The sequence below is a fragment of the Anomaloglossus baeobatrachus genome, chromosome 1 (assembly GCF_048569485.1).
Source record: "Anomaloglossus baeobatrachus isolate aAnoBae1 chromosome 1, aAnoBae1.hap1, whole genome shotgun sequence".
Taxonomy (NCBI): Eukaryota; Metazoa; Chordata; class Amphibia; order Anura; family Aromobatidae; genus Anomaloglossus; species Anomaloglossus baeobatrachus.
This window is the reverse complement of record NC_134353.1, coordinates 282,393,130-282,681,487: the sequence shown is the minus strand read 5'-3', so window position 1 is coordinate 282,681,487 and position 288,358 is coordinate 282,393,130. Positions and strand designations below refer to the sequence as shown.

The window sequence follows — 288,358 nt, the reverse complement described above, 5'->3', positions numbered from 1 at the left end:
CACTCTTCCTCCAGACTCTGGGACCTTGATTTCCAAATGAAAGGAAAAATCTACTTTCATCTGAAAACAACACCTTGGACCACTGAGCAACAGTCCAGTTCTTTTTCTCCTTGGCCCAGGTAAGATGTTTCTGGTGTTTTCTATTGGTCATGAATGGTTTGACAAAAGGAATGTATGTGACAGCTGGAGCCCATGTCCTGGATACGTCTGTGTGTGGTGGCTCTTGAAGCACTGACTGCATCAGCAGTCAACACTGTACCAAACTTGATAGAATTAAAGGCACCTACTGGAATAACTGTGTCAAAAATCCTTTATTCCCTTGTCGAGTCACATGTGAAGGCAGTAGGGGAGGGGGGCACACAAAGCACGTTGGACGACGGCCGTTTCGCATCTGTACAAGATGCTTCCATGGGTTCACACAGGTGTAGGAGCACCACGGATAACTCCATCATAACAGCCATGAAGCAATTAAGCTGATGGGTAATGCTTAACAGAGACCATTGAACTCTCTTGTTTAGGAAAAGCGGTTTGCATGAATTGTTCTATTGTGAGTAGTGCCCAGCTTTCCTTCTATGGTTTTCAAATAATCAAACAATCAGCAGTCCACTCCTTGTGAATCTCCCTCAGAGTTTTCAATGGTCTTTTCTTGACAATTCTATCAAGGCTGCGGTTATCCCGGTTGCTTACGCACCTTTTTCTACCACAGTTTTTCCTTCCACTCAACGTTCCATTAATATGCTTGGATACAGCACTCTGTAAACAGCCAGCTTCTTTAAGGTCATATTGAAATACTGAGTCAAATAGTTTGTTACTAGAACTACAGTCAGGGCCAGAAATATTTGGACAGTGACACAAGTTTTGTTATTTTAGCTGTTTACAAAAACATGTTCAGAAATACAATTATATATATAATATGGGCTGAAAGTGCACACTCCCAGCTGCAATATGAGAGTTTTCACATCAAAATCGGAGAAAGGGTTTAGGAATCATAGCTCTGTAATGCATAGCCATAACCTCTTTTTCAAGGGACCAAAAAAAAGTAATTGGACAAGGGACTCTAAGGGCTGCAATTAACTCTGAAGGCGTCTCCCTCATTAACCTGTAATCAATGAAGTAGTTAAAAGGTCTGGGGTTGATTACAGGTGTGTGGTTTTGCATTTGGAAGCTGTTGCTGTGACCAGACAACATGCGGTCTAAGGAACTCTCAATTGAGGTGAAGCAGAACATCCTGAGGCTGAAAAAAAAGAAAAAATCCATCAGAGAGATAGCAGACATGCTTGGAGTAGCAAAATCAACAGTCGGGTACATTCTGAGAAAAAAGGAATTGACTGGTGAGCTTGGGAACTCAAAAAGGCCTGGGCGTCCACGGATGACAACAGTGGTGGATGATCGCCGCATACTTTCTTTGGTGAAGAAGAACCCGTTCACAACATCAACTGAAGTCCAGAACACTCTCAGTGAAGTAGGTGTATCTGTCTCTAAGTCAACAGTAAAGAGAAGACTCCATGAAAGTAAATACAAAGGGTTCACATCTAGATGCAAACCATTCATCAATTCCAAAAATAGACAGGCCAGAGTTAAATTTGCTGAAAAACACCTCATGATGCCAGCTCAGTTCTGGAAAAGTATTCTATGGACAGATGAGACAAAGATCAACCTGTACCAGAATGATGGGAAGAAAAAAGTTTGGAGAAGAAAGGGAACGGCACATGATCCAAGGCACACCACATCCTCTGTAAAACATGGTGGAGGCAACATGATGGCATGGGCATGCATGGCTTTCAATAGCACTGGGTCACTTGTGTTTATTGATGACATAACAGCAGACAAGAGTAGCCGGATGAATTCTGAAGTGTACCGGGATATACTTTCAGCCCAGATTCAGCCAAATGCCGCAAAGTTGATCGGACGGCGCTTCATAGTACAGATGGACAATGACCCCAAGCATACAGCCAAAGCTACCCAGGAGTTCATGAGTGCAAAAAAGTGGAACATTCTGCAATGGCCAAGTCAATCACCAGATCTTAACCCAATTGAGCATGCATTTCACTTGCTCAAATCCAGACTTAAGATGGAAAGACCCACAAACAAGCAAGACCTGAAGGCTGCGGCTGGAAAGGCCTGGCAAAGCATTAAGAAGCAGGAAACCCAGCGTTTGGTGATGTCCATGGGTTCCAGACTTAAGGCAGTGATTGCCTCCAAAGTATTTGCAACAAATTATTGAAAATAAAAATATTTTGTTTGGGTTTGGTTTATTTGTCCAATTACTTTTGACCTCCTAAAATGTGGAGTGTTTGTAAAGAAATGTGTACAATTCCTACAATTTCTATCAAATATTTTTGTTCAAACCTTCAAATTAAACGTTACAATCTGCACTTGAATTCTGTTGTAGAGGTTTCATTTCAAATCCAATGTGGTGGCATGCAGAGCCCAACTCGCGAAAATTGTGTCACTGTCCAAATATTTCTGGACCTAACTGTATGTATGGCACAGTTCAAATATGTTTTCTAAGTATAGGAATATGAGTGAAGCACTAAATATGATTTCCTGCTAATAATAAAATACCTCAATTTATGTTTATTTAAAGTGATTTAGGCACACTGTACAATGGTGTCTTTATCCATTGATGTACCGTAGCTGTTAAGTAATTAAAGGAGTAGTCCAATACTTATAATGCCCTTTATAAGTACTCAGTGTCAGTAAGATCAACCTTCCGAAGCCGTCTATATGGGCATATAGGTCATAGAAAGAAAGGATTCTCAAGTGGCGTCATTAGGCTATTCAGTATTATTACCTGGTGATCCATGCCCAATTGATAAAGGCCATAAAAATGAGCACTAAATAAAAAGACCTCTTGAGACTTTATGGCTGATTTAAAAAAAAGTGGGAAAAGCATCCAAAACACACAAAAGAAGTTACATGTTGCTTTTTAGAATGCAGCGTTTTGGCAAAAATTTCAGCATCCAAAATGCTGCGTTCTAAAACGCAACGTGCGCATGGATTTTACAAAATTCTCATAGTCTTTGCTTGGGTCGCAGAACGCATGTGTTTACGCAGCAGTTTAAAACGCTGCTGAAACGCATGAAAAATGCACTCGTACGCACACAGCCTATGTGGTTAAATTATAGTGACATGTTTACTTAACCTGGCGATACCAAATAAGTAAAGGGGAAAAATAAATAGGAACATAAAAGAAATGAATAGAAATCAGAATGATAGTAGAACAAGCTATTTTGTCGTACTGATGTCCTAACACATATTTTAGGGATGCTGTATTTTGTTTGTAGGAATTATTGAAGTTAAGACTCATCCTTCTCCACAAACATGAGACCTCTCTAGTAGATGGCAGTCACCAATGATGTGACGCACAGAAGTAACACAGAGTTTTGTATACTATTTGTTGTATTCCCAATCATTCATCTTTCTACGTAAATTTGCAGGATGTATTTATAGAACTGCAACCACTGTGAAATAAATTGTGTAGACACCTAAATAACACTTGCACTGACCTACTTAGTGAGGCGCCTTCTCATTTTAAACTATCAACATAAAAATAAACTGGTATATATCATCCCTTTTAGATTCTTTTGTAAGGATTGCTTGATCCATTTTCGACGTGCAGCTTTTTTCTCTGCAGTAAACTGTTTATTTGGATTACTTAGCCTATACTGTACTACTGCCTTAACTAGCAATTTGATGTCATTTGATGCTTGGGTGGAGATATTGCACCAGATTATTGATATAGCTGACAACAGAGCGAATGCTGTAACTGTGCAGATTGTGCAATGCACAGTGAGCAGGGAAGGAGACAGCAGGGACGAGCACAGACCCTTAAACGAGCATCTCTGATGATGCTTCATTTCAGGGAGGTGCAGAGGCTGTGACAGTGACCGCAGTCTCTGCCACCTGTTCTGATGATGCTTTGTTTGAGTATCCCAGTATGAACTGGAATTCTCAAATGAAGCATCATGAGAAAAAAAAATACAATAGAAGTTAGTGTAGTTAGGGAAGAATTTTCAATATAATTACTGTATATTAGAAAATAGCTTAGATTATTGCCCCAAATAGATAGGAATTTAGATTGAAATTTAGATTGACTTCAGACCACTTCTTTAACTTTATATTGAATTTGGAATCCACAGAAGGAACATATGCACCTGGAATGGGAGTTATAAAGTTTTCAATAGTTAGAAGGATTGTAGAAGGTTAAAAATTAAGTGCAGTTCTCTTCCAAAAACAGGGCTCTATTCGTTTATGAGTTGTCTGGTATTGCTATTTTGCATATACCTCCAGTGTATGTACTTGCATACATGTGAATGTCTATGTCTCTAGCACTTAATTCATAGGTGCAAACATTTTTATGGCTTTAATACAATAATGTCAAAGTTCTAATTCTGGCTAATATAGATGTAAACCATTCCTGTGAAAAGATCCAAATTATTTCAAACTCACCTAATTAAATATTAGTTTCTACATTTTAACGTGTGTTCAGCTGAAAGGTCTCCAAAATAATAAAAAGAAATTGTAATAACAATATTAAACAATCTCTGTAGAGCTGTGTTGGTTACATCAACAGTGTCAGTTAGTAGGAATGTAACCCCTTAAGAACCAGACTATTATGGACCTTCAGGAATCAGGACAAAGATTTTTTTCATATTTCATTGATACATTCCAATAGTTATAACTTGTTTTCTGTTAATAAAAATGTCTAAGGCATTGGGTTTTTTTTTATCGTGGGCCGAGGTGTAGTTTTTATTGGCACAATTTTGAAAATATTAAAGTTCTTTATTTACTTTTTTTTTGCAATGGGAATAGAGACTAAAACAGCAATTCTGACACCATTTCTTTCTCACACTGTGCATGGTGTGGTTTAAATAAAGTTTTATAAATTCAGTCATATATTTAAAGGGAATCTGTCGCCAGCTTTGTCCACTATAAGCTGCATCCACCACCAGTAAGCTCTTATATACAGCAGTCTAGAATACTGTATATAAAAGCCCAGGCTGATCTGTATAACATTAAAAACAGCTTTTATTATATTCTCCTGTGGGCAGTCCGGTCCAATGGGCGTCACTGGGCTCAATATGGTGCCTCCTATATTGTTACGATCAGCGTCCTCCTTCCCTGCTCTGTGTGGATGACGCATCCTATGTCATCCACATGGAGTCCTCCATTGTGCTCCTGCGCATGCGCACTTTTCTCTGCTCTGCTGAGGGCAGATCAAAGTATCGTAGTGTGCATATGCGGGCAGTCTTTGACCTTTTCTCTATGCCATTACAGTACTTTGCTCTGCTCGCAGCAGGGCATAGATAAATGCGCTTGCGCTGAAGTACACTCTGTAGATCACCTAATATGCGTCATCCACGCGAAGTAAGAAGGAGGATGGCGATTGTAAGAAGATAGGAGGCACCGGACTGAGAATAGAAATGTCCATCTGACTGGACTGCCCCGCAGTTGACTATAATAAAAACTGTTTTTTTTTACATTATACAGAGTGGCCTGGACACTTATATACAGTATTCTGGAATGCTGTATATAAGAGCTTACTGGTGCTGGCCCCAGTTTATAGGGGACAAATCAAGTGACAGGTTCCCTTAAATCTGCAAATAGTCTACAAACCCTTCCAGAATGTGTAACAATAACTATACCCACAATGGATACTGGAGAAAATATGGATCATAAGTGGATCCTTTTTCATATATGCAATTTTAATGTCCGCGAATAAACTTTGTTCCTAATTTGTGATCCATATTTTCTCCAGTGTGTGTTGTATGGATATAGTAAAATAATGTACTATACTATTTCTAAGGTATGAATTATTAAATTATATATTGTTTATTTATTAGTTTTAAAATGCTTTTTGGCATATATTGACAATCTACCAAGCCTTTTACAAAAAAAGGGATCAAATTTGCTTAAAATCACAGACAAATGCCAAAGCTACTGACACAAGGGTAGGTTTTTTGAAGAGTCAGTTTTGTGGACTCTGGTCCTGGTCACAAGGATTATGCAGTAACACACTTGGTCTCAGTTCTGGTGCAAACCACCATAAACTTTACTGAATGGACCACAAATCTTAAAGGGGTTTTTGCACAAAGTAAATTTTAATCAATAGAACTTGGAATGATAAATTCCACAATTTGATGTGTTAAAAATTATATTACTGTTCTGATATATTTTTATACATGTGTCCATGCTATATACTGTGTAATGGCTGTGTCTGATTGTTTAGAAAAATGATCTGATCATACCACATCTCCTGGCCAGGGGCTGTGGTATGATCCGATCATGTTCCTGTATGAAAAGACTGACAGCACATCTACAAGGTGTGAACAGGTGCATGCTGAAAATTCAACAAAGTTACAAAAAATATGCACAGCAGCACTCAGAAAAGCTAAAATATGCAAACATTGAATTTAGAAATTTTGGCACTGCATTACTGCTATTGGAAAATTGAGATGCTTAGTTTAAAAATTGGCCAATTCATGTAAGCCCGACAGCTGACGACAAAAAAGAGTGACCAGCACATCCAATAGCTGCCGGGCTTACATGAAGTGGTCAATTTGTAAACTAAGTATCTCATTCTTCCAATAGCAGTAATGCAGTGCCAAAATTCCTAAATTCAATGTTTGCATATTTTAGCTTTTCTCAGTGCTGGTGTGCATATTTTTTGTAACATGTTCCTGTATGGTCAGACACGGCCATTACACAGTACATAGCAGCTTCTTCTAGTCTGACTAGGGACCAGTTGATTACAGGTGTTACATCTGTCCTGGTTTGTTCATCCCCATGTGAGTGGTAGGGTTCAGTCACAACAGGTAGACTACATTGGTGCTTGAAAGTTTCAGAACTTTCAGAATTTTACATATATCTGTACAAATTTAATCTAAAAATATATCAGATTTTCACAAAAGTCCTAAAAGTGGATAAAGTGAATCAAATCAAACAAGTGAGTCAAAAATAATTAACTGTATTTTTTTTAGTTGAGTAAAGTAATCCACTATCAGATTTCTGCCATTGGCAAAAGTATGTGAACCTTTTAGTATTTGGTGTGACCCCTTTGTGCAGCAATAGCATAATGTAAACATTTCGGTATTAGTTGATTACTGCTAGACATCGGCTTTGAGATGTTTTAGTCCATTTCTCCCTACAAATCAGCATCAACTATGTTATGTTACTGGGCTTTCTCCCATGAACTGCTCACTTAAGGTCATTCTACATAATTTCTAAAGGATTAAGGTCAGGACTTTGAGATCTATGTTATGAGAAAATGCTAGTGCAATATCAAATGAAGGAGGATGATAATGTAGAGGGGAGCAAACGCTAGGCAGACAGGGCTCTGCTCCACTTCACCAGACTGAACCTGTGTTTGTGATCTGTCCCAAACGGAGGGTGTGATACCTACTGTACTGTGGTCTTCAGGGAAGCATCTACCTCCCCGCAACTGGTCACCGTTGTAGACATGCAGGGCAACACATTACACAAAGAGTCTCTTTTTAAAATGATATGAACTGGTTTATTTGTTCTTCAAGGTTTTTGGCAGACATGGTCATTACTATTACATTCTGCTGCCTCTGCTTTCTTGAGTACTTCTTCTGTCTAGCCCTTACCCAGAGCAACTTTCCAACGGCCAAGTCAAAACCTCTGTTTTTCCTTGATCTTGTCTCAATGGCTTCCCGTGTCTCAACACTGCCACGAATGGCTACACTATGCCCATCCCAAGGTGAGCCATAGGTTCTGGACATAACGGAGGATACCTCCAGGTTCCCCGATGAGCTCAAGTTACCAAGCACCATCCGCACACCTGGAACCTCTCTGCAGAACTATCTAACTTCCTGGCCTGTCTCTCTAGCCAACCTTCTGCTCTATGACACTCCTCCCATCCTGGCTCTGGGAACCAGGAAGTATCTATTACATTGTACATACTAAAACCTTCTCATACTCTAAGGGGTGCTTCACACATAGCGAGATTGCTACCGAAATCGCTGCTACGGCACGGTTTTGGTGACGCAACAGTGACCTCATTAGCGATCTCGCTGTGTGTGACACTGAGCAGCGATCTGGCCCCTGTTGCGAGATCGCTGCTCGTTACACACAGCCCTAGTTTGTTTTCTTCAAAGGCGCTCTTCCGCTGTGACACACAGAACGCTGTGTGTGACAGCGAGAGAGCGACGAAATGAAGCGAGCAGAGAGCAGGAGCCAGCATCTGGCAGCTGTGGTAAGCTGTAACCAGGGTAAACATCGGGTAACCAAGGTGGTTACCCAATATTTACCTTAGTTACCAGCCTCCGCAGCTCTCACGCTGCCTGTGCTGCCGGCTCCGGCTCTCTGCACATGTAGCTGCAGTACACATCGGATTAATTAACCCGATGTGTACTGTACCTAGGAGAGCAAGGAGCCAGCGCTAAGCAGTGTGCGTGGCTCCCTGCTCTCGCGGTTATGATCGCTGCTTCGGCTGCTGTGTTTGACAGCTAAGCAGCGATCATAACAGCGACTTACAAGGTCGCTGTTACGTCACAGAAAATGGTGACGTAACAGCGACCTCGTTGTCGCTTAGTGTGAACCAGCCCTAATACCTATCTAACTAACATTTCTGTACTTTACATTACACGGTTAACATATTAGTCACACATAACGGATTATACTTTACGTTACTAAAATACACATTATACAGCAAAATGCAATATGTAATAAAACACTTTAAACTCTTAACAGCTACACTGCTCCAGCTCTGCTACATTGCCAGACTGTATTCTCCAGTAGCAGCAACACTTAAGGTCCCGTCACACACAGAGATAAATCTGTGGCAGATCTGTGGTTGCAGTGAAATCATGGACATATTGTTCCATTTGTACACGGCCACAAACCTGGCACTGATTTCACTGTTCACAATTTCACAATTTCACTGCAGCCACAGATCTGCCACAGATCTGCCACAGATCTGCCACAGATCTGCCACAGATCTGCCACAGATCTGCCACAGATCTGCCACAGATCTGCCACAGATCTGCCACAGATTTATCTCTATGTGTGACAGGGCCTTTAGACAGACAATCTTATAAAATGCAACCATTAAGATGTGCACCATATAAAATGCATTGGACATATCACTTTAACCACAGTAGGATTGGGGTAATCTGCAACGTCCTACAATAACATAAGGTTTTAGGAGATACTTTTATTCAAAGTTTCAGCTGGATGTGTGGTTCATGTCATTTTCTCCAGCTATGTTTTATTCAAAGTCTTCAAATCACCTCTTCTGTAAGGTCAGGACTTTGGCTTGGCCATATTCTTTCATAGATCCACTTTTGTACTTTGTGTCATCCTCTTGAGATTCAGCTCTTGGACAAATGTGCTGACATTTTCCTTTAAAATGTTATAATATAAATTAGAATTAATTGTTCCATGAATAATAACACACTGTACTGACCCAAAACAGTCCCAAACCATGACACTATGACCACAGATGTCAAATTGCACGAGGCTCTTATGCTGTAAAGCAATGTTTTTCTTTTCCAAACATAACACATCTCATTTAAAATAAAAAGGTCTAGTTTTGTTTCAGTAGTCCACAAAACATTCCAATAGGCTTCTCCGACAGGCAGTGAGCTCCAAGCATGGCTGCTGACCGGTTAAATGTCGCTGTCAGTCTCTGAGAACAGCATTTACAGATTGCCAACAGGGGGGGGCATGTTGTTCAATAGCCCATGCCTCTGTGTCGGGATCATGATAGGCTGCCAAGACAGACTGGGTTCTGCTTAAGATCCTTGTGTGTCTCATGATGGTACCCTTTTGAATGCCAGCTTCTGGCTGGTTTCAGAGGAGACCTGTAGTATTGCTGTGCCTCTTTTCCTCATTAAAAATGAAAAATTTCAAATATGCAATATTGTTACATCCGTAAAAGTAAGTATCTATAAACATATGTGATCTGTAAATACTGTAATGATAAAAAAAAAATTAAAACTGCAAAATTGCTTTTTTTTTTGGCAACCACAAAAAAGCAGTACAAAAAAATTGAAAAACTGTCAGCTCAGTGTGCACAAAATAAGTCCTCCTATAGCTACATCAACGGGAAATTGAAAATGTTACAAGTTTTGGAATTTGGAGACAAGTAATTTTTGTTTTAATTTTTCAATTATATGAAGTTGACTGAGAACAGGGGTTTTAGAAAAGGCTGTCTTGAAGACAGGGAAGGTATTTACTGCCTCAGCTGACCATAAGCAAAAGTCTGTTCACTTCTTGGTTATGTCCTTATAAGGCTTGGCTATGACTGAAAAGTTCTTAATGAACTTCCAGTAATCATTTGAAAAACCTAAAAATCTCTGCAATGCTTTAAGGTTACTCGGATGCACCCAGTCAAGGATGGCCTGTACCTTAACGGGATCCATCTAAACCCAGAAGCAGAAACCAAATGACCTAAGAATTTCACCTGCTACACTTCAAAATTACATTTCTCTAGCTTTGCAAATACAGTAAATGATTTTCATGAAGAATCTGAAGGACCATGCTCCCATTGTTCCTTCTGAGAATGTGAGTAAAATATTAATATGCCATCAAGATAGATCACCACTAATCTACCAATCAGAGAGCAAAAAATCTTATTTATGAAACTCTGAAAAACCGCTGTAGCATTGGTCAACTTGAACGGCATCACCAAATTTTCAAAATGACCCTCAGGCGTAAAAGTGGTTTTCCATTCATCAACCTGTCGAATGTATGAAGTGATATGCCCCCCTCAAGTCAAGTTTAGAAAACCATTTAGATACAGTGAATTGATTAAACAGGTCCGGTGTAAGGGGTAAAGGATGGGGATTAAAGATCATGATGTTATTAATCTCTGTAAAGTCCAAGCATAGACGCAACCCTACATCTTTTTTTCTGGAGAGGTGGACTGCCTTATATGCCCCTTGGCCAAAAATGTTTGACTATAATCTTTCAATACCTCGCTCTCTGGAATAGAGAGGTTAAACAAGCAAGACTTAGGCATTTTGGCAACTGGTATGAATTTGATAGCGCAATCATATGTCTTGTGAAGTAGAAGAACTTCACATTCAGTCTCAGAAAATACATCATCTGGAAGGTGAGATCTCACAAAAGCCAATAATCTAGATAAACATCTAGAAAAACAAGAGTCGCCCCAAGCCTAAAACTTCTGATTTCCCCTCTTGATAGAAGGATTGTGCTTAACTATCCAAGAGAAGCTTAAGGCTATGTTCACACAGGACGTTTTTGCAGTGTTTTTTTCCTGACCAAAACCTAATCTTGTGGCAGGATGTCTCCTGGGAGTCATCTGAGAATTTGGTGTGTTTTTGGTGCATTTTTGGTGCGTTTTGTGGTGTTTTTACAGCATTTTATGTGCTGTCAAGACCAGCAAGGGTTCAAGAGTGCCCGAGTGCTGGGCCAGACTAAGATTGACCTGGATTCGGCACTCGGGTAGTGAAAAAAAAAGGTAGAAAGAAAAAAAAAAGTAAAGCAAGCGCGCTTACCAGTCTCCAGTAGACGCTAGAGTGTATGGGCTACTTCCAGGTATGACATCATTTAACAGGCCCTTATCACACAGGGCCAGTAGGGCGAAGCATGATTGTAGTGGCAGGGAGAAAACACCTCCAAGCTCACTAACCAAGCCATTCACGCCCACTAACCCAGATAGCCATTGCCACTAACTTGGAAGGAGCCCATACATTCTCGGATCATCGTACCTGCTCCTGCGGCCTACTTCCGGTGCCGCTCATTAGCCTCATGCATATTCATGGCTTCCCCCTCCGCTGGAGTCTGTCTATCAGACAGTAAAAAATAAATAAATAAAAAGAAATTGCGTAAGGTCCCTCCATATTATGCTACCCAACACAGATAAAGCCTACAGCCTTAGGCTGCAACCCCCAGCTGTATACTTATCTTGGCTGCGTATCAAAATAAGAGTGACCCCATGCTGTTTTTTTAATTATTTAAATAATAATAATATAAATAATTAAAAAAACACAGCGTGCGGTCCACCAAAATTGTGATACCCTGCCAAGATAAAGCCCACAGCTGGGGACTGATATTCTCAGGCTGGAGTCTGGATTGTCACATCCATTAGATGCGACAATCCCAGCACTTTACCCAGCTTTTCCTGAATTGCCCTGGTGCGATGGCAATCGGGGTAATAAGGGGTTAATTGCAGCTCATAGCTGCCACTAAGCCCTAGATTGGTAATAGCAGGCATTTATGAGACACAAGAAAAAGAAGAAAAATCCAGCTCTTCAGGAGAGGAAAGCCACGGTGTTTATTTTAACATGCAGAAACAACATGTTCAAAATAAACACCATGGCTTTTCTTGCCTGAAGAGCTTCATTTTTCTTCTTTTTCTTGCAATATTGGACATCGCTAACGAGATGTCGTTGGGGTCACGGAATTCGTGACACACATCCAGCCTCATTAGCCACGTCATTGCGTGTGAAACGCACAAACGACCGTTAACGATCAAAATTACTTACCTTATCGTTGATTGTTGACGCGTCATTCTATTCCCAATTATCGTTGCTGTTGCAGGATGCAGGTTGTTCGTCGTTCCTGCGGCAGCACACATCGCTATGTGTGACACCGCAGGAACGAGGAACAACAACTTACCTGCGTCCAGCTAGCAACGAGGTGGGTGTGTTTTTCCTTCGTCTGCTCTCCTCCCCTCCGCTTCTATTGGCCGCCTGCCGTGTGACGTCACTGTGACGCCGCACGAACCGCCCCATTAGAAAGGAGGCGGTTCGCCGGCCACAGCGTTGTCGCAGGGAAGGTAAGTATGTATGACGGGGCCTAACGTTATTGTGCGTCACGGGCAGCAATTTGCCCGTGACGCACAAACGATGGGGGCTGGTACGCTCGCTAGCGAGATCGAAGCATGTAAAGTGGCCTTTAGGCTTACCGACCTGAGACATCACACCATCACTTCAGTTTTATCATATAGTGAACATGGTGAATAAAATATCCCAAAAACTACTATCATTTTTTTGCAGTTTTTCCGCACTTGAATTTTTTTTGCTGTTTTCCAGTATACTATATGGTAAAACTAATGGTTTCATTTAAAAATACATTTAAAAGTGCAGCTCGTCCCGCAAAAAACAAGCCTTTATATGGCAAGATTGACGAAAAAATTAAAAAGTTACAGCTTACGGAAGAAGTGAAGCAAAAAAAAAAAATACAAAGTAAAAAATCGCCCGGGGGTGAAGGGGTTAAACTTATCTCTATCCCTCCTACGCATGTCTATATGAATAGCAGGGGTCAAGACCTTCTCCAAAGACTGCAGACAAGAATTGTAAGTAATCCTGTTCTTAATCTGATCTGACAGTCCTTGGCAGAACTGACTTTGAAGAGCAGGGTCATTCCAAGAGGTCTCTACAGCCCAACATCTAAACTTTGAGCAGTAGTCCTGTACTGTATGACCTCCTTGAACAAATATACAAATATTAAAATACAAAAATTCGCTAACTTACCGGTGTCCATAAATGCTTGTGGAATACTTCAGAAGGGTTTGTAGATAGAGATCTGTAAGAATGAGGGTGGGAGCCAGCCACTCTGTCCAGGAGCAAAGAAAAACACAAAATCTAGCAGAAAAATGTGTAGTAAAATCTTCATCTTCAATTAAAAAATCTAGTCTGTATATATATCGATCCTGTCAAACTAATTTGATCAGCTTCTATGTAGAGGTAAGTTCAAGCCTGGACCAGGGAAATGCAGTGGATGTTGTGTATATGGACTTTTCAAAAGCTTTTGATACGGTGCCACACAAAAGGTTGGTTCATAAAATGAGAATAATGGGGATAGGGGAAAATATGTGTAACTGGGTTAAAAACTGGCTCAGTGATAGGAAACAAAGGGTGGTTATTAATGGTACGTACTCGGACTGGGTCTCAGTTCATAGTGGGGTACCACAGGGGTCAGAATTGGGCCCGCTTCTTTTCAACATATTTATTAATGACCTTGTTGGGGGCATGCGGAGTAGAATTTCAATATTTGCAGATGATACTAAACTCTGCAGGGTAATCAATACAGAGGAGGATAAGTTTATATTACAGGGAGATTTATGTAAATTGGAGGATTGGGCTGAGAAGTGGCAATTGAAGTTTAATGTAGATAAATGTAAGGTCATGCACTTGGGTAGAGGAAATACAATTTATAATTATGCACTTAATTGTAGAACACTGGGTAAAACAGACACAGAAAAAGACTTGGGTGTATGGGTGGATGGTAAACTTCACTTTAGTGGACAGTGTCAGGCAGCTGCTGCCAGGGCTAATAAAATAATGGGATGTATTAAAAGAGGTATAAGTGTTCATGAAAAAAATATAGTTCTACCTCTGTACAAGTCACTAGTGCGGCCGCACTTAAAATACTGTGTACAATTCTGGTCACCGATATATAAGAAGGACATAGCTGAACTGGAGAGGGTGCAGAGAAGAGCCACCAAGATTATTAGAGGAATGGGTGGGCTGCAATACCAAGACAGGTTATTAAACTTGGGGTTATTTAGTCTGGAAAAACGAAGGCTTAGGGGGATCTAATCACAATGTATAAATATATGAGGGGACAGTACAGAGACCTTTCCAAAGATCTTTTTACACCTAGGCCTGCGACTGGAACATGGGGGCATCCGCTACATCTTGAGGAAAGAAGGTTTAATCATAATCACAGACGAGGATTCTTTACTGTACGAGCAGTGAGACTATGGAACTCTCTGCCGCATGATGTTGTAATGAGGGATTCACTACTAACATTTAAGCAGAGCCTGGACGCCTTTCTTGAAAAATTTAATATTACCAGTTATGTATATTAGATTTTATGACAGGGTGTTGATCCAGGGAACTAGTCTGATTGCCGGTTGTGGAGTCAGGAAGGAAATTTTTTCCCCATTGGAACTTGTTTGTCACATTGGGGTTTTTTTTTTTTTTTTGCCTTCCTCTGGATCAACATGTTAGGCTACGGGTTGAACTAGATGGACTTAGAGTCTCCCTTCAACCTTAAAAACTATGATACTATGATACTATGATATATATAACAACAGCCTTCTGCATCCTAAAATAGCATCTAAATACTCTCAGCTTCCTAGGAGTCCATAATCTATATATAGATCCCAATTCCCAATTCCTAGGAATCTTATTTAGTACTCAGCCTTCACGTCAATAGATGAGGTCAGTAAAGATTATTTTGGCTAGTTTCATGGGTTTTTCTGGGTTTAGATAAATATATTGTAATCACTGTAATATTAAAAGTTTTACAACTTTCTCATTTAAAGCAAACCTGTCATTTTGTCCGAAGACTGAGTAAAAGCATGGTCTTCCTCCTCTCATCCTGTACCATAAAGTAAAATTGCTCCTGGTGCACATATCAGCCTAATATGATCAGGAACTATATTGATTCCTATGCTCTTTAAAGTGGTTGTCCGGGACTTACTTTTACTATGTGTCTAAAAACTAACAGGTATGCAGTTGCTAATAGAGGCAACTACCTTACTGTTGTACCCGGTGCTGGCACAGAGTGGTCCATGACCTCTCTTGCCAGAGATTCAGTTGCTCAACATCAACAGAGCAGCTCAATTAAGGCTGCCCAGTAGACAAGGCCAGTGTCATTCTGGTTGACAGCCGTTAGGCAGCAGTGAGCTGGCTGTCAATCAGCATGACGTCAGCAGTCATGCCATATCAACAGAGAAGAGTAGGAAAGAGGCTGCCACTCTGCTGATGTGACCTCAATAGAAGCCGCTGAATCGCTGGCATCAGTGATTGCGCTATCCCAGCAGAGACCGGCAATGGGCACCATGGGCAGATACTTAACAGCTACCTACTTGCTAATTTTTAGGCACATTAAAAAAAAGTACTGGATAATATCTTTAAATTGCCATCTATTTTCTTGATTGGGCTGTTCCTCTTCATCAGCATTCTACCAGCACTATGAGACAAAACTTCCTTTCTATCATGCATTGCTCCTCACAATGTCTTACAGCTTGCCTGTCCCGAACTAAAGGCTTTCATGCTATTTTTACCTCTGTACTTTACAGCTTGACCAACACGAAAGCTCGAAAAGGGACATAAAAAGCCACCACAAATTCCTATAGTCCTCCGAATCTTTGCTACTAAAGATAACAGAGCAATGGACAGCAGCAAAAGGCCGCTTTACACGCTACGACATCGCTCAAGCGATCTTGTTGGGATCACGGAATTTGTGACACACATCCGGCCGCTTTAGCGATGTCATTGCATGTGACACCTATGAGCGAATTTGCATCATCGCAAAAACGTGCAAAATCGCTAATCGGTGACATGCCCCTCTATTCCCAATATTGTTGCTGCTGCGTGTACGATGTAGTTCGTCGTTCTTGCGGCAGCACACATCGCTATGTGTGACACCGCAGGAATGAGGAACCTCACCTTACCAGCGGCCGCCCGCAATGTGGAAGGAAGGAGGTGGGCGGGATGTTACAGACATTCATCTCCGCCCCTCCGCTTCTATTGGGCGCCCGCTTAGTGACAACGCTGTGACGCCGCACGAACCGCCCCCTTAGAAAGGAGGCGGTTCACCGGTCACAGCGACGTCGCTAGGCAGGTAAGTTGGTGTGACGGGTCTGAGCGATGTTGTGCGCCACAGGCAGCGATTTGCCCGTGTCACACAACTGATGGGGGCGGGTACGCACGCTAGCGATATCGGTAACGATATCGCAGCGTGTAAAGTGGCCTTAAGTCCTAGTTGTCGCCATTTTGGAGTGATTTTTACTATTGAAAATGTTATTTATTTATTTAGTTAGTTAACTAAAAAAAATGTAAATTGCAATTTTACATTGTCTTTATAACGTCCATCAGATGAGCCAAAGTTTAAGAAGACGGTGACCAATTGCAAAGGGTAAACCAGTATGGTGGCAAAATTAGTGTATCCAAGAGCTCATTAAAATGGTTTCCCTTTTGGACAACCCCTAATTTAATCGATTTCTCAGCATTTTTAATATATCTGCTTGTTGTCAGTGAATAAAATAATTATTTTTAGTTTTTTATTCTAGCCTACAGCAATTTGACTGGAGCCTGGGACAGGAGAAACATTTGCAATGTTGTGTGTATGTCCCACGGGACTTGTTTACAGTGTTAGTAATGCATTAATAATCTAATGCAAGCAAAAAAAATACAAGAAAATTGTATAAATGTGAATATAAAATAGATGTAGACAAACTAATATAATCACTTGTTAATTTATCTATTTTGCCTATTAGCACAATGTTAATATATTTTGATCTAATTATAAACATATAAACTACGTATGCCCTAGAGATACTATTAGACAATATCTAGAAAAAGTGCATTTGTGTCAACAAAAAATGCCGATCTAAGCATGCCGAGCTATGCAAAGCTAGTGACCTATTTCTCTTCAAAGTTAAGAGCCTGAAGCAAATTCAGCGGCATCATTATTGTCGTGTTATTTTACAATATCAATAAAGACTAGAGGACACTTATCAAATTTGTGTTCTACTTTTAATCTGATAATTATTTAGTGCATAGGAAATGCTTTTCTAATATTTTGGATCATTTTGAAAATTTTGACTTTGTGCAAAAATAATAACAAAAAATGTATCAACCAAAAACACTTCATATACCGCTTTACTATTTAGGTCATTAGTTTGATGCAAACAATTTAGAAGTTCAGAAAAGGTGACATATTCACAGAAGAATCCCTATAATGTCAGCTCTGGGGACCTTTTGTACAAAATTTTTTATTTAAAAAAATAAAATTGGGAAGTACCAATTCCTTAATTGGGTAATAAAAAGACAGGAAAAGATGTAATAAAAAGATAATAAAAAAAATTGATTAGTATAAATTATTTGAATGAAATAGATTTCATAATGCATGTTAAAAACTAAAAATATATGCTCATTTAGTATGCCCATAACTGTATAAATTTGTTTAGTGTCAACAGTCAAAAAATAAGATAAATTACAGAATCAACCTGCATAATCAGAAGAGATTGGCATTAAAGGGGTTTTCCTATGAACAAAGTTCATTTTAATCAATAGATCTTGAAATATTAAAAATTTCTAAAATTGGATGTGTTAAACAAAATGTTCCTTCCTATGCTGAGATAATCTTATATATGTCCTTGCTATGTACCATTTTTTTTCTGTGTCCGATCATGCAGAGCTGCTTCAGTTCATGGTTTGCACATACCCTAGCTCCTGACCAAGCGAGGAAGCATAAGTCATTTATCATAAGTGACTATAAAGATGACACAGCAGGGGCTCACAACTGTTTCTTTCTGTGAGGTAACACATTTTCATGCCTGTTTTATTACAGAGGCAAGTGTTTCTGCTGTGTCTCCTGCCCTCTAAGCTCATCATAAATTAAGTCAGTTATGTATGAAGTTATATGTCACAGAATTGATTTATGATGAGCTCAGAAGGCTAGAAGCATGGTTGAAACACTTGATTTTGTGACGAGATAGGCAAGGAAACGTTTTACCTCATAGAAAGAAACAGCTGTGAGCTCCTGCTTTGTTGTCTGTATACTGTCTTATGCTTCCTCCTGGTTCATTATCTGTTGATGGGTTGCAAGGAAGCTCTCGACTGTTCAATAATGTTCATGTGTTGTTTGTATATACTGTATACTTACTATTAGGTAAGCTGGACAGAGCCTGCCACTATAGAAGCCCTACCACGTTTAAGGACTGAACCTGCTTGAGTTTTCCAGGATTGATTCTAAAAACTTGAAAGAGTCCTTGCCAATTCAAGACTCTTTGTAACTGCACCTTTAAATAGTGTGCAGCTTGTTTTTGGTTCTTAATATTGTAGCATGTACACTACTTTAAAGTCTGAGGTACATGCTAATTTACTATATGCTGACCTTTATAATCTTTATTACATTTTGTATTTTTAAATTATAATGCAGCTTTTCAGCTTATTAAAATTATATAGAAAATATTGCTGCTTCAGTGGCAGTGTAAGATGATGGACATACTGCCCACGTTCCTCCTTGAAGACACCAATGTTATTGTGTTGTTATAATGTGAACTGTGACATGCATTATTTGTGATAGAGTGTATTTTGCTTGACTGTAGGGAAAGAAAAGAGTGAATGTTTGGGACTAGAACATAGTAGGAGGGGTTAGAGTGAAGGAACAGTCATGGCTTCCGGTCAGTAGAGGAGATAGGGCCCAGCATGTGACAGAGATAGACCTAAGGTCTGACTGACTAAGGAGCAGAACTGCATGACATGGGTTTCAATAATGAGAGAGGAGAAAGAGGCAAAAGATAGCTTGACCCTGAATCCAGAGAAAGAGAGTGAACTGAATTGACCGAAGGACAAAGTGACCAATAAGGGACGAGATTTAGGAGTATGGCCCCGAGTTTATAACCAAGAAGGTAACAGCCCAGAATGGAACATAGAGCGTGGGATGAAGAGACTGCCCAGGGCGGGATTTGATTTTCAAAGTATCAGTAGAGAAGTTAAGAATCGGCCAAACAGATTCCATTACCAGGGAACCAACCAGCAGGATTTTCCCATATAAAGTAAGCGCATGCGTGTACTGTGATCTCTGCCGCCATTTTATTGAAGACATTGTTGAGCCGACCATGAGCAGCAGGGGCATGAGCATAGCTGAAAAAAAATGACATCTGCACATTTGACGATGCCACTCATATTTGTCTCCACAGTGTCTTCAAAAAAAATGGCGATGGAAATTGCAGTACAGGCATATGTTGACTCCGGCACCATTTTAATGAAGACCACATCACAAAGCAATGCACATGCGCTGCAAATATTGTCAAAGGTGGCACAGCGTGAAATTTATATAAAGAAAAGGGGGCAAACCAGGAGGACGCATGAGGAGGAATATATACCGAGGATCCCAAAAGCATAATCCAGTTCCGGTGCACACGCCACTCAACCAATGCACTCATTTCTGGACCTTTAAAAATGTTTTTTTTCAGCAATCAAACATACAATCTGGAAACCGAAGGTATGATTTGATTCACCATGCTAGTGCCACTATGGCACTGCCTTTACTTTATATTATATTTATGTTCTACTTTTAATCTGATAATTATTTAGTGCATAGGAAATGCTTTTCTAATATTTTGGATAATTTTGAAAATTTTGACTTTGTGCAAAAATAATAACGAAAAATGTATCAACCAAAAACACTTCATATACTGCTTCAGTATTTAGGTCATAAGTTTGATGTAAACAATGTAGAAGTTCAGAAAAGGTGACATATTCACAGAAGAATCCCTATAATGTCAGCTCTGGGGACCTTTTGTACAAAATTTTCTATTTAAAAAAATAAAATTGGGAAGTACCAATTCCTTAATTGGGTAATAAAAAGACATAGGAAAAGATGTAATAAATGGGAATATCCTTTATATGGGAATATCCTGCTGGTTTCCTTTTCAGGGAAGAAGACGCGGGTAGAGAATTGGACTCTCACCAATCTGGACTGTAGTACTAAGTAGGGTTGTGATGCAGTAAGCGAGATTTACTGGGACAGAGACAAGTAAATATAAGAAAGTAAATAGATTGTATTTGAAGCATCAAGGAGATTATTTTTGAATAAGTAAAGAGATTAGGTTTAAAGAAGTAAGAGACTGTGGTAAAAATGCTTCATGTAGTAAAGGAACCATTCATGAAGCTTTTCACCTGCTATCTACTGTAGATAATCATTAGGCTGGGGCCACACGGTCAATAATGTAAGTGAATCACATGACACTTAGCTCCTGCTCTGCTGGAGTGTAAGCCGAGTGTCATGTGACTGTCAAGCCACTGTGATGCGATCCTGCAATCGCAGCACAGCCACGAAGGACAGGGTTGGCGGTGCTTATGCGATTCTAACACTGCACTCGCATTACACCGGCGTAATGCGAGTGCACTGCGATGTTTCTCTCGCACCCATAGACTTGTATGGGTGTGAGTTAAAACGAATTGGATTCCACCTGCAGCTTAGGGCTGAGAAAAAAAATCACTCATGGGAGCGACCCCATAGAGTAACTTGGGTCCGAGTGGAATGCGATTTTTTATTGCATTCCACTTGCTCCTGTGCCGCCCTGGCGCAGACCGGGGTGCTCAAAGCCGGGGTGGTCGTGGCTCTAGAGGTTTGGACCCGGGCTCGGCAGGCACTGAGATCTTTGAAAGGGGATTATTTACAGGGGAGAAGTTTGTGACGCCACCTGTGGGTCGCAGTCATGGGGAGTACCCGGGGCGGATGGAGTGTGGCAGCCAGGTGTTAATCCCCCCACAGGTAGGGAAGGCCCCGGGACTCTGAAGGGTTGGTGGATGGTGCTGTGCAGGCTTGCTCGGCAGGCAGGATGCAGGGAGGGGGGCAGTGTACTCACTCAGCTTGTTGTGATGTTAGATGCAGCCAATGAAGCAGACTCACACACTGTAGTAACCAAAAGTCTCTGGGTACCAGTGCAACTGCGAGGAGCCCGTCCGGGTGTCTGCTCCCACCGGTATCACTTAATAGTCTGGAGCCTGCCTCCGTGCACAAATTTAGTTGTTCTTGTGACCCCTTGGCCTGAAGCTGTCAGGGTCCCGCTCCCTATGCTCTGAATGGCTGGAACTTGGGATCTCAGTGGGTCGCATAAGCTGGAAAACCCTATTCCCCTCGTTGTGCTGATGCCTTCGATCTCTGAGCTCTTGGGGAAGTTCATAAAGAGACTCTTCCTTCCAGGTGAATTATTAGGCCGTTGAACCGTTTCCTGATCTAGGATCCTGTACTCCGTCGTGCTCGGTATCGGTCCGGTTATTGGACTTTCCGATGCCGACCATCCTCCAACGCTAAGTGAGTACACCCCTTCCCAATACCCTGCGACCTGGTCTTCGACTCCTCTGGTCCCGGACCACCGTCTGCGACCCAACCTAGGTCACTCCCGGGAGCTACAACTCCCAGCTTCTCACTCTCTAGGAGCTCCTACTCAACTCCCACTCTAAACTGAAACTGACTTCCTTCCCTGCCACCAGTCTGCCTGACCCCTAGGTGGGTGGCCCTTTTCCAGCTAGACCAACCCACTGGTGTGTCTGACAGGTCATGATGTGGGGTGTGGTTGGGATTTGTGGTGCTGATGGGAGTGATACCGGTTTTCAGGAACCTGGAACCACGAGGGGTAGGTCTTGCATCATAGAAATAGAGGATGAAGTCCCCTGTGACACCCTGATATAGTCAGGGGCGTCACAATCCGTGTTTTACTCGCTGTGTGTCCTTAGAATAATAGCAAGAATGCACCCTCAAATATCCTCTTGCTCTTTTTCTCTGGGCAACATTACTGCTCTCCTGTTACATTCCATGTCCTGTACAGAGGAGAATAAGACTGCCCAACGAAGACAATCTGTAACATTTATTTCTGTATGAGAAGAAATAAATAGAAACTATAACTAATCAGCATATTTTGATGGATTGAAAAAAAATCAAAACACTTGAATAAAAACAAATTACATTGTATATAATATATAGAAACCTTATGAATAAGAGGTTGAATAAAATACTAAATTATAACACAGAGCCGAATTTACAATGTTGCTGGTTGCTATTGAAAACAATCAAAAAGCTTTAACAATTAAAAAAAATAGCAATGTAATATATGTTTAGAGGGAACCTGACACCAGGTTTTCCCCATATAAAGTAAGGCCACCATCATGGAGGCCTCTTTCATAGTATACTAGAATGTTATAAAAAAGTCACCAATCCCCTCTGCAGATCCCAAAAGATATCTTTTATTACACTCACAAACGGCATGGTTCGGTCCAATGGGCGTATCTGGTCTTGATCTGGTGCCTTTTCTCTTCCTACAATGGCAGTCCTCCAGCTTACTCTATGTGGATGACATGATCAGTTTGACACGCCCCACCAGGGCCGTCCGAGGGGACACTCAGAACCGGGCCGGTTTCGATCTGGGAGGTCATGGTGGCAGAGCCCGACTCTGTGTCCCTGGCGGTGTCATTTAAATGGGTGGGGAATATTTACAGGGGATAATGAATCGTGATGCCACCTGTGGTCTTTGGCCAGGTATGGCCAAGACTGCTTAGACCGGACCACTGAGGGAGACGCAGGTGACGCAGCTGAGATTGTACAGCTCCCACAGGTTTAGCTGGGACCCCAGGGCAACCATAGGCAGTTGTTAGCCAGTGAAGTGTCAGGACAGCGCAGGGCTGGCTATGCAGGCAATGAGCCCAGGGACACGAGAGAGATGCAGTCATAAGTTCTTTACTCACAGTTGTCAGTTCCAAATTATCACGGCCAGTCAAATGCTGCCCTTGGAGTGCTGAGTTCTGAGGTGATGGAATCCAGTCAATCCCCAGGTAATTCGGAGGCACAAGACCGGTGTACCTATTTGTGTCCCTCTCCTGGTTGTCTTCCTACGCTGGCTTCGCCCTCCTGGCCTGCATCTCACACACAGTGCCCTGAGCCAGTGTCCGCGGACCCAGTTTTGAGAGGCTCTTTTGCCTAATCCCTTGGCCCTCTGTGTTCACCTTTTCAGTGGATTTGCGTGTAGTTGTGGCTTTGGCACATGAAGTTACCTCAACCTCCGGTTTTGCTAGCTGAGCCTGGTTGTTCTCCACTAGTCTAGGGGCCGGTCCCCTTTGCGGCCTAATCCCTCCATGCCAGTGAGTCAGATGAGGATGCGAGCCCACGGGTGGATCTCTCACTTCCCGTGACTCTAGGGCACCTTCTTCTTTCTTCACACTCTGTTCTAAGTGTCTACCCACCAACTAACTCTACCCCCAGGCTGGCTCCGGGACTGTGCTCTCCCTAAACAGCAATCTCGCCCTAACCATGGCCTGAAGTGGTGTAGCTATACTAAGAGTGTTTGTGTGTATAACGGCCTGTGACCTCATCCTTACCAGGGAATGGGATATCACACCTCTGGCTGAGGTGCAGTACCTCTGTGGTGACTGGACCCTCAGGGGCACCACATATGTCACCCACACAGTGTTCCCCAATCAGCGAGGGCATACTATAAAATACTATAGTGCACATGTGCTGGGAATGCCAAAGAAAGCCAAAGAACGCTGATGACCCGGAAGTAAAGCCGGTGCATGTGCATTACAGTACTTTGCTCTGCCCTCTTCTGGATAAAGAGAAGTGCACTTGCGCAGGACCAAGAATGGGGGACACTGTGGCGATGACATAGAAAGTGTCATCCACTTGAAGCAACTGAGAACGACGAAGGATTAAGACCAGAGGCGCTGAATTAAGACCAGACATGAGGCGCTGGATTAAGACCAGAGATGTCCATTGGGTTGGCATCTGTGGAGATAATAAAAGCTCTTTTTTGGGATCTACAGAGAGGACTGGAGACTTTTTTTTACAGCACTCTAGTATGTTGTAAAACAGTACTTCTTGGTGGTGGCCATACTATCTTTCGGGAAAAACCTGTTGACAGGTTCCCTTTAAAAAATGAAATTTTAGATAGACAGAGATATATTATTACCATGATGTGGCATGTGGAAATGTGTTTCTTTTTTAAAATAATAATAGAAAATGTTATAACACCATTCACCTAAATACATTTAATAGTAGCATCGACAGTTGTAAATAGGAAAATAATCTGAACCACCGTGAGGAGTATTATAACATGGGCATAAAGTTTTATGAGCCAGCAAAAGGTTTTATTACTAAAGGAAAGAGGTTATCTATAGACAATCCTATAAAATATTCTAAATAAACTTAACTAAAAATAAGTTTTGCAATTTCTCCAACCTTGTTAGCTTCTTCTGTAAACACCAGTATAGAGTCTCTGCGTCAGCCTCCGGGCTGCTGTGAGAACGAGCACCAACAAAGATCCTAAAAATATATGAAGATATCCTTATATCTGATGTCTTTCTAATACTAGAATACTAATAATTAAAAAAGGAACATGTTTTTTGTTATAAATCTAAACATATGAAGTGTTCAATGCTTAGAGCAGCACCCTAAGAATACTACTACTGTTGTAATTTGTGTTCTTCTAAACTGGTTTGGTAGAAGCAGTCTGTAAAATTAATGTGCGCCTATTAACAGCATGTTGTGTTTAACCCCTTCCTCACCAGACAATTTTTCGCTTTTGTTTTTTCCTCCACTTCTTCCAAGAGTCATAATTGTTTTATTCTTCCGTCGATAAATCCGTGCAAGGACTTGTTTTTTCGAAGAACAATTTGTACTTTTGAATGACACCATCCATTTTATAATGTCATGTATTGGACATTGGGAAACAATTTCCAAGTGTGGCAAAATAGTAAGTGCAAATCTACCATTTTTTATTTGTATTTACAGAGTTCATTATATAGTAAAACTGATCTGGCTATTCTCCAGGTCAGAACAATTCAGTGAGGCCACGCACATCTAGTTGGAAGTATGAATATCGCCCATTCTCACCGCCGGCACAGAATAATCCTGACAGCACACTCTGAGAATTCACAAGTCTACAGCCCCCACAGAGTCACTGCAGACTTTCTGCCAACCCTCGATAACCCCTGTAATGATGATGACTTAATCACATATTGTTAGGTATAAACCATTATAAGGGCATATTTTTTTTTCCTACATGTAACAATAATTTTGGAGTTTAAAATTCCTTTTTCACGTTTTTTTTTTTGCATTTATCCGAATGTTTTTCTATTCAAAAGTGGGATGAGATGCATATTGTTGTAGATACAAGAGATGATGGTAACCCCTTCACAACATGCGCCGTACATGTATCACTCCTGTACCGCACTGTGAAACACGGGGGTGGCAGCATCATATTGTGGGGTTGTTTTGCTGTAGGAGGGACTGGTGCACTTCACAAAATAGATGGCATCATGAGGAAAGATTATGTGGAGATACTGAAGCAACATATCAAGACATCAGCCGTGAACTTAAAACTTAGGCGGAAATGGGTCTTCTAAAAGGACAATGACCTGAAGCATACTGCTAAACTGGGTACAAAGTGGCTAAAGGAAAACAAAGTCAATCTTTTGGAGTGGCCATCACAAAGTCCTGATCTCAATCCTATTGAAAATTTATAGGCAAAGCGGAAAAGGCAGGTGCGAGCAAGGCGACTACAAACAAGGCTCAGTTATGCCAGTTGTGTCAGGAGGGATGGCCCAAATTCCTACCAACTATTGTGAGAAGCTTGTGTAAGGATATCCAAAATGTTTGACCCAAGTCATACAGTTTGACTTTAAAGAAAGTAATAAAAATATCTTTAAACATTCTCTCTTTATTCTGGCATTTGGAAAATATAAGTAATTTTGCTAATCCTAATTGGCCTAAAATGGAAACGTTTTATTCTAACATCATGTCAGAAAGTGAGAAAAACATGCAGATGTTTCTTTTTAGACTAGAAGGTGGCCCGATTCTAACGCATCGGGTATTCTAGAATTGATTGTGTAGTTAATGTATGATTTTTGTTATATATATAGATGTTGTTGTGTGTAGTTACCAAGTGTTTGTGTAGGGTGCTGTAAATGTTCTGGGTGTTGTCTGGGTGTGGGTGTGTGAGAGCAGTGTTGTTTGTGTGTTCCATTGTGTGTATTGCGTTGTTTGTGGAGCGCTGTGTGTCTGCAGCGTTGTGTGTGTGTGGTGCTGTGTGTGTTGCGCGGTTTGTGCGTGTGTGTGTGTGTGGGGTACGTGTGTGTGTTTTGGGGGGAGGTATGTTTTGTGCAGTGTGTGTGTGTTGGAGGAGTAGTCCTGGGGGGAGAGGAGTATAATAGGAGGAGTAGTCCAGGGGGAGAGGAGTATAATAGGAGGAGTAGTCCTGGGGGGAGAGGAGGATAATAGGAGTAGTCCTGGGGAGAGAGGAGGATAATAGGAGGAGTAGTCCTGGGGAGAGAGGAGGATAACAGGAAAAGTAGTCCTGAGGAGAGAGGGGGATAATAGGAGGAGTAGTCCTGGCGGGAGAGGAGGATAATAGGAGGAGTAGTCCTGGGGGTAGAGGAGTCTAATAGGAGGAGTAATCCTGGGGGGAGGTGTCTAATAGGTGGAGTAGTCCTGGGGGGAGGTGTCTAATAGGTGGAGTAGTCCTGGGGGGAGATGTCTAACAGGTGGAGTAGTCCTGGGGAGAGGTGTCTAATAGGTGGAGTAGTCCTGGGGGGACCTGTCTAATAGCTGGAGTAGTCCTGGGGGAGGTGTCTAATAGGTGGAGTAGTCCAGGGGGAGGTGTCTAATAGGTGGAGTAGTCCTGGGGGAGGTGTTTAATAGAAGGAGTTGTCCTGGGGAGAGAGGAGTATAATAGGTGGATTAGTCCCGGGGGGTGGTGTCTAATAGGTGGAGTAGTCCTGGGGGGAGGTCCTGGGGGTAGGTGTATAGGTGCCCAACGTGTGCGGGGGGTGTGGCCGAGCGGGCAAAGTGTGCGGGGGGCATGGCCAAGCGGGCAAAGTGTGCGGGGGGCGTGGTGGAGCGGGCAAATGTGCGGGGGTGTGGCGGAGTGGGCAAAGTGTGCGGGGTGTGTGGCCGAGCGGGCAAAGTGTGCGGGGGGCATGGCCGAGCAGGCAAAGTGTGCGCGGGGCATGGCCAAGCGGGCAAAGAGTGCGGGGGTGTGGCCGAGCGGGCAAAGTGTGTGGGGGGCACTTATACTATGTCATCTACTGTAGCCATAGGCAATGGGGAAAATACAGTGAGATGTCTCAACTATTAAGGCTTTGTTCACTTGTTGCATTTTTGCTGCATTTTTTGGCAGCATTGTTTAATGAGTTTTATGCAAATTAAAAGCTATATTTCAGTTGAATGAATTGCAAGCACCATGCAGAGAAGCTCTTTGCACAGCAATAACAATGGCAGCTGCCGGCCAATTACAAGCCACCAGCTGACATCATATGCCCATGTAAGCTATTGTCCTGTGATTAGCCAGCGGCTGCCACTGGTATAGCTGTGCAGAGAGCTTCTCTGTTTGGTGCTGACAATTCATTCAGCTGAAATAAAGCACTGACGGCGGTGGCCCCTGCACCAGCCGTGATCGTCAAGGAGTCCACATGCCTACAGGCCACAAGAATCAGCTTCAGGGGCAGAATGCTTGAGACTCTTGCTTTAGATGATCCTCATATACAGTGTGTCCTCCCATATCCTGTCCACCGCCATTAACGTGAGAACGGCGGCAGCTATAGGCATAGAAGTGGTGTCTAGGTATAGTAAAGTAGCCATGAGCTAAGCAATGAAACCACCTATAGCGCCACCTGGTGTAAAATAACGGAGTTAGAATTTTTATCTCGAAAACGGAACGAAATAGAGAAAAAAAGTGAATTACAAAGTTGTAGGGCATCATCAATTCAATACGAATCGACACCTTGCATACAGAAATGCTATGATATGAAACCCATGACCCCCCCAAAACACTGAATGCTGGTCACACATATGGCGCTCATTTAACTTTGATGCTCAAAGTAGCCACCGTCAGCTGCAATGCACATCTGGACTCTGGACAGCATACTGTATCTTGCTGCATGTTGTGCAATATGGTAGGTGTCACGTTTGCACAAGTATTTGTGATACATCGTCGTAGGTCCTGCAATGTTGGTGGAGGGGTCGCATACACCTGCTGTTTGATGTGACCTCACAGAAAGAAGTCCAATGAGGTCAGGTCAGGTGAGCGTGGAGGCCACTCCACGCAGCCAGCATACCCAATGACTTGTAGGAAGGTCTCCATGAGGTATCGCTTCCCGTCCGCAGCTTTGTGAGTTTTACACGTTCTAATCATAGCATTTCTGTATGCAAGGTGTCAATTCGTATTGAATTGATGATGCCCTACAGCTTTGTAATTCTCTTTTTTTCTCTATCTTGTTCCGTTTTTGAGATAAAAATGCAAACTCTGTAGTTTTTCACCAGGTGGCGCTATAGGTGGTTTCATTGGGTAGCGCATGGCTACTTTACTATACCTAGACATCACTTCTATGCCTATAGCTGCCATCGTTCTCAAGTTAATGGAGGTGGACAGGATATGGCTGGACGCACTGTATAGGGTGCTTTACACGGTGCGACATAGCTAACGATATATTGTCGGAGTCACGGTGTTTGTGATGCACATCCGGCGTCGTTAGCGACATCGCAGTGTGACAGCTAGGAGCGACGATCAACAATCGCAAAAACTGCAAAAATTGTTAATCGTTGACACATCGCTCCTTTTCATAATATCGTTGGTGGTGCATGCCGCTGGTTGTTCGGCGTTCCTGCGGCATCACACATCGCTGTGTGTGACACCGCAGGAACGACGAACATCTCCTTACCTGCGTCCACCAGCAATGAGGAAGGAAGGAGGTGGGCGGCATGTTCTGGTCGCTCATCTCCGCCCCTCCTCTGCTATTGGGCGGCCGGTTAGTGATGCCGCTGTGATGTCGCTGTAACGCCGAACACACCTCCCCCTTGAAGGAAGGATTGTTTGGCGGTCACAGCAACGTCGCTGAGCAGGTATGTGCTTGTGACGCTGCCGTAGCGATATTGTTCGCTATGGCAGTGATCACCAAATGTCGCATGAACGACGGGGGTGGGTGCTATCGCTCGCAACATCACTAGCAATCGCTAGAGATGTTGCAGCGTGTAAAGCACCCTTATGTCTTTGTAGAAGGACCCCAAAGTATCTTTAACAATTTGAGGATTAAGTTTGTATTATTGATTTTTTCTTTCTTTGATGTAATGGTCTCTGAGGTGAAATATGTTTCTGGTCAGATTGGTCATTAGTCTACCAGCCTTATATCAAAACTTATGCAAATTAACTTCTTTTGGAGATCGACAAAACTTTTCACGTCTGGATCACAAATCTCTAACATACGAGTAGTGTGTGCACCCTATCTGAGGGTGCAGATATCTCCAGGAATCCTGTATGCCACTAGAATATACAGTAGATGGAGAGGGAGTACTTTATCCTGGCGAGTTGTAAACAGTGAGGCTCCCTTTGGGGATGGAGTCTACAGCAATGGACCTTCTCATTGTTGTAGATCTTAAAGATTCCACTGGAGGTTGAGACAGTAGTGATATGAATTCCACTATCCCCATCTGAATATGACTGTAATATTTTGGAGTTGTAGTGTCTTGCTGAAAAGTCACAAACTCCTGCCACACATAGTTTGGTCGTCCTCAGAAAAGCAACCTCTTCTAGGTGGGCTTCTGGTAAAAGTGCCACCTGGCTTAAAGTGGTTAAGGTAGCGAAGAATCATTTAGCCTTCCTGGTTATCACATGCATAGTTGATTCCCAGAGGATGAGTAGGATAGAAGCCATACAAAAATAGAATTTAGTTGGTAAAAAAAATGGCTTTACAATGAAAATAGATTCGAAGAGTGGGATTACTCTGAATGCAACATGTTTTCACATCTTGTACAAATTAAAATTACAAAGAACAACACTTGGGTGATGCTTCCCTCACCTGTCCAGGCATCCTGTTGCCACGGTCCTGTCTCCGATCCATGCTACAGCCCCATGGAATGCCTATACTCCTGACAGTCTTCAGCCCTCTGCTCGTAGGGCCCGGCCTTGGCCACCCCCCCTTTCTTAAAGGGACAGAGTCCTCCTTATCCTGAAGTACCTCCTAAGCCAGCTGGAAGGTCATAGGTATTTAAGACAACTCTGGCATTTTAGAAGTTGCCTCGACAATGAATTACACCTAGACTCATTGCTGTAGTCAGGTTCACTAGCACTGTCCTGCTGCTGTTTAAGTTGTGCTAGTTCTGTTGCTTATACCTGTCTGTATTACAGAGTGCTGCTGTCATCATATCTACCTGCTGCTGTGAGCCGCCACCTTGGCCATGTTCCACGATACCTGCTGCCACTAGTAACGTCACCAGCTGCTGTAATCCATCCATCCTTCCATACATCCATTTTTTGACGGAGCCTCTATACCTACTGTGGTATTAACTACCTCCAGTGACTGCTGCTCTCATATCCCTGGGGCCAGTCAAATGCAACACCAGTCTCCCGAGTAGCACCCGGACCGATCTGTGCAGCGTATCACCTCCACCATTAGGGGCTCTGGGGAAAACTAAAGTCCGTAGTCAAGCCCCTCTGGGTTTCTGTATGCTGCATCGTAGTGGGTTTACTAAAATCCCTACTCGCCCGGCGAACATAGCATACAGCATGCTCGTCTTAGAAATGGAGCAGCACAAATATAATGCGGCTTCTCAGCCACTCGTAATATTTTTCTTTACTCAGGGTTAGTATAGAGTCCATCTTTGGGGTTTTACTTGCTACCTCTCCATGTGTTGTACTGTTGTAGAAATGTAAGGGAAGTGATAATTTAGAATGTAATTTTGTTTCCCCTTAGTCCAATTAGCAGCACATGGTTCTCTCCCTTTAATATTCTTAGTCAGTCTGTTAATAAAGTTTTAAATACTCAAAGTGGGTGGAGTCTGAGACATCTTATATAGTGTTCGGATGTCAATTAAAATTTCCACCTTACTTAACAGCTCGCAGGGTATAGCATATCCCCCATATGTTGTTCTTTTGTCAGGATTAATGGAAAACAGATTTACATTCTAAATGATCACTTTTCAACTTTGCTACAAACACTAAGATCTTCATGGTCTTTTACTTTAACTTGTTAAAAAAATGATTAAAGTAATTATGCCCCCTGATGAACTGTGAAAATACATTGAGCCAAAATGGATCCCGTAACATATTGAGTCAGTGCTTGTTTAATTACATTTGTTAACCAACCGGTAACCTGAAGATAGACCCACCTGCCAGCCTTAAAATACAGTTTGGTGTAAAGCATTCAGAGGAAAAAAAATCCCTGACACCAAGTTAATCATCTGCTTCTAGAAAGGCACCATTGACGACATAACATTTTTTTTTATACTACTCAATATATTAACTCATCCTACTAAGATTGCAAATTATTTTACAACATGCAATCATCTACAGAAACAAAATCTTCCATTCCATTTACACACACTCCGGCTCCAAGATGACAGCTCAGGTAAACGTGAGCACAATGGTACAGGGTACCTAAAATGTTCTCCTACAGAAACATTTGTATGAGCTCCTGGTTCTCTCCAAGCTTTGCAGCCTGTTTATGTGGTCATCCTACTTGTACTATACTGATGAGTAAAAGGGTAACAATGTTTTGAATTCTTGACTTTCAGGCCCCATACAGTGTTAACAACGAAAATTCAGAGAGACAAGCAACTTGTTCATTGGAACCCTAGATGGCGCATCACATTGAGCTTCTGCTATCTCAGATTCAAAATCAGAATTAAGCGCTGACACCAACACTCGCTTCTGAAGAATGGGGACAGGTTCCTCATAGGGTTCCCCTCTCCCTGGAAGGATAGTGATGACCACTGAAATCCAAGTACCTAAACAGCGGTCTTTACAATATGCACTCCATTTCATTATCTTTTATGTTTGACAATCTATGGTAGTGATATGTAAGGCTAACCAAGAAAACCCCAATACCATTTGTGCAGGAAGGCCCTTGAGCACATAACATGAAATCTGCTCACAATGCAGTACCACTATATGGAATTCTAGCCCATGTACACACTCAAAAAAAACCCTGTGTGAGAGGTGAAGAATTAATGTCAAATATCTAAACTTGAATTTGATAACACCTTCAAATCCAACACTGTGGAAGGAGGAAACTATTCATCGATCATGTTTGCCCTTGAACCATTGTCTAAAAAACAGTCTTTTCCTGGGCACTGAGAGCCAGGCACTGACAAAGTGTCCATGAAAAGAGAAAATATGCTAACTCGGCATAAATGGAATGACTCACTGTGCTAAGGCAATCTGGCAGGAGCAGAAGATGGCAAGTGGTGCTCAGCTGATGATCCCAGCCCAGAGGAGCAAAGCAATCTTCAAGTGAAAAGAATATCTGCATCACTCATCATATTTTAGTAAAAAGAACTTTTATTACATTACTCTAAAAACATGCCTCTGAATAGAGACTTTGGTAAAGGGTGAACAGGTTCAAAGGTGCAGGAGCGCGCCAGACAACAGCCATTTCAGCCCGTAGAGTGTGTGGCAAGAGTGTGCGAAATGGCTGTCGTCGGATGGGCTTCTGAACATTTGTGCCTGCATCTTTAGTGAAAGTGAGGCCAGCTATAATGTCATGATGTAACTGCAGGATACCGAGGGGCAGGGGGCTCATATACTGTCTCTCACGCTAGGGGAGCCTAGGCTATCCCTGAATTCCAGACTACCCCAGAAGGTAGAGATACTGGAGTCCTGTGCCTTACTATTCTACTATCCAGATCTAATCTGTTACCAGTGTGATGCCCTGGACTAGCCAGGTAGTCACATACATACCAACATACACCCCCCACACCCTAGACAGTAACAACAGTCAGACAAAAGCCCTTGTTGCCTCCCTCCAAGGTCTGATGTCCACACCAGGTGGGGTGGAGCCAGGCGGTTGGCCCCACCCACCAAGGAGTACACAGGCCTGGAGGCGGGAAAAGGAGACAGATCAGTTTAGGAGGTAAAAGTGAGAGGAGCAAAACATCTGCGTGTGCCTGGGTAGGAGCCCAGGCATTGACAGCAAGGTTGGCAGACGGTGGTGGCTGTCTGCAGGAGTTGGTGGAACTCTGCAAAGCCGTAAGGACCGGGGCTGGGCGGTGGCCCACCGGTACCGAACCGGGGAGCAGAGTGAAGCTAAGCACACACAGGCAGGGCCATCGGACCCCGACCAGGCTTGGAGCCGCCGTCAATAGTCAAATCCGAGTGTGACAGGAACTCCAGGGGTTCCCCAACAACCAAGTCCCTACAGAAGGCAAAAGTCCACACCATGAGGATATACAGCCACCGCCACAGGCTAGAGATCCAAGGGCCAGCGCCTGTGGGCAAAACGGGCTCCTACGGCACCTATACGCCGGGGAGCGGACTACCGGTGGGCAACATTAGTTGAACATTCTAAAAGGTGCAGGGAAAGACAGCCACCATCACCTGTCCGGGGAGAGACACTGCAGCCTGCTGCGGGACCCGTCCATCCAGCCATTTGGTTTACCGGAGACTTTGTGCATTTGTTGCTGAGTGAGTACACCAGTGCCATCCGGCACCACGCCGCGCTGTCCCTGCAACCCTGTACCTCACCAACCCTGCCTCCCTATCACACCACCGGGCCCCGGGATCACCCACCCCTACCCACAGAGGGGGAGAACAACATCCCAGCTGCTCCCTACCATCGCTCCCGGGATCCCCGTCACCAGCAGCGGTGGTGCCCATCTTCACCACAACCCGTGGGTGGCGTCACGGACTAAATCCCCAAACAAACCACCCCCTTTTCACTCATGGGCGAGGAGCGCCGCTCGAGTCCCCAGATCCGGCCCACTGCTCAAACCACCGAGCAGCAGCGGCAGCGCCGGACCCAAGCATTAGAGAGCGCAGCACCGTGCCGCCCGCGACACCCACCCCCCAGGGAAGAAAGGGGCAGGAGTGAAATAGAAACACAAATTAAGACAAACAGGGGAAAACAAAAACTCAAACACTGCAAACCCACAGGAATAAACAGTAAGAAACTAAGGAGAAAAGCAAGAGTAGGAAGGCAGCAACAAAAAGACAACAAGGGTTAACAGCACAACCGCTCACAGCAATAATGCGCAACAACTACCTGTAAGTCTGTATCACAACACCTTACCAGATGAGTGTAGGTAAGCTATAGCTAGCACTAATGGAATAGTCCGGCCAACATATATAGGAGAGAAACAAACGTGAACGGCTCCCCCACAGTATATGATCAAAGAGACTAACAAGCAACCCAGCCGAGATAAACTCTTGCTATTCTGCCTTAAGGCCCCGTCACACTAAGCAACATCGCTAGCAACATCGCTGCTAACGAACAACTTTTGTGACGTTGCTAGCGATGTTGCTGTGTGTGACATCCAGCAACAACCTGGCCCCTGCTGTGAGGTCGTTGGTTGTTGCTGAATGTCCTGGGCCATTTTTTAGTTGTTGCTGTCCTGCTGTGAAGCACAGATCGCTGTGTGTGACAGCGAGACAGCAACAACTAAATGTGCAGGCAGCAGGAGCCGGCTTCTGCGGAGGCTGGTAACCAATGTAAACATCGGGTAACCAAGAAGCCCTTTCCTTGGTTACCCGATATTTACCTTTGTTACCAGCCTCCGCCGCTCTCACTGTCAGTGCCGGCTCCTGCTCTGTGCACATGTAGCTGCAGGACACATCGGGTTAATTAACCCGATGTGTGCTGTAGCTAGGAAAGCAAGGAGCCAGCGCTAAGCATTGTGCGCTGCTCCCTGCTCTGTGCACATGTAGCTGCAGCACACATCGGGTAATTAACCCGATGTGTGCTGTAACTAGGAGAGCAAGGAGCCAGCGCTCAGTGTGCGCTGCTCCCTGCTCTCTGCACGTGTGGCTGGTCACTGGTTGCTGGTGCGCTCACCAGCAACTCGTGTAGCCACGCTCCAGCGATCCCTGCCAGGGCAGGTTGCTGGTGGGATCGCTGGAGCGTCGCAGTGTGACATCTCACCAGCAACCTCCTAGCAACTTACCAGCGATCCCTATCATTGTTGGGATCGCTGGTAAGTTGCTTAGTGTGACTGGACCTTAAGTCTTTGGATCGACGCCCACGTCTGCCTGTGCTGATCATCAGCATCAAAGAAGTTAGCAGGCAGAGTGTCAGAATCTGTAGTTCCCACAGAATCTAGTGCCACCATGACAGTGGACAATGCCTGCAAAAATCTTCTTGTGGCACTGGAACACTATGTTGTCCTTTTCATACTCATAGTACTTGAGTGAACTACTTAACTTGTCTTGCAGTATACTCACATATTGCTCAGCATTGAGACCAGCACCGATCATTGGCAAGTATTCAACACCTTTGGCTGTGAACAACCCCATATCATCAGAAATCCACCAACAAACTTGACAGAATCTTCAATTTGTTAATCCATTAGCTCCTTTTTACCTTGTTTCTTGCAGATTTGCAGATCCAGTTGTACCCATCAGAGCCTAGTCTATTGAATTTCTTCTCATCTGTTAAAATCACCTGTTTCCAATCTTCTACTGTTTACGTTTTGTACTTTTTCCAAAGTCGAGCCGACGTTTCTTATCACGATATTGAAGTTGAAGATTCCTCACCTTTTTGGGGCTATAATTCCAGACATGTGTAACGGGCATCGCAGGATGTTTGCATGCACATCTTTGATCTCACTATTACAAAGCATACATGCCACCTTCCCTGTCAGAACTGATAGAACTTGTGATGAGCCAACTTGTTGACTCTTATATTTTGCCTGGATGTCCACTTCTTGTTTTTTTGAATGGATGGAGGGACTACATTTTGTATTCTTCCAACTATCATGGCACTTACATCATGCAGTTTGGCAATTTTCTTGGTCGAGAAGACCACTATCAATGAGCTGAATGATGATTTTTCTCTATCCTTGTTAAATCTTCTTTATGGCTGCACCTCGATTTGAACCAGTTACCTTCGCTTTGGAAATCAATTTAATAACACACTGATTTAAAAGGCAATGTGAGATCAGACTGTAATTTGTAGTATACAGAAAGAATAATATTTTTCCACCACCAGGAGCAAAACAGTAACAATGCAGTGACATGACAATAATCTGCATAACTAATCTTATTCTCAATAGTTGCAAGTCAAATTTATCTATGACCCGCAACACACATCCGTTTTTTTGTACGTGTGCGGTACGTATTTGCACGTACTGGAGACACGGAGACCCATGTTATTCAATGGTAGATGGCACACACACGTAAAATCACACGGAACGTGTGTCCGTGTGGTAAGTACGTGTGTGCGCTTTTCTACACGGACGACATGTCCGTTGTTGGCCTGCAGCATGCAGGCACGGACCCTCTTTAATCTATGGGTCCGTGCCTGCACGGACTGCACACGGAGTATGTCCGTGTTCAGCACGTATCGTCCGTGTCCGTTTTCCATCACAAAATCTGAAACACTTGTTTCCAATCTACCAGGTCAATAGAAAGCAAACAACAACACCAGGATCTCATGATGAATGATTAAAATCGTTAATTGGGTAAGAATGTGGGCCTTTAAAAACGGACAGCACACGGACAGCACATGTACGTATTTTATGTCAATACGGACATTCCACACGCACACACAGCTCGCATACGCCATCACACGAATGCCATACGTACTGGAGAAACGCCCCTAAAAAACGGAACAGGGACCCGAAAAACGGACCGTAAGACACGTACATTTTTTTTGCGTAAGTGTGTTTTAGGCCTATGAGATAGCCAAGATGATTGCCTAGAGAATGAAGGTAGTGAAATGCTCAAAGCTCTAGTGGAAGGTGAAATATGGAGCCTGAAAATCAAATGTTCAAAACATTGTTACCCTTTTGCTCACCATGCTTGCGGTTTTAATTTTGCAAGGTATTTGATCCCTTCTATAATACTAAAGTGTATAGTATGCTATTTTAATAACTTAGTCTCATTAGCATAAATATAAAGACATTATTGTGTGAAACCGATATTTGGCACACACCCAGGAACAATGATATTTGTCACCATCAGGTATTGAAAAATGGACTTCTAAGTGGATACTTCTGATGAGTACTGCTATAAAATAAATTATGCTGTGCTATTGTCATGAGTATGACATGGTAACCAGGAGTAAGGCCACCTAGATTGGCCTTCAGGCTAGGCACTCTAAACTGTCCCTTATTACAGAGGTAGGCTCAATGGTAGCCAGGTCTGAACTGCCAGAGTGGCTCTTACTCCTGAGCAGCCCTGTTCTAACACCTCTTCTCCCCCTCCCCAGGGAGGGCTGGAACAGGAATAACGAATCCCACAGATACCGACAGACAGGAGAAAACCAAAGCACAAACTCACTGCAACCACACACAGGGGAATAGACAATATGTGCTCAGGGAGAAATAAAGTACAGGGAGGAAATAAACAAACAACAAGGATATTTCCACAGCACAACAAATAGCATATAATCGTTCATTAATAACTGAGTTACCATGCACAAAGATGGATAACGCTGGAGCAGAGTTAGAGCTATCTTTGACATGTGAGGCTAGGTTCCACCATCTTTTAAATGGCGGAAGCGGCTGTGATAGGACGTCAGCAACCTGTGACCCCAGCAGCTGTTCACCAGCCAGCAGAAATTAACTCAAGGGAAGTGTAGTATTTTATGGTGAAAATTCAATTGAAGGAACGTCCATGTAATAGAAATATGGTTTTAGTTTGCCAGAATAGCTGCTTTCTCAGAGAAATTCTCCATTCTGGCTCAGAGAGTGGAGTCCAAAGCAGGAGATCCTCCTCTATTACAGTATGTCCTGATAGGGCATGTGGACCAGAGTTGTAGTCATAACTCATGAGAGAATCTTTTTGAGATATTCTGACTTGAGGAATATACACATTGCAGAATATGACATCAATATATTTTAAGTGTATTGAAGTTGTCATATTCTGCAATGTATATATTCCTCAAGTCATTTAATTTTACTGTAACAGCTATAAAACTTTAAAAAAATAACATTTCTGCACAGTTAGGATACACTGTAGCCAAGTTTAATAGAAAGGAAGTGATCTTTACAACCATTCCTGTGACTGTGTGGGAAAAAATAAACACGTCCCCTCGAACAACAACACAACTTGTTATTGAAGACAGCACGCCACTAATGCTATTGACCTCAAAGGATAAAAAATAGGAAGCATCCAGATATGGTTCAAATGGTCACATGTCTTGATTTTCTCAGAACATCTTTACGATTTCGACTGAAATGTTGTTACGTTCTAGTATCATATGAATGGAACAGACAAAATCAAGAAGCTATAAAGATATAATTAAATGACTGACATGTCAGCCAATGTCCCATTACTCTGAAGCTCCAAGTGTTCATTATAGCTACTTGTCACTTAATTAACTCTTACACTTCTGCACCCGTGTGTTATTTATTCAAGATTCCTACATTCTAATTAATCTAAATCAAAAATATAGTGCAGGAAATATCTGTTAAATATACCTAGGAGCTCCCTTGAAAGATACTATTCCTCTTATACTTCTTCCAATATCCCCTGAAAGTCCCAAATCATTTGTTTGGACAACTAATTGCTTTGAAAAGGACATTAGCAGCCTTATGAAAGTGACACATTATAATAAAACATGCATTACTGCAGTGGATATTACCTTTAATTCCATTATTCAATCTTGAAGTTGTATATGAGATGTCTGGCAGTGACTCTTTTATGGAGAACACAGGAGTAGAGATGAGCGATGTTCGAGGTTCGCCAATTTCATGTTCGAGTGATTTTGGGGGGTGTTCGAGTCGTTTGACGAACTTGAACGATTTGGTAAAAGTTCGGTAGTTCGAGTTACGTTCGAGAACGGTTTGATCAACAAAAAGCCTCGCTAAATACTAGCTGGCTTTTCACTGTAATAGTGTGAGTCACTGTGAATCACACTATTATCAAAATTCAGCGTATAGTGTACGGGGGGGACGGGGTTTAGATCAGTGCTGCTGCTGAGTGCTGAAAGAATGCCGATCGCCTTTATTTGTTTTTCCCCCCTAACCGCGCATACAGTGGGGCGGGCCAGGCTGTCAGCAAATCACAGAGACACACAGTGCAAAGTGGATTTTTGCCAGACAAGCAAGGGCATGTGTCATAGCCTGTGCATGTCACATGTCTTTGCTCTATAAGATCCGGCCATTTTCCCCGTCGCCGCCATTATCTCTCTGCTGTGGGTGGGTGACAGTCACTGCTCCCGCTCTGCTGCTGCTGCTGCCATACAGCCATACAGTGCAATCTACACAGCACTTTAGGGATTAGCGACTCCTTGTAATTTAAGCCCTTTTCAGGGCTGCATTACAGCCATTCATAACCATTGTTTTTAGGCTGGTCCGTGCAAACGCTGTTCAGGGCTTTAGATAACAGCGTCTGGCTACATCAGCTCTGGCAAGTCCTTGCTGTATTTTTTCATTGGCAAGTATAGAAACTGAGGCTTCCTTTGCTGTCGTGCTACCTACAGCACCAGTGCATTCTACCCTCCTGCCCATTTTTGCTACGCTATTTTTATAGCAAACAGTGCTGACACTTAGTGGCATTCAAAACGTGTCTGCTATACTAACTTAGTGTCAAATATAAATACCTCTAGGGCCTCGGGGATAATAATAGTCTTTTTTACACATATACTGATCCCCAATCGTATGAAATTATTTTTATTCAGGTAAAAAATATTAACACCACACCATTATGTGCACATTGACAAAACACTGATCAATTGTCTTAAGCCAAATCTCTGGCACCCCCTGGTCTTGAATATCAAGAACAGGGTTTACAATGAAAATAGTAGACAAATTGATACAATTTACAAATACATAACCAAGCTGGTTCACAACAGGACAATAATTGCATAAACCAAACTTAACTTGGTAACTCCCACTGTGACTATGCTGGCACAACAGTGCTGATTCTGTGGTCACAGTCCATTCTATTCATCCAGGAGTATCCACACAAGATGTTTGGCAAATCAGTCCTTTTATCAATATGGTGAACCGCCAACCATTCACATTAGTTTAAGACGTCTCCACCTCGACGCGTTTCCCCACACAGGCATGTGGTTCATCAGGAGGCTGGGAAAATAAGTATGGTCTTATCAGCTTTAAACCAAACATCCATATATCAACAGGCATAAAGATACAGTAGTGCACAAAATTTCAACACATCAGTAACAAAGTAGATAACTCACTTGTCAGATAGTACAACTTGGGATATGCAGGTCCATGGCGCCAGGCAAATAGATCAGTAGCAATGCAGTAAATACTGTCTTGATGACATGCTCCCGTCCTCAAGGCGCCATGGAGCTGCATATCCCACGCCGCCTTAAATAGCCCTCAGTCACTCAGAACAGCTGTGGGAATTCCCTGTCTTTCCCCATTCAGCGCCACCGCAGGCTCAACCGCGCATGCGCCGCCGGCATCGCCAGTGCGCATGCCCGGACTACGTAATGTGAAGGGAAGCCCTTCACAGTGCAGAGCAACGCCTTCCTAATCGTGAGCTCACAGGGTCACATGATCGATGATGGGCATATCCAAAACAGTATGAAAACGCCACCATATAGAGATACATAGGAAACCTGTAGCATAATACGATTTTATACATTAGTATAAGGCACAGTCGCACTGAGATAAGGTGCACATTAATCGTACCAAAACATAGGGAACTCGGGCAATCCACAGTATCCACGATGACATAAGGACATTCAAGAGGCATTATATGCAAATTTTCTTTAACGGCTACTATGATCGGGGTACCACATTTATATTAATGCACATACCTGGCCATAATAATAAAGATATTCACCAATTATGCATATACAGTCAGTGGTCCTCAATACATACTGACTACCTGCATATTACACACATGTAGTCAGTGGGTCCATAACTGACAGACTCACTATAATCCAAACCCAGATACCACAATGATCAAGGTTGAGGATCCCCCCATCAATTCATTGAATCAGAATATCAAAGCCTATCCAACAAATGAAATATAATATCGCAGATAATTGCAATAATATGGATAATCCCCAAAAGGGGAATATTCTCCCTAAACATGAAATCTAACTTCCAAACTATAGGACCTATCAACAATTATGTGGGGAGGAAGCAATTAAAGGAGAGCTGCTCATTAAGCCCCCCCGGACTTAAAGATCCCAATCTAAATATCCAAGCTGATTCCCTCTGTAGCAGAACCCTGTCGAAGTCACCGCCCCTCGGACTACGTTTGACAAGCTCCAATGCTGAAAAACACACGAGTTTAGTGTCACCTTGGTGCACCTCATTCATGTGACGAGCAATAGGGGTGTCACGTTTGTTTCGTATATCCGACAAGTGTTCTCCCACGTGTCTTCTAAGCTCACGCAGGGTTTTCCCCACGTAGTCAAGAGGACACGTGCAAGTAGCCCTATATACAACCCCCATTGTCTTACAGTTAAAGAAATCCCGCAAAAAGAATCTTTTTCCATTTGCAGAACTTCTCACCATCTTACAGTGTTCCATCGAGTCGCAAAAACTACAATTACCGCATCTATACATGCCTACCACCTGTCTATCTAACCACGTGCCTTCTGGGCGTGGTCCCTGGTACATACTATGTACAAGCTTATCCCCTATAGACCGACCCCTCCTGTATGTAATACAAGGGGCTTTTGATATAAATTTGGTCAAACCGGGGTCCGCCCTTAGCACATTCCAATGTTTTTTAATTACGCTAAAGACACGTTCAGCTTGAAGATCATAAGTACCGATAATACGCAGGATATTATCATCTTCCTTCCTACTCCTTGGCGTCATCAGAGAGTGTCTATTGGTATTCCTAGCAAAAGCATATGATTGCTGTAGGACATGCTTGGGATACCCTCTATCCAGGAATCTCCCAAACATATCCGACGCCTGCATCCTAAAATCTGATTCCCTGGAGCAGTTCCTGCGAATTCGCAGAAACTGCCCTTTAGGAATCCCTCTCCTAAGGGGAAGGGGATGATGACTCTCCCATTTTAGCAAGGAGTTAGTAGCCGTTGGCTTTCTGTAAGTAGCAGTCTGTATTTTGCCACTCTCATCCTTCGATATACTCAGATCAAGGAAGGTTATACAATTCTGATCACAGGTATAGGTGAACCTCAACCCTAAAGTATTATTGTTAAGAGATCCCACAAACAATTCAAAATCATAAACAGACCCAGTCCAAAGGATGAGGATATCATCAATGTACCGGACCCAAAGTCCGATACATTGATGAAAATCCTCATCCTCCCCCCCAAAAACCACCGTTTCCTCCCACCAGCCCAGGAATAAATTAGCATAACTGGGGGCACATGGGCTCCCCATTCCTGTACCCCTGAGCTGGTGGAAGTACTTGGTGTTAAACAAAAAATAATTATGATGGAGGGTAAAGGACAGGAGTTCTATAATGAGAGCATTATGCCTCATACACTCAATGGATCTCGTTTTAAGAAAAAAATTGACTGCCTGGATCCCTAAATCATGGGGGATAGAACTGTATAGGGCCTCAACATCAATGGAGGCCAGAATAGTATCCGGGCCCACACTGATGTCCTCCAAGATCTGAAGAAGATGTGGAGTATCACGCACATACGAGGGTAAAGATGTTACAAAGGGCCTAAGTACCCTATCAATGTAAATACCGACATTCTGAGACAATGAATCGATTCCTGCCACAATTGGCCTGCCTTTTAGAGGGTCCAAGCCCTTATGCACCTTCGGCAAGGCGTAAAACACAGGTGTAACAGGGAAGTGGGGAGTCAAAAATTCCAATTCATTGGATGATATTAAATTATTTAGCTTAGCACAGTCCAAAATAGATAGTAGAATATCGGTAAATAATTTTGGTTGGATCAGAGGGTATTCGCTCATAGGTGTTCCGATCACCGAGAAGGGTCTGGCACATATTTAAATATCTGGAATGGTTCAGGATAACGAGGTTCCCCCCTTTATCGGATTTCTTGATCACCAAATTAGTATTTTTTGATAAAGAGTCCAGAGCCTTCAATTCCTCTCTAGTTAGATTATGATCATCATCATTATGGCCCCAGGACCCTTGTGGAATCTTCATTAGGTCTTCCTGTACTAATTTCAAAAAGATATCCACACTTGTACAATTCTGCACTGGGGGGGGATCTTTTACTCGGTCTTTTTAAAGTGGTAAAGGGTCCCTCCCCACTCTTTTTAGAGCCATCTTTCAATAAATCCGTAAGAGTCTGGAAACACTCGTAATCCTCTTCTGCAATACCAAGGGCCTTACGTTGTTCCTGGCTATTGTGTTCAAAGAACAGCTTCCATCTTAACCTTCTTCCAAACAATTCTAAATCTTTGATCCAACCAAAACAATCAAAATAATTCGAGGGTATAAAATTCAGCCCTTTAGACAGAACCGCATAGTCAAGGCTACTGAGTGGGTAGTCGGATAAATTTAATATCCGCCCCTGGCCTGGTGTGCTCGTGTATGTGGATACAATCCCCCTGTTTGTCTCTGTTCCAAAAAAGACCCAGAGGGACCAGAGGACGAAAAATGCGGGGGTCCCTGATACCCAAAATGTCCCCCTCTCCTGTTTCGCTGCTTTTTTGGAGGGATCCATGTATGTGGTCCACGCCCAGACACCTCAGTAGGGATACTACCAGTCGTAACAGGTCTTTCAGAATCGGAGGTATCAATGTCTGATGAAGACACTGCAGATTGTTGTCTACTAGTGGCTTGGGGTAGGTATGCTTTATCTTCCTTAAATTCTGCAAGATCTCGTACAAACTGTGAGTGCTTTCTTTCTTTCAAGTTACTTTGAAAGCGCTCAATAGATGTCTGTAACAGATTTTCGCGTCTAGCAAAATCTGGATCGCTTTTAAGACGCAAGATATTATCTATACCTGTATTCAACAATACTGTAGACTCTGCAAAAAATTTTTTCTCCTCCTCTAATAATAAATTCATTAATCTCAGGGAGGAAGCTATAGATTCCTTCCGCCAGAGACTGAGGAATTGTTCAGAAGATGTTCTAGGAGATGGGACAATATTTATTCTCAAACCCCTTGGCACTATCTGATGCTTGAGATAATTTTCAAGTCCCTTTATTTCCCACCAGGACCGGATATTATTTTTATAATTAGTCAGTAATTCCTTAAAGGAATCTTTTAGATTTGTTCCACTACTTCCTAAATATAGTTCGTTAGTGGAAAACACCTGATTTGCCTCCTCCACCCAAACTGAAGTATTAACAGGTCCTGTTAGAAAACCCGCCATGCCAGGAAATTATGTATCAAATATAAATACCTCTAGGGCCTCGGGGATAATAATAGTCTTTTTTACACATATACTGATCCCCAATCGTATGAAATTATTTTTATTCAGGTAAAAAATATTAACACCACACCATTATGTGCACATTGACAAAACACTGATCAATTGTCTTAAGCCAAATCTCTGGCACCCCCTGGTCTTGAATATCAAGAACAGGGTTTACAATGAAAATAGTAGATAAATTGATACAATTTACAAATACATAACCAAGCTGGTTCACAACAAGACAATAATTGCATAAACCAAACTTAACTTGGTAACTCCCACTGTGACTATGCTGGCACAACAGTGCTGATTCTGTGGTCACAGTCCATTCTATTCATCCAGGAGTATCCACACAAGATGTTTGGCAAATCAGTCCTTTTATCAATATGGTGAACCGCCAACCATTCACATTAGTTTAAGACGTCTCCACCTCGACGCGTTTCCCCACACAGGCATGTGGTTCATCAGGAGGCTGGGAAAATAAGTATGGTCTTATCAGCTTTAAACCAAACATCCATATATCAACAGGCATAAAGATACAGTAGTGCACAAAATTTCAACACATCAGTAACAAAGTAGATAACTCACTTGTCAGATAGTACAACTTGGGATATGCAGGTCCATGGCGCCAGGCAAATAGATCAGTAGCAATGCAGTAAATACTGTCTTGATGACATGCTCCCTTTTGGGGATTATCCATATTATTGGAATTATCTGCGATATTATATTTCATTTGTTGGATAGGCTTTGATATTCTGATTGAATGAATTGATGGGGGGATCCTCAACCTTGATCATTGTGGTATCTGGGTTTGGATTACAGTGAGTCTGTCAGTTATGGACCCACTGACTACATGTGTGTAATATGCAGGTAGTCAGTATGTATTGAGGACCACTGACTGTATATGCATAATTGGTGAATATCTTTATTATTATGGCCAGGTATGTGCATTAATATAAATGTGGTACCCCGATCATAGTAGCCGTTAAAGAAAATTTGCATATAATGCCTCTTGTATGCCTGTTGATATATGGATGTTTGGTTTAAAGCTGATAAGACCATACTTATTTTCCCAGCCTCTTGATGAACCACATGCCTGTGTGGGGAAACGCGTCGAGGTGGAGACGTCTTAAACTAATGTGAATGGTTGGCGGTTCACCATATTGATAAAAGGACTGATTTGCCAAACATCTTGTGTGGATACTCCTGGATGAATAGAATGGACTGTGACCACAGAATCAGCACTGTTGTGCCAGCATAGTCACAGTGGGAGTTACCAAGTTAAGTTTGGTTTATGCAATTATTGTCCTGTTGTGAACCAGCTTGGTTATGTATTTGTAAATTGTATCAATTTGTCTACTATTTTCATTGTAAACCCTGTTCTTGATATTCAAGACCAGGGGGTGCCAGAGATTTGGCTTAAGACAATTGATCAGTGTTTTGTCAATGTGCACATAATGGTGTGGTGTTAATATTTTTTACCTGAATAAAAATAATTTCATACGATTGGGGATCAGTATATGTGTAAAATATACTAACTTAGTGTCCCACTGGTGCCAAGCAAGGTCCACCACCTCTGCATTCTACCCCCCTGCCCATTTTTGCTACGCTATTTTTATAGCAAACAGTGCTGACACTTAGTGGCATACAAAAAGTGTCTGCTATACTGAATTAGGGGTACTTTGCACACTACGACATCGCAGCTGCGATGTCGGTGGGGTCAAATCGAAAGTGACGCACATCTGGCGTCGTTGTCGACATCGGAGTATGTGAATCGTTTTTACTACGATTAACGAGTGCAAAAGTGTCAAAATTGTATGATCGGTGTGGTGTCGGGCATTTCCATAATGTCGCTGCAGCGACAGGTACGATGTTGTTCCTCGTTCCTGCAGCAGCACACATCGCTGTGTATGAAGCCGCAGGAGCGAGGAACATCTCCTTACCTGTGTCCCAGCTGCAATGAGGAAGGAAGAAGGTGGGTGGGATGTCTACGTCCCGCTCATCTTCGCCCCTCTGCTTCTATTGGCCGCCTGCCGTGTGACGTCGCTGTGATGCCGCACGACCCGCCCCCTTAGGAAGGAGGCGGTTCGCCGTCAAGAGCGACATCGCAGGGCAGGTAAGTGCATGTGAAGCTGCCATAGAAATAATGTTCCCTACGGCAGCTATCACAAGATATCGCATGTGCGACGAGGGCGGGGACTATCGCGCTCGGCATCGCTACAATCGGCTTGCGATGTCGTAGTGTGCAAAGTGCCTCTTAGTGTCCCACTGGTGCCAAGCAAGGTCCACCACCTCTGCATTCTACCCTCCTGTCCATTTTTGCTACGCTATTTTTATTGCAAACAGTGCTGACACTTAGTGGCATACAAGAAGTGTCTGCTATACTAACTTGATGTCCCACTGGTGCCAAGCAAGGTCCACCACCTCTGCATTCTACCCCCCTGCCCATTTTTGCTATGCTATTTTTATAGCAAACAGTGCTGCCAGTTTTAGGGCCATAGTTGCATTGTCAGGGATAGTCAGTGCTGGTTCTTCAGATGTCAATAAAGCTAGACCACCTCTGCATTGTACACCACCTCTCCATTTTTGCTACGACATTTTAAGTGTCCAATCTGGTCACAAACAAAATGAATGGAAAAAGGACAGATGCTGGTGGAAAGGTGAACAGGCGTGTTGAAACGGGAAAAAAAAGTTTGTGTCTGTGGGGAAGGTGGTACATCTACAGTAACATCTGCTGAAGAAAGGCGATCTTCAAGCAAAAGTAAGATGTCTACTACTTTCCGTGGACAATCCGATGTGCTCCATTTTTTACGGAACAGAACTACTGTAACAAAGGTAGATGATGCACAAAAAAAGATCATGCTTGAATGGATCGCAAGTGCTCCAACAAGTGTCCTCTCCTCCACCTCAACTTCAACATCCAAAAAAACAACAGTCCTCTGAGTTGTCACCGCAATCACAATTGCTTTCTCCCAGCTCTCAAGTATCCACCCGCCCTGCAAAGTATGGTGTAACAGAGATGGGTGAGTCTGCAGAGCTGTTCAGTCACACTATAGGCTGGAAATAAGAGGTCTGCTCCCAAGCTACAGTGAGTACAGACCAGGAAATGGTCTGCAGTGATGCCCAGAATCTTTGTGAGTCTAATTCAGGCCCTGATGACCAAGTTTCTGAGCATAATGTAGACCCTCATTCACAAACTAACACCTTTTGGTGGAGACAATGAGGAACATACTGATAACGATGAGACTCAGATACCAGATTGGAATGACAACTTAACTATTCAGTCATCGCAGGAAGAGGTTAGGTCTGAGGGCGAGGGGAGTGCAAACACAACGGTTGATGATGAAGTTCTAGATCCCACTTACTGTCAACCCACAGTCAGGCACTCGAGGAGGTCAGCAGAGGTGGTGGAGGAGGATGAGACTGACGACGAGGTTAGCTTGCACCTTCCTGGACAAAGACGGAGTACTGGCAGCACGTCAACAACTGCATCCTCAGCCACAACTCTGCCTCTCAGCACAAGTCGGGGTGGATCTGCAGGTCGCATGGGCTCTAATAGTTGCATTGCCTGGTCCTTTTGTGACATCGCAAAGGATCACCCAACTCATGTGATCTGTAGGCTTTGTCGGCAATCTGTAAGTAGAGGCCAAAAACTCACTAGTTTGACCACTTCGTCCATGACCCATCACATGAATAACAAGCATAAGTCCCAGTGGGAAGCTCACTGTGCTACAATGCAGCCTAGCGGAGCGGGCCAACCACCGTCTGCCCCTTCAACTGCATCCTCGCGCTCTTCATCCTCTATGACTGTGGGGACAGCTGTCACACATGTTTTTCTACGCAGACCTTCCACCTCTTTAACCGCAACAGGCAGTTTGCTTGGCAGGTCATCATCAGTTGTTTTGGGAGGGAAACAGGTGCTGTTGTAGAGCTCTCTCAGACATCGAGAGCACCAACTTTGGATGAAGGCAACATCATGTCTCCGCCTGCACTTTGCTCAAAGACCAGCAGTTTTCCAGGGACACCCTACTCCACACCGTCTCCGCACAGCAGCCAGATCTCGGTCCCTCAGATGTGCACAATTAAAAGGCCATTTCCTCCGAGCCATGACAAAGCTAAGAGGTTGACTTTCACCCTCTGCAAGCTGTTGGCTACAGAAATGTTTCTTTTACGCCTGGTGGACACAGAGGATTTTCGAGACCTTATGACCGTCGCAGTGCCCCAGTACCAGATGCCCAGTCGCCACTACTTCTCCAAGAAAGGTGTGCCTGTGCTACACCAGCATGTCACACAAAACATAACCACTTCCTTGAGAAACTCTGTGTGTGACAGGGTGCATTTCACCACCGATACTTGGACCAGAGGCGTTACATGTCGCTGACTGGTCACTGGGTAACTATGGTGCGAGATGGAGAAGGGTCTGCTGTACAAGTCTTGCCGACCCCATGACTTGTGCGTCAATCCTCTGTATGTCGAAGTTCCTCCACTGCTTCTGCCTCCTCAACTTCGTCTGGGTCCTCCACCTCCGCCCCAAGCCTGCCTGGTCAGGCCACCCGCGTTGTAACTGCGCACAAGGAATCCCGCTCACCTCCTTACTATGCTGGCAGCAGAGCTCAACAGCATCAGGCGGTCTTTAACTTGAAATGTCTTGGAAATAGGAGTCACACAGCTGAGTTGTGGTCAGCTCTTGCGAGCGAGTTTAGTAAATGGTTGTCTCCACTCAACCTGCAGCCAGGGAAGGCCGTGTGCGACAATGCTGCAAACCTGGGTACGGCCCTACGCCAGGGCAAAGTGACACACATGCCTTGTATGGCTCACGTGTTGAACCTTGTTGTCCAGCTATTTTTAACCCACTATCCCAGCCAAGACGGGCTTCTGCACAGGGCGCAGTCACTCTCTGCTCACTTCCGCCGTTCAACCGATGCAGCTGACCGATTTGCATCGCTCCAGAAGTCTTTCGGCCTGCCGGTTTATCACTTGAAATGCGATGTTCCGACACGCTGGAATTCGACTCTCCACATGTTGCAGCGACTGTTTCAGCACCGCCGAGCCCTGGTGCAATACGTTATGACGTATAGCCTGGGCCAACGAGATGCAGAGGTGAGAAGATTACGCTGCTGGAGTGGTCTCAGATGAAGGACCTATGCACCCTTCTGCACAGTTTCGACATGGCGACGAATATGTTTAGCGCTGACAATGCCATTCTCAGCATGACAATTCCAGTTATTTACATGCTGGAGCACACGCTAAACACTATTCGGAGTCAGGGGGTGGGACAAGAGGAAGGGGAGGAAGTACAGGAGGATTCATATGCGTAAGGGATACCAACATCTACAAGGTCCAGACGTTCAGCATCACCAAGGCGGCAGGCATGGGACGGTGGGGTAGAGGGATTAACAAGTGCGCATGGTAGCAGCCAAAATGTTGAGGAAGGTGCAGGAAACCAAGAAGAAATGGAGGAAGAACTCTCAATTGGCATGGAAGACTCAGCAGATGAGGGAGACCTTGGTCAAATTTCGGTTGAACAAGGTTGGGGGGAGATGTCAGAGGAAGAAAGCACGGTTATCACCTCACCGCCACAAACACAGCAAGAACTTGGTCCGCATGGATGCGCAAGACACATGAGCGTCTTCTTGTTGCACTACCTACAACATGACCCTCGGATTGTCCGAATAAGACGTAATGATGACTACAGAGTTGCCACACTATTAGAATCCCGGTACAAGTCCAAATTTGGCGAAATAATTCCAGCTATAGAAAGGGACGCACGTATGCAGGAGTATCAACAGAAGCTGTTACTCAATCTTAGCTCGGCTTTTCCACCAAACACCATTGGTGTAGGGAGTGAATCTCCCAGTTGTAACTTGCCAAGCATGGGACTGTCTCATCATTATCAGTCAAACCGTACCAGCAACACCGTATCTGGTGCTGGTAACAGAAATTTTATGGAATTGTTTCATAATTTTTTTAGACCATCCAATGCAAGGCCACAAGAGACAAGAAGTCTGACACATAGTCAACGGCTGGGGAGGATGATACAGGAGTATCTCCAAATGAACATCGATGCCATGACTTTGCAACTGAAGCCTTGCTCATTTTGGGCTTCAAATCTTGAAAAATGGCCTGAGCTCGCCACTTACGCCTTGGAGATCTTGTCATGTCCCGCAGCCAGCATTGTCTCTGAATGTGTCTTCAGTGCTGCTGGGTGTGTGCTGACAGATAAGCGCACGCGTTTGTCCAGTGACAATGTGGACAGACTAACGGGTACTTTGCACACTACGACATCGCAGGTGCGATGTCAGTGGGGTCAAATTGAAAGTGACGCACATCCAGCATCGCAGACGACATCGTAGTGTGTAAAGCCTAGATGATACGATTAACGAGCGCAAAAGCGTCGTAATCGTATCATCGGTGTAGCGTCGGCATAATCCATAATTACGCTGACGCGATGGTCCGATGTTGTTCCTCGCTCCAGCAGCAGCACACATTGCTGTGTGTGAAGCCGCAGGAGCGAGGAACATCTCCTACCGGCGTCACCGCGGCTCCCGTAGGATATGCGGAAGGGAGAAGGTGGGCGGGATGTTTACATCCCGCTCATCTCCGCCCCTAAGCTCCTTTTGGCCGCCTGCCGTGTGACGTCACAGTGACGCCGTATGACCCACCCCCTTAATAAGGAGGCGGGTCGCCGGCCAGAGCGACGTCCCAGGACAGGTGAGTCCATGTGAAGCTGCCATAGCGATAATGTTCACTATGGCAGCTATCACAAGGATATCGCAGCTGCGACGGAGGCGGGGACTATCGCGCTCGGCATCGCAGCATCAGCTTGCGATGTCGCAGCGTGCAAAGTACCCCTAACGTTCATCAAGATGAACAAGTCATGGATCCGCAAGGACTTTACTACCCCTGTGTCATCCTGGGGAGAGTAAAGGCTGGCGTATTTTGGAATGTGCTTGATGCAAATCAACCTGTCAAGTTTGCAACTGGGGCACAAGTGATGCCACTGAAGTGGTGTGTGTGGCCCAATTTTTGGAAAAAAGGGAGACTCTGCTTGGAGTCCCTTTGCAGTGTTTTTAAAACTGAGCCAAGATGAACAAGTCATGGTTCAGCAAAGACTTTGCTACCTACCCCGGTGTCATCCTGGGGACAGTTAAGGCTGGCGTACTTTTGAATGTGCTTGATGCAAATCAACCTGTCAAGTTTGCAACTGGGGCACAAGTGTTGCCACTGAAGTGGTGTGTGTGGCCCAATTTTAGGAAAAAAGGGAGACTCTGCTTGGAGTACCCTTCCTGTGTTTTACATGATTTTAGAAGGGCATCACATGCCTATATCTGTGTCTCCTCCTCTTTTGACTCGTCCAGCTCTTTTGTTTTTGTATGAGTATATGTCCTTATCATTTTCCCATGTGTTTGTGGTGTCTTGTGAGTTGTTTGTCATCTTTTGCACACCTTTGAAGGTGTTTTCTATGTGTTTTTATGTGTTTGTGTTTGCCTCCCACTGTATTCAACGGGGTTCGAGTGGTTCGTCAGACGGTTCGTCGAACGTTCGCCAAATGGGGCCTCCGTTCGATGAACCGAACCGAACTCGAACGCCAGGTGGGTGGCTCATCTCTACACAGGAGTGCTTGAAAGAGCAAGCACTTCTATGGTATGTAAGGCAGAGATGGTCAAGATGGCTGCAGGATGAATGACAGTCATCTCAGATTTATGAAGAGCTTAATGCTCTACCTGAGATCCTGGCAATTAGGATGTTGGTCTGAACTTTACATTATCTTAAGGCCCAGTCACACTAAACAACTTACCAGCGATCCCAACAATGATCTAACCTGATAGGGATTGCTGGTAAGTTGCTAGGAGGTTGCTGGTGAGATGTCACTCTAAGCGACGCTCCAGTGATCCCACCAGCAACCTGACCTGGCAGGGATTGCTGGAGCGTCGCTACACGTGGAAGCATGCTGCGCTTGGTAACTAAGGTAAATATCAGGTAACCAACCCGATATTTACCTTGGTTACTAGCGCACACCACTTAGCGCTGGCTCCCTGCACACCTAGCCACAGTACACATCGGGTCAATTACCCGATGTGTACTTTGCTACGTTTGCAGGCAGCAGGGAGCCGGCTTCTGCGGATGCTGGTAACCACGGTAAACATTGGGTAACCAAGAAGCCCTTCCCTTGGTTACCCGATATTTACCTTCTTTACCAGCGTCCTCCGCTCTCCCACTGCCAGTGCCGGCTCCCTGTTCCCTGCACTCCTACCCACAGTACACATCGGGTTAATTACCCGATGTGTACTCCAGCTACGTGTTCAGGGAGCAGGGAGCCGGCAATGACAGCTGAGAGCGGCGGACGCTGGTAACAAAGGTAAATATCGGGTAACCAAGGAAAGTGCTTCTTGGTTACCCGATATTTACGCTGGTTACCAGCGTCTGCAGAAGCCGGCTCCCTGCTCACTGCACATTTAGTTGTTGCTCTGTCGCTGTCACACACAGCGATGTGTGCTTCACAGCGGGAGAGCAACAACTAAAAAATGGTCCAGGACATTCAGCAACAACCAACGACCTCACAGCAGGGGCCATTTTGTTGCTGGATGTCACACACAGCAACATCGCTAGCAAGTTGTGCCTCAGCAGCGATGTTGCTAGCTATGTTGCTAGCGATGTTGCTTAGTGTGACGGTACCTTTACAATATGGTAAGATAAGAGCTGAGTAAAATTCCAGATTGGATCACAGTAAAAACTCACATAGTAAACGGGCTCATCTTAGTATTGACCTATACTAAGGGTAGGTGAGCAATATCAAATAGGTGGGGTCCAGTGTGACGCCCCTGTGGTAACCAGGTGTCGCAAAACAAGGTAACATCACTGTAACAGCTCGGATCCTACATGACATGGGGGTAGACAGTGGAAGGAGAGGAGGAAAAAAGGAGAGAAGAAGGAGGGTGGTTGAAAGGAGTCGGGAGTGAGCAGTCATAAGGAAGAGAGAGAATTGACAGAACAGGTGTCAAGAAAGACAAAGGAATCTTGAAACACAGAGAAAGAGGAAGGAAACTGAAAGAACAGTGAAGAGTAAGAAAAACGGCGGAGTAGTAGTAAAGACACCACCAGGACCTGAGGAGAAACATCAGCCACTCAGGGAGAGCAGGAGATCAAGCTCCAGGGACCGTGGAATCCTGTGGGGGTGGAAATCCAGGGCTCCCAGTACTTTGCATGCATGGGGTGCAGATCCCAGAACAGACCGGGACTTCAAGCCATCTGTTAACTCTGCCAGGCGGGTGGGTTTCCAGGACTCATCTGCCACCACTAATGTCCGAGGTATCAGCAGCAAAGGGAGGACCGGGACATATTCCCTTAAATAGTTCAAGCTGCCTGTGGCAGGACCCAGACACCAGGCGAACCTCCGGGTGCTTCAAGCCAGGGAGGACCCTCTCACACACACACACGAGTGCATCGGTGGGCGAGTTGCACCAGGTCGGCTGGCACAGGAACACAGGACTCGGGCACACCTGGGTTCCAGCACGTCCCCAGGGGGCGAACCCAACTATAAGTAAAACAACCAAACTGCATTCCCCTGTCTGAACTGAGTTATTTCTCTGCGCCTTCACGTTAGCCCTTACCTACCCCTGGGGAAAAACCCTACTCGCGGAGGGCTTTACCATCCACGCTGCCCCATCAATCATCCCCAGAGAGGACCGGCAGTGGTGGCCATACCATCCTTGGCCACGCACCGTGAGTGGCGTAGTCGGACTATATTTTTATTATTTTTCTTTTATTTAAAACTGATCAACGGTGCCCCCGGATCCGGGACCCCTCGAGCCACAGACCGCCCGGATCCGAGCAGCTCGGCTGCCCCGGGGTGCAACATCCAGCATCCAGCAAATTGTCATGATCTAGGTGGATTTCGTCCAAATACACCCACAAGACACGTGCGCTCAGATCAAGCGGTGACTGACATAAGACAAAAACCACCACAAACCACACCACAAACAAAGGGGGCACAGGGAACAATATAACAACGATGGGCTCTGGCACTAGTGAGAGGCATAGATGGGACACCTCCTGAACTCACCCGCAGCTTTCCCTACTCTCCTAGCCACTCCCTATACAGGTTCTCTCAGCCTGTCACCGAGCTGAATACCTGTGGCTCTAAGAGACCCTGTAAACACCCTGGCTAGTGAGCTGGTGGTTGAGGATCACTATCGCCACCGCTGCACTAATACAACACAAGGGCAGGTAAGACAAACTGGGGAGACAGCACCAAAAACATAAAGTCCAACTTCGGATTAATTCTTCAGCAGAACCTTCCATCGAGCCGGCCAGAATACTAATGGATTGTATCATCCGCAAAGATTGCTGGGAAACCCCACAACTTAAACCTAAAGAAGCGTGGGTACAAAGCAGCTGCAGCTGACATGCACTGTAATGAGCTGCTGGCAACAAAACTGACATTAACTCATTAAGCACCAAAAGAAAGGAAACTTCGTTTAAATGTAGAGTCCCAGATGGAAATAAGAGGCTCCAGTCCTAAACTTGTCCCTAGTCTCTAAGACCGTGATACATATACACTGATCAACTATTTTTCCCTAAAATGATAGCTGGATGTACAAAGTTAACAGCTCTGTACAGCGTGTGGTGACCTTTGAAAAAACAGCACCTCTGCTCCTTTTCAATTCAACAGGAGATGAGCTGCAGTTTTTTGTCTTAAAGTCGTTGTCCACTACTTGGACAACCCCTACTTAGTCCCCTTGTTCGCCCTGTTAAAAATATACAGTGCCTTGCGAAAGTATTTGGCCCCCTTGAATTTTTCAACCTTTTCCCACATTTCAGGCTTCAAACATAAAGATAAAAATTTTAATGTTATGGTGAAGCTTCAACAACAAATGGGACACAGTTGTGAAGTTGAATGAAATTTATTGCTTATTTTAAACGTTTATAAAAAATAATAAACTGAAAATTGGGGCGTGTAATATTATTCGGCCCTTTAAGTTAATACTTTATAGCGCCGCCTTTTGCTACGATTACAGCTGCAAGTCGCTTGGGGTATGTTTCTATCGGTTTTGCACATCGAGAGACTGAAATTCTTGCCCATTCTTACTTTGCAAACAGCTCGAGCTAAGTGAGATTGGATGGACAGTGTTTGTGAACAGCAGTTTTCAGCTCTTTCCACATTTTCTCGATTGGATTCAGGTCTGGACTTTGATTTGGACATTCTAACACCTGGATACGTTTATTTGTGAATCATTCCATTGTAGATTTTGCTTTATGATTGGGATAATTGTTTAGTTGAAAGACAAATCTACATCCCAGTCTCACGTGTTTTGCAGACTCCAACAGGGTTTTCTTCAAGAATGGTCCTGTATTTGGCTCTATCCATTTTCCCATCAATTTTAACCATCTTCCCTGTCTGTGCTGAAGAAAAGCAGGCCCAAACCATGATGATGCCACCACCACGTTTTACAGTGGGGATGGTGTGTTCATGGTGATGAGCTGTCACCAAACATATCGTTTGGCATTGTGCCCAAAAAGTTCAATTTTTGGTTTCATATGACCAGAGCACCTTCTTCCACATGTTTGGTGTGTCTCCCAAGTGGCTTGTGGCAAACTTTCAACAACACTTTTTATGGATATCTTTGAAAAATGGCTTTCTCCTTGCCACTCTTCCATAAAGGCCAGATTTGTGCAGTGTACAACTGATTGTTGTCCTAAGGACAAACTCTCCCATGTAGATCTGCATGTAGATCTGTCGTTCATCCAGAGTAATCATGGGCCTCTTGGTTGCATCTCTTATCAGTCTTCTCCTTGTTTGAGATTAACTTTTTGAGGGACGGCTGGGTCTTGGTAGATTTGCTGTGGTATGATACTCTTTCCATTTCAATATGATTGCTTGCACAGTGCCTCTTGGGATGTTTAAAGTTGTGGAAATCTTTTTGTAACCAAATCCAGCTTTAAACTTCTCCACAACAGTATCACGGACCTACCTGTTGTGTTCCTTTTTCTTCATGATGCTCTCTGTGCTTTAAACAGAACACTGAGACTATCACAGAGCAGGTGCATTTATACGGAGACTAGATTACACACAGGTGGATTATATTTATCATCATCAGTCATTTAGGACAACATTGGATCCTTTAGAGATCCTCAATGAACTTCTGGAGTGAATTTGCTGTATTGAAAGTAAAGGGGATAAATAATATTGCACACCTCAATTTTCAGTTTATTATCTTTTACAAAAGTTTAAAATAAGCAATAAATTTCGTTCAACTTCACAATTGTGTCCCACTTGTTGTTGATTCTTCACCATAAAATTTTTATTTTTTATCGTTATGTTTGAAGCCTGAAATGTGGGAAAAGGTTGAAAAATTCAAGGGGGCCAAATACTTTCGCAAGGCACTGTATAAGTCTCTACTTCCCTCCAGTTTCGCCACGGTTTCAGCGATGTCTGATGTCGCGTTTCCAGGGCTCACATGACATTGTTATGACAAGAGAGCCCCGAGACTCATCCGCACCGGCTTCCTTGACCCAGCCCCCGGATGTTTAAGCAGGAAGTCATCCCAGTACTCACACCCTGGTCAAATGTCAGACGGCAGGGAAACAGATGCCAGGCACTAATTGGGCTTGCATGTCATAACAATGTCACATGGGCCCCGGGAACGCGAGTTCAGACATCTCTGGAACTGCGGCCACACCGGAGGTGAGCATAGGCTTATTTATTTTTATGGGGGTGAACAAGGGAAAGAGTAATGGTTGTCCAAGTAGTGGACATCACCTTTAAAGATTGGTCATAAATATCATAAGCCCAGACAGCCCTTTAGATTCTTCTAATTTCCTTCAATTTGGGTTTTACAAGGAGTAATAGTATTTGGGACAGGGGTATTCTATTTTAGATCATATCTTCTGGAAATCACCCAACAATTTATGTCATCATATTGTTTATTCCGTCAAAAAATAATTGTTATTAGCAGCACTTCTCCTTTGTAAAAATATGATTTGTTGGCGATAAAATATTATATGGTGATAGAATAATACTATTAGCAATTGTTCTGTCCCCACCATTGTTCGTTGGCTTGTGTAAAGAAGCACTAAAGAATTTACTGACTGGTGGAAATTGTCACATCTAAATGTACCATTAAAATCCCATTCTCTTTATTTGCCCCTTGCTTTTAAAGGTTAGGATAAATAAGTAGGGTGTGGAGGATTTGTTAAAGATTATTTTTTAATTATTACATCACTTATAAGATATAATGAAGCCAAGAGAGTAGGCACATTCTATTTTTGATGAAAGTTGTAAATGTAGCGCCCAGTCCTGGCCCTATCATGGTATCCCCGCACGTACCCGCTCTCAGGTCCTGGCGGGGGTGCCATCTCTCTCACCTGCCCGGTCCCAGTGCGGTATTCCCGCACGTTCCCGCTCCCAGGCTCCGCCGGGGGTTTCCTCCCTTCCTCTTGCCTGGTGGCTCCACTCACTCCTCTCCTGCTTCCAGGCCACGTGCAATACTTCTGTGAGTGCCCGTAGGATGCGCGTGTGGCCATGCCCCCTTCTTAAAGGGCTAGCATCCCATTACCCAAAAGCTATTCCTGAGGTAACTTGTTACTTTAAAGGTATTTATGTCCACCTCCCTTCACAGGACGCACCTGAGCAACGTTGCCTAACAGTGCGTTGCTAGTTCTCAGGGTCCTGTACGTTACTGTGTCTAGTCCTAGTACCAGTCTCGTGTGTCTAACCTCTGTCTCGTCCTAGAGCCTGCTCTCTACCACCACCTCTGTGCTGCCACATCCGAGCTACTACCTCCGTGCTGCCACGTCCAAGCTACAACCTCTGTGCCGCCTCGTCAGAGCCATCACCTTTGTGCTGCTTCGTCCAAGTGACCATCACCGTGCTGCCACAACCAAGCACACCTGCAACGAACTTTAAGAGACCTCCTCAGGTCCATGGCTACTGTGCATTTAGGCCTTCTGTTGGAGTGCCACACAATCCTTGTATAGGGGATCGGTGCTGGTTGCTCCTTCAGGGGAGTCCGGTGCACAGTCCAGTGGGTCCACCCCCAAACTTTCGCCACCCCTTGGCAACTGTAACAGTGATTTATCTCACCACTTTTGAATAGTGCTGACAAAAGGGGTGAGGTATAGCAGGTGGGGTCATGGCCAATGACGGATTCAATTTTGTAAATTGTTTAGTGCAAATCTATGCCTGCTCATTGTATTTGTGTAACGTAAACAGATCCAGCAAACAGCATGCAATAAAAAAATGTCTAATTATAAAGTCTGACACAACAATGAATAATTAAAATGAGAATTCACTCCGATTCCTAAAAGAGTTTTTAAATGTTAAAGAGGATCTGCCATCATGTCCAAAGTGGTACATTTTTGCTTCCATTTTACTCCAAGATGCTCATCTGAATATTTCACTTTATTTTATTTATTTATTTATTTATTTTAATCTGCTGTAGGTTTCCAGCCATATGAGCTTTTATATCTGGTGTAAATTTGTATGGTTATTGCCAAAGGCATGTCTATTGGCTCCTCTGCATTACTACCTTGCAGATACACTGTAATTCATCGACTAGAAGTGGATGTGCAGTACCTGGCCATGGTCAGCTCAATATACAATTGATGGAGCTGTGCTGTTCCTCTCTGCCCCAAGCAGATCCAGTTGATGCTGAGGAACAGCTGATCAGTTGGGGTGCCGGGTGTCGGACCCAACCAACCTGGTATTGCTGATCCGATCCTAAGGATAGGCTATCAATTTAAAAGAATAGTACAACCCCTTTAACACGTAACGGGGGAGTGTTACTGAGACTAACGGGCCAGAATTCTGGCTCGAATGTTGCCAAAATAGCAAACATAGGCTTTGCACGTTTATTAGGAAGAAATTGCAAAAAGGAAAGAGGCTAGTCCAGTCTAGTTTATTTTATTGTCCCTTGTTTAAGGACCTTTCAAGTGGGCTGATAACTGCATGAAGATGGGACTACCGTTAATAGGATCGTCCTGTCCCCATATAGCATGCATATAGATGAGCTATTGACAATTGTTTACAGGCCCCCCATGAACCACCCATATAGCTGATGATCGAGACATTTTAATAAGCCACATCATTCCTATGTAAACTTGTTTGCCTGATTTTTGGCCTACGTGAAAGCATAGAACCTTCAGAACCTTGAATTGTTTGGGGGGGCAGTATATCAGCACAAACGTGGTTGAGGAATTATTCCGTGATATATGGCATACAATAGCAAGGTGAACGATTGTCCCATCAATGAAGGACTGCTACTCTAAACTAGGTGCATGGTCTTTCTTTGTAATCACACTTTCTGGATTTACATAGATTAATGTAAACCTATTACCAATTGTAACAAACCCTCATATAAACATAATAGACAGGGTCCCTCTTAGGGTACCTTCACACTTAGCGATGCAGCAGCGATCCGACCAGCGATCTGACCTGGTCAGGATCGCTGCTGCATCGCTACATGGTCGCTGGTGAGCTGTCAAACAGGCAGATCTCACCAGCGACCACTGAACAGCCCCCAGCCAGCAGCGACGTGCAAGCGACGCTGCGCTTGCACGGAGCCGCCGACTGGAAGCTGCGGAGACTGGTAACTAAGGTAAACATCGGGTATGGTTACCCGATGTTTACATTAGTTACCAGCGCTGTGTGCAGAGAGCAGGGAGCCGCGCACACTGAGCGCTGGCTCCTTGCTCTCCTAGCTGCTGTACACATCGGGTTAATTAACCCGATGTGTAATGCAGCTACATGTGCAGAGAGCAAGGAGCCACGCACACTGCTTAGCGCTGGCTCCTTGCTCTCCTAGCTGCTATACACATCGGGTTAATTAACCCGATGTGTACAGCAGCTACATGTGCAGAGAGCCGGAGCCGGCAGCACAGGCAGCGTGAGAGCTGCGGAGGCTGGTAACTAAGGTAAATATCGGGTAACCACCTTGGTTACCCGATGTTTATCTTGGATACAGCTTACCTCAGCTGTCAGACGCCGGCTCCTGCTCCCTGCTCGCTCCATTTGTCGCTCTCTTGCTGTCACACACAGCGATCTGTGTGTCACAGCAGGAGAGCGGCTTTGAAGAAAACGAACCAGGGCTGTGTGTAACGAGCAGCGATCTCGCAGCAGGGGCCAGATCGCTGCTCAGTGTCACACACAGCGAGATCGCTAATGAGGTCACTGCTGCGTCACAAAAAGCGTGACTCAGCAGCGATCTCGGCAGCGAGCTCGCTGTGTGTGAAGCACCCCTTAACCAACCAAGTCCTAAGCAAGATTTCAAGATAAAGCCTTGTAGCAAAGCACCTGGAACACATCTCCTAAGCACAACATTTGATTTACGTCCCTGTGTTTATAATAAAGCCCAGGCGCTGGGTGGCCGGCTCAGGTTTGGAAGGTTTGCAGAGTTTGCTTCTGGCAGGAAAAATAATCCTCTATGGGAGGTTTTTGTTTTTTTGAAGGAAAATGTTCTAAAATGTCAACAAGCTAAAATAAATTCTTAAAGGGAACCTGTCAGGTCCCCTATGCAGCTAGAACCACGAGCAGTTCTGGGTGCATATTGCTAACTGTCCCTGTATCTAGTAGCATATAGAGATCTTTAGAAAAAGGATTTCTATAGATCTTTTATGATATGCTAATGAATCCAGCGACTAGTGGCAAGGGCGTTATATCCCCCGACTAGTCCGCCTTCTTAGCATGTTAGCATGTCCACAGGGGCATACCAACATGCTATTCAATGCCCATTGCCCAGCATCATTGGTGGTGACGTGCGTACCTGTTTATTGTCACCACCTCTCAGAAGCCAGGTTTAGGCGCCGTGCTCATGATCAGAAGTCACCACACTTCAGGTCATGTGCACTATGAAGCTGGATGTGCACTGAGCCTAAACCCAGCATCTGAGAGGTGGTGAGGTGACAACGGACACAGGTACGCAAGTCACCACCGATGACGCTGGGCAATGAGCACTGACGACAAGCTAAGAGCAAAGACTAGTTGGGGGATATATAACGCCCTTGCGACTATTCCTTGCGCTCATTAGCATATTATAAAGGATCTTTAGAAATACTTTTTCTAAAGATCTCTTTATCTATGCTACTGTATACAGGGACAGTCAGGCAGGGATTAGAAATATTGAACCTGACAGGTTCCCTTTAAGGGCAATGTATATCTCATTGTAAATACTGAAATTCTAAAATTATATTAAAGTAAATACAACAGTGCTATTGTTAAAGGTTATTCTGTCACCAGGTTTTTGCTACTCCATCTGAGAAAAGCATAATGTAAAGACAGAGACCCTGATTCTAGCAATGTGTCACTTACTGAGCTGTTTGCTGTCATTTTGATAAAATCACTGTTTTCATTGCTGCAGTTTTTTGAATGTAGGGTTGTATAACCTCATCACACCACTGATTGGCAGCTTTCTGCCCATACAGTGTACACAAAAATATGCCAATCAGTGTTGGAGGCGGGGTTATACAGAGCTCATGAATATACTGGATTCTCTTGCAGCACTCCAAGTAGTCCTCTAAGTGACACACCGCTGGAATCAAGATCTCTGCCCCTATGTTATGCTGCTCTCAAATGAGATGGCAAAAGCCTGGTGACAGATTCCTTTTTAAGTTGTTCTAAAGTTTACAAAAGCACAGCAATGAACAAATCCTTTTGTATGATCTAGCAGTAAACAACTTGTTAAATCAACCCTGCCTTATGTCAAAAGGACTTGGTGTTTCAGAGTATTTTTGACTATTTTGACTTGCTTGTGTTAGCTTGTCTAGAGTACAATATATAATTCTATATTAAATATAAAAAAAGACTTTTGTTTTACTTTAGGCTGGTAGTAGGTTACCTCCCGCAGTTACTAACATGAAAAAGTATTGAATTTACTTATTGGGCAGTACCCCATATAGACACATTGTTGTGTGCAAGTGTTTAGGCCCTGTGCGCATGCTGCAGTTTTTGCCACGGATTTGTCGCGGTTTTGCTGCATGAATTGCTGCAGAAAATGTTCATAACCTTTCTGCAGTCATTTCCCAGCAAAACCTACGGTAAAAAAAATGGTGTGTGCACACTGCGTTTTTTTCCCCTACAGGATTTGCTGCAGAATTTCTGCAGCAAAAAGAATGAACACGTCACTTCTTTTCTGCAGGTACCTGCGGTTTTTGCCATAGATAATGGTAAAAAAACGCAGAGACCAAACCGCAGAAAAACAGCGGCAAAACTGTGGTAAAAATGCGGAAAAACGCGGGTGCAATTTTACCGCGGTTTTTACCGCGGGTTCGGTATTCTGCCAGAGGGTGTGGATTTTTTTTAAGAAAAGTCCATGTTCTAGTGCGCACATAGACTTTAAAGGGAACCAATCACCAGGATTTTCCTATATAACCTAAAGCCAGTGCTATAGCTGCACTATCAGACTGATTCTATACAGACCTAGGGTGGTCAGCTCGGATGTATAGGTTTTGAAATCCAAAAAAGTAAAGTTTATAAAATCATCAGCTTCTTGAGTGACAGCAGCTGAGTATAAGATAATATCTGGGGATGTGTGCATACTTATCCCCTCCCCCTGTTAGAATTAGCATAAGTATTATACAACCGATTTAATTTTTGACTTGCAGGACCTGTGCTGAGGTCATACCTATGTGACCAGAAGGGGCGGGGCCTCAGCCAAAAGGAGAATATTGCTTCCTGGTATCAGCTTTGTTGGCTGAGGCCCCGTTTCTTCTGTTCACATGGGTATGACCTCACCACAGGTCCTGCAAGTCAAAAATTAAAAAGATTATATATAATACTTATGCAAATTCTAACAAGGGGAGGGGATAACTCTGAATACCCCCCAGATATCTGATCCTCAGCTGCTGTCACTCAAGAATCTGATGATTTTAAAAACTTTACTTTCTTGGATTTCAAAGCCTAAACATCCGAGCTGACCACTAAAGGTATGTAGAGATTCAGCCTGATAGTTCCATTATAGCACTGGCTTTAGGTTACATAGGAAAATCCTGGTGATTGGTTCCCTTTAAAGGGAGTGTATGACTGGGGCTGACTTCTACATTTGATGGTTGTGAAAATAAAAACTGTGTTAAGTTTAATTCAGAATCTGAGGGGGCAATTCATGATACAGGGGTTACCCTCCTGGTGCTCTTTACGTCCCTGGGTCCTTCACCCCAATTTTGTCCAAGACAGAACACAATTGATTCTTTGCCCTCGGTATTTGTTTAGCATGTGTTAGTGCTATAGTAATGCTTACTGCTATAGCTGTCCAATACCTTTCAAACTTATGTATAGAATGAACATAAAGTTTTACTAATACTAATGCATAACTTTCATCAATACCACTACCCTGAAAACTAGAATTTATGATGATGAAATGTAACCCTGTCATCACTTTTCCTGTCTATTAAGGTGCCATAAAAGTTTGACAGTCTTTTGTTGACAAGTGATAGAGCTGACTATTCTAGTGACTAACCCATTTCTATTTAGACTGCTTTCACACATCCGGTTTTTGCTGAGCGGCACAATACGGCACTTTGCAGAAAAAACGCGACCGCTTTTTTTGCCGCCGGTTGCGTTTTCTCCGCATAGACTTGCATTAGTGCCGTATTGTGCCGCATGGCCTTGTGTTGTGTCCGGTTTTTGCCGGATGCGGCATATTTAGCCCATGCGGCGGCCGGATGGAACGTTGCCAGGCACGTATTTTTGTGCGGCAAAAAAAACACATTGCAACGGATCCGGCGCAATTTACAATGCAAGCCTATGGACGCCGGATGCGGCGTCCTGTGGCAAAACCGCATCCGGCCGCTGGATGCGGTTTTTTGAACTGCACATGCTCAGTATCAAGCCGCATCCATCAAAAAACGGACAGGCCGCATGGAAAAACTTATGCAATGGATCCGTTTTTTTCGCCGCATCCGTTGCATAGGTTTTTGAGCCGGATTGTGCCGCACTGCAAAAACCGGATGTGTGAAAGTAGTCTTAGTTTTTCTTTTTATAAAATTCAACCTTAGGCTTTCTGTTCGGACATTTCATTTCAAGGAACAGACAAACAGAATAAATGTCAAAAATGGATCCGTTGCATAATTGATGCAAATGGAAGCAGAGGAACACCGCTGAGTATTATGTATTGTTTTGCTTGTCTTAGAATTGGAAGACAAAGATTGTCATAATGCCCTTTTTTCCATTCTTAAAACTAACAGTATTACAGTTGAAACCAGAAGTTTACACACACTATCTAAAAAGACACATATGCATGTTTTTCTCACTATCTGACATGAAATCAGAATAACCTTTCCAAGTCAATTAGGAACCAAAATTATTTATGTTTGCCAAATACCAAAATAATGAGAGAATGTTTTAAGGCATTTTTATTACTTTCTGCAAAGTCAAAAGTTTACATACATTTCATTAGTATTTGATACAATTGCCCTTAAACTGTATGACTTGGGTCAAACATTGTGGATATCCTTCCACAAGCTTCTCACATTAGTTGGTAGGAATTTGGGCCCATTACTCAACTGTAACAAAACTCAGAAAGAACCCATAATATTCAGTGGGCTCTACTGCTACAGTATGCATCAGTTATGCAAAAGATTTTGTGGGATATTAATTTCTTTTGTCTGTTCTTAAAAACAAAAAAGTCAAACAGAATGTATTATTCAAAATATCAACATAGCCATACATGAAGGTATACTCTAACCAAAGTTTAAGTGTCATGACATTAAGCACAGCTTCCCCATAATGCTTTGTAACTATCCTGTTTCCCCGAAAATAAGACCAACCCTGAATTTAAGCCCTAGCATAATTTTACAGGATTTTTGGAGATGACTTGAAATAGAAGCCATACTCCAAAAATAAGCCCTAGTTACACTCTCTTAGGGACTCCAGCAGTTGTTTTCTGAGGTTAAAATTGTTTAAGAATCTTTAAAGACTTCAAAGTCATGTGACATAATGTAATCAAAGGTCTCTTAATTGTAGTAGTCTGGAAGAACTCAACAGAAGAAAGGCTTGTATGCGTGTTTCCTGGAGATGGTAGAGCAAACTGGGCAATTTCACAGGACTCCCATTCTCATAGGGGCCGCAGAATTTATATCCTGATAACAGGATGACTTAAAGACTTTTGTGACATCACATCATGTGATCAAAGTTCTCTTCATTACAGATGTCTAAAGCTCAAGAAGAGACAGGCTGGAGTGTGTGTGTGTGTGTGTGTGTGTGTGTGTGTGTGTGTATGTAGATAGATAGATAGATAATGTTCCAGAATGCAATATGACTATATTTGAGTAAATGTTGATTTTTTTGTTTTTTTGCTCCCTCAACACAGCCATCTTGAGAGAGCAGCTATGGTGTGAAGTGCCAGTATTGTTTGAAGTACTCAATATAACAGATGACAAATGGCCAAGAAGCATCAGTTTAGGGTTTTAGCACAGGAATAGGAGGTCAGTGCTTACTGCAACTCTAAGACTGGGGCCACACGGGGATCTACTGCGATCCTCGCATGACACTCGACTTACGCTGGCAGCACAACAGGAGCCGAGTGTCATGCGATCGGACCTCAGCTTCGGAGGGTGGGCAGGCTCTGAGGAGGGACGGGCCGGCTCTGTGGAGGGGCGGGCAGGAGGGATTTATCTCGCTCTCTCCTCAGTAGCCGGCTATTGCCATTCTCGCCCTGCACTCGCGGTACACCGGTGTACTGCAAGTGCAATGCAATTTTTCTCTCGCCCCATACACTTGAATGGGTGCGAGAGAAACAAAACTAGCACTACAATGGCAGCATGCTGCAATTGTTTTCTTGGTCCGATTAGGGCTGAGAAAATAATCGATCATGGGTGCTGGGACATAGGCTAATATTGGTCCTAGTGGAATGCGATAAAACATCGCATTTCACTCGCTCCATACCATGTGGCTTAGGCCTAAAACACACTGAAAATGGGAGTGGTACTCTCAGTTTGTCAATAATAAAAAAGAATAATAAACCATAAATGTACAGTGCCTACAAGTAGTATTCAACCCCCTGCAGATTTAGCAGGTTTACACATTCAGAATTAACTTGGCATTGTGACATTTGGACTGTAGATCAGCCTGGAAGTGTGAAATGCACTGCAGCAAAAAAGAATGTTATTTCTTTTTTTTATTTTTTTAATTGTGAAAAGTTTATTCAGAGGGTCATTTATTATTCAACCCCTCAATCCACCAGAATTCTGTTTACCCCTAAAGTATTAAGAAGTATTTCAGGCACAAAGAACAATGAGCTTCACATGTTTGGATTAATTATCTCTTTTTCCAGCCTTTTGTGACTAATTAAGACCGTCCCCAAACTTGTGAACAGCACTCATACTTGGTCAACATGGAAAAGACAAAGGAGTATTCCAAGGCCATCAGAGACAAGATCGTGGAGGGTCACAAGGCTGGCAAGCGGTACAAAACCCTTTCCAAGGAGTTGGGCCTACCTGTCTCCACTGTTGGGAGCATCATCCAGAAGTGGAAGGCTTATGGAACTACTGTTAGCCTTCCACGGCCTGGACAGCCTTTGAAAGTTTCCACCCGTGCCGAGGGTAGGCTTGTCCGAAGAGTCAAGGCTAACCCAAGGACAACAAGGAAGGAGCTCCGGGAAGATCTCATGGCAGTGGGGACATTGGTTTCAGTCAATACCATAAGTAACGTACTCCACCGCAATGGTCTCCGTTCCAGACGAGCCTGTAAGGTACCTTTACTTTCAAAGCGTCATGTCAAGGCTCGTCTACAGTTTGTTCATGATCACTTGGAGGACTCTGAGACAGACTGGTTCAAGGTTCTCTGGTCTGATCAGACCAAGATCGAGATCTTTGGTGCCAACCACACACATGACGTTTGGAGACTGGATGGCACTGCATACGACCCCAAGAATACCATCCCTACAGTCAAGCATGGTGGTGGCAGCATCATGCTGTGGGGCTGTTTCTCAGTCAAGGGGCCTGGCTATCTGGTCCGCATCCATGGGAAGATGGATAGCACGGCCTACCTGGAGATTTTGGCCAAGAACCTCCGCTCCTCTATCAAGGATCTTAAGATGGGTCGTCATTTCATCTTCCAACAAGACAATGACCCAAAGCACACAGCCAAGAAAACCAAGGCCTGGTTCAAGAGGGAAAAAATCAAGGTGTTGCAGTGGCCTAGTCAGTCTCCTGACCTTAACCCAATTGAAAACTTGTGGAAGGAGCTCAAGATTAAAGTGCACATGAGACACCCAAAGAACCTAGATAACTTGGAGAAGATCTGCATGGAGGAGTGGGCCAAGATAACTCCAGAGACCTGTGCCGGCCTGATCAGGTCTTATAAAAGACGATTATTAGCTGTAATTGCAAACAAGGGTTATTCCACAAAATATTAAACCTAGGGGTTGAATAATAATTGACCCACACTTTTATGTTGAAAATTTATTAAAATTTAACTGAGCAACATAACTTGTTGGTTTGTAAGATTTATGCATCTGTTAATAAATCCTGCTCTTGTTTGAAGTTTGCAGGCTCTAACTTATTTGCATCTTATCAAACCTGCTAAATCTGCAGGGGGTTGAATACTACTTGTAGGCACTGTATGTAATAGGGATTTGCTAGATCAGTCAGTGTGACTATGAATTGAATTATCTGTGATATGATATACTACAGTAACAACACCTTAATAAACAACTTTTTTTTATTCTTCAAAAACTGAAAACAAGGAGGGTAGTTTCATATCTGGTTATCCTAATTTTATTCCTGAAGAAAAATCCTGAAGCCAAGACATGTATCAGAAAGTGACTCCTGACTTGGGCAAGCCATCATTTTTTTTTCAAAAATAAAAGATCAATCTCCACATTTTAAAAATGTAAACTCACAAAGTATGAATGGTGAAAAAAATACTATGTTTTTTTTTGTTTGCACACTTTCTTGTTTTAATACACCACCTGTAAGGTTGGCATATGTCCCTGAAAAATGATCACTTTTACATTGCAGTATTCTAAAAAATCTGATACTGCATTGTATTGTTAATCCCTTAACAAACCATGAAGTGCTATGTACATCATGGGTCGTCTCCCTGCCTTTGATGCGGGCTCTCACGCTGATCCCTGCAAATGCTGGCTGTTTTAATCTGCCGACATTTGCCCTTATAACCTGCAGCTGGATCGGAGATCCACCTGTGACTATTAACCACTTAAATCCCGCTGTCAATCTCTGACAGCTGGATTTAACATGCGCCGATGGGGAATGTGTCATTCCCAGCTCCAATGACATGTTCATGGGGCACCGATGGGTTTTTGTGCCGCCCCTGCAGAGAATTGAACCGCTCGGATCCAGGAGTGGCTCGAGGGTCTCCGGACCCGGGGGCTAGTGGCACACTTAAATGTAAAACAGGGACTATTTACAGGGGACAGATATAGTTTGTGACACCACCCGTGGTGTACGGTAAAATTGGGAGTACCGCCACTGCCATTGGGAGTACCCAGGGTGATGGAGTGGGGCAGCAAAATGACGTTTCCCTCCATGGATAGGGGTAGGCCCCGGGACTCTGGATTGTGATGAGGGGAGTGCAGTGCAGGGGTAAATCGGGTACTCACTCAGCAATGAAACAAACGCTGACACCAAGGTAAACCAAGTCTGACTGCCGCTGTCTCCTGAGGGGAGCTTGCCCGGTTCCCGTCCCCTGCAGCACTGCCTGGTGGTCTGTAACCTGACTCCTGGCACCAATTTAGATTGTCCGTTGTGGCCCGGTAGCCTTGAGCTTTCCGGGCCCCGCTCCCCACTGTGGCTAAGTGAAGGAGCCTGCTCTCAGGAGCTCACGCTTAACATTTCAGTGGGCCGCTTGTTTGTTTGTATCTCTGAGCTTCGTGGGAACAGTCCATAAAGGCCCTGTCCTCCACAGGTTAATTGCCGGGTTGCCTGAAGCTTCTCCCCGACCTAGGGTCCATGTACCCCGACATGCCTTCGGTCCCAGATCGGTGATAGGACCAGGCGGCTGACCGTCCTCCTTGACGGGTTCCAGGCACCTAGCCTCAATCCCCTGTGACCGGTGGTCCAACTCCTCTAGGTCCAGACCACCGTCTGCGACCTAGTCTGCTTCTCCCCTGGGAGCTACAACTCCCAGCTTCCCCAGAGATCCTCACAGCTCGAGGGCTACCACTGAACTGACTTAACACCTCCCACCTCCCTGCCTAACCCCTAGGTGGGCGGCCCTATTCCTGCTTAAGCAGCTCACTGGTGTGCCTGACAGGTGTGGTACAAAGTGTATCTAGGATTTGTGAATTCTGGTGGAGGCAGTACTGCAGGTTAGGTTCCCAGAACCATGGGGGTTTTAGTCCTGCACAGGAAGGGCAGATTGTGCAGAAACCTGTGACGACACGAATAGTCCAGGGCGTCACATTTTCATAACAAACAAGGTTCAGCTGATGATCCCTGAGACTGTCATGATGTTTCTCCTGTGAACGCCAGCTGCGAGCCAGCATTCATAGGAGATCATAATATTTGCTATATAGAGCAGTACTGATGCGTTTCTCTTTATAGCACAAACGATCGGGTGATCGCAACTTCAGGTCCCCTAAGGGAATTAGTAAAAACAGTAAAAAGTACAAAAATAAAAAAAAAAAGAATACAATTAAAAAAGCACAAGAGTTCAAATCACCTCACTTTTGCCCCATTGAAAAGAAAAAAACAAACAGATATTTGGTTTTACTGTTTTCAGAAATGTCCGATCTATGAAAACAAAAAATAAATTAATCTGATATGTAAATAGGGTAGTGAGAAACAAAATATCAGAATTGCACTTTTTCAGCTACCACAACAACTAAAACAAATGCAGTAACTGGCGATCAAAACGTCGTATACGCCCCAAAATAATATCAATAAAAAATCAGCTCATGGCACAAAAAACAAGCCCTCACAGAGCCTTAGTTCACAAAAACTGAAAAGGTTACAGCTCTGGGAAAATTGTGATACAAGCAAGATTTCCAAAATTTGAATATTTTTTCAGTACTTAAATAAAACAAAAAACTATATATGTTTGGAATCTACTTAATCATACTCACCTGGCAAATCACACCACCAGGATAGTTTTATGATAAAAATAAATTCTGTAAATGAGAAAATAGAAAAACAATAGCAGAATTTCACTTTTTTTCTGATTCGCCACACTTGTAATTTTTTTTTTTCACTTGAAATTACAACTTATGATAAAATTAATGGTGATTTACAAAACTACAACTAAACCTGCCAAAAACAAGCCCTCATATGGCTGTATAGATGGGAAATTAAAAAGCAATGGCTCTTGGAATAAAGGAAAGAAATACAATTAAATGCAAAAACGAAAAAAAGTGCCTGTTCCTTAAATAGGTTGTTGGTTATTATCAGTTACCATATGCTTTCCTCTTTCCATATACAGTATGTTGCAGTCACTTAGAGATTACTAAGATTGTGATCATGTTATTAAAGAAGTTAACCGCTACCCTAACTTAGTTCATTTTTTATTAATCAATTGTGCTATTATGCGCCACTAAATGTCATCCATACTCTTATTATAGTAATTAGTGTTGAGCGAGTATGCTTGTCATTACTCGGTACTCGCACGAGTATCACTGTACTCGGGCTACTCGGCGGGGACCGAGTAATTTCGCGATACTCGTGCTGTACTCGTGGTCTTCATCTTTGCATGTTGGCGCTCTTTTTAGAGCCAGCCCTTATGCAGGGATTAGCTGGCAGACCACTGCAATGCCACAGCCCGGTTATTTGTGGAATTGCAGTGATTGGCCGGCCCTCACAGCATGACCGTGCCTTTAGCCCGACACTTCCCCGCTCGGCTACAGCCCCTCCCGCACTCCACTCCGCGTGTATATATATATGCACGCTTACACACACACGCACATTTTTTTTATTAATTTACATTGTTATGGTTTCTACATGCTGCCGGGGGTCATTTCAGAATAATACTCGGGTCTCCCATAGGATAACATTGGGCTCGGTGCTCGGGCCGAGTACACGAGTATCTTGGGATGCTCGACCCGAGCCTCAAGCTCCCGAGCTTTTTGGCACTCGCTCATCACTAATAGTAATATAAATGTTTTAACATATAGATAGCATCACTTGGTGTCTGCCAGCTGCAGCTCTGATGTTTGAATCTATCCCTTCCTCTCACCAGGCTTATTGTAATCTACTACTACAAGTTTCATCATGCAATGCAGTGGCCTGTGCTCAAGCTCTTAGTAAGCCCCTTCCATTCATCACTCTGCACTGCTAAAGATATTGGGAGATACCAAGTTTCAGAGCAGCCCAGGGTTGGTACCAATCAATCTATCACTGTGTTTGTTATGCAAATTCTAGTGCTTTTCACCTGTCCATGTCAGTGATTGAATTATTGAATTACCCTACTGATTTTGAAATGCAGATCACAGTAATTCACTAGCAAAGGTGTCAGCCCTTGCTGTTACTGCTCATACTCTGCACCACACCCACCAGACACACCAATGGGTAGCCTGAAAGGAATCTGGCCGCCCACTTCGGGGGTTGGTTAGGGAGGCTCAGGAGTGTCAGGAGCAGTCAGTTGTGTGGTGACTCTCGTGAGGAGAGGTGACAAGTCAGTTGGAGGAGGTCAGGAGCTGGGCTCCTTGCTAATACTAGGTGGCAGAAGTTGGTCTGGGTCTGGTAGGAGCTGGAATCCCGGTCACAGGGGATCGTGTCAAGGGGCACAGAACTGCCAAGGAGGGCAGCTGGTGGCCTTTTGCCATCTCCGGGCAGGGGCCAGGGTATGAAGGGGTTCATGGACACTAGGCCGGGAAGTAGCTTCAAGAGTCCTGGTAATTCACCCAACGAGGACGAAGTCTTCAGGAATCGTTCTCCACCCGCTGCAAAATTGGGGTACTAGCGCAACGAGGAGGATAGGACTTTCCCAATATGAGTGGTGAGCGGGACCCGTTCAGTTTCAAGCTGAGAGGGAACAACTACAGACAGAGGTGCCAAGGTCAAGGTCACAGGCTAACAGGCGACACCATAGGGCACGGGAGCCCAGTGTGCTCCCTCCTTGCTGCAGCGGTGCTAAGAATTATGGTTTACAAGTTGTCAGTGTCAGCGTTATTGGACTGAGTGAGTACGCAGTGACCCTTTCCTCCCCAACGGTATCCCCTACCCACAGAGGAGTTAAACACCTGGCTGCCATCCCATCGCCACTGGGCACTCCCAACAGCAGCGGTGGTACTCCACCTCACCACACACTGTTGGTGGCGTCACGAACTCTAAACACACAACCCCCTGTAAATACCCCCTTTTATTTTGAGTGGCCGCACGACACCTCCCGGGTCCGGAGACCCCTCGAGCCACCGCGGATACGGATCCGAGCAGTCTTGGCTGCTGACGCTGGGGCAGTACACCTCGAAAATTCTGGCGTCATGAACAGAATACGAGCAGGACCCACTTAACGGGTGATGTGCGCCTTAGAGCCAAAAACCGCGAGTCAAAATTCCTCTTCCCGCCAATTCCGCCATTTTCCGCTATCTTTTCACGCCAAAACGCTGTCTTCCCCATGAAAGTGCGCAAAGCCTAAGCCCCGCCCTTAGTCTTGCGTGTGAGGCCAGAACCGGAAGTTCCCAGAGGGCCACAGCGCGCGAAAGAATGCTGAGTGAAAACCGAGGGGGCGTGCCGGAATGTAACAACAGCGGAAAAGAAGCAGGCATACCAGGACTCTGCCATAATGTTCCTGGACGATGCAGAGGCAAGATGGTGGCGCGGAGCTGGTAATCGGAACGTGCTGTTCCCGGGACCGCCACTTGGATAGAGGAAGAGATGGAACAACTGTGCAGGACAATGCGTACGCAGTTCCTGTTCATACTAAACCACTGGAAGGAAGAGATGAGGAGCCTGGCGATGGCGATGCAAGCCCGTGAGATGGAAGTCCCACGAGAAGAGAGGGTATGCGGTTACTTAGTCCCTGTCGATTACCCTAATCCAGCCACTGTGGCTGAGGGATCCAGACCGCCCCCGCTCACGGCGAGCATTACACCGTCACCTACCCCGTCCTCGGCGGACGCCGAGCTGCCCACACGAAGCCCGGTAGCGGAACCTGCAGTGCTTGTCTATGAGTCTCCAGCGACAGAAACCCCAGTCTCGACTATCATCCCAGTCATGACAGTGGTCATCCGGACCCCGGCCAGACCAGACCCGGCCGCCTCATCGGGTCCGTCCTCAGAGGCGGAGCACCCGGACCCTGCGACCCTGGCTGCGGAGCAGTTGGTTTTTCAGTCTACAGCTACGGAAGTGGCGCCTAAAGATCCACCGATTCCGCTACCGCGCGGGATCCCGACGGCTGTTGGGGCCGCAAGAGTCCACCTGAAGCCAGAGCCAGTTAGGGAGCTGAGGCTGGACGCTGATGCCCTTTACTGGGAATGACATCAGTACTAGTTGCAAGCAGAGATAGCAACCCGAGACCGGCAACGACGGGAGGTTGCTGCCCATAACAGAGCAGAAAAAGAGCAAGTGAGGAGCGCTGCTTCTCGGGTTAAGGGGCCCTGGTGCCGTGGCCTTGTGGATCAGTTTGACCCCTAGCAGGGGTGGGGTTTCATCTGAGAAGCAGGCCTCACAGCTGTGGTGTTTGTGTCCCGACAGGACGTGGTACAGCACCTCCCTTGGGGGCACCCCGAGCGCAACTTTCAACTCGAGGAAATGGTTACCTACACCCAGCATTGCGGAGAGAGGGGCTGGTATGCCCTGGAGGTGACCAAGCATGTGATGTTTGAGGAAGGGTTTGTGCCGGCGTCAGTGGCACGTAGTCGCAAGGAAGCATGGCTACGGGACCCGTCAATTTATTATTGAAAATGTTATAATGCCAGTAGTTTTACGATGTCATAGACCTATTAGGTATCGGTGTTTTCGGTTATTTTTCATAGTTTGTTATTTTTCATGTACAAATGTTAGCAAATGAATGCTTGAGTAACCAATTGCAAATGAACGAAGAAGTTACCTGATTGACAACCAGATTTCTTTACAGAGTGTACACCCGGTACATGGACTGCGTTACATTTTATATGTATAAGTAAACATGGACCATGGTCACAGGACTGGCATGACCAACACGAACTTGTGTTTTGTATATAGTTGCACCACCTGTGCCAACCAGAGTCATCTAATACCACACCCGGACCTTAACCTGGTCACGGACCCGCGGATAAGTTTGCAGGGGTCAGGTTTGTTTGGGTGGTGGGTTGTTGGGACCCGGGACATTGGGACTGGACTGTCGCAGGAAGGGGCTGCAATGGAGCAGATTGACCCTCCGTTACCACTAAAACCGGTAGCGTCCCATTGATGGGAGATGGACTCTTTATAGTTTAAGTAACGTTTAAGAAAATTGCCTCCCCTGCATGGGATGAAACTGCAAATAAAAATGTTAACCTTGTTTTCTACCTTTTCTACAGTTTGAAAAAAAAATAAATAAACTTCTGGTGTCCTGTTGCTCGGTGACAAGCTATGTTTAACCAAGGGGGAATGTGATGCCCTGGCCTATCAGGTCGTCACAGGGTATTGTGCAATCTGCCCTTCTGCACGGTATCCAATCCTCCTTGGTTACGGGTCCCTGGCTAAGAACGAGCTAATCAAAATCCTAGAAACACTCTGCACCACACCCACCAGACACACCAATGGGTAGCCTGAAAGGAATAGGGCCGCCCACTTCGGGGGTTGGTTAGGGAGGCTCAGGAGTGTTAGGAGCAGTCAGTTGTGTGGTGACTCTCGTGAGGAGAGGTCACAAGTCAGTTGGAGGAGGTCAGGAGCTGGGCTCCTTGCTAATACTAGGTGGCAGACGTTGGTCTGGGTCTGGTAGGAGCTGGAACCTCGGTCGCAGGGGATCATGTCAAGGGGCACGGAACTGCCGAGGAGGGCAGCAAACGGCCTTGTGCCATCTCTGGGCAGGGGTCAGGGCACGACGGGGTACATGGACCTTGGGGCGGGAAGTAGCTTCAAGCATCCTGGTAATTCACCCGACGAGGACAAAGTCTTCAGGAATCGTTCTCCACCCGCTCCAAAATCGGGGTACTAGCGCAACGAGGGGAATAGGACTTTCCCAATATACAGTCCAGAAAATCCCAAGCATGAACCCTGAGAGCAAGCTCACTCCGTTAGCCATACGGGTGAGCGGGACCCGACTAGTTTTATATTACCGGGGCCAACCAGTAAAGAAGGTGCCAAGGGAAAGGTCACAGGCTAATAAGCAACACCATCGGGCACGGGATCCAGGCGTGCTCCCACCCTGCTACAGCAGTGCTCAGAATTTCGGTTTACAAGTTGTCGGTGTCAGCGTTATTGGATTGAGTGAGTACGAAGTGACCCTTTCTTCCCAACGGTATCCCCTTAATACCATCACCAAGCCCTGGGGCATTCCCTCTACCCATGGAGGGGTTAAACACCTGGCTGCCATCCCATCGCCACCGGGCGCTCCTAACAGCAGCGGTGGTACTCCACCTTACCACACACCGTGGGTGGCGTCACGAACTCTAAACACACAACCCCCTGTAAATACCCCCTTTTATTTCGAGTGGCCGCACAACCCCTCCCGGGTCCGGAGACCCCTCGAGCCACCGCGGATCCGGATCCGAGCAGTCTTGGCTGCTGATGCTGGGGCGGTACACAGACCTCCCTCTGGTGGCCGGGAACAGGCATTGCCGGAGGGGACATTGCATCTGGCTCACCAGGAGACACTGCTGCTGGCTCAACAGGAGATACTATCACTGGTTTATCAGTCCTCTCCCAAGGGGTTCAATACAATCCTAAGATACCTCTGAGTGTTAAGCTGGGTTCACACTAAACGACAGCGACAACGACGTCGCTGTTACGTCACCATTTTCGGTGACGTAACAGCGACCTTGTAAGTCGCTGTTATGATCGCTGCTTAGCTGTCAAACACAGCAGAAGCAGCGATCATAACGTCGCTGTTCTACATGTGCAGAGAGCAGGGAGCCGCGCTTAGCGCTGGCTCCTTGCTCTCCTACAGTACACATCGGGTTAATTAACCCGATGTGTGCTGCAGCTACATGTCACAGTTCAGAGAGCAGGGAGCCGCGCGCACTGCTTAGCGCTGGCTCCTTGCTCTCCTTGCTACAGTATACATCGGGTTAATTACCCGATGCGTACTGCAGCCACATGTCACAGTGCAGGAGCCGGCACTGGCAGCAAGAGCGGAGGCTGGTAACCAGCGTAAACATCGGGTAACCAGGGAAAGGTCTTCCCTTGGTTACCCGATGTTTACGCTGGTTACAGCTTACCGCAGCTGCCAGTGCCGGCTCCTGCTCGCTTCATTTCGTCGCTCTCTCGCTGTCACACACAGCGATGTGTGTGTCACAGCGGGAGAGTGACGACCAAAAAATGAAGCTGGACATTCAGCAACGACCGGCGACCTCACAGCAGGGGCCAGGTCATTGCTGGATGTCACACACAGCGACAGCGACGGGACGTCGCTGCAACGTCACAGAAAATGGTGACGTAGCAGCGACGTCGTTGTCGTTGTCGCTGTGTGTGACACCAGCTTTATTCACATCTTGTCAGGGCAATTAGAGGATTTGCAGTATTAGGGTTTGTGGCAAATTTATTAGTGACATTAGATTTTTAAGGAAATCTGGAAAAGCTGACATAATACTAATGGGCTTGTTTATTTCTACTATGGAGCATACATAAAAAAATCCACAAAACAATCAAATATATGAATAAACATTAATCCACAGCATATTTGTGCATGCCATCCCAGGAACATGACATTTACAGATTCTATGCACTCGTATTCTATAAAATCTATCTTCTACAATTACAAAATAGCACAAAGGGAGCTGCAGATCGCATCCCTTGAACTTCACATCCACAATTATTGAAATATCTATTTTTAGCCAGGAATCAATGGCATTTCCTCATGCAGGGTATCTGCTCGTTCACTGCTTGCAAATAAGAAACAGAAATGAAAGCTATGTTTGGCTTGTAAGGAGCCAGCGTGCTTTATCTTGACATTTAGGTCTTCACGTTCTAACAAACTAGAAATACTCAGTCATCACAACCGAGCCAAAACTCAAATACCTTGTGTAATATGTCTAAATTATACAAATCATCACATCAAGGTTTGTTTGAATAATGGATAAAACTAAAGTAATTCATTCCGTTGTTATACAGATTTTTTATTTTTAGAACTAAAGAATCGGTGCACCTTTGGTGAACTTACACTAACAAATTCCTTATTCTGTTTAAAAGTGGGAGAAATCCCAGAAAAAAAACTCAGACCCCCAGAAGGGTTGGAGGTTCTGGATATTGGCTGTAATATATTGCATATAGATGCTAATAAGAGATATGTGTATAATAGTCATGGGAATCGGGCTTTGCTGTCTAAAAAGTCATTTGTTAAAGAAGTACCCAGCCTAGAACAACTTTACAGAGGCGGCTCTCGTCCTACAAACTCATCACGGGGCTCTATACATTGCAGATTGTAACCCTGTTGAGATAAACCGATCACAGAGGATCCAGCTGTTGAGCGTCCATTTGATCATCTGTTTTTTCTGACCATATTCCCATGGCCTTACAACTATGGTATGAAATTGAAACTCTAGAACTGCTCTAAACAGAGAATTAGCATTTAAGAGAACTGATCAACAGCAGCGAAAAACAATGACAAGATTACTTGGAAGGTCTAGAAAGCATCATTGTCGTAAAGCCTATGGTGGCATCTAGTGGAAATCTCAGGATAATACAGCTGGCCTGTTAAGCTTCGTCATAAACCTGTTTTTACTTGTCTACTTTTTTTCTGATTTTGGAAAAATCCTGCACCCTGGCTACAGTATGCTTTAAACAAAACATTTGCAATTTTCCAACTATCAATGTTTGTACTCATCTTAGATAGTTATACTGCACATCCGTTAATAAATAATATTTACCATACATCTATTTCACATCAGCTTCATTTGTCAAATGCCCTCTTATTTTGCTACATACATTATGCATCAGCACACTGCGATTAATGAATACATGAATGCTAATATTGACCTAATTTTGGATGGTCTTTCGCTGTAATATCTTTATCTCTACCTCTCCATGTGCTAAGCCAGGCCTAATCTCAACTAAAGATGGTGTCACACATAGCGACAGCGACAACGACATCGCTGTTACGTCACTATTTTCTGTGACGTAGCAGCGACCTTGTAAGTTGCTGTTATGATCGCTGCTTAGCTGTCAAACACAGCGACGCAGCAGCGATCATATTGTCGCTGTGCTACATGTGCAGAGAGCAGGGAGCCGCGCACACTGCTTAGCGCTGGCTCCTTGCTCTCCTAGCTACAGTACACATCGGGTTAATTAACCCGATGTGTACTGCAGCTACATGTCACAGTGCAGAGAGCAGGGAGCCGCGCACACTGCTTAGCGCTGGCTCCTTGCTCTCCTAGCTACAGTACACATAGGGTTAATTACCCGATGTGTACTGCAGCTACATGTCACAGTGCAGAGAGCAAGGAGCCGCACACACTGCTTAGCGCTGGCTCCCTGCTCTCCTAGCTACAGTACACATAGGGTTAATTACCCGATGTGTACTGCAGCTACATGTGCACAGAGCAGCAGCCGGCACTAGCAGCAAGAGTGGCGGAGGCTGGTAACGAAGGTAAATATCGGGTAACCAGGGAAAGGTCTTCCCTTGGTTACCCGATGTTTACAGTGGTTACAGCTTTCCGCAGCTGCCAGACGCCGGCTCCTGCTCCCTGCTCGCTTCATTTCGTCGCTCTCTCGCTGTCACACACAGCAATGTGTCAGAGGTTCAGGCTGGATAGCTGGTACTGATAGGATGGTAGGTACTGGCAGGAAGGCAAGTACTGGTAGTACGGCAGATACTAGAGTGGCAGGAAGGCAGTTATTGGCAGAACAGCAGGCACTTGCAGGAAGAGGATGGACTCAGGAATACGGGCACAGGTATACAGAACTGGTACAAAAACAGAAACACTGGTTAAGGTATACATAGGGTAGTTACTTTCTATATAGGTGGATAGTGCATAGCAATGTAACTCACATTAGAGTAGAGCACATTAATTAGACAAGATGGCGTCATGCTCCCATTCCACCAACAGTCACATTTTTTTTGCAGAACTCTGCAAACATTTTGGCAACCTTAAAAAAACTATTTAAGTCAGAATTCTAGAAAAATTGCTTTGATGAATCGGGGCCATAAAATTTTAAGGAAGTCAAGAAATATATATGGCACTCAAATTAATTTTCATTTTGCTCTTATTCCATGTTAATATTCAATGAGCATTAGGAAAAATAAGTCTAGAGCTCCTTCTTACAAAGTCGGCACTATGGTCACTTCATGTACCTCCTGGCATAGAATCCACTTGAAAAAATGCCGCAAAAGTGCCTCATAGAGTTAACATAATGCACAGCAATGTCAAAATGATGATGCTGAGTATGTTCCATCTTATGTCACTGCTTTTAACGGCTTAAAGTTTCGTAAATCCTTAAGTGGTTAAAGGAAGTGACACTTCGGCTCGTATACTGTCAGCACTCTACACTACACCGTATAGAGTAAAAGACGATGGCAGTGGAGCCGCCGCAAAGATTATGGAAATAGAGGCTTTCCTTGGGTCAACTAGGTGGTTGTGATGGCTTCAAGTACACATAACCTACGGGAAAAATACTGAATAAAGTTGGAAAATGGTGATTTAGATTTTTCTGCACTTTTATTACTAAGTCACAAGATAGGATTTGAACATTTAACTGTTTGATTGCTGCTATAACTTCTGTATTGCAGTTCATTACACATGCTAGTGTCGCGGGCGGGGAGGAGGGTGTCAGCACACCGCGCTCACCCCTTCTGCTCGGGTCCGGCAGTTGCTCCTGGTGGCTCGAGCTGCGGGCCGGATCCCGGGGTGTCTCGAGCGACGCTCCTCGCCCGTGAGTGAAAAGGGGGGTGTTTGTTGGGATTATAGTTCGTGACGCCACCCACGGTTGTGGTGATGGCACCACCGCTGCTCAGTGTGGGGGTCCCGGGGATGGTGATGGGAGCAGCCAGGTGTTGTGTTGCCCCTCCGTGGGTAGGGGTTGGTGATCCCGGGGCCCGGTGAAGAGATGTGAAGTGTAGGGCCTGGAGGGCGCAGGGACGCGGGGGCAGCGCTATGCCTTGCGGCACTGTGGTACTCACTCAGCCTGAGACACGGACACAGTTTGTACGGTAAACCAACGGCTGGTAGGACGGTCCCACAGACGGTTGCACCTGCACTCCCGGTAGGTGACGGTGACGTCTCTCTTCCTTGCACCTGTTTGACTGATGGTAGCGGTGGATTCCCTCCGGTTACCCGCTCCCCGACTGCAATCTGGGCCGGAGGAGCTCTACACTTTGCCCGCAGGCGCTGGCCCTGGGGAAACTGGTGCCTTGGCGGTGGCGGTGTCTCCCCGGTAATGGTCGGGCTGTTGCCGTCAATCGGGACTTTGTTGCTGGGGGATCTGCGTCCCCTTCACTGACGGATTCGGCAAATTGGGCGACTCCTAGCCTTGCCGGGGTCCGAGAGGCCCCTGCCCTGGTGCTGACTGTCCTTCGGAACACTGCTCCAGACCACCGGGCACACAGCCAACGGGGTCCTTCCAGGAACTTCCAAACGGTCCCCCTCCGGACAGTCATCGCCGTCGCTGACCTTGCTGTTCTAGCCCTACACACAGCTGGGCTCTCAGGCTTCTCCTTCTCTCTGCTCTGTCACCACTTCTTGCTTTCCTCCTTTTCCACTTTCCTTTCCTTCACTTTCACTTCTTGTTGTTTACTCTAGCCCTTCACTGGACTTCACTCTTCCCCTGCCCGGGGCTATCTGCCTGGTTACTTCCTGCCTCCAGAGTTGTGAGCTCCTTGGTGGGCGGAGCCAACCGCCTGGCCCACCCCCTGGTGTGCATCACAGACTCCTGGAGGGAGGCAACAAGGATTTCTGGTTAGCAGGTGTGCCTACCTGGAGTGTGGGGTGTAGTGGTGTTGTTATCTGTGTCCCCTGGCTTGCCCAGGGCGACACATTCCCCCTTAGCAAAATGCAGACCGTCCGCGGGCTGCCGTCCTACACCGGTTTTATTTTTCTGTAAAAAGGGGATAACAGGGTTAAACATAACATAAGCATAACATTTTTAATCAACTCTTCCCAAGACGGGAGGCACATTTTACTTTTAACGTTTCAACGGTGTACGGTCACGGTTTCCGCTCTCTCCCACCCAAGCAACCTGGCCCTGATGCTGCCCCTAAAACCCAGGCAGCACCCCTTGACCCACAGTCCAGCACACGGTACCCGAGCGGGATCTGTCCTTCCCTCCAGAGGGTAGCCACCGGTTCCTTTGGTGGCTGGGCCCTGGCCTGCTCTGCTCAGGGCCCTCCCTCCAACCTGCCTCTCCGGAGGCGGCCTGCGGAAACGGTAACGGTACCCAACATATTTACAAGCCACTAACGTTTGTGGTTGCCCTGCAGAGTTCACGGGCTTGTCCATAGCTAGTTCCCATGCATTTTTAAACTTTTAACGGTCCCCACGGGGACAACGGTGCCGGCTCCAGCCGGTTGCTAATCACAGCTGACAATCAGGTGAAAACTCGGTTCAATCAGTGTTTTTCATTTTTCAAAACTTTCAACAAACTTTCAAACAATGGTGGTCCCTACGGGGACGGTGCTGCGGGCCTCCATTGCCCTACTCCGGTCCTGCTGCTGCTTCATCCGAGGGAGGGGGTGCAGAGCTCATCTTGCCCTCCGGGCTGCCCCTCAGCTTTACATCCAGGGCAAACCACCCCCTCTCTCCGCAGTGCCGAGTGTACCGCACCATGTCTCCCGGGATAAGATTGCGGCCAGGATGCTCTTCGGGCAGGTGAGAATGCACATCCCGCCGGGCTACAAATACCTCGGCCTCCAGGCCCGGTTCGTATATGAACCCGTAGCCCCGGCGGATATCGAATCGCCTCACCTGCCCCTCGTAGAACGGGCCCCGGACACGGAAGGTCGCTTGCCGCAGGTTCTCCTTTTCCCGTATGACTCGGGCCACCAGCTCGGCTTTCCTACGCTCCCTCTCCGCGATCTCCAGGCCCAGCTTGGTCGGCTCCCTGTCCCAGTATGGCCTCGGCGCACGGGTTGAGCCCCGCGGGACATTCAGCACGTTACCCACTGTCAGGAAGGTGGGTGGCGTATCCCGCGGTGTCATGGCCTTGGGCGCTGCCTTGCAGCAACAACCCGGCGCCACCTCAGCCGAGGTGTGGGGGATGGGCACAGGGGCTTTCCGCAGTTGGGCCTTCGGCTCGGAGCGGGTCATCGGCTCCGGCTCGGGGAACTGCTCGGGGACTGTCTCTGGCGCAATCTTCGGGGCCTTCCATGGCAATGCCTCCGATTTGCTTCTGGCTCTGGCTACAGGTCGGTCCGCTAGGGCGGACGGGCTGGGTATCGCTACCGGTTGCGGTGGTAGCGGGCCTAGTGGCGGGGTCACGGCCTCCGGGACGGGTGGCGAAGGAGGCAACGGGGGGAGAGGGCTTGGACCGGGTCCCTCAGCCGCAGCGACCGGTCCCTCCGGGACATAGGGGCGTGGGTCACTCACCCTCCCTTCCTCCGCTTCCTCCTCGCGTCTCCGCACGGCTGCCAAAACGTCCGCCATGTCGGTCTCCCACTCCTCCAGGAGGAGCTGCATTTTGACCTGCAGCCTTAGATGGAGCTGCGCGGTCCGGATCTCCACCCACGCTGCGGTTCCCGGTGCGGGGGCCACGGTGTTTCGGGACGGCATCCACATGGTGTCTTTGCTGTTTGCTTCCAGGAACGGTTTTCTGGCAAGGTCCTGGCGTCCCTGCTTCTATAGCGGCGACTACATGCCGCCAGCCGCCATCGCGTCCCCCTTAGCTCTTTTTGGCCCCTCCTCTCTCGGGGCGGGGTTTTGGCCTTCGCGCCTCTACTGCTTGAGAAGACGCTCGAGCGGGAACTTTTCGCGCCAAAGATGGCGACTTCTGAAATTTTTCTGCCGGATACCTCCGGCGGTAACAAGGCGCACCTCTACCAGACGGCAGAGCGGTAAGATCCTGTTCGTGACGCCAAGTTGTCGCGGGCGGGGAGGAGGGTGTCAGCACACCGCGCTCACCCCTTCTGCTCGGGTCCGGCAGTTGCTCCTGGTGGCTCGAGCTGCGGGCCGGATCCCGGGGTGTCTCGAGCGACGCTCCTCGCCCGTGAGTGAAAAGGGGGGTGTTTGTTGGGATTATAGTTCGTGACGCCACCCACGGTTGTGGTGATGGCACCACCGCTGCTCAGTGTGGGGGTCCCGGGGATGGTGATGGGAGCAGCCAGGTGTTGTGTTGCCTCTCCGTGGGTAGGGGTTGGTGATCCCGGGGCCCGGTGAAGAGATGTGAAGTGTAGGGCCTGGAGGGCGCAGGGACGCGGGGGCAGCGCTATGCCTTGCGGCACTGTGGTACTCACTCAGCCTGAGACACGGACACAGTTTGTACGGTAAACCAACGGCTGGTAGGACGGTCCCACAGACGGTTGCACCTGCACTCCCGGTAGGTGACGGTGACGTCTCTCTTCCTTGCACCTGTTTGACTGATGGTAGCGGTGGATTCCCTCCGGTTACCCGCTCCCCGACTGCAATCTGGGCCGGAGGAGCTCTACACTTTGCCCGCAGGCGCTGGCCCTGGGGAAACTGGTGCCTTGGCGGTGGCGGTGTCTCCCCGGTAATGGTCGGGCTGTTGCCGTCAATCGGGACTTTGTTGCTGGGGGATCTGCGTCCCCTTCACTGACGGATTCGGCAAATTGGGCGACTCCTAGCCTTGCCGGGGTCCGAGAGGCCCCTGCCCTGGTGCTGACTGTCCTTCGGAACACTGCTCCAGACCACCGGGCACACAGCCAACGGGGTCCTTCCAGGAACTTCCAAACGGTCCCCCTCCGGACAGTCACCGCCGTCGCTGACCTTGCTGTTCTAGCCCTACACACAGCTGGGCTCTCAGGCTTCTCCTTCTCTCTGCTCTGTCACCACTTTTTGCTTTCCTCCTTTTCCACTTTCCTTTCCTTCACTTTCACTTCTTGTTGTTTACTCTAGCCCTTCACTGGACTTCACTCTTCCCCTGCCCGGGGCTATCTGCCTGGTTACTTCCTGCCTCCAGAGTTGTGAGCTCCTTGGTGGGCGGAGCCAACCGCCTGGCCCACCCCCTGGTGTGCATCACAGACTCCTGGAGGGAGGCAACAAGGATTTCTGGTTAGCAGGTGTGCCTACCTGGAGTGTGGGGTGTAGTGGTGTTGTTATCTGTGTCCCCTGGCTTGCCCAGGGCGACACACTAGCTTGACATTGTCGCACAGCCTAAGGCGGGCTTTGCACACTACGACATCGCAGGCCGATGCTGCGATGCCGAGTGCGATAGTGCCCGCCCCCGTCGCAGCAGCGATATGTGGTGATAGCTGGCGTAGCGAAAGTTATCGCTACGCCAGCTTCACACACACACTCACCTGCCGTGCGACGTCCCTGTGGCCGGCGACCCGCCTCCTTGTTAAGGGGGCGGGTCGTGCGGCGTCACTGCGACGTCACACGGCAGGCGGCCAATCAGAGCTGAGGGGCGGAGATGAGCGGGATGTAAACATCCTGCCCACCTCCTTCCTTCCGCATATCCTACGGAAGCCGCAGTGAGGCCGGTAGGAGACGTTCCTCGCTCCTGCGACTTCACACACAGCGATGTGTGCTGCCGCAGGAGCGAGGAACAACATCGGACCGTCGCGTCAGCGTAATCATGGATTACGCCGACGCTGCACCGATGATACGATTACGACGCTTTTGCGCTCGTTAATCGTATCATCCAGCCTTTACACACTGCGATGTCGCATGCGATGCCGGAAGTGCGTCATTTTCAATTTGACCCCACCGACATCGCACCTGCGATGTCGCAGTGTGCAAAGTGCCCCTAAGGCTATGTGTCCACGTTGCTTTTCCCTAGTTGCAGTTCTAAATGCACGTTTTGTCCTTAATTGAATTAGCCAAAGTTGCCTTTTGCAGAACTTTAGCGCTGAAAACGCATGCGTATTTGCCGCGTATTTGATGCTTTTTTAGCGCTTTTTGAATGCTTTTTCAAATGCTTTTTGACACATGTGTTTTGAACATCAAGACACTGTTAAATAAAGTTGCAACAGTCGAACCAAATGAAAAAAGAGAAAAAAAAGGGGCACATAAATATTTGTATGAAAAAAAATAAAATAGCAAGATTTAATAGAATTATAGCGGTTATTTAATAAAAAACGGAAATATAGCAATAAAATGATAATTTTCTTTAAATAAATTGTCGGACTATATGTGTGTGTAAAGGGACATATGAAATCATTATTTTGATGTGCAAAAAGCATGCGTTTTAGTAGTCCAAAACGCATGTTTTCTGCACCTAAAAAGCAGGTAAAACGCTGGAATTTTGATGTTTCTTGGTTACTCCCTGCTTCTCATTGACTTCTATGTTATCTAAACGCACCTCAAATGGCAAAAACAATTGACATGCTGCTTTTTAAAACGCATGTTTTTTGCCACAAAATATGCAAATTAAACGCAGCATTTTGAACTGCATGGTGGGCACAGGAAAACCCTATTTCCCATAGACTTTGTTGGGAAATCAAAACGCAGCCATTTGGGCACTAAAAAGGTGCAGTTGAAAACGCTGCAGAAAAGCATGAAAAAACGCACCGTGGACACATAGCCTAATTAAATCTGCTGCTGCTGGGAGGGCCTAATAGGTGTGTGTAACTTGCAGACTCAGAGGCCATTGTCAGGGCTCTGGTTACCACATTGGCTGTCACAGAAGTCTTGGTTACCCCATGGTCATGTTTTGGGTAGCAGGATACAGAGGGAGTAATGGTGACAACCACATAAGGTGTACTTTACGCGCTGCGACATCGCTAGCAATTGCCAGCGATGTCGAGCGCGATAGCACCCGCCCCCGTCGTATGGCTGATATGTGGTGATCGCTGCCGTAGCGAACATTATCGCTACGGCAGCGTCACATGCACATACCTGTTCAGCGACGTCGCTGTGACCGCCGAACAAACACTCCCTCAAGGGGCGGTGCATTCGGCGTCACCGCGACGACAACGAGACGTCACCGCAACGTCACTAAGCGGCCAGCCAATAGAAGCGGAGGGGTGGAGATGAGCGGGACGTAACATCCCGCCCACCTCCTTCCTTCCGCATTGCTGGTGGACGCAGGTAAGGAGATGTTCGTCGCTCCTGCGGTGTCACACATAGCGATGTGTGCTGCCACAGGAATGACGAACAACATAGCTACTAAGCAGACAACGATTTTTTGATTCAGGACGATCTCTCCATGGCAAACGATTTTGACCACTTTTGCGATTGTTTAAGGTCGCTCGTACACGTCACATGCTGTGATGTTGCTAACGGCGCCGGATGTGCGTCACAAACACCGTGACCCCGACAATAATACGTTAGCGATATTGTAGCGTGTAAAAACCCCTTTTATGCTGCACTTGCGATTGACCATATATCATCCATTTTATCATGTGATGTACTGGAAAGCAAGAAAAAAATTCAAGTGGGGCAAAATAGGAAAAAAAAAATCAATTCCGCAATAGATTTTTTAAAATTTTATTAACAGCGTACATTTTACTGTTCAACTGACCGGGCAATATGATTGTTCAGGTCAGTACGATTATAGGGATACCAGACATGCATAACTTTTTTATTGAAGTGGTGTAAAAAAAAAAATCAGAAACTTGTAGGAAAAAACTGTGTTTGTGTCGCCATTGCCAGTTTGGAATCTGCTGTGTGAGGGCCTGTTTTTTTTACACCCCGACCCAATGTTTTTATTGATATCACTTTGAAGAAGATACAATGTTTTGAACGCTTCTTATTATATTTTGTTGTTGTGACAGCTAAAAAATGCTATTCTGGTGTTTTCATTTTCAAATGAAGGACATTTAAGCAGTAGGTAGAATAGCTCATAGCATCTTACCTGTTGTGAACACATTTGGACTGGGTTCCGGTTTGGGGTTCCCTCTTATGGCCAGTGCTGGTAGTAGAGTTGGTCTGCTTAACAGAAGCCAGACAGCTGATGATGATTGGCGATCAGGCTGCTCAGACTGGGCCTATATAACTAAGTAGTGTTCTCTCGGTGTGGGCTGGTGATCAATGTTGTCTCCTGTGGTACTGTGGACATTCTGGAGCTTGCCCTATCTTCTTTTTCCCCCTGAACTCCTTGCAGATAAGTTTTTTCTTTGAACCATTTGCTGGTTTGTTTCCACTTTCTTGTTGTTTTTGTTTCTGTGGTATTAAGGCTCATTTCCTGGTTTCTGTTTGTGTGGAGTTCTGGGTGGAGTTGGATTATTCCCTGCTGGGAATGTCTGTGTACCCAGCTCCATATTCTGCAATGTATTTTTGTTTTATCAGGCTTGGTATTAATTTCAATCCTTTCTCTATATTACTGTTTTGCTTGGATCCCAGTAACACCAGAGTACTGATATAGTGGGGGAAAGATCGTGTGGTCTTAGTTTTTATCATATCAGGTGTATTGTTTTTTTTTTAGGGTTTTGCGAGGCTGCAGACAGTGCTCTGTCCTGTCCTTTCCTATATAGATAGTTAGGGCCTCATCTTTGCTGAATCTGTTCTCTACCTGTGTACTGTATTTCATCTTGTCTCATCAGCTCTACATGTTTGGGGGCTACCTATAATCTTTGGGGAACTGCTCCGAGGCAATTAGCTTTCCTTGTTTTTCTCTCTATAGGAACAAATAGTTCTCCGGCGGCTGTATCGAGGCGACCAGGTGATCATAGGCACATCTCACGGCTACTTCTAGTTGTCCTGTCAGTTAGAGGTCTGCAGTCAGCTGAGTTTCCAACCACTCTGGTGATTCTCTGGGTTTCCTAGCTTCTACCACTTTGATCCTCCTTGATCACTGAATCATTACACTTACTCATGTGGATCTCCTCCTGCTGAAATGGCGCCAACTCCCAAAGTGCGTTTTTTCGGCATCTGCCTTCATCAGGGGGTGGCATCAGACCAGAGGAGAGCACCTTAAAGGGAACCTGTCACCAGTATTTTCCTTTATAAGCTGCAGCCACTATCAGTAAGCCTATATACAGCATTTTAGAATACTGTATATAAGTGCCCAGGCCACTCTGTATAATGTAAAAAACACATTTTATTTTACTCACCTGCAGGCGGTCCGTTCTGATGGGGGTCAATGATCTCGGTCTTCTGCCTTCTATCTTCCTCACTATCCTCCTTCCCTGCTCTGTGTAGATGACTCCATGTGGATGAACAAGTTCTTGCCATTGTAACTGCTTCAAACATAAGTACAGTGAAACTTAAGAATGAGAATAATGAAGGTGAACAGCAGCTAGAAGAAATATTCAGATTCAGTATATTTGAGATGGAAGGCCACAGTCTTGCTCCTGAACAAACAGATATTATTACAGAAGAGCACAAAAATGATCCTTTTGAATTTGATGATGTTGGTGGAGCTGCTTCACATCTCTCCTATTCATCACATGTGCCGTGTTGTGCACAAACTGTAGCTGGCAATAAGATATAGTGTGCAAGACAGACCTGCTGGAACTCTGATTGACAAAGTGATGACATTTGTAATTGCTGCCAGAACCCCTAAAATTGATTCCATCTTCAAGAGAAGGTCTGGAAAATGGGCAATTGTTGATCAAGCCACTCGGTGGGGCAGCACTTTTTTAATGATTGAGCAGTTGTTTGAGCTGAAACTCCTTCTAGTAGACAAGGCCAACTCTCAGGTAACACTAAATGAAAGTCAATGGACACAGGTGGATAAACTGAAGGAATTGCTTCATTGCTTATTTACACTTACTAAAAAATTACAAGATGAGGATTAAACTCCCGGCATTTTCATAAAGGAATAGAATAACTTGCTGTTTTGCCTGTCCTAAAGAGGATGTTTAATCACAGATTGCATTGCTGCTTCAAAGAAAAGGAGAGAGATACTGCTATTAAAAAAAATAAAATTCTTCTGGCAGCTGTGTATGTAGACCCAAATCATGGTATATGGCTGGATGATCAACAGCTTACTAAAGGAAAAGAAGCTCTGACAGGTAGTAGTTAGGATGAGTGGCCTACAGGACTGCCAAATGCAAAAGGAATCGTAATCCAGTGCTACTGCTGACACATCTTCATCCTCATCAGATGAGGAGTTATGTTTTAAAAAGTATTTGGACAACATGGAGCAGGCAAAGCGTTGCTGCAAGGAAAAATATTCCATTCCCGTAGCAAACAGATTGACTGTATTTCAGCAAATTTTTTCACTTGCTTTCAAATAAGTAGAAGAGTTCAACCATTCATCAAAATTGCCTGTGCATGGGGCAATTCCTTTATACCCTGAAATTGTTATCGATGTTGCCCATGTGGTCACTGCTTTGCCACCAACCCAAGTTAGTGTAAAAAAGATGTTCTCTAGCCTTAAATAATCAGGTCAGATTTGAGGATCAGATGGAAGTGATACTATTTCTCAGATCAAATTATTATACTGCACAAATGTTATTCAGTGCATTTTTGTTGAAAACTGTGTTTTTCCCCACTTATGCATAGTGTATTGCATTTAAATTTACAATTTATTAAAGTTTAATGTGTTCTAAAGTTGTATTCCAATAAATATATTTTATGTTATATCTAAATAGCTTATTTCATCATAATAATGATTAAAAGCCTGATGCTACCATTTTACTACAGTATATTTTTTCACTTAAATATGAGCCACGTATGAGTGAGTTAGAGCCGGAGTCAGGGAAATTGAGGAGTTGGAGATTTGGCTTACCGACTCCACAGCCCTGCAGGTAAGGGGGTGAATTTAAGTGCATGGGGCTCTATGGGAGAAGGAGTAATGTTGCTCACGTGAGGCTGCATGGGAAAAGGGTAATTTTGTACGTGAGGGGCTGTGCATGAAATTATATGCTGCACACATAAGACAGAGAGGGAAGCAAGGTGACGTTATGTGCTTGGGGCTGAGTACTGGGCGGGCTGATGCTACATGTGTGGGGAAGGGTGATGTTGTGTGCAGGGGTCTGTGTGCTGGGGGGATGCATGGGGAAAGGGGTGATGTTACTCACGTGAGGCTGCATAGTGGGGGAGCTGCTTGGGGAAGAGGGAGATTTTACGTGGGTTGTGCTGCGTGCTGGGGGGGTCCGTGGGGAAGGAGGAGGTGATGTTTCTTGCGTGGGGCTGCGTGGGGAAGGGGGTGATGTTACATAGTGTTGTATAGGAAAAGTGTCGAATGTCACTTGCAGTGGGTGGGTTGTAAGTTGGGATCTGAATTGAGGGATTGATGTTATGCATATGAGACCGTCAGTCTGAAAGGGCTTAAAGGCGAGGAGTGAGTCTTGTTTTGTACCTAAAACTGTTTTTCTCATTAATACTATTAAGAAACACAGAACTTCGGGTTTACACCCTGCCACTAGGAAGCTTGAAACTGCAAGAAAAATAAATAAGTAAAAAAAAGTAAAGTTGGCTCCACATTATGGGCTTTATCTTCTCCTCAGACACTATGCAGATCGACTTTAGCCTATTGTCCATAGGAATCAGGCACAGCATTTATATAGTCTTCTGCATATTTTTTTTTCTGTTTTATGCTATGTACTAGCTGTAGTACCCGGGCGTTGCCTGGGATAGTAACTGTCTCTCTCCCAGTCTCTGTCTGTGTGTCGCTGTCTGTCTCTCTGTCTGTGTCTTTCTTTGTCTGTCTGTCTATCTCTCTGTCTGTATTTGTATCAGTCTGTCTGTCTCCATCTCAGTGTCTGTCTGTCTCTCTCTATCTCTGTGTCTATCTCTATGTGTGTGTCTGTCTGTCTCTCTCTTTCCCCGTCTATCTCTTTCCCCGTCTGTCTTTGTCTGTCTCTTTCCAGGTCTGTCTCTTTCCAGGTCTGTCTCTTTGCCAGTCTGTCTCTTTGCCCAGCTGTCTCTTTGCCCAGCTGTCTCTTTGCCCGGCTGTCTCTTTGCCCGGCTGTCTCTTTCCAGGTCTGTCTCTTTGCCCGTCTGTCTCTTTGCCCGTCTGTCTCTTTGCCCGTCTGTCTCTTTGCCCGTCTGTCTCTTGCCCCGTCTGTCTCTTGCCCCATCTGTCTCTTGCCCCGTCTGTCTCTTGCCCCGTCTGTCTCTTTCCAGGGCTGTCTCTTTCCCCGGCTGTCTCTTTGCCCAGCTGTTTCTTTACCCGGCTGTCTCTTTCCAGGTCTGTCTCTTTCCAGGTCTGTCTCTTTCCCTATCTGTCTCTTTCCCTATCTGTCTCTTTCTCTATCTGTCTCTTTCCAGGTCTGTCTCTTTGCCCGTCTGTCTCTTTGCCCGTCTGTCTCTTTGCCCGTCTGTCTCTTTGCCCGTCTGTCTCTTTGCCCGTCTGTCTCTTTGCCCGGCTGTCTCTTTCCAGGTCTGTCTCTTTCCAGTTCTGTCTCTTTCCAGTTCTGTCTCTTTCCAGGTCTGTCGCTTTTCCCGTCTGTCTCTTTCCAGGGCTGTCTCTTTCCAGGGCTGTCTCTTTCCAGGTTTGTTCTTTGCCCGTCTGTCTCTTTCGCCGTCGGTCTCTGTCTGTCTCTGTCCACGTCTATCTCTCTCTATCCGTCTCCCCACCGACATCATATTACCTCACACATAAGCTTCTTATACTAACCGTTTATTTTGTTTCTATAGCAACCACTGACAGTTGCTATTAATAGCCTGTAGCTCCCACCTCTATTCAGTTTAATGGAGGCAGGATTTTGGAGAGTAACTGTAAAGCGCGGGGTTAAATTTTCCCATCAAAACATAGTATATGACGTTCCCTCGGTCACATGGGGTGTCTGTGCAAAATTTCATGATTGTAAATGCAACGGTGCAAATTCCTTTAGCAGACATACACACACACACACACACACACACACACACACATACATACACACACACACACACACACACACACACATATATACATACAAACATACACACATACATACACTGAGCTTTATATATTAGATTGTGGATTTGTGCTTTTCTTTTCAGGATCCCATATCCTCCACAACAGTGTACCTTCCTGCGGATGCCATTTCATCACTGATCATCTCTCTGCCAAGTGGAGTGCTGGTATTACCACAATCCATGTGAGGCCACTGAAGGGGTCTGATAATATCAGATACATGTCACACTGCAAGCGTGGCGAGCACGTTCAGACCAACTGATGTCTGATGCAGAACAAAAAAAACACCACAAACAAGTGGGGGAACACTGGAAACACAATTACAATAGTGGGGCCTGGGACTATTGAGAGAGTAGATGGGACACCTCCTTGTTACGTCACCACCGGAGTCTGCTCCAGCGACTTCTGCTCCGATCACCAGGCGACGCCGTGTTCCTGCCATGGATGGTGCTGGTGATGGGAGAGGAGTCGATGCCAGCGGCACCGGTGGGCGCAGGCTCCGATCATCCACTGGGCTGGGTTAGCTTGGGACCTGCAGTACCGCTGGCTGACTGTGGGTGGCATGTGTCCTCCAGCTGAAGTTGCCAGCGTTCAGCTACAGCCAATGGGAAGACACCACATCCTTCTTATTCCCCCTCCTGTCACATGACCACTGCCAGAGATAGTTCTGATTTTCCTGGCTCCTGTTACGTCCTATTCTGTTGGTGATTCCTGTGTGTTGACTTCTGCATGTTTTCTGACTACCCTCCTGCCTACTGTTTATGTACCTCGCTGCCCGATCCGGATTTGACCTCTGCTACATTTGCTGACTATGTCATTGCCTGCCAATTCTGTCCCTGTTCCGCAATTCCTGGTTTGACCCCGCCTAACTACTACTCTCATCGGACTGCAGCCTTCCACAGGTAGTGATCTCCAGGGTCCTGTGTAATTCCAAATTCCTGTATAGGGGTTAAAGGGTTTCAGGGTTCTGGGGGTCCTGCTTGGTGAGTGGCTTCCCTCTAGCCTCCCCTTTTCAGCCCATCTGAGTCTGTGGATCCAGGCAGGCGTTACACTCCTATCCTCACCTGTAGTTATATGTACTCTCCTAGCCAGTCCCTATACAGTCTCCGTAACTGTCTCCGAGCAGCAACCTGAAACCCTGGGAAACCCTATAGATGTCCTGACTAGAGAGAGGCAGATGAGGTTCACTAGACCCACTGCTGCACTAATAAGACAAAAGGGTAGGGGAGATAAACAGGGGATAAAGAACCAAAATGGAGAAGATACGATATCAGTACAAATTTACAGCAGCTCCTTCCACCCAGGCGGGCACAATTCAAATGGTTTTGTATAATCAGCATAGATTGCTGGGAAACCTAGCTACTTAAACACAAAGGAATGTGGCTACAGAGCAGCTGCAGATGAGCTGCACTGCTGGGAAGGTGTTAGCAGAAAAAACTAACATTAACTGTTTCAGAACCAAAAGAAATGAAACAACATTTAAATTTAGAGTTTCAGATGGAGATGAAATGCTCCAGTCCTAAAGTTGTCACTACACTCCAAAAACAGTGAGACGACCGTGACAATACATGAGTATAATCCCTCCAAACCCCCCCTTCCTCTCTCCATTTCTATTGGCTTGCTAGGGTCTGTGATATGAGTGTCTCCCACCTTTTTACTTCCATTAGCCAAGTCTTGTCCCTCCTTATCCGTCTTCTGCTTTACAACCCTTTTCTGTAGTTCTTGACACTTCTCTGTGGCTTTTTTTCAGGGCTCTGGTGTTTTTTTTTTTAAATCCTAGGAGGCATTATCTGTGGTCTAGGGCCTACCCAGGTCCCCTTCCAATGGCCTTTATTTAAAGACTGTTCAACCTCCACTGGCCTTTACGCCAACAGTCCGAGTTGCCGGGTAGTCTTGCTAATTGATACTTTTCTCATAATTAGGTCACAAATTTTGTTCTGGATATAGGGTCGCATGATATCACTTCGACCTCTCCCACCAACCTTGGGGGCATTGGAGAAGGTCGGTGACATGGGTCGAAGAGAGGGATTTTTCTCCCCTCAAGAAGTTTTCGGTGTTTCCTTGGTGAGAGATTTGTTTTCCGGGGTTTTCTTTCCCGGGCTGCTGAAGACACCCTGTTCTTCTGTTCTGGCCTCTTAATTTCCTCATCAAGCGTCAAAACAGAATGTCGCTGTCTTCTGTCTGTGTCATCTGGGGACACAGTATCGTGGTTTCACAGCTCCTGCACCCTTGTTGGTTAGCAATAGGCACCCTTCTGGGCATATTTGCATTTTTTCCAGGAATCATGTCATCTTGCTGACATCCCCACAGGCAACCTCCTCTTGTGGCGCTGGTCATTTCACCTTTTAGCTCAGGTGAGACAGGGCAAAGTTTGGACTGAGACAGCCGAAGGGCTAAACAGTAGATCACGGGCTGTACCATGCCATCAACCTACGCACGAGTCCTGATATCTCTACTATCCGCATTCTGAGGAATGCATTGGTGAAAGATGGGTGCCGTTGGCGCCATCTTCCACCATTTAGCATGTGACAGCAGAAACATCATTGTGTATGCTGTGTGGAGAGCCAGTGCACTGGTGCAAAGCGCCAGGGAATGGGACGAGGTATGTGATGTTTTTTTTGTACATGTGTATGGCATGTTTGTGTTTATTTAGGAGTCTATATGGGGCTCATACTGTATATACAGGGCTATGTGAGGGCTCATCCTGTATATAGGAGGCTGTGTGGAGGCTTATACTGTATAAAGAGATGGTATGTGAAGGCTCACATTGTATACAGAGGGGCTTACATTGTATGTAGATGGAATATGTGGGGGCTCACACTGTATATAGACTTGCTATCTTGACCTCATACTGTATGTAGGGGACCATTTGAACCTCATATTGTATGTAGGGGGCTGTGTGGACTCATAATGTATTTTGAGAGCTATGTGAAGGTTTATGGGGGTCTAAATGATGGTTCATCCGGTATATCGAAGCTTTGTGAGGGCTCATCCCATAATTAGAGCTGTGTGGGGGATCATGTAGTATATAGGGGAGGGCTGTGTGTCTTGCTCTTACTTTATGCAGGGGGCTGTAAGCATACTTAAAGGAAATCTGTCACCAGGTTTTTGTCATCTAATCTGAGAGAAGCATTACATAGGGACAGAGATCCTGATTCTAGCAATATGTCACTTACTAGGCTGCTTAGTGTAGTTTTAATTAATATGATCACTGTTTATTCAGCAGTAAATTATCATTAGAGCACTACTTGGCCTGCTGCCAGGCAGTCCAGCATATTCATGAGCTCTGTATAATTGCTAGATCTGCAACAGAGAAAATTGATTTTATCTAGCAAACAGCTCAGCAAGTGACACATCACTGGAATCAGGGTCTCTTTCTCTACATTATGATGCTCTCAAATGGGGTAGCAAAAATCTGGTGACAGATTCCCTTTTATTCTACTCAATATTAAGTGATAATTAATATTAATATAAAATAATTATAATTAATATGTTAAAATTAATATTGAGCAGAATTAACTTCAGCCTATTGGTTCCGGCCTCCACAACAGTCATGGGCTCTCATGTGGCCTATAGGGAAAATTAATTGCCCACCCCTGAGTTAGGGGTACTTTGCACACTACGACATTGCAGCTGCGATGTCGGTGGGGTCAAATCGAAAGTGACGCACATCCGGCGTCGCTGTCAATATCGTAGTGTGTAAAGCGTTTTTGATACGATTAACGAGCGCAAAAGCGTCATAATCGTATCATCGGTGTAGTGTCCGACATTTTCATAATTGCGCTGCAGCGACGGTACGATGTTGTTCCTCGTTCCCCTGCGGCAGGAAACATCGCTGTGTGAGAAGCCGCAGGAGTGAGGAATATCTCCTACCTGCGTCACCGCGGCTCACGCCGGCTATGCAGAAGGACGGAGGTGGGCGGGATGTTTAAGTCCCGCTCATCTCCGGCCCTCCGCTTCTATTGGCTGCCTGCCATGTGACATCACTGTGACGCTGCACGACCCGCCCCCTTAGGAAGGAGGCGGGTCGCCGGCCAGAGCGACGTCACAGGGCAGGTGAGTGCATGTGAAGCTGCCGTAGCGTTAATGTTTGCTACGGCAGCGATCACAAGATATCGGGGGTTGGTACTATTGCGCTCGGCATCGCAAGTATCGGCTTGCGATGTCGTAGTGTGCAAAGTACCCCTTAAGGGTACATCTCTTCTTTAGGGTGATCTGGATAGCTCACACGGACACCACCTCCACAACCCTGGTATATCTTGGGGCTACAAGAGCGAATACCTTGTAGTTGCAGGGCAAATAGCCACCAATGTATTCAATGAGAAAGGAATTTTATGGAAAATGCAGAAATAAAATTTTTAGAACTAATGTATTGGGGACTCCGGATTTTTGATTTCATTGTTGCCAATGTCCAACATAGCTTAATTCTACGTACTGATTTGTAAAGTTCATTGTTAAACATTTGTATCCCCAACCTACTGTCTTCTCCCTAGTATCCTATTAGTAAACCATAGGACAGGAGTCAGATGTGCAAATAATGTATGAACTTTATTAGACACAAAATGTCAAAGGAGTGAACAAGTGTACATTGTTACGTCCAAGTGGAAAAGTCCTGATGAGACATAGAATCTAATTGCCAATCTGTACTGTGTGTTACATACCAAAGCCCAAAAAAAGTGCTATGTTGCAAGTCAGTGACCCAACAGAGCTCCAAGTAGTAGAAAGAGCCCCCCAGAATCGGACGTCCAGTCCCCCAATGCAGGTTTTGCCAGGGATTTATTCAAGCTTCATCAGGGATGGAAGATCCTAATGGTGCCCAAGCGTCCATACCTTAAATAGCGCCCATATACTGTAAGTGATTGATGTGTCACAGCTGAGTTGAAACATGCGCCCTAGTTCAGATTGGCGAGCTCAAGGGAGATCGTTGTCCGCCATGAGATCCACTTCCGCATATCCTAAATTAGCGCATGCGCTGATGAGCACTGGCCACCCGGCAAGTGGATCAGGCATCAGGCCACAGAGTGCATGCGTGGAAGCAGGGACGCCTCTCCCTGGCACCCGTTACACAGTATATTTTACAGAGGGGTAGCAATACTCCTCTTAGCAATTTTGTGAAATATTTTTAGCCAAGGATTAGAACATAATTAGCAGTAACTCAAATCTATAGTACATAGATAATAATACTAAGAACAACCCCTTTATTACCTCTCCTATCTGGAGAATGAAGCACTTCTATCCCCTTTGGAATTGAGCAGCAGTGCACATGCTCAGTCTGAGCTTCATTCTTGAGCAGCCATATTGAGAATGAGTATAGTGGTTGGACATCCAACTTGCTGCTCGATTCTGTAAAAAGGTTAAAAATTCCCCGCTTTCCCAAACACTGCAGGTCCCAGCGGGACAGACTCTGATCAGCAAGTTATCACTTATCACATGGGTAGGTGATAATTTGTTTTCACTACCCAAAACCTTTAGGCCCAAAAACACCCAATCCCTAAAATTGTTTGGTTGACAGTTATCTTTCTTGACTATCACATACAGAAATACTTGGCAAGATGTTCTTGTGTTCTCTATTAAGGCCACGTCTCACTAAGCGACATCGTTAGCGACATCACTGCTGAGTCATGGTTTTTGTGACGCAACAGCGATCTTGCTAGCGATGTCGCTGTGTGTGACATCCAGCAAGAACATGGCCCCTGCTGTGAGGTCGCCGGTCGTTGCTGAATGTCCTGGACCATTTTTTGGTTGTTGCTCTCCCGCTGTGAATCACACATCGCTGTGTTTGACAGCGAGAGAGCAACGATCTGAATGTGCAGGGAGCCGGCTTCTGTGGACGCTGGTAACCAAGGTACACATCGGGTAACCAAGCAAAGGCTTTGCTTGGTTACCCGATATCTACCTTGGTTACCAGCGTCCGCAGCTTCTAGAAGCCGGCTCCCTGCTCCCTGCACACGTAGCCAAGGTACACATCGGGTAACTATAAGCAAAGCGCTCTGCTTAGTAACCCAATGTGTACTATGGTTACGAAGCACAGCGTCGTTACACAGGTCGCTGGTGGCTGATCTCTGATCGCTGTGAAGATCTGCATGTTTGACAGCTCACCAGCGACCATGTAGTGACGCTCCAGCGATCCCTGCCAGGTCAGATCGCTGGTGGGATCGCTGGAGTGTCGCTTAGTGTGACGGTTAGAGAGCAGATGTTGAGCTCCTCGGGTTGCAACTTATCTTTAGAGATTACAAAAGGATCAACAATTGGAATTCCAACACGCCTGATCCTTCCTTTGACATCAATTATCGAGGGAGAGGCAGGAAGCCCCCATAAACATCAGATTGTTGTCTGATCGTGCCGACTTTAGCCTTATGTGTATGGGATCTTTCATGTCATCTGTATAAGGTCTTAGTCAGATATTCATGCACATTGGTCCAAGCTTGGAACACAATGCACGGAGAGGCCGATGTTCTCCAAACCTAAGCGTCAAAGAAATTGTAGCGCTGTCTACCTTGGTGCGCCTGTGCTTCGCGGCATCCTAGCACCATGTGACTGCTCCTTCCTTTTTCCTGCATGGCCATCCTCGAGCTACACGGTCCTCTGCTTACCTGCATGGCCATCCACTTGTAGTATGGTTCTCTGCGTCCCTTCATTGCCGTCCACATGTAGTGCGGTCCCCAGCTCATCTCATCTGCACCTGTGTTCGATGTCCTGTGCCTGATATCCCATGCCGGAATTTCTTTATGTTCCTCTGCCTGTCCAACTGTTCCCCATTCAGACTGTGTCTTGTGTTCTACCCTGTTTGCCCTGACAGTGTCCGTCCTGTCTATGACTGTGTCCACCTGTTCTGCTGTTGCCTGCACTGCTCAGCTGCCACAGTCCCGGTTACTGCCCTGGGAGTGACACCTGGCATACTGCCTCACGGGGGGCGCTTGGTAACTTAAGCCCCTCATATGAAAGGGTAAGCCTGCCTCCCCCTGTTGTGCAGTGGGTCCACTCCCGATCACTGCCCTCACCAGCAGCAAGCATCACACAAATATATGAAGCCATCATGTTCCGGGCAGGAAGACCTGTGGTCAGTCCGTAAATTGTGAACGGAGATTGGACTGATGAGCATAGATGTCTGAAAGAGCCCTAATAGACAGAAATCATGCACCTTTGGGCAGCAATTCCAATCTTGTCATCTCTGTAGTGAGACAGCTCAAATAGAGTTGTTGTACAGAGGACGACCTTAAGGCCCAGTCACACTAAACAACTTACCAGCGATCCCAACAACGATCAAACCTGATAGGGATCGCTGGTAAGTTGCTAGGAGGTTGCTGGTCAGATGTCACACTGCGACGCTCCAGCGATCCCACCAGCAACCTGACCTGGCAGGGATCGCTGGAGCGTGGCTACACGAGTTGCTGGTGAGCTGTCACACAGGCAGATCTCACCAGCAACCAGTGTCCCAGCCCCCAGCGCCGCGTGGAAGATGCTGTGCTTGGTAACTAAGGTAAATATCGGGTAACCAACCCGATATTTACCTTGGTTACCAGCGCACGCAGCTACACGTGCAGAGAGCAGGGAGCAGCGCGCACCGCTTAGCACTGGCTCCCTGCTCTCCTAGTTACAGCACACATCGGGGTTAATTACCCGATGTGTGCTACAGCTACATGTGCACAGAGCAGGGAGCAGCGCACAATGCTTAGCGCTGGCTCCCTGCTCTCCTAGTTACAGCACACATTGGGTTAATTACCCGATGTGTGCTGTAGCTACATGTGCAGAGAGCAGGGAGAAGCGCACACCGCTTAGCGCTGGTTCCCTGCTCTCCTAGCTACAGTACACATGGGGTTAATTACCCGATGTGTACTCTGCTACACGTGCAAGAAGCAGGAGCCGGCACTGACAGTGAGAGCGGAGGAGGCAGGTAACGAAGGCAAATATCGGGTAACCAAGGACAGGGCTTCTTGGTTACCCGATGTTTACCGTGGTTACCAGTGTCCGCAGAAGCCGGCTCCTGCTGCCTGCACATTCAGTTGTTGCTGTCTCGCTGTCACACACAGCGATCTGTGCTTCACAGCGGGACAGCAACAACTAAAAAATGGCCCAGGACATTCAGCAACAACCAACGACCTCACAGCAGGGGCCAGGTTGTTGCTGGATGTCACAATAAGCAACATCACTAGCAACATTGCTGTTACGTCACAAAAGTTGTTCGTTAGCAGCGATGTTGCTAGCGATGTTGCTTAGTGTGACAGGGCCTTTATAGACAGGATGGTGCGCCCAGAAATCATGGACCTCAGTGCAGCAGCTCCGATCTAGTCACCTGTGTAGTGAGATAGAATGGAGTTATTGTACAGAGGACAGCCTTAGGGTACACTCACACGAGCGTGAAAATCTCACATTGCACTCTGACCATTGTTAGGCAATGAGGGAGAGCAGTTGGTCAGCCTTTCTTGCATCCAGATTCTGGATGCAAGAAAAGTGGCAACCTGCTGCGATTTTCTGCTAGAGCCGCATCCCTCGCACCCATTCAAGTGAATGGGTGCGAGAGATACATCAGACTGCACTCGGATGTTATCCCAGTGCAGTGCGATATACACACAGGCTGACAATGGAGGAGATGGGGGGATTAACCTCTCCCTCTCCTCCGCAGTGCCCGCACTCAGCTTCACAGTCACATGACACTCGGCTCACGCTCGCAGCAGCCTGAGCCGGGGGTCCATAACATGTTGCGTCGGATGCCATATGCTAGTGCCAGTCCGGCCTTATAGACAGGATGCTGTGCTCAGAAATCTTGGACCTCAGTGCAGCAGCTCCGATCTAGTCACCTCTATAGTGAGATAGAATGGGGTTGTAGCAGGAAGTTTCGTTATTTCCTGGCAGACGTTACACAAGATTTCAGCCCCGATTTATGAAGATCAGATTTTGCATGCCAGTCTTAGTGACGGGTGAGCTGGGACACTGCATGTCACTGGGCATTTTTTAATGATTTTTTTTTATTATTGCTTTTCATAGTATTACTATATTACACATAGCCCTGAATGTTACGTTTTGATGGCGTTCACCCTTTCCTGTACGGACACAAGTCTCGGCCAGCAGCGACATTCTGAAGATGCTGGAGATCTATGGGAGGGATGGATCGCAGCCGACAGTCAGCAGAAGCGGCATCAATGACACCAGACCCCCGGACAGTGCTGCCATAATGGTGCTGCCAGGACCGTGCCATACTGCTTGTGCCAAAACTGTACAATCAGCGCCGGGAGCTATTTTTGATATTACGATAATAAAAATGCTAGCTTTATTAATCAGAAAAACATTTTTCTGCTCTATAGAAAACATAAAAATAGGTGTAAAAAATCAAGTATCTGATGTTTTCTCCATTAAAAATCTGAGCAATTCCCTAACACCCCCCCCCCCCCCAAAAAAAAACAAAACAAAAAAGGCGTGAAATCCTTGCAATAAAGCCGCTGTATATTGGGGCTATGAGGGCCGCTAGATCGGAGCTGCCTGTCTGAGGACCTCGCTTGCTCCAGCGACCAGCACTCACTGACCACAGACAAGCCGCTGAGAGGAGCCACAACCAACTCAGCCCTCCCGGAAATGACGACACACTTCCTGCAGCCGGCGGCCTGTCAGCGCGGCACTGCCTCACTTCCGAGGCTCGGCGCAGGCGCACTACAATCGCTAGGTAGAGCCCCGGCCGGCATCTGTGGGAGCGGAGTAGGCGCAGACACTCCCCCTGTCCTCGGGTATCTCTAGTGCCTGCATCTGCTGCTGCCGGGCACAGCCTGAGACACCCGAGCACCATGGAGATCTCTGAGAACAGGAACAAGAAGGTGAAGCTGAGCAGCAAGCTGCAGAACTGGGTGAGTGGCGGCACGGACGGGGCTACTCTCACCGTAGGCTGCCGCGGAGGACTCTGGGTGTCTGGTTACTTGTCCTGTGCCTTTATGAATGGAGTGAGGGGGCCGATCAGTCAGGGTTACCATGGGGGCCGACCTGTCAGGGTTACCATGGGGGCCGACCAGTCAGGGTTACCATGGGGGCCGACCAGTCAGGGTTACCATGGGGGCCGATCAGTCAGGGTTACCATGGGGGCCGACCTGTCAGGGTTACCATGGGGGCCGACCAGTCAGGGTTACCATGGGGGCCGACCAGTCAGGGTTACCGTGGGGGCCGATCAGTCAGGGTTACCGTGGGGGCCAATCAGTCAGGGTTACCGTGGGGGCCGATCAGTCAGGGTTACCGTGGGGGCCGATCAGTCAGGGTTACCGTGGGGGCCGACCAGTCAGGGTTACCGTGGGGGCCGACCAGTCAGGGTTACCGTGGGGGCCGACCAGTCAGGGTTACCGTGGGGGCCGACCAGTCAGGGTTACCGTGGGGGCCGACCAGTCAGGGTTACCGTGGGGGCCGACCAGTCAGGGTTACCGTGGGGGCCGACCAGTCAGGGTTACCGTGGGGGCCGACCAGTCAGGGTTACCGTGGGGGCCGACCAGTGTGGGCTACCGTGGGGGCCGACCAGTGTGGGCTACCGTGGGGGCCGACCAGTGTGGGCTACCGTGGGGGCCGACCAGTGTGGGCTACCGTGGGGGCCGACCAGTGTGGGCTACCGTGGGGGCCGATCAGTGTGGGCTACCGTGGGGGCCGATCAGTGTGGGCTACCGTGGGGGCCGATCAGTGTGGGCTACCGTGGGGGCCGATCAGTGTGGGCTACCGTGGGGGGCCGATCAGTGTGGGCTACCGTGGGGGCCGCACTCATACAGCCTCATTCATTAGCAGTGCCCCTGTCCAGAAGTGTGATAAGTCTTATACCAGGTCCCCTGTGGCACTGGCTGATATATACTATACATATACACACCTTCTGGGGCTCATTCATTGGCAGTGCCAGTGTGCAGGCATCTGATATGTCTTATGCTTGGTCTCCTGTGGCACTGGCTGGTATATACCCTCTGGGGCCACTCTCACGCCGCCTCATTCATTGGCAGTGCCTCTGTTTTTACCTCTTTGTCTATGTTAGGTCTTCTGTGTCACTGGCTAGTATATACCATGGGGGCTGCACTCACCGCCAGTGTCCCGACCTCTGATATTTCTATGGCAGGTCCCCTGTGTCACTGGCTGGTATATACCATGGGGGCTGCACTCACACCGCCTCATTCATTGATGATGCCCGTGTCCTGACATCTGTCTTATGCTCAGTCCTTTCTGGCACTTGCTGGTATATACCTTGGGTGACTGCACTCACACAGCCTCATTTATTGTCAATGCCCATGTCCAGACCTCTGATACGTCTTATGCTCGGTCCCCTGTGGCACTGGCTGGTATATACCCAGGGCGGCCGCACTCACACAGTCTCATTCATTGGCAGTGCCCGTGTCCAGGCCTATGTCTTATGCCATGTCCCCTGTGGCACTGGCTGATATATAACCAGGGCGGCCGCACTCACCCAGCCTCATTCATTGGCAGTGACCATGTCCAGACCTATGTCTTATGCCATGTCCCCTGTGACACAGGCTGATATATACCCAGGGCGGCCGCACTCACCCAGCCTCATTCATTGGCAGTGACCATGTCCAGACCTATGTCTTATGCCATGTCCCCTGTGGCACCAGCTGGTATATTACATAGATTGTGTTATCACTGCCAATCTGATACTGGAGCTGAGGGTATGGGAAATCGTCCTCCACTGACCTGCAGGGATGCCCGCAGAGGGCATGGAAGGATGGATGTCCGCAGGGATGGAGCAGAGGGTGCTTGTTTGACCGACATCTACATTTAGCTTTTCCTGGCCGCAGTCACGTGGGACCCTATTTTGGGTATCCATAGTGGTCTCAACACACACTGTTCTGAAGTGTCATTCCACGGTAACTTACGTTACATTCACAAGCCAAAAACTGAGCTAATAATGGCTACAGACTGTTCTCTGAAGGCAGGCACAAAAATGAGTGAATGTATATTGTACATTGAACTATTCTCAATAGATTTCAACACAGTTTGATTTGTCAGCAATACAAATTAAATACAAAATACAATGTTATTACTTGGTAACTTACGTTACACAAAAAGAAACGTAAGTTACTGAGTAATAACGTATTTTGTATTTAATTTGTATTGTTCAAAAATACGTTAAATCATCTTTGTGCCTGCCTTCGAAGAACAGTCAGAAGCCATTATTATTTCAGTTTTTGGCTTGTGAATGTAACGTAAGTTGCCATGGAATGACCCTGAAATGATCACCTTCCAAGTGAATAGGTGATATTTTTTCTGTAGACTGGAATATCCCTTTAAAGTGATCTGTCACTTGAACTCAATCATCTGCTCATCCCTATATAAGTCGATGGGGACTCGAACATTGTGTTTTAAAATGGTGGTAGAAAGGGCAAGGGGGCAGAGCAGAACCGTTATACTTGCCAAGTTCCCGCTCGGCTGTAACACTATTTCCGGGACTGCTCATTAACCCTGATACATATTCACTGCTTCCCCCACCCACCAGCAGTCCTGGCATCTGTGATTGGTTGCAGTCAGACCACGCCTTCATCCTGGTTGACAGCGTCTGTGATTGCTTGGAATCACACATGCTGTCTGTAAAGTGGTGTAAAAATAAATCAATGAATTGGCGTACGGTCCACCCATATTATGATACCCAGCCATGATAAAGCAAACGGCTACAAGCTGCAGCCCCCAGACGTGTGCTTATGTTGGCTGTGTATTAAAATACAAGGGACTCTGTGCAGCTTTCATTTTAATTATTTACATAATTTAAAAAAACGGCATGTGTCCTTTCCCCCCCCAATTTTGATACCCAGCCATGATAAAGCCAATAGCTGGGGGCTGGTATTCTCATGCTGGGGGAGGTCCATGATTCAATTGCCGCCCCCAGCCTAGTAATTGCAGCCTACAGCCGCCCAGAATTGTCGCATCCATTAGATGCGACAATCCTGGCACTTTACCAAGCGTATCATGATTGCTCTGGTACGATGGCAGTCAAGGTAATATAAGGGGTTAATGACAGCTCCCAGCTGCCACTAAACAGAACATGACTGCACACTGTGGCTTTATGCAGAGACTGACTGAGCCGTAGCTGTCAGCAGTGATGTCACTCAGATTATCTGTGGTCACAACGGGAGGTTCCCACGATTCCCACCTGTGACTGGAGGTAATCTTACCTCATTGAACTCGGTGACCTCACCTCAGGTGAACTGAGTTCAATGAGACCTGCATCTCCTGACAAACTGTGGATTTTTCTTTCTTTGCCAAGAGATGTAGATATGGTGCTGAAATTTATACACCAAATCTTTGCACCATTACTGCATCTCCTTGCAAAAAAACTCGCATCAAATTGCAATTCAGTTTTGATGTGATATTTTGCCAGGAAATTCAGATTTGACACTGAAATTTAGTGTACATCAAAAGCCTTCAATACAACTCTATATGAGCCAGTATGAGGCTTTCGAAGACTTGCATTGAGTTGTGTCGGCAGGTCATAATTCGTCGGAGACAGACAGGAGCTATAGTGATAACAGAAAAAGACATTGGCAGGTGAGTATGAGACAGGGCAGGGGACTTAAGGCCGCTTTACACGCTACGATTTATCTGACGATCTCATGAGCGATGTGACACGCCCAGATCGTTGTTATGATTTGCCAAGATCGCTCATAGGTCGTTTATTAGCGGTCACACGTAACGATCTCGCAAGCAACGCAGAATCGTTCAGCGATATATTGTTTGACCAAGGCGGTCGTGTGGCTGTTGTTCGTCGTTGGCAGGGTGTCACATGTACCAATATGTCTGCTGCGTTCCAAACGATGAACAACAATAAGTGAACGACGTGTCAACGATCAACGATTTTCAACCTATTTGCGATCGTTCGGAGTCGCTCGTAGGTGTCACACGCAACGACGTCGCTAACGATGGCGGATGTGCGTCACGGAATCCGTAACCCCAACGACATATCGCCAGATAAATCGTAGCATGTAACGCCGCCTTTAGATTTAAAGAACCATTCCAGTGGTGACATAAAAACCTCCCCCGCTGTAGTGGTAATTTAATGATATTGGTAGTGTGTGTGGAGACCTTCCTTCTTTAGAATAAATTTGGAGCCAATCAGATGCCGCCCTCATGGTATTATAGGATGGATAAAGTGTTTCTCAACATTGAGGACATATTAAGGAAAAAATAGCTCATGCAGAGCTCAAATCATGAAGATTCAGTCACTGACCAAATATTTCTGGACCTAGCTATGCACTTGTTTACATCCAGCCTGTATTACTGGAAGGGACACTCCCATAAGGGAAAACTATTATAAACTTAGAGCTGTTTACAAATTGCATATCAGGGGGCCTCAAAATAAATGACAATAGGATGATTTCAGTATGAAACAGTAATTTATTATCTAAAGGTAATCGCTAATATATATGTACGAAATGTCAACCCGGTCTCTTGCTATACCTGTGTACCTGTAAGTCTCAAAGTCTGTTTCTGATGAAGGTAATACGTTGCTCTGGCTGTCTAAATTGCGATCAGTTTCTTTATTTTACATGCAGGCTGTTGTAACTTGCCATAGTGATTTCTTGTTTGCTTTTGCAATGAGGAAGGTGATTATAAGGCGGAGATGTAATGATACAGATCACGTTCCTTCTTCTTTCTTAGGCTGCTTTCACACTACGTTTTTTTAACATGCGTCCTGAACGTTTTATTAATGCAAAAACGGATCCAGTGCAAATGCGTTTTCATTTCAATCCATTTGCAATGGACTTGCGTCAACATGCGTTCGCGTGTGTTATAGTGAGGATCCAGCGAGTTGCAGTTTTTAACATTTTTCAAAGCTGCATCCAAATACTGCAAATTGCTTGATCCTGACTATACTGCATGCAAAAGCATGTGAACGCTGGCATGCTGATAGACAGGATCCTGCTTGCTCTACTGAGCATGCCCAGAAACCAGCCTGGCGTGATCAGTCCCTCTCTCCCCCTCGCTCTCTGTTTCTCTCCCCCTCGCTCTCTGTTTCTCTCCCCCTCGCTCTCTGTTTCTCTCCCCCTCGCTCTCTCTCTCTCCCCCTCGCTCTCTCTCTCTCCCCCTCGCTCTCTCTCTCTCCCCCTCGCTCTCTGTCTCTCTCCCCCTCGCTCTCTGTCTCTCTCCCCCTCGCTCTCTGTCTCTCTCCCCCTCGCTCTCTGTCTCTCTCCCCCTCGCGCTCTGTCTCTCTCCCCCTCGCGCTCTGTCTCTCTCCCCCTCGCGCTCTGTCTCTCTCCCCCTCGCTCTCTGTCTCTCTCCCCCTCGCTCTCTGTCTCTCTCCCCCTCGCTCTCTGTCTCTCTCCCCCTCGCTCTCTGTCTCTCTCCCCCTCGCTCTCTGTCTCTCTCCCCCTCGCTCTCTGTCTCTCTCCCCCTCGCTCTCTGTCTCTCTCCCCCTCGCTCTCTGTCTCTCTCCCCCTCGCTCTCTGTCTCTCTCCCCCTCGCTCTCTGTCTCTCTCCCCCTCGCTCTCTGTCTCTCTCCCCCTCGCTCTCTGCCTCTCTCCCCCTCGCTCTCTGCCTCTCTCCCCTCTCCCCCGCCTTAGAGCTGCGGACACTCGTAACCAGGATAAATATCGGGTAACCAAGCAAAGCGCTTCTCTTAGTTACCCGATGTTTACGCCTCCGCAGCTGTCAGACTGGGAGCCGGCTTCTATCACGTTCATTTCCACTGACTCCCGATCACATGACTCCAATGCCCGCCCATAAACGTCAAGTGACAGGATCCTGCAAAATAACAATGCGTTTGCATGCGTTTTTTTGCTGTAAAAGCAGGATCCGCTTTTACAGCAAAAAACCGTTCATGACGCATGTTAAAAACACGTAGTGTGAAAGCAGCCTTAGCTATTTTGTGGTTCTGTGTCAGCTCAGTAGATTTATAATTTGGGCGGCTTCTTGTACACCTTTTCTATTCATGTGTCGAGGATAATAAATCTGTAGAATTGTTGGGGAAACGTTCCAGGCTCTTGTGGGCATGAAAACGTAAGGATACTGCAGAACTTGCCATTGTTTTACTCTCCTCACATGGATGGGTCGGCCGCTGCTGATTTTTCATTTCTTTCTGACATGTTTATATTCTTTTGTTTGCTATGTAAAAAGTGATTTACACATGCTGCTAGCTATGGTATCATGCGGCTCTGCTCACATTGGCATCATTTGATCTATTTGTTTTTAAAGGGTTGTTACAGATTCATTTTATTTTTGACCATTAAAGGGGTATTATCAAGTTGTTTCTTGAGCAGCTCGGAGCTTTGCATTCTCCACAATTTCTGATTTCTGGCAGGACAGGCTCGCCTCTTTTGAGTGTCAGTTATGATGAGCAGCAGAACTGCAGTATTAGTAGGTTCTATAAAGCGCAGCACAAGTTCTGCTAGAACACATTATCAGTGGTTAGTCCTAAGGGTACCATCTCACTAAACGACGTACCAGCAATTCCGAACACGATACGACCTGGTTAGGATCGCTGGTGTGTCGCTACATGGTCGCTGGTGAGCTGTCAATCAGGCAGATCTTACCAGCGACTCCTGTAATGATGCTGCGCTTGGTAACCAGGGTAAATATCGGGTAACTAAGCAAAGCGCTTTGCTTGGTTACCCGATGTTTACCTTGGTTACCAGCGTACACCACTTAGCGCTGGCTCCCTGCACACATATCCAGGGTACACATCAGGTTACTAAGCAAAGCGCTTTGCTTAGTTACCCGATATTTACCCTGTTACGTATGCAGTGAACCAGCGCTAAGTGGTATACGCTAGTAACCAGGGTAAATATCGGGTAACTAAGCAAACCACTTTACTTAGTTACCCGATATTTACCCTGGTTACCAGCATACGCTGCTTACACAGTCGGTGCTCGTTGGTCTCCCGCCATCAAACATGCCGATGTGTGTTACACAGCGGGAGACCAACGAGCAAAAAATGAACCAGAAGAGTGTGCAACGATCAGCGATTCCACAGCAGGGGCCAGGTCGCTGCTTAGTGTCACACACAGCGAGATCGCTGATGAGGTCACTGGTACCTCACAAAACCTGGGACTCAGCAGCAATCTCGCTATGTGAGAAGTACCCCTAAGTCTATCTTACTATCCCTGTCTTTACACATATAATAATAATTATAATAATAATATATAGTTTATATAGCGCCAACATATTCCGCAGCACTTTACAATCAGGTGGGGGGTTGTATAGACAAAAACAGAACAACATAGCACAGAATTCAACAGCTACAGTAGGAATGAGGGCCCTTCTCAAAAGCTTAAAATCTATGGGGAAGAAGGGGGACACAAAAGGTGAAGCACACTTGTAGATCTGGCCGGCCATCGTTATGCTAGTTTATTGGTTACATATAAAGATGAATGATCTGGTCATTAGACAGTAACCTTTTGGGTGCCCTTACGTGCTATCGGTTGTATGTAGGATGTGAGGACAGAAATAGGAGAGAGAAGGTTACGAGTAGCATTTAGAAGGTGGGACAGGGGAGAGTTAGGTTAGTAAGTTATTATGATAAGCTTTTCTGAAGAGATGTGTTTTTAACGTATGCTTAAAAACTTGGGGGCTGGACATATAGATAAAGTGCATTTGGACACCCCATAGCTTAGTGACAGCCATGATTAGGAGTCATGCTCTGAAAGCAGCCAATAGAGGTTGTGATGATTTTGCAAGATTTATAACAGAAGCTTGTCAGGAGTAAAGATAAGAAAATCTGAACAGTAAGGCCTAAGCCACACGGCGAGAAAAACAGTGCGAGTGGAGTGCGATAAAACATCGCATTCCCCTCGGACCAATTCTAGCCTGTGTGTCAGCACCCATGAGCGATTATTTTCTAAGCCCTAATTGAACCGAGAAAACAGTTGCAGCATGCCGCGATTGTAATGCGATCCTTGTTTCACTCGCACCCATTCAAGTTTATGGGGCGAGAGAAAAATCGCACTGCACTCTCACTACACCGGTGTAATGCGAGAGCAGTGCGAGAATGGCAATAGCCGGCTACAGTGGAGAGAGGGAGATAAATCCATCCCTCCCCTCCTCAGTGCCGGCCCGCCCCCGCAGCTGAGGTCCGATCGCATGATAGGACCTCAGTCGCAGTGACACTCGCATGACACTCGGCTCCTGCTGTACTACCAGCGTGAGCCCAGTGTCATGCGAGGATCACATTAGTCCCCGTGTGGCCCCGGCCTTAAGTTCAGTGTTCATTCCGAACACAAACTTTATAAAAAAAAAAAATCAATGTAAGGCTATGTGCACACGTTGTGTAATGTCAGTGCAGAAATTTCTGCAGAGATTTGAACAGCACACATGTGCTTCAAATCGCTGCAGAAACAAAAGCCGATTTCATGCGCTCTGCATGTAGCCCCTCCCAGCCCCTGCCATATGCAGAGCGCAGGAAAAAAGTGACATGTCAATTCTTAGAACGCGCGCTTCGGGCAGCAGCTGAAGCGCTGCACTCTAATACGCCACGTGCGCACGTCTCCTGCACAATCTCCATAGATTATGTAGGGGACGCAGGACGCATGCAGTTACGCTGCGGTGCAGATCGCAGCGTAACTGCATGCAATTACGCAACGTGCGCACATAGCCTAAGGCTGCTTTCACATCTCCGGTTTTAGCAGAGCTGGCCAATTCGGCTCTAAAACCTATGCAACGGATGCGGCAACAAAATCGCATCCTTTGCATAAGTTTTTGACATGCGGCCCATCCGGTTTTTGCCACTTGCGGCAGGCTACTGAGCATGCGCAGTGGAAAAAACGCATGCGGTGGCTGGATGCGGTGTTTGCTGCAGGACGCCGCATGCGGCGTCCATAGTCATGCATTTAAAATCGCACCGCATCGGCCGAATGCGGCTCGATGCGTTTTTTTTTGTCTGACTAAAAAACGTGCCAGGCAACGTTCCATCCGGCCGCCGCATCGGCTAAATCTGCCACATGCGGCAAACAAACGGATGGAACGCAAGCCCATGCGGCACAATACAGCACTAATGTAAGTCTATGCAAAAAAAAACCGCAACTGTCGGCAAAAAAACCCGGTTGCGTTTTTTCTGCAAAGCGCCGGATTGTGCCGCACAGCAAAAACCGGATGTGTGAAAGCAGCCTTAGCGTTCGGGTGCTTTTATATATGCTAACCACTCGCGCAAGCATCAGTGTGCTTGTATACGCTCGTTTCTAGGCTTAGTTCAAGCCCATTTGCAGTGTCTGAATGTTTGTACACCCCATGAGAGCCAATGTTGAATGTATTGTGTTCCATTAGAAAAAGCCACTCTCCCCCTGAAATGTTCTGTTTATGTCTGGCTGTTTGTGAGTGGACACTGAACTTCCAATGAGGTTCAGGTCAAGTCCGGTCCCGAACTGAACTTTATCTAAAGTCCAACTGATGAACCCTCCAAACCCGAATTTCACCAGCTCCGCTCATCACTAGTCAGGAGCGGAGAGGGAGGTGAGCTGATAACTGCTGTATGAAAATTGATGTGCTCAAGAGAGGTGGGATGTTAGGAGTTAACTAATATCACCTAGAATGTATTTACTTTGTATAATGGCCAGGGTCTGGGCAGGGACTAGTGGCCGAGCTCCATGGTAACCAGTTGTACACTATGAGAGATAAAAGCTTTCATTGCAGGACAGTGAATAACAGATTGGAAAAGCAAGTCACTGTCTTTACATGAAATGTTCTAGATTATTATAATATATCATTTAGGTTGGTGAAACTATAACCAATCGCAACCTTCGGAGCTGTGGCACTTCAGGTCATCCAGTATGAGAAAATTCAGCACAGCCCAGTTTCCCTGATACTTTATTCTAAGGGTCTGTGTGAGTTTCTACAGTTTGACCCTCAACTCATCTGTCACCTGTGGCTAATCAAGGTTCCAGCATTTGGTCATCTAAAAGGTCTTGTGACCATGTAATTGCTTCTGCAATTTACAGTTTGAGACATATATTTTAATGGGTTTATATAGTTCGTAGTGCATCGATATAGAATATACAAATTAGAATATCAAAAAGTGAATTTATTTCAATAATTCAATAGAAAAAGGGAAACCTACATTATATAGTCATTAAACACAGTGATCTATTTCAAGTGTTTGTTTCTGTTAATGTTGATGATTATGGCTTACAGCCAATGAAAACCCAAAAGTCATTATCTCAGAAAATTAGAATATTATATAAGACCAACTGAAAAAATGATTTTAAACTCAGAGATGTTGGTGCCTACTGAAAAGTCTGTACAGTAAATGCACTCAATGCTTGGTTGGGGTTCCTTTTGCATGAATTACTGCATCAATGCTGCATGGCATGGAGGCAATCACCCTGTGGCACTGCTGAGGTGTTATGGAAGCCCAGGTTGCTTTGATAGCAGCCTTCAACTCGTCTGCATTGTTGGGTCTGGTGTCTCTCATCTTTTTCTTGACAGATTCCCCATAGATTTTTTTTATGGGGTTTAGGTCAGGCGAGTTTGCTGACCAATCAAGCATAGTGATACTGTGGTTAATAAACCAGGTATTGGTACTTTTGTCAGTGTGGACAGGTGCCAAGTCCTACTGGAAAATGAAATTTCCATCTCCAAAAAGCTTGGCAGCAGAGGGAAGCATGAAGTGCTCTAAAATTTCCTGATAGACGGTTGCGCTGACTTTGGTCTTGATAAGACACAGTGGACCTACACCAGCAGATGACATGGCTCCCCAAACCATCACTGATTGTGGAAACTTCACACTAGACCTCAAGCAGCTTGGATTGTGGCCTCCCCACTCTTCCTCCAGACTCTGGGACCTTGATTTCCAAATGAAATGCAACATTTATTTTCATCTGAAAATAACATCTTGGACCACTGAACAACAGTCCAGTTCTTTTTCTCCTTGACCCAGGTAAGATGCTTCTGGCGTTGTCTATTGGTCATGACACAAGAAATGCGACTAGCCCATGTCCTGGATACGTCTGTGTGTGGTGGCTCTTGAAGCACTGACTCCAGCAGCAGTCCACTCCTTTTGAATCTTCCCAAAATTTTTGAATGGCCTTTTCCTAACTGCAGCTTTGATAGGATTATTATCCTGGTTGCTTGTGCACCTTTTTCTATCACACTTTTTCCTTCCACTTTGCTTTCCATTAATAATCTTGCATACAGCACTCTGTGAGCAGCCAGCTTCTTTAGCAATGACCTTTTGTGGCTTATCCTCCTTGTGGAGTGTGTTAATAACTGCCTTCTGGACATCTGTTAAGTCAGCAGTCTTCCCCCATGATTGTGTAACCTACTGAACCAGACTAAGAGACCATTTTAAATGCTTAGGAAGACTTTGCAGGTGTTTTGTGGTAATTCTAATTTTCTTAGTTAATGACTTTTGGATTTTCATTGGCTGTAAGCCATAATCCTCAACATTAACAGGTATAACCACTTGAAATAATCACTCTTTGAGTAATGACTCCATATAATGTGTCTCACTTTTCGTATTAAATTACGGAAATAAATTAACTATTTCCCTTCACCATGACACCGCCACCAGAGAGATAGGTCCGCCCATCTTAGGACAGGAAACCACTGAAATGAAAGGGCGGCTCCTCTCTCTCGCCTCAGTTTTTGTTTTCCTGTCCCAAGATGGGAGACCCTGAAGAGCTGTGGTGCTGCCACAGTGAAGGACAGCGTTCCCGGGGTGCATTTTTTTTTTTTTTGTTCTGAGGCATCCTGGAAGTCCGGGGATGGCTATTCCCCTGTGTATTGATGCACTCACCTGTTCGGTGTCCGGCGACTGGCCCTGCAGCATGTGTGTTGGAATGGATCAATGGGTTCCAGTGTCGGCGCCCGGTGGCTGTCCCTGCAGGGTTCCCGCTCCATCTCCAGGTGTCCCTGTCTCGGCGCCCGGTGGCTGGCCCTGTGGGGTCCACCGCTCCAACTCCCGCCTGCATCCCTGTCTCGGTGCCCGGTGGCTGGCCCTGCACAGGGAGCGCGGCGCAGTGCTTCCTCTGCGGTCAGGTTCTGGGTCCAGCTGTGACTTCATCGGAGTCAGGAAATTGTTTCTGCGCATGCGCGGTGGACTTCAAGATGGCGCTGCCCACTGCTTCTCTGCCTCCAGCGCATAAAGGGATGCTGGAGGTGTTTCTACGGTGCTCACCCTCCAGATCCAGTATGGAGGAGCTTAGGGAAGGATCCCAGGAGCGTGAGCTCACTGACAAGCAACCGCAGAAGCAGGCACCGCACCGTGGAAGTAGTGGAAGTCTCTCCAGTGGGGGACGTCCCGACAAGAGATCCTCACTTACACGCAGGAGTCCCAAGAGACCTGCTCGTTCGCCTGACCTGGTACCGTATGGCCAGCTGTGGGTGAGTGTTTGGGGTTATCTATTCCCATTAATAGGTCTTCCCTTTTGCTTCCTCTATTTCTTAGGACAAACCTAGGAAACGGTCAGAGAAGATTTAGCATAAAGAAGGTGCCTTATGTAGATCCCCCTCTCCCCTCTGACTACCTGAAGAAGTTATGTAAAATCATTCTGTATTCAGAAGACAATTGCTAAAGAAGCGCCAGACATTGCGTCAAGTCTTAAGGAAGTCATTAGAGCAGAGGTGAGGGAGTCCCTGAAGGGGTTTTCTCTTCCTCCCAGCTCTGGCACCTCCAGCAAAACCAGGGTGCAGGATCGGGAGTCGGGAGAGGCCTCAGATTCTGTCCGGTTCCTCCTCATCATCTCCAGGTTCATCTTCCGGGGACGATATAGGGGGCAGGCCTTGTTTCCTTTATGCTGAAGTTAATCACCTGGTAAAAGCAGTCAGGGCTACCATGGGCCTGGTGGAAACTAAGGATCCTGAGTCTGTTGAGGATCTAATGTTCAGGGGACTGGAACACAAGAGGCGGAGCGTTATTGGGAGGGTGTTTGGACAAGCGCATCACCCTTTCTACCCACACGCTTCATTTCCTCCGATGGCTGCGGATCCGGAATCTGTCTGCTGGGGTTCCCTGGTCACTTCCACTTTCGGACGTCATCACTACCGACGCCAGCGCACTGGGTTGGGGGGCTCATCTACGAGGCCGGGCGGTGCAGGGTGCCTGGAATCCTCTAGAAAGTCGGGGCACCTCGAACGCCAGGGAATTGCGAGTCATTGGGAAGGCTTTGCAGGCCCATCTTCCTCACCTAGAGGGTTCGCACGTCAGAGTCTTCTCAGACAACAGAGTGGCTGTCTCCTATATCAACCACCAGGAGGGCACTCGGTCTTCTTCCCTGATGGGGATTGCAAACACAATTTTTCCGCTAGCACAAAGCCACCTTTCCTCCCTTACGGCACTTCATATTCGGGGGACAGACAATGTCACGGCCGACTTCCCAAGCAGGTATCAAGGACACCAAGGGGAGTAGTGTCTGCACAAGGAGGTTTTTCGTCTGCATCTTTGGGGGTGCCCGACAGCAGACCTCTTTGCCACCAGGTCCAACAGACAGGTCCATCGGTTCTGCTCCCTCAACCCTCTAGACAAACCCTGGGGGGTGGATGCGTTTCAGGTTTCATGGGGAGAGGGTCTGCTGTATGCCTTCCCACCCCTGATATTGCTTCCAGCGGTCCTGAAGGCAGCCAGGGACAACAGGGCCAGATTGCTCTTCATAGCTCCCTTCTGGCCCAGGAGGGCGTGGTTTTACTGGCTCCAGAGGATGTCCGTATCGGACCCTTGGATCCTCCCGGAGAGGCCAGATCTCCTCTTCCAGGGCCCTTTGCTGCACTCTCAGGTTTCAGGCCTTCACTTGACAGCCTGGAATTTGAGAGGAGATTGTTAGAGGGTCACGGATTATCTTCTGGATTGATTTCCACCCTCTTGCGTAGTCGCAAACCCACTACTACCAGGATCTACGCAAGGGTCTGGAACAAGTTTCTCTCCTTCTCCTGTGTCAGTCCTGTTGGGGAGCTCCCGGTGGGAGATGTTCTGGAATTTCTCCAGAAGGGGGTTGACTTGGGGTTGTCTGTTAGCACCTTGAAAGTTCAGGTCTCGGCGTTGGCAGCGCTTTATAATTCTGACCTCGCAGGCAATAGATGGGTTAGAAGGTTCATTTCCACCTGTCATTGGGACAAATCGGCCCCCGTCTCAGTTTCCCTCCCTGGGAACTCAATTTGGTTTTAGATTCCCTTTGAACCCATGTCTCAATGTACTGTAAGGACACTGACTCTTAAAATTGCTTTGCTAGTTGCCCTTACGTCTGCCAGACGAGTTAGTGATCTCCAAGCCGTTTCGGTATGCCCCCCGTATACTCAGTTTTTTGAGGATAGGGTCTTCCTTTGTATCCACCCCGCCTATTTACCCAAGGTAGCTAGGTTTTTTCATCACTCTCAGGAAATTGTCCTACCTTCCTTCTTCCCGACACCTAAGAACCCCAAGGAAGAAAGGCTACACACATTAGATGTTACCAGGGTGCTTAGTCATTACATTGAGGTCACCAAATCGTGAAGACAGTCCTAAGCCTTATTTCTTTGCTTCCAGGGGCCTAGGAAGGGGTACGCAGTGTCCAAGGGCACTATAGCTAGATGGGTGAAGGAGGCTATTAAGGCAGCTTATGTAGCCCAGGATAGGCCTGTCCCGCAGGGTATTACGGCTCATTCTACCCGGGCTGTGGCAACCTCATGGGCCAAGCGGGCAGATGTTCCTCTGGATCTGATATGTAAGGCTGCAACCTGGTCCTCTCCTACGACCTTTTTTCGTCACTATCGTTTGGATTTGTCGTCCATGGTGGATTTGACCTTTTGGTAGCAGGATGCTTGAGGCTGTGGTCCCTCCCTGATGTTGTTATCTTCCGAATCTCTCTGGTAGTGCTCTCATGGTGAAGGGAAAAATCTTAAATTACTTACCGGTAATGATTTTTGACAAAACCCACGACAGCACCACTGCTTCCCTCCACTTTTCATTTTTTCTTCACCATTCGCTTTCTTGGTTTCCGTGGTTCGACATGGATTATTGTGCTGTTATTGTTGTTATTGTACTTGCCTGTTTTCTGGTGTTCCTCTCTGTGCTCTGTAACCAAACTGAGGCGAGAGAGGAGCCGCCCATTTATTTCAGTGGGTTTCCTGTCCTAAGATGGGCGGACCTATCTTTCTGGTGGCGCTGTCGTGGCTTCTGGAAAAAATCATTACTGGTAAGTACTTTAAGATTTTTGATGTTCTAATTTATAGAGATGCACTTGAATAAGGGTCTGGAATAAGCCATATATTACGACACAAGTCTCTGATACAGAGCCCTAGATACTCCGTATTCTGTTTTATATTGTGCCTCTGTATGCGGAGCCTACCAGAAACATGTAATACAGAATCTCATAGAGCACGCCTTTATTGGTTGTTTTTATTTTAATCCTGTATGAACCCAATTTAGGCTGACATCTCACTGTTCACCTCTGCATTGCTCCTTTCCTAGAATGAAAAGGACAAAGGGAAATGAATGCAGAAGAGCGTTATGGGGTCGGTCTGGGTTCCATTATGTGTCAGTTAAAACAGAAGAAATGCACATAATAACAAACTATTTTTTCCCATGCTATAAACTAACAAACTTCGACAGACCCCATAATAATTATTGGGGTGCTTCTGTTTGCATTAGCAACCCAACCAGTCCATTCTGGACAGAAATTCTGTTTGTGTGTTCCTAGAATGATGGACGTAACGTTTAGCCTCATGTAGGCATGAACCCCACCTAAAGAATTTAATGTATGAAGGTAGGGCCATGAGGAGGCAGACAAGACCAACGCAGACTTCTGTGTAAGTCCTGTTTCACACATTAATCACAAAAAAGAAATTCTCAAAGTATTTGGCTAAAAAGTGTTTACTTTTATTAAACAAATAATTAACATACAAACATAGAAATAGATCATATAAAATACAAATACAAAAGCTGCCAATAGCAGTACTGTGGTGGATAATTTAATACAATAAATACATCTCATTATTATAAGCATGATCAAATTATAGCATCAGTATGTAAATTATATTGTTGAGATTATATTTATATTATATAATATAAATATAATCTCAATATAATTTACATACTGATGCTATAATTAGATCATGCTTATAATAATGAGATGTATTTATTGTATTAAATTATCCACCACAGTACTGCTATTGGCAGCTTTTGTATTTGTATTTTATATGATCTATTTCTATGTTTGTATGTTAATTATTTGTTTAATAAAAGTAAACACTTTTTAGCCAAATACTTTGAGAATTTCTTTTTTGTGATTTATGCACTCTAAGTTTCAAGGCTATTGGTACTAGGTATAAGGCTAGTGCACTTATCTATTTCACACACTGTTTTTTTGCCATCAGGTGCAATCCGGCGAATTGGGAAAAAACTGATCTGGCGCCTGATCTGTTTTTTTTCTCACATAGACTTGTATTCGCATTGGATTGCGACGTATGACCTCACGTTTAATCCATTGTTTGACGGATCCAGGAAAACTTGTCTGTGCGGCCGCTGGAAGCAATGTCAAATGTAACCTTTTTTTTGGGACAGGCGAAAAATGAAAGCCTATGAACGCCAGATCCGTCATCATCCGTCAAATGATGGAATCAGACGACGGATCCGTTTTTTTTGTTTCTGGGCATGACCAGACGTTGTGTAAATTCACTTTTGGTCAGAAAAAAAGTCCCTGTCTCGCGGTCTCTGTCTGTCTCGCGGTCTCTCGTTAAACGCCCATGAGCCCTTTAAGGTGATTTACCTCAGAGTGATCAATAATTTGTTACGTAGGGAAAGTAAATGGCACTCCGTCAGGTCCTACATATACAGGGGAACCTAATGGCGACATGTTATTTCTTCCAAGATTAAAAATGAGGAAGATTTGTTTCATATTTCAGATTGTAGTTGTTTTTACTGCTCGGCACAATCCAGTTGCTTGCTCTTAGACATGGTTACAGGAATTTTCCCCATAAAACTGAATAAAATGTAATCTTAAAAATGCCCAAAAATAAAATTTACACCGAACCTGCAAAGTGAATGTCTTCTGAAATCTCATAAAAACGCTGCTTAATTTGTCCTTACAGATTTGAAGGAGTTGGAAATCTTGAAGGGAACTGGTCAGGTCCTCTATGGGACAAAACCGGCATCTTTACCAGTAGCTTTGTTCCCCTCAGCATGGAAAGCTGGGGCTAAAACCACATTTTAGTGCTAAAAATATAATTATTTTTCTTCACTGCCCAATATTATAACATTTTGTAACACACCTGTAGCGTCAATATGCTCACTGCACCCCTGGATTAATTCATTGAGGGCTGCACTTTGTAAAATGGGGTCACTTGAGGGGGATTTCTTCTTATGGCACCCGTAAACAATTCTAGCAAATTCTGACATTCAATATGGTGCTCCTTCTCCTCTCTTTTGCATTGTACCTTTAAAAGTACCGTAGTTCCCAATTACATGGAGGGTATTGATGCATTCAGGAAAATTTTCGCAACAAACTGTGTGGTCCATTGTTATTGTTGTCGTTGTTGTTTGTGTTTTTTTTTTTTCTTTTATCATTAGTCTTTGTGCACACTGAGTATGTGGATGCAGAAATTTCTGCATCTCCTGGCAGGAAAAACATAGCCACAAAAATGCTTTTTTTTTGCCTAGTTTTCAATGCCTTTTTGCATGCATTTTTCATCCGCTTTTTTCTAACGTTTTTGGACACCGATGAATGATTTAGAGATGGATATAGACAGGCAGATTTATAGGCATATAATTGCACAACCCCCCGACGTAATAAAATTGCACCTTGTGAAACTTATTCCACAGATTTTTATGATTAAATAAATGAAAATTAATAGTGTGCGGTCCCCCTATTTTTGATAACCAGCAAAGGTAAAGCAGATAACCATGGGCCTTATAATATCAGCCACAGCTATGTCTCAGCTACTACATGCCCGCAGCGCATCTCATTAGATTTCACATTCTGGCTCTTCGCCTTGACTCTTCCCTATTGTGCTGGTGCGGTGACAGTCTGGGTAATATTTTTTGTAGTTGGTGTCAGCTGGCATCAAGCCCTTGTGTTAGTAATGCAGAGGTGTCTATCGGATACACCCACTACTGACCCAGTAAGTAAGGCCCACACTGCGTTTTTACCCGTGTTTTTTTTTTTTTTGCATTTTTGGTGCAGAAATTTCTTAAGAAAATGGTTGTAGTCTTTCTGCAGACATTCCCCAGCAAAACTTACGGAGAAAAAAAATAGCTGTTCCTACACTACGTTTTTTTTCTCAAGAACATTCTTTCTGCACAATTTCTTGAGGAAAAGAATGAGCGTGTCACTTCTTTTCTGCAGGTCCCTGCGTTTTTGCCATCGATAATGGTAAAAAAACGCAGGGACCAACCTGCGGAAAAACCACACCAAAAACGCATGCGTTCAAAAATCGCACCAAAAAACGCAAGTACGCTAATCTTTCAGACTCTCAAGAAATTTCTTGAGAAAAATCCTTTCTAGTGCGCACAGGACCTAAAGAGGAAAAACACACACAAGAACACTTTTATTTAAATAATCACTTCCCTACAGTTACCCTGGTTCACCATTTTATTAAAAAACAAACAACAAAATATGCAGCTCCGATATAGTCCAGGGATTCCAACGTTGTCCACAAAAGGCTACCTGAAAGACTTGAAGAGAGAGAAATAGAACACTATTTCTGACCGGCAACATCATCTGGACCTGATTGTATCAGGTCCAAATGATGTTAACCCTGTGCCATCTTGTATATGCCGTGATCAACAGCCATTGTGGCATTTAGAAGTTTGTGAGGGGGAGCGGGCTCCTTATCTCACCACTTCGGCACCCACAAGACATGATCACAGGGGAGCCAAGGGTTGTCATGGCAGTCAGAGGTCAAATGATGTCTGGTACGGTGGCCTGTTAGACACATCTAGAAGCAGGGGATCAGTCAGTTTGACACTGACATATGTATTGCATTACCATTTATGCTCGCTCTCATGCACAGGACTTATTGTTCAGTATGTTACTACTATGCATGAAATGTCAATTGTAATACACTACTAATACAAGTACAGGGCGTTTGAAAAATACCTGTGGTTTAAGGTTTTTCAATTTTACTATTTTTTTAAGATTTTGTTTTTAGTATTGCTTGCTTTTAATCATCGCTATCCCGTTCGCCATATTGTAAACAATAGACATAGACTGCATCCTTTTCTTAAACTTTTTTTTTTCCCCTCTTTCCTATAGGGAATGCAGCGGGCAACCAATGTTACCTACCAAGCTCACCATGTCAGCAGGAACAAGAGAGGACAAGTTCTTGGAACAAGAAGTGGATTTCGGGGTTGCACAGTGTGGCTAACGGGTACACTATTAATTCGTTCTAAGATGTAAACATTGGCCATAGCGGTGACATATTTGAGTGCTGAATGATGAATACAATCTGCTATGGTGCTAGTCGAATGTGTGGTCAGACGGACTTGGCTGTATGCACTAATTATCTAGGAGTTTTATAGAATTTGCTGGAAATGCGAGTACAGTTGTGCGCACCTAGTGCTATACAGTAGCTCTCATGATAGATCTAACTGTAAATTAATATTATTCCATAGTACAGATGTGGACAGTGTGGAGACACTGGGGTCAATGGGTGCTATTGAATCCCCAAACAATTAACGACATATCCAGGAAATCCACAAAATGTAACCGGCAACAGTTTCTCACCCTTCCGCTAGCTCACCAGGGATTTAGAATGTCCGTGCTTCAGAGCTTCCAGAGCTACGTACTCCAAACCAGCAGCACCCTGCTTTTGGAGGGCACCCACCAAGAATAGAATAACGCCAGATTTAGGAAGCTGGCTGAAAACCACAAAGCCTGTAGTCAGGTGACTGGATTGTCCCAAGCTGGATTCCTTCCTTAGGTAGTCCTTAATATATCAACCGAATCCTTGCATTCGATGCTGAAGTCCATGTAGTATTATATTCCAGATTCGGTTATGGATTGCCAATCGAATCCGCAGATCCTAGATTGAGATTGGTATTATGTAGCAAGAGTCTTGCCGGGCAATGGACAGTCCTTCTTCTTATACCCTTGAGCTCTTCATTTAGACCTTTGGGGTCTTCACGATTGGTTGATAAGACTGGGCTCTTATTGGCTAGATTTCAAGCCATATACAAAATATCCCCAGTAGTAATGGTAGCATTGCAGAGATGGGGGAGAGACAGCTAGGTTACATCGCATCTAGCAATACAATGGTAGGTTTGCATAATTGATTTGTCTGGGTTTCTGACCTTCACTGGCCAAGGCAATTACATGAGTCATCAAGAACTTTAACTCTAGACTCCTAAAGGCCCAGGAACACATAACGACTTACCAGTGATCCTGACAATGATACAACCTGATAAGGATCGCTGGTAAGTCGCTGGGAGGTCGCTGGTGAGATGTCACACAGTCAGGCTTTACCAACGATGCAGTAACGACCTGTATAACAATCTCGGAGGCCGTTGGGACCGTGTTAGGAGGTCGTTGGTAGGTGTCAAATACAGCGATGCGTCCTGCCCAGCAGGACATCGCCTTTAAAGAAAATGGTCCACACCATTAAGCAGCGACCGGCGACCTCCCAGCAGGGGCCTGATCGCTGGTAGGTGTCACACATAACGAGATCGCTGGCGAGATCGTTGCTTCCTCACTGAAACTGTGACTCAGCAACAATCTCGTTAGCGATCTTGTGTGTGACTGGGCTTATGAGTCTTGTAGAAACAGAGGGGCTTTTTTTTTTTTTAAATTTAGTTATTGATTCTGTCTTTTTACAAAACGTAATGATTAAATTCTCACCACATGACAGCCAAATGCTTGACAGAGTGCACATACTCATTTGGTCCCCATATTACATATGGGACCATATTACATAGACCTCTCATAACATAGTATTTTAAAAACCTTTGTTTTTCTAACCTGTTAAGTCTCACTCAACACAGCTCTGGGATATATCGTACGTAAAGGGATAAAAGGACACGTCTGTATATAGTATGAATAATATTAAAAATGGGTGGCCAGGCTTTGAAGATGCGAAACTCCCATACTCTCCCGCACCACCCCTAATACAATCAGTGCAGGGTGCTCCGTGTCTTGTGGCAGCATCAGAAGTAATAGGACCTGTCTAACCTGTGCAGCTGAAAATGACTGCAGGGAGATTTTTTTTTCTTTTCTTTTCTATAAGTTGTTTTTCATAAATCCGACTTAAAGCTCTTTGTATAGGTTGATGCCAAAAAAAAAATTTATGAATTGCCAACTAGGTTTTCAAAGTGGCAAGAGCAGCAAATTTGCGACTTTTTGACAATAGAAAATTGGCACAAAAGTCTTTTTGATTTTCACCGTTAGGGCTGTTTTTTAGTATAAAAATGAAACTCCGCTAGACCATCTGAATTACCTCTAGGAAGTCTTCCATGTCTGTTGTTATTGTTTTTGTATGTTCTCTACACCATTGAGTTTGATATAATAGCCCAGAAAATAACTGATATACATAGAAAAGTCCCCAGCGTTTTGTATATTAATCCTGGTCTCCTTCATATTTTCTGTTTTCAGGCCTTTCTGGTGCTGGAAAGACCACAGTTAGCATGGCGCTGGAGGAGTATTTGGTGTGTCATGGCATTCCTTGCTATACTTTAGATGGGGACAACATTCGTCACGGACTGAGCAAAAATCTTGGTTTCACCCAGGAAGACCGAGAAGAAAATATCCGCCGCATTGCAGAAGTAGCTAAGCTGTTTGCTGACGCTGGCCTTGTGTGCATTACTAGTTTCATATCTCCATACGCCAAGGTAAATATTTCCTAGATTTAGGGGTACTTCTCACATAGCGAGATCGCTGCTGAGTCCCAGGTTTTGTGACGTACCAGTGACCTCATGAGCGATCTCGCTGTGTGTGACACTAAGCAGCGACCTGGCCCCTGCTGTGAAATCGCTGATCGTTACACACTGTTCTGGTTCATTGTTTGCTCGTTGGTCTCCCGCTGTGCAGCACACATCGGCGTGTTTGATGGCGGGAGACCGAGCACCGACTTTGTGTAAGCATCGTACGCTGGTAACCAGGTTAAATATCGGGTAACTAAGCAAAGCGTTTTGCGTAGTAACCCGATGTGTACCCTAGCTACGTATACAGGGAGCCAGCGCTAGCAGCCTGTAAGCAGTGTACGCTGGTAACCAGGGTAAATATCGGGTAACCATGCAAAGCACTTTGCTTAGTTACCCGATATTTACCCTGGTTACCAAGCGCGACATCGTTACACGAGTCGCTGGTGTCTATTCGCTGGTCTTTGGGAAGAGCTGACTGTTTGACAGTTCACTAGCGACCCTGTTGCGACGTACCAGCGATCCTGACCAGGTCGTATCATGGTCGGAATCGCTGGTACGTCGTTTAGTGAGACAGTACCCTTAGGACTGTGACCTCTCCTCTCCATGCAGCTCCTGTAATAAAGTGATCTACACTTCACCAGTCCTCTAATCAGACCTCATGTACTTCCAACATGTCTGTCTAATGCAGAACAAGTCCTTTCTTTGTCGCTCCATTGGGAGACCCAGACAATTGGGTGTATAGCTTCTGCCTCCGGAGGCCACACAAAGTATTACACTTTAAAAATTGTAACCCCTCCCCTCTGCCTATACACCCTCCTGTGCATCACGGGCTCCTCAGTTTTATGCTTTGTGTGGAAGGAGGCACACATCCACTCATGCATTCTCATATTAGTTATATCGGTTGGAAGAAAAGTGGGCCCCCACGGGGCCCCCGGCATGTTCCCTTCTCACCCCACTACGTCGGCGGTGCTGTTAAGGTTGAGGTACCCATTGCGGGTACAAAGGCCGGAGCCTCATGCCGTTTTTCCTTCACCATCCCTTAGCGGCTCTGGGAGAAGTGGGATCCTGACCGGTCATCCATTCACTGGGACCGTGCTCCCTCCGCAGCCCCTGTGGGAATCTGCCGGACAGGAGTCTATTAATCCTCAGGGACCGGGCCCTGCATCTATAAGGTACTCTGTGTCCCCATGGGGGCTGTGCATGGAGTGCCTTCATCCCGGACGCTGCAGCAGCTGCTGATTTGTGAAGACCGGCGGACTTCCGCGCCGACCGCGCCTGCTTGTCAGCCGCGGTCTTAAAATTAGTCCCTGGCTTCATTGCGGCCTAGTAGCAAAACTCCCGCCCCCGGGCCTGTCTGTCAGGGGTAAGGGCGGGACTGCCGACCTGACGTCGGATGTGAGGGCCGGAGCATCCTGTATGTTTCCTCCCCCCTCACTGATCACTGTGGGGACCCCAGATTCCCGCACTTTTCTTTGTCGCTCCTAATTGGGAGACCCAGACAATTGGGTGTATAGCTACTGCCTCCGGAGGCCACACAAAGTATTACACTTAAAAGTGTAAGGCCCCTCCCCTTCTGGCTATACACCCCCCCGTGGGATCACGGGCTCCTCAGTTTTATGCTTTGTGCGAAGGAGGTCAGACATGCACGCATAGCTCCACTGTTTAGTCAGCAGCAGCTGCTGACTATGTCGGATGGAAGAAAAGAGGGCCCATACGGGGGCCCCCAGCATGCTCCCTTCTCACCCCACTTGCGGTCGGCGGTGTTTGTTAAGGTTGAGGTACCCATTGCGGGTACGGAGGCTGGAGCCCACATGCTGATTCCTTCCCCATCCCCATTAGGGCTCTGGGTGAAGTGGGACTTTACCGGTCTCCGGGCACTGAGACCGTGCTCCATCCACAGCCCCTGGAGGATCTGCTGGATACGGAGCGGAGTTTCCTCAGGGACAGGACCCTGCTTCATTAAGGTACTCAGTGTCCCCGTGCTTACCGCACGCACACTGCAGCATTGCTGGGTGTGTTAGTGCGCCGGGGTAAACAGCGCTGCTGCGCTTGTGCCGTTACTCACTACAGCTCTGCTGAGTGAGGAGACTTAGTACGATCGGCCGATCCGGCTGCTGGGGTCAGTGTTTACTGCGTCGCGGCTGGGATTTGTGGTGCGCCGGGGACTTCCGCGCTGGCCGTGCATATATGACGGCCGCGCTAGATTACTACAGTCCCCGGCTTTTGCGGCCTAGTTCGTATCGTTCCCGCCCCCAGACCTGCCAGTCAGGAGGAGGGCGGGACGCTGTACAGACCAGCAGCGCTAAGAGCTGGAGTCTGTTTTACATACTCCAGCCCTCACACTAGGCACAGTGGGACGCAGTTTCCCGCACTTTTGTTTGTGGCACGCCCACGGTCCGCCCCTCTTCACAGGACGCCGGCAGCCATTCCTGCCTGCACGCTGAGCTGCAGAGGGGAGGTTGGGAGACCCAGACAAGGGATTCTACGACCTCACACCCGCTTTTCAGCGGGCGGTAAGCAGCCCTCAAGGGCTCTCCCCCACTTGTGCCATAGTGTACTTTGTATTTTGTGCTGGCAATACTTTACACTGTACGGTCGCTGGTGATTTTCTGCTATATACCCTCCTTAGATTTCTCAAGGAGACAACAGCATGTCGTCCGCAAAAAGCAAAAGTGCCAAGGCACGGACTTTATGTGCTGCCTGTACTGCATGTGGGGCTGCTCTACCGGCAGGTTCCACTGACCCCCATTGTGTGCAGTGCTCGGCCCCTGTGGCAATTGCTCAGCCGGGGCCTCTGCTAGAGGTGACCCAGGGAGAACCACCTGTGAATGCTGTCCAGGTGACAGGGACGGAGTTTGCAGCTTTTGCTGACAGATTGTCTATGACTATGTCTAAAATTCTTGAAACATTGCAGTCTAGACCAGTAACTCAGACCATGGGCACTGTTGGTACATTGCCCCCTGGTCCCCCTCAGCTGGAACACTTCCTAGCTCCGGGGGTGTCACATGCACCCCAGGGTGACGGCTCTGACTCGGACGACAGTCCCAGACAACCTAAGCAGGCTCGCTATGAGCGACCCTCAACTTCATCACACTGGTCAGGGTCCCAGCGGGACGACTCTCTGTGTGATGAGGCGGATGTAACTGATCAGGATTCTGATACTGGGGCCGCTCTCAATCTAGATACCCCGGATGGTGACGCCATAGTGAATGATCTTAAAGCGTCCATCAATAAGATGTTAGATATTTCTCCACAAGCTCCTCCTGCGGAGGAGGCAGCTTCACAGCAGGAGAAATTCCATTTCAGGTATCCCAAACGTAAATTAAGCACTTTTCTGGACCACTCTGACTTTAGAGACGCAATCCAGAAACACCACGCTTATCCAGATAAGCGTTTCTCCAAACGGCTTAAAGATACGCGCTATCCTTTTCCCCCTGACGTGGTCAAGGGCTGGACACAGTGTCCCAAGGTGGACCCTCCAATCTCCAGGCTTGCAGCCAGATCTCTAGTTGCAGTGGAAGATGGGGCGGCACTTAAAGATGCCACTGACAGACAGATGGAGCTCTGGTTAAAATCCATCTATGAAGCTATTGGAGCGTCGTTGGCGCCAGCATTCGCAGCCGTATGGGCACTCCAAGCTATTTCAGCTGGCCTTACACAGGTCGACACGGTCACACGTACATCTGCTCCGCAGGTGGCACCATTGACCTCTCAAATGTCTGCATTCGCGTCTTACGCGATTAATGCTGTCCTAGACTCTACGAGCCGTACGGCGGTGGCGTCAGCCAACTCCGTGGTTTTACGCAGAGCCCTGTGGTTGAGAGAATGGAAGGCAGATTCTTCTTCCAAGAAGTGCTTAACCAGTTTGCCTTTTTCTCGTGACCGATTGTTTGGTGAGCGTTTGGATGAAATCATTAAACACTCCAAGGGTAAGGATTCAGCCTTACCGCAACCCAGACAAAACAAACCCCAACAGAGGAGGGGACAGTCTGGTTTTCGGTCCTTTCGAGGCTCAGGCAGGTCCCAATTCTACTCGTCCAAAAGGACTCAAAAGGATCAGAGGAGCTCAGATTCTTGGCGGACTCAATCACGCCCAAAAAAGCCAGCCGGAAGAACCGTTACCAAGACGGCTTCCTCATGACTTTCAGTCTCCTCTCTCCGCATCCTCGGTCGGTGGCAGGCTCTCCCGCTTTGGCGACATTTGGCTGTCACAGGTCAAAGACCGTTGGGTGAGAGACATTCTGTCTCACGGGTACAGGATAGAGTTCAGCTCTCGTCCTCCAACTCGTTTCTTCAGAACTTCTCCACCGCCCGACCGAGCCGATGCTCTGCTGCAAGCGGTGTCCGCTCTAAAGGCGGAAGGAGTGGTGACTTCCGTTCCTCTTCAGGAACAAGGCCACGGTTTTTACTCCAATTTGTTTGTGGTGCCAAAGAAAGACGGGTCGTTCCGTCCCGTCCTGGATCTAAAGCTGCTCAGCAAACACGTAAAAACCAGGAGGTTCCGGATGGAATCTCTCCGCTCCGTTATCGCCTCAATGTCTAAAGGAGATTTCCTAGCATCAATAGACATCAAGGATGCTTATCTCCACGTGCCGATTGCACCAGAGCATCAGCGTTTTCTACGCTTCGTTATAGGGCTCACCTGTAGGAAAGGGCTGTTTGACGGCCCTATCACGAGGTATTCTTTTACCCACCCAGGGACTGCTTTTGGACGTCCCAATTGTCTGGGTCTCCCAATTAGGAGCGACAAAGAAGAAGGGAATTTTGTTTACTTACCGTAAATTCCTTTTCTTCTAGCTCCAATTGGGAGACCCAGCACCCGCCCTGTTTTCTTAGGAAGTTTGTTTTTTTCGGGTGCACATGTTGTTCATGTTGAACAGTTCAGTTCTCCGAGGCTGTTTCTCGGGTTGAATTTGTATTTAAAACAGTTATTGGCTTTCCTCCTTCTTGCTTTTGCACTAAAACTGAGGAGCCCGTGATCCCACGGGGGGGTGTATAGCCAGAAGGGGAGGGGTCTTACACTTTTAAGTGTAATACTTTGTGTGGCCTCCGGAGGCAGTAGCTATACACCCAATTGTCTGGGTCTCCCAATTGGAGCTAGAAGAAAAGGAATTTACGGTAAGTAAACAAAATTCCCTTCTTTTAGCGCCGCCCACGGCTCCACTCCTCCCCAGAGAGCTCCGGCAGCCATTTTTTGGCGTTCTGCCGGTGGAGGATTACCTGGAAAGAGCTCTGCAACTCTGGGAGACCTAAGGCAGGGAACCTGGAGGACACACGCTCCGCTTTTTAGCGGTCAGTAAGCCACACCGGTCACCCGGTGCTGGTCCCCTTAGGGTGCCGGAATAGATACTATATATATATAATATATATAAGCTGAGTGGAGGATACCGGGCACCGCCGATCCCTGTATGGCTGACAAAGCTGTGCTTTCAGGCAGGTGGAGACCTGGGTGCGTGTCCCAAAGCAAAGGCGATGCAAGATCCACAATGTAGAGATGAAAGGTCGCACTCCAAAGGTCGAATAAAGAATTTCTTTTTATTCCACGATCACATCAGGGGTACAGGTAGTGAGGGAGGATGGGGGTGTGCCACGTCGGACGACGGCAGCCGTTTCGCAAGTGAACTTGCTTCTACGGGTCCAGTGCATGCAAAGGTGCTGCATCCGCCCTTAAATAACAGGTGAATTGGATGCAGCATCCTTGCGTGAATATAGTGCAAATTAAAAACATATACCAGCTGTACATATATCAGATTCACATAGAAACTTATTGCATATCAATTCCAAAATGGATTATAAATAATCAATCATTACATACATGGGTATAGTTAGAGTAAAAAGTTAAATATACTGTTCATTAGAGTGTAACAAAAGACATCTCAAAAAACACTATAGAAAACAGGCTTATAGGAGAAAACCAGCATTATAGGAACACTGACAAGTCATTTTTGTCATTCAGGCCTAGGGGACCGAGAGCATTTAAGTCTATAATCAATCTCGATTCTTTTCTAAGTAGAGAACGATGCATATCACCTCCTGAGGGACAGGGGTTAATTTTTATTATGCCTGCAAATTTTAGAAGGCGTGGGTTACCACTATGGTGTTCCTGCATATGGGCAATTAAACGTGGAGAACCTATCCCGGAGGTTATAGACTTAAAATGCTCCCGAAATCGAACATATAAAGGCCGAATTGTTTTACCTATATAATATTTTTGGCAAGGGCAAAAAATAACGTATACCAGATAATTAGACTTACATGTGATAAGATCTTTTATTTTGAATAGCTCTGTACCAATTTTTAGAATGTCTCCTGTACAATGATATTCACAAAAGGGGCAGCCGCCGCACCTATGGTTTCCTTTGATTTTATTTCGGTCTAACCACGTACCTAGTTTAGGTGTAATAATGCGGTTATTAACAAGGATGTCTCCTATATTTTTGCATCTCCTATATGAAATCAGAGGGCCCTCGTTTGCCATTTCACAAAGATCCTTATCTTTATTAATTAAATGCCAATGTTTTTTGATGCTTGATTTTATTGCATCGTACATAGAAGGGCCATGTGGCTGCGCGAATGGAAGGCAGACTCTGCTTCCAAGAGGTTCTTAACCGGTTTGCCATTTTCTGGCGACCGATTGTTTGGCGAACGATTGGATGAGATTATTAAGGAATCCAAGGGAAAGGACTCCTCCTTACCCCAGTCCAAACCGAAGAGACCTCAGCAACGGAAAATACAATCGAGGTTTCGGTCCTTTCGTCCCTCCGCCAAGCCCCAATCCTCTTCGTCCAACAGGCCGGAGAAAGGCCAGAGGAACTCCTATGCGTGGCGGGCTAAGTCACGCCCCCAAAAACCCGCCGGAGGCAATGCCTCCAAGGCGACCTCTTCATGACTCTCGGCATCCCCGAACCGCATCCTCGGTCGGTGGCAGGCTCTCCCGCTTTTGCGACGCCTGGTGGCCACATGTTCAAGACCGATGGGTGAGAGACATTCTGTCTCACGGTTACAGGATAGAGTTCAGCTCTCGTCCCCCGACTCGTTTCTTCAGAACCTCTCCGCCCCCCGCGCGGGCCGATGCACTTTTTCAGGCGGTGGACGCTCTGAAGACAGAGGGAGTTGTGATCCCTGTTCCCCCCCAGGAACATGGTCGCGGCTTTTACTCCAACTTGTTCGTGGTGCCAAAGAAGGACGGTTCATTCCGTCCCGTTCTGGACCTCAAACTACTCAACAGACATGTGAGCACCAGACGGTTCCGGATGGAATCTCTCCGCTCGGTCATCGCATCGATGTCACAAGGAGACTTCCTAGCATCGATCGACATCAAGGATGCTTATCTCCATGTGCCGATCGCACCCGAACATCAACGCTTTTTGCGCTTCGCCATCGGGGACGAACACCTTCAGTTCGTGGCATTGCCTTTCGGCCTGGCGACAGCCCCACGGGTGTTCACCAAGGTCATGGCATCCGTTGTGGCGGTCCTACACTCTCAGGGCCACTCGGTGATTCCCTACTTAGACGATCTTCTAGTCAGGGCACCTTCTCAGATGGCGTGTCAAAACAGCCTTACCGTCGCTCTGGCGACGCTCCAGCAGTTCGGGTGGATCATCAACTTCCCAAAATCCAAGTTGACACCGACCCAATCACTGACTTACCTTGGGATGGAGTTTCATACTCAGTCAGCGGTAGTCATGCTACCGCTGGACAAACAGCTTTCTCTGCAAGCAGGGGTGCAATCTCTTCTTCGGGGTCAGTCACACCCCTTGAGGCGCCTCATGCACTTCCTGGGGAAGATGGTGGCAGCGATGGAGGCAGTGCCCTTCGCACAATTCCATCTGCGGCCACTCCAGTGGGACATTCTCCGCAAATGGGACAGGAGGTCGACTTCCCTCAACAGGAACGTCTCTCTTTCCCTTGCAACCAAGACTTCACTTCAGTGGTGGCTCCTTCCCAACTCTCTGTCGCGGGGAAAATCCTTCCTACCCCCAACCTGGGCTGTGGTCACCACGGACGCGAGCCTGTCAGGGTGGGGGGCGGTTTTTCTCCACCACAGGGCTCAGGGAACCTGGACTCCGATAGAGTCATCCCTTCAGATCAATATTCTGGAGATAAGGGCAGTGTATCTAGCCCTATTGGCCTTTCATCGGTGGCTGAAGGGCAGGCAGATCCGTATCCAGTCGGACAACGCCACTGCCGTCGCATACATCAACCACCAAGGCGGCACTCGCAGTCGTCAAGCCTTCCAGGAAGTCCGACGGATTCTGCAGTGGGTGGAAGCCACAGCTTCCACCATCTCCGCAGTTCACATCCCGGGCGTAGAAAACTGGGAAGCAGATTTTCTCAGTCGTCAGTGCATGGACGCGGGGGAATGGTCTCTTCACCCAGACGTGTTTCGAGAGATCTGTCGCCGCTGGGGAACGCCGGACGTCGATCTCATGGCGTCACGGCACAACAACAAAGTCCCGGCATTCATGGCCCGGTCTCAAGATCACAGAGCTCTGGCGGCGGACGCATTAGTTCAGGATTGGTCGCAGTTTCGACTGCCTTATGTATTTCCTCCTCTGGCGATGCTGCCCAGAGTGCTGCGCAAAATCAGGTCCGACTGTCGTCGCGCCATTCTCGTCGCTCCAGATTGGCTGAGGCGGTCGTGGTACCCGGATCTGTGGCATCTCACGGTGGGTCAATCGTGGGCGCTCCCAGACCGCCCAGACTTGCTGTCACAAGGGCCGTTTTTCCATCTGAATTCTGTGGCCCTCAACCTGACTGTGTGGCCATTGAGTCCTGGCTCCTAGCGTCCTCAGGGTTCTCTCAAGATGTCATTGCCACCATGAGACAGGCCAGGAAACCAACGTCCGCCAAGATCTATCACAGGTCTTGGAGGATCTTCTTATCCTGGTGCTCTGATAATGGTTTTACTCCCTGGCCTTTTGCCTTACCCACTTTTCTTTCATTCCTTCAATCCGGAATGGACAAGGGTTTGTCTCTCGGCTCTCTCAAGGGACAAGTATCGGCGCTATCCGTATTTTTTCAAAAGCGTCTGGTCAGGCTTCCGCAGGTCCGCACGTTCCTGCAGGGAGTTTGCCACATAGTCCCACCTTACAAGCGTCCGCTGGAACCCTGGGACCTTAACAGGGTGCTAACGGCTCTTCAGAAACCACCTTTCGAGCCGCTGCGGGATGTCTCTTTATCACGTCTTTCGCAGAAGGTGGCATTTCTAGTGGCAGTTACATCACTCCGAAGAGTGTCGGAGCTTGCAGCGCTGTCATGCAAAGCCCCCTTCCTGGTTTTTCACCAGGATAAGGTGGTTCTGCGTCCTGTTCTGGAATTTCTCCCTAAGGTGGTATCTCCTTTTCATCTCAATCAGGATATCTCCTTACCTTCATTTTGCCCTAATCCAATTCACCAATGTGAAAAGGATTTGCACTCATTAGATCTAGTGAGAGCACTCAGGTTCTACGTGTCTCGCACGGCGCCCCTGCGCCGTTCAGATGCGCTCTTTGTCCTTGTCGCTGGCCAGCGTAAGGGTTCGCAGGCTTCCAAGTCAACCTTGGCTCGGTGGATCAAGGAACCGATTCTTGAAGCCTACCGTTCTTCTGGGCTTCCGCTTCCTTCGGGGCTGAAAGCCCATTCTACCAGAGCCGTGGGTGCGTCCTGGGCATTGCGGCACCGGGCTACGGCTCAGCAGGTGTGTCAGGCAGCTACCTGGTCTAGTCTGCACACTTTCACGAAACACTATCAGGTGCATACCTATGCTTCGGCAGACGCCAGTCTAGGTAGGCGAGTCCTTCAGGTGGCGGTTGCCCACCTGTAAGAGGGGGTCGTTTCGGTCTTTTTATCGAGGTATTCTTTTACCCACCCAGGGACTGCTTTTGGACGTCCCAATTGTCTGGGTCTCCCAATGGAGCGACAAAGAAGAAGGGAATTTTGTTTACTTACCGTAAATTCCTTTTCTTCTAGCTCCTATTGGGAGACCCAGCACCCGCCCCTGTTCCCTTCGGGCTGTTTGTTCTTTTGTGTACACATGTTGTTCATGTTGATTTGTTCTTATGGTTCATGGTCTTTAGTTCTCCGAACATCCTTCGGATTGAATTTACCTTAGACCAATTTATAAGTTTCCTCCTTCCTGCTTTTGCACCAAAACTGAGGAGCCCGTGATGCACGGGAGGGTGTATAGGCAGAGGGGAGGGGTTACACTTTTTAAAGTGTAATACTTTGTGTGGCCTCCTGAGGCAGAAGCTATACACACAATTGTCTGGGTCTCCCAATAGGAGCTAGAAGAAAAGGAATTTACGGTAAGTAAACAAAATTCCCTTCTTTTTGTCTGCTTTCCACTAAGGCCAAGAGATGAGTGTCCTTAATGAGTACCCCTCCTCTGTTTACTATATTTCCTTATAATAGAAGGGTTCTAGTTGGATGGCTGTTTATTCTCACATTTTTTTTTTGCAGTTTAAAATTACACAATACTTTTAAAAATCAGCAACTTTATAATTGACTGTTTAAAACCTTTTCCCATTCTCAAGAACTTGGGGATTTTTTTAAAATATTATAGTTTACGTGTATTTTAGAAGAGGGATTACGGCACTCCTGGTCTAGGGTAACTGCTGGGATAGGACCCAACTCCTTATTCATATCGAATAGAAAGATCCGGCACTCAACAATGTGATCCAAGACAAATCTTTTTTTTTTTAAGACAAGTGTGTACTACACGTGACGTTTCGGTATCAATACCTTTATCAAGACACTGCCACCAATATACAGCTCATTGGGCACTCAAGCCATTGCTCCCTTTACCCTTCTGTGGTTACCACCCTGCGGTACTTAGGCAGCAAACAGACTGGTCCTTTATGTAGACCATTACCGTATTTTTCGTTATATAAGACGCACCCCAAATTTGGAGGGAAAAAAATGTATAATCTGGTGGTGTCTTACAGGGAGAGGAAGCAGCAGCGGAGCGGTGGTCACAGGAGGCAGGGGCGGTACTGCAATACTGCGAGAGGTACATAGGTGGGTCCAGATACTCTGTGCGGGTGCTGCTCTGTGCGGGGCCAGTGACGCCGCTCTGCTCTGTGCGGGGTCGGTGACGCCGTTCTGCTCTGTGCGGGGTCGGTGACGCCGCTCTGCTCTGTGCAGGGTCGGTGACGCCGCTGTGCGGGGTCGGTGACGCAGCTGCTGTGTGCGGAGGGCGGTGAGTCACCAGCTATTCTAAAGATGTTGATGGTCGGCGGTGAGCGCTTGAAATAATGGCGGCCGGTGTCGGCGCTGGCGCAGATGAGAGCTTGAGCTGAGAGCTCCATGTGCGCACGTGCTGACCCTAGGCGCCATTATTTGAAACCCTGACCGCCGACCTCTTCAGAATGACCGCACAGAGCAACTGCCCGCCAAGCAGAACGGAACAGGCGAGCGCCGAGCAGGCGAGAGCACGGAGCAGCCGTGCACAGAGCAGAGCGGCCTCACGCAGAGCGGCACAGCCCGATGAATAGAACAGCGTCGCACAGACCAGCAGCACCAGAAGCACACCGCATAGTATTACCCCTGCCTCCTTATGACCCCTCTGGACAACCCCCTCCCCCCGGTAAGTTACATTCGGAATTTAAGGCAGACCCCTCAATTTCTTCCTAAAGTTTTGGGAGGAAAAGTGTGTTTTATAAAAAATACGGTATATAAGTTCGCTCACACCAATGCTCTTGACAGTGTACCTTTGATAAAGGTATTGATACTGAAACGTCATGTGTTGTACACATTACACCTGTCTTGGAAATAAATATTCGTCTTGCATCACATGTTGACTGCCGGAGCTTTCTATTGGATTTTACTTGTTCTCTAGGTTACCCGCTATTGCTGTTGTCTTAGACCATGTGCACACATTGTATTTTTGGTGTGTTCTTGTCACAAATCTGCCTATCTTTATTCCGGCAAAGTCATTGACAATTTTGAAGTGTTGTGCACATGTTACTTATTTTTTCCTTGCAGATATAGTGCAGAATATCTGTGGTATGTCAATTCTTGGTGCTCTTTTTGCCTGCATTTTTCAGCCCTTCCACCCATTGAATTCATTATGAAAAATGCATGGCAAGAACGCATCGCGTTTTTGGTGCGTTTTTCTGCCAGAAAATACAGATATCGTGCAGCATATATCTGCACCAAGTACTCAGTATGTGCACATAGCCTTAGAGTTTGCCGGCCTTCTAGGTAAGAAGCGCAGCGCTTACAAGCTCTTGTCTTGGCAGTGACATAACCCATAAACATATGGCATAGAACACAGTAGCTCATACCCAAATATATTTCCAAACATTTGACAATAGCTGTATAAAGTATATCGATTAGCACAAGACAAGATGACACACTGGGGTAGGACGGAGGGTGGGTGGATGGAACACCAATAGGGTGCAGGTAAACCTTTTGATTCCTGACTTAATTTTTTTATAGCATTTGTCATTCCTGATCTGAAACTGGGCAGATTGCTGGTTCTGGACTGTTTTAGTGCCACTGTGGCCTCGGATGCTGCAAAGGCATATCTGGATCTTATAGACATGGCAAGTGCTCAGTTTGTACACAATCACATAACAATATGGCTGGTCCAAATGGTCAGTCATTTAACCACACACCTCCCCTAGCAATAAGGAAACCGGGAGGCAGGAGATCGATGCGCTCCTAAGGCGCTCCTAAGACACACGGCATGAAAATCGGAGCGAGTGGAATGCGATAAAAAATCGCATTCCACTCGGACCAATATTATTACTCTATGGGGCAGCACCCATGAGTGATTATTTTCTCAGCCCTCGTCGGACCGAGAAAACAGTCACAGCATGCTGCGATTGTAATGCGAGCTTGTTTCACTTGCACTCATTCAAGTCTATGGGGTGAGGGAAACATCGCACTGCACTCACGGTACACCGGTGTAATGCGAGTGCAGTGCGAGAATGGCAATAGCCGGCTACGGAGGAGAGAGGGAGATAAATCCGGCCCACCCCTCCTCAGTGTCGGCACGCCCCCCGCAGCTGAGGTCCGATCGGATCTCAGTTGCAGGGACACTCGCATGACACTTGGCTCCTGCTGTGCTGCCAGAGCGAGCGGAGTGTCATGCGAGGATCGCAGCAGTCCCCATGTGGCCCGGGCTTAAAAAATCTGTGGGACAACATTTTTAAGTGAAAGTGAGCAGATACTAGAACCGATGGTAATGGCTTTAGGCTTGTCAGTCCAGTAAGAACAGCTTGTAGTGCAGTACTGAATTTTAGATAAAGATAACAATTTGTGATTGTTTCCCATCGCTGGGTTTGACAAGTGTTCATTTTTTCATTTTTGTTTGCAGAAATTACATTAAAGGCCTTGCAAGTTTTTTTTTTTTTTTGTTTTATGTTTGATATCTTTAACAAAGCAAGTATGTAATTATTTTTTTCTGTAACTTTGAAGATCTGCCTGGTATTTATAAAGCCCCCAATACCTTATTAATTCTCTTGCTTGTTTTTTCTTTATTCAGGATCGTAACAATGCCCGGCAAATTCACGAGGCCGCAAGTCTGCCGTTTTATGAAGTGTTTGTGGATGCCCCTTTGTATGTTTGTGAACAACGAGATGTCAAAGGCCTATATAAAATGGCAAGAGCTGGGGAAATCAAAGGTAAAGCGTCATCTGGAAATCTTTTAACTCCAGATTTCTACACAAGGATGTGATAGTATTACTGCCTCTTTTAGGTGCTGTAGAAATGTGCTGTGATTTATTAAATACAATTTTTTTTTTTTTCTTTACAAAGGTTTTCTTGTATAATCCAAGATGAAGTAACCTTTTATATCTATTAAATCAAACATTGTTCCAAATTTATGTTTCTTTTCTGGTCGGTTTGTTGGCCGTGTTCCTTTGGTTAACTCATTCCCGATATTAAACATACTTATAGATCTATTCTTCCAAGGTCTCCCTGCAAATGGATGTACCAGTAGCTGTGCCCGGAACCATCAGTGTGAGGGCATATCTTAAATTGGTTGTCCACTGCTTTTACATTGATGGCCTATCCTTAGGGGTACTTTGCATGCTGCGACATCGCTATCCGATGATAGCGATGCCGAGCGCGATAGTACCCGCCCCCGTCGCGCATGCGATATCTTGTGATAGCTGCCGTAGCGAACATTGTTGCTACGGCAGCTTCACACGCACTTACCTGCCCTGCGACGTCGCTCTGGCCGGTGACCCACCTCCTTCCTAAGGGGGCGGGTCGTGCGGTGTCACAGCGACGTCACATGGCAGGCGGCCAATAGAAGCAGAGGGGCGGAGATGAGCAGGACGTAAACATCCCGCCCACCTCCTTTCTTCCGCATTGGCGGTGGAGGCAGGTAAGGAGATGTTCCTCGCTCCTGCGGCTTCACACACGGCAATGTGTGCTGCCGCAGGAACGAGGAACAACATCGTATCTCCTATTGGTGCGACATTATGGAAATGTCCGACACGACACAGATCACCGATTTACGACGCTTTTGCAATCGTTTATCGGTGTATCAAGGCTTTACACGTTGCGACATCGTTACCGGAGCCGGATGTGCGTCACTTTCGATTTGACCCCGACGATATCGCAGTAGCGATGTTGCAACGTGCAAAGTACCCCTTAGGATAGGTCATCAATGTCTCATCGGCTGGGGTCTGACACACCGTACCACTGCTGTTTAGCTTTTTTCGGCCCCGGAGGTGGCAGCAGGTAACTGGAAATGGTTAGTTCCGGAGCTGATCTGTCTTCTGATAGTAAGTGAGACCGGGTACTGCACATCCGCCTCCCATTCTAGCCAATAGGAGGCGGATGTGCAGTACCTGGCTGCGACCACTATCAGAAGAGGGAGAAGCTCCAGAACAGAGTACTTCTGGCTGCCTGCTGCCGCCCGCCGGCAGGGCAGAGAACAGCTGATCGGCGGGGTGTCGGACCCTTGCCAATCAGGCAATGATGACCTATTCTAAGGATAGAACATTAATGTAAAAGTAGGGGACAACATCTTTAACCTCTTCATGACAAACTGGGTACGTCATGGATCGTGTCAGGTTAATAGCTGACATGTGTGGCTATCAGGCACGAGTGCACTCGCTACCCACTCATGCCTGTTAACCCCTTACCGCACGCTGTGGAAATGTGGGCTGCAGTAAACATTCGCTTACTTGACGCCATCAGAAGTCATGTGATGTGATCATGTGGATCCGATGGTTCTTATGGTGGCACAAACACCTGTAGCTATCATGAGTCTGTTCCTCTCACAGCCGGCAGAGCATCGTGTGTGAGAGAAGAGCAGCTTTTCTACAAATCAGAGTAATGCTGCTCGGATCTACAGAAAAGAATGAGTGATCAGATTGCTGATCCTTATAGTCCCCTAAGGGGACTAGTAAAATAAAAAAAAGTAAAAAAAAACAAAAAAAAACCTAAGTTCAAATCACTCCCCATTTGCCCCATTGAAAATTAAAGGGTTAAAAAAAATAAAAATATACACACATTTTAGAATCGTCGTGTTCAGAAATGCCCGATCTATCAAAATATAGAATCAATTAATCTGATTGGTAAACGGCATAGCGGCAAAAAAATCCAAATGCCAATATTCCGTTTTTTGGTCGCCGCATATTCTTGCGCAAGGTGCGATAACAGGCGATCAAAAAGCATCATCTGCGCAAAAATGGTACGGTTAAAAACACCAGCTTCAGACCCAAAAAATAACCTGTCACTGAGCCATAGAACCCGAAAAGTGAGTACGCTACAGATCGCAGAAAATGGTGCAAAAAGTACGCCTCTTTTTGGACAAACTTGTGAATTTTTTTGTAACCCCTTAGATAAAAGTAAGCCTATTTATGCTTGGTGTCCACGAACAAGTACCGACATGAGGCATCACGCCGACACATACGTTTTACCAGATAGTGAACACGGTGAATAAAATAATCCAAAACCATCAGGCAGTCGCACTTTTTTTTGCAATTGTTTTGCATATGGTAAAACTAATAGTTTTTTTTTTTCAAAAGTACAACTCGTCCCGATTGCCCTGGAGCGGTGGAAATCGGGGTAATATAAGGGGGTTAATGACAGCTGTGATTTGTCAATGCATCACACTGTCACAGCTGTCCTCAAGTCCTGGATTGGTGATGGGTAGGGGGTCTATGACCCCACCCTTTACTAATCTTGTAAGTAAAAAGAAATAGCCCGGAGAAAAATCATGTATATCTCTCTATATCTATCTATATCTATCACACGTCCTCTTTATCCTATTTATTAACCCCCAAAACACCCCTAAAGATTTGACGTAACCTACAGGCACGACGTCCCACGAAGATCCTGCTCTTTTTGAGGTCATAGTGCGTGGTCACATTAGAAACATGACTGCGGCTGGTGAGACACACTAATGGAGCCGCAGCTTTGGGAGCGGTAACGTCCGTGAGTTCACCTGAGGTCACAGCTGTTGATTCCCATGGTATCCAGCTGTGAAAAAAAAAAACGGGAAAAAAAGGCATAAGGTCCCTCATATTTTGATACACAGCCAAGAAAACGCATACAACTGGGGGTTGTTGTTTCCAGCTGTCTGCTTTATCTACATTGGGTATCAAAATACGGCGGACACTACACATTTTTTTCCAATTTATTTTTACATTTCACTTATGCAACCCAGACAGCTACTATGTGGGCAACCAATGAAACGCCGGCAGTCAAACTGCAACCAATCAAACATGCTGTCACAAAGGGTGGGTGGGGCAAGCAGTGAATATTCATGAGCTCCAATGAGCAGACCAGGAAACAGTGTGACAGCCACGCGGGAGACTCAGTAAGTATAACTGTCCTACTTTGATTCCTGTTTTGCTTACTTTTACAGCTCTCTGGCCCTTACTACCAGCATCGGGTCCCTAAGATTTTTATATGGAGCTCAGCGTCCCTGGTCAAGTCCTGGTTCAAGTCTGGTCCCAAACTGGACTTTATTTTTTATTTATTTATTTTTTTTTTTAAGTCCAACAGGACCCGCCAAACTTGAACATCTGCGGGTTCATACATCTCTAGTTATAGCTCAATATATGGTTATGTGTGTATGTGTGTGTATGTATTTCTGTAGGAAAACCTTTTTGTAGTGTATAAGAGTAGCAGAACATGGAAAAAAATAATAAATGTATTTATAAATCTAGGATTCGGTTTTGGTGGGTTTCTGCAGTTTTGGCAACTCATGGTTCTTTAAATGCAACATGGCATTTTCAATCTACTCCAGCCAAAATTGCGCTTCAAAATAGCGCTCCTTCTTTTGCGAGGCCTGCTGGGCGCCAAAACAATAGTTGTAGGTTCCAACCACATATGGACATCATCGTACGTCTTAGAGAGAGAACAGATTATGGGGTCCATTTTCTCCTTCTACCTCTTGTGAACATACCAGCAAAGCTTCTCTCCTTGACACTCTATCGTGCTCTGGCATTTGCTTGATGAAGATATGGCAGGACAAAACTTCCAGAAGCTTGACCCACGAGGCTGTATTTAGAGAACTGGTTTCTCTCATGGGATGATGCCAATGTAACAAGCTGCTGCCCTCTTATTTTCAGTCTGTAATCCTTGCCTTTAATTTTGCAGCTATGATATTTCATTGCTGTCTTAAAAAAAACATAGTTAAGATTAGAAGATACATTTCTACTATTTGGCAATAGATGCTTCATTTGTTTTTCTCTACATTCAATTTTAGGTTTTACAGGTATTGATGCTGAATATGAGAAGCCGGAAGCACCAGAGCTGGTATTAAAGACTGATTCTTGTGATGTAAACGACTGCATTCAACAAGTTGTCGAGCTCCTGCAAGAAATGGTACATATGTGACGTGGAAATGTAGTATTGTGACAGAGCGCTGTATTGTGTGGGGCAAGTGAATAAACTTTATTACTTTTTTTATTTAACTTGGTGATCGGCTCGTGCCATTTACATCCACACATCCACTGCAGCGCTGTTGATGTGATCCGCTGCTGTAACCTTTGACCCCTTCCTGACATATGATCTACCATTAAAGAGAAACTGGCAGCAGGTTTTTGATAACTAAAGTACAGACAGAGCCATAGTGGCACTGTTAGGCCTTAGCCACACGGCATCAAAATTGGAGCGAGTGGAATGCGAAAAAACATTTCATTCCACTTGGACCAATATTACTCTGTCAGCACCCATGAGCAATGCAATTCAAGTCTATGGGGCGAGAGAAAAATGGCACTGCACTCGCAGTACACCGGTGTACCACGCGTGCAGGGCAAGATGGCAATAGCCAGCTACGGAGGAGAGAGGGAGATAAATCCCTCCCTCCCCTCCTCAGAGCCGGCTCTCCCCTCCGTGCAGGCCCACTCCCTGCAAATGTGGTCTGATTGCATGATCGGACCTCAGTTGCAGTGACACTCGCATGACATTGTGCTGCCAGCGTGAGCCGAGTGTCACGCGAGGATCGCAGTAGTCCCAGTGTGGCCTTGGACTTACACTGATTAAAATGATACATGCATGAAGAAATGTGTTTCGTAGATTTTGTGTAATGAGTAGAGCTCAGCGGATTGCTCATAATCCGGGTCCGAGAGAGAGAGAGAGAGAGAGAGACACAGAGAGAGAGACACAGAGAGAGAGAGAGAGAGACACAGAGAGAGAGAGAGAGAGACACAGAGAGAGAGAGAGAGAGACACAGAGAGAGAGAGAGAGAGAGAGACACAGAGAGAGAGAGAGACACAGAGAGAGAGAGAGAGACACAGAGAGAGAGAGAGAGACACAGAGAGAGAGAGAGAGACACAGAGAGAGAGAGAGAGAGAGAGACACAGAGAGAGAGAGAGAGAGACACAGAGAGAGAGAGAGAGAGACACAGAGGGAGAGAGAGACACAGAGGGAGAGAGAGACACGGAGAGAGAGAGAGACACGGAGAGAGAGACACGGAGAGAGAGAGAGACACGGAGAGAGAGAGAGACACGGAGAGAGAGAGAGACACGGAGAGAGAGAGAGACACGGGGAGAGAGAGACACGGGGAGAGAGAGAGAGACACGGGGAGAGAGAGAGAGACACGGGGAGAGAGAGAGAGACACGGGGAGAGAGAGAGACACGGGGAGAGAGAGAGACACGGGGAGAGAGAGAGACACGGGGAGAGAGAGACACACACAGAGAGAGAGAGAAAATATCGTGCAGCCGGATTCCCGGGTACAAGTCGGACCCGGATCGGAACCGCGCGGAACCGGACTTTTACAGTTCGGGTCCGCTCAACACTAGTAATGAGTGTGCTTTTAATCATAGTGTTATGCATTAGTGCTATGGGTAGAGGATTTTGCTCCTGCCACAGCCATTCCGCTGCCTCTGCTGTCTATATTATCTTCCTGGTTTAAATTTTGCGCTGGAGGCCATCATGGCCGCAAGCGGCTTTTGCACACACTTTGATCTCTTTGCAGTCTTCAGGAAAATGGCGTCTGTGCAGCCCATGCATTGATCTAGATCTTAGCTCAATAACTAACCGAGACCCTAATCTCCATATGCCTGACATCGGCACCATTTTACTTCAAACCGTCAGGAGGTCAATCCGCGCAATCGTTTGTCACCGGGGCCATTTTCCTGAACAGGATATTAATGTACACAACTGCTGTCCGTGGCTAGGACGGTGCTAGTGCAAAATTTAAACCATGAAGACTATACATGCACCAGCGGCAGGGCCGGGACAGAGCCAGAGAGCCTAACCACAGTCCTGCCCCACAGTAAAAACGCTAATGCACAAAGTTATGATTACCCGAAAACTTCAAATACTCATTACACAAAATCTACAAAACGGATTTCTTCATCTCAGGTATCTTTTTAATGAGTGTAGCAGCGCCAATATGGGCCTGTTTGTACTTTACTTAGTAAAATCCCACTGACAGGTTCTCGTTAAGTCACATATTGAGTCCCCTTCTCTGATGCAGGCTCCGGAGCTGAGCCTGCATCTTTCCTGACAGATGATGTTTGTATTACACAGACATCATCTCCCGCTTACAGCATCGAAGAGAGCCGAGCTCTGCCTTCCTGTTTTAACATTTTAAAGAGAACCTTTCGCCATGAAAATGCAATCCAGTCTGCACGCACCATGGAGAACAAGAGGCGCTCAGCAGATTGATGTATAGTTTTGTGGGAAAAGATTCAGCATAACCTTTGTTAATCATTATACTTTATCTTCTTGTTGATTTTGGTCCAGTGGACAGTCCTATCAGTCACTGACAGCTTTTGTATAAATAGAGATACAGTGCTAGCTTTCAGTCACTAGACCGAAAATCCCACTAAGAGCAGAGGATTGAAATTGAAACATATTGAAACATAAGTAATACTGAATTAACTGGATTGGTACAGAGTAGCAAGAAAAATAAATTGACAGTCCGGGAATCAGGGCTGTAGAGTCGGTAAGGCTGCTTTCACACATCCGATTTTTGCTGTGCGGCACAATCCGGCTGTTTGCAGAAAAAACGCAACTGTTTTTTTTTTGCCGCCGGTTGCGTTTTTTCCGCATAGACTTTCATTAGTGCCAGATTGTGCTGCATGGCCTTGCGTTCGGTCCGGTTTTTGCCGGATGCCGCATATTTAGCCCATGCGGCGGCCAGATGGAACGTTGCCTGGCACGTTTTTTTGTCCGGCAAAAGAAACCGCATCGCGCCGCATCCGGCCGATGCGGCGCTTTTTCCAATGCATGCCTATGGATGCCGGATGCGGCGCGATGCAGCAAAAAAAGCATCCGGCCGCCGTATGCAGTTTTTTGCACTGCGCATGCTCAGTAGCATGCCGCAACCAGCAAAAACCGGACGGGCCGCATGTAAAAACTTATGCAAAGGATGCGTTTTTCTTTGTCGCTCTATTGGGAGACCCAGACAATTGGGTGTATAGGCTATGCCTCCGGAGGCCGCACAAAGTATTACACTTAAAAGTGTTAAGCCCCTCCCCTTCTGCCTATACACCCCCCGTGCTCCCACGGGCTCCTCAGTTTTTTTGCTTTGTGCGAAGGAGGCAGTCATGCACGCACAGCTCCACAGATTGGTCAGCAGTAGCTGCTGACTATGTCGGTTGGAAGAAAAGTGGGCCCATATAGGGCCCCCAGCATGCTCCCTTCTCACCCCACTCTTGTCGGCGGTGTTGTTAAGGTTGAGGTATCCATTGCGGGTACGGAGGCTGGAGCCCACATGCTGTTTTCCTTCCCCATCCCCCTCAGGGCTCTGGGTGAAGTGGGACCCTATTGGTCTCCAGGCACTGAGACCGTGCTTCATCCACAACTCCTGTGGAGCCTGCTGGATAGGAGCCGGGTACCGTTCAGGGACATGGCCCTGCTACTTGAAGGTACTCTGTATCCCTGTGGGGACCGCGCACGGCAACACCTCAGCTTTGCTGGGTGTGCTAGTGCACCGGGGACCGCGGCGCTGACCGGGTTAAACTGTGCCATTACACACTCAGCGTCGCTGAGTGTGTTTTATATGTAGGGGCTACCGCGATAACCGCCGCTGCCATGGGAAACTGCGGCGCGGCTGGGACTTGTAGTTCGCCGGGGACTTCGGCACCGGCCGCACTTTTACGGCGGCCACGCTTATACTCGAGTCCCCGGCTTTCTTGCGGCCTAGTTTCCTTTTCTCCCGCCCCCAGCCCTGACAGGCAGGGGAAGGGCGGGACGCTGCACAGAACGAGCAGCACTGAGGGCTGGAGTATGCTTTGCATACTCCACCCCCGTCACTGTGCACAGTGTGAGCACCAGTTCCCGCACTTTCTCGGCCACGCCCACGGCTCCCTCCTCTCGTCAGGACGCCGCAGCCATTCCTGTCAGCTCCTCCGACGCTGCAGAGAGGGACAAACCCTGGGAGACCCAGACACGGTCTCTGGTGGCCTCACAACCACTTTAGGCGGGTGGTAAGCAGCACCTGTGGTGCTAGCCCCATGGTGCGGTAGTGTATTGATACATTATTTGTTTATAGTATATACTTTACACTGTATGAGCACAGTTCATTCTGGCTATATACCCTATTGTGTTGCTCAGGGAAAACAATAGCATGGCGCCCACAAAAGGCAGGGGTGCCAAAACACAGGCTTATTATGCTGCCTGCGCCGCTTGTACGACCCAGCTGCCGGCGGGTTCCATTGACCCTCATTGTGTGCAATGTTCGGCCCCTGTGGCACTTTCTCAGCCAGAGCCTCTGCTAAGAGGAGCCCAGGGGGAGCCACCTGTTGACACTGTCCAGGTGACGGGGACGGAGTTTGCAAAACTCTCTGAGACTATGGCTAAGATACTAGAAGCCTTGCAGTCCAGGCCGGTATCTCAGCAAAGGGACTCTGTTGAATCATTGTTCCCTGGCCCCCCTCAGTTGGACCAACAATGTCCTCCAGGGGTATCTCATACATCCCAGGCTGAGGGTTCTGACTTAGACCCCAGCCCCAGACCGACTAAGCAGGCTCGCTTAGAATTTCCCTCGACATCATATTGTTCAGGGTCTCAGCGGGGGGAATCTCTGGTTGATGAAGCGGAGACAGTTGATCAGGATTCTGATCCTGAGGGCGCTCTCAATCTTAATACTCCAGACGGGGACGCCATAGTGAACGATCTTATTGCGTCCATCAATCAAATGCTGGATATTTCTCCCTCAGCTCCTCCGGCGGAGGAGTCAGCTTCTCAGCAGAAGAAATTCCGTTTCAGGGTCCCCAAGCGTACACAGAGTATGTTTCTAGACCACTCTGATTTCAGAGAGGCAGTCCAGAATCACCATGCTTGTCCAGATAAGCGTTTTTCTAAGCGCCTTAAGGATACACGTTATCCTTTTCCCCCTGACGTGGTTAAAGGTTGGACTCAGTGTCCCAAAGTGGATCCTCCAATCTCCAGACTGGCGGCTAGATCCATACTTGCAGTGGAAGATGGGGCCTCGCTCAAAGATGCCACTGACAGGCAGATGGAGCTCTGGTTGAAATCCATCTATGAAGCTATCGGAGCTTCTTTTTCCCCAGCATTCGCAGCCGTATGGGCGCTACAAGCTATCTCAGCAGGTCAAGCGCAAATTGAAGCAGCCACATGCACGTCCGCGCCACAAGTGGCATCCATTACCACTCAGACCTCGGCATTTGCGTCTTACGCTATTAATGCTGTCCTGGACTCTGCGAGCCGTACGGCGGTTGCAGCCGCCAATTCGGTGGTACTCCGCAGGGCCTTGTGGCTACGGGAATGGAAGGCAGATTCTGCTTCCAAAAAGCGCTTAACCAGTTTGCCAATTTCTGGCGACAGGCTGTTTGGCGAGCGTTTGGATGAAATCATCAAACAATCCAAGGGAAAGGATACATCCTTACCCCAGCCCAAACAGAACATACCCCAACAGAGGAGAGGGCAGTCGAGGTTTCGGTCCTTTCGGGGCGCGGGCAGGTCCCAATTCTCCTCGTCCAAAAGGCCTCAGAAAGAACAAAGGAACTCTGATGCATGGCGGTCTAAGTCACGTCCTAAAAAGACCACCGGAGGCGCCGCTAACAAAGCGGCTTCCTCATGACTTTCGACCTCCTCTATCCGCATCCTCGGTCGGTGGCAGGCTCTCCCGCTTTTGCGACACCTGGCTGCCACAAATAAAAGACCGCTGGGTGAGAGACATTCTGTCTCACGGTTACAAGATAGAGTTCACCTCTCGTCCCCCGACTCGATTCTTCAGGTCATCCCCGCCTCCCGAGCGAGCCGAGGCTCTTCTGCAGGCGCTGCGCACTCTGAAGGCAGAAGGAGTGGTGATCCCTGTTCCTCTTCAGCAACAGAGCCACGGTTTTTACTCCAACTTGTTTGTGGTCCCAAAGAAGGACGGGTCTTTCCGTCCTGTCCTGGACCTGAAACTGCTCAACAAACACGTAAAAACCAGGCGGTTCCGGATGGAATCCCTCCGCTCCGTTATCGCCTCAATGTCCCAAGGAGATTTCCTTGCATCGATCGATATCAAAGATGCTTATCTCCACGTACCGATTGCTCCAGAGCACCAGCGCTTCTTGCGCTTCGCCATAGGAAACGAACACCTGCAATTCGTGGCACTGCCGTTCGGCCTGGCAACAGCCCCACGGGTTTTTACCAAGGTTATGGCTACTGTAGTAGCGCTCCTACACTCGCAGGGTCACTCGGTGATCCCGTACTTGGACGATCTGCTGATCAAGGCACCCTCTCAAGAGGCATGCCAACGCAGCCTCGACGCTACCCTGGAGACTCTCCAGGGTTTCGGGTGGATCATCAATTTTCCAAAGTCAAATCTGACACCGGCCCAATCGCTGACATATCTTGGCATGGAGTTTCATACCCTCTCAGCGATAGTGAAGCTTCCGCTGATCAAGCAGCAGTCACTACAGAAAGGGGTACAATCTCTCCTTCAAGGCCAGTCACACCCCTTGAGGCGCCTCATGCACTTCCTGGGGAAGATGGTGGCAGCAATGGAGGCAGTCCCTTTCGCGCAGTTTCACCTGCGTCCCCTTCAATGGGACATCCTACGCAAATGGGACAGGAAGCCGACGTCCCTCGACAGGACCGTCTCCCTCTCTCAGGCGACCAAAGCTTCCCTTCGGTGGTGGCTTCTTCCCACTTCATTATCGAAGGGGAAATCCTTCCTACCCCCATCCTGGGAAGTAGTCACGACGGACGCGAGTCTGTCAGGGTGGGGAGCGGTTTTTCTCCACCACAGGGCTTAGGGTACGTGGACCCAGCAAGAGTCCTCGCTTCAGATCAATGTTCTGGAAATACGGGCAGTGTATCTTGCCCTGAAAGCGTTCCAGCAGTGGCTGGAGGGCAAGCAGATCCGAATTCAGTCGGACAATTCCACAGCGGTGGCATACATCAACCACCAAGGCGGCACACGCAGCCGGCAAGCCTTCCAGGAAGTCCGGCGGATTTTGATGTGGGTGGAAGCCACAGCCTCCACCATATCCGCAGTTCACATCCCAGGCGTGGAAAACTGGGAAGCAGATTATCTCAGTCGCCAGGGCATGGACGCAGGGGAATGGTCCCTTCACCCGGACGTGTTTCAGGAGATCTGTTGCCGCTGGGGGGTGCCGGACGTCGACCTCATGGCGTCCCGGCACAACAACAAGGTACCAATGTTCATGGCACGGTCTCAAGATCCCAGAGCTCTGGCGGCAGACGCCTTAGTTCAGGATTGGTCGCAGTTTCAGCTCCCTTATGTGTTTCCTCCGCTGGCACTGTTGCCCAGAGTGTTACGCAAGATCAGGGCCGACTGCCGCCGCGCCATCCTCGTCGCTCCAGACTGGCCGAGGAGGTCGTGGTACCCGGATCTGTGGCATCTCACGGTCGGCCAACCGTGGGCACTACCAGACCGAACAGACTTGCTATCTCAAGGGCCGTTTTTCCATCTGAATTCTGCGGCCCTCAACCTGACTGTGTGGCCATTGAGTCCTGGATCCTAGCGTCTTCAGGGTTATCTCAAGACGTCATTGCCACTATGAGACAAGCTAGGAAACCAACGTCCGCCAAGATCTACCACAGGACGTGGAAAATTTTCCTGTCGTGGTGCTCTGCTCAGGGTATTTCTCCCTGGCCTTTTGCCTTGCCCACTTTTCTGTCCTTCCTTCAATCTGGACTGGAAAAGGGTTTGTCGCTCGGCTCCCTTAAGGGACAAGTCTCAGCGCTCTCTGTTTTTTTTCCAGAAGCGCCTAGCCAGACTTCCACAGGTACGCACGTTCCTGCAGGGGGTTTGTCACATCGTCCCTCCTTACAAGCGGCCGTTAGAACCCTGGGATCTGAACAGGGTGCTGATGGTTCTTCAGAAACCACCATTCGAGCCAATGAGGGATATTTCTCTCTCACGCCTTTCGCAGAAAGTGGTTTTTCTAGTAGCAGTCACTTCACTTCGGAGAGTGTCTGAGCTAGCAGCGCTGTCATGCAAAACCCCTTTCCTGGTGTTTCACCAGGACAAGGTGGTTCTGCGTCCGGTTCCGGAATTTCTCCCTAAGGTGGTATCCCCCTTTCATCTCAATCAGGATATCTCCTTACCTTCTTTTTATCCTCATCCAGTTCACCAATGTGAAAAGGATTTGCACTTGTTAGATCTGGTGAGAGCACTCAGACTCTACATTTCTCGTACGGCGCCCCTGCGCCGCTCGGATGCACTCTTTGTCCTTGTCGCTGGCCAGCGTAAAGGGTCACAGGCTTCCAAATCAACCCTGGCTCGGTGGATCAAGGAGCCAATTATCGAAGCTTACCGTTCGGCTGGGCTTCCGGTTCCCTCAGGGCTGAAGGCCCATTCTACCAGAGCCGTGGGCGCGTCCTGGGCTTTGAGGCACCAGGCTACGGCTCAGCAGGTGTGTCAGGCGGCTACCTGGTCGAGCCTGCACACTTTCACAAAGCACTATCAGGTGCATACCTATGCTTCGGCGGATGCCAGCCTAGGTAGACGAGTCCTTCAGGCGGCGGTTGCCCACCTGTAGGAAGAGGCCGTTTTACGGCTCTCTTACGAGGTATTATTTTACCCACCCAGGGACTGCTTTTGGACGTCCCAATTGTCTGGGTCTCCCAATAGAGCGACAAAGAAGAAGGGAATTTTGTTTACTTACCGTAAATTCCTTTTCTTCTAGCTCTAATTGGGAGACCCAGCACCCGCCCCTGTTTTTTTGTGTACACATGTTGTTCATGTTGAATGGTTTCAGTTCTCCGATATTCCTTCGGATTGAAGTTACTTTAAACCAGTTTCTAATTCTTTTTCCTCCTTCTTGCTTTTGCACCAAAACTGAGGAGCCCGTGGGAGCACGGGGGGTGTATAGGCAGAAGGGGAGGGGCTTAACACTTTTAAGTGTAATACTTTGTGCGGCCTCCGGAGGCATAGCCTATACACCCAATTGTCTGGGTCTCCCAATTAGAGCTAGAAGAAAAGGAATTTACGGTAAGTAAACAAAATTCCCTTCTTTTCCGCCGCATCCGTTGCATAGGTTTTAGAGCCGGATTTAGCCGCACTGCTAAAACCGGATGTGTGAAAGCAGCCGAAGCCAAACCTCCGACACCTCAATTTCCCTGATTTTGACTCCACGACCCTGACTCCCTCATACATTTCACACCAGAAGTTTACATTCAGTATCTAAAAAGAGACACATGCATGTTTTTTTCACTATCTATATTATCACTATATTTTTTTTTTTACAAATTTTTTGTTTTTTAGTTTAGTCTCACTATAATCTTAGTGATCTGAACAATCATATTGACAAGTCAATTTTATAGTAATATACTCGTACTGTAACCCCCCCCCCCCCACAAAGTATTACAGAATTGTATTTTTTGACAATTTTTTTTCCGCTTTTTCAGTACATTGAATGGTATATTGGTGCCATTCAATACTACATCTTGTCCCTCCCAAAAAAATCATGTTTGACGATAGGAAAAATGTAAAAAGTTTGGCTCTTTAAAATAAAAAGAAAAAAAATGGAGGCGCAGAACCGGAAAAGGTGGTGTAGATGCTGGGCTGCATTGACTGTTTCTATTTTAGAGCTGTAAGGTTATGTGCGCACACTGCATCTTTGGGGTGACCACAAAGATGCAGTGTTTTTGGCAAAAACACATCCAAAAAACGTATGCGTTTTAATGCGTATTTTTGATGCATTTATTACCATGTTTTTGCTATTGACTGGAAGTGCTCAAAAAACGCTGACAAAAAATTCATAAAGAATTGACATGCTGCAGTGGTCACCACAAAGATGTAGCCAAAAGAAAACTGTAATGTGCGCACAGCTAAAATATAATCTCATAGACTTTGCTGGGGAAGGCCATCCATGCAGTTTTGAGACCAAAAAGCACGCAAAAATGTGGCAAAAAGCGCAGCATGCACACAGGGCCTAAGAATGTTGAAAGGTGAAAACGCCTTTAATGTTTGATACTGTAGGAATCAGATCGAAGACAAAAATGTAACAAAATGTAACTACAGAACACACGATCAGTCCTGATGGCTGAAGTCTTAATTAAAGGGAACCTGTCACCACTTTTTTTACCTATAAACTGCGGCCACCACCACCGGGCTCTTACATACAGCATTCTAACATGCTGTATATAAGAGCCCAGGCCGCTGTGAGAACATAAAAAACACTTTATAATACTTACCTAATGGTCACGCGGTTGGCCATATGGGCGTCTCTGTTGTCTGGTGTCGGCGCCACCTCTTTTAGCCATGTTTGTGCTCCTTCTCTAGGCCATGGTGCATGACGCGTCCGACGTCATACACACTTGCCAGCATTCAGGGCCTGCGCAGGTTGTCGAGTGTTTATGACGTAGACGCGTCATGCACCCAGGCTTCAGAAAGAGGAGGCGCCGGCACCGGAGAACGGAGACTCCCATATGGCCAACCGCACGACCGTTAGGTAAGTATTATAAAGTGTTTTTTATGTTCTCACAGCGGCCTGGGCTCTTATATACAGCATGTTAGAATGCTGTATATAAGAGCCCGGTGGCGGTGGCCGCAGCTTATACGCCAAAAAAGTGGTGACAGGTTCCCTTTAACCACCAGTTTGAGGGAAGGCAGATCAAAAGAAGTCAAAAACGCCACGTATGGAGTCTGTATTTCCACACATGGCATTTTACCTAGTGGCAATAATAAAATAAAATTCCAAGTCTTCAAAGCTGGAGAGGAGAAGGGGTTAATGCCGCACGGTTGCCAAAAAGGATAAAAAATTGTTGATAAACTAATAATTATTTTATTCCATAGGTGTACGCGCTTTTCGAGGTACAAGACCTCTTCTTCAGGAGCAAAAAAAAAATCCAATACATTTTTTGTCCTGAAGAAGAGGTTTTGTACCTCGAAACGTGTAGACCTATGGAATAAAATTATTACTCAACAATTTTTCATCCTTTTTGGCGACAGGGCGGCATTAACCCCTTCTCTCCAGCTTTGAAGACTCATCCACGTGGGGCTGTGGCAGCAGCCATTATTTGTATGCTATATCTGGTAAGACCCTATTTGCGCTCTCTTTTTTCCTAGTTTGTATTAAAAAAAAAATTCTAAGGAAGGGGGTGCTGGAAAAGTAGTCTGGAAGAAAATCTACTCTGGACTAGTGATGTGCGAGCACTGCCATGCTCGGGTGCTATGTACTCATAATGAGCAGTCAGACGCTTGGTTGGGCTCGAGTACCCAAGTATAATGGAAGTCAACGGGGAACTTGAGCATATTTCCAGAAGATTTTCCAGAAAAATGCATTGACTACCATTATACTTTAGTTGAGCCCGTGTGAGTGTCCAACTGCTCATTGTGAGTCCCGAGCATTGTAGTGCTTGCTCACCACTACCCTGGGCATGTCTCACCTATGGCAAATATTCCTCCTGATGCTTTCTACATCCCCTTGGTTTTCGATCAGTGGTCCACGGTGGTCGTTTCTCCTTTGTGATCCGTGATTTTGTCAGAAATTGGATAATTTTCAATTGATCCTCAAGGAAAGATCTGTAAAACTAAATCTTTACACATATTGAAGTAAATACAAGGACTTGGCAAGCCTTAGTTCCTAAGCTTTAATGTTATGTAGCCCCATAAAGCGTCCTCCGCTGCAAATAATTGATGAACCATAAAAGTGTCAGCCGAAATCTCCAGCACCTCATCACCAGATGGCTAATAAAGGCAATCCGAACCCGATTCAGTCCAGTTTAGCCCCTTTTCCTGGTACATGTGTAAAGTAACTGCTGTTCTTTTCTGCTCTGACAAACGTTTCATATTAAAATTAAAACGTTGACCAAATTTGGCTTTTATTGCACTTTTGAAGTCTTGAATGCACCTAACCCCCTCCCCCCCCCACACTCACACATATTGTATGGCCGGAAGGTATCACACAGATGGTTTCTGTGCTGCATGTTTACCCTCCAGCAATTCTGGCAGAATATGCAGTATATTAAGCATTTTCACTGAAATGTGAGCAACTTATAAGAATTAAAGAAAATGTAATTAAAATATCATCACACATTTCATATCATGCAAAGAAGTCAGGCTGATGCTGTCAGGCAATACGTGCTAATCTCAAGCTGGCCACTAGGTGTCACATTCTAACTGCATTCATTACATCAAAGTAATCGAGAATACAGGTTTCAATTTACTGGTAAATATTTGCATCATTGTTTACAGCTTAATTTAGCATCTAAATGACAGAATGATGCTTCATTTCCTGGGACCTGGACATTTTGGAAATGTAAGAGGTCAGACTCCTGCTCCATGCTGCTTTAGGGCTGTTCCTTTTGAGTGTGTGCAGGACTTTTAGGTTTTCGGGATACCTAATTTTAAGCATCCTGTGAAACAACAAAACCTGTAGAAGAGTCACGCCTTGCTGTCCTTTTTAATTGTTCATTATTTGGATAACCATTTCTAGAACACTGTAAAATAAAACCATTAGGCTATGTACCCACAGGACTCTGTACCCGCGGATATATCCGCAGGTTTCCCGCAGCTGCTCGACGGAATCCGCAGCTATTTATAGCTGCGGTAGTACAGCGAAATATCTGCGGCTTACCTGCGGATGTCCTGGCCTCTATCTCCATAGTGGAGAGTCGGCATTTCCGCAGAAATAATTGACATGCAAATACGTGCGGCTGCGGGACATCCGCAGCATGTTTCGCAGCATGGACACAGCACTCCCCATATCCCATAGGATAACATGGGGAGTGTCTGTACTTGCTGAAAATTGTGGATTTATCTGGAAAATTCTGAATATCCGCTGATTTTCCGCAGATAAATCCGCAGGTTTTATCTCCCGTGGGCACATAGCTTTATACTCCCCTTCCACAACCACAGTGGCCGCTAATGGGCTTCAACACTTACGCCACCACCTGACGTCCAAGGAAAATGAGAGCAAAGCTGTCCATTAGCAGCCACTGATCGTCAGTGCTCATGTGACGTACCCATGTCACACAAGTTATGGGGGACCTGGTGCTGACATCGCTGTAACAGCACTGACACAGGAAAGGAGTATAAGGTTTTTCTTTATCGTTCCTATGGGAGACCCAGACCATGGGTGTTTAGCTTCTGCCTCCGGAGGACACACAAAGTACTACACTTAAAAGTGTAGCTCCTCCCTCTGAGCTTATACACCCCCTGGAGAACCAGATCTAGCCAGTTTATCGCTTTGTGTTCAGGAGGCATACATCCACACATGCATTGTCATCTGATTTGTTTGATTTTTGGAAAGAGTTTGAAGAAAAGCGGGTCCAAGTCTGGACTCCCGACATGTCCCTTCTCACCCCACTGTGTCGGCGGTGTTGTTAAGGTTGATTTCCAAGGCTGGAGCCTTACATGCCGCGCTCCTTCACCATCCCTCCTGGGCTCTGGCTTGAAGTGGGAGCCAGCACGGTCTCCATACCTGGCAAGAGTCCGGTCTCCATCCACAGCCCCTTGAGGATCCTGTTGGACCGGAGCACTCATCCCCAGGGACCTGGCCCTGCGTCTCAGCAGCTAAGTACCTGAGACGTTTATGTGTTGGGGGTCCCGGTTCTTTATTGTATGGGGAGAGTATGCTTTATATGATTATTTTGCCTTTTCCGGCGGGTTCTCTGGCTTTTGCCTGAGAACCGCGCCGATGGTGCCTGCTTGTCGGCCTCGCCGCTTAAATTTAGGCCCCGATTTCGCCGGAGGCCTAGTTTCGTTTTCCTGCCCTCGCATGTCACTCATGCAGAGGGACAGGCTCGGCTCCTCCCGGTGGCCGTTCTACACAGGGGAGGGACACTCCCCACTGCTGGGGCATCCCTCCTCCCCTGCAGGTCTCTATAGCCCTCCAGTTCCCGCTCTTCTATTGGAACGCCCCCTAGTCCCGCCCCCTCTCCTCACTCCGGTGGCCATTTCTCACGCAGAGTTCACTCTGCTCTGGGACATTCTGCACTCTGCATCTCTGCTGAGGTGCTGTGCACTGGGGGACCGGGCTTCGGGATCTGGAGGGCACACAACACCGCGCCCAGCGGTCTGGTAAGCCACAGCCGGTCTCCGGTTGTGGACCTCTGTATATTCTCCCTGGGGTTCATTCTCTGCAAAGCCCCCACTCCAGCAGCATGTCTCACACAAGGAGCAAGGCTCCAAAGCTTTATTCAGTATGCACTGCATGTAAGCTCCTGCTGCCTGAGCCGAGCACTTATTCACACTGTGATGGTTGCTCTAACTTTGCGGTGCCACAGCCTGGAGTCTCACCCCCAGTGGTCTCTCAGGCTGCTGCTGCACCTGTGGCTGAACCCCCGGCCTGGGTAGAGTCCTTTTCTAGGTCCATATCCCAGTCATTTGCTGAGTCCATGGGACTTTTGTCCAGGACTTTGATGAATATGCATCAGGCCTCCTCACAGGGTGCCTCTAATACTCTTGACAGAGGATTCCTATCCTCTGACCTCCGTCCATCAGAGCTCACAGAGGATTCATCATCAGGTCCCAGACCCCGTCCTTCTAAGAGAAGGCGCAGGGTTTCCTCCCCCTCCTCATCCCACGGCTCTATCTCAAGAGCTGACTCGCAAGATGAGGAGGATGCCCTCACGGGTGGCTCGGAGGCTATGTATCCCATCGATTTTTCTGAGGGTGACTCAGATCTTAGTTACTTGATTGCTTCTATTAATTCTGTGCTGGATCTCAATCCGCCAGTCTCAGAAGAGCAACCTTCTTTGGCAGAAAAACATCAGTTTACCTCGCCTAAGAGAGTGAAGAGTGTGTTCTTTAACCACTCCAGGTTTCAGACCGCTGTGACCAAGCCCAGGGCCTGCCCTGACAAACGCTTTCCAAAGCGTGGTTCTGATGATCGGTTTCCATTTCCACCTGAGGTGGTCAAGGAGTGGTCTCACTCCCCAAAGGTAGACCCTCCGGTGTCTAGGCTCTCAGCCCGGACCGTTGTGTCGGTGGCTGACGGCACCTTACTTAAGGATTCCACTGACCGTCAGATTGACCTTTTGGCCAAATCTGTGTATGAAGCTGCGGGGGCCGCGTTTTCCCCGACTTTTGCAGCAGTGTGGGCTCTCAAAGCCATCTCTGCTTCTCTGGAGGAGATGCATTCCCTCACCAAGGAATCTATGCCTCAGATGGTTACCTTAACCTCTCAGGCTTCAGCTTTTTCATCTTATGCCATGTCTGCAATGCTAGAGGCTGCTCACTGCACTGCGGTGGCTTCAGCTAATTCTTTTGTTATCCGCAGGATTTTGTGGCTTCGAGAGTGGAAGGCAGATTCTTCTTCCAAGAAGTTTCTTGCTGGGCTCCCTTTTGCTGGTTCACGGCTGTTTGGTGAACAGCTGTATGAAATCATTAAGGAAGCTACTGGCGGGAAGAGTACTTCCATGCCACAAACCAAGACCAGGAAACCCGCCCAGGGTAGGAATCAATTGAGGTTTCGTTCCTTTCGTTCCTCCAACTGGTCATCCTCTAAGCCTTCCGCCTCGTCCGCTAACTCAGCTAAGGATCAGAAATCCAACTGGCGCACAAAAGCGCTTCCGCAGAAGTCCGCAGGAAGTTCTGCCACTAAGGCAGCCTCCTCATGACTCTCGGCCCGCTCCAGCCACGACCTCAGTCGGTGGCAGGCTCTCCCACTTTGGCGACGCTTGGTTAAAGCAAGTCTCCGATCAGTGGGTGAGAGACATCATATCTCACGGCTACAGGATAGAATTCTCTTCCAGCCCCCCAAACAGATTTTTTCTCTCAACTCCCCCCTGCTCCAAGGCCGCCGCCTTTTCACAGGCCGTGGCATCCTTGCAGGCAAACGGTGTGATTGTACCAGTTCCTGCTCGAGAACGGTTCAGAGGTTTTTACTCAAACCTCTTCCTAGTTCCAAAAAAGGACAGTACCTTCCGGCCCATCCTGGATCTCAAGCTTCTCAACAAGCATGTCCGGGTGCGGCATTTTCGCATGGAGTCTCTGCGATCAGTCATTGCCTCTATGACCCAAGGGGATTTCCTGGCGTCCTTCGACATCAGAGATGCCGATCTACATGTGCCAATCGCAGTGTCACACCAGCGTTGGTTACGTTTTGCGATAGGAGAGGATCATTTCCAATTCGTGGCTCTCCCCTTCGGGTTAACCACAGCCCCTCGGGTATTCACCAAGGTCATGGCGGCAGTGATTGCGGTCCTGCACCTCCAGGGGTTGGCAGTGCTTCCTTATCTGGACGACCTTCTGGAAACCAGAGCTGTGCTTCTAGCTCTCCTAGCCTTTCACCACCTGTTGGCGGGCAGGCACATTCGAGTCCAGTCAGACAACGCGACAGCGGTTGCCTACATCAATCACCAAGGCGGGACACGCAGCCGCCTGGCAATGTTGGAGGTCCAACGCATTCTTCAATGGGCGGAGGACTCCAAGTCCACCATATCCGCAGTCCACATCCCAGGCGTAGAAAACTGGGAGGCAGATTATCTCAGCCGTCAATCCGTGGACGGTGGTGAGTGGTCCCTGCACCCGGCAGTGTTTCAGTTAATCTGCCGCAAGTGGGGCACTCCGGACGTGGACCTAATGGCATCCCGTCTCAACAACAAGGTTCCGGTTTACGTGGCTCGCTCCCACGATCCTCAGGCCTTCGCCGCGGATGCTCTGGTTCAGGATTGGTCCCAGTTTCGTCTGTCCTACGTGTTTCCCCCTCTAGCTCTCTTGCCCAGAGTCCTGCGCAAGATCAGAATGGAGGGCCGTCGAGTCATCCTCATTGCACCGGACTGGCCCAGGCGAGCTTGGTATCCGGACCTGCTCCAACTGTCCGTAGAGATGCCGTGGCATCTTCCGGATCGTCCAGACCTACTCTCGCAAGGTCCGTTTTTCCGCCCGAATTCTGCGGCACTCAATTTGACGGCGTGGCTCTTGAGTCCTGGATTTTGACGGCTTCTGGTATTCCTCCTGAAGTCATCTCCACTATGACTTGGGCCCGTAAGTCTTCCTCCGTCAAGATCTTTCACAGGACTTGGAAAATTTTCCTGTCCTGGTGTCGCTCTTCCGGCCATCCTCCTTGGCCATTCTCATTGCCGACCCTTCTGTCTTTTTTACAGTCCGGTCTGCAGCTAGGACTGTCCCTCAACTCTCTCAAGGGACAAGTCTCAGCTCTATCAGTGCTGTTCTAGCGGCGTCTCGCCCGGCTGGCTCAGGTCCGCACCTTCATGCAAGGCACGTCTCACATCATTCTGCCTTATTGGCGGCCCTTGGATCCCTAAGACCTTAACTTGGTCCTCACGGTATTGCAGAAACCCCCTTTTGAGCCCCTTAGGGAGGTTTCTTTGTATCGTCTTTCTCAAAAGGTGGCCTTTCTAGTTGCTATAACTTCTCTCAGGAGAGTCTCTGATTTGGCTGCGCTCTCCTCGGAGTCACCTTTTTTGTTTTTTCACCAAGACAAGGTAGTTCTCCGTCCGACTCCGGACTTTCTTCCTAAGGTGGTCTCTCCCTTCCACCTTAACCAGGACATTTCCTTGCCTTCCTTCTGTCCGGCCCCTGTTCATCGCTTTGAGAAAGCGCTGCATTCTCTGGATCTGGTGCATGCTCTCCGGATTTATGTGTCTCGCACCGCTGCGCTTAGGCGGTGAACCTCTCAAGCTTTTCAAAGCACACTCGACCAGAGCTGTCGGTGCCTCTTGGGCTTTTAGGCACCAGGCTACGGCTCAACAAGTCTGTCAGGCTGCCACTTGGTCTAGCCTGCATACCTTTTCGAAGCACTACCAAGTGCATGCTCATGCTTCGGCAGATGCGAGCTTGGGCAGACTCTTCCTTCAGGCGGTTGTCGCCTACTTGTGAAGTTAGGCTCCGCCTACTTCTTAGTTTTTTCTGTTTATTCCCACCCAGGGACAGCTTTGGAACGTCCCATGGTCTGGGTCTCCCATAGGAACGATAAAGAAAAAGAGAATTTTGTTTACTTACCGTAAATTCTTTTTCTTATAGTTCCGTAGTGGGAGACCCAGCTCCCTCCCTGTTGCCTGTTGGCAATTTTCTTGTTCCGTGTGTTATCACCGGCTGTTGTCGTGGACAGAGTCTCCGGTTGTTCCGGTTCTTGCTCGGTTCTACTTGTGGGTGGCTATTCTCCTTCAGCTTTTGCACTAAACTGGCTAGATCTGGTTCTCCAGGGGGTGTATAAGCTCAGAGGGAGGAGCTACACTTTTAAGTGTAGTACTTTGTGTGTCCTCCAGAGGCAGAAGCTAAACACCCATGGTCTGGGTCTCCCAATACGGAACTATAAGAAAAAGAATTTACGGTAAGTAAACAAAATTCTCTTTTTTTTTTTGTTTTGTTGTACGGTTTTTGGGGAACATACAGTATTTCTAATATGTCCAGGAACATTTCTGATTCTCATGTTGGGCTTTGTAACTTTCTGTCCAGCTTTTTTTAAGCTATTTGTTCCTTTTCATCACTATTCTGCCAGCACTGTAGGTGCAGGAACTACCTTTCCTTCCCCTTTAACATGCATTGCACTTGCCATTGTCCAGTGGTTTGCTTGTATGCAGTTTGACAGATAGAAAAGTTGAAGTAGAGAGGCACAGTCCGTCCACGCTTTCTGGGCTCTTGGTATGTGTTGCTAGAGACTGTTTGTTCTTGAAAAGAGGCAGCTGCCAGCAAGTTGGATACAAATGAAAAGGACTCTTTTTCAGCAAAGGATGACTATTCACACCAAGTACAGGCGCTCGTGCATCATAGCGGGGATAATCCTTTAAATTCACTTTCCCACTTGTTTTCCCTTCTTCTCTTCTGTGATTGACCGCTATGGCTTTATAGAGCCAGAGAATGGAAGAGAGGGGAAACCAGCAGATAAGGCTGCTTTCACACTACGTTTTTTTAACATGCGTTAAGAACATTTTTTTGCTGCAAAAGCGGATCCTGTTTTTCTAAAAAAAACAAAAAACGCATGTGTTATTTTACAAGATCCTGCCACTTGAAGTTTATGGTCGGGCATTGGAGTCATGTGATAGGGAGTCAGTGGAAATGAACGTGACAGACTGGAAATTCAGATGCCACTGGGGAAAAAAGGGGAGAGAGAGAGAAGGGGAGAGAGAAGGGGAGAGAGAAGGGGAGAGAGAAGGGGAGAGAGAGAATGGGGAGAAGAGAGAGAGAGAATATAGATTAGATAGATGGATAGATATGATAAGGTTAAAATGATTATGATGAGACTCAAGCGGTCCCTCTGGATCTGACTGTCTGTTCCAAATTATATTGTCATGTGTGCACATGAGACTAAAAATAACGGACAATAAGTCAGTTATAACTATCTCCATGACAGGCGCTGACCAACTGGTCTTTATTGTTTGAAACTTTCTATAGCTCTTAAGAAGTGAAGGGTGTGGACAAAATACAGTCCAATTGAGTATCGCAGGCTGGACTCAGGACATATAGAAATTAGCATAATCTCTTCTGGATTGGTCAGTCTAAGCTTAGGAATTTCTCCTTTGTTCAACATCTTCTTTTGGAGTTGTCCAGGATGTGGCAGCCATCTTCAAGTTACATATGCTGATATATACTGTGTTAAGGAAAATCACTAAATATGCAATATACATATATACGTATTAGTAAAAAGAACAAAGGCATTCATAAATGTGTGTTAGTTTACATCTACTAAACTATATACCTGAGTCTATGAAATGGCTGAATTAAGTATTTTTGGTTACTTAATTCTTATCCTCAACAGATGGATAGATAGATGAATAGATATATGAATATATAGCTATTTAGGGGAATAGATAGATATTCCAGCTTTATTTATGATGTTTGTGTTTCCCCCAACCCTCCCACACACACTGCAGTTCTCGCGGCTGGTAATGTGTTCCCATCACCGACCGTGAGAAATGGCCTGGAGTTAACTGCAGCATCGCTCAGGGAGCTGCATTCTGCACTCGCTCACAGACGCCGCGGGACATCGGTGTGAATTACGTCGGTGCTGTGTTCGGGGGGTTTAATAAAGTGGAGAAAGAGGGGCTTTTTGTCTTTTATTCCAAATAAAGGATTTTTCAGTGTGTGTGAGTATTTCTTTACTGTCACTTACAGATTAGTGATGGCGTGTCATAGATGCTGCCATTAATAATCTTGGATTTAGCAGCAGCTGTTGGTTGCCGTAACTCCATATTACCCTGATTGCCACCGCATCATGGCAATCGGGAAGTGCCGGTAACACGCCGGGACTGTCGCATAATGGATGCGACAGTCCCGGGGCAGCTGCGGGCTGATATTCTCGGCTGCGGGAGGGGATGGGGGGCATTAAGCATGGCCCTCGCCCTCCCCAGCCTGAGAATACCGGGCCGCCGCTGTGTGCTTACCTGGCTGGACGGTAAAAATACGGCGGAGCACACGCTTTTTTTTTTTTCTCTCCTCTTCTTACTCTTCCTCTCCTAGTGACGTCACTTCCCTGCAAAACGCAGGGCAGTGATGTACACTATGTCACGAAAAATGCGAAATACCGCGGGAATAATGCAGGAATAACGGACATAACTTGCTACCTGCGTTATTCCTGCGCTATTTCATGATTACATTACAGTCAATGGAGTGAATAACGCAGTTAGCTGCAGAAAAGAAGTGACATGCTCATTCTTTTTCTTAAGAAAATCTACTGAAAGAATTTTCTTAAGAAAAAAACGCAGTGTGCGCACAGCTAATTTTTTTTTTTACATAGGTTTTGCTGGGGAATGTCTGCAGAAAGGTTACAAGAATTTCTCAAATTTCTGCAGCAAAAACGCGGGTAAAAAACGCAGTGTGTGAACATAGCCTAAGACAGTGAATTTAAATGTTTGGCCCTGCCATGATGCCGTAATGCCTGTACTTAGTGTGAGCAGTCATTTTGTGCTGATAGTCCCTTTAAACATCTACTGGCCAGCACTGTGGAGTGATTTCTTATGGGTAAAACCACATTTTTAATCCCTTCCCAACCAATTTTCCATTTTGTCATATTTTTTTTTCTCTGTTAATCTAGCCATATAACGGCTTATTTCTTAGGAGATTAGTTGTAATTTTCTATGGTATTTTATCAATGTACAGGAAAATTAGAAAAAATAAATAAATACTATTCTGCAATTGTTTTTTTTGTTTTTGGTTTTTTTTTGTTTCTTTTTTTTGTCACTAGATAACTGAGCATAAAAAAAATACATTTTTTTGTTTGCTACTGTCATAAACCATGTGTCCAATTTTAAATCAAGTGTGGATATTCCAAATCTGAAGTCAGAATTCTTGTATCAAGTTAGGATATTTTATTTTGAATAAGTTTGCCCAAATGAATTAAAGGGAACCTGTCAGGTGGAATATGCACCCAGAATCACGAGCAGTTCTGGGTGCATATTGCTAATCCCTGTATTTAGTAGCATAGATAAAGGATCTTTAGAAATAATTTTACTAAAGATCTCTATGATATGCTAATGAGCGTACAACTAGTCGCAAAGATGTTAGTTCCTGCGCTCATTCCACACTCTTAGCATGTTAGTACACCACAGGGATGTGCTAACATGCTATTCAATGCAGCATCACCAGTACGCGCGTTACCGCTGGTGATGCTGCATTGAATAGCATTGCTACCATGCTAAGGGTCGTAATTAGCGCAGGAATGAGCGCCCTTGCGACTAGTCGCTGGCCTCATTAGCATAGCATGTAGGATCTTTAGAAATACTTCTAAAGATCTTTGTTTGCTACTATATGCAGGGATTAGGAATATATATCCAGAACTGCTCTTGGTTCTGGATGCATATTGCACCTGACAGGTTCACTTTTAGGCACTTGGAAGGCATTGAGTAATTTTGTACAGAACGAGTTTTACTCCAACAATTGCCAGATCTACATCAAAGTTTTCATAGTAAACAGAATATGAGAATGTAACAGAATGACAAAATTTCAAAAAGTCCCATACTCCAGTATAAACGTCTTACCTGAGCAAGACCCAGTACTGGTAAAAGTACTTCAGGCATCTGCTTTTGTACTTGAGTGGTCATTTTTGCCTGTTGCAAAAAACAGCAGTAGTCCCCCCTAATCTTGGACTTACAGTGGACTTGATGTCTGTTCTCCACTGAAGAAACCTCTTTATGGAACCTCCCTCTGTGTTTGTCACTTATGTTTCCCAAATTCGGTGGAAAATAAGTCAAGATGTGAATGTAAGGGGTACTTTGCACGCTGCGACATCGCAAGCCGATGCTGCGATGTCGAGTGCGATAGTCCCCGCCCCCTTCGCAGCAGCGATATCTTGTGATTGCTGGCGTAGCGAACATTATCGCTACGCCAGCTTCACATGCTCTCACCTGTCCTGCGACGTCGCTCTGTCCGGCGATCCGCCTCCTTCCTAAGGGGGTGGGTCGTGCGACGTCACACGGCAGGCGGCCAATAGCAGCGGAGGGGCGGAGATGAGCAGGATGTAAACATCCCGCCCACCTACGTCCTTCCGCATTGCAGCCGGGACGCAGGTAGGAGATGTTCCTCGCTCCTGCGGCTTCATACACAGCGATGTGTGCTGCCGCAGGAACAAGGAACAACATTGTACCTGACGCTGCATCGGCATTATGAAAATGTCGGACCCTACACCGATGATACGATAACGACGCTTTAGCGCTCGTTAATCGTATCAAAAAGGATTTGCACACTACGATATCGACTGCGAAGCCGGATGTGCGTCACTTTCGATTTGACCCCACCGACATCGCACCTGCGATGTCGTAGTATGCAAAGCCCACCTAAGAAATGCATCTTCACTTATATGCGGTAGCCAAGTAGTTCACATGCCTTAAGCATGTTGCCTACCAGTTCAGGATCGGTTTCCGGTTGTCTGTTCACAATGAAGTTCTACAGTACCAGCACAAATGGCAAATTCCAGAGGGTTATGTTTTGTTCTGAATTCATCATCGTGCATTAATTGTTTGATTTTGGGGCCAATAGTCACAGTTTTCAGTTCTTCAAATACTGGAAACCATTTCCATCATGATCAATTGCAACTACAATTTTTTTTTATTAAAACAAGTTTAATGTGAAGTGGTGGAAGATAAACTTGAAGTGAATCGACCAGTGATTTGTATTGTACATTCTACCGACCAACTGTGTGCTCCACTCTGAGAGGCCACTGTCTCATCTTGTAATGATTGCTGAAATCACGACTGTTCCATAGGCACAAGATGTTTCCATATGCTTAGTGTACCCTAACTGTAGGACAAGCAGCAATGCAGCAATCACTCATAAGTCGGCACAAATTTTCCCTTTATGTTCTGAGCATTTCATCATTTTCAAAATTAACTTCATTACCATTGTGCAACAAGAGAGCTTACAACCTCATTTTGCTAGAGTTTATGAATAGCCTCCATTTATCGGCAACATGTGTACCAGCTAGCGCCATCATAAGACCATTTAGATCAGTACAGAAACGGACATCTTTTTGTATTGCATAGTATGCAGCTTACTTGGTGTGTCAATGATGGTGTGAATTTAAGATACCTCGTTGCAAATTCCATTCCCGAAGTCTAGAAACCAGCATTTCTGACTTTCCTTTAGATAATGACAGATCTCTTACAGGAGCTGAATCTGGTTGGTTCAGCAAGTGTAGCTGACCCTTCGATTGTTCTGGATCAGAAAATACATCACTCCAATCAACATCATCTTCATCAGGATCAGAACTGCTATTTTCAATTGCCGTTCCTTCTGGGGGAGGGACAGCACTGACCCACAGGCAGGATACACAATTTGTGACTTGTTTCTCTTGGAATATCTGGAGATTTTAGTTATGCAAAAATAAGTCTGTTTTTTTTTTCTACTCACGCCAAACTATCGGCACTGCAAATGCCATTCCTTTCCTTTTTACCAATCGTCCACTGTGTTAGCTCAGAGTAACACACGGTGAAACACACATGAGGTGGCCAGCTTTTCTCTTGATCTCCAGTTTGACAGTCAAAATAATACTTGTAAGCAATACACACTCGTTTTGTCAGATTCTTGCACTGATCATAAGTAGTGTATTTGCCACATGTAGCAGAGACTGTCCAGATTAACACATTTGAATCTATTCATCGTAAGTTTCAAAACTAATAGCACTATAACTGATCACTTCGTTGACATCAACCGACAGACCTGTTTGAGTGTGTGTCTGGGCATGTCCGGTCCGATGGATTATTTCCCATATATAGTGCAGTAAAGGGAACCTGTTACCAGATTTTTCCCTATGCAACTAAAACTACCACCTTCTGCAGCTCCTGGGCTGCATTCTATGAAGGTGCGCCTTGTATCTGGCCCCCTTTTCAGACTGCAAAAACAACTTTATAAAAGATTACCTTTTTCGTATGTACATTTTTTTAGTAGGGCCTAAAGGGCGGGCTCTCCTTCTCCTTTGTTCCCCCCCTCCTGCTGCTGTACGCCATCCCCTATGTGGATTTGAATTGATGACGACGGTCCCGTCATCCTCCACGCTGTGCCGAAGTCTCACGCATGCGCCGTTATCGTAGGTCACTATTGCGGGCCTGTGCACAAACTATCCCGCACGCGCCCGGGATGTATTTGCTCAGGCACGAGATTGTGGGCGGCGCTGTGCGTGACCTCAATAGTGTCCGAAGCTATATAGCATACGAAAAGGTTATCTTTTATAAAGTTGTTTTTGCGGTCTGAAAAGGGGGCCAGATACAAAGCACACCTTCATAGAATGCAGCCTAGGAGCTGCAGAAGGTGGTAGTTTTAGTTGCTTAGGGAGAAATCTGGTGACAGGGTCCCTTTAATATTATAAGTGAATAGGCTTTTCATGTATAAAATATAATGTAGACGTCTGAGGCAAATTTGGAGTTCACATTTGGAATTGGCACTTTCAATTTAGTATAAGTAACTTTTTACTCTCATTGTTGCGCGGTGTAATGTGCGAACACCTTTGCTTCCATTTTAATGGCCTTGTTTAAAAGATGTTTCACCTTTTGATTGCCATGATCAGTAGTAATGAAAAACCAGGCCACAGCAAATAATAATAATAGAGGGGTATAGTGAAACGGTAACCAAAGGAAAAAGGCCCCATTAAACTGTAACCTTTTAATAATAACATTTAAAGGGAACCTGTCATCAGAAATGTACCTGTAAACTTAAAACTTTCCCCCTCTGCAGCTCCTGGGCTGCATTCTAGCAAGCTTCCTATAGTTTTTGTGGCCCCTTTTATACCAAAATAAATACTTTATAAACTTGTACCTTTTCGTATGCAGATTTTGTGGTCCCGCGCATGCACTGTGCGACTGTAGCGGTGCCGAGCACTGTGTGCACGTGTGACCGCTGGTGACTCTTTGCGCGGGCACGAGGTTATGGGCGGCGCTGTGAGTGTCATCAGCAAGTGCCGCCCATAACCTCGTGACCGCACTTTCCCCTTTGCCTCCTGCGTTCTGCGCAAGCGTCTCCTCGTAACCTGTGGTGGCCTGATCCGCTCCTCCCATCTATTTCCTGCTGCAGGGCAAGATGGGAAAGGTGACGTCGGATCATTTGCGCCAGCGCTTGCGCAAAACGCAGGAGGCAAAGGGGAGAGCGCGGCCACGGTATTATGGGCGGGCACTTGCAATGCAATCACAGTGCCGCCCTAATATCGTGCCTGCGACCACGTCACCAGCAGTCCTCGCGTGCACGGGACCTCGGGCACTGTGGGCGGCGTCCTGATCTATGAAATGAAGCAATGGGGGACGGCGTAAACCAGATGGAGGGACAGTAACGGACGCAAGAGAGCCCGCCCCCATGGAGAATTTACAAGAATTGCAGACAAAAAGGTACAACTTTATAAAGTGTTTAATTTGGTTTAAAAGGGGGCACAGAAAGTACAGGAAGCTTGCTAGAATGCAGCCCAGGAGCTGCAGAGGGGTAATCTTTTAGATTTAAAGCTCAATTTCTGATGACAGGTTCCCTTTAAAAGGTCAGATGACCAAGAACACACAACAACGGGTAGGGTGCAATACGGTGTAATGTTGTCTAAAAAACAGCACCAAACAAACAATAGTAGGGGAAATACACTGGCCCTAATAAGCCCTAAAGTGTCTATCCCTACCTAGCCATGGAGGGTATAACACCCTAGGATTGTGGTGCCCCCGTTCACCAACGGGAATCCCTAAATTTCCTTAGTACACCGTACACTGTACTAGAATTACATTTTGCCACTCATTCTCTGGACATCATTTTCAGATTTTATTCATTGTTTACTGTGGCCCATGATTATTGGTCATGGGGATGTGTGTTTTACTTTTAAAACGTGGTGTAATTCTAGTACAGTGTAGGGTGTACTAGGGAAATTTAGGGATTTTTCGGTGAATTTGAGCGCCACAACCCTAGGGCGTCCTACCCTCCATTGCTAGGTAGGGATAGACACTTAAGGGCTTGTAAGAGCAGTGAATTTTCCCTACTATTGTTTCTTTGGTGGTGTTTTTTAGACAACACTACACCGTATTGCACCCTACCTGAAGTTGTGTCTTGTTGGACATATGACCTTTTAATGTTATTATTAGAGTTGATCGAACTCCCCAAAAACCAGGACCGGCGGATCACTGCCAGATTTAAAAACAAGTCCGATCCGCTTCGGAATCCGGTGCCCAAATAAGTCTATGGGCACCAGAATCCGGGGATTAAAATTTTTTGAAAACATTTGTAGAGGGTATATGGGGGTAGGAGCGTGCGTGGTCTACTCACCCAGGCAGTGTCATGGCGGCAAACTCCTTCCGGGTCACGCTTTTGTTTTCCGGAGCTGACCATTCAATATTCACTACTTTGCCCGTCCACCGGTATGTCTAATTGGTTGCAGTTAGACACGCCCCACCCCGAGTTTCAGCATGTCAGCTGACTGCAACCAATCACAGGCGGTAGGATGGCCAGTAGGCACGGAAAGCAGTGCAAGTGGCTGTGGTCTCTATGGTGGTAAAAAATAAATAAATTAAACAGTCGGCGCAGGGTCCCCGTATTCTGATGACAGCACAGATATAGCTGTCAGGCTGTATCTGTACTGTGTATCTAGCGCCCAGAGTCACACGTGCGAGGCTTTGCCGGGTGATGCCATGGCAGACTCGCACGAGTCCCTCGCAAGTGTGATTCCGGACTAAGAGAAATCGCATGCAGCTTTTTAAATTATTATTTAAATAAATAATAAAAAAAGACGTTAGGTCCCCCCCAAATTTGTATCCCCAGCCAAGATAAACCCGGCTGGGTGCTTGTATTCTCAGCCTGTAGCCGCCCGATATTGCCGCTTCTATTAAATATGACAATCCCGGTGCAATACCGGCTCTTCCCATTTGGCCTGGAGCGGTGCCATTCGGGGTAATAAGGGGTTAATAGCAGCGCACAGCTGCTACTAAACCCTAGGTTAGTAATGACACTGGCGTCTATGAGATAGCTAACCTGTTAATGACAGTAAATCACAGACACAAAAAAAAATTATTTATCTAATATATAAAGCTGTGTGTGTGTGTGTGTGTGTGTATGTGTGTATGTCTGCTAAAGGAATCTGCACCGTCGCATTTACAATCACGAATTGTATTTATACGATGCACAGTACAGGAAGTGAATGCTCGACCCGGAAGCAGTGTGCCGCCATAACATCAAGTCTTGGTAAGTATGAAACTGTCGCTTGTTTCTTGTTTTGTCTATTCCTTCTTTAATTCCAAATCCGGATCCTGCAACTAGAATCCTGGGCCCGGGTCTGGCACCCAGATATCTTTGAAACTGCACGGATCCGGACTTTTAGGCTATGTGCGCACGTGTGCGTAATTCATGCAGTTACGCTGCGCTTTGTAGCGCAGCGTAACTGCATGCGTCCTGCGTCCCCTGCACAATCTATGGAGATTGTGCAGGGGCCGTGCGCACGTGGAATATTAGAACGCAGCGGCTTCGGCTGCTGCCCGAATCGCTGCGTTCTAAGAAGTGACATGTCACTTCTTCCATGCGCTTTGCCGGCAGCCCCTGCTCTGTCTATGGCAGGAGCTGCAGGCAGAACGCACATTCTGAAGCGCACCTTTTCGGTGCGGTGCAGAGCGCACACGTGCGCACATAGCCTTACAGTCCGGATCTGCTCAGCCCTAGTTATTATTAAAAGTTTAACCTTTTCCTATTCAATAAAATTTCCTGTTCTGCCCATTGAAATCCTATTATAATTGGGAAAAAATGTCAAAACCGAATTTTGCAATATGAATGAATTTTGTAAAATAAATCAACAGGAAATCAGTTTATTCACATGTGAATGATAAATGAGGCAGAATCCCGACAAAGAACAAAGGTGTAACGGAATTTTTGGAATGCCCCCCTAACGGGGGGACTCAGGATAGGAAAAGGTAAATTTTAACTGGGCCTTTTTCCTTTTGGTTCATGATCAGTAGTAACCAATGATTGATCAAAGGGGTCTACCCTTAGGGCGATGTCGGTGGGGTCAAATCGAAAGTGACGCACATCCGGCGTCACTTTCGACATCGGAGTGTTTAAATCCTAGATGATTCGATTAACGAGCGCAAAAGCATCGTTATCGTATCATCGGTGTATTCTCCGACATTTCCATAATTACGCTGCCGCGACAGGTACGATGTTGTTCCTTGTTCCTGCGACAGCACACACCGCTGTGTATGAAGCCGCAGGAGCGAAGAACATCTCCTTACCTGCCGGCGGCTATACGGAAGGAAGAAGGTGGGCGGGATGTTTACATCCTGCTCATGTCCGCCCCTCCGCTTTGATTGGCCGCCTGCCGTGTGACGTCGCTGTGACGTTGTACTACCCGCCCCCTTAGGAAGGAGGCGGGACGCCGGCCGCAGCGACGTCGCAGCACGGGTGAGTGCATGTGAAGCTGGCGTAGCGATGATATTCGCTATGCCAGGAATCACTAGATATCGCTGCTGCGACGGGGGCGGGGACTATCGCGTGCGACATCGCAGCATCGGCTTGCGATGTCGCAACGTGCAAAGCCCGCCTTAGATTGGAGATTGGAGAACCATTGTACAATTGGTGCTTGGGACCTAGAAATGAACCCAAGGGCTCTTTGTATAATGAACTCATGGTATATATAGGTATGGTCTAATGTAGAATACTCTACAGATGTTTGTCCCCTTTTCTGTCTAAATGCCGCTTAACTGCATCGCTCAGCACGCATTAGTGCCCAATGTCTCATAGGTCAGGTTAGTAGACCATTTTTGGAAGTAGACTTCTTTTTTTTCTGTTAATTCGGGACAAAGCAGAATTAATTTCCTCTCTACAGTCAGACCGGTTCCCTGGATCACTTATAATTTAATTTTAAGTTCTCTAGCTATTGATGTGATCACTTGTAAGGCATCCAGTTTTTTCTTTTTACTTTTCCAGTGCCTTTGCCATTATTACATAGCTTGGCAACGTCCTCCACAGTCTAACTACCCTCACACGTTTAGAAAAAAAACCCTCATTTCTGTCTGCTTTGGAAAGTTAGTAGATACTGAGCCATCTGACCGATATCAAATGCTGTTGACGGTTTAGTGGCTCATGAAAAGGAATCACCTTTTTCTAATTTTAAAGGGTTATTCCCATCTGCAAGATCCTATCCCAATATGTAATAGGTGTAATAATATCTAAGGATCTTAGTTACTTGTGGTCATTACCATGGATACCTAACTAACTTCAACTATATGTGTGACTGTAACTATGGACACCTAAGGTCCTGCAATACCCTGAACATGAGATAAGCAACATAGTGAATCAGAAGAACTATGTTGTTTATCTCATGTTCAGGTGATTGCAGGACCTTAGGTATCCATGGTTATGACCACAAGCAACTAACTATGTGTGACTATATTCTTGGTTGTAACTATTGATACCTAAGGTCCAGCAATGCCCTGCACATGAGATAAGCGACAGTGAATCAGAAGAACTATGTCGTCTATCTCCTGTTCAGTGCATTGCAGGACCCTCGGTATCCGTGGTTATGACCACGAGCAATTACGTGTGACTATATGCTTGGTTGTAACTATGGATGGACACCTAAGGTCCTGCAATGCCCTGAACATGAGGTAAGTGACATAGCTGATCACAAGAACTATACTACTTTTCTAATTGGAGGTATTTGATTAATATTATTATTACACCTACTACATATTAGGATTAGTGATGAGCGAGTACTAAAAAGCTCGGGTGCTCGAGGTTCGGGCCGAGCATCCCAAGATACTCGTGTACTCGGCCCGAGCACCGAGCCCAATGTTATCCTATCACTGTAGAGATAAAAATATAGCGCATATGAGAAGCACCCGTGGAGTGATTTCTGTATATATATATTATAGAATTGCTCACCTGGTTAGGTTGTGCGCCCTCGCACAACCCCGGTGTTAGATGTATAATTCCTCTGGGGGATGAGGGACTGTCTCAGCTGGCGTTATCCGTTGTTTTGCTGGGTGGATCCAGGTTTGTTGCCGCTGCTGGCTTCAGATTCACCGACTTTTTGAATCCTGGAGCTCTGTGCGGACCTGCGTCCTCCCGCTGTTAGTTCAAATGATCTGATGGATTCTATTACTCACAGCAGCTCTACCCGGATTCCCTTATGGGAGTAGGCATGTAGAAAAAAGATTCCGGTCTTTGTGAGCGCTAGTAATAGGTCTTTGATCTTTTAAGAAATTTGGCTTTATTATTAATAACATAAAGCTCTTGTATTAACACAACGCGTTTCAGGACACCTGAGGATGGCAAGTGTATCTTGCTGAAACGCGTTGTGTTAATACAAGAGCTTTATGTTATTAATAATAAAGCCAAATTTCTTAAAAGATCAAAGACCAAAGATCTATTACTAGCGCTCACAAAGACCGGAATCTTTTTTCTACAATGTTATCCTATGGGAGACCCGAGTATTTTTATGAAATGACCCCCGGCAGCATGTAGAAACCCTAAAAATGTCACAAAAGTCTCAGAAGAGTGCTCAAATGACATGGCAACAGCATGGGGAAGACCCCTTGAAGCATTTATCACTCAAAAGTCACAGCTGTGAACAATTTTGTCCGCATTTTACGCCATTTTTACGGACTCACCAGAAAACCTTCTAAAATGACACCAAAATGAATTTTCATGGCGGAAATGTTAAGGGCACATACCCAATAGTGAGATAGAGCTGGTGTATGTTACTTTTTGAGATTAATACATGAAAGATATTACGTAAAACATTGTGTGGCAGTCCGATGTCCAAAACGCACGTTTTGTGCTTTTTACTAGCGATGTCGGTCATTTTTTTTTTCATTCTATCTCCCGTCGGTCGGTCTCGCTCTGTCGGTCTCTGTCTTGTCTGTCCCCCTCTCACAGTCTGTCGGTCAGTCTCCCCCCTCTCTCTTACTTACCGTTCCCCGATCTCCGGCGCGGCGCTGCACGACTGTTCACTAAACTCCGGCGGCTTTTCCTCTTTTGAAAAAGCCGGCCGCTCATTAAACAATCTCGTATTCCCTACTTTCCTGCTTTTCGGCGCCTATGATTGGTTTCAGTGAGACACGCCCCCACGCTGAGTGACAGGTGTCTCACTGCACCCAAACACAGCAGCCGGTGTGTGTGTGTGTATACTGTGCAGTGAAATAAATAATTAAATAATTTAAAAAAACGGCATGCGGTCCCCCCCAATTTTAATACCAGCCAGATAAAGCCATACGGCTGAAGACTGGTATTCTCAGGATGGGGAGCTCCACGTTATGGGGAGCCCCCCAGCCTAACAATATCAGTCAGCAGCCGCACAGAATTGCCGCATACATTAGATGCGACAGTTCTGGGACTGTACCCGGCTCTTCCCGATTTACCCTAGTGCGTTGGCAAATCGGGGTAATAAGGAGTTAATGGCAGCCCATAGCTGCCAATAAGTCCTAGATTAATCATGTCAGGCGTCTCCCCGAGATTCCTTCCATGATTAATCTGTAAGTGACAGTAAAAAAACACACACACCCGAAAAATCCTTTATTATAAATAAAAAACAATAACAAAGTCCCTCATCACCAATTTATTAACCCCGACAAACCCATGTCCGGCGTACTCCACGGACCTCCAGCGTCGCATCCAGCTCTGCTGCATGCAGGTGACAGGGGCAGCAGAAGACACAGCCGCTCCGGTCACCTCCACACAGCAACTGAGGTGAGTATAGCGATCAGCTGAGCTGTCACTGAGGTTACCTGGATCCAGCGGTGGCCACGGGTAAGGCTAGTTTCACACTTGTGTTGAACGGCATCCGTCACATTGCGTTGTGTAACGCATGTGACGGATGCCTTGCAAAAAGTGTGATAATAAAGGCCACGGATTCCAGTGAAATAACGCATTGCGTTAAGTTTTCTTTGGGCCGAGAGAGAGAGAGTACCCATCATCCCCGCGCACAGCCCGACATCCCCGCACACAGCCCGACATCACCGCACACAGCTCGACACCCCTGCACACATCCCCGCACACAGCCCGACATCCCCGCACACAGCCCGACATCCCCGCACACAGCCCGACATCCCCGCACACAGCCCGACATCCCCGCACACAGCCCGACATCCCCGCACACAGCCCGACATCCCCGCACACAGCCCGACATCCCCGCACACAGCCCGACATCCCCGCACACAGCCCGACATCCCCGCACACATCCCCGCACACAGCCCGACATCCCCGCACACAGCCCGACATCCCCGCACACAGCCCGACATCCCCGCACACAGCCCGACATCCCCGCACACATCCCCGCACACAGCCCGACATCCCCGCACACAGCCCGACATCCCCGCACACAGCCCGACATCCCCGCACACAGCCCGACATCCCCGCACACAGCCCGACATCCCCGCACACAGCCCGACATCCCCGCATACAGCCCGACATCCCCGCACACAGCCCGACACCCCCGCACACATCGCACACAGCCCGACATCCCCGCACACAGCCCCGCACACAGCCCGACACTACAGCCCTCATCATTCCTGCACACATCCCGACACTACCGCACCCATCATCAGCTGCTGTCACTGAGGTTACCCGCGGCCACCGCTGGATCCAGCGGTGGCCGTGAGTTACCTGACTGACAGCAGCTGATCGCGCTACTCACCTCAGTTGCTGTGTGAAGCTGACCGGAGCGGCGGTGTATTCTGCAGCTCCTGTCACCTGAATGTAGCAGAGCTGGACGCGACGCTGGAGGACTGTGGATTACGCCGGACATGGAGGGTTTGTCGGGGTTAATAAATTGGTGATGAGGGACTTTGTTATTGTTTTTTATTTCTAATAAAGGATTTTTTCAGGTGTGTGTGTTTTTTAACTGTAATTTACAGATTAATCATGGAAGGAATCTCGGGGAGACGCCTGACATGATTAATCTAGGATTTAGTGGCAGCTATGGGCTGCCATTAACTCCTTATTACCCCGATTTGCCAACGCACTAGGGTAAATCGGGAAGAGCCGGGTAGAGTCCCAGAACTGTCGCATCTAATGTATGCGGCAATTCTGGGCGGCTGCTGCTGACTGATATTGTTAGGCTGGGGGGCTCCCCATAACGTGGAGCTGCGCATCCTGAGAATACCAGCCTTCAGCCGTATGGCTTTATCTGGCTGGTATTAAAATAGGGGGGGACCGCACGCCGTTTTTTTAATTTATTTATTTATTTAACTGCAGAGTATAGACACGCCCACCGGCTGCTGTGATTGGGTGCAGTGAGACACCTGTCACTCAGCGTGGGGGCATGTCTCACTGCAACCAATCATAGGCGCCTGTGGGCGTGGAAAGCAGGGAATATGAGATGGCTGTGTACAGAGCACAGCGCGCCCGCCGGTATAAAGGCTCGGTCACGCTGTGCAGGCCGGCCAATCACTGCAATTCCACAACTAACAGGGCTGTGGCATTGCAGTGGTCTGCCAGCCAATCCCTGCATGAGGGCTGGCTCTCAAAAGAGCGCCAACATGCAGGGATGAAGACCACGAGTACAGCACGAGTATCGCGAGATTACTCGGTCCCCGCCGAGTAGCCCGAGTACAGTGATACTCGTGCGAGTACCGAGTAGTAACAAGCATACTCGCTCATCACTAATTAGGATATGATCTTGGAGGCGGGAATACCCCTTTAACTTGAAGGGACTTAACTGAGTGGTATTAGTTAACAAAAATAAGAAAGCAAAAAACACACAGATGTTAAAAATAACATCTAGATTGAAAATTACTTTATAGATTAAGTGTTTGATGAACTTTATGAACAGGTGCCGTTGGTAGCTATTGCCAGTTCATAAGTACTGCATGGATGAGGTGGCCCTGATAGCTGCTGATCGCTTTGTTGGAGATGTAGTTCATCCGCCGCCCATCCCTGTGCTACAGGCCATTATTGTGCTTTTCAGAGATGCTCCACAGACCAAGTCTGCTCTTTATCACCGAGCAGCAAGCACGCTACAAAGAGCTTGTTCTTCTCCAGAGTGTTTGATGTATGGTGGTGCAGCCGTCTTGTATCTGGAATTTTTAACTCATCCCTTGTACTAATCATTTTCAGTTTCCAATTACAAGCTGCATATTTGGCCGGATCGGGGTATACATCATTGGTGCCGGGGCGTGTTTGCTTTTTCTTTATGACAACAATTTCCATCCTTTCATGTGTAATATTTATTGTCCGCTAAGACGACACTTGTATTTTTCTAAGCAGAGTAATATTGTAAGTGACTTCCTTCTAATCACAGTGAATCACTTTCTAATGCATGTTTCCTCAGCTGTCTGGTGAGCAAGTACAGTACATGCTTTTTTTCAGCACCCTTAAAGGGATAGCACACCTGAAATACATAATAAGAATTTAAAGACTGCAGTCACGCACATTTCTCTGCTGCCAGATCAGACTGTAGAAATAGGGTTTTAGAAGATCCCCTTTCATACACTGTTGTTGGGAACTTGCATTGATTTCCGTGAAAGCTTTTCAGTTGTTTTTATCTTAACTTTGTTTTACTGGCATATGTGCCATATTTAATGTATACTGGTTATCATACATACTACCTGCCATACATATAATGGTATCGCCTGTCCACCTTCAGGACACAGGTATGTTAATTTGTGCCAACTGGCTGCTCACAGGTACAGTTGTGCTCAAAAGTGTACACAGCCTGCAGATTTTTTGCGCTTTTTTTGGCCTTTTTTCAGAGAATATGAATAACACAATTTTTTTTTTTTTCCCAATCAAGGTTAGTGGTTGGGTGAAGCCATTTATTGTCAAACTACTGTGTTTTCTCTTTTTAGAACCTAATGACAATCAAAAACATCCAAATTACTCTGATCAAAAGTTCCCATACCCCAGTTCTTAATACTGTGTATTGCCTCCTCTAACATCAGTGACAGCTCAAACTCCATTGTGATAGTTGTGGATGAGGCTTTTTATTTTCTCAGATGGTAAAGCTGCCCATTCTTCTTGGCAAAAAGCCTCCAGTTCCTGTAAATTCCTGGGCTTTCTTGCATGAACTGCGCACTTGAGTTCTACCCAGTGTAGCTCAATGATATTGAGGCCAGGAGACTAAGATGGGTACTCCAGAACCTTCACTTTATTTTGCTGTAGCCAATGACAGGTCGACTTGGTCTTGTGTTTTCGATCGTCATGTTGGAACGTCCAAGTACGTCCCATGTGCAGCTTCTGGGCTGATGAGTGCAAATTTGCCTCCAGCATTTGCTTATAACATGCTGCATTCATCTTTCCCTCAACTTTGACTAAGTTTCCTGTGCCTTTTGTACCCCACACAATCTCACATCATCAGCAATCCACCTTCATGCTTTACAGTAGGAATGGTGTTCCTCTCATCATAGGCCTTGTTGACACCTCTAAAAATGCAGCGTTTATAGTTATGGCCAAAAAGTTTGATTTTGGTCTCATCACTCCAAATTACCTTGTTCTTAAAGTTTGGAGGCTTGTCTCTGTGGTGTTTGCCTTATTGTGGACGAGATATTTTGAGGCATTTGCTCGATAATGATTTTCTTCTGGCGACTCAACCATGCAGCCCATTTTTCTTCAAGCACCTCCTTATTGTGTATCTTGAAACAGCCACACCACTAGTTTTCAGTGCGTTTTGCATTTCAGCTGATGTTATTTGTGGGTTTTTCCTGGCAGTTGTGGCCGAAATCTTTGTTGGTCTACCTGATTGTGATTTGGTTTTTACAAAGCCCCTGATTTTCCATGTGTTAATCACAGTTTGAACACTGCTGACTGGCATTTTCAATTGCTTGGATATCTTTTTGTATCCCTTTCCTGATTTATACAGGTCAACCATTTTTTACCGTAATCCCGCAAATTCTTTTGCTTTCCCCATAACTCTCACAATCCAGAAAGGTCAGTGGCTGAATAAAAGATGCAAGAGTCTGTCTGGATCCAAGAAAGTCACTTAGCTTTTATGCGCACACACTGATTACATGCAAACAGGATGTTACCTTTATTAGCCTTTCAAACCCATTTGTGTCAACTTCTGTGCATGTTATCAGGCCAAAATCTCCAGGGTATGTGAACTTTTGATCAGTGTCATTTGGATGTTTTTGGTTGTCACGATGATTTAAAAAGAGAAAATACAGTAGTCTGACAATAAATGGCTTCACCCAACCACTAACCACGAGTGAAAAAAAAGATTTTATGTTTTCATTTCATATTCTGTGAAAAAAGGCCAAGAAAGCAAAAAAAATCTGCCGGGGTATGTAAACTTTTGAGCATAACTGTAGTTACTAATGCTCCATAACCCAGACGTGTGGAGCTTGTAACTGGAATAAGCTTGTATCTGTGCTCATTTAGCCAGAGGAGTGCTGTTGTGTTTTTTTATTTTTGGTCAGGTACTGATTTTGTCCAATCTTTGTGCTGGCCATGTGAGTTCTTCCACACCAAGATAGTCAATTCACATTTCTATGGACCTTGCGTTGTGCACTGGGGCATAGTCATGCTGAAAGAACGAGCCTTCTCCAAACTGTTCCGCAAGGTTGGAAGCATACAAATAGCATACAAATGGCCAAAGTCTGTTTGTTACAGCAATATTAACATTACCGTCACAATTTGACCATGGACACCTCTTTTGTAAAGCTCATGACCAACAGGTCTTGTGCAGATATTACTTCCAGAAGTTGTTTAAAGCACTAGCATTTTTGGGCTTTTTTTTTTCACCACCAAAGTAGTGCTTTAAATCTAAGGGGCACTTTGCACACTATGACATCGCAGGTGCCATGTCGGTGGGGTCAAATCGAAAGTGACGCACATCCGGCGTCGCTCTCGACATCGTAGTGTGTAAAGCATTTTTGATACGATTAACGAGCACAAAAGCATCGTAATCGTATCATCGTTGTAGCGTCAGTCATTTCCATGAATTGGGAAAGACCGATCTTACGATGTTGTTCCTTGTTCCTGTGGCAGCACACATCGCTGTGTGTAAAGCCGCAGGAGCGAGGAATATCTCCAACCTGCGTCCCGGCCGGCTATGCGGAAGGAAGGAGGTGGGCGAGATGTTTACGTCCCTCCGCTTCTATTGGCCGCCTGCCGTGTGATGTCGCTATGACGCCGCACGACCCACCCCCTTAGGAAGGAGGCGGTTTGCCGGCCAGAGCGACGTCGCAATGCAGGTGAGTGCATGTGAAGCTGCCGTAGCGATAATGTTCGCTACGGCAGCTATCACCATGATATCGCAGCTGCGACGGGGGCGGGGACTATCGCGCTCGGCATCGCAGCATCGGCTTGCGATGTCGTAGTGTGCAAAGTGCCCCTAAGTCACCTGTCCCATGTGTTTCTTCCTTTTCCAACATCCATCCAGTGCTACGGTGCCATCTTATGCCCATAACGTCTGACTAGCCATAAGTTACATCACAATCTTTCAATGCAAGCTTATCAGCGACAGATCGAGGCTCTCATAGACGTGTATTGAGTTGTGACCTCCGACACACTCCATTAAACACTGGAGCAGCCGGCAGGTCACAAACTGCAGAAGACCACCCAGAACCGCAATTACAGAAGATGAAGACCCTGGAGGGTGAGCATTAAACAGGGAACAGGGGACTTAGAACATCCATTGTTTGGGTGCTGCTTTAAATCTGTTTCTTTTGCACCACATGCTTCAGCAATCTGCTGACCAACGTAGTTTGCATAGTTTAGTCCTTCGTAGCGGAGCTGCCATTATTCCAAGATGTCTTCATTTCCCAAAAAGCACTTAAAGTTGCTGGGGACTGATCAGAAGTAATGGTAGCCTTACCCAAACAGTGCATGCAGGTGTTTTCCCTCAAATTCCAATTGTTGTGTGTGGGGTTTTTTCATTTTGTTTTTCTTTTTTTTATTTATTTTTTTAACTTTTAGATTTGGAAAAATGTGAACATTTTAACCTTGTTTGTGTCTATTTTCATCTGTATTCTGTGCAGGCATCTGGCCACCTTCGCTTTCCTCATGTTCTGCATGTTAAGCCTCTCCAGGATGGTGCAGAATCTCCAGTGCTAAGCTCTGTAGACCCAGAATATTTTTTTAGCCCAGTACTTTATGAATTTCCCCTGGAGCCCTCTTCAGGTTCATTGGCCGGGCACTGTAAAAATCTGTGTTCTTCCCATGATCTTAGCCACGGGCTCTGTCCAGAAAATATATTCACCTAAACCCACAGAACACTTGTACTTATTATTTTTTCCTCAAGATATTGCAAGAAATATTAAACTCCAGAGCCAGAAAAAAATCATTATGAACTTTGATATTACATGTTGTTTTACCTCCCTTTTTTGATAAGCTCTTTGCATCTGTCTAACAGCTGAATATACTAAGTATTTTCTGGTTTCTTCTCTCATATAGGATATAGTGCCGGTGGACGCATCTTATGAAGTCAAGGAGTTGTATGTACCAGAGAACAAACTGGAGCTGGCAAGGACAGATGCGGACACATTGCCGGCATTAGAAATAAACAAGGTGAATAGAAAGTTCTGGAAATTAATTTAATTCAGTAAGACATGTCAAACAACTGTTGGAATTATGGGGAGCTTCAAGCCATTGCTGGATCACCAATTTCTTTGCTTAATCCAGATCTGTTATCGATACAAGCTGCATATATCATTACCGTATATACTTGAGCATAAGCCAACCCGAGTATAAGCCGAGGCACCTAATTTTACCACAAAAACTGGGAAAACTGATTGACTCGAGTATAAGCCTAGGGTCGGGAATGTAGCAGCCACTGGTAAATTTAAAAAATAAAATAGATACCAATAAAATGTAAAGTGCCACATCCTTGTCTTCTGTAGTAATGTTCCCATCCTTGTGCCCCATATTAATATGCCCATCTTTGTGCCCCATAGTAATGTGCCCATTCTTTAGTAATGTCATCATACTGGTCCCCTTCTTGTCCCCTATTATGCTGTTCTACACACACACACACACACACACACACACACACAAACAATTCTTCTTACTTGTCCTTCGTTCTCTGTGTCCTCTTACCTGCTTCTTGTGGACTGTAGCCACGTGGACCCCTCGATGATCTCGGCTATGCTGTCAGCGCTTTATTTACTTCAGTTGAATGATTTGCGGTGCCACACATCATTCAACTGAAATAAAGCGCTGACGGCAGCAGCGGCTCTCCGCACCGGCCGACATAAAAGGGTCTCTGTGCCTGTGGTCCACAAAAAGCAGGTAAGAGCATACCAAGGGAACTCTAGTATAAGGCTAGGGGGGCTTTTTCAGCATAAAAAAATGTGCTGAAAAAGTCGGCGTATGCACTAGTATATACGGTAAATGGATCCCTTGGACCGCGGAAACTGGTGTACTTTGAAAATCGATGAAAGGTGTGCTATATAATCCTGAGCATTTCTGAGGATGTTTAAAGTAATGCATTATAAAAGCTCAGGCTTAATTTATTAACGAGAGTGAAAACTTTCAAAAAGGATAATAAAGCCATTCTAGGATTTTCAAAGTAAAGTCATTTACGTGTCCATTATTTCTGCTGTAGTAGAGTAGTATAGTCCTAGCGAGAAAAAACTGGCTCAAGTGTGGAATATTTTCATCTCATGATGGCATGTCGCTGGGATCGTCCTTCTTTTTGTTTGACGAGGGTGCAAACCGTAGTGCCCAACCAACCCTTAGAATAAGGGGCCAAAGTACTGCATGGAAATGTTTCCCAGCTAAGCAGGACCTACTTCTGACCATATTCACTTAAAATGAGCCAAATGGGGCTAAAGGGTACTTTACACACTGCGACATCGCTAGCAATCTCATTAGCGATGTGACACGCCATATCGCAGATAATCGCACAAAGGTCATTTTTTGTAGCGCCGGTCACATGTGCGATCTCGGCAAATCGTATGTGCGATCTGGCGTGTTACATCGCTAACGAGATCGCTAGCGATGTCGCAGCGTGTAAAGCACCCTTAAGTCTTAGTACTCCTTTAGTATGCTTACTATTCAGCTATGTAAAAAAAAAAAAGAAGAAAATTGACTATTTCTTTCCGTTGTGCAGGTTGATATGCAGTGGGTTCAGGTATTGGCAGAAGGCTGGGCTACACCTCTTAATGGCTTTATGAGAGAGAGAGAATACTTACAGTGCCTTCATTTTGATTGTTTGTTGGATGGTAAGGACATTGCATACTCTATTACTTACTATTTTTATTATTATTCGTCCAGTTTAAAATGATCAGTCTTATGTAGTAATCATTTTGTAGCCTTATTGACACCAGATGTATCCATGTAATTTCATAATGTTACTTACTCTCTTATAGGGAAGTAGTCATTTCATTTTTTTCATAAAGTTACAGCACTGGGAAAGTACAAGCATTCGAGTTTACACAATCTGCATTTTGTATCCAGTGTTTATTACAAATAATTCCGATCTTAGATGTTTAGATCTTTGGATGCCAGCGATTTAAGGGAATCTGTCAGCAGGTTTTTACTATGTAAGCTGAAGCCAGCATGCTGCAATTGTTAACACTGAGAATTCAGGGATGCATGTCTTGTCAAAGTCCAATCTGTTGTTTATTTTCTATGTTTGTTTAAAGCAGCAGTATTTATTGTCTAGATTGCAATGTCACGCGCATGGCAGTCTGTCATACCTCCTTTTCTGACATGTCACTGTCAATGTATGATCTCTCTGGAAAGCCTGGTGTGGAAGGGACAGCTCTCTTACCGCTATTACATGGCTAAAACTAAAAACTCTGTGCCAGAATGTCTGCACCCAGTATTTTAAGTGATACATCATGGGTTTCATGGTTTCCTTGCCTACATTATGCTCCTCTCAGATGAGGTAACAAAATCCTGCTGACAGATTCTCTTTAAAGGGAACCTGTCAGGTCCCATATGCTTTATAACCTGCAAGCAGGGTGATGTGTGGCCTAGTAACCCTTTCCTACCTATTCCCGTGTTGTAATATTGTGTAATATGATTTAATAAAAAAACGTTTTATAACTTACATGTTCCCTATGTACAGTGCCTACAAGTAGTATTCAACCCCCTGCAGATTTAGCAGGTTTACACATTCGGAATTAACTTGGCATTGTGACATTTGGACTGTAGATCAGCCTGGAAGTGTGAAATGCACTGCAGCAAAAAAGAATGTTATTTCTTTTTTTTTTTTAAATTGTGAAAAGTTTATTCAGAGTGTCATTTATTACTCAACCCCTCAATCCACCAGAATTCTGTTCGGTTCCCCTAAAGTATTAAGAAGTATTTCAGGCACAAAGAACAATGAGCTTCACATGTTTGGATTAATTATCTCTTTTTCCAGTCTTTTCTGACTAATTAAGACCCTCCCCAAACTGCTGTGGTGCACATTTGGTGCTGGCTTTTTGTTTTTTCTTCATTGAATTGGTCGGTGGTTGACCTCCACCTTGCTATGCACCCCAATTTGGGATGTATTCCATCTGTCTAGATTTTGGCGGTTGGTGACTGTTCACATTAAGTCATCAGGCTTTGTCCACAGGCTATTTACTTCATGCAGCATTTGCTTGGACCTGTCCCACCCACAGCCATGACTCAGTCATGGGTACGGGATTGAAATAGACCAGGTGAGTGCTGCTAAGAGCAGTTCTACTATTTATATGTGAGGCCGTATGGCACATTTTATAAAAATATTTTAGTGTAGGACTGCCTCAAATGAGATTTGCCGTGACGTGGCGAAGCAGCTCAAGAAATTGCAATTTTTTGCCAAGAATCTCCAAATTTTTATAATAAGTACAGTTTGGAATGTTTAGTGCTGTGGTGCACATTTGGTGCTGGCTTTTTGTTTTTTCTTTATATATATATATATATATATATATATATATATATATATATATATATATATATATATATATATATATATATATATATATATATATATATATATATATACAGTGCCTACAAGTAGTATTCAACCCCCTGCAGATTTAGCAGGTTTACACATTCGGAATTAACTTGGCATTGTGACATTTGGACTGTAGATCAGCCTGGAAGTGTGAAATGCACTGCAGCAAAAAAGAATGTTATTTCTTTTTTTATTTTTTTTTTAAATTGTGAAAAGTTTATTCAGAGGGTCATTTATTATTCAACCCCTCAATCCACCAGAATTCTGTTTGGTTCCCCTAAAGTATTAAGAAGTATTTCAGGCACAAAGAACAATGCGCTTCACATGTTTGGATTAATTATCTCTTTTTCCAGCCTTTTATGACTAATTAAGACCCTCCCCAAACTTGTGAACAGCACTCATACTTGAAACAGCAGAAAAAAAAGTCTTTAAATTTGCCTTATATTACATCATATCCTATGGCCCAAGAACCACCAACACCGAAAGTTGCACATAGAAAAACTTTAATTGGTTGGGTCAAGCATATAAATATTACATGGGATATAAAAAATTGTGACAAGTAGAAAGGTTAAATGACACATAAGAGCGAATAAAGAACCCCATGTGGGGCTGCATGGATCAACTTAGGTGCACACAAAAGGGTGTACTCCCAGCAGGGCCAGTGTAAGTGCCTTTTACAAAAAACATGTGTTCACCTAATCAAGAACTCTAAGCACATTCCAGATAAATGCACAGGAATATATTCCCAGCAGAGCCAGTGTAAGTGCCTATACAAAAGATAAATTCACAGTAAGTGACAGAATAACACTTAAGTAAATGACAATAGGCATGTTACCCACACACATCGTCCGGTGAACAGGGGTATGTTCCCAGCAAGGCCAGTGTAAATGCCATTGCAATAAACAAGTTCACAGTAAGTGACAGTGTAACACTTTAGTACATGAGCATAGGCACATTACCCAGACATCTAGTCCGATGGACAGGGGTATATTCCCAGCAGGGCCAGTGTAAGTGCCTATACCATAAAAAGGTTCACAGCAAATGACAGAATAACACTTTAGTAAATAACAATAGGCACATACCACAAACACATAGTCCAAAGGACAGGGAAGTATTCCCAGCAAGATCAATATAAGTGCCTTTCCAGGTTCACAGTAATGACAGGATAACACTTAGTAAATGATTATAGGCACATTACCCAAGCACATAGCCCGGTGGATATTCCACCAATTATAGCACTCACATGCAGTCACACAAGGGGAAAAAAAAAAGTCCCAATACGTATTTCGTGGTGACTTCCTCAGGTCCCCTTGTGTGACTGCATGTGAGTGCTATAATTGGTGGAATATCCACCGGGCTATGTGCTTGGGTAATGTGCCTATGATCATTTACTAAGTGTTATCCTGTCATTACTGTGAACCTGGAAAGGCACTTATATTGATCTTGCTGGGAATACTTCCCTGTCCTTTGGACTATGTGTTTGTGGTATGTGCCTATTGTTATTTACTAAAGTGTTATTCTGTCATTTGCTGTGAACCTTTTTATGGTATAGGCACTTACACTGGCCCTGCTGGGAATATACCCCTGTCCATCGGACTAGATGTCTGGGTAATGTGCCTATGCTCATGTACTAAAGTGTTACACTGTCACTTACTGTGAACTTGTTTATTGCAATGGCATTTACACTGGCCTTGCTGGGAACATACCCCTGTTCACCGGACGATGTGTGTGGGTAACATGCCTATTGTCATTTACTTAAGTGTTATTCTGTCACTTACTGTGAATTTATCTTTTGTATAGGCACTTACACTGGCTCTGCTGGGAATATATTCCTGTGCATTTATCTGGAATGTGCTTAGAGTTCTTGATTAGGTGAACACATGTTTTTTGTAAAAGGCACTTACACTGGCCCTGCTGGGAGTACACCCTTTTGTGTGCACCTAAGTTGATCCATGCAGCCCCACATGGGGTTCTTTATTCGCTCTTATGTGTCATTTAACCTTTCTACTTGTCACAATTTTTTATATCCCATGTAATATTTATATGCTTGACCCAACCAATTAAAGTTTTTCTATGTGCAACTTTCGGTGTTGGTGGTTCTTGGGCCATGGGATATGATGTAATATAAGGCAAATTTAAAGACTTTTTTTTTCTGCTGTTTCAATATGTTCCTGAAGTTGTTGCCTTTTACCTTATATAAGTCTGTTTTAACTGTCCTGGCTGTTGCTAATTAGCACTCATACTTGGTCAACATGGGAAAGACAAAGGAACATTCCAAGGCCATCAGAGACAAGATCGTGGAGGGTCACAAGGCTGGCAAGGGGTACAAAACCCTTTCCAAGGAGTTGGGCCTACCTGTCTCCACTGTTGGGAGCATCATCTGGAAGTGGAAGGCTTATGGAACTACTGTTAGCCTTCCACGGCCTGGACAGCCTTTGAAAGTTTCCACCCGTGCCGAGGCCAGGCTTGTCTGAAGAGTCAAGGCTAACCCAAGGACAACAAGGAAGGAGCTCCGGGAAGATCTCATGGCAGTGGGGACATTGGTTTCAGTCAATACCATAAGTAACGTACTCCACCGCAATGGTCTCCGTTCCAGACGAGCCCGTAAGGTACCTTTACTTTCGAAGCGTCATGTGAAGGCTCGTCTACAGTTTGCTCATGATCACTTGGAGGACTCTGAGACAGACTGGTTCAAGGTTCTCTGGTCTGATGAGACCAAGATCGAGATCTTTGGTGCCAACCACACACGTGACGTTTGGAGACTGGATGGCACTGCATACGACCCCAAGAATACCATCCCTACAGTCAAGCATGGTGGTGGCAGCATCATGCTGTGGGGCTGTTTCTCAGCCAAGGGGCCTGGCCATCTGGTCCGCATCCATGGGAAGATGGATAGCACAGCCTACCTGGAGATTTTGGCCAAGAACCTCCGCTCCTCCATCAGGGATCTTAAGATAGGTCATCATTTCATCTTCCAACAAGACAACGACCCAAAGCACACAGCCAAGAAAACCAAGGCCTGGTTCAAGAGGGAAAAAAATCAAGGTGTTGCAGTGGCCTAGTCAGTCTCCTGACCTTAACCCAATTGAAAACTTGTGGATGGAGCTCAAGATTAAAGTTCACATGAGACACCCAAAGAACCTAGATAACTTGGAGAAGATCTGCATGGAGGAGTGGGCCAAGATAACTCCAGAGACCTGTGCCGGCCTGATCAGGTCTTATAAAAGACAATTATTAGCTGTAATTGCAAACAAGGGTTATTCCACAAAATATTAAACCTAGGGGTTGAATAATAATTGACCCACACTTTTATGTTGAAAATTTATTAAAATTTAACTGAGCAACATAACTTGTTGGTTTGTAAGATTTATGCATCTGTTAATAAATCCTGCTCTTGTTTGAAGTTTGCAGGCTCTAACTTATTAGCATCTTATCAAACCCGCTAAATCTGCAGGGGGTTGAATACTACTTGTAGGCACTGTAAATAGGAGAGGATCTAGTCCTCTGGGCGTTGCATCGCCCCGTGGGCGTTTGCATGCTATCTGTGGTATCGCGCCCCTGTGGGTGTGATACCATGGATGTACATGAGTAACATGCGCTTATGAAGCCGGCAAGTAAACACCCAGATTTGAAGGCTGCGCGAACGGCAAGCGCACACGTGTGGGATCTCCAGGGGCTTTCCGTGGTATCATGCTCCTGTGGGCGTGATACCATGGATTTACAGGTCAGCTCCTGGAGATCCTGCGCGTGTACTCTTGCCGTTCGCGCAGCCTTCATATCCGGGTGTTTACTTGCTGGCTTCACAAGCGCACTGCGCATGATCAGAAGACTCCTGCCGTTCCAACATGCGCAGAGCGCGTCTAAAGCCGGCAAGTAAACACCCAGAAGGCTGCGCAAATACTAAGCGCACACGCACGGGATCTCCAGGAGCTAACGGTGACGTCGCTCATGTAAATTCTTGGTATCACGCCCACAGGGGCATGATACACGGAAAGCATGGAAACGCCCAGGGGACTAGACCCTCTCCTATTTACATAGGGAACATGTAAGTTATAAAACTTTTTTTTTTATAAAATCATATTACACAATATAACAACACAGGGATAGGTAGGAAGGGGTTACTAGGCCACACATCACCCTGCTTGCAGGTTAGACCTGACAGGTTCCCTCTAAGGGGTACTTTGCACACTATGACATCACAAGCCGATGCTGCGATGCCGAGCACGATAGTCCCCGCCCCCGTCGCAGCTGCGATATCATTGTGATAGCTGCCGTAGTGAATATTATCGCTACGGCTGCTTCACATGCACTCACCTGCCCTGCGATGTCTCTCTGGCCGGCGACCCGCCTCCTTATTAAGGGGGCGGGTCGTGCAACGTCACTGCAAGATCACATGGCAGGCGGCCAATAGGAGCGGAGGGACGGAGATGAGCGGGATGTAAACATCCCGCCCACCTCCTTCCTTCCTTCCGCATAGCCGACGGGAGCCGCGGTGACGCAGGTAGGAGATGTTCCTCGCTCCTGCGACTTCACACATAGCGATGTGTGCTGCCGCAGGAGCGAGGAACAACATCGGACCGTCACGTCAGTGTAATTATGGAATTCGCCGACGCTACACCGATGATACGATTACGACGATTTTGCACTCGTTAATCGTATCATCTAGGCTTTACACACTACGATGTCGAGAGCGACGCAGGAAGTGCGTCACTTTCGACATGAACCCACCGACATCGCACCTGCGATGTCGTAGTGTGCAAAGTACTCCTAAAGCTCAAGCTCCAGTTACACATTAGATGTAAGTTTGCTAAACCCACTGATTTCAGGGGGACTGGATGACTATGATGTGCATGTGGGCCTCCTACCTCTCCCTGACAGATGATGTCGGGAATGAAGAAGGCCATTGAAATTTAAGCCCCCAGATCTTTTGCTTTCCGGAAAGATAAGCTGCTGACAACATTGTCTCCAGCCACTTGCATCCTACAGCTCATGTACAAAATACTATTGCTTGGCTGAGGCAGGGGCAAGTTGGGAAAGATGGCTGTCATGTGAACAGGAGTGTGTGGCAGGCGTTACACAGAAGTAGGGCGCTTCCGCTGTCACCCCAGTATAATGCTGCTGCTTGTAATTCTGGCATGAGCGATTGGGAGAAAAGAAAAGAGTGTTCTTTGACATCAAAGTCTGAAGTAAATATCCACATTTTTCGTTTGTCTCCTGGAATAAATAGATGATTGGCCTGCATAGGAAAAATAAAATAGGCTGCTCATTACAATGCTGCATTTTGTGGTCCACTTGCTTTCCCCTAACATGCTTGTTCCTTATTTGTTGGACTATTTTAACCCTTTTTGCTGCCAATGTAATTCCCATGGAGAGGAGCCTAGCACAGTTGTAATGAGACCCAATGGCCTTTTCTCTCCACAAGCCCCATATAAGCTGCACGGTCTGCTTCTATGGTATATAAGACCTTCTTGATGGCTCATTTTCCTTAATGTCTTTTTCTACTTTTGTTTTCTATAGTGGTGACTATTCTCTTTTATATGATGGAATATTAACTATTTTTAACACTTAACCTCCAAAAATGTTACCGTATTTTATAACATGTTTCTCTAGCTATTGGCCCACATATCTTGATGACCCGATTGTATGTACTATATAAATGAACTGTATTCATGGCAAGGTCACAGTTGAATACCTAGGAAGTGTTGAAGTAGACATAATTGCCTGGGACCTCTGATAAGTGAAGAGCAGTACTCCATCACTCACTGATGCTAGCACTGAGGCCTTCATCTCTGATCACCGGGGCCAGCTCTGAGTAATTGATATATAAAGTGATTGACCACAAAGCATAAAGAGTGGAAATTGTAATATGTTATTTATTCTGCGATTGTTTGAAGTTAAAGTGTGAAAGACTTGCTAGATGGCCTAATAGTTGTCTTCTGAAATATGTTCCATGTAATCTGTGTGTGTGCAGACTTTAAAGTACATTACTTTGGCTCCACATGTGTTTCATGATATTTGACAGATATATGGCACATTGCTCACTGGAATACCTCCATTATTTAGTCTGCATGTTCACGTACTCTGTATATTTGTATTGTATCTACTACTAAACTTAATTTAGGAAAATATTGGAAATAGACACTCCTCAATATTGAAATAGTAACACCAAGAAGCAAAAATCTTGTAATTACCAGATCCATAGACGTGTTAAGATTTGCAAATGATTGTAAAATTTAAACTACATTTTTAAAACCTCTCGATTTATTCAGTATCACGTATGACCATCATGCAGAAAAATACAAGCACTTGGGTGATATCAGTGAAGTTAGTAATGGTTGTCTGAGGAACGTTCTGCTGTGCTGAATGCACTTGGGCTTGCAAATCATCAAGATCCACTGCTGGCAGCTCACATTGATGTCCCAGATCTAATTAATGGGAGAGAAATCTGGAGACATTGTGTGTCATTGTTTGCATGTTTAGGTCATGCATGCTGCTAACAGTAGAACAAGCAACATGCAGCTTGGTGTTGTCATGTTCAAAAAATTGCTTCTGAAACACTTTGGAGAAAAGGCCGCACCGTTGGTACCACGACCAACTCAACAAAATGCCAAGCTGTTAGTATAGTTGGAATGAAGATGAAAGCGTTTCAGCTACTATATGTTATGCTACACCACACCATAATCCCTGGATTAGGACTCATGAGACATTGCTGTCAGTCTTCAAACCAATCTCTAGCTATCACTGCATCCAAACCAAAAGCAAGACTCATTGCTGATTGAGGATAGACCTCTCTCAATTTCCACCTTGCTCTACACCATGATAGCCTTTGACAGCAACAGTGTGAGGTCAGTAGAATACCTGTAATTGGACGTCTAGCTGGCACCTCGGTGTTAAACAAATGCCGTCTGATGGATTGTGTAGATTCTGTTTGCCTAGTTAGGCTTTGTATGTGACGTCCAATTTCACTTGCAGTACAGAATGGATCATTCTTGTAAATAGTGGTAAGTCTATTTCTCCAAAGTGCCCCAGGAGCCATATTTCAACACCGTGCCAGACCACGCTACTGTGAGCAGCTGGAATGGTCAAATTGTGCTACCACGGCCTGCAGCATCTCTGGCCTTGTCTCCCTTCAAGCACATCTGAGACATTATTATTTGGGAATTGCAAGGGGATCTGCCAGCAGCGGATCTTGATGGTCTGTGTGCCCAAGTGCACTCAGCGTGGGAGAACATTCCTCAGACAATCACTAGTAACCTCACTGATAGTGTCATGATTTCTCTGCACAGTGCGTCTTGTACAAAATGAGTGACTGCTATGGAATTAGGATATGCTCAGCCGTCAGTTCAGCATCCCTTCCTACCATTTACCAATGAAGGATTACAGCTAGAGATAGGTAACTGTAGCCATTTTTATACCATTCTCTGAGAAGCCCTTTAAACCATCATCCTAGTATTTATTCTAGATGCAAAAATACAGTTGATCCCATGTTAATATTATTAGTTTACCAGATCATATCAAGTTCCTGTCATAGGTGATTGCTAAAATGTGATTTGTCCTTTGGCATTTTTCAAAGTGTAAGTTAATGAAAGATTCAATTAAGTTCAGAGCTTCATAAAAAAAAGTTATAATCCATTAGTCACAGTTGATAGAAAAAATAAAATCAAACAGTTTTGGTTGAGATACCTTAATCATTTGACTTTTCAATTAATGACTTTCAGTAGGGTAATACACTTTTTAAATTACTCATTTTATTTATAAAAAAAAAAAAAGTCTAAGAAGTGATTCTCACAAAAATCCCATGCCCTCGTACCATCACTTACCTGGTCTCCTCTATAAAAAGCCTTTAGAGCACCACTGCAGCTTTTTTGTTTCATTTCACCACTGGAGTGTTTTAAATGTAAGTCCCCTAGTTTCCCGGTCTTCTACTTGTCTGCTGCTGTCTTCATCGGTTTACAGCATTGCTCCGGTCTGTCTCCGGGGATTAGTGACCTGCCAGCAGCTGCAATTTTCATGGACTGTGCTAGAGATTACAAATCAATGCAAGTCTATGACAGCCTCATTCTGGCCTCGCTCTGGCTCTCCATAGAGTTGCATTAAGAGCTTGTGACGGAACGTCTGACTTCTGGCCAGTCAGAAGTTATGGGAACAAGATGGTACCACGTGACCGGAGTGGTGCCAAAATACGATGAAAACGCTGGAAGGTAATTATAAGACCTGGGGACTTGGATTTAAAGGGAACCTGCTGTGACGCCCTGGCAAAACCAGGTAGTCACAGTTAGGCCCCTGCATAACACCTTCCCTCATTAAGAAACACACAGCCAACCAGAAAACCCTAGTCACCCCCCCTTAGGGAAAGATAGACACACCAGTGGGCGTGACCAGGCAGTTGGGACACGCCCATCCAGGGGTCTAGACAGCCCGGGGCGGGAAAAAGAGTAGTCAAGGTCAGAAAGGAGTGTGGGCTGGAGCTAGCTCCAGCTGTGAAGTCCAAGTTGAACGGTACCAGGGTAGGAGCCCTGGTGCCACTGGCTTGGAGGCAGACGGTGGTCTCCATCAGCAGGAGACTGGAAGACGGCTCGGTGGAACCGAGGTGCACCGGGACAGGGTTGTAGCCCCCCGGTAACGACACGGGGAACCGACCCGGAAACCGTAGCACAAAGGGGGGTACTCTGACCCTGAAGCCAGGACCAGAACCAACTGGAGCTGGTTAATTAACCGACTGAGGCCAGGACTAGAGGTCCTGTACCACCCAAAGTCCCTCATAGAAGACAACAGCCCACCGATTAGGGATAAGAGGTCACCGCCAGGGCCCATAGATCCCACGGGCCAGCGTCTGCGGGCACGGCTCCTTAGGCCACATCCAGCCGGGAGCGGACTCCTGAGTTTCACACTAGGAAAGTCCATCTTACATACAGCAGTGCAGGAAAAGGATAGTGACCACCAGCCGGGTAGGGGACCAGAACGCAACCGGCCGCGGCATCGGCCACCATCACCTTGGTTTACCAGAGACTTGTGTGTTTTACTAACTGTGAGTACACCAGCACCCCCTGCGGTCGCCATCCCCTGCACACACCAACCGGGTCCCGGGGCCACTATCACTGCCCACGGAGGGGTTAACAACTTGCTTGCTGCACAACATCTCCCCCTGGTGCCCCGTAACAGCATTGGTGGTGTCCCACCTCACCACACACCGTGGGTGGCGTCACAAACTTAATACGGCCCAGCCTGTACATATACGTCCCCCCACTTATTCGGCGTGTCCGCGAGACCCCCGGGTCCGGAGACCCTTGAGCCACCACCCCTGAAGGCCCGGATCCGAGCAGCGCCGGCTGCTGGCACGGGGGCGGCACACTGCTACCACTTTTTTGGCGTATAAGCTGCGGCTACCACCACCGGGCTCTTATATACAGCATTCTAATATGCTATATATAAGAGCCCAGGCTGCTGTGAGAACATAAAAAACACTTTATAATACTTACCTAACGGTCGTGTGGTGGGCCATGTGGGCGTCTCCATTCTCCGGTGCCGGCGCCGCCTCTTTCGGGCATCTTTGTCCTCCTTCTCTAGCCGCGGTGCATGATGGGTCCGACGTCATACACACTCGCCGGCATTCCTGAGCAGGTGCACTTTGATCTGCCTTGAGCGGAGGGCAGATCAAAGTATATTGTAGTGCGCCTGCGCAGGATCAGCGAGTGTGTATGACGTAGATGCGTCATGCACACAGGCTTCAGAAAGACGACGAAGATGGCCGAAAGAGGAGGCGCCGTGACCGGAGAACGGAGACACCCATATGGCCCACCGCAGCGACCATTAGGTAAGTATTATAAAGTGTTTTTTATGTTCTCACAGCGGCCTGGCCTCTTATATACAGCATGTTAGAATGCTGCATATAAGAGCCTGGTGGTGGTGGCTGCAGCTTATACGCCAAAAAGTGTTGACAGGTTCCCTTTAAAGCACCACTCCAGTGGTTAAAACAAAACACTGGAGTGGTGATTTAATATAAAAAAATATAAAAGTCATCAATATATATATACACACAGTGAATATAAAGTGTCTACACAGCCCTAGTTAAAAAAAAATAAAAATCATATTGCGAAGAATGATTTCAGAACTTTCTCCATCTTTAATGTCACCCATAATCTGTACAATTTATTGAGAAGCAAACTGAAATCACTTCAGGTGGAAAAGAAGGGAAAATAATGTGGCTGCATATAACTATGCACGCCCTTAACTAATATTTGGTTAAAGTTGTTTCTCAATGGATTTGTATAGATTATAGGTGACATTACATGTGGGAAAAAAAGTTTGGAAATCATTCTTCTTGCTATTACTTTTTTTTTTTTTTACACGACAATAACCTGTTGTTTTAACAAGTTTGTAGACTTTTAACATTCATGGTCAATAGATGTGTGTCCCATGCAATCAGAAGACAACAGCACAATCCATTCGATAGTCAAAATGTGCTTTATTTAATCCAAGAAGTGCATTACAAAGCAGTGAGAGAGCCGGGTGCAGGCCCCCAGGGGACGACGGCCGTTTTGCACTTCCTAGTGCTTCCACGGGTCCTGTGGAAGCACGTTTTGGATATCGAATGGATTGTGCCGTTGTCTTCTGATCTCCTGGGAGCCATATTGGAATTATTTTTCCCTCTTCAATGTGCACCCATGACCAGTGTGCTATTGGATAAAGACCCGAGCATTACCCAGACCTAATCCTTCCCTACACCATTTCAAGGTGTAACGCGGTGCTGCAGAACCGCATTTGTTTTTGTATACTATCAATAGATGTGTCTTGTTGAGGTGAGCGCTGCCAGATGTGTGATGTAGAGGCTTCTCGATCAGTTCACAGTGGAATAACCATGCGCACTTGTCTTTGGGGAGAGCGGTTGGCTTTGAGGTTATTACTGATGTGCTATGACACTCCCATGCTTTAATCTACACACTCATTGATTAAAGTGAACACCACGTTATTGATAATTCTTGTGTCTAAGCTGTGTCATCATCGACCTGTATAGGCAGTAATGTCATACTACACTTTCTTTACTTTCCATTACTGTATGCCTGTTTCTCTTTATATATAGTAATATATACAATATATACTTTTGTGCGGTTGCCAATGGTAAATTTCTGCTCCCCACTTTCACTTTATTTTTCTCCATTCATTTCTCTGGCTTTACAGTCACATCAAAAGAGACTAATCCTCATAAAAACCACTTTACAGTAAAGGTAAATGAGGTCAGAAGCAAAGTGCTCACCCCATCATGCTCATTCTATCCCGACTCCGTAAAACTTCCCAAACACTTCATTCCTCCTTCTGATTATCCCGGGAGCTGACTCCCCTCTGATTCTTTGACGTGACACATTAATGTTGTTTAGTATGTGTCATATTATATCAAAGCTTTTAAAAAATTGGAAACAGTTAAACCGTGTGACCGTCAGTCTGAAAAATTGACCTCATTTGTGGTCTTCGTTCGAACAGTTCAAGATGCAGCATTTATTTTTCCTGAACGTTAACAGTCTATAAAATCATTCAAGAATCTGAGTAATTTGGCAGTGATGGTGGCCAATAATGCTTTTTTCTGTTTTCCATGATAAGATTGGTACAGGGTATAACAACTCCTCAATTTCTTCTTTAAATAGACTCTGGTTTCTCTATCATTGGATTTATTTCTGCTGTTTATAAAGCATCAACATATTCTGCAACGCTTAAAATATGTTATCACTTTCTCCACTGAGGCTCACAATGTATATTCCCTATTAGTATGTCTTTGTGGGAAGAAACTGGAGCGCCTAAAAGAAATTCCTCCAAACATGAGAAAAGCTTACAAATGTCACAAAGATGTTGTCCACCCCAGTGCTGCAAAACTATAATGATAACCACTAAGCAACCTACTAAGAACCACCTTCTAAATGCTACTCATAACCTTCTCTCTACTATTTCTGTCCTCACATCCTAAATACAACCAATAGCACGTAAGGGCACCCAAACGATTACTGTCTAATGACCAGATCATTCATCCTTATATGTAACCAATAAACTAGCATGACGATGGCCGGACCAGATACTACATGTGTGCTTCACCTTTTGTGTCCCCCTCTTTCCCCATAGATTGTAAGCTTTCGAGCAGGGCCCTCATTCCTACTGTAGCTGCTGAATTCTGTGCTATTTTGTTTTTTTTTGTCTGTACAAGCCCCTACCTGATTGTAAAGTGCTGCAGAATATGTTGGTGCTATATAAATAAACTCTATTATTATTATTAACCTTGCTGACCACCTCACCTTGCTTAACAGTTGTCTAGTGCTGTGTAAACTAAGGAGATATTTTAACACTTTAACACATGTTATTCTGACCCTATCCCATTCCATCTCATCCCTAACCGATGTCTTAACCTCTGGTGTCTATCTTTATTCTTTCAAACATGCGATAATCAGACCTATCCTTACGAACCCATCCCCTGACCTCTGCATCCAGCTATATCATCCCTTATCGCTGATCCTTCTTTGCTTCCAAACCCCTGAAACAGCAGGTCCACACTGAACTTTCCTCCCATCTCTCTCATCTAACTCACTCTTCGACAACCTACAAATCTGACTTCTATCCCCACCACTCCACTGAAACTAACCAAAGTTACTACCAACTTACCTCCAAAGTTCTGTCCATACCAGTTTCACACAAGCGTTCTTTCTCTCATGCAAGAGAATTGGATTGATTATGGTAATGACACTTATCCGAGATTTTTATCAGTATGTCAGCTTTGTATGATCCGATTCTTTCACATTAGAAAAAATTAATAACACACTGTCAGATGATAGAGATCACAATTTCTCCATCTTCGTAAATTGGACTGCACTCAGATGTCATCCGCGTGCAGTCAGATAATTTCCATGCACCCATACACTTGAATTGGTGCGCATCATCCAATTTCCACTGCGAATCATTGTGCTGTGGTTTTTTTTTCCGTTCGTTTGGCATGAGAAAAAAAAACTGATAAACCGTAACCCCTAAAAATACATTGGTCTGAGTGCTAATAAATAAATGTCAGAGGGGTACAATACATATACAACCCGTAGAACAAAGAAAAACACTCTTAACATATAACTTTTAATAAATGAGATTAAAAAGTAATAAAAAAGACACTCAAAGACAAACTCACATGAAAGCAGAGTATGGAACCGTCATATGTACAGCACAATAGAGAGGATAAAAAACTAGACCTTATAGAACCTAGACATCCCTACCTGGCAGTGGAGTTTATGGCTCTTTATAGTTTGTGGCGCCCCCACTCAACATTGAGATTCCCTAAAAGTCCCCATCATTCTTCTACTCAAAAGATAATAATAAACCGCCTCCAGTGATATTAATAACTAGAACAGTATTTTGGGCATAAAGAAAATCAATGTTCCAGACAGTCCCAAGCCCGGGTCACAACACGTTTCCCCGCATTAAATGCCTGGGGTTCATCCAGGTACAAATATGTAGGGAAGTCCGGGATCCAGGATGCTGAGTCCTCGACCTATGACCTATAGTGTGTCACGGTGATCTGGGGAGAGCAGAGACCAGGGCTCCTAGACTGGACCTCAGACTTGGGGCGGGGAGGGTTTTTAAGGGGGGGGGGTTTGGCTATCCCTTATCTCAGAGTTACCCATCATGCTGAGGATGTCTGAGCTGCCAGCCTGAACCTGTTCGTGACCAGCCCTGACCTAATACCCCCAGGAAATAACCAGACCACAAGAGGAATTTCGCAGCACAGCAAGCAACACGCAGTAAATCACAAGTTATTGGTACACAACAGCACATGGAGAGGTTTAACAAAGAGCTATAGTCTGCATGGGAAGACAAATTCCTAAATCTTAAAAAGGTGAAAATTAAATGTGATATGTCTCCCGTACCATGTGATTCAAAATGTAACCAGTAGGCTAACAGAAATTAACTCCTGCTAGTCCGATCACTAATGAGCACACAGCTGGTCGACGCTCGAGTCTGCCAGTGCAACTCAAACACCAGAGAAAGCATAGTAAGTCAGTCTGCAGTCTGAACAGCCTCTGATGCCACCATGAAACTCGGCAAGTTTAGAGCCCAACACTGTGTGACAGTGCTTAAAGATGATACCTGAATGCCCTGTCAAGTAGGCACCATTTTAAATCTCAGTGCCTCTCCAAAAGGAGGCTTGAAATATAGCCAGTAAACATAGGACCAGAATTACTTCCAAAGGGGGTCATGTTGAAATACTAGAGGATAAATACATAAAGCTCTGCATTGTAAACACTACCAGAAAGTAATATTACATCAATACAGGGCCTCCCCCAACCAAAAACGGCACTGCCCTGACAACATATTAACCATGGAACACAGTGCGCTCCACATCTCATTATGCAGGCGCTCATTTCCGTCCTCAAGATTCAATGCTCACGCCCCCTCATAACGCAGGAGGGGCCCACCCTGCCCACTATCGGTATGCTCACAATTGGAATGCTCCAGTTGAAAGAGTGCAGGCATCGTATACATGTTTCAAATGAAACGCAAATGCGCTCCATGTAGAGGGCATTGTTAGAATGGAACGCAAAAGCGCTCTATATATAGGTGCACAAGCACTATATTAGCCATTAGTGGCCAGGGTAATGTACTTTTGGGCAAGAAATAGAGGAGGGTAGAGGAGGAAGTGGCTACGTTTGAGAGATTAAGATGCACACAATTACTATAGTGTAGATAGCCTCTATGAGTAGAAATAGGGTATGCATTAAATTTGAACAAAATCTCCATATATCCAAAAGGATACAACAGTGGATCACAAGGAAGAAAACTTAATGCATATTATGATATTTGTTGACTACCCTTGAAAACTGTATTAGTCAAATTCTGGAGCTTTCCACAATAAACATTGTGATAAAGGATAGATCTACCGTATTCATTTAACAACTTGAAAAATAAGGGGGTACACAAGTCAGAGTGAATAGCACAGAAAAATGTATCTATGTAGTCCTCAGTGGAGCTAGAAAATGCAAGTATCGTGATCCAAAAACTGATCTATACAGTTTTGTACTGAATATTCTCAAATACGTATTAATGGAAAACTAAATAAAGCTGGTGAAACAAAGTTGTTCATTTAGACCTTTTGGGCTAAGTGATTGCATAATAAAGATCCATTTAGTTTAACTTTGAAATATTTTTTTTTCATTCCAATCTCCTTGCCGCAGGGGTTGTGGAATAGTCTTGATCACTCAGAAGGTAATAGAATCTATTTTTCCCCATGAGCTATGTTAACATGTCTTGCAAGTGGTGCGTTGCGCTCGTGCCTAATGTCTTACGTAATAGAAAATGTCCATCTCACCGATCAGCTGCTTGCTGTTAAACCGGTCCAGCGCACGGAATGGTTGGCCACCAGGAATTAGGAGAAAAAGGGAAGTCCAGCGCAGTCCATAAGTGAAAACATCCATGCTTATTGAAGGTAATAATAAAAAATTCCAGGAAATAGCCGCTCATATCATGGTAATCCAGTTAGAACAATGCGTTTCGCCGCTTAGGTCTTAATGTTCCACCATGGTCGAAACGCGTTGTTCTAACTGGATTACCATGAAATTAGCTGCTATTTGCTGGAATTTTTTATTATTACCTTCAATAAACGTGGATGTTTTAACTTATGGGCTGCACTGGACTTACCTTTTTCTCATACCTAATGTCCTCCAGATGCTCACTAATGCGTACACACAGTCGTTTTGCCAATATAGTCTAGAGGACATTGGCATGTGCACATATAGACCACCCCCATCGTCTTGCAGTTTTCAAACCCTATTTGAAAAAGTCTGTTTTTAAATACCCTATGAGTTGCACTGCTCTCAAAACTATTCAAAGGCGAAATCCAATTACAAAAACTACATTTTCCACATTTGAAAGTCCCTCTTTTCTATCAAGACACAAATACTTTGTATAGTGGCTATGTACCACAAAGTACTTTATCGATTTGCACCGTCTGAAAGTAAGAAATAGTCTGGGAGTAATGAACTTGGAAATTTTAGGGTAAGCCACCAAGATGCCTCATTACTTTATCCATCTGGTCATCAAGCGTGCCGATCAGGCATCTCAGGAAGTTTCTCTACTCCTATTTATTGGGGTCAATAATGTGGTTCTATTTTCTCTCCAGGCTTACGAGTAAGCCTTTTCAATAATTCCCCTAGGGTAACCCCTATTAGTTAATCTTTTTCAGGCTCACCGGCTCAATCTCAAAATAGGCAAGGAACGAACAATTTCTCCGCAACCTTAAAAACTGCCGCTTAGGGATCCCTCTCTTGAGTGGCATGGGGTGATTACTCTCCCACCTCAAGAGGCTGTTGGTTGCCGTCGTTTTGCGGAAAATTAAACTTTTTAGGCTTCCATCAGATTGTCTAGTCATGGTAATATCCAAAAATACAATTCTATTTCCTATCTCATGAGTAAAGGTCAAACTAATGTAATTTTGATTCAAATGTCCCACAAAGGCATCAAAAGAGAAACCGTTCTCTGATGAGAAGACGAGGCGGTCATCTATGTATCATCCCCGGAAGATGGTGTGGGCTCCAGACGACATCCTCGTTCCTGCAAACCACCAGTCCAGGAGCAAATTGGCCTATGTGGGGGCAGAAGGGTTCCCCATGCTGTCTCTCTGAGCTGGTGGTAGTATTTATCATCAATGAAAAAATTACTTTGCAAGATAAAGTGAAGTAGTTCAAGGATAAACTGATTCTGTGGTACTAAGCCTACTGCTGCCAGTCGAGAGTTATGTCAAGTGCTGCTATTGAGTGGTTCCATGTCTATAGAGGCTAGGTTTACACCAAGTTCATAAGTCATACCATCTAGCATAGTAAGAAAGTTGGTGGGATCTGTTACACAAGACAGTAGAACCGTCACAAAGGATTTCAGGATCTGGTTGATACAAATGCTTACATTCTGACACAATGCTCCTATATTTGAGACAATGGGTCTATCTTTTAGAGGGGGTTATCTGTTATGGATCTTTGGGAGAGCATAGAATGTTGCAGTTATGGAATGTTTAGGTAACATTAATTCATATTCATTTTTTGATACAAACCCCCTCTTTAAGGCCCTTTTTAAGAATATCTGTTAATTGTGATAGGCTAAGCACGAGATCTAATCTCTTTATACATCCTAACATCTTGTTTGCTTTTGCAGCTGCTCAGCTTATTTGTAACCAGAATACCCAAAATTTCTCCATCTTCTCCATTTTGTCTGTATAAATTGGACTGCATTTGGATGTCATCTGAGTGCAATCTGATTTCCACCCACCCGTATACTTGAATGGGTGCGCGTCATCCGATTTCCACTGCAAATCACAGCATGCTGTGCCTTTTTTCTCATGCCAGTTTGACATGAGAAAAAAAAAGCTGTTTGACAGTACACCTTAGAACAGGGGTGGGCAATTAATTTTCCCATGGGGCCGCATGAGAAATTGGGATTGGTTTAGAGGGCCGGACTAATATAATTACCTCAGTTCTACCCAATATATTACATCACTACACCCCCTCCATATACTACACCTGTAATAAACTACACCACTACACCCCTATATACTACACCTGTATTATACTACACCCCCCATATACACCTGTATTATACTACACTCCCTCCATATAAATGTAATATACTACACCCCCATATACACCTGTATTATACTACACTCCCTCCATATAAATGTAATATACTACACCCCCATATACACCTGTATTATACTACACTCCCTCCATATAAATGTAATATACTACACCCCCATATACACCTGTATTATACTACACCACTATATAATACACCTCCGATATACTACATCATTACACCCCTATATACTACACCTGTAATATACTACATCACTACACCCCATATACTACACCTGTAATATAGTACACCCCCATATAGTACACCTGTAATATACTACACCTCCATATAGCACACCTATAATATACTACATCACTACACCCCATATACTACACCTGTAATATAGTACACCTCCATATAGCACACCTGTAATATACTACAACTCCACATAGTACACCTGTAATATACTACATCACTACACCCCTATATACACCTGTAATATACTACATCACTACACCCCATATACTACACCTGTAATATACTACATCACTACACCCCTATATACACCTGTAATATACACCTCCATATAGCACACCTGTAATATACACCTCCATATAGCACACCTGTAATATACTACACCTCCATATAGTACACCTGTAATATACTACCCCTCCATATAGCACACCTGTAATATACTACACCTCCATATAGTACACCTGTAATATACTACCCCTCCATATAGCACACCTGTAATATACTACACCTCCATATAGTACACCTGTAATATACTACATCACTACACCCCATATACTACACCTGTAATATAGTACACCCCCATATAGCGCACACCTGTAATATACTACAACTCCATATAGTACACCTGTAATATACTACATCACTACACTCCTATATACACCTGTAATATACTACATCACTACACCCCATTTACTACACCTGTAATATACTACACCTCCATATAGCACACCTGTAATATACTACACCTCCAGATAGCACACCTGTAATATACTACATCACTACACCCCCTATATAGCACACCTGTAATATACTACACCTCCATATAGCACACCTGTAATATACTACATCACTACACCCCTATATAGCACACCTGTAATATACTACACCTCCATATAGCACACCTGTAATATACTACACCTCCATATAGTACACCTGTATTATACTACACCCCCATATGTCACACACCCTGCTCCCCATACAGCCTGCACCCCCATATCACACACACTACACCCCCATATGTCACACACCCTGCCCACATATTTCACCCTGCCTGTACCCCAACTTACCCCTCTCAAACACTCTGCACCCCTTCACATCCTTCTGTCAGTCTGCAGCTCTCATATGCCACTCACCCTGCAACTCCATCTTCCCACATATGCCACTCACCCTGCAACTCCATCTTCCCTCATATGCCACTCACCCTGCAACTCCATCTTCCCACATATGCCACTCACCCTGCAACTCCATCTTCCCACATATGCCACTCACCCTGCAACTCCATCTTCCCACATATGCCACTCACCCTGCAACTCCATCTTCCCTCATATGCCACTCACCCTGCAACTCCATCTTCCCACATATGCCACTCACCCTGCAGCTCCATCTTCCCACATATGCACTCACCCTGCAGCTCCATCTTCCCACATATGCACTCACCCTGCAGCTCCATGTTCCCACATATGCCAATCACCCTGCAGCTCCATGTTCCCTCATATGCCACTCACCCTGCAGCTCCATCTTCCCACATATGCACTCACCCTGCAGCTCCATGTTCCCACATATGCCAATCACCCTGCAGCTCCATGTTCCCACATATGCCAATCACCCTGCAGCTCCATGTTCCCACATATGCCAATCACCCTGCAGCTCCATCTTCCCACATATGCCAATCACCCTGCAGCTCCATGTTCCCACATATGCACTCACCCTGCAGCTCCATCTTCCCACATATGCCAATCACCCTGCAGCTCCATGTTCCCACATATGCACTCACCCTGCAGCTCCATCTTCCCACATATGCCAATCACCCTGCAGCTCCATGTTCCCACATATGCACTCACCCTGCAGCTCCATGTTCCCACATATGCCAATCACCCTGCAGCTCCATGTTCCCACATATGCCATCACCCTGCAGCTCCATGTTCCCACATATGCCAATCACCCTGCAGCTCCATGTTCCCACATATGCCAATCACCCTGCAGCTCCATGTTCCCACATATGCACTCACCCTGCAACTCCATGTTCCCACATATGCACTCACCCTGCAGCTCCATGTTCCCACATATGCACTCACCCTGCAGCTCCATGTTCCCACATATGCCAATCACCCTGCAGCTCCATGTTCCCACATATGCCAATCACCCTGCAGCTCCATGTTCCCACATATGCACTCACCCTGCAACTCCATCTTCCCACATATGCCAATCACCCTGCAGCTCCATGTTCCCACATATGCCAATCACCCTGCAGCTCCATGTTCCCACATATGCCAATCACCCTGCAGCTCCATGTTCCCACATATGCCAATCACCCTGCAGCTCCATGTTCCCACATATGCCAATCACCCTGCAGCTCCATGTTCCCACATATGCCACTCACCCTGCAGCTCCATGTTCCCACATATGCCACTCACCCTGCAGCTCCATGTTCCCACATATGCACTCACCCTGCAGCTCCATGTTCCCACATATGCCAATCACCCTGCAGCTCCATGTTCCCACATATGCCAATCACCCTGCAGCTCCATGTTCCCACATATGCACTCACCCTGCAGCTCCATGTTCCCACATATGCACTCACCCTGCAGCTCCATGTTCCCACATATGCACTCACCCTGCAGCTCCATGTTCCCACATATGCACTCACCCTGCAGCCCCCCTCCCCCTCATGTCCCCTCTTTTCTTATTACCAGTCATCATGTGTCCACATCTCCTTCAGCATTCAGCATCTCTTGCTTTCTGCCCGGCATCCAGTGTCTCCTCCCACACAGTCACATGGGCGTGACATCATCGCAGGTCCTACAGTGCAGGATGAATTATTCCGTCTGCTGTGCTGCTTCTTCCTCTCCCGGGCGGGAACTTTTGAAATGACACACGCAGCGCAGTACTGACAACGTCAGAGCGCGCGCGTGTGTCACTGACAATTAGTGCCGGCAGGGAACAGAGGAAAGACTCCTGCGTTCCGCTGCCTGCACTGACTGTGCGGAGTGCGGACCTGCACAGGATCTCTCCTTGCTCGGCACGCTACAGCCCGGCTCCACTGCACCGGCTGAAGACGGGCGGGCCGGTCACAGAGAGCAGGCGGGCCGGATGTGGCCCGCGGGCCGCCCCTTGCCCAGGTCTGCCTTAGAATTACATAAAACATTGGATAGCACTCTTCTGATGTATACACTGGTGTGAGCGAGCCCTTAGAGCAGTCCTCTGACTTTGACAGTCAATCACTCTTTTGCACTGCAGATTCTCTTTTTTCCTGGCATCAAAGTCTGTACCTTCTCCTGAATCTCCTCAAACGTCACTAACTGCACACTTAGCACCTCCTGTTCCCCTACTACCCTCCTCATCTCTCCCTGTGAGTGTTACTCAAGGTTCTGTTCTTGGACACCTACTCTTATCCATCTATTCTTCTGGTTTAGGACAACTCATTAAGTCCCATGGCTTCCAGTATGCTCTATTTGCTGATGATACTCAAATGTATCTCTTTGACTCCGATGTCTCCTCTCTGCAGTCAATAACCCCAGAGTTAATCAGTGACATCCACCTTCTCATCACACTTCCTAAAGCTGTGTACAAAACTCCTAATCTTTCCACTGCCTCACTTAACTCCCACCACCAGACCTACCTAGCACTTTAAACAACCTATCGAACACTTTCCCCTGTATCACAAGTCTGCAGCCTCTGAGTATTTCTTGACTCTGTGTTGTCCTTCAATCAGTGGTGCTCTAAAAATACATTTGTTTTTTTCTCTTGAAAGGTAGAGAGCAAAGTACTAGCTGTGCCTACATGTTTTATAGGAAAAGACAGGGATCAGGGATGTGCCTACATGTTGTACAGGGAGCAAGGTACTAGCTCTGCCTACATGTTTTATAATCTGAGATGGAGCAGGATGCCTCCATGTTTTACAAGAAGAGACGAGGAGCAGGGTACTAGCTGTGCCTACGTTTTATAGGAAGATACAGGCAGCAGGGTACTAGCTGTGCCTACGTTTTATAGGAAGATACAGGCAGCAGGGTACTAGCTGTGCCTACGTTTTATAGGAAGATACAGGCAGCAGGGTACTAGCTGTGCCTACGTTTTATAGGAAGATACAGGCAGCAGGGTACTAGCTGTGCCTACGTTTTATAGGAAGATACAGGCAGCAGGGTACTAGCTGTGCCTACGTTTTATAGGAAGATACAGGCAGCAGGGTACTAGCTGTGCCTACGTTTTATAGGAAGATACAGACAGCAGGGTACTAGCTGTGCCTACGTTTTATAGGAAGATACAGACAGCAGGGTACTAGCTGTGCCTACGTTTTATAGGAAGATACAGACAGCAGGGTACTAGCTGTGCCTACGTTTTATAGGAAGATACAGGCAGCAGGGTACTAGCTGTGCCTTCATGTTTTACAGGAAGAGACTACTACCATAGAAGTACCTATACACTACAGTTCAAAAGTTTGGGGTCACTCAGACAATTGTCTTTTCCATGAAAAATCATACTTTTATTTATCAAATGAGTTGCATAATGAATAGAAAATATAGTCCAGACATTGACTAGGTTAGAAGTAATGATTTTTACTTGAAATAATAATTTTCTCCTTCACACTTTTTCTGCACAGAATTCTCCCTTTGCAGCAATTTCAGCTTTGCAGACCTTTGGCATTCTAGCTGTTAATTTATTTGCTGAGGTAATCTGGAGATATTTCACCCCATGCTTCCAGAAGCCCCTCCCACAAATTGGATTATCTTGATGGGCACTTTTTGCGTACCATACGGTTAAGCTGCTCCCATAGCCGCTCAATAGGGTTGAGATCTGGTGACTGGGCTGGCCACTCCACTACAGATAGAATACCAGCTGCCTGCTTCTTCCCTAAATAGTTCATGCATGATTTGGAGGTGTGCTTTGGGTCATTGTCCTGTTGTAGTATGAAATTGGCTCCAATCAAGCGCTGTCCAGAGTTATGGCATGGCGTTGCCAAATGGAGTGATAGCCTTCCTTAATCAAAACCCCTTTTACCTTGTGCAAATCTCCCTCTTTACCAGCACCAAACCAACCCCAGATCATCACATTACCTCCATGCTTGACAGATGGCGTCAGGCACTCTTCCAGCATCTTTTCAGTTGTTCTGTGTCTCACAAATGTTCTTCTGTAGGATCCAAACGCCTTAAACTTCGATTCGTCTGTCCATAACACGTTTTTCCAATCTTCTTCTGTTCAATGTCTGTGTTCTTTTGCTCATATTAATCTTTTCCGTTTATTAGCCAGTCTCCGATATGGCTTTTTCTTTGTCATTCTGCCCTGAAGGCCAGCATCCCGTAGTCGCCTCTTCACTGTAAACATTGACACTGCCATTTTGCAGGTGCTATATAATGGAGCTGCCAGTTGAGGACCTGTGAGGCGTTGATTTCTCAAACTAGAGACTCTAATGTACTTGTCTTGTTGCTCAGTTGTGCAGCGGGGCCTCCCACTTCTCTTTCTACTCTGGTTAGAGCCTGTTTGTGTTCTCTCAAGGGAGTAGAACACACCATTGTAGGAAATCTTCAGTTTCTTGGCAATTTCTTGCATGGAATATCGTTAATTTTTAAGAACAAGAATAGACTGTTGAGTTTCACATGAAAGTTCTCTATTTCTGGCCATTTTGAGAGTTTAATGGAACCAACAAATGTAATGCTCCAGATTCTCAACTAACTCAAAGGAAGGTCAGTTTTATAGCTTCTCTAATCAGCAAAACTGTTTTCAGCTGTGCTAACATACTTGCACAAGGGTTTTCTAGGGATTTATATTCATTCATTAGCCTTCTAACACAGCAACACAATGTACCATTAGAACACTGGAGTGGTGGTTGTTGGAAATAGGCCTTTATACACCTATGTAGATATTGCATTCAAAACCAGACATTTGCAGCTAGAATAGTAATTTACCACATTAACAATGTAGAGAGTGTATGTCTGTTTAATTTAATGTTAGCTTCATTGAAAAATTGTGCTTTTCTTTCAAAAATAAGGAAATATCTGAGTGACCCTAAACTTTTAAACTGTAAGGTAAGTTTTTCAGGTATAGTGTGGGACCAACATACTAGTCCTGTGTATTTTGTACAGGAAAATACATTTACTACTCAAGAGACACAGAGTATTATTTCTGAATATTTGATACTAGTTTATGAAAATGTGTATGCTGGATTTATCGGTTATGTCACATATTACCTATTTTTCCACAGGCGGCGTCATCAACTTGTCTGTACCCATTGTACTTACTGCAACCAATGAGGAAAAGCAAAGACTTGATGGCTGCACAGCTTTTGCGCTTATTTATGAAGGAAGGCGAGTTGCCATTTTACGTCATCCAGAGTTTTATGAGCACAGGAAAGAGGAACGATGTGCCAGACAATGGGGGACAACCTGTAAGGAGCACCCATATATTAAGGTCTGCTTGACATCCTATTTACTGTTGTTTACACTAATCCATTTATTTCCTTTCATTATCAACACAACTTGTTTAAAAGCAAAGATTTGTATGAAATGCTTTGACTTTTGTAATTTCTGCTGTTGCATTGGGTTAGTTTGACCAGCAGAGGGCGCCCTTGCCGTGTTTTAATACACTTTACCTGCATAATGCTCACATCAAGGGACCATATTTGTTTCATCATATTGATCCTTCGAGATCAGGTCATAAGATCGGCGGCTGTTCAGGACATTGCTAAAACCTGTTTAGTGAAGAGATTTATTATAAAATATTAGAGCAGCATTTGTACAAATAAACAATGAACAGGACTGTTGGGAGATATTTTTGTGCTGCTCACGAAATTGGCCACTGACTACTTTAATCTATATTCCCATATATTTATCTATGCCTCAATGTTACCTGTTGATGAGTTTTTTTCTTTCCCAGATTGCAGTTTTCTGTGTTGTGGCATAGATGTGTAGATAGCTATTATCCTCAATTTTGCCATGGTTTTATATTTTGTTTTATGATGGTCATTTTTTCGGTACAAATTGATCTGGAAATAAGATTTGCCAGGTCGTATGATAAGTTTTTTTTTTTTTTTTTTATTTTACTACTTTAGTTTCTTAAAGGGAATAATCTGTCAGTAGGATCAGTCCTATTGGGCTTGTGGTCGTAGGAAAGCAAATAAAATGATACCTTGATATTTGTGATTCGATATCTTATTCCAGATAAATCCACATTTGTCTTATTTGTAAATATACTATTAAGATCTATGCGCCGGACACAGATCTCCCTGAGAATCTCCCTCCAGGGCTTATATTAAATGTCTTCTCTCGTCACACACAGATTTGCAGTGAGATCAGAGCATATACAGTACAGCGCACCCTGAACGGTGTACAGCGCACCCCCCCACGTGGTGTACAGAGCACCCCCCCCACGCGGTGTACAGCGCACCCCCCCCACGCGGTGTACAGCGCACCCCCCCCCACGCGGTGTACAGCGCACCCCCCCACGCGGTGTACAGCGCACCCCCCCCACGCGGTGTACAGCGCACCCCCCCACGCGGTGTACAGACAGCGCACCCCCCCCCACGCGGTGTACAGCGCACCCCCCCGCACGCGGTGTACAGCGCACCCCCCCCACACGCGGTGTACAGCGCACCCCCCCACACGCGGTGTACAGCGCACCCCCCCACACGCGGTGTACAGCGCACCCCCCCACACGCGGTGTACAGCGCACCCCCCCCACACGCGGTGTACAGCGCACCCCCCCCACACGCGGTGTACAGCGCACCCCCCCCACACGCGGTGTACAGCGCACCCCCCCCACGCGGTGTACAGCGCACCCCCCCCCACGCGGTGTACAGCGCACCCCCCCCCCCCACGCGGTGTACAGCGCACCCCCCCACGCGGTGTACAGCGCACCCCCCCCCACGCGGTGTACAGCGCACCCCCCCCCCACGCGGTGTACAGTGCACCCCCCACACGCGGTGTACAGTGCACCCCCCCACGCGGTGTACAGCGCACCCCCCCACGTGGTGTACAGTGCACCCCCCCCCACGTGGTGTACAGTGCACCCCCCCCACGCGGTGTACAGTGCACCCCCCACACGGTGTACAGCGCACCCCCCCCCAGCGTAGAACCGAGCATAATTTTGCCATTTCAGTTTCTTTTCTTTACGCTGTTTATTATTTTATGGGTAAAGCATTTAGCTTTGTCTTTTTCTTTTACAAATATTTTTTTATTTTGTACAACGTTTTATATGTTTATGCAATTTCTCCTCAGTATGCTGATACCCCATATGTGGTGAAAAATTACTGTTTGGGTCCACAGCAGGGTTTGGAAAGGAATAAGTGCTATTTAAATGTTTGGGTACAAAATTGGCTGGAATAAAAAGCAGACGTTACGTCACATTTGCAGAGCACCTGATGTGCCTAAACAGCGGAAACCCCTAAAGTCACCCTATTTTGCAAACAACATCCCTCAAGGAATTTATGTAGATGTGTGAACGACTTGAACTCACCGGTGCTTCACAGAGTTTTATAACTTTGAGCCATGAAAATTAAAAAATACAAATTTTTACTACAAAAATATTGCTTTAACCCAAAGTTTTTCATTGTCATAAGGGTAACAGGAGAAAATGGATTATACAATTTGTTGTGCAATTTCTCCTGACTACACAGATACCCCATGTGTGGTGGAAAATTACTGTTTAGGCGCACAGCAGGGTTCAGAAGGGAAGGAGCACTATTTGATTTTTAGAGCACCATTTTGGCTGGAATAGATTAAGAACACCATGTCACATTCGAAGATCCCCTGACGTGCCAAAACAGCAGAAACCCACACAAGTGAACCCATTCTGGAAACTACATCTCTCAAGGAATTAAACTAGGGGTGTAGTGAACCATTTTCAAGGGAATCTGTCATCACATTGACCTATTAATAAGGGCATACTGGTTATAGACTGCTGAAAATAGTCATACCTGTATGCCTCATATCAGATGGTTTCTTGTTGAAAAATCATCTTTTAAGCTGGTGTCACACTAAACGACAGCGACAACGACGTCGCTGTTACGTCACCATTTTCGGTGACGTAACAGCGACCTTGTAAGTCGCTGTTATGATCGCTGCTTAGCTGTCAAACACAGCAGAAGCAGCGATCATAAGGTCGCTGTGCTACATGTTCAGAGAGCAGGGAGCCGCGCTTAGCGCTGGCTCCTTGCTCTCCTGCAGCACACATCGGGTTAATTAACCCGATGTGTGCTGCAGCTACATGTCACAGTTCAGAGAGCAGGGAGCCGCGCTTAGCGCTGGCTCCTTGCTCTCCTGCAGCACACATCGGGTTAATTAACCCGATGTGTGCTGCAGCTACATGTCACAGTGCAGAGAGCAGGGAGCCGCGCTCACTGCTTAGCGCTGGCTCCTTGCTCTCCTTGCTACAGTATGCATCGGGTTAATTACCCGATGCATACTGCAGCCACATGTCACAGTGCAGGAGCCGGCGCTGGCAGCAAGAGCGGAGGCTGGTAACCAGCGTAAACATCGGGTAACCAGGGAAAGGTCTTCCCTTGGTTACCCGATGTTTACGCTGGTTACAGCTTACCGCAGCTGCCAGTGCCGGCTCCTGATCGCTTCATTTCGTCGCTCTCTCGCTGTCACACACAGCGATGTGTGTGTCACAGCGGGAGAGTGACGACCAAAAAATGAAGCTGGACATTCAGCAACGACCGGCGACCTCACAGCAGGGGCCAGGTCGTTGCTGGATGTCACACACAGCGACAGCGACGGGACGTCGCTGCAACGTCACAGAAAATGGTGACGTAGCAGCGACGTCGTTGTCGTCGTCGTTATGTGTGACACCAGCTTTATTCCTTTATGTTAATTACCTCTTGGAGGCTATGAGGTAGGAAGCTGCCCTGGAGATAACGCTGTCTAGGCTCTTCATTAGCCTCGCTATCTCCTCCCATCATCTTCACTGTGTCCCATAGATGTCTGCTTCTTGTCTCGAAATCCCATGACTATGCCCTGCTATTTCCACATATACACTTACCATATTTTCATATTATAAGACACACTTTTCCTCCCAAAAATTTGTGAGGAAAGTGATGGGTGTGCCTTATAATCTGAATGTAGCTTACCAGGGTGGTGGTGAAGAGGCGTTGCAGGAGGCTGCGGGAATGCTGCTGTGGCAGCTGTGCAGGGTCTGCGGCGGCTGGTTCTGCGGGGCCTGCGGCGGTGCCTGGTACTGAGGCGACTGTGTGGGGTCTGCGGCGGCTGGTGCTGAGGCGGTTGGGCTGGTGCTGCGGGGCAGGCAGTGAGGACTTAAAATAAGAATGGCACCCGTAGTTGGTGCATGCACAGATAGAGCTCTTGGCTCAAGATCTCATCTGCGCACGCGCCGCCTCCAGCACATTGATCTCCTGGAAGCGGTCTTAAGGAAAATTGCGCCCGGAGCTGACGCTTGCAAAGATGAGATCTCTGCTTGCCATTGAGCCGAAAGCTTAATCTGCGCAAGTGCTAACTCCGGGTGCCATTTCTTTAAAGCCCTCACCGCCCGCTGCCGTAGCCCAAGCACCAGCACAGCCGACAGCATCTGGGACACCCACCGCCCCTGCCTTTAGTGACCACCCTGCTGCATCACTGCTGCCCCCCCCCTTTGGTAAGACACCACTAGATTATAAGACGGATCCCATATGTTTTTCATTAAATTTAATAAATGAACATTCTTTTTTCATATGAGTGACCTGTGTTGGTTTCCTGCAGATGGTGATGGAGAGTGGAGAATGGTTGGTGGGGGGAGACGTACAAGTCCTCGACCGCATTTATTGGGGTGATGGATTAGATCAGTACAGACTTACACCAGCTGAACTGAAGCAAAAGTTTAAAGATCTGAATGCAGGTAAGTTTATAGGATTTACACTCTGTATTGTATATGTGCCATGGAAAGAAGAGAAACCTGTTTAATATTACAGAAATGCTATCCCTATTATTCTGACTGTAGCGATAAAATACATATGTTCTAATGATGCCTTTCTGGCTGAGTGGCATTTCTATTTCACCTCTTGTTAGTCATCACTTTATGCATACTTTGCCAATTTAGCACAAAAAATGTTTGCATGGTCTTGGCTTACTTTTAAGCATGTCTTACAAGAAGCACAGGATATAACATGGTTATATTGGACAACCTAGAAATGGAGTGATGACTGTTCTATGGAGCAAAGAAATGCCTGGATTTACAGAACTATAGTGAATGATCTTCGACAATCGAGACATCAACGAAAAGCTGGTGTCATGAGTGCATTTCGCTCGGGGTAGACCCCGGGTGAATCTGCTTTCAGGTCACAGCGCCTTGCAGCGGGCAGGTTCACTACTGTTATTTAATAACATCTCCTTGCTTGTGGTGCTGTAAGGGTTAAGCACCCTTCCTGCCTGGCTAAGCACTGTAGCTGCATATCTCAGGTGTGGCTTTTTTGGGATCATTCATCTTCCCTATTTGTCACGTGATGTGATCACATGATGCCTGTGATAGATACTGAATCCTCATTTCTATGTGGTCCACTGTGGAAGGAGCGAGCTCTAGAAGAAGTCTATCGTGTTGTGTGTAGTTGTGCTGCACTGAAGCCACCTGGAGTGGTTTTTTTCCTTTGCATGTCTTTTTCCCGTGTTTGTATTCCTTTTTTGCTCACTAGACGGGGTGAGTGGAGGGCTAGCTGGAGGCCTAAGGTATCCAGCTCGGCGACAGGTTGCAGGAACCTTTCTAAGGATGCTAGGGAGCTCAGGAGTACGCTTTCGGTGAGTTCAGGAGGTGTCCCCCTCACCCCTCTCACTAGCGGCAGGGACCTCCATTGTATTGTGACCTCTGAGTTTCCTGTGTGTTGTAACATCTTTTGGGGGTTTACAAGGTACTAGGTAACCCTGCTAGTCACGTGTATGACCGCTGGAGGGAGAAAAATAAAACTAGAGATTGGTTTCTCAATTTTGTATAAAGCTTTACAGCTCCTCCTTTACTTAAAGGGGTATTCCCATCTCCAAGATTCTATCCCAATATGTAGTAGGTATAATAATAAAAATGTAAATAAAATACCTCCAATTAGAAATTTAGTATAGTTCTTCTGAAAAGCTATGTCAGTTACCTTATGAGCAGGGCATTGCAGTAGCTTAGGTATCCAAGGTTACGGCCACACATGTAAGGACAGTTAGTTGCTAGTGGTCGTAACAATCGATACCTAAACTACTGCAATGTCCTGCACATGAGGTAAATGACTTGGCTATATCAGAAAAACTAGTTTGCATTTATAATTGGAGGCATTTGCTAATATTCTTATTATTATACTTACTACATACTGAGATAAGGTCTTCGAGATGGAAATATTCCTTTAACTGTATACTCTTGCCTTTAAAAGGGTTTCCGCTATTTTTTTTCATTTTTTTATCAGATATTTTTTTTTTATTGAACATTTTATGATGAAAATACAGATATGCAACATATCTAATCCCTATGTCCATATACTGCTGTATCCAAAGGAAATATTAAGAGTGACGTAGTGTAATTGTCACTATGTTGCTATTAAGACATGCGTAATATCCAAAGAGAGTCTTGGACCAGACTTCCAATTTAAACCTCGGCGTCAGACGTTCATAAAAGACTCTTTGACCATCTCAAAGTCAGAGGCCAAATTTAGCCAATCTAACCAGGACGCCCAAATATCTTCACATTTCTGGTATAAGTGCATCTCAATAAATTAAAATATCATCAACAAGTTAATTTATTTCAGTAATTCAATATAAAAAGGGAAACATATTATATAGAGTCATTACACATTATTTCTGTTAGTGTTGATGATTATGGCTTACAGCCAATGAAGACCCAAAAGTCATTATCTCAGAAAATTAGAATATTATAGAAGACCAACTGAAAAAAATGATTTTAAACTAAAAAATGTTGGTGCCTACTGAAAAGTCTGTACAGTAAATGCACTCAATGCTTGGTCGGGGCTGCTTTGCATGAATTACTGCATCAATGCTGCATGGCATGGAGGTGATCAGCCTGTGGCACTGCTGAGGTGTTACGGAAGCCCAGGTTGTCTGTCAACATTAGCAGAAATAAACACTTGAAATAGATCAGTCTTTGTAATGACTCTATATAATGAACTTCTCTTTTTGTACTGAATTACTGAAATAAATTAACTTTTTGATGATATAATTTATTGAGATGCACTTGTATGTCTTTTTTTTTTTGGTGCACTCATTCCTCTAGGTATATAATATTACTTGACCCATCAATTACTTGTCTAACATTGGGAGGATTGACATTTTTCAAATATGAAGCTATCAATTTCCAATCTTGATATAGTATGTGTGTGATAGTCGGTGACTCTCCTGTTTGGTAAATTCAGCGGTAAAACCAAGAACACAAGTTATAGAATCCGAGGTAATCTTGCACTCATATACAGAATTAGTGAGCTCCTTCACATCATTCCCGTACCTCTGGACATGAGGACAGTTCAACATCAGATATATCAAATCTGCGTCTGGCATACCACATTTGTATCACCTCAAGTCAGGTTTCACCCCATTTTAAATAAGAGTCTTATATACTCGATGGACCATAAATAAATAAGATCTCTGTGGCTCACTAACCAACACCCAAGAAAGATCTTGCATGATCTCCATTTCTAAGCTTGGGTTCTAATAAACATTTAGAAAGCAAAGCAATGACAACTTTCCCCTCCAGTCACCACTATATCTAATAATAATAATAATCTTTATTTTTATAGCGCCAACATATTCCGCAGCGCCTTACAATTCAGGAGGATCATATACAAATGAGTAACAGTTATAGAAAATACAATATTTAAAAGGAAAAAAGACAACCCTGCTTATGAGAGCTTACAATCTACAATGAGATGGGGGGGGGGGATAAGGTACAAGTGCTTATTTACAATGACAGTCCAGCCATCTCAAGAAAATGGGGGATAGATAATGGCTTCCTGGATCAGTTGGCCAGAGCCTTGAGATGCATTTGGGTGCCATGGAGTTTGACGTGGGGTACGTTTCTGAGAAGTTGGAGGTATTAGGTGAAATTACTTTGGCTAGGGATTGTGATAGGCCACCCTAAAAATATGCGTTTTTAGGGTGCGTCTGAAGCTGAGTAAGTTGTGATTCGTCCTAACTTCTTGGGTTAGAGCGTTCCAGAGGTTTGGTGCAGCTCCGAAGAAGTCTTGGATTCGGGAGTGGGAGGTTCGAATTAGTGTGGATATTAGTCGAAAGTCATTTGCAGAGCGTATTGACAGAGAGGAGGGTGGAGATGTAGGGGGGTGCCGCACTGTGGAGAGCTTTGTGGGTGAGAACAAGCAGTTTGAATTGGATCCTGTGATATATGGGCAGCCAGTGCAATGACTGGCACAGAGCAGCGGCATCCGAGTAGCGGTTAGCCAGATAGGTGACCCTGGCTGCTGCATTAAGGATGGACTGTAGAGGAGAGAGTCTAGTTAGGGGGAGACCAATTAATAGAGAGTTATAGTAGTCAAGGCGAGAGTGGATCAGGGCCACGGTGAGGGTTTTTGTCGTTTCCATTGTGAGAAAGGGGCGGATTCTAGAGATGTTCTTGAGGTGCAAGCGGCAAGAGCGGGCAAGAGATTGTATGTGGGAGGTGAAGGAGAGATCAGTGTCAAGTATAACACCCAGACAGTGGGCTTGCTGCCTAGGACTTATCGTTGTGCCACACACAGAGAGGGAGATGTCAGGTTTAGGAAGGTTAGAAGATGGAGGGAAAAGAAGAAGTTCAGTTTTGGAAAGGTTAAGTTTCACATAGAGAGCAGACATGACATTGCAAACTTCAGTCAGGCAATCACTGGTGTTCTGTAGTAGAAATGAAGCAGACACTATAGAGTACAATGCAGTAGATTTGGTGTGTATCTCACACGCATGCCTAAACTAAAGGCTGCTTTACACCAGACAATCTATCGTGCGATAGATCGTCGGAGTCACTGTTTTTGTGACGCACATCTGGCATCGCTTGCGATGCCGGCCTGTGTGACACCTCTTAGCGATGCAGTATCGCTCACAAATCGTGAGTCGTGTACTGCTCGTTAGGTTTCATAATATCGTTTAATTTAATTGTTCATCGTTCCCGGGGTAGCACACGCCGCTCCGTGTGACACCCCGGGAACGATGAACATCGATTACCTGCGACCCACTGCTCTCGCCGGCTATGTGGAAGGAAGGAGGTGGGCGGGATGTTTACGTCCCGCTCATCTCCGCCCTTCCGCTTCTATTGGCCGGCGGCCGTGTGACGTCGCTGTGACGCCGAACGTCCCTCCCACTCCAGGAAGTGGACATTCGCCGCCCACAGCGAGGTCGGATGGGAGGTAAGTACGTGTGACGGGAGGTTACCGACTTTGTGCGCCACGGGCAGCGATTTGCCCGTGACGCAAAAAGGACGGGGGCGGGTACGATCGATTGTGAAATTGAACAATCGGTCGTACCGTGTAAAGCAGCCTTAAGTATTGAAAAAAAATCTGTTATGTGGCATATCAAATACCTGCCTGAGCACCTCAAGTTTTAAAATGCCCATCACTATATAATTGGGATATTTTACGTAGGCATTTTCATTCCCAAAGGTTGTACCCAGATAGTTTTAAGCTCAGAATGGTTCACATCTCCCCAAATTAAAACTATTTTGTGATACCAATTATTTTCAATATATCTTTTTAACCTTCTTCCAGATTTTATCTATACTTAACATCATAGGCTTCATATGAAAAGAGAAGTAGACCAACAGGAAAAAGGTTGCATTTTATAAGCTAAATGTTATGACACATCACAATGATTCAAAAATATGCGCAACCATACATGACCATGTCAATAATGTACTTGACAAGTCGCATAAAGGGTAACCAAAAAAAAACACACAAAAGTATGACCAGACGTCTTGATTAAATTGCAAAATAGGGGCGAAGGCGGAAGCTGAAACGCACATCGGGTGGGCGGAGCTTCTGGCGGTTTGTTCCCTTGCTAATCAGCTGTAAGTATGCCACAGTGAGTGCTTATGTTTGGACCCCTGTAATTGAATCTACTATGTGGGGCCAGTCTGGCAATGATGGGGTGTAGTCACTAGGCTGTATCCTTATATATAAGTGAAGCATTGATATACTATAGCAGATACATAGGCCTTGAATTTCCCCGTTTTTTTTTTGTAGTCTTGATACAACTATTGTGACACATCCCATCAGTTGCCAAGCTGTATTTTTACACAAGCCAATATCTTGATCTCTCTAAAGCCTGCTTTACACGTTGCAATTTTGCATACAATATCGTATGCGATTTGCAACGCCCCCATCGTTTGTGTGGCACGTTCAATTTGTTGAACGTACCGCACAAACGATTAACCCCCGTCACACATACTTACCCGTCCATACGACCTCGATGTGGGCGGCGAACGTCCACTTCCTGGAGTGGGAGGGACGTTCGGCGTCACATCGACGTCACGCGGCCAATAGAAGCGGAGGGGCGGAGCTGAGCGGGACGTAAACATCCCACCCACCTCCTTCCTTCCGCATTGTGGGCCGGGAGCCGCAGGACGCTGGTAAGATCTGTTCATCGTTCCCGGGGTGTCACACACTGCAATGTGTGCTACCTTGGGTACGATGAACAATCTGACGTGCAATTCCAGAGACAGGTACGATGTGTATGCGATGAACGTTTTACCGTTCAATCGCACGTACCTGTCACACACTGCAATGTACCTTACGATGCTGGATGTGCGTCACGACGTGATCCCTGCCAACACATTGTAAGATAAATTGCAGCGTGTAAAGCAGGCTTCATACCTGACCTGGGCAAGGGGCAGCCCGTCTTGCTGAGAGTTGGAGGCGTGGCCTGATCTATGCCTCAGCCTCACTCACTGCCGGAGCTATGATTCCCGCAGTGCAGTGATAAGCAGCTGCCACGCCCCCCACTCTGCCGGTCATGCCCCCTCTGGTTGCAGATCACACTCCTCGGATGCCTCCCTTGTCCCCTCCTCCTGCTTTGTCGATGCAGGCCGCGCCCCCTCTGCCTGCCCCTTCTACCCTGGGATCCTCACGTGACCGGCTTATCCACAGCGGCCACTTCAAAAACGTTTGGTCTACAAACTGAGGTAATGTGCACTTGTGCAGCAGTAGCAGCAGGCAGAGAGCAAAATGGCTGCAGGAGGGGGGAGCAAGGGAGAAGCACTTGTGCCTTCTCAGGTGTCCCCTGTGCTTGCAATAGAGGAAGCAGACACACAGGGGACTCGGAGAAAGCAGCAAGAGGAGCCCTCAGGCTCTGCTGCTGCTGTGCTGCCTGCCTGTGCCCTCAGCGTCCCCAGGGTCAGTATGCATGCCCCACTAGCCACCACTGTCAGTATGCATGCCCCACTAGCCACCACTGTCAGTATGCATGCTCCACTAGCCACCACTGTCAGTATGCATGCTCCACTAGCCACCACTGTCAGTATGCATGCCCCACTAGCCACCACTGTCAGTATGCATGCCCCACTAGCCACCACTGTCAGTATGCATGCCCCACAGGCCACCACTGTCAGTATGCATGCCCCACTAGCCACCACTGTCAGTATGCATGCCCCACAGGCCACCACTGTCATTATGCATGCCCCACAGGCCACCACTGTCATTATGCATGCCCCACTGGCCACCACTGTCATTATGCATCCCCCACTGGCCACCACTGTCATTATGCATGCCCCACTGGCCATTACTGTCAATATGTCTGCTTCACTGGCCACTAGGGCCAGTATGTATGCTTCACAGTCCCCAGTAATGTCTATGCCACTTACTGATCCCAGTAATGTCTATGCCCCCCCACTGACCCCAGTAATGTCTATGCCCCCCCACTGACCCCAGTAATGTCTATGCCCCCCCCCCACTGACCCCAGTAATGTCTATGCCCCCCCCACTGACCCCAGTAATGTCTATGCCCCCCCACTGACCCCAGTAATGTCTATGCCCGCCCACTGACCCCAGTAATGTCTATGCCCCCCCACTGACCCCAGTAATGTCTATGCCCCCCACTGACCCCAGTAATGTCTATGCCCCCACACTGACCCCAGTAATGTGTATGCCCCCACATTTTCATTGAATCTTGTTGTTTAACTTACTGTTTGTTTATGAAGGGATAGTATATATACCATATACAGTATTGGGTAGAACTGAGCTAATTACATTAGTCCGGCCCTCTGTAAAACCATCCCAATTTCTCATGTGGCCCCATGGGAAAATTAGCCCACCCCTGCTTTATACGGATAATAAAATTTGGGAATATTTGGTATTGATGTTGTTTAGGTGTTAATTTATAATCCTACATACAGGTTAATGTGTAATTACCCATATTTGCTAACCTCATTGATGCTATATTAGTATGTTTATCATCATTCTTATGACATCATGTTGATGGTACAATTTTTTGGGATTATATTAATCATACAACTTCATTTAGAAGTGATTTTCCACAATTGCCCCTGTCTGTTTTTTAATGTTCTATTTTCCACCATTCTCTGTTGGCATTAATGGCATATTATATCATGAGAATTGTATAACCATGACGGGAACTCCTCACTTTTTTTGGTCATGTGCTCATGCCCATTGTCCTTTTAATCTTGGCACTTTTCCCCTCTTTTTTTTTTTTTTGATCAATAAATATTTTGCAATTTAATCAGTAAGTCTGGTCATACTTCTTTTGTGTGTGGTTTTTTTTTTTTTGGTTATCATAGGCTTCAGAGTAGTTCATAATCTCCCAGAGTCTATCAATTGGAGCCAAGTTATTTCCCTTGGCTGGGTTTCCACTTTTTCTGTTGAGAGCTTGTTCTTAGGATAAGTTATCAGTATTAGATTAGTGATGCTCCAACACCTGCAAGCCCACTGTTCAGACTCTATTAGTTCTGGTGGCGGCTGATTGTAAAGAGTTACGTGCATCAAAATGGCAGTGTGCTGTACACGAATCAAGACCACCCAAGCATCTGACTGCTCGTTACGAGCATCTGAGCATGGTAATGCTTGCTGGTCACTAATCAACCCATCAGCACCTCTCAATCATGTTGTTTGTCAGTACAGGCATACGTAGAATAACGCCCCCACATGGATGCTAGTGCACTATTAATGCCGTTGTCAGAGAATGACTGTGGCATGTGAATAGTGAACAGTAGCGTGTCGCTCAGCTGCACCTGCGGCTGTTTGTGACAGAACCTGGCCGTGTGTCACAACCATTATCTGCCGCTAATGGGGTGGGACACAACATATACCTTCTCCCAATTTGGGCCGTACTTGTTTGATGGGTGTTGGGAAGGGGGAAATCTCAGATTAAAAAAAATAATGGCCCATTTATCAAACCATTTTCGCCAGAAATCTGCTGTAAAATGGCTTCAATTGTCTCCAAGTTTTTACGCAACTGATATATGGCATTTCTACTATAGACCAGTTCTGGCATGATGGGCAGAACTTTACCAGAGGGTGCACGCCCAACAGATTCATCATAATTGCTACAAAAACGATGACAAATATAGTTACGTTTCTTGTGGTGGTGCCTGGCAGCTATAAGATGTGCCAAATTCATAAAGAGATGCAGACAGGTGTATTTGGCGATGGGCAGCCGTTTAACATAAATTGTAAACACAATACAAGTGCTAGTTGTATAACACAGTCGCCAATGTAGGGAGTCCGCTCTGGTAGGCAATGGTAGGGACGCAGTAAAGAGGCACACAGGTTTTCAGTCCAGAACTCAATGTTTTAGTCACACTGGTAACAAAACGAAATACACAGTCTTACTTCAGACAGGTATGCAAAGCAAAATCCAGCTTGTACAGCAGCATAGCATAGATACTGGACATGCCTGTCCATTCAGGTATATCATTCCTACAGCTTTCCAGGCCAACCACACGCCATATGGCTGTCTATTTATGCTGAACTAATCCTTCAGCTGTGAAAGTCGGGCATTGCCACCAAAACCTGGAATAGCAGAGAAAGTTTAGGCCAGGTTTGTCCTCCTTCCCTGCTGCTCACCAGTGCAAAAGCCACATGCTAGGAGGAACATATCTCCAATCTACCACCATACCCTCTATTGCATCACACCACATATCGACCACCAATACGCCTTTTAACGGCGGTCGTTCAGGGGTCTTATTCCTCAGCGCCACTTTTTAATGTACAATTGGTGAATGAAAAAAGTTGAACTAGATGGACCTAGGTCTTTTTTTTTTTTTCTTTTCAACCTATGTAACAACACTAAGGAATAAGTGTATAGCACCATGCCATGCCTTAAAATCCAGCGAGTGTCCGCTGTACACAACAGCTGACACATATGGGCATCGGTCTAACTAGTTTTGGAACCGATCGGAGACTATTAACACTGTAAATACCGCTGTTGATTGACAATGGTGTCTAAGTGGTTAAACGAGGGTGAAAAGCCCCCCTATGGTAAGATCGGCCCTTACGATTATAATTGCGGGTGCCGATCGTTGCTATGGTACCCTGGGGTAATTTGATGACCCGAAGGTACTGTGGCCTGTAATATCCAGCTATAAGCTGGGCCTTCCAGGCAAAGTCAGGGAGACACTGACAGGTCTCATGTGCTATTGTACACGAGATCAGTAGTCAAAGTGAAAAATCATATCCCACAGTGGGACTAAGTGACCAAATAAAAATGTTAAATTAAATGTGAAAAAAAAGCTCATAAAATTGCGACAGCCCATTTTGACAATAAAAGCTCAGCTTTAGGCTACTTTCACACCTCAGTTTTTTGGCATCAGGCACAATCCGGCGTGTACCACAACTTGGCATCAGAATACCTGGCCAAGAAAGAAGTGATTCAATACGAATTACTAATAATTCATAGAAATATTTTTTATTCATAATAATTGCATAACAGAATGGTATAAGCAAAAGAGCCACCTGGGGGGCACATGGTTCAAAATACACTGAAATATCAATTACAATCCAACAACCTATATATGAAGAAAAAGGGGACTTAGTGTTAAGCCATGACAACACTGTATATCAGAAGGGGACATGATATTACACTGTGATAATTAAGCCCAAGTCGACATGTCCATCAATCGACCATTGAGAATTGGTAAATAATTCAGACTGTAACATTAGCCATCACAGTGTATGTCACATACCTAGTATATATGTGGCATAAGCAGATGATTTTTGCCATCAAACATCACCATACATATATATATCAAATGAAACTCATATCACTTAGGCAATATGCCTTGTTAGCTACTAAATATCTAGAGACGTGACACAACACTGTGATAGCTTTAGATCAAAGTTATCATATCATATCAATCAGCCATCAAAATTAGTACTAGATGCAGACTGTAACACAGGCCATCACAGTGTATACAAAACCCCCATAAACACACATATAATGCAAGCATATGATTTAAATACTCTCCCTATACATATGTATCACTCTAAACTTCTGTTACTCAGGCATGTGCCCTATTAATCACTATGAGGATCGGAGGAATGTTGTATATGGACGCCCGTAACTTTATGAAAAAGGTACTCACTCTTCCCATACCCTATGTCCACTCATGTATCAGCTATCATTCATATATAGCATCCCAGGCTTCCCAGCCAACATTAGGCTAAGTATATTATGGTGGACATATTGTAGTGAAAACGGCATATTAATCAATGCAATGTGCATCAAACATCCATTACTCCGTGCCCATTTACAATATCAATCCATTGCAAGACACATTCACCTCTATAAAGTGGCAGATATCAATACTCGCTAGTTGTGGATAAAGTACTTATGTTATAAGATAAACATCAAACCATGCGTCCCACCTCCCCTGACGTACGTTTCGCCGCTGCTTTATCAAAGGGGGCGCCCCCTTCTCAATGGTCGATTGATGGACATGTCGACTTGGGCTTAATTATCACAGTGTAATATCATGTCCCCTTCTGATATACAGTGTTGTCATGGCTTAACACTAAGTCCCCTTTTTCTTCATATATAGGTTGTTGGATTGTAATTGATATTTCAGTGTATTTTGAACCATGTGCCCCCCAGGTGGCTCTTTTGCTTATACCATTCTGTTATGCAATTATTATGAATAAAAAATATTTCTATGAATTATTAGTAATTCGTATTGAATCACTTCTTTCTTGGCCAGGTATTCTGATGCCAAGTTGTGGTAGTTGAAGTTTAAAGTAGTGAATATTAAGTTTCGGACAAGGTGTGATTAACAATCCGGCGTGTGCCTGATGCAACGGTCCGGCACAGAATATGCAAAAACGGATGCGCCCGCTCCTGCTTTTTTTGACGGATCTGGTATACCTGATCCGTCACAAAACTGATCCGGCGCATCTGTTTTTACATCCGTTTCATCCGTTTTTTTGCTCGTTCCGTTTTTTTTCCCAATGAATTAAAGCATGCTCAGTTTAAAAAATAGATCCGGCGGCTGCATCCGTTTTTTGCCACATTACGCCGGATCCGGCATCCATAGGTTTCCATTGTAAATCATGCCGTATTGCACCGGATCGCGATGCGTTTTTTTTGTCAGAGACAAAAAACGTTACAAGAGACGTTCCATCCGGCTGCCGCATTAGCCAATTACGACGGATCCGGCAAAAGCCGGATGCAACGCAAGGCCATCAGGCACAATCCGGCGCTAATACAAATCAATGGGGATAAAACTGATCCGGCGCCGGATCAGTTTTATCCATTTTTTTCCGGATTGTGCCTGATGGAAAAAAACTTGTGTGAAAGTAGCCTTAGTGTTCAAACAAAAATATAGTAACAAATGTACACATAATTGGATCGATGTCAATCTATAAAAATGTCTCGTTTACTTATTCTTTATGGCAAATGCTGTAAAAAAACAAAATGAACCCCAAAAATGTTATATTGTATATTTTCATTATACTGACACACAAAAGCAATCAAAAAGTCATATAAAAAATGGTAGAAGTGAAAACGCCTAGCAATCTCTTAAAAAACAGCCCTAATATGGTTCATTCGAAAAAATAGTTACAGCTCTCAGAATATGGTGCTGCAAAAATAAATTCAATTTTGTATAACATAGATTTTTAGTGTGAAAGTTGCAAAGCATAAAAAATATTATGACTAATATCCCTGAAATTGTACTGACCTGAAGAATAAATCGGTCTTATCACTTTTACCACACAGTGAACTGCACAAAAATGATTAACCAATAAAGTGAATTGCTGGTTTTATTCATTCTTCATCTGAAACATTTGAGTTAAAAGCGATAAAAAAAAATGTTATGTTCCCCAAAATGGTACCAAAAAAGTCTCCAACTCTTCACACAAAAAATAAGTCTTTATAAAGTCCTCTTCTCCAAAAACCTTACAGCTCTCTGAAATCTGCAACAGAAATACTATTTATTATAAGAAAAACCTTTTTACTGTGTTAGAAGCAGAATATAAAAAAGCCTATAGAAATCTGGTATCGTAATTACTCCAACCCGGGTCACTCATACTGCACAGAAATAAAAATAACTACTATTCGGCTACTGCTATTTCTTCATTCTGCATCCCAAAAATTGGAATAAGGCTCGGCTCACATTTATCTTATGTTCTCCGCTGAGCACTTACGTCGGGGTTTCTGTGTAAATCCCAAAAACCATGGTACAGACACAACACCCGTTGGAACCATTCACTCCTCTGAGGCAGATGGAGAGACTTTTGACTCCGCCTGGAAAGTGTTCTGGCTCAGCAATGTCCCATCATGTTAGACTTCTGTTTAGCACACAGGTGTGGATGACCACAGCTCTGTGAACACCTAAAAAAATCAACACCACTGAAACAGACGGCAAATGAAGTCAGTGTCCCATCAAGCCCATTGGAGGGAGTGGTTCCGTCTGAATCACATTTTTCTGTGATTTTACATGGAAACCCTGACGTAGGTGCTCATCCAAAATACAAGAATGTGATCTCAGCCTTATACTGAAAGCAATCAAAAGAGGTTTTGTACCCCAAAATGTTACCAATAAGAAACCCCTAACTTATCCTGCACAAAACCAGTCCCCACTCGAGTCCATCATCTTCCACTGGAAATATGGGCGGGGTCCGCATTACTAGTCGAACAAGGACTTTGGAAAAGCGGTATGTCACCCACCCCATCCCAAAAAAAAAAAAAATATATAAAATATAGTGAAATCTGTGCTCCCAAATCTAAATGGCAGTGGGGAAAACACACTTAACATTTTATGGGGGTGCTTTTCTTCAGAAACACAAGCTGGGCAATAATGCTAAGGGGCGCTCTAATGTCTGGGGGCACAATGTATGGGCACCAAACTGACATATTTGTAATTCTCCAGAAAAAGACTGTGGCTTGGATACTACAAAAGATAGTCACTGCAGTCATAGATAAATTAGTTGAGAGGTGCAATATCTGCATTGGGGGTCACTTATGTTTTTTTTTCTGCTGTTCTAGCACCTTAGGGGCTCTGCAAATGTTCACTGTAGACCTTTTGCTAAATCTGTAATCTAAACGCCAAATAGTGTGCTTTGCTGCTTAGCCCTGTTGTGTGGCCCAACCATAGTATGACATTTAGGGCATCACCACGTTCGGGAGAAATTGGGGTTTCTGCTGATCTAGCACCTCAGGGGCTCGACTAGTGGAGGCCACAATCTATTCAAACGCAGTCTGTGTTCTAAATACCAAATGGCATTCCTTCCCATCTGATCCCCGCCATGTGCTCAAATAGTAATGTACAACCACATATTGGTTACTGCCACCTTCGGTAAAAATTGCATAACAAACGGTTCTGTTCATTTTCTCCTGTTACCCTTTGTGTAAATTCAAATTTGGGGGTTAAAGTAAAATTTTAGCCAGAAAAAAGTCATGTTTTTGGTTTTCACGTCGCAATCTAATAAAATTCTGTGTAGTTTGAGTTAGAAATACTCACCACACAGATAAATTATAATACAAGTAAAATATATCTTTGTACCGTGTTAGCCAGTAGAGATAAAAAAAAATTTGTTTAAAAGAACAGAAAGTCTTCAGTGGTTGATACCTTTTAATGGCTAACTCAAAAGATGGTAATAATTGCAAGCTTTCGAGACTACTCAGGTCTCTTCATCAGGCATGGTATAACACAAAATCTGAAGAGTCACATATTTATACACAACAGGACATAGAATAGTGCAGTAAAAAAAAAAAAAAAAAAAACAAGTTATATGAAACAGAACTATCACTATGGCAGGGGGGCAAACTGTTGTGGGGCCATAAATACTGCTGCAGTTCAGTGTGAAAATTTTATTGTCCTTTGATAAGGGTCTGGTCCGGGCTGTGACACGCTCGGATGGTCAGAGGAGCACATCTTTTAACTGATGTAAAAAAATGTACATCAGTTAAAAGATGTGCTCCTCTGACCATCCGAGCGTGTCACAGCCCGGACCAGACCCTTATCAAAGGACAATAAAATTTTCACACTGAACTGCAGCAGTATTTATGGCCCCACAACAGTTTGCCCCCCTGCCATAGTGATAGTTCTGTTTCATATAACTTGTTTTTTGTTTTGTTTTTTTACTGCACTATACTATGTCCTGTTGTGTATAAATAGTGACTCTTCAGATTTTGTGTTATACCATGCCTGATGAAGAGACCTGAGTAGTCTCGAAAGCTTGCAATTATTACCATCTTTTGAGTTAGCCATTAAAAGGTATCAACCACTGAAGACTTTCTGTTCTTTTAGATAAATTATAGTGATTTGTTTGCCAAATGGGTAGCACTGTTGCTTTCCGAGCCCTGCCATATTCTCAAACATTAGTCTTTGACCATGTATGTGGTATCACTGTTTGAGAGAAATTGTCTAACAAATTATGGGGTCAGTTTCCTCCTATTATTGTCAAAATAACGAATTTTAGGCTAAAATAACAGTTTAGCTGAAAAAAAAATATAACTATCATTTTCATATCCACCTTTTAAAACGTTATGTGACGAACCTATGGGTTCCAATTCCCAACACACCCCTATATAAATTACTTGATGGGTCTAGTTTCCAAAATGGTGTCACTTTTGGGGGCTTCTGCTGTTTAGGTACTTTAGGTGCCCTGCAAAGGCGACATGGTGCCCACAATCTATTTCCGACAAATTTGTTTTCCAAATTTCCAATATTGCTCCTTCTGTTCTGAGCCCCGTTTATCCAAACAGACCTGTTTGACTACATATGGTGTATTTAAGCTCTCCTAAGAAAGTGGGGAAAAAACTGTGGGGTCCACTCTATGGTGTTACCTCTTGTAAAAGTGAGAAATTCAGTGCTAAAGCAACATTTTTGTGAAACAATGAAAATGTTTAATTGCTCCTTCCATTCCAGACACTACCGTTTATCCAAACAGAGGTTTCCAACCACATATGGGGTATCTTCGTGCTCATAAGAAACTGGGCAACAAATTTTGGGTTCCATTTTGTCGTGCTATGTCTTGTAAAAGTGAGCTAAAGCAAAATTTTTAAACTTTTTTTTTTTTTTTTAATTTTCTTTCCACTTTGTATTCATTGCTGTGAAGCACCTGAAGGGCTGTTAAACTTCTTGAATGTTATTTTGAGCACTTGGAAGGGTGCAGTTTTAAGAATGGTGTCACTTTTGGATATTTGCTATCACATAGACCCCTGAAAGTCATTTCAAATGTGATGTGGTTCCTAAAATATTGGTTTTGTAACTGTTGTTGGAAAAATGAAAAATTGATGATAAACTTTTAACCCTTCTAACTTCCTAACAAACGTTTTTTTTTTTTCTTCCAAAAATTGCGCTGATGTAAAGTAGACATGTAGGAAATATTATTTCTTAACTATTTTGTGTGACATAGCTCTTTGGTTTAAGGGCAGAAAAATTAAATGTTTGAAAATTGGGAAATTTTAAATATTTTCGCCAAATTTCCAATTTTTTCAGAAATAAATGCAAAAAATATGGTCCTGAATGTTATCACTACATGAAGTAGAATATATAAAAAAAAATTAGTCTTAGAATTACTGGGATCTGTTGAAGCATTCCAGAGTTATAACCTCATAAGGGTATGTGCGCACTAGGCGTTTTATTCACGCTGCGTTTGTTCGGTTTTGTCTCAAAAAACGCACCCGGTGCTAAAAAAACGCGGTAAAAACGCACGCGTTTTTACTGCGATTTGGTGCGTTTTTTGCTGCATTTTTGCTCACTGCGTTTTTAATCAGTGCACAATGCCATTAAAGATTGTTGATGGAAAAAAAAAAGGTCTGATGTCATTTCCTTCTTCAATATGTTCTTCATTGTATGCAGGAGAGCAGACAGCTGCACAACTAGTGTATGCAGGAGAGCAGACAGCAGCTGCAGAACTACAAGGCTCAGCATCCTCCATCCAGGACTGTATGCAGGAGTTTTTTGCCCAAAAAGAAAAAAAAAATGACATGGACTTCGCTATATTTTTGTATGCTAGCCAGGTACAGCAGGCAGGTACAGGCTGCCCCCAACCCCCAGCTGCCTATTTGTACCCATCTGGAAATCAAAAATATAGGGAAGCCCCCCCCTTTTTTTTTTTTTTATTTCATGAATTTCAAGAAAAAATTAAAAAAAAAATGACATAGGCTTCGCCCAATTTTTGAGTCCAGCCAGGTACAACTAGGCAGTGCAGAGTGCCCAAGCTTTCTGGGCACCCCAGCTGCGAATTGCAGTCCGCAGCCACCCCAGAAAATGGCGCTTTCATAGAAGCGCCATCTTCTGGCGCTGTATCCAGCTCTTCTAGCTGCCCTGGTGACGGTGGCTCGCTGGGTAATAATGGGGTTAGGGCTAGCTGTATATTATCAGCTCTCTTCTCGCTGCCCTGGTGACGGTGGCTCGCTGGGTAATAATGGGGTTAGGGCTAGCTGTATATTATCAGCTGGCCCTAAGCCCGAAATTCATGGCGTCACGCCAATATTAGACATGGCCACCATGAATTTCTAGTAATGATAAAAAAACACAACACACAGAAAAATATTTTTATTAGAAATAAAACACAACACAATTAGTGACTCCATCTTTATTGAAATAAAGAAGCCCCCCTCCGCAGTAATCCTGGGTCAAGGTCCCGCGCCGTCCAATCCGGATCCAACATCATCTGATCGGTTTGCTGGAAGGCAAAGCGATCAGATGATGTGTCAGGTTCTAGGATGTGAATCACATCACACATCAGCTGATTGTATAAAAGCCGATTATACAATCAGATGATGCATCAGTAGAAAAAAAAACAAAAAACTCACTTATGTGCTGATTACCGGCAGCTCCTGGAGCGATCGGATGAGAGTCTGATCCTGTCCCATCGCTGCAGGAGCTGCCGGTAATCAGCTGATGAAGTCTCCTGACGGCAGGATCAGCTGATAAGTTATGCCGGCCGGGCACTAAAAAGCCGGCGACACCGCGAGAATTACGATCAGCTGATGCGTCAGGTGACTGCATCAGGTGATACATCGCCAGGTCCTGCAAGCATCGTACGTGCCCGGGGAGACTGCACACAGCCCGAGCGGCGGTACCGGGAGAGGAGCTGGGAGCGGGCATGGCACCGGGAGTCTGCAGACAGGGGAGTATGACATTTTTTTTTCTACTGTTCACTTTTGTTTTCGCCGCTGCCTCCACCTCCCGCCCAGACATGACACTGCACGGGAGCTGACATGGCACCGGGCGGGTTGTGGAAGCGGCGGTGACGGTACCAGGAGGATTCACACTTCTGTGTTTACCAACAGAAGAAATCCTCTTCCTGTACACGTCACTTTAGTACCCACCCCTTGCGTTTATAGCTGCGTTTTTAGTCATAGAAACGCAGCTATATGCGTTTTTCATTGCGTTTTTGAACATCTCATTGAACTCAATGGGTGAAAAACGCAGAAATAATTGACATGCTGCATTTTTGTGGTCAGCACAAAAACGCAGCTACAAAAAAACGCTGTGTGCGGACAGCACTTATGAAAACCCATAGACATTGCTGGGAAAGCAATGTCACTGCATTTTCAGCACAAAAACGCGGTAAAAAAACGCCCAGTGCGCACAAGGCCTAAATGAAACTTACCAAATCATTAGGATTCCTATAATTTGTCATTCATTATGTTACCAGTTACCATTCATACTTATGTTTCCATTTTATCATACGAAAAATAGCCATCGGGGTTAAAATTTAGACGGATGGCGCTGGTTATTTGTTTTTGCCAGCCTGGTATATTTTTAGGGGTTTGTAAATTCTATTTGCAAAAGTGGAAAAAAAAAAAAAAAAAAGGATTTGATATGTCACTTACTTTCTCCCATCAGATTTTCATCCCAAGTCTCTGAACTTAATTAATCACAAACTCCAAACACTTCTGCAACTCAAATTTTATGAAACTTAATGTTTTTTGTGTCCCAAACTAATTTACATGGAAGCTGACAAAAAAACTAATGTCCATAGTCTTCTATATATTTTTTTCTTTCCTGTGCAGCGCCTGAGAGATACCGCCTCTGGATTTTCCTCAGTCCTGAAACTGGGTCAGGAACATCCAAAGATCTCTCACACTTGCGTATAAATCAGACGAGTACAATGCGAGGAAAAAAATCACATTGCATTCGCACCAATGTTATTCAGTGAGACAGTGTTCATGTGCAAGTTTTTTTCTCGGCTATAATCAGGCTGAGAAAAAAATTGCAGTATGCTGCGTATGGCCACGTATATCACACGGAACTCGCCAATGAACGTCTATGGATGTGAGAAAAAAAATCGGATGGTACATGGATTATCCTTATACCGTCCAATTTTTATGCACACATCTCAAAGGGAAAAAAAATAATATAAATATATAGGTAGGAAGATATTTCATAGTATAAATATCCTGCATATTATAAACTTGCACCCTTTAATGCCTTTCATGTGGCACTAAAGGATATTTAGGCTTTTTTTTTTTTTTTTTTTTAATTCATTTCTGATAACCAGCAAAGGTAAAGCAGATAGATTGGGGCTGATATTATCAGGTTGGGAAGGTCCATGGTTATTTGGCCATTCCCAGCCTAAAAATACCATCCCACAGCTGACCTAGGAGTAGCATATCAAATTAGATACACCAAATCTGGCGCTTCGCCTCGACTATTCCCGATTTGCCCTGGTGCATTGACAATCGGGGTAATGATATTTGGGGATGATATCAGCTGTGAATTGTCCCATAACACAGCTGACATCAAGCCCTAATATTAGTAATGGAGAACTGTCTACCAGACACCCCATTATTAACCCAGTAAGTTAAAAAAAAATAAAAAAAAAAAATACACTGGTCAACCAGTGTAGAAGTCTGGGAGGTTTTTTTTGTTTTTTTACGGAGTTACTATTGGGGGTGTCTGCTAAGCAGCTCTCCATCCATTACAAACACCAAGGCTTGATGTCTACTTTAGTTTCTGACAATTCACAGCTGACATCAACCCTAAATACAATTACCCGAATGCCAACACACCAGGAGGGCAATCAGGAAAAGCCGAGGCGAAGCACCAGAATTGTGACATATGCAGTAACATACAGAGACACTTGTCCCGTGTTTCTGGATGAGTATCATAACAACCACACATTTGTAGAAGTTATCAATTTCTTGTCACAGGTCATATATGCACCATGGCAAGATTGAACATAGAAAAAAGACGCAGGGTAGTTATACTGCATGATCGAAGTGTTTCCCAGGCAAAGATTTTAAAGCAGATTGGGGTTTCAAGATGCATTGTTCAATTTAATTTGAAAAAGCACCCAGAAATGGGCACCGTTGAGGACCATAGACACTGGTCAGCCAACAAAGCCTAGTGGAGAGGATGAAAGGCACACACTTAGCTTTGAAATCAGAAGATTCATTGTGCCATCAGCTCAGAACTTGCAACAAGTAGTGGGACCCAGCTACACCAACCTAATGCTTATAGAAGTTTGACATAAAGTGTTCGTTTTTTTTTTTTTTTGTTTTTTTTTTGAAGAATTGTGGCCAAAAAGCCATATTGTCAACAAGGCCAAGCAACTCAACTATGGCCTAAATCATACCTTAGGTGCTGAAAAATGGACTGGTGATGAGTCAACATGAGTCCCTGCAGGTAACCGTGAAACGTTTGGGGTTGCATTTCAGCAAATGGAATTGGGAATTTGGTCAAAATTCTCAATGCTGAGAAATACAGGTAGACACTTAAGCAAAATACAATAACAGCAGGCAGGTATTTGCTCCAAATTTATTCTTCTGCAGGACAATGACCAAAACATACAGCCAATGTCATTAAGAACTATCTTCAGTGTAAATAATGAGTCCAGGAAGTCATGGGGGCCTTGATCTAAACATTGAGTCTGTTTGTGATTACATAAACTGGCACAGGGATTTGTGCAAGCCTACATCCATAGGAGATCTGTGGTTAGTTCTCCTAGATGTTTGGAGCTAACATCCATGTCAAGTTCCTTCAAAAACCGTGTAAGTACCTAGAAGAATTCATGGTGTTTGGAAGACAGTGGTCACCACAAATAGTGAATTGATTTAGATTTCTCTTCTGGTTATTTACTTTCTATTTTGTCATTTGGTAAAAGTGGACTATTCATACTTCTATTTTTTTTTTTTAATGCATTCTTACGTTGCAGCATTTTTCACGCTCATGTCTAAATGTTTTGTACAGAACTGTAAAAATTCTAGTAAAAAAATGAAAGTGAAAAAGAACAAACACATTTTTGCTTTCCTGCTTGAGTATCTGATTATGGCGATTTCTTGCTTTTAGGATGCACCTTTGTTGAGTACAAACATTTTACACTTAAGCTGTAAAGTTTGCAGAAGTGATGTTGAACATGTGGTCTAATAAGAACATGTGTTGGTATGTGGTTTGCTTCTTAAACACTAACATTCTTCAGCACTTACTTTGTTAGACTAGCTGTCTGTCAATTTATCTTATGCTGTCACTCTGAGTGACAGCTTTACATTTGTATAAGTTACATATAAAATTGGAGTTTTCTTTTATGAAAACTGTTTTCAGACCATCCATGCCAACATTAAGTGGTATTGGAAAGAATTTTACAATGATGGCAGGTACTTAGCCCTTACCTGGAATGTTGGAAACCTCTAGTTGTCTGTAGATGTATACTGAAGGCTACACCTGCATAGCAGATCGGTGCATGGAGTCTGACCATTTTTTTCTTTCTGTTTTGGGATTGAGATCTGGGGATTTTCCTTGCCATGGACACACAATTTCGGTGTTTTGTTCACCGAGCCACTTAATTATCACTTCTGTTTTGTTACACTGTGATCCATCATGATGAAGAAAACCATAATTCATCACCAAATCGCCCTTGGATCATTGGGAGAAGTTTGTCTTGGATGTTTAGATGGCATTCTTTATTCATAGCAGTGTTCTTGGGTAAATTTGTGAGTCAGCTCCGTTGGTTGACATGTCACTCTATACATGAATGATTTCAGGATTCTTTACTGTTAACATAACACATCATTCATGGTAACGCTAACATTTCCTTCTCTGAACAATCATTCTTCCATATGTCCGAAACAGTTCAAAAAGGGGCTTCATCAGACAGAAATAACTTTACCCCAGTCCTCTGCAGTCCAATCCCTGTACTTCCTTCAGAATGTCAGTTGGTCCTTGATTTATTTATTTATTTTTTTCTTGGAAGAAAAGTGGCTCCTTTGCAGCCCTTCTTGACTCCAGGCCAGCCTCCAAAAGCATTTGCCTCACAGTGCTTCCAGATGCAGTGACACTTGCCAGCTGACAATCTTGAGTAAGCTCTGTCTTTGTTTTGAACCGATCCAGTAGTTGAAACCTGTTTAGGAGACTTTCCTCGCTTGCCATTCTTGGGTGCCTTAAAATCTTCACAGCAATTCAATCTCTGTCTTTGAAGTTCTTAATGATCCAATGAATGGAAGCTAACTGGTCACCATATTTGTTCTCTATAAGCTGCGGACAACACCAGTAAGCACTTATGTACAGCATGAATACTGTATATGTGTCCAGGCCGATCTGTATAACATAACACCTTTATTATACTCCCCTGCGGGGCTCTCGGGTCCAATGGGCTTTGCTGCTTTCAGGTCCGGCGCCGCATTTCTTCCTTCCATCAGTGGCCTCCTTCCCAGCTCCGTTGGATGACGCATCCTAAGAAATCCACACAGAGGCCTCCATTGTACTTGTAGTGTGTGGGCAGTCTTTGACCTTTTCTACGCTCCTGCACATTACAGTACTGTGCTCTGCCTTCAGCAGGTCAGAACAAAGTGCACAGGAGCGCAATGAAGGCCTCTGTATGGATGACTTAGAATAAGTCATCTACACGGAGCTGGGAAGGACTATGGTGGCGGAAAGGGAGAAAGGAGGTGCTGGACCGAGACCAGCACAATATGGTACTTTGCTCTGCCCTCAGAGTATAATAAGTGTTTTTTTACATTCTACAGAGAAGCGGCTTGGCTTCTTATATATACAGTATTCTAGAATGCTGTATATAAGACCTTACTGGTGGTGGCCGCAGCTCATAAGGGAAAAACGTGGTGACAGGTTCCTTTTAAGATTATTTCCATGGTAAGGAATGACTGCATTTTTTGCAACTCTTCATAATCCTCTAGAGTTGATGCAAATTCCCACCATAAAAACTGAAGCAGCCATGTAGGACAGATTGAAATGTCGTGAGCGTGACCATAGCAATCCCGGGAATTGGGCTTTGCAACACAGCAAATAACTCTGCAGAGCCTCCTCTTGAATGGAGTGGAGGTCTGTGTGTGCTTGACCTTCACTCCATTCACAATTTGTGGGACTGCTAGGAAAAGTCAAGCGCTGCGCTCTGTTTTCTCTAGTTGTCTCATATGCTTAATTTTAATCCTTTCAGAAGGGGCTCTGTTCCCAAGTTCAAGAGCCCACTCTCAGGATTGCTGGGGGTACCAGTAGTTGGACCCCTAGAGTGTATTTACAATAGTTACTTCCTATCCTATGGATTTGGGGGTAATGTATTATCTTGGAATAACCTATTGAGTGTTGAGAAGCAGTGAATAGGTACGGTATGGTACAGTAGGATTCTTTATATGCAGAGGTATGACGAGCAAAAGGTAAATGTGCTAAATAGCTGAAAGTCATTAATGTATGAGATAGCCAAGATGATTGTCTATTACATGAAGGTAGTCTCACACTGAAAGCTGTAGTGGATGGTGAGATATGGAGCCTGAAAGTCAAGAGTTCAAATGTGGTTACCCTTATGCTTAGCGTCTTCTCCTGAGATTATATGATTTTCAGATGTTCTTCTATGTTAGCATTGCTTCTGATGGAGAATATCTGACGTCAGCTTGCTGTGAAACACTTAGTACAGAGCCACTGTGACTGTGTGTGGTGCTACACAAGCTCGATGTCCATGGCAAGCCCAAGCTTACACATTTATCTCGATTCTCCTTTAGTAGTTTTTGAAATCCATAAGGCTCTTTCTAAATTGAGTATGTAATACTGACATACACATATTGGTAACTATTTTTCTAATAGGAGATAAACCACCAGATTTTTCATATGCTCCATTTACGTTTTTGCAATACATTGGTATGGCGGCTAGATTAACAATATTTTACTCAATGAAAAAATCACTTCTACTCTTGCTGGCACGAAGTAATGCTTTGAGGATGTATGGACATTTTACATATCTTAATTTAAAATGTATTATTTTTTTCCAGGAATGAGTGCTTCATACTTTTTTGTTTTAAATGTTTTATCTTTGTTTCTCTGTCTACAATAAAATACTGTCAATATATACAGTACATTCTACCTTATATTAGATATCCTTCAATTTATCTAAAATAGTGTAACAAAAGTTGAATTATGCTATAAATTCGTAGCATATGAAGTTATATGATCAGAATTGAGAATTTTGATAATGACTGATAAAGTCTGGCAGATAAAGAAGCAAATTTGTCTTATGTTTTACAAAGTTGCTTATTTTCATCTGTGCTATTGATTTATGAAGTGCACTTTTAAAGCCGGTTTCCCGGATTTGGCGCACGCCAGTGACTCGCCCACCCCAGGGCTATGGGACACCCGGTGCCGGGCCGGACTAGTCCGGTGGTAGTCAGTGGTGGCTGGGCCCGGCTCCGTGGCCCTGGTGGGTGTCAGTAAAATATGTGGCTTGCTTGTTAATGGTTGTGTTCGTGACGCCACCTGTGGTATGCGGCTAATAAGCCGCCGCTGCTGTGTGAGGCCTCCGGGATGGTGTTATGGCAGCAATGGTGGTACTGCTCCCCACAGGTGGAGCAATGCCCGGGGCACAGTTGGTGCTTGTAAGTGTCTATGCAGATGAAATGACAGAGGCAACTCCGAGGGTGCAGTTCAAGTTCTTTACTCACAGTTCTTGTCACAGCTGTAGCAGGACCCTCGGACTGCTGGGACCACTGTCAGGGACCTCCGCCTTCTGGGTGATTCAGAGCGCGAAATCCGGTACCCTCCTTTTAGTGTCTCCTTCTCTGCTGTCTTCACTAGCCTTGCCTTAGTTAAGATGGACCTGGCTTGGCCTCCATTACAGCCTCCAGGCTGGGGGGTCACCTGTCGGCTGATTACCCCTTTTCTGGAAGTCTGCTCTGGGTTCTGGCCCTGGGAGCTTACAACGTCCCTGGGCCTCGGTTTTTACTGTTTGGAGATTGTCTTTGCACTCCTCCAGTCTCTAGGGACCGTCCCCTGTCGCAGCTAATCACTCCACCGATGTCACTGTGGACCAGGCCACCGCAGCCTGCAGCTACTCGTAGCGCCTCTGGGCCCTCGGCTTCGGTACCCAACAAGGACTGCTCGTGGTACCTACAGGACTACCCGCGGCCCTGCGACTCCTTCTGTCTCTGCGTGGTGTCACCTGGACCTCTGGGTCCCAGGATCTTCACCAGGAAGCGTCTCCTTCAGTTCCTCTGCTCCTGACTGACTTGGAGCCTTTCTTTCCTTCTTTCTTTCTTTCTTTCTTTCCTCCTTGCCTGCCTCCAGCAGGCCTCCTCCTCCCTCCTTGCTCTCGTTCTTCTTCCCCAACTACATGCTGGCTCCTCACTCTCTCACTCCCTGAGGTAAACTGAAACTAACTTGACCTTCCTTTCTCTATCTGCTCTCTGGTGGCTCCTCCCACCTCCCCAGTTGCTAAGCTACCACCCTATGGGAGCAGGGATGGGTCTTACAGCCCCTCTCAGCATGCAGCATGGGAGGGTTGCCTGCCACTTTCCCTGGTCCTGTGTGTCCCTAGCAATGGGTGTAGTGTGAATTTACCAGGGGACCGGAGTTCACTCTCTTCCTCTCCCAGAATGGGGCATCACACCGCAGATGGGGTGCAATGACCTGTGGCGACGGAAGCCTCAGGGGTGCCACACTCCCCCACAGCAAATCCCAGCACGTCCTCGGGCTGAAAAACAACAAAAACATATGGAGAACTGCAAAACATTTTTGGTATGCAATAACATAAACTGTAAAACATTTCTTCCCTTTATGGGAGGCACATATCATGAACGTTGCGAACTTCTTATAAAGAAAACTCTAAGTGTGCACTTCCAGTCCATTGCACGGTTCAGGCAAATCCCCCATAATTCTGGTAGGGGGCACAACGGGTGCAACTAATTACATTTTTGGCTACTACAAGTCCAGTAGCCCGGCAGTTCGTTTCTTTCCATCAGACAATAATGGGACAATCAACCAGCCATTAAGTCCAATGGCCTGGTTACATAGGACACAAAAAACAACATACCAGCCACTAAGTCCAGTGGCCTGGTAGGACATAACACATACACTTTCACCGGGGCCCACATTCCAGTTCAGTGGCCCGGTAGCACATAACATGGGGGGTGACGTCTTCAAAAAGCATCAGGGGCAGTACAGTAGGAAAGGGTGTCATCTTCGAAAAGAATCAGGGGCAAAACATGAGGGACTTCTTCGAAAAGAATGAGGGGCTATGTACAGTTCAGCTGCTTCTTACTTCTTTACATGTAGAGATTCTTCTCCAGCTCCCCACCTGGCAGCAGGTAGACAGCGGTCAGCACAGTCTGCGTCTCCTGCGTGGCTGTAGCAGGCCCGCTGCAAGATGCTGCGGCCTGGGCCTGCTCTGAGGTAGTGCTGCTGGCTTGCATAGGGTTACTGGCTGGCGCGAGGCTGCTGGCTTGCAGGGGGTTACCAGCCATACGGCGCCACTCTGGCTCTTCTGGGGCTGCCTCTTTGTCTTGGCGGGCCGCGCCTGGCATGGCGGCGGCCTGGGTTGGAGTCGCTGCTGCGGTGTGGATGGGCGTCGCTCCGGCGGTGAGATCTTGGCGGGCCGCACCTGGCGTAGCTGCGGCCCGGATCGGCGTCGCCGCGTCGAGCGTCCCTCCAGGGACCGCGGGCATGGCAGCGGGGGTTGGGGCTCTCGCGCCGGCAGGGGCATTAAATGACTCACCCCTCAGTTGCATCTCCGGTGTTCTGGTGGTCGCTGTCTTGCTGCAGGGTGCTGGTATCGGAGCTGCGGTCGTGGCACGCGCGCCTGCAGGAGGACCGGGCAGGAACCCCACCTGGCAATCCGGGCTCCGCCGGCTGGGGGTGTCACTCTCTTTACCCGGCTCTGCAGCGGCTGCTGGATCTTCTCCGCTCTCCAGGACGCAGGACACAACCCGGTTCTGAGGTGCGTGTCCCGGCTCGGCCACTCCTCCTCTGGCCGCTCGTTGCTCGGCGTCCATCCTTTTAGCTTCTTCACGCGCCATCTTTTCTTCCTCCGACTTCTATGGCGGGCACCGCTTCGCGCTCTTTTCTTGGACAAGGGGGCGGGGCTTCTCTTCGCGCCCTTTCTTCTGACACGCCCCCCTTCTTCCCGCTCTCAGCAGCGCTAATGGCGGCGGTTTCTCAGTAAAGTACACAGTCTGTCACACGGTTCTTCAGGCGCACAGTACCCGGTTAGACCGGGCACGAAATCCTGTTCGTGACGCCAAAAGTTGACTCGCCCACCCCAGGGCTATGGGACACCCGGTGCCGGGCCGGACTAGTCCGGTGGTAGTCAGTGGTGGCTGGGCCCGGCTCCGTGGCCCTGGTGGGTGTCAGTAAAATATGTGGCTTGCTTGTTAATGGTTGTGTTCGTGACGCCACCTGTGGTATGCGGCTAATAAGCCGCCGCTGCTGTGTGAGGCCTCCGGGATGGTGTTATGGCAGCAATGGTGGTACTGCTCCCCACAGGTGGAGCAATGCCCGGGGCACAGTTGGTGCTTGTAAGTGTCTATGCAGATGAAATGACAGAGGCAACTCCAAGGGTGCAGTTCAAGTTCTTTACTCACAGTTCTTGTCACAGCTGTAGCAGGACCCTCGGACTGCTGGGACCACTGTCAGGGACCTCCGCCTTCTGGGTGATTCAGAGCGCGAAATCCGGTACCCTCCTTTTAGTGTCTCCTTCTCTGCTGTCTTCACTAGCCTTGCCTTAGTTAAGATGGACCTGGCTTGGCCTCCATTACAGCCTCCAGGCTGGGGGGTCACCTGTCGGCTGATTACCCCTTTTCTGGAAGTCTGCTCTGGGTTCTGGCCCTGGGAGCTTACAACGTCCCTGGGCCTCGGTTTTTACTGTTTGGAGATTGTCTTTGCACTCCTCCAGTCTCTAGGGACCGTCCCCTGTCGCAGCTAATCACTCCACCGATGTCACTGTGGACCAGGCCACCGCAGCCTGCAGCTACTCGTAGCGCCTCTGGGCCCTCGGCTTCGGTACCCAACAAGGACTGCTCGTGGTACCTACAGGACTACCCGCGGCCCTGCGACTCCTTCTGTCTCTGCGTGGTGTCACCTGGACCTCTGGGTCCCAGGATCTTCACCAGGAAGCGTCTCCTTCAGTTCCTCTGCTCCTGACTGACTTGGAGCCTTTCTTTCCTTCTTTCTTTCTTTCTTTCTTTCCTCCTTGCCTGCCTCCAGCAGGCCTCCTCCTCCCTCCTTGCTCTCGTTCTTCTTCCCCAACTACATGCTGGCTCCTCACTCTCTCACTCCCTGAGGTAAACTGAAACTAACTTGACCTTCCTTTCTCTATCTGCTCTCTGGTGGCTCCTCCCACCTCCCCAGTTGCTAAGCTACCACCCTATGGGAGCAGGGATGGGTCTTACAGCCCCTCTCAGCATGCAGCATGGGAGGGTTGCCTGCCACTTTCCCTGGTCCTGTGTGTCCCTAGCAATGGGTGTAGTGTGAATTTACCAGGGGACCGGAGTTCACTCTCTTCCTCTCCCAGAATGGGGCATCACACCGCAGATGGGGTGCAATGACCTGTGGCGACGGAAGCCTCAGGGGCGCCACACCAGTACAGTGTATGCAGTACAATGGCTGCGCCGCAGCTTCGGGTCACATGCTCCGGTCACATAACAGCATGTGACCGGCGCTTGTCGCGCTGCCATTGTACTGCATACACTGTACTGGCGTGCACTGAATCCGGCAAACCGACGAAAAGCCTGATATGTGAAACCGGCTTAAGTGACACTTCCCGAGACTAAACAGTAAATTGCTCCTTTCGGACCGTGCTCCCAACATAGCTACCTATGGACTAAAGGCGGCGTTACACTACGATTTATCTGGCGATATGTCGTTGGGGTCACGGAATGCGTGACGCACATCCGGCATCGTTAGCAACGTCGTTGCGTTTAACACCTACGAGCGACTCTGAACAATCGCAAATAGGTTGAAAATCGTTGATCGTCGACACGTCGTTCAGTTTCAAAATATTGTTCATCGTTTGGAACGCAGCAGACATATTGCTACGTTTGACAACATCCACACGACCGCCTTGGTCAAACAATATATCGCTGAACGATTTAGCGTCGTTTGTAAGATGTGTACGTGTGACCGCTAATAAATGACCTATGAGCGATCTCGGCAAATTGTAACTACGATCTGGGCGTGTCAGATCGCTAATGAGATCGTCAGATAAATCGTAGCGTGTAAAGCGACCTTTACTTTTCTGAGTGTTAAGTAACCATGTGAACTCTCACAAACTAAACTAAAGTAAATTTCAGGCATGCTTTTATATTTAGAAGAAATATATCATATTGAAGGGTTACGTCTCTTTTTAGGTGGGACACTTTTTAATTTCTAACCATAATAATAAACTCCACTGCCAGTGAGTGCAATTTTTTTTGTCCTCTTAGCCTGATAAAATGGGCCACAACCACGCAAATGAAACACATTTTTTGTATTATGCTCAACCATTACCTGCACATCACCAAATGATCTTATATGCTTCAGAATTGACAATGTTTCCAAGTTGGCTGGGAATCAAACGCATAATGCAAAAAAACATATTTTCTCATGTCTCTTGGACAGGAGTCATGAGTTATCAAAGTGTTTCACATGAGTAAATAATCCATCTCGTTTCTCAGTGAATTGCAATTTGGCACCTTTTTACAAAACTGAATATTTCCTTGCAGCATAGCTGTATCCTCCAGGGTGAAGATTTGGCTGATCTACAGTTTTGGAGAGGATTTTCCTGTTCAGGAGTGCCTTAAGCATTCTGTCTTTGTTATACTACACCTTCCTGCATTGTGGTCTACGTTTCAGCCGAGGCAGGTTTATGTTATCTCTATTGTGGTGCTCAGTGCAAAACAAGTTTTTGGATCTAAAACTCGAATGTATAAATATAGACTTTGCCTAAGTTTGTTGCTATTCAGTGTAGCTGGTTTCCTTCCTTAGCTTATTAAACAGGTGAAAAGTTAGTCACAAATAGCTTTGCTCTTGACTAACATTACCAAGAACACAAGGTGTGCTACAATGACTTTGCTATACTCCAGAGTTAAAATAAGCAGTAATAAGTCTTACCGGTTGCGTCATTGTGGTATGCAGCCTCCAAGTGGCAGAATAGAACCAGTGTTTCCTGACACTTAAAGACCATCTTTGAAAAAAACCTGACTCCTACCCAACAGGCTACACCTGGGCAGCCTACATCCAGCTATAGAGTTTAGCTTAATATTTTATATATATAATATATATATATATATATATATATATATATATATATATATATATATATATAATATTCAGAGACCGACATGGGTCTTGGTCTCAGGCCGGTCTTCCCATTGGTTAGGCTTGGAAATGACCTTTCTTCTTTAGCGATATCGTCAATTAGGCGAGGCTTTGAGAAGACCTTTCGCCTGTAGATCTTTTCCGAGAGTGGACTGGATTTTGGATCCAGTCTTTCTTCTTTAGGCCTCGATTCCATTAGCGTAAGGCATCCGATGCAAGAGCGTTGGATGCAATATGCTAATGACCCTCGGCTGAGGCTCCCCTGTGAGCATTAGAAGACTGTCATGTGACTGTAATCTGATCTTGTGATCGGATCACAGATGCATAGAAGAGGGAGAGAACACTTTCTCACTCTTCTCCACTGCCTGTCTCTGCATATATCGCACTATACTCAAATGACATCCAAGTGCAGTGCAATATTTCACTGTAGAACTGCATGGGCACATGTGATGCGAGACTTGCTGTCAAATGCAGCATGCTGTGATTCTTTTCTCATGCGACCCGCCATGAGAAAAAAAAAATAGCAATGGACACTGCCCCATTGTTTAACACTGGTGCGATTGCAATCCGATGCTTTATCGGATTGCACTCATCTCTGTTTAAGTGCAAGTGGAACAAAGGCCTTAGTGTGTTCTCCACCCTTCACTTTATGGAGTAGATTGCTATTCTTCCTTTAGGTTCTTGGCTTTTGAGCTCCCTGAGAGGTTCTTAAAATAGTTTCACGTATCAGAGGTGTGCAGCTGTACCTATCTTGCACAGCTCTGCTCTGACATTCAGTTGCCTTGTGAGTCATCCCAATATGCTCTGGCAGAGGTCAGTCCACTTTTAGGGCTACCATTTGTTCACTGGTTCCGATCTGTCAATATGTTTGAGATCAGACTAAGCTACAGTGGCACCTCTGCTAGAGCACAGCTCACTGCCTCTGTGGGTTAGAAGCCTCCTGCATCTTATGACTGCAGGTGTTTACCCTTCTATTTCATAGGGCTACTTCACAACATGGCCACTTTCCATTTTTCTTTTTCATCCCTTTCATCCATAAGAGCCATTACTTCATTTTCTTTGTCGCTCTAGTGGGAGACCCAGACAATTGGGTGTATAGGCTATGCCTCCGGAGGCCGCACAAAGTATTACACTTAAAAGTGTTAAGCCCCTCCCCTTCTGCCTATACACCCCCCGTGCTCCCACGGGCTCCTCAGTTTTTTGCTTTGTGCGAAGGAGGTCAGACACGCACAGCACAGCTCCACAGATTGGTCAGCAGCAGCTGCTGACCAGGTCGGATGGAAGAAAAGTGGGCCCATATAGGGCCCCCAGCATGCTCCCTTCTCACCCCACTCTTGTCGGCGGTGTTGTTAAGGTTGAGGTATCCATTGCGGGTACGGAGGCTGGAGCCCACATGCTGCTTTCCTTCCCCATCCCCCTCAGGGCTCTGGGTGAAGTGGGATCTTACCGGTCTCCAGGCACTGAGACCGTGCTCCATCCACAGCTCCTAAGACTCTGCTGGATAGGAGCCGGGTATCGTTCAGGGACATGGCCCTGCTACTTGAAGGTACTCTGTGTCCCTGTGGGGACCGCGCACAGCAACACTCCAGCATTGCTGGGTGTGCTAGTGCATCGGGGACCGCGGCGCTGACCGGGTTAATGTGCCATTACACACTCAGCGTAGCTGAGTGTGTTTATGTAGGGGGACTACCGTACTACCGCCGCCGCCATGTTTTTAACACTGAGGCGCGGCTGGGACTTGTAGTGCGCCGGGGACTTCCGCGCGGCCGCGCTTTTATGGCAGCCGCGCTCATTACTTGAGTCCCCGGCTTGTACGGCCTAGTGTTTCCTCCTCCCGCCCACAGCCCTGACAGGCAGGGGAAGGGCGGGACGCTTTACAGACGAGCTGCAGTGAGGGCTGGAGCATGCTTTGCATACTCCACTCCCCTCACTGCACTGTGAGGCACCAGTTCCCGCACTTTCTAAGGGTCACGCCCACGGCTTACTCCTCTCTCAGGACGCCGGCAGCCGTGCCATTACACACTCAGCATCGCTGAGTATGTTTATGTAGGGAGACTACCGCGCTGACCGCCGCCGCCATGTTTTGACACTGAGGCGCGGCTGGGACTTGTAGTGCGCCAGGGACTTCCGCGCGGCCGCGCTTTTACGGCGGCCGCGTTTATTACTCGAGTCCCCGGCTTTTGCGGCCTAGTCTTTCTTCCTCCCGCCCACAGCCCTGACAAGCAGGGGAAGGGCGGGACGCTGCACAGGATGAGCAGCACTGAGGGCTGGAGCATGCTTTGCATACTCCACCCCCCTCACTGTCCTCTCCTCAGAAGCCGGCAGCCATTCCTGTCAGCTCCTTGAATGCTGCAGAGGGGGACAAATTCTGACAGACCCAGGCAGGGACCCTGGTGGCCTCACAACCGCTTTATGCGGGGGGTATGCAGCATCTGTGGTGCTAGCCACATTTGTGCAGGAGTGTAATTTTAAATCATATGTTTATAAGATATGCTTTACACTGTATGGTGCACAGTTGATTCTGTATATATATTGTGTTGCTCAGGGAAATCAACAGCATGGCGCCCATAAAAGGCAGGAGCGCCAAACCACAGGCTTACTATGCTGCCTGCGCCGCATGTACGACCCCTCTGCCGGCAGGATCCACTGAGCAATCCAGACCGGTATCTCAGCACAGGGGCACTGTTGAATCATTGCTCCCTGGCCCACCTCAGTTGGACCAGAGGTCTCCCTGGGGTGTCTCATAGATCCCAGAGTGAGGTCTCTGATACAGACCCCAGCCCCTGACCGTCTAAGCGAGCTCGCTGGGAAATTCCCTCGACATCTTCATATTGGTCAGGGTCTCAGCGGGGGGAATCCCTGGATGATGAAGCGGAGACAGCTGATCAGGATTCTGATCCTGAGGCCGCTCTCAATCTTGATACGCCTGACGGGGACGCCATAGTGAACGATCTTATAGCGTCTATCAATCAAAGATGCCACTCACAGGCAGATGGAGCTCTGGTTGAAATCCATCTATGAAGCTATCAGCGCTTCTTTTACACCAGCATTTGCAGCCGTATGGGTGCTACAAGCTATCTCAGCAGGTCAAGCGCAAATTGACGCAGCCACACAGACGTCGGCATTTGCGTCTTACGCTATTAATGCTGTCCTGGACTCTGCGAGCCGTATGGCGGTTGCTTCCGCCTATTCGGTGGTACTCTGCAGGGCCTTGTGGCTACGGAACTGGAAGGCAGATTCTGCTTCCAAAAAAGCGTTTAACCAGTTTGCCAATTTCTGGCGACCGACTGTTTGGCGAACGTTTGGATGAAATCATCAAACAATACAAGGGAAAGGATACATCTTTACCCCAGCCCAAACCGAACATACCCCAACAGAGGATGGGGCAGTCGAGGTTTCGGTTCTTTCGGGGCGCGGGCAGGTCCCAATTCTCCTCGTCCAAAAGGCCTCTGAATAGATCAAGGGCTCTCCGATTCATGGCGGTCTAAGTCAAAAAGACCACCGGAGGTGCCGCGACCAAAGCGGCTTCTTGATGGCTTTCGGTCTCCTCAATCCGCATCCTCGGTTGGTGGCAGGCTTTCCCGCCTTTGCGACTCCTGGCTGCCAAGGGTAAAAGACCGTTGGGCGAGAGACATTCTGTCTCACGGTTACAAGTTAGAGTTCGCCTCTCGTCCCCCGACTCGATTCTTCAGGTTATCCCCGCCTCCCGAGCGAGCCGAGGCTCTTCTGCAGGCGCTGGGCACCCTGAGGGCAGAAGGAGTGGTGGTCCCTGTTCCTCTTCAGCAACAGGGTCACGGGTTTTTCTCCAACCTGTTTGTGGTTACAAAGAAGGACGGGTCTTTCCGTCCTGTCCTGGACCCGTAACTGCTCAACAAACACGTATAGACCAGACGGTTCCGGATGGAAACCCTCCGCTCCGTCATCGACTCAATGTCCCCAGAAGATTTCCTTGCATCGATCGATATCAAAGATGCTTTTCTCCACGTACCGGTGGCTCCAGAGCACCAACGCTTCTTGCGCTTCACCATAGGAGACGAACACCTTCAGTTCGTGGCACTGCAGTTCGGCCTGGCTACAGCCCCACGGGTTTTCACCAAGGTCAGGGCTACAGTAGTTGCGGTCCTCCACTCTCAGGGTCACTCGGTGATCCCTTACTTGGACGATCTGCTGATCAAGGCACCCTCTCAAGAGGCATGCCAACACAGCCCCGACGCTTCTCTGGGGGCTCTCCAGAGTTTCGGGTGGATCATCAATTTTCCAAAGTCAAATCTGACACCAGCCCAATCGCTGACATATCTTGGCATGGAGTTTCATACCCTATCGGCGATAGTGAAGCTTCCGCTGATCAACAAGCGTTCACTACAGAAAGGGGTGCAATCTCTCCTTCAAGGTCAAGCACACCCCTTGAAGGGCCTCATGCACTTCCTGGGGAAGATGGTGGCAGCAATGGAGGCAGTTCCTTTCGCGCAGTTTCACCTGCGTCCTCTTCATTGGGACATCCTACGCAAATAGGACAGGAAACCGACGTCCCTCGACAGGAACGTCTCCCTCTCTCAGGCAACCAAAGCTTCCCTTAGGGGGTGGCTTTCTTCCCACTTCATTATCGCATGGGAAATCCTTCCTACCCCCATCCTGGGAGGTGGTCACGACGGACGCGAGTCTGTCAGGGTGGGGAGCAGTCTTTCTCCACCACAGGGCTCAGGGTACGTGGACTCAGCAAGAGTCCTCGCTTCAGATCAATGTTCTGAAGATCAGGGCAGTGTATCTTGCCCTAAAAAAGTGTTCCAGCAGTGGCTGGAAGGCAAGCAGATCCGAATTCAGTCGGACAACTCCACAGTGGTGGCTTACATCAACCACCAAGGCGGAACACGCAGTCGGCAAGCCTTCCAGGAAGTCCGGCGGATTTTGATGTGGGTGGAAGCCACGGCCTCCACCATCTCCGCAGTTCACATCCCGGGCGTCGAAAACTGGGAAGCAGACTTTCTCAGTCGCCAGGGCATGGACGCAGGGGAATGGTCTCTTCACCCGGGCGTGTTTCAGGAGATCTGTTGCCGCTGAGGGAGGCCGGACGTCGACCTAATGGCGTCCCGGCACAACAACAAGGTCATGGCATTCATGGCACGCTCTCACGATCACAGAGCTATGGCGGCAGACGCCTTAGTTCGGAATTGGTCGCAGTTTCAACTCCCTTATGTGTTTCCTCCGCTGGCACTGTTGCCCAGAGTGTTACGCACGATCAGGGCCGACTGCCGCCGCGCCATCCTCGTCACTCCAGACTGGCCGAGGAGGTCGTGGTACCCGGATCTGTGGCATCTCACGGTAGGCCAAACGTGGGCACTACCAGTCCGACCAGACTTGCTGTCTCAAGGGCCGTTTTTCCATTTGAATTCTGCGGCCCTCAACCTGACACTGTGGCCATTGAGTCCTAGATCTAGCGTCTTCAGGATTATCTCAAGAGGTCATTGCCACTATGAGACAGGTTAGGAAACCAACGTCCGCCAAGATCTACCACAGGACGTGGAAAAATTTCCTGTCGTGGTGCTCTGCTCGGGGTTTTTCTCCCTGGCCTTTTGCCTTGCCCATTTTTCTGTCCTTCCTTCAATCTGGACTGGAAAAGGGTTTGTCGCTCGGCTCCCTTAAGGGTCAAGTCTCAGCGCTCTCTGTGTTTTTTCCAGTAGCGCCTAGCCAGACTTCCACAGGTATGCACGTTCCTGCAGGGGGTTGTCACATCGTTCATCCTTACAAGCGGCCGTTAGAACCCTGGGATCTGAACGGGGTGCTGATGGTTCTTCAGAAACCACCATTCGATCCAATAAGGGATATTTCTTTCTCACGCCTTTCGCAGAAAGTGATTTTCCTAGTAGCAGTCACTTCACTTCGGAGAGTGTCTGAGCTAGCAATGTTGTCGTGCAAAGCCCCTTTCCTGGTGTTCACCAGGACAAGGTGGTTCTGCGTCCGGTTCTGGAATTTCTCCCAAGGGTGGTACCCCCCTTTCATCTCAATCAGGATATCTCCTTACCTTCTTTTTGTCATCATCCAGTTCACCAATGTGAAAAGGATTTGCACTGGTTAGATCTGGTGAGAGCACTCAGGCTCTACATTTCTCGTACGGCGCCCCTGCGCCGCTCGGATGCACTCTTTGTCCTTGTCGCTGGCCAGCGTAAAGGGTCACAGGCTTCCAAATCAACCCTGGCCCGGTGGATCAAGGAACCAATTCTCGAAGCTTACCGGGCTGCCGGTTCCCTCAGGGCTCTAGGCCCATTCTACCAGAGCCGGGGGCGCGTCCTGGGCTTTGAGGCACCAGGCTACGGGTCAGCAGGTGTGTCAGGCGGCTACCTGGTCGAGCCTGCACACTTTCACGAAACACTATCAGGTGCATACCTATGCTTCGGCGGATGCCAGCCTAGGTAGACGAGTCCTTCAGGCGGCGGTTGCCCACCTGTAGGAAGAGGCCGTTTTACGGCTCTATTACGAGGTATTATTTTACCCACCCAGGGATTGCTTTTGGACATCCCAATTGTCTGGGTCTCCCAATAGAGCGACAAAGAAGAAGGGAATTTTGTTTACTTACCGTAAATTCCTTTTCTTCTAGCTCTAATTGGGAGACCCAGCACCCGCCCCTGTTTTTTTGTGTACACATGTTGTTCATGTTGTTTGGTTTCAGTTCTCCGATATTCCTTCGGATTGAATCTACTTTACACCAGTTTATAATCTTTTCCTCCTTCTTGCTTTTGCACCAAAACTGAGGAGCCCGTGGGAGCACGGGGGGTGTATAGGCAGAAGGGGAGGGGCTTAACACTTTTAAGTGTAATACTTTGTGCGGCCTCCGGAGGCATAGCCTATACACCCAATTGTCTGGGTCTCCCAATTAGAGCTAGAAGAAAAGGAATTTACGGTAAGTAAACAAAATTCCCTTCTTTTCGGCAATATAGCCGTATGAAGGCTTGGTTTTCTTTGCGGGCCGCGTTATACTTTTGAATGGCACCATTCATTTTACCATATTGTGTACTGGAAAACTGGGAAAAAATTCCAAGTGTTATCAAATTGTAAAAACAAAAATGCAATTCCACAAATGTTTTTTTGGGGTTATTTACCATGTTTATTATATGGTAAAACTGATCTGGCAGTATGATTCTCCAGGTCCGTACAAGTACGTAGATATAAAAAATGTATGTATGTATGTTGTTGTTGTTGTTGAAAACATAATCAATAATTATATAATACATACATTATGATTATGTTAAACTACAAAATTACAGATAATGTATCTCCTCGAGTCCCAATCCCCTCCCGACCTCCCCCCACCCCACCTCTGCGTGTCCTCTCTCCAATCCTAGATCTTTATGGTATTGGGTTGTGCCCTCCAATGACCTCCCGCAAGTACCATGAGGTATTTTCAAATTGTGATCTAAGACTATTTTTAGTGTCTATGGGGAGTGTCTGGATGTATGGACCCCATGTTTCAAAAAATTTCCTGGTCAATTTTTCCTTGTTTGTCAGTGTCTCCAATATCTCCATTTTAAACAGAAATTTGATTTTTGTGTCAACCAATGCCATAGTTGGGGGATTCGAGTTTATCCATTGGTGTAAATTGCTTTTCCTAGTGGCCGCTGCCCAAATAGAAAGTGCCGCCTTTGTTACCCTGGGGATACTTTGCTGAGTCTCCCCTAGGATATTAAAGATGGCCCATTGAGGGGTTAACTGAAATTTAATCTTGAATGTGGTTTGAATTCTCAGATGTACTTGTTTCCACAGTTCCAAAATGTGCGTGCATTCCCAAAACTGATGGTATAGTGTAGCTTTTTCCAGACCACACTTAGCGCAAGCGTATATTGTAGATGACATTCTGGACCGAACCAGAGGTGATATGTATGCCCTATGAAAGACCCATAAAGACATGTCTGTGTAACTAGCATATGGCACTAATTTTACTAGAGACAGGGTAGCTCCCAGAATATCTGCTATCTCATATTCCTGGAACTCTGTTATCCATTTCGCCGGGCCCGCCTTCTCCTCCTCCAGGTTCAAGTGAGGACCTAGCAACGAGTATATCTGGCTAGTGGAGGTGGCCTGCGTCCTAGCGTTACGGATAAAAGTGTCCAAGTTTCTACTTGGCCCTACTCCTGCTCCTTGAGCAATATTTTTTAATGCCAAGCTACGAGCTTGAAGGAATAAGAAAGGTTTGTGCATGAATGCTGGAATGCGGCATCTCGATTCCTCAAAAGTTAGTAAAGAAAAGCCGCAATCCAGCATATCCACCGCCATCGGACATTTTTGCGTGGCCAGAATCTCGTACTCCACTGAGGGCCTGCCCTCTAGAAAGTGTGGGTTCCCCCTAAATGTCTGGAATGGTGTTACATAGCAGCACTGACAGTGGTGGCCAGTGGGGAATGCATACTGATAGTGGTGGCCAGTTCGGCATACATACTGACAGTGGTGGCCAGTCTAGCATACATACTGACAGTGGTGGCCAGTGGAGCATACATACTGACAGTGGTGGCTAGTGGGGCATGCATACTGACATTGGTGGCTAGTGGGGCATGCATACTGACAGTGGTGGCCAGTGGGGCATGCATACTGACATTGGTGGCCAGTGGGGCATTCATACTGGCCCTGGGGACGCTGAGCGCTCCTCTGGTTGCTTTTTCTGAGTCCCCTGTGTGTCTGTTTTTTCTATTGCAGGCACAGGGGGAACCTGAGAAGACACTACTTCCCTACTCCCCCCTCCTGCAGTCTATTTGCACTCTCCCTGCTGCTACTGGTGCACTTACCGTAGTTTGTAGAACAAACATTTTTGAAGTGGCTGCTGTGGAGATGAGCTGGTCACGTGAGGATCCCTGGGTAGAAGGGAGGACAGGCTAAGGGGGCGTGGCCAGCATCGACAGAGCAGAAGGGGACAAGGGAGGCATCCGAGGAGTTTGTGTGTGTCCAGCATTGAGGGGGTGTGGACGACAGCAAAAGGGGGCATGGCTAGCAGCATAGATGCCGTAGAAGGCATCCAGAGAGTGTGATAAGCATCCACAGGGGTATGACTGGTAGCAAGAGGGGGCATGGCCGGCAGAGTGGGGGTGTAGCAGCTGCTTATCACTGCACTGCGGGATACATAGCTCCCGGCAGTGAGAGTGAGGCTGAGGCATAGATCAGGGCACGCCTCCAGCTCTCGCAAGACAGGCGGGCCGGTCACAGATAGTAGGCGGGCCGGATCCAGCCCGCGGGCTGCCCTTTGCCCAGGTCTGCACTAGAGAAACTGGAGGCCTCAAAAACGGATCCTCACAAAGAATGAGCATGTCAGTTTGTGGCGTTTTTCTAATCTGCTTTTGCTATTAAAAACATTATCTATGAGCTCAAAAACCTTTCAGGTGATGCGATTTTTTTTTTTTTTAAAAAAGCTGATCTGCTTTTCCAGCTAAAAACGTGTCCTCAAAAAAACCAGTAAAAACGCTGTGTGTGAATGTAGCCTTAGATCAGGAATAGAGCAGCCATTCATAGGACATTTCATCATTTTCCCAAATTCATATGAAAAAATATTCAACACATTCTGCATTGAACTACTGTACCCAATTTACTATATATTTTAGGAGTCTGAGTCGGTCCATTTTATTCCGACTCCACCAAAGTGAACTCCGACTCCAGGACTCCAACTCCACAGCCCTGGTAATAAGGAGTTAATGGTAGCCCACAGCCCTAAATTAGTAATGGCAGGCATCTGAGACCCCCCCCATCACTAATCTGTAAGTGAAAGTTAATAAAAACACCCACAAAATGCTTTATTAGAAATAAAAGACAAACACCCTTTATTAACATCCCAAAATACCCCTGCAGGTCTGACATAATCTACACAAGGTCCCACAATGCTTCCAGCACTGCTACATCTGAAGCTCACAGCGAGTGTCATAGAACATGACTGCTCTCTGTGAGCTCCACGCAGCGACTGAAGTAAGCCGTGCAACCAGAGGTGACGTCAATCATTTGTAGTCACAGGTGGAGGACTCCAGCTGTGGCCACGGCTAACCTGAGTGATGTGACCGCTGAGTGCATGACTCCCTTCATTTGCTGCTTGGAGCTGACAGCGGGCAGTCATGTTCTATGGTGCTCGCTGTAAGTTTCAGATGTAGCAGTGGTGGAAGCGTCGTGGGACCTCATGTGGATTACGTCGGACCTGCAGGGATGTTTTGTGGGTTAATAAAGGGGTGAAAGAGGGTGTTTTTTGTCTTTTATTTCAAATAAAGTTTTTTTTCGGTGTTTGTGTTTATTTACTTTCAGTTGCAGATTAGTGATATGATGTCTCATTAACGCTTGCCATTACTAATCCATGACTTAGTGGCTGCTCTAGGCTGCCATTAACCTTTTATTACCCTGATTGTCACCGCCCCAGGACAATCAGGAATAGCCTGGTAAAGTTCTGGGATTGTCGCATCTAATGGATGCAGGCTGATATTTTTAGTTTGGGGGCACCCTATAACCATGGCTATCTCCAGCCTGAGAATGCTAGCCCCCAGCTGTTGGGCTTTATATGTGCTGGTATCATAATATGGGGGAATCCTATGCCAATTTTTTTAAATTATTTTACTGTACGATATAGACATTTTGTCCTCCTTTCCCTGTACCTGTCTTCTGCCTTCGACACAGTAGACCACTCCCTCCTACTACTACAGATTCTCTCGTCTCTGGGCATCACAGACTTGGCCCTATTTTGGATCTTCTCATACTTAACAAACCGGACTTTCAGCGTCTCCCACACTCACACCACTTCATCATCTTGCCCCCTATCTGTCGGTGTCCCTCAAGGTTCAGTCTTTGGACCACTGCTGTTCTCCATCTACACCTTTGGCCTGGGACAGCTCATAGAGTACCACAGCTTTCAGTATAAACTCTACGCTGATGATATGCAGATCTACCTGTCTGGACCTGACATCACCTCCCTACTAAAGAAAATCCCAAAATGTCTGTCTGCTATTTCATTTTTCTCTGCTCAGTTTCTGAAACTGAACATGGACAAAACAGAATTCATAATCTTTCGTCCTCCTCACTCAACCTTTCCAACTGACCTGTCCATCAAAGTCAATGGCTGCTCACTCTCCCCAGTCCAACGTGCTTGTTGCCTGGGAGTAACTCTACACTCTGCTGTCTCTTACAAGCCACACATCCAAGCCCTCTTCACCTTTTCCCACCTCCAACTCAAAAATATTTTCCGGATTCATACATTCCTTTCCCAAGAAGCTGCAAAAACCCTAGTGCATGCCCTTATTATGTCCCGCCTGGACCATTGCAACCTCCTGCTCTGTGGCCTCCCTTCTAACAGTCTTGAACCCCTACAATCTATTCTACACTATGCTGGCCGAATTATCCACCTGTATCCCCCTGCTACTTACCGACCTCTCCTCTCTGCCAATCCCTTCACAGGCTTCCCATTGCCCAACGACTCCAGTTCAAAACCCTAACCATGACCTACAAAGTCATCCACAACCTGTCTCCTCCTTACATCTGTGACCTAGTCTCCCGGTACTTACCCACACGTAACCTTCGATCCTCACAAAGATCTTCTCTACTCCCCTCTCATCTCCTCTTACCACCTCTGCATCCAAAATTTCTCCCGTGCATCTGCCATACTCCTGGAATGCTCTGCCACAACATATTAGACTCTTGCCTACCTTGACAAGCTTCAAAAAGAACCTGAATACCTACCTCTTCCGACAAGCTTACAACTTGCCGTAACCCTCAGTCGGCTATAGTACAGCACGACCATCTCTACCCTCACCTACTTTATCTTCACCCATCCCTTGTAGACTCTGAGCCTTCGCGTGCAGGGTCCTCTCTCTTCCTGTGCCAGTCTGTGCCTTGTTTTGTTTATGATTATAGTACTTGTCCCTACTATGTATACTCACATGTAAAGCGCCATGGAATAAATGTCACTATAATAATAATAATAATAATAATTTACTATAGAGCGGGAGCCCTTCAATGAGCAGACCTGCAGCAGATAAAACACAGTTTTATCAAAACTTCACAAAGAAGCCCAGTAAGCAACACACTGTTGAAACCAAGGTATTCTATTTCATGCTACTCTCAGATGGGTCAGCAAAACCCTGCTGAAAGTTTCTCATTAGCAATTTTATAAATTCTACAGTAATTTGTGACTCCCTAATTTACACCATGCCGGATTACCCCATTAAGTAGCCTTTCTTCTTTTGTGTTTTTAGATGCAGTGTTTGCCTTTCAGTTGCGCAACCCAGTTCATAATGGACATGCACTACTGATGCAAGATACCCATAAGCAGTTGCTGGAAAGAGGCTACCGACGACCAGTGCTTCTACTTCACCCACTCGGAGGATGGACCAAAGATGATGATGTGCCCTTGATGTGGCGTATGAAACAGCATGCTGCTGTACTTGAAGAAGTTGTGCTTGACCCCGAGACAACAGTGGTAGCCATCTTTCCATCACCAATGATGTATGCTGGTCCAACAGAGGTGCGTTGAGTACTCAGTCCTGATCTTCATACTTGCAAATACCAGTAGTACGTGTTCCCTCGTTTTAGAGTCTGGTAATTGTGCCCTTATTTTTGTTCTGACACATTATAATATCATTAGTTTTTAATATTGTTTTTAAAATTGATGGCAGTATAGCGTTAAGATAATTTCTAGGAAAATACACAATTTTGACACCATTATACTCTGGTTCGAGTCATTACCACAACTTGTGCTAAAACATCACTTTTCTTTTTATGGGGGGAGGGGGGGAAGTAAGCTGCAAGCTTTATTTTTTGTATAACTTTAAGGTCACTTGCTGCTTTGTTCGCCCACTGAATACTGAATTAGGGGTGCCAACTGGCTTAATTGACACGACAGTCAATCATTTTGACTTCTTCAGTAACTTCTGTCATGGCCCTGTTATACACTGGATCAGTAACACCTGAGTATAGTTTTTTTGTAGCTCCTTAGTCACTTGCCAGTTAAAGGCAAAGATTTGAAGGCAGTTATATCCTAATTTCCCTGCGTCATCTTTGGAGAAAAGTAATGAAAAACATAATCCCTCAATGCTAGCTGTTTTTTCCAATGACTTCAGACTAAGTCTTGCCAACATAGTCTCTTTTTGCCAAAAAAATAACAATAATATAAAACCCATCCCTCGCTTTAATCATTTTCTTTGGGTCACAGAGAAGACATTATAGCATTTTTCTATAAAAGAAAATTATTTACAGGCTGCATTTTTTTTTCTTCAACTTTGACTGTGTTAAACAGTACTACATCACTGGGATACCGTATTTTATCTCGATTTGTACATTTAGGAAAAATTAATGTAATATATGTGGGACCCTTATACAATTTTTCCATCACAGCTGTACTTGATGCAAGCAGCAGTAATGACCAAGACAGGCATGGGAACTACAGATTCTCCATAGCTTCCCTGTGGGCCCGTAAATGGGCTACAAAGTCTTTTAGAGCAACCAGAGGGATTTTTTTTTTTGCTTACATCTTACATGTTCTCTTTTTTAGATTTTTATTCTTCTTATGGAAGGTTAAAGTAAAGGAACCTGTTAGGTACAATATGTACCTAGAACAACAAGCAGTTCTAGGTGCATATTGCTAATCCCTGCCTAACCGTTCCTGTATATAGTAGCACAGATAAAGATATCTTTAGAAAAAGTATTTCTAAAGATACTTTATGACTTCATGATATGCTAATGATCGCAGGGACTAGTCGCAAGGGCATTAGTTCCTGCGCTCATTCCACCCTCTTAGCATGTTAGCACGCCCACAGGCACGTGCTAACATGCTATTCAATGCCCATGACCCAGCAACCTCATCGAAACTGTGCGCGTACCTGTGTTTATTGCGCCGCCTCAAAGCCCTGGGCTTAGGGTCAGTGCGCATGGATCAGCATGCCCCACACTTCCGGTTATTCGCACTATGAAGCTGGGTGTATTCCGTCCCGGCTTCCAAGAGGGATAGTGCACATGACCGGAAGTGCAGTGACTTGTGATCCATGCGCACTGACCCTAAACCCAGCATCTTAGGCGATGCAACGGACACAGGTACGCACATCACTGCCGATGATGACGCTGGGCCATGGGCATTGAATAATATGTTAGCACGCCCCTGTGGGCATGCTAACATGCTAAGAGGGCGGAATGAGTGCAGGAACTAACGCCTTTGCGACTAGTCCCTGCACTCATTAGCATATCATAAAAAATCTTTAAAAATACTTTTTCTAAAGATCTCTTTAACTATGCTACTAGGTACACGGACTGTTAGGCAGGAATTAGAAATATGCACCCAGAGCTGCTCTTGGTTCTGGGTGCATTTTGCACCTGACGGGTTCTCTTTAAACTCTTGTATTGGGGGACAGGTTTATTGCTAGTGTCCTATTTTCATTATTACTTTTGTATCCATCACCAAGATTTCCCTAGCTTTTTTTTTGTCATCATTGTGAAATTATCACCCTTTATATCAAATGCCAGATACCCAATCACTTTCAGTTCTACATTCTAACTTCAGCTATGTGCAGAAATTACATTTTATACTCTGCATTTCTGGCCAAAGAAATAGGCGTTCCTGAGGTTTAGATCTATGCAACATGCAGCACCACATGGATTAAAATTCTTACGTGATTTATTTGTATTACATTGATAAGATTTTTGGCAATAGTCAACTGGGCAAAATGTTTATACAGCCTAAGTGAATGTCTATTAAGATTCATCTCGAAAGCCAAACTGGAAGGCTCTCCGGTGCCCAGCCTCAGTCTGAGTACTATAGGCGTTAACAAGATGAATATTAGGGCGAGTTTTCCAGCCAAATTCCAAAGTGTACGAAAATGTTGTAAAAACTCTTAAACATTTTATTTTTCCTTGTACATACTATGCATACTTGGTCTTTTTGTATAGGACTGCATTAATCTATAGAATTTCCTTAATTAATGGGGGGCATGTTATCTGCACGGTAGACTTTTTTTTTTTTTTTTTTTACAATTCTAAGGTATTCTCATGTACTTAGTATCATTATGTCGGTAATTTCTGTATTCAGTAATCTGATATGTAGTATTTTTAAAACAGATGTGGCGTCGTATGAGGTCTGGATATTATATAGTATGATTTAAATTGGTTTTCCATTTAAAGCATATTCACGTACACAAGCTGGAAACTGCTGAGGGTTTGCTAAAATTGTATATGATCTGGGGCAGTGCACTTTGAGCTTGACTGTCAGCAGCGCATGGCCCTTGTGGCCCCTTGATAAATTGATGCAAAACACCATAGAAGGTAAAATGCAGCAGCCTTAAGTCCTAAGCTTCAGATGATTACCTAAACTGAATTTAAATGCCCCCACCTCGTCTGAGGAAACTTTTGGAGGGGTGGTCCAAAACTAATATTGATTTCAATCGTGCATGGCAATCTACCTTGTTTCTCTGAAAATAAGACAGGGCTCTTTTATTATTTTTTTTTTTTCCAAAGGATGGTTTAGTGCTTTTTTTTCTTTTCTTTCAATGAACGTCCTATTTTTTTCCCCTATTAACAACAATCTACATTTATTTTCTAACAAAAAAAAAAATCAACATTTATTGAAATATACTCCTATTACTCATCACATTCTGGCGCATCAATATAACTCTTTAAAACCATGTGTGTAACAAATGTGTATGTGTATATACAGTATATACAGAATATATATAGATGAAACCAAAAGTTTACATATACTAAAAGTCAGTCTAAAAAGACACCTACGCATGTTTTTCTCACTATCTGACATGAAATCAGAATAAACCTTTCGTGCTTTAGGTCAATTTGGATTACCAAAATTATTTATATTTGCCAAATGCCAGAATCATGAGAGAGAAAATGTTTTAAGGCATTTTTACTTTCTGCAAAGTCAAAAGTTTACATACACTAAAGGCCACTTTACACACTTCGATATCGGTACCGATTTCGCTAGTGTGGGTAGCCGCCCCCATCTGTTGTGCGACCCGGGCAAATCGCTGCCCGTGGCGCACAACATCGCCTAGAGCCGTCACACCTACTTACCTGCCCGTCGACGTCGCTGTGACCGGCGAACCGCCTCCTTTCTAAGGGGGCGGTTCGTTCAGCGTCACAGCGACGTCACAGCAGCGTCACTGAACCGCCGCCCAATAGCAGCGGAGGGACGGAGCTGAGGGGGACGTAATATCCTGACCACCTTCTTCCTTCTGCATAGCGGCTGGGAGGCAGGTAAGGAGAGCTTCCTCGTTCCTGCGGCGTTACACGGAGCGATGTGTGCTGCCACAGGAACGAGGAACAACTTCGTTACTGCTGCAGTAACGATATTTGAGAATGGAGCCCCATGTCACCGATGAGCGATTTTGCAAGTTTTTGCGACGATGCAAAATCGCTCATAGGTGTTACACGCAACAGCATTGCTAATGCGGCCGGATGTGCGTCACCAATTCCGTGACCCCAACAACTTCGCATTAGCGATGTCGTAGCGTGTAAAGCCCCCTTTAGGCTACATTCACACAGTCCGCAAAATAGGTCCTGTTTTTCCACGGATGCATCCGTGTGACAACCGCTTTCGTTCCCTTCCATATACGGTCCGTGTGACTTCCGTGTTTTTTTTCGTTCTTTTTTTTTTTTCAAACCGCAACCCCCCCCTCCAAAAAAAACAGAAGCATTACATACAGTTAACAGTATTTGGCCAGATGCTCATATGTGATTGGTTGCAGTTAGACAACTGTTACTCAGCATGGGGGCGCGTCTCACTGCAACCAATCACAGCTGCTGGTGGGCGGATCTATATCGTACAGTAAAAAAACTAAATTTAAGAAAATCGGCGTGCGCCCCCTCTCCCCCAAATTTTGATACCCAGCCAAAATAAAAAAATAAAGCCTCACAGCTGAGGGCTGGTATTCTCAGGCTGGGGAGACGCACGTTATTGGCAGCCCCCCAGCCTAAAAATATCAGCCATCAGCTGCCCAGAATTACCGCATCCATTAGATGCGACAGTCCCGGGAATTTACCCGGCTCTTCCCAACTTCCCTGGTACAGTGGTAATCGGGGTAATAAGAAGTTAATAGCTGCCACTAAGTCCTAGATTAGTGATGGCAGGCATCTGAGACATCTCCTCATCACTAATATGTAAGTGAAAGTAAATAAACACAAACACCTAAAAAATACATTATGTGAAATAAAAGACAAAAAAGCACCCACTTTCACCACTTTATTAACACCCCAATCACCCGTCAAGATCTAACGTAATCCACACAAGGTCTCGCGACGCTTCCAGCACTGCTACATCTGAATCTCACAGCGAGAGCCATGGAACATGACCGCCTGCTGTGAGATTCAGGCCGCAAGTGAAGTGAGCCCTGCGGTCAGTGGAGACGTCACTCAGGTGATTTCCGGTCACTGGTGGAGGACTCCAGCTGTGACCGCATATCACCTGAGCGACATCACAGCCGCACGCTGACGTCACGTGTTCAGCGGAGCTCATCACCGCAGGTAATGAACTTGGCTAAGTTCATGATTTCGGCGCTCGTCAAAGATAGATAAATTAAAAACACATATATAATGTTCTACTCCCCTGCATTTTGTAATCTTGCACCCTTTAGTGCCTTTCATAGGGCACTAAATGGTGTTTAACCTTGTACTTAGCCAAAAAATAACTAATTAAAAAAAATGGGGGTCCCCACTATTTTTTGCAGCCAGCTAGGATAAAGCAGACGGCTGCAGACCACAGCTGGCAGCTGTACCTTGGTTTGTAATCCAAAACAGAGCGCACCCCCTTGCTTTTTTAAATTAAACATTTTAAAACAAAAAACGTGGGGTTCCCCCCCCCAAATTCGATCACCAGCCAAGGTAAAGCAGACAGCTGTGGTCTGGTATTCTCAGAATAGGGAAGTCCACGGTTATTGGCCACTCTCCAGCCTAAAAATAACAGGCCGCAGCCATCCTAGAATTGGTGCATCCATTAGATGCACCAATCCTGGTGCGTCTCTCCAGCTCATCCCTTTGCCCTGATGCGGTGGCAAACGGGGTAATTTATGGGGTTGATGCCAGCTGTGTAATGTCACCTGGCATCATGCCCTTGCAATAGTGATGTCACGGCGTCTATCAGATACCCGACATCACGAACCCAGTCAGTAATTAAAAAAAAATAGACAACAAAAAAGTTTTATTTGAAATAACACTGCCCAAAACGTTCCCTCTTTCAGCAATTTACTGAAAAGAACAATCAAATCCGGGTCCGGCGTAATCCAATAAGGGGGTCCCACGACGATCCATACCATACTCACTGTCCCAGTCAATGAAGAACAGAATGTCCCCCCTTGGCTGGGAGAGCACTTCAGTGACCCGAGCGAACATCAATAGGTCAGCCCAGATCACCGCAGGGCATGACGAGCGCCGACGTCATGAGGTTAGCTAGGTACATTACCTGCAGTGATGAACTCCGCTGAACTCCTGATGTCAGCGCTCGCCACTGACTTACATTGTCCGCCGCGTTCACAAGCGAAGTATCACGAGCTGCACGTGACGGTCACAGTCTCGGGCCGCTCGTGAGATTTGATGTGAGAACGCGGCGGCATGGAAGTCAGTGACGAGTGCTGACATCAGGAGTGCAGCGGAGACCATCACAGCAGGTAATGAACTTTGCTAACCTCCTGATGGCAGCGCTTGTCATCCCCGCAGCTGCTCGCACACTGCTGTGCAAGTAGACGCTGATACACAGTAGTGCGTAGTAGCAGTTGCGAAGCTGGCTGGGTAGTGGGACACAGAGTGCAAGGGCACCCAACGGACGTCACATGGAAGTGCTTCCGTGTTGTTTCCGGGGATTTTGCGGACCCATTGATTTTGTATTGTTTCATGGTCTGCAATCATGGAACAGAATAGGACATGTTCCATAATAACAAAACGGACATATGGCATGTGTTTTTGTAGGAACTGATGGCACACGGAAGTGCTTCCTTGTGACAGCCGATCCTACACAAAAGATATTTAAAGGATTGTCTTGTCAGTAGGTCCGCAAAAAAAACAGGAACTGACCAGGACAAACAGAACGGTTGTTTGAATGAGCTCTAAGAGTACTATGCCTTTAAACAATATGGGACAGCCCATATGATGTCATGTCTGTGGAAGCTTCTGAAAGGTTTATTGGCAATATCTGAGTTAGAATCACATCTGTGGATGTATTTTAATGCACACCTGAAACACACTGTGTCTTTATGTAGCATCATGGGAAAGTCAAAAGAAATGAGCCAAGATCTCAGGAAGAGAATTTTTACTTGCACAAGTCTGGTTCATCCTTGAGTGCAATTTCCAGATACCTGAAGGTGCCTCATTCATCTGTTCAAACAATTATACGCAAGTACAAACAAGATGAGATTGTCAAGCCATCATACTACTCAGGAAGGAGACTGTTTCTGAGATAAACATGCTTTGGTCAGACATGTGCATATCAACCCAAGAACAAAAGCAAAAGACCTTGTGAAGATGCTTGTGTAAGGCTACTTTCACACATCCGGCTTGAGCTCTGCGGCTCAATCCGGCTGTGCAAGCTATGCAACGGATGCGGTGAAAACACCGCATCCTTTGCATAAGTTTTTCCCATGCAGCCCGTCCGGTATTTGCCGCTTGCGGCATGCTACTGTTATTACGGTTAATACGGTTATTGCCGCATCGCGCCGCATCCGGGCCGCCATAGGCATGCATTGAAAAATGCGCCGCATCGGCCGAATGCGGCGCGATGCAGTTTTTTTTGCCGCACGAAAAAACTTGCCAGGCAACGTTCCATCCGGCCGCCGCATCGGCTAAATCTGCCGCATGCGGCAAAAAAAACGGACAGAACGCAAGGCCATGCGGCACAATGCGGCACTAATTAAAGTCTATGCAGGAAAATCGCAACAGGCAGCAAAAAAAAACCGGTTGCGATTTTCCTGCAAAGTGCCGGATTGTGCCGCATAGCAAAAACCGGAGGTGTGAAAGCAGCCTAAGCTGGTAAGATTGTGTCATTATCCACAGTCCAAAAGAAACATAAAAAGCCAGATTAATGTTTGCAAATGCACACAGGAAAAAAGACCTTCATTTTTGAGACACCTTCTGTGGTCTGACGATACTAAAATAAAAATGTTTGGTCATAATGACCATTATTACGTTTGGAGGTAAAAGGGAGAAGCTTTAAAGCCTAAGAACACCATCCCAGTTGTGAAACATGGGGGTGGAAGCATCCTGTTGTGGGTTATTTTGTTGCCGGAGGAACTGGTGCACTTCACAAAATAGATGGCATCATGAGGAAAGAAGATTATGTGGCAATAATGAAGCAACATCTCAAGACATCAGCCAGGAACTTAAAGCTTGGACATAAATGGATCTTTCAAATGGACAATGAGCTGAAGGACACTGCCAAACTGGTTACAAATTGGCTTAAGGATAGCAAATGTTTTGGAGTGGCCATCACAAGTACTGATTTCAATCCTATTGAAAATTTATGGGCAAAGCTGAAAAGGCAGGTGCGAGCAAGGCGACCTACAAGCATGGCTCAGTTACACCAGTTCAGTCAGGAGGAATGGGCCCAAATTCCTACTAGCTAATGTGAAAAGCTTGTGGAAGGATATCCAAAAGCTTTGACCCAAGTCATACAGTGAAAGGGCAATGGAACCAACTACTAATGAAATGTATTTAAACTTTTGACTGTGCAGAATGCAGAAAGTAATACAAATGCCTTAAAACATTCTCTCTCTCTCTCACTCCACACTCACTCACTCACACTCTCTCATTTGGCAAATATAAATCTTTTTGGTAATCTTAATTGACCTAAAACTGGAAAGGTTTCTTTTATATGACCAACAGTGAGAAAAACATGCATATGTGTCTTTTTACATAGCGTATGTAAACTTCTGGTTTCAAATGTATCTGCATATACACAAACTGCAGACTCCTGCAGTTAAGAGACCTTTGGCGACATCATGGTCAAATGACCGTGATGTCACCAAAGGACCTCAAGCAGTCTTAACGTCGGGATAGAAATGCTGGGGCCCTTAGGAGAATGGGGGCTGTGGGAGATTACCTTGTTTTAACTCCCTTCCATCTAATACTAGTCCTGCATACCAGCCTGTCTCCTGTTGAGTTCCTTTAGATCTCTGCAGTTAAGGCTATGTGCGCATGTAGCGTTCTGTCAGCACACGTGCACTTCAAATCGCTGCAGAAAGAGTCCGCAATGGGAAAAAAAAGCAGATTTTATGCGCTCTGAGTGCAGCCCCTGCCATAGACAGAGCGGGGCATGCAGGCAGAGCTCACGGAATAAGTGACATGTCACTTCTTAGAATGCGCACTTCGGGTAGCAGTCGATGTGCTGCGCTCTAATATGCCACATGCGCACGTCTCCTGCATAATCTTCATAGATTATGCTGGGGACGCAGGACGCATGCAGTTACGCTGCGGTGCAGATCGCAGCGTAACTGCATGCAAATACGCAACGTGCGCACATAGCCTTAGAGACTTTTTGGTGATGTCATGATCATATGATTGTGACGTCTCTAAAGATCGTTAAGCAGTCTTGGCCTTGTAATAGAAACTCTGGGGGCCCCGAAGAGTGGCGGCCCTTGAGAAATTACACAGTTTTTCTCCCCCTAATGCCGGCTCTGACTGTAACTAGGGCTTATTTTTGGTCTAGGGCTTATAGTTCAAGCATGGTCCAAAAATCCTGTAACAGCATGCCAGAGCTTATTTTTGGGGTAGGTCTTATTTTTGGGAAAATAAACTAATCAATTTTCCAAAACTTTTTAAGTAAAAAGTCCCTACTGTTCCCTTGCAACTGCAACTTTTTTTTACCTACTTCCGTTCTGATGACCCTTTGTTTAAGAACCTTCATTGCATGTTGGGATACTCAAACAATACTTCATCTGAAGGCAGAGGCTGCAGTCACTACCACAGCCTCTTTTGTCCCCACCTTGAATTGAAGCATTATCAGTTACATCCGTTTCAGGGGCTAGGCTACTCAGCATGCTTCGGTTGTCATTTGCGACCTATGCTCAGTTCAAGCTTCCTTGTCACTGTGCAATATTCCTTTCAATGCAAAGTGATAGTGTGATCCCTCCCAGCACTAGTTTGAAGTGACAAGGAATGGTAGGGAATCTCTAATTAAAATGTATTAGAAAAACAATTAAATTATTACAATATACATTTAGGATTAAAATCTATATTCATTTCGGCCCACCTGTTTAAGGTTACAAAACTGGAAATAAGATTGACTGTCATTTGGCCTATAAACATGGCATGTTGGCGAAACCTGATTACTAGCAGCATACTACATCTGTGCATTAAAGTGAACCGATCATGTGAAATATGCACCCAGAATCACGAGCAGTTCTGGGTGCATATTGCTAATCCCTGCCTAACTGTCCCTAGGATGTACTAGCATTACATAAGGAGCTCTTTAGAAAAACTATTTCTAAAGATCCTTTGAAATGCTAATGATTGCAGGAACTAGTCGCAAGGGCGTTGGTTCCTGCACTCATTCTGCCCTCTTAGCATGTTAGCACGCCCAAAGGGGCGTGCTAACATGCTATTTAATACCCTTTTCCTAAGGTCGTCAACGGTAATGCACGTACCTGTGTCCCCGTATCAGACGTCGGCAGTGCTCATGATTAGAAGTCACTGCACTTCCGGTCATGCACACTATGGACGTGCTAACGTTCTAAGAAAACGGAATGAGCGCAGGAACGAACGCCTTTGCAATTAGTCCCTGCGCTCATTAACTTAACATATAAAGGATCTTAAAACATACTTTTTCTAAAGATCTCTTTTTCTATGCTATTAGATGCAGTGGCAGTTAGGCAGGGATTAGCAATATGCATCCAGAATTACTCATGCTTCTGGGTGCATATTGGACCTGACTTGTTCCCTTTAAATATTTGGATGCAAAGTTCACCAGGTCCATTAATCCTATGGGTTACACACACAAACGTAAAAATATCTGATTACACTAAAGGTGTTCCTTAAAAAATTATTTTCAATCAATACCATCAGCAGCTTACAAAATATGACAGTTTGACCAAATTAGATGACAGCCTAGAGGTCTCAAACACGCAGGCTGCATGCGGCCCGAGTGTCCGCAGACCCCATGACGATCGCATTACTATGCAAGGGCTTTACTACAGTTAATGCATTTGCGGCACAGCGCGCGCTAGGAGCTCTCAGCACTATACAAATGTCAAGCAGGTAACATCGCTGTATGAAGTCCCCTGCTTGCCTGTGAATGGTAGAGTGCAGAGAGCTCCTAAGTGCGTGCTGGGTCACAAATGAATCAAGTGTAGTAAAGCCCTGCCGGCGCCGGCCCCCTGCATAGTAACGCGATTGTCACGGTGTCTACGGGTCTGCAAGCCACAACAAGCAGTTGAGAGAAAACAGAGAGAACGGAGGGAAGTTAAGAAGAATCCTTTTTTTTTTTTCTTTTTTTGTGTATGTCGAGAACAGCATAACAGGGAACTAGAATGAGGACTGGGCACATTACTGCTTGGGCACAATTCTACAAGGATGAGCACAATGCTGCAGGGATGGGCACAATGCTACATGGATGGGCACAATGCTACAGAGATGGGCACAATGCAGCAGGGATGGACACAATGCTGCAGGGATGGGCACAATGCTACAGGGATGGGCACAATGCTGCAGGGATGGACACAATGCTGCAGGGATGGGCACATTACTACTGGGCACAAGAAAGACTGGGCATAAGAAAGATAAAATGTTTTTACCATTAAAAATGCTTTTTTACATGTAAACGTAATAAAAAAGTGAAGGTTCGTTTTAATAAACAAGCAAAAATTGTTCACAAAAAGTGATCCAAATGTGTATAGAAGAAAATACATGGAATCACTAAAATGACACTTGGCCCTGCAAAGAATGCAGCCCCCCAAATATTTTTTTTTCTATGTGCGGCCCATACACCCAGCCGAGTTTGAGACCCCTGACTTAGCCTCTTACTTAAGATGCCATTCGTCTTACACCAATTTAAACTGTTTCTCCTTCAATTGCCACTGTTCATTTATTCTGTGAAAGGGTTTTTTGTTTCCCCCTTATATTTTCCCTGTGCCCTTCCCTTCTAAAGTTATTCGCCCCAGAAAAAAAGATTCTAATTCTTCACCATTTGTTTGCTATTTTATTTCTATGGCAGAAATTCTGTAATGTGCACCCAGTTGATTAAAGGGAAATTTTTAAAGAAAGCAGTACCAGCACACCAATTACAAAGTCTTAGTTTGATCCGCGACTCGGAAAACTTCTACTTGTACAGTAGCTTAGACAGTTGAAACAAATATGAATAGTTCAGCCAATACAAATAAAAACTTCTTCACTATTTTTTATTTCAGCAGTATTTTTAAAATCAGAAAATATGATCCATTTAAAAAGTGTTACAGAAAAAAAATCACTTACCTAACATGCTTCAGACACAGATCTGTCCTTTAATCATGATTCAAACAGAATGTGATTTAAACACTTCCTGAAATGCAAAACTGGTAGTTCCTACCTTGAATCGCATATACAACAATTGGTTAGCCATAGTCTAACTCAGGGATCTCAAACTTAGCTTGGTATTTGAGCCACACATGGGAAAAAAAATTGGGGGGGCGCATTCTTTGCAGGACAAAGTGACATTTTTAAGTGACTCCATGGTTTGTTTGTTTTTTTTACATTTTGGATCACTTTTTTTGAACAATTTTTGCTAGTCTTATTGTAACAAATGTGCACTTTTTTGTTTACGTTTACCGTATTTTTCGGATTATAAGACGCACTTATAATTTGGAAGGAAAATGAGGGGTGCGTCTTAAAATCCGAATATAGCTTACCCGGGGGGCTCTCTGTGTGCGGCGACCGGGTGCGTTCAGGCGGCCGGGAGTCTGTGGTAAATAAAATTCATGCTATTTTGAATTACCATATTTTTCGCTTTATAAGACGCACCCCCAAATTTGGTGAAGGGAAAGAGATTTTTTTTTTTTTAATGTTAAATGGGGTCCATCTTATAATGCCAGTGTCCAACAAATCATATAGGGTATATGTCCCTCATAGCCCCCATCCTAAAATTAGCCCCCCTTAATCTGGATATGGCCCCCTTATATTGAATATAGCCCCTTTGTGCTGGGACACGTCCCCCTGGGCTGCCCATGGCCCCTATAGATGGCACATCTCCCCTGTGTTTGATATGGCCCCCATACAGCTGCCCATGGCCCCTATAGATGGCACATCTCCCCTGTGTTTGATATGGCCCCCATACAGCTGCCCATGGCCCCTACAGATGGCACATCTCCCCTGTTAGATATGGCCCCCATATAGCTGCCCATGGCCCCTATAGATGGCACATCTCCCCTGTGTTTGATATGGCCCCCATGCAGCTGCCCATGGTCCCTATAGATGGCACATCTCCCCTGTTAGATATGGCCCCCATACAGCTGCCCATGGCCCCTATAGATGGCACATCTCCCCTGTGTTAGATATCGCACCCATGCTGCTGCCCATAATAAAATAAAACACTCTTTCCTTACCTTCTCAGCGCTGTCACTCCTCTGTCTCCCTCCTCGCAGTTGAGCTCCGGCTTCCTGCACTTCCTGGTTCTTGCTGCCGGTCATGTGATCGGCACAGCAGAGTGATATCATTTCTGCGTGCCTGATCACAGACAGCAGCAGCAGGAGACGGGAGATCAGCGCTGGAGGTAAGTAAAGCTTTTTTATTTTACTATGGGCAGCAGCCCGGGGGTCATATTTAACACAGGGGGTATCATGTGCGATCAAAGGGAGCACAGGCACATATAATATGCGATGCGATTTCAGCACCACGCTGCTGATGGACAGCGGCTGTACTATTATATGAGCGGGAGCAGGAGATCAAACGCTGCCGCTCGCAGCTGTCACCTGCCCCCAGCACCTCTCCAGAGCGGACCCTGCAGTAATTTATATATATTTTTTAATATAGAAATAGATTGCGGGCACCATGTTGCATTTACAGGTCCGCTAAGGTATCTAAACAGAAGAAACCCCTCACAAGTGATGCCATTTTAGAAACTAGACCCCTCAAGGCTTCTATCTGGGGTATAGTGAGCATTTTGGATCCACAGGTACTTCACAGATTTTGTTAACGTTACGTTGTCATATTGAAAATTTTAATAATTTTCTCAAAAATGTTACTTTAGCATCAATTTTCTCACTTTTTCAAGAGGTAATTCCAAAAATTTGACCTCAATGTTTGTTACCCACTTTTTTATGAGCGCGGTGATACCTCACATGTGGTCTGAAACCTTTGTTTGGACAAATGGGAGGGCTTGGAACGGAAGGAACAATATTTGAATTTAGGAAAGGAAATTTGGCTGAAAAGGATTGCGGGCACCATGTCGCATTTGGAGGTCCCCTAAGGTACCTAAACAGCAGAAACCCCGCACAAGTGACCCCATTTTGGAAACTAGGCCACTCAAGGAATTTATCTAGATGTTTGGTGAGTACCCTGAACCCCCAGGTGCTTCACAGAATTTTGTATATATGTATATAATTCTATATATGTATCTAATATGTATATATATCTATATATGTGTGTGTATATATATATATATATATATATATATAGAGAGAGATAGAGATAGAGATAGAGATAGATAGATATATATATATATATATATATAGTTATACATATATAGATATATATACAACCCCCCCCCCCCCCCGTATATTCGGTTTATAAGGCGCACCCCCTACTTTCCCCCAAAATTTGGGGGAACAAAAGTGCGTCTTATAAAGCGAAAAATACGGTATTTATTTTCTACATTTTATCTCTCTGCAAGTAATCTGTAAGCAATATCGCTTTACAACTAGCAGCATCATATAGTACTCTTAGGGTACTTTCACACTTGCGTTATTTTCCTTCCGTTACAATCCGCCCTTTTGGGAAACAGCGGAATCCGTTAACGGATTCCGCTGTTTCCCATAGACTTGTATGGTTGACGGATTGTACCAAAAGGAGCTGCGTTGCTTCCGCTGGGCGACGCTCCGTTGCTTCCGCCCAGCGGGAGGAACGCAGCATGTAACGTTATTTTGAGCAGCGGAATCCTCTGGATTTCACTGCGCATGCTCTTTTTTTTTTTTTTTTTTTTTTTTTTTTTTTTTTAAATCAAACTTTATTTTGGCTCGCGGTGGCCGAACGTTCAGCTGAGCGCCCGGCCGTCGGCAAGCGACAGCGCTCAGCTGAATGACCGGCCACCAGCATTCCCGGCCGCCGGCAAGTCTCAGCGCTCAGCTGAGCGCCCGCCCGCCGGCATGCCCGGGCGCCGGCAAGTGACAGCGATCAGCTGATCACCCGGCGGCCGGCTGCAGGGAGCGATCAGCTGATCACCCGGCGGCCGGGAGCGATCAGCTGATCACCCGGCAGCCGGCTGCAGGGAGCGATCAGCTGATCACCCGGCGGCCGGCTGCAGGGAGCGATCAGCTGATCACCCGGCGGCCGGCTGCAGGGAGCGATCAGCTGATCACCCGGCTGCCGGCTGCAGGGAGCGATCAGCTGATCACCCGGCGGCCGGCGGCCGGGAGCGATCAGCTGATCACCCGGCGGCCGGGAGCGATCAGCTGATCACCCGGCGGGCGGGAGCGATCAGCTGATCACCCGGCGGCCGGCTACTGGGAGCAATCAGCTGATCACCCAGCGGCCGGCTGCAGGGAACGATCAGCTGATCGTTCACTATAGTCTGCCGCTGGTAAAACCGGGAAAAAAAAAAAAAAATCAAAACGAATTGCGTTGTTTTGCAGCATCCGTTGCATCCGTTGTGTCACTATATGCAACACATCCGTTGCATCCGTTACACAACGCAATGCAACGGATACCGTTCAACGCAAGTGTGAAAGTAGCCTAAGTGAACATCTTGTAGTAATGTGCCCTCTCCTTTTGCCTTGTAGTAATGTACCTCATCTTTGTGACCTGTAGTAATGTGCTCCATACTTGTGCCCTGTGGTAATATGCCCATCCTTGTTCCCTGTAGTAATGTGCTCCACAGTAATGTGGCCCATCCTTGTGCCCTGTAGTACTGTCCCTCATCCTTGTGCCCTGTAGTACTGTCCCTCATCCTTGTGCTCTGTAGTAATGTGCCCCATCCTTGTGCCCTGTAGTAATGTGCCCCATCCTTGTGCCCTGTAGTACTGTCCCTAATTCTTATGCCCTGTAGTAATGGGGCATATCCTTGTGCTCTGAATGTACAGAAGGCTGTTCACATCTAATAGCAAACCGAAATATAGAGGCATCAACATTTCTGCAAATTCTCTATTGTCTTCATCAGTAGTACTGCAGTGATAAGACTTTAAGTGATGCCTTTCATCAATTCACATTTAATGGTCACTGTTTGATCCTACATATAAGAATATGTTGTCATGTCTAAATACAGGTCCAGTGGCACTGCAGAGCTCGCATGGTGGCAGGTGCTAATTTCTACATTGTGGGTAGAGACCCTGCAGGAATGCCTCATCCCGCAACCGGAAAGGATCTGTATGAGCCTACACATGGTGCCAAAGTACTCACTATGGCCCCTGGCCTCATCTCCCTGGAAATTGTCCCATTCCGTGTGGCTGCCTATAACAAGAAGAAAAAGTGCATGGACTACTTTGAATCTGCACAGTAAGTTACTCTATATATCGAACTCAGACCAACGTAATGAATCTGTAATATCTCTCTAAATTTTACATCCAGGCATCTCAATGGTGACCATTCACATGTAACACGTGATCACTGTTTTGTGGATTCCTCACCTAAATCTTCTGTGGATTGTCAGTGTGATAATTGATGATAGCTGTATGAAAAGGATCGCACATCATGGCAGAAAAGTTTTGTTTTTATCCCCTTCTCCATTTTGCATGTGCTGGCAATAAAATTCTGTTATTTTGTATCATTGTGTTTGGGGCAATATATTCCATCACTCGGCCTGTGGAATGAACAGGGGCACACCCAATGCTGTACATGCTATCCTCTTACCTTAACAAGTTGGCTTTACCATAAAAGCATGTTTTGGAGCATTTAGGTAAATGGATAGTAACATAATGATGTTTGCAACCCTGATATTCCACGTTGGGCTTGTAAATTATAATTGAAGCTACAGAAGACATTCCAGAAATGTTGTGTGGTGACAGATATATTATGAAGAAGAATGAGGTAACAGCATAACTGATCTGGCTCCCATTTTCTTTAATCTAAAAAGCCTTTGCACAATCATCCAGCAAAATAGCCTTTCATGTGGGAGAGCCTATTTCCAGTTCATGTGGTCAGACCACCATTACTGAAATTTGGACAGCATTCCATGTTCCTCCCATTGTTTTACTTACATAGTCTTGTTTCAGGAATTTTTCAGCGCCCACGTTAAACAGGTGCTTTAGCTACTTTTAACAGGGAAATGTTTGTCTGCGAGCCGCCGGACTCCACAGAGGATTACTGAGATTTAGTACTGTATCTGCCTGGACAACTTGGTAACTTGATTAAGAGGAGGTAGAACAGAGGCAATTTGGAAGTTTAAGAATTTTCTTGTGATGTAACAGGGGTAATTATTAATATTTGTGATTTGATTCAAGTTCTTATTTATTTTAGTATTCATTTGGAACCATTGTAGACTGTTAGAGAGCACCCCAAAATGTGTTGGTCAGACTGATTTCTTATACAAGCAGGAGCTATCATGCCAATAGAGTAGACCAGTGAATTACTACCACACTAGTGACCATCATTTTCTGTTAATCTTTGGTAGGTAGAGGTGGACTATTAAACTGCACACTAGTCTTATTTTTTCTCCATGATCACAAATTGAGTATTATAAATGGCTTCTGCATCCTACACACAAGGACAGAATTTCATTCGCTATAGGATTCTGTCTCTTATACAAATCTCTGGCAATGTGAAAGGGGCCAATTTGAGCAATAAATGTAGGTCCGGTCCTGAAGCGTGGTTTAGACCAGCTTTAGGTATACTTAAATGTGAATTTAAACGGAGCCTTTCAGCAGCCTCATGCTGATTAAATTATAGGGATTTAGAAATTCATAAATGATCCCCCCGTTACATAGAGCTACGTATCACTGCAACGTTTTGGAGAAAACCATTTTAAAAACTCTCAATATATATCAGTGGAGTCGATGATGCAGCTCCACACTGACTTCTATCCCTCCAGCCTCGTTTGACAGGTCTTTCTTTTTGCATACATTCATAAACACAAATAAGATATATAATATTGAGACCTGCCATGCTGGTGATGCTGTTCAGTGGACTTTTCCCTTACCAAGGTAATTTTCAATACAGTGTTATATGTGAAAGACTAGAGAAGAACATAGCTCTGTAATGAACAAGACTGTATGAATTTCATGCTGCCTGTGGTTCGAGCAGCATTACCCTGGTATGATTTTAAGTATAGTAATGGTTGGTCTGCCTCTAAAAGACACTATTGACACACTATTGAGGGTCATCACAGTCTAGAGACTGTAGCTCCGAGATCTTTGTGCAGACCCTTGCGTAGCCTCTTCTGAGAATAGGTAGCGTGACCTTGTGGCTGTGGCTGCCTTGGCTTTTTTTTTTTTTAACGAACACTGCTGAATTTGTTTAGGCTTTTCTGGCCTAAATTGAAAGGAGAAATGTCCACCCTGATTTGGCCGCCTTTTCCTATGGACCTCTTTAACATCCTTTTGGACTGTCTTATAAATTGTATGTTCTTTTTCTGTTTGGAAAAGGAGTGCTATAATATTATTCTTCGTAGACCCACTCACATTGTATAGTACTGACATTTGGAGTAATTTTATGAATTACTTCATAGTCAGCTGATAGACACGCAGACCGAGGCACTGGAGAAAAAAGTAGAATGGGTGAGGAAGGGAAAATTGTGTTCTCCTGCTTAGTCTGTCAATCTGTACAGATCCCATACACTTGCCTCAAAAAATGTAGAAAAATGTCTTGTTTCAAAGCATCCTAGCATCCATGGTCTATGTATTATTTATGCATGTTGCTGTCTGTGGTGGTTATTTATTGATGGGTTTTTTTTTTTTTGTTTTTTTTTTTTTATTTCCCCAGCGCTGAGGACTATGAATTCATTTCTGGAACTCGAATGCGCAGACTGGCTCGAGAGGGACAAAATCCACCCGATGGTTTCATGGCACCAAAGGCCTGGGCTGTGCTGAAGGAATACTACAAATCTTTAGAAAAGGCTTAACTTTATCTAGCATTTTCATATAACACTTTACATGGACCACAATAATGCTCTTTTTTTCATGGTTTCCACCAGGTTGTTTGTCCCAGAAGACCAGCATTTGTACTACATTAATGTATGCTTGGCTTTTTGATTGATCTCTCATTTAATCAATTGAGACATGACCTAGTTAGTCAGCAAGCCTTCTTTCTAATGCTGAATGCAGTCTTACACCTTCACTTCCACTAACTTATCACTGGGTCGCTGGCGACTAATACATTAACGCATGGATGTTACTTATTTCTTTGTAGAATGTCCGTAAAGAATGGAGTCCAATTAAAACTGTTTTTCCATCATTCCTATTACAATTTCCAAATTTCTATATTTTTCAGCTTTAACTTGTCATGCTGCTGCTCAAAGTATTTTTGTTACACACACACACACACGTGGTCAAAATTGTTGGTACCGCTCCTTTTAATGATAGAAAAACCCACAATGGTCACAGAAATTACTTGAATCTAACAAAAGTAATAATAAAAGAAAAATCTATGAAAGTGAACAAATGAAAGGCAGACATTCCTCTTTTCTGCTTCCACAGAATTTTTTTTAAAAATAATACTCATAAAATAGGACTGGACAGAAATGATGGTACCCTTAACTTAATATTTTGTTGCACAACCTTTTGAAGCAATCACTGCAGTCAAACGATTCCTATAACTGTCAATGAGACTTCTTCTGCACCTCTTGACTGGTAGTTTGGCACACTCCTCAAGAGCAAACTGTTCCAGTTGTCTTATGTTTGAAGGCTGCCTTTTCCAGACGGCATGTTTCAGCTCTTTCCAAAGATGCTCAATAGTCCAGTGTTTTCCTCTTAGTGATTCCTGGGTGTTTTTAGCTGTGTGTTTTGGGTCATTATCCTGTTGCAAGACTCATGACGTGCAACTGAGACCAAGCTTTCGGACGCTGGGCAGCACATTTCTCTCTAGAATTGCTTGATAGTCTTGAGATTTCATTGTACCCTGCACAGATTCAACACACCCTGTGCTAGATGCAGCAAAGCAGCCCCAGAACATAACAGCGCCTCCTCCATGTTTCACAGTAGGGATAGTGTTCTTTTCTTCATATGCTTATTTTTCTGTCTCTGAACATAGAGCTGATGTGCCTTGAGGTACAGAACATAAAACTTAACTTTTAATAAATATTCCTTAAAAGGAAGCAAAAGATCCTTACTTCAGTAAAAGTTATCTAAAAAAGTGCCGTACACCACATATCCCCCTTAGCATGCATTAGGGGCTCAAATGGCCAAAAAGGACTTCATGGAAGATAACACAAAGGGTGTGCTGAACAGTGCAACCTGCACAGAAAAAGGACAGCCACCGACAGGATTTGAACTAAAAGTACCGCAAGGTTCAAAAATCACTGTCTCAAATAGAAAATGGAATGGTCTCACCCATCGTGATGTGATCCATCCATCTTCACTCATAATTTATATGGATTTTCATATCATCCTGGGCGTCCCAATGGTCCTTGTGGATAAGGACTGGTCTCTTGTGTAAACTCCCGTGATCCCCTGAAGAATACTACTGTAGGAAATGCGTTCGGAGAACAGGGACTTAAGGATTTCATCTTAAAGGGGACCATGTGTTCAGTTGATTAAGGACCATTGGGACGCCCAGGATGATATGAAAAATCCATATAAATTATGAATGAAGATGGATGGATGAAAGCAAAGCCCAAACCTGACCATCTTTTCAGTTAGCCATTAAAAGGTATCAACCACTGAGGACTCTCAGTTCTTTTAAACAATTTTTTTTTATCTGGCTAACATGGTACAAAGATATATTTTACTTATACAAGATACAAGATTTTATACACATGTGATGCTAATTAGTGGACACACCTTAATTTAACATGTCCCTTTTGTTACATTATTTTCAGGGGTACCATTATTTCTGTCCAGGACTGTTTCATGAGTTTTTTATTTTTTTTTAAATTTCTGTGAAAGCATGATGGAAAAGCAATGTCTGACTTTCAGTTGTTCATTTTCATAGATTCAAGTTATTTCTCTGACCATTGTGGGTTTTTCTTTCATTAAACAAGGGGTACCAACTATTTTGACCACGTGTGTATATACATCATGGTTGCGAACATCTGCACCATAGTATAAACTGTTACAATAAGTATTAAAGGGAATCTGTTAGTAGGCTAAACCCTCCTAAGCCATCTATAAGGGCATGCAGGTCATAAAAAGTTGAATAAAATTATACCTTCATATCTGCAATCTGATGACTTATTCCAGAGATATCGACATTTTTGTTATATGTAAGTGAATTGTTAAGATCTTGGGCTGGACATTGATCTCCCTCCAGAGCTAATTTTGATACTTATCAACGACCCTGCATGTAAAATCTTCCCATTCAAAGCATGTGTGATGCCAGGCTCCATTTATGGCTGTGTAGATCGCCACAGTCTATGCTTCTGAGCAGCAGTCTTCCCTCTGTATGGTTGACTAGAGCCTGCGCAGATGATAGTGAAAGCCAGTCACTATATAAAGGCAAAAACCAAAACTATGGCAATCTGCACACAAACCTGAGCTTTTATACATGGAGCCTGAAATCACTCATGCGGTGAGCGGATCAATTATATACAAAGTCATCACTAAACATTAAAATAAGGATTGGAGACAGATCCTTGGAAAGATCTTTTTTCCACCCAGAGATCTTAAAACCTCATTTCCATATTAAGAAAATCGTGGACCTGATCTCAGATACTATGGCACCACATGTTTTGTGTTTTTTTTAATTATTTTAATCAGCATGCCCATATAGATGTCTTATGAGGGTTGAACCTTTTGTCACATTCCCTGTAAGATCAGAATTTGAAATGGAAATTCTCAAAGCAATTCTATGTGAGTTTTTTCCATTTACCGTATTTTTCGCTTTATAAGACGCACTTTTCCTCCCCAAATTTTGGGAGGAAAATGGGGGGTGCGTCTTATAAAGCGGTAGCGGGGGGGGGGGGTCCTGTCTGAGGCGATCGGGCGGGTGCCTGTGGCTGCATGCAAGCGCCCGGGTACCTGTACTTGCATGCAGCGGCAGCCGGGTACCCGTGGCTGTGTACGGGCGGCAGCGGGTGCTGTGTGGGGTCGGCAGCCAGGTACCTGTGCTTGCATGCGGTGGCAGACGGGTACCCATGGCTGTGTGCGGGCGGCAGCCGGGTGCTGTGTGCGAGCGGCAGTCGGGTGCCCGTGCAGGTACTCGGCTGCCGCCCTCACACAGTCACCCATCTGCCGCCCGCACACAGCCATGGGTACCCGGCTGCCACCGCACGCAAGCACAGGTACCCGGCGGCTTGTACGCGGGGTGGGCGGGCAGCCTGCTGGCTGCCACTCTGTGCATGCGGGGCGGGCGGCTGTGCAGCTTACCAGTTGTCCGCGGTCCCACTTTCAAATGATGGCGCCGGTGGAGCTCTTGGATGAGAGCTCCATCTGCGCACGCGCTGCTCCGGGAGTCAGCGCGTGCGCAGATGGAGCCCTTGGATGAGAGCTCCATCTGCGCATGCGTCGCTCCGGGCGCCATTACTTGAATCGGGACCGCGGACACACTCCACCACTGAGCCGTCGCCGCCGCTCCCACTACTGAGCCGCCGCTGCCACCACTGAACCGGGACCGCGGACACACGCCACCACTGAGCAGTCCCTGCCGCTGCCACCACTGAGCAGTTGCCGCCGCTCCCACCACTGAGCCGCCGCCGCCGCTGCCACCACTGAACCGGGACCGCGGACACACGCCACCACTGAGCAGTCCCTGCCGCTGCCACCACTGAGCAGTCCCTGCCGCTGCCACCACTGAGCAGTTGCCGCCGCCGCTGCCACCACTGAACCGGGACCGCGGACACTCACTGCACCGGCCTGCTGCACGGCTCACACGCCACGGCTGCTGCCGCCACCACGGACCCCACGGATCCTGCCACCGCGGACGCCACCGCGCCTGCAACCACGGCACCTGCAACCACGGACCCCGCTGCCACTGACCTGCCGCGCCTGCCAGCACAACCTGTGCCTCCTGTGACCCCGCTTCACCACCACTGCTGCCCCCCTCCGGTAAGAGAACACCGGAGTATAAGACGGACCCCATTTTTCTTTTTTTTACCTTTTTTATGTCTAAGTTTGGGGTGCGTCTTATATTCCGGTGCGTCTTATAAAGCGAAAAATACGGTAATAGCCTATAAGCTTGGTAGGGATGAATGACCTCTGTGTAAGCATAAACACACACTCTTTAGTTTATTTACACAATGTGAATAAGCTTAAAAAATAGTTGAGTCATTAAATAGATTAAAAAAAATCTTCTACTGACAGACTATTACTTATAACTTCTTTAGAGAGACTCTGAAGCTTAACTACTACAACCATGAATGTGATGCCTTATAGTGATACATCTTCTAATATATCCATAGTCATGCTATGGTGGTCAGTTTGGGACCACACATCTTTTAGTAACAAGCTGCTGTGCAAAACAAATTTAAGTTATTGTTATGTTTTACGTTCCGCTTCAATCATCGCAGAATGTGTGGCTGACGTAACTAAAAAGTCCATATGGGACTGTAGCTAGAAACTGATATTACCCAACTCTCAAAGCTACCCACGGGTCAAAAAACTGATACGACAGCTGCGATATTTTGTTTCACAGTTTCATCTCTATAGCGAGACTATCCTGCACCATATCTGACCATGTCAGTTTATATTGACTATGTATTTCCTGAATATTCAGTGTTTTATCTTTAGTGACAACCATTGCTTCACTATGATCTGTTACTAAATCTTCTTGGGGTTAACTTATTTCACTCTTATGAGTATAGTTAGGAAATGGGGTTTTTTTTCGGTTTGGAGTGAGACCATTTTATCACTATAATCTCTCTAAAACTTTCCAGTAAGGCTCTGTTTATATCTGCATCACTAGTTTCTTTTTAAAGCTTCCGTTTTAGATTACTGGAAAAAATAATGCTGCATGCAGTGCAAGTTTGGCCAGTAATCTATGACAGAACAAGAAAACAGAATCAATAATGCAGATGTGAACTGAGCCGTAGGCTTGTTTTATCTCTATTATTAACTACATATTTTAAAGTATTTTTTATTTTTATTTTTTAAAACTTCTTTCCCGCAGGCTTTCTTAATGATTAATTACTTTGTATTTTGTCAAAATTGTTTCAAGCTCATTGCCTGTTTTCATACTGTTGTAATAAAATTGTGTTCATGCTTTTAATTTCTGAATTAAATGCCTATTTACTCTAGAGCTAAGTTTTATTTATTTGAATATTAGCATTATGCCTGTTTCATAGTCTTATTATAATCCTCATAAGTAAAAATAAATAAATATACACAGGGGAAGACTATTCTCCTTATGGAGACCTGACAAACCAGTCTGGCGGTCAGTGGTAAGGGGACTTATAGCTGCAATGCCCCTCTGGGAATTATTCAAATTGTCTCTCCAGGAAAGGAGACAAACTCTAGCACCACCTATTGGAAGCAGCAATCCTAAAAGTCAAAAGTGGCCTTTTAACAAGCCTTTTCATATGACCTAGGATATATGCCAGATCAGAATCCCAATTTGCAGACACGGTGTTTCGGAGTGATTGCCCCTCATCAGTGCAAAGTGTGGGTATCTGATCTGGTTTGTCAGGTCTCCATAAGGAGAATAGTCTTGCCCCGTGGTCCCCACATAGCTTCTCATACAGCCAGATCAGATACCCACACTTTGCACTGACGAGGGGCAATCACCCTGAAACACTGTGTCTGCAAATTGGGATTCTGATCTGGCATATATCCTAGGTCATATGAAAAGGCTTGTTAAAAGGCTAATTTTGACTTTTAGGATTGCTGCTTCCAATAGGTGGCGCTAGAGTTTGTCTCCTTTCCTGGAGAGACAATTTAAATATACACAAACACACACATGAACAGAATTGTTGTTACCCTTCTGAAAAAGTTCGAAAACCCACAATGGTCACTGAAAAAACTTGAACCTCACAAAAATAATTTTAAATTTACTGAATATCAATTAATGAAAATCAGACCATGCTTTTGAATTGTGAATTAACACAAAAATGAAGAAAAAAACCAAACTAATGCAAATGGTCTGGACAAAAATGATGGTACCCAGAGAAAGATTAAAAACAATTTGACTATGAGGACATTATAAGCTGAGATGTGTCCTGAAATTAGTATCACGTGTCTACAAACTTGTAACCTGTCAGTCTGCCTATTTTATTAGTGAAAAGTAGTCACTGTGCTGTTTTGTATCATGGTGTGTACCACACTGAACATGAATCAAAGAAAGCTAAGGAGTGAGGTTATAGAGAAAATAATAGTCATACATGTTAAAGGCAATAAGACCATCTCTAAAAAGCTGGATGTTCGTGTTACTACAAGCGCACATATTATTCAGAGGTTTATGGGACTGAAATCATCCTCCCTAGATCTGGCTACAAGGAAAATTGATGACAAATTGAAGAGACTTTTATTATCTGAATAGTAACCAAAGTCCCCAGAACAATGTTCAAAGAAATGTGAACTACAAAGTCAAGGTACATTTTAGTCAGATCGGATCATTCGTCGTTGTTTTGGCCAAAGTGGGCTTCATAGAAGATGACCAAGGAGGAAAGCACTTTTGTTAGAGAGACTGGAATATGCCAAAATGCAAATTGACAAGCCACAAAGCTTCTAGGACAATGTTCTTTGGACAGATGAAACAAAACTGGATCTTTTTGACAAGTCATATCAGCTTTATGTTCAGACACAAAAATGAAGCAAAGAAAAGAACATTGTGCCAACTGCACAACATAAAGGAGGCTGTTATGGTTTTTTTGGCTGCTTTACTGTTATTCCTCATGTCTGCGTGCTTGCTGCTTCCTGCAGTATCCTCTGCCTGTAGGATGACACATGCATAATTCCTTCCATTGACTCGCCGTTTTTGATTAATAGCATAGGCTTTGTATAGCTTAAACTAGTCTTGTTTGCCATAAATAAGCTTTTTTTTTTGTCATCATCTATTGGATAACGCATGTGCATTATTCACTGTTGGCTCACTGCTTATGCCCATCCATGCAGGTATAGTATATTTTAAGCAAATCTTATTTACCACAACCACGTATCTGCGCATTGTAGTTTTCAACCAATTTTGTTACAGCATATTTTCGTACTTGCCCAACTCTTGTTTTTTTTAAGGTTTTGTTTGCCCAAGCGTGTGTACCACATGACTTCAACCAACTTTACTTATTTAGAACACGCTACTTGTACACGCAAGTACATCTATAAGGAACACTGTCCCCCTTTACCACATCTAGTTACTTCCTACAGCTGGTAATCTACTAATTTACTAATTGTATTCATGAGTCTTTATACGACAAGTCACACTGTGCACTTTATCCCAAAGGATGCCACACATAGTAATGATACGTGTGGGGTCTCCTCCATGAGCTTTTTGCTGACTGTATACAGGTCCTGGACTTTGCATATACAGTATACCATCCATTTCACTGAATAACATTTTCCGTGTCACACTTTTTGAAATGAAGGTTGGGCTGTGCCGGCAGTATATTTGCATATAGGCTGCATTTGTTATCACCTTTACTTCCATATGTATCAAACCCGTCTTGTACAAGTGCACATTTTGTCTGCTCTCTCGTGAACCATTATTTAAACGGGCATCTGAGGTCTAGACATGCTTAATTATGAGCATGTCTCTGTTGCTTTCCACCCTCAGCCTATTGTTGCTTGTGTACAAATTTCTCAGACTTGAGTATATATTTTTTTTGTTGTTTTTGCACACTTTTGAACTAAAGGTTGGGCTTTGCCTGCAGCATACTGTTACCCTATTTTGATTTTTTTATAAATTGTTCTTGTCACCATCTTTATACCAAAGTGTCATATAGTCACCTTGTTCATATTTTACATATTTTTTTGCTTTCCTGTCTACCACTATTGAAATAGGCATATGAGGATAAGGTATGTGCTTTATTATGAACATCTCCTTGTTTGTCAATAAAGCATATCAGCTATTTTAAGTTTTTGTTATGTGGCATGTCTTTGTTTAAATTAATAAACTGATTAATTTTAGGTGATTTCTTTTGTATGGGCATACTTCTCTCATTTCTATATTTCTATTAGGCCTTTATTGTATGCTTTAGGTTTATCCCGCTTTATTTTCTCATTTATATATGTGCTTTGTTGCATTTGGCACACGGTGTTTTGAATATCAAAAGTATCAAGGTATTCTAGAGCAAAATGTACTGCCGATGTAAGAGAGCTTGCTGTGAGTCGCTGGTCATTGGTGTCTTCTAACAGGATAATGACCCAAAACACACATCTAAAAATAATCCATCCAAAAATGGCTGAGAACAAGGCACTGGACAATTCTCAAGTGTCCTCATATGAGCCCTGATCTAAATCTTATTGAACAACTGTGGAATGAGCTGAAACATGCAGTCTGGAAAGGCACCCTTCAAATTAAGACAGCTGCAGGGAAGATGTGTTCATGCACATCTGCCTCTCCTAGGACTTTTATTTTATATTTTTGACAGCTAAAACTAAGCTAAAATTAAATTCAAGGGTCTCCCTACACTTCTGACCACTTGTACTGCTCATCCCTGCCTGGAAAACCCGCTGAGAAAATCAGAGGATCAACCCTAACATCAGGACTCTGAGCATTGTCTTAAACCAGGATACGCCGCTTCTGCTGAACAATTTTCTTTGCGTGGAACTGGGGTGATGGCTAAGATTCTAACTCTAAATGTTAAAAGGCTCAATTCCAACACTAAGAGATTCTTAACTAAGCGTGCGCAGTGCGGACAGTTTTTCTGCAGGAAACTCATTTAAACCTCAATAGGGAGTGCAATTTTGCTAAACATTTATACCAAACTATATATTTAGCATCTTGGCTTGGAGAAAAGGTTGGAGTAGCAGTTGTGATCTCTGGGACATATCCTGTTCAAATCTCATCAGTGATTCCAGATCCTCTAGGATGATAGCTTTCATTACAAGTCACTTAGAGACATTGCAATTATACTATATGAATATATAACTAGTGTCTCACAAATTCCATTCCTAAACAGTGCTCGAAAGTCATTCACGCATCACTCCATCCACTAATTGCAGGAGACTTTCACATTATTTTCACTCAGATACAAAGTAAGACTGTCTCTTAGTGGACCCCTGCCAAGCAGATCTTAACATAAACTAACAGCTAATTTTAGGAAAACAATATTCACGTTTTCTTTTTCTGACCTTTGGCGGTTTTAATCACCCTCTTTAGATGGTACACATACCAGGATTCAATTTTTCTTAGGAAATATGCAAACGCTTAGATTGATAAAGGCATTTCATTGGAGAATTAATAAAACCCTCAAAAAGGAAATTCAAAGGATGAACTGGAAAGGTAATTGTTGAGTACTTTGAGCTTATTCCGAAGTTCCCCACTGTTTGAGAAGCACATAAGGCTATGTTTAGGGGAAACTGCATAGCACTACGGTTCTGAATTCTAAAACATCCCATCAAATAGACTTGTTGACTGACAAAGATAAACTATTGATGCAAAACTGATTATAACCTCATCTAAAAGAACTCTGAGACAGTCTCAATTCGTTCACAGCTGAAACGCGAGTGGACACAACGTGAAGGGGCAAATGGCACGATGTACCATGATCTTTTGGGTATACACCCGCACCAGAATGGTGGCTCCACCCATGAGTCGGTGTTTATACAGACTGGGTCATGTGGTGTGCTGGCCAATTATAGCCATGTCAATACATGGCATGGCTGTGATGGCTCTGGAAATGCCCACAGACGAAAAGCTTGTTGATAGGCTGCACTGCAGCCTTACAATGATCTTTTAGTCAGCATCTGAACTCAAACTGTACAAGAGACTTCCATGAGAAGTCCTTGTTTGGTGTTCAGCAAAGTGAAGCTAGGTGTCCGGTAAGAACACCGAACCTTATAGTTCAGGTTCGCATATCACTATTTACCACGTGTCCTGCTCTACACCATTTTTTAAATAAATTAAAAAAATATAAAAAAAATTATATACAGTACATTCCAAAAGTTTGGACACACCTCATTTAAAGAGTTTTCTTAATTTTCATGACTCTGAAAATTGTAGATTCACATTGAAGGCATTAAAACTATGAATTAACACATGTGGAATGAAATACTTAATAAAAAAGTGTGAAACAACTGAAAATATGTCTTATATTCTAGGTTCTTCAAAGTAGCCACCTTTTGTTTTGATTACTGCTTTGCACACTCTTGGCATTCTCTTGATGAGCTATAAGAGGTAGTCACCGGAAATGGTTTTCACTTCACAGGTGTGCCCTGTCAGGTTTAATAAGTGGGATTTCTTGCCTTATAAATGGGGTTTGGACCATCAGTTGTGTTGTGCAGAAGTCTGGTGGATATACAGCGGATAGTCCTACTGAATAGACTGTTAGAATTTGTATTAGGCAAGAAAAAAGCAGCTAAGTAAAGAAAAACGAATGGCCATCATTACTTTAAGAAATGAAGGTCAGTCAGTCAGAAAAATTGGGAAAACTTTGAAAGTGTCCCCAAGTGTAGTGGCAAAAACCATCAAACGCTACAAAGAAATGTTGTATTTTTGTAAATTTTGTATTGTCTCATATTGTCTGTACATGTCTCTTCTAAATTGTAAAGCGCTGCGGAATATGTTGGTGCTATATAAATAAAAATTATTATTATTATTCATTAACTCCTTAGGTGCTCCACAGGAACTAAAACAATGTGGAAGGAAAAAATGAAAATATAACTTTTTTCTTTTTTTGGTGGGGTGAGGTAGCCTTAGCACTTTTTCAGAGCCTTTGTGTTACCAGTAATATGGAAGCACCCTATCTTTCTGTTAAGATGATGGACCTGACTTGTTTTTTTTTTTGTTTTTTTTTGTGGGTTGAGTTGAATGCTTTTTGGTGGCAGTTTGGGTTACAGAACATTTTAGATTTGTTCACATTTATCCCGTGCTCTATGATGTGCATTTACCTTAGGGCTTCCATCTTCATCTCCGAAATACCTTCTTCAGATTAAACCCCCGGCAGATCCATTCACTAATGAGGCAATAGAGTTACTCCGATCTCCATTTAGCCTCTGTTGAGCGTTCTTCTTTTCAAAGGTGCACAAAACTGTTGTTGACTGCACTTTTGTGCATGTCTAAAAAGACGCACAAAAATGTGGACACTGCTGGACCACAGGCCAGACAGACTTTCAAAGTGACTGCATTTGCTTTACTGCAGTGAATTTTTCATTGGAGATATTGTCTGAATTACATTTTTCTGAGATTTACTTATAATCCCCAGTGTAAACGCTCTGTGTAGAGCACAGGGTAAGTGTCAGCTGAACTGCGATCTTTGTGAGGCAATATATACAAATCAACATCAGTTGAAGAATTTGCTTTATTACTATTTTTTACACTATTCACCTTGGTGTATAAGTGATAGGGTGGCTTTTATTACTCGGGTCAGTACGATTACAGTGATACCAGATTAATATAGTTTTTTTAGATTTGGCTACAATTGGTGATCAGCAAGCCCTAAAGTATTGGACTGCTCGTTACTTGAATCAAGTAAGTCTGCCGCTCTGATCGGTGCGATATAATGGAAGTCTATGGTGAACTTGAGAATTTTTCCTGCAGACTCTGCTAGAGGGCAGGGGAGGCCAGAAAATTGCATGGGGAATACGCTTGGATGCATGACTGACTCCCAGGTTACTGCTAGGAAGTAAAAAATTAAATAATTAAAAAAACATGGGGTTCCCTCCCATTTTTATGTTATCAAGCAACAGGGTGCAGAGCCGAGAGTAATTATCAAATCAGAACTGGGTGCTACACAATGCAGGTAGTGCATGCATGGAACAGAAAAAGAAAATAAAAGGCACTGCATATAGTGTTCACACCATAATATTAAATAGAGAACATTACTATATTGAAGAACAACCACACTAAAACCATAAAAACACATCTGGTAGCAATAAAGTGATGAGGCTTTAACAAAGTGCTGGTGAAGATGGGCTTTCAAAAGCATTGTAGACTCTAGTGCTGGTAATGTCAAAGGACAAGTCATAATCTTTGCCTATATACAGTGTTCTAAACAACATATAGTAGAAATCAAACGTATATCAATTAAGGGTGACCCAAACAAATTAGCCAGAACTGAACTATGTTGGAGCCTTACGTCCCATAGACCAGTTATAGACGTTGAAATGAAACTTGCATAAAGGGTAAAGTACAGATGATCCTGCAATGTAATAATTGTGCTACCAATGAATGTGGAACCCCATGTGTATTGTTGTCTAACACAACTTTGTCATGGGATTTGTCTTCAATAATGTAAGTTGCAAATGTATATAAATATAGCTGTATGTATCTGTATATAAATATCTGTATGCAAATTATGAATCAAAACGTGTGCGTACTGTGGGTTGGATGATATGCTTCTTATGGGGACGACAGCGCAAGCGAAGTGTCTTATGCATGTAATCTACATCTGGTGTGCACACTTGCTGGAATTACCAGGGCATGTGCAGTATCGAGATACCTCCATCAAGGGAGTGACAAAGGTGCGGTGTTTGTGCAGTAATTACCAGAGCATGTCTCTGGAAATATGCGTTTGCGCACCAGTACGGCATGTTACCCTGGTGATTCTAAACAAAGCAAAGTCAATCACCCGATACCAGGAAAACTTAGATCAAAGAAGATTGCCCTTAGGTGTGGTGTCTGCACATCTTCCTAGCCAGTACAGATAGACTACTATTAGTCAACAAGTCACGTAGGATGGAGTGGAAAAGACAGTGGTAGGGAGAGTGGATTTTATTGTGATGGTGAATCGGGCATTTATCGGACACCTGGGGTGAGATGTTAAATATTTTGGTATGTAGAGATTTCAGTAGCACATTGCTGCATTCTCTAAATAGCTAATAGATCAAGAGATAGAAAGAATACTTTTCTAAAAGAGCACATGCCAGCACATTTTTGCATTCAAATGTCTTGAGTGTGCAATGATGATATTATGCACAAACATATACCCTTATTAAAGAAGTATATATGTATATAACGAGTATATATGAATAATGTTATGGAAAAAATGTTTTTGCATTGCTGTATTCTGAGAGAGATATAGAGATATATACATACTTTTTGATTGCTTTTTATTTCACTTTTTTGTCAGCTGTATGATGAAAAGAAATAGTTTTTGCTAAGTTTTTTATTTATTTATTGTACGGTGTTCGCTGAAGGGGTTACTAGTGTGATAGTTGTATAGATCAGGTTGTTCCAGATGTGTTCATGCAACGTGTGTGTACTTTTTTGTTTATTTTGGTTTTTAGATAAATATGCAGTACGTATTTATTGATACATATTTTTTTTTCATTTTGTGTTTTCTTTATTTCCTGGGTTTTTTTTTTTTAAATAAATATTTTTGCTTTTTTTTAACTATTTTACTTAGTCCCTATATGGGGCATTAACTTTTCTTAATCTGATTGATGGTATAATATATTGCAATGTACTATACCTGTCAGTATAACTCTGACCGAAGCCTCTTAAACCATGCTCCTGGTATGGTCTAACAGGCTTGCCATAGTTGGCAGACTTGGAGGTTGTCATGTTGACCTTGGATTGTCTTGGCAAAGATAGAGTCCCATGATCACGTTGGGGGGGTACTGATTGGGTGGGAGAGGGAGCGATCTCCCTCTTCCAACCTTTTAAATACTCTGATCACTATTGATCATGCATTTAGGAGGTTAAACAGCCAGGAGTGGTGCGGAGACCGGCCCTGGCTGTGACAGGGGTAGCTCAGCTATGCTCTGCTATAACTTACACTGAGCTCCCAGTGGCGATAATGCCTGCAAAACTCCTGTGCTCTCATGATCCCCATGATGTACATTTAAGTCAATTTGCGGGAACCCCTTCCCGACCATGATGAAAATGTAAGTCAAATATCGTAAGGGAATTAAAAACTTTTTTTTTTTTTTTACTTTTAACTATATTTGATAGTTCCCTTAGGGATCTTAAATCTGCTATCATCTGATTGCTTGTGCTGTTGCATTACTGTATCTAGCAAAAATCATGTTTTCCTATGAATGTCAGCCATGGGGTTCTTGAGCATACCACCTGCTATCATGGCACCACGTGATTACCCCATGAGCATGCTCATTTAATGCTGCTGTCGGAAATTGACAGTGGCATTTAACAGGTTAACAGCTCTACTCTGCCCATTGCTGTTGGAGGCAGATGGTAGCTGGATAACACATCCAGCATATGCCAGCAAAGATGTG

General features: G+C 45.5%; 1 protein-coding gene across 1 annotated transcript; it reads left to right on the top strand.

Annotated features, from left to right (window-relative positions):
• Positions 1-102,166: 102,166 nt before the first annotated feature.
• Positions 102,167-277,024, top strand: PAPSS1 (3'-phosphoadenosine 5'-phosphosulfate synthase 1). Its single transcript, XM_075350584.1, has 12 exons — positions 102,167-102,366; positions 121,636-121,750; positions 123,967-124,202; positions 137,707-137,845; positions 141,895-142,013; positions 180,740-180,853; positions 182,397-182,508; positions 208,246-208,451; positions 212,735-212,870; positions 255,104-255,372; positions 271,273-271,502; positions 273,924-277,024. Exons 1-12 carry the CDS (start codon positions 102,307-102,309, stop codon positions 274,060-274,062), a joined length of 1,875 nt encoding a protein of 624 aa, XP_075206699.1. The 5' UTR covers positions 102,167-102,306; the 3' UTR covers positions 274,063-277,024.
• The last annotated feature ends 11,334 nt before the right edge of the window (positions 277,025-288,358 follow it).

What these genes read in the sequence shown, in the direction of transcription:
- PAPSS1 (XM_075350584.1), top strand. Translation starts at nt 102,307, where the DNA reads ATGGAGATCTCTGAGAACAGGAACAAGAAGGTGAAGCTGAGCAGCAAG. An exon ending in TTGCACAGTGTGGCTAACGG is followed by an intron (nt 121,751 to 123,966) that starts GTACACTATTAA and finishes TTCTGTTTTCAG; the next exon opens with GCCTTTCTGGTGCTGGAAAG. An exon ending in GACTACTTTGAATCTGCACA is followed by an intron (nt 271,503 to 273,923) that starts GTAAGTTACTCT and finishes TTATTTCCCCAG; the next exon opens with CGCTGAGGACTATGAATTCA.